This window comes from Chelonia mydas, chromosome 8 (genome assembly GCF_015237465.2).
Source record: "Chelonia mydas isolate rCheMyd1 chromosome 8, rCheMyd1.pri.v2, whole genome shotgun sequence".
Lineage (NCBI taxonomy): Eukaryota > Metazoa > Chordata > Testudines > Cheloniidae > Chelonia > Chelonia mydas.
The window spans coordinates 32,661,066-32,899,397 of NC_057854.1; the positions used below are offsets into that span (position 1 = coordinate 32,661,066).

General features: G+C 44.9%; 2 long non-coding RNA genes across 7 annotated transcripts; both read right to left on the bottom strand.

Annotated features, from left to right (window-relative positions):
- Positions 1 to 46,421: 46,421 nt before the first annotated feature.
- Positions 46,422 to 47,637, bottom strand: LOC122461536. The gene is made up of 3 exons (XR_006283483.1): positions 47,475 to 47,637; positions 47,120 to 47,185; positions 46,422 to 46,581 (listed from the first exon to the last, which is right to left on the bottom strand). It is a non-coding gene; the product is annotated as an uncharacterized LOC122461536 (long non-coding RNA).
- Positions 47,638 to 104,934: 57,297 nt separating this feature from the next.
- LOC122461488 lies at positions 104,935 to 231,997 on the bottom strand. 6 transcript variants are annotated; one of them, XR_006283418.1, is made up of 6 exons: positions 231,689 to 231,997; positions 159,983 to 160,084; positions 132,892 to 132,978; positions 126,766 to 126,852; positions 116,538 to 116,625; positions 104,935 to 106,599 (listed from the first exon to the last, which is right to left on the bottom strand). It is a non-coding gene; the product is annotated as an uncharacterized LOC122461488 (long non-coding RNA). The 6 variants fall into 6 exon arrangements; XR_006283415.1 differs by lacking the exon at positions 126,766 to 126,852; XR_006283417.1 differs by lacking the exons at positions 126,766 to 126,852; positions 231,689 to 231,997 and adding an exon at positions 231,286 to 231,610.
- Positions 231,998 to 238,332: the final 6,335 nt, after the last annotated feature.

A 238,332-nucleotide genomic window follows, 5' to 3' on the forward strand; every position in this document is an offset into this window, starting at 1 on the left:
GATAAGTTTATGGAGGAGACGGTATGATGGGATAACATGATTTTGGTAATTAATTGATCTTTAAATATTCATGGTAAATAGGCCTAATGGCCTGTGATGGGATGTTAGATGGGATGAGATCTGAGTTACCCAGGAAAGAATTTTCTGTAGTATCTGGCTGGCGAATCTTGCCCATATGCTCAGGGTTTAGCTGATCGCCATATTTGGGGTTGGGAAGGAATTTTCTTCCAGGGCAGATTGGAAGAGGTCCTAGAGGTTTTTCGCTTTCCTCTGTAACATGGGGCACGGGTCACTTGCTGGAGGATTCTCTGCTCCTTGAAGTCTTTAAACCATGATTTGAGGACTTCAATAGCTCAGACATAGGTGAGGTTTTTCGCAGGAGTGGGTGGGTGAGATTATCATAATGATCATATGATGACTAGATGATCATAATGGTCCCTTCCTGACCTTAGTATCTATGAATCTATGGGTAATGCTTGGTCCACAGAGTGTTCATGAACAGTTCATTGGGAGTTCTCAAGCTCTGAAATGTGAACAAAATGTGTGTGTGTTCGTTTTGATTGGCTATCTAGGACATATGCTATTGCTTCTGGAACCTGATGGGAGGAGCGTAGCTCCTAAAATCAAGTTTCTGGTGCTACTACTAAAATGTGCAAGTCCAGAATTTTTTTCCAGTGAATATTCTCTAGTATCCCTTTAAAATGTGTTGTTCGCAAGAACATTCCTGATGGGAAACTAGCACGTCAGCGTATTTGCAAAACATGAACATAATAGGGGTGAAAATCCACAGAAATTGAATTCACATAAATGGCTCTGAGACACAGGTGCCTGTACCTGAGAATATATTACAGGTTTAAAGACTTGATTTTCTTTTAATGCATTCTGAATGTGACCTTTACAGCTACATTGCAAATCTAACTTGATGAGTTTGGCATGCAAAACATGGTTCAGAGTGAGGGCATCTTAGAGGCAATGTGAGTCTATAGTCATGCTTCTTTCATCACTAGACCTAAGCAAATAACAGATTGATTTTTGTGTGTGTGTGGATTTTTCTGTTTGGTTACTGAAGCAAAACAGTTAGATTCAAACTGAAACGGAGATTAAAAAAAAATTCTACTGAAAGTAAAAAAGAAAAATTCTTTCAAATTGCAATGTTTTGACGTTACCAACGTTTTTTCAGCCAAAACTATTCAGCGCGTTGACCTGAATTCAGAAATAGCTTCAGTACCTCCCAAAAATGCATTTTCCATGAATTTACTATTCATTGAAAAATGTTTTTCCAGCTCTGTTCATCACTCTAATATGGACTAGATTATGGCAGTGCCTAGAGACCCAAATATGCTCCAAGTGTCCCCAATAGGAGATGTGGGGGAAAATACCTTAACAAGTTCTGAAAGAAAGCTGAACAAATTGATGAATGTGACTGTATGGCAGGGGACAAGGCTTAACAGCCCTGAGGTTTATTACTGGTTTATGACTGATGTTCCTAAAGCTCATGTTTCAGGGTTTCAGCTGGCCACTGGCAGGGGTCAGGAAGGGATTCCCCACCCTTCCTCCCCCCATATTTTTTTGTTGTTGTTTTTTTAATCTCTCTCCTCTGAATGGATGCCCATGGTTAGAGGTGGGTCATTGGACAGGGAGGGCCAGGACTCAGATGGCACCAAGCAACCTCTCTCTCTCTGGTGCTTAGCTGACTGATCCTTACTCACAGGCTCAGGGTCTAATTTATCACCATATGTGGGGTTGGGAAGGACTTTCCCCCCAGATCAGATTGGCAGTGATCTTTGGAGTTGTTTGCCTTCCTCTGCAGCATGTGGGTGTGGGTCACTTGCCAGGATTATCATCACCCTGCCATTGTAGGGACCTTGAGCGAGCACTGGTGCACCTCATTCCCTCCTATTCTCTGCATAGTCTTGTCACTTTGGGGTCTCATTTCGGTTGTTGGGTTTAGTGTGCAGGTGCTGGGCGGTGTTGATGGTCTGTAATATACCATCTAAACGCTCTTGTGTGCCCTTCAGGCCTTAAACTACATAACACACAGGGAGAAAAGAGTCCCTACACTCAAAAGCATCAGATTACACAAGAGGGACAAAGGGGGAAACTGGGCACGGAGCAGTGACATGATTTCCACGGGAGACTTGGGAAAGGCTAGGAACTGAACCACTTCCTATTCTGAGTACCAGTCCAGTACTTGAACTACTACACCTTGCTTTCTTTCTAATTGCTTTTCAATGAACCACACATATAAGTGTTTCATTGAATAACACTAAATGGTTTTATAGGGATGTCTTTAGAAAAGGCCATCCCTATTAGGAAACCCCCATAGGAGACTGTATCATCCTCCAAATGTACAGAGTATAATTCTGCTCCATTCTCCTTAGGAGAGCCATCTCTGTCAATCATTTTTGTCCCTCCCTTGAGTGGCTTATTCTGGCAGATTGCACTCTGGTTGTTTGTTTGGGGGGGCTTTTTAATAAAAAAAAAAAAAGTGTCCTCCACTCCTCTCTCCCTCACACACCCTCCCCCCATGCCCATGGGTCAGGCCATACATCCAGACCAGCATAGTTCCACTGCTCAGAACAATGGAACAGGCTGCAGACAGTCTGTAGCGTGCCCCCTGGCCCAGGGGCTCCATTTGTAGTAGCATGGAGGGGGCGGTGCAGGAATGTGGAAAGTGGATCAGTGGCTGCTTGGAATGAACATCCAAACTCTTCCTGGGGAGGAAAAGCAGTAGTGGTATTGCAGGGCCTGGGGCTGGAGTTCCATTCTGCTCCCTAGTCCCTATAGTCATAAAAAGATCAGGCAGAAAAGGTTGCCCTAGGCTTATTTACCAGAATGTGGATTCTCCTGGTTCTGTCTGGTGGCTTTCAGAACTGAGGGGCCACATTCTACCACCCTTACTCCCATGAAGGTGTAATACCATACTCCTTCCATAGCCCCCTTCATTTCAAAGGGCCACTTGAGAAGTAAGGTAGTACTCCACGTGAGTAATAGTGGCAGAATCTGGCCCTATGTATGCAGTGTCCTGGGATCACAGTATTTATGCCATGGCATCAGGAAAGATACAGGGCCCAGAGAGATATTGTATCAAGGTATGAAACACATAGGGATTGGTTCTCATATATTGTATTACCAACCTCAAGGGTTCAAAAACATATCAGGCCCCCCGGAATCACAAGACTGGCTTAAAAATCACAATGTTTTCTATATGTATTTTGGGGGAGGGGGATTATTTGCCCTCTGGAATGCTGAGCCTTCAGGGTGCAGACAGTTCATGTTTTCAAACTTCTCTGAAATCATAATGACTAGAAACTTAATTAAAAAAATAATAAAAGCTGAGATTTTTCAACATAGTCACAGGATTCCAGGAGATAGGCATGTAAGGAGAACACAAAGAAGCAAGAGACTTGCTATCGCTCACAATTTTATGACAGCACTGCTATTTACACCACTCAGGTAGCATAAAGGGGTTTTAAAGTATCAGCTTTGTGCAATTACTTTTAAGGCTCCTTCATACTTCCAGCTAAGCGTAAAGGAGCCTTAGAATAAATGAAAATCAGGCCTATTCTATCCACAGTGGTTAATTTGGACAACTGGAGGGAATTCAGAGGGTCTAGAGGGACTGACTTAAAAGAAAAGCTTAAGACAACTAAGTAGCTCGGCGAAAACAATGACTAAGTGGTTGATTCTCACAGTCTGCAATGGGTTTGACTGTGTAATCATCAAGGAGGGAGGTGGAATTGTTCAGAATTGTTCAAGGGGTTACAACTAAGTAGCAGTTACTAGACTAAACTCAGTCTGAATTTCCTAGCCACGAGGTCTGCTAAACTATGATATCGTTTTCCCAAAGGCAAAGGTGGTCGAAGCATCATGGCTTGAGTCATTTAAAACTAGACAGGACAGAGCATAGTGTAGGGAACATCCTGGCAGAGGCTGATGAACCAAAAGCCCTAAGGAGTCTTTTCCTTTTTTTGAACAGGGCTTGATGTATCTGATACCAATGCAAATGGGTGTTTGATTTATTTCCTGTTAGTTCAGTGGATGCTCTTATTACAAAAAGAGCACTCTTCAGTAATAGCCAATAGAATGTATTAACACTACAGTGAACTGTACTATTTCAGACAATTACCATGGGGGCCTTGAGGCAAACAAAGATTGGGGCCTCATTGTGCAAGATAGGCAACATACAAGCACAGTGAAACACAGTTCCCTGACCCAAAGAGTTTAGAGTCTAAATAGACACAACAGACTAAGGAGGAGATCAGAGAGGTGAAGTGACGTGTCTAAGGATCACATACTAAGTACTTGGGTCTTTGTCCAATATTATATGGTGTGTGCGCAAACATGAAGAGCAAAACAATCTAAAACAGTGTCCCCAAACATTTGATGGTCGCAGGGGGGAGGCACGGACAGGGATAAGGGGCTGAGCCTGGGACCACAGCTGGGGGTGGGGGTGGGGCTAGGAGCAGGTAGTCAGGAATGAATCCACGGTCAAAGGGCAAGACTGGGGGTGGAATCGGAGCTGCAGCTGGGCTGCGGTGGGGGTCAGCAGCCAGCCCCTGACTGGATGTGGAGCCAGGGCTGTGGCTGGAGACAGGGACAGGAGCAGGTTTGAGGCTGGAACAGAGCTGGGGCTGGGCCAGGTTTACACCTTACACACCATTAGGCACTGCATCTTCAGTGCCCCACCTACAGCTGACCTTTGTGTTTCCATAAAAATTAAACTTTTAACCCACTTTTAACTTTTAGATGCCCCTAGAATGCCAGCACCCCTAGGCACATGCCTACTGTGTATAATTGGAAATCCAGCCCTGCTGTGCCCCCCACCCCAAACATTCCTCCGTGCCCCACTAGGGGGCACGCTCCTCAGTTTGGGGACCTCTGATCTAAGAGGATGTATTTCAGAGGGAAGACGACAGCAACAGGACCAAGTCTAATTTCCATGAGCATAGTGGATTTAGCTCTGTAGAAGTCTGCAGGAACTGGGGGAACTAAAATATCTGCTCTGTGTACACTGGCACAGGTCTCCGAAATTTAAAGTTGCAGTACACAGAAGACACGTACCCACCTCTTTCTTCTTTCATAAGAAGTCTCTTCAAGATGTTCTCTCTCCAGCTGTGGAATTTTGATTTGGGCTTCAGCTCCAACAAGTGGCCTTTCTCAATGGCTTTCCAAGACACATGCTCTTTCTTACACATGCACATATGTGTGCAAGTGTAACCTAACCCACAGGTGAGCATGTGTTTAAGTGCCCCAGAGCTAGGAGTACAGCCCCAGCTAGAGCATCTTAGCTTTTTTAGCTCAAGCTGTAGCATCTCATGCGTTTAGCTATGGAGGTCTCTTGGTCAGTCTCTGGGATATTGGCCAAGATGGAGGTTGCCACACGAGTTTTGCATAGCAGACTGTACTGACATTCTTGCATGTGTACCCATACCTGCCACATAAGTGCCAGCAGCATCCAGCAAATGGTATCAGCGTGTTTCTACCTGCAGATCAGCCTTTGATCCCATTTGCATAGATAATAGGTTAGTTTGGCCAAGATTATTTGCCCAACTGCTTTTCAATATTCAATCCTGAATATCTTGCTGGATTTTTATAAAGTTGAGGAAGACAGAGTTTGAGACAGGTACTGGGCAGAATTCTGGACACTTAGATTCCAAAGCCAGAAGGGACCACTGTGATCATCTAGTCAGCTCTCCTGTATAACACAGGCCATAGCATCCCCAAAATAATATCCGAGAGCATCCATTTTAGAAAAAACATCCAATCTTGATTTAAATTATTAGTGATGGAGAATCCACCACAAGCCTTGGTAAACTGTTCCAGTAGGTAATTACCCTCCTGGTTAAAAAATTACACCTTATTCCCAGTATGATGGACAAATTCTGTCACAAAAAGGCAAAATGAAAGACATTATAAGCAGGCCAAAAACTCCAGAGCAAGTGTCTAATCCAAATCTCGCTGCCATGTAGATATTCCCTGTGTCACTTAACAAATGAGCTGCATAATGCTATGAAAGCACTTGTTCCAATATTAACCATCCTGTCAAAACCCATAAGAAGTAAATAAGTACCAGAAGCATTATCCCATTTTTACAGACAGGGAAACTAAGACGTGTCTTCATCTGCTAAACAAAATGGAACTACACCAGAGATAAATTCAGCCCAGAGTGATATATGTGACTTGCCTAAATCAGTGCCAGAGCCAGTGGAAGAATTTAGGAGTTCAGTCCTGATTCTCAATCCAGTTGACCGTACTAACTTCTCAACTTGTGGGAGGAGTATCCTATGTTGCAAGTACTTAGAAAATGCTTTTGACATTTATTTCCTCTGAATCATCAGATATTTGACACTCCATGACCAGAAACTAAATTTGGGGGACCAGTGCTCTCATATACTACGGCAAATCCTAGGCAGTAGCCCTATTTAAATCTCTTTCCTTGTAGCATACATGTTCCTTTCAGCTGATGTGGCTTTTCCTTCTTAGTCTTTTCACCAAGCCATGGCAATTACTTCCAGGAGGATCACATTCTGAAGCACACTCTCTCCATAATGTTATAAGTAGCTACAAAAGAAGGCAGCAGTACTAAAAACGCTTCATAATTAATCGTCCGGTAAAGTGACACTCAGAGGCCATTAACCAGCTCAATCCCACACCTAGAAAGTTAACGTAACCAGCCTTGACAGCTGTATTCCACGTCTGATGATGCCCTTATTACAGATGCTGAATATTCAACCACTTTTTCCTGGCAATAAAACCTTGACACAAGCTCAGGAAATCTACTGTACTTGTGAGAAAAGTGAGGTAAGAGTATGTTTCCATTTACTCTCAGAAAGAAAACAAAAACAAATGACCTGCTACTGAATGTCCTTTTTATTCAGAAAAATAAATCAGCAGCAGTCATCCTAATTTATGTTTCGCTAACTTTTCCTTGAGATTATTTAGAAGAAAAAATGGCTGTCTCCTGGGTTAGGTGAGAGAACATGTAGGTTTTTTTGTCCTGGCTGTTCTCATTACAGGCCATAAAGTTCTGCTTCTTGCTGAGCTTCAGTTACTGGAAGCCCAGCCAGATTGCAGTGAAATGTCATAAATTTAATTAGAAAAGAATAGAGCACAATATTAATGGCAAAAGTCAAGGCAAAGAAAAGGGGATAATAAGCCAAATTCACCCCCAGTGTTAAGTCCAGCTAAATCAGTGCAGATGACTTTGCCTCAGTACAAAGAAGAGGAAACAGAAAGGACAGTTGGAGAATAATGGGGAGGTGCAAAAGTATGGTGCTGCGAGACCTGCTCTTGCTACAAGTAAGAATGCTTTGTGATTATGTTACAGGAACATAATTGCTACTTGGTATGGGATGAAACAAAGTAGTTGTACTTACATGCCTGTGCTTAATTTGTGTTTTAGATGATTTACCTTCTAAAAAAATCAGGCATGTCTCCCCAACGAGAAAGGGCATCGTGCACCCCCAGGTTAAGAATCACTATAGCTGATGGCAAAACATATACCGCGGATGCCTGTGTAATGTGTAACCTGTACGCATAGGGTCAGAATTAGGGGGGAAATGTGCCTCACTGGTGCCTCACAATAGTGAGACCATAATTAAGGTTTTATTGGAGTTCTCTCTTTTACAGGGTTTGTTCCTCAGTGTTTCACCTTCTTTCTGAGACCTTTTTGTAAACATCCCCTGGGGAATTTGAACCAAAATTTCAGCCACTAAATTAATGTGCGTGTAGGATGGTTTCTTACGTTGTTAGATTTTTAAGAAATGTGGGGAAACTTGAGCACTGGAAAAAAGCACCTGATTTCCCCCCCCCCTCCACTGTGCACATTTGTGACTCCCTGAGCAGTAACATTGTGACAACAGAGATAATCAGTTATTCATCTCTCACTCTCTCCAGTTCATTTGCATACTTGGGGACAGTAGACAATGGCTGCCTTTGATCACTTATTTCCCCCAGACTACCATAGTATTATCCCAAAGAGGGGTCCTAAGAGGAACTGTAAGTAAAGGAGAGTGGGTCTGAATAAGCTACTGGTACTCCTTTGGGTTTGTATTGTGGTATGTTACATATACACATTCTCTCAAAGTGCAAAGCACCACAAAGTCACATCACAGTGAACAGCAAACACAAGACCGGACTCATTGGCCAGCAATTTCCCCCCACGTTTTGCAGTCTTCACACAACCTGAAGAAGCCACCATACCGCTTTCCATGCAGTCGGACACATTGTCAAACCACACTCACTGTGGGCATCCCTAGCCCCAACAACTGGTACCAGTTCAACTGGTAAATTAACCATGTAAGTTACACCATTTCTTTTCAAAGGATAATTGTTATTTTCACATAGTCCTTTGTAAGGAAAGTAAGATACACACATCCAGCTCCTTTTCATGTATATTATTGTTTCTTACAAGTGGGAGGTCTCACTGTCTCAATATTTGCTTTTTTTTTTTTTAAAGGGAGAGGGCATTATAGCTTTGTGTCCTTACTCAGTTTTCTGTCAAACATCATTTTTAAAAAATGTTTAGAAGTTAAACTAAAGTCACAGTAAAAAAAAAGAAAAAGAAAAAGAAAAAGAAAGACTCGCAAGGCCAGCCCAGTAACCCGTTACTCCTGAAGGCAACAAGAGCATGTAAGGAAAGAATGCCCTTCATGGAGTGTGAATACATCTAGGGTTGGACCATAGAGAGACACACACTCAAAAAAACTTCCCCCCAAATTGACAGTGCCAGTCTGGGTATAAGGGAAGAGACCACAAGGATTTCTAGATTCTGGTGCAGCCAGACAGTAGTTCAAGCCTCCCTCGCTGGGAAAGACAGTGCCCCAAGAGAGACAGACTATCTGCATACAGTGCCTGTATCCTGATGTAAAAGCCTACCTCAGCTAGCGGCTACCACTGATTCTGGGAGAGCACACTGAAATGTGGGCTTAGCAGGACTCAGGGAACTAAAAGTTATGTGGGAAAGGATCTTGAGAGCACCCCAACCTAGGCTAGAGTTGGAGAAGGAGGAGATAGTCACCCTGGCCTTAGGGCCTTAGTACAAACAAGAAAAACTTTGTTAAGGAACAAAAAGTGCACCCCACATTAAGCCATGCCTACGAGCAATTGGCCTCTGTAAATGAAGCGATGGAACCTCAGCAGCTAGAGCAATACTTCCATTTTGTGCTCAAGAAGGAACACCTATGCCTTGTTGAGTAAGACTAAATCTGGGCAGACAAGGACACAACTACTAGTATCATGCAAATACTGCCAACCAGTGATGCAGCTTGGGCATGACATCCCTTGCACCAGCCATTTGGGGTGGGAGAAGATGTTATCTTGAATACTGTCCTGCTTCTATTGGCCTAGGGTCCACCAGGAAGTAAGGGAATGTTGCTCCTTCTGTCCAGAATGCCAACTGTCCACTGCCAAGAGAGTCTCAAAGGCTCCCTTAATTCCTTTGCTGCTGATCAGGACACCCTTTGAAAGAATAGGGATGGACATGGTTAGGCCCCTGGAGAAGAGTGCCTCCAGATACCAGCACATATTGGTAGTTGCTGACTACACCACCTTCTGTCTGGCGACTGTTCCCCTTTGCATGACAAAGGTGACTGTTATTGCACCAGAACTTATGAAACTTTTTTCACATATAGGATTCCCTGATCTTTGTGACATATTAACTGACCAAGGCATCAACTTCACCTTGCAGGTGATACAAGTGTTGCACTCCCTTCTGAGGATTAAATCCTCGAGAAAACTTCCTCAGACAGATGGTCTCATAGAGAGATTCAACAAAACCCTGAAAGAAATGCTGAAGTGCTTTATCAGATGTGACCCAAGCACTGGGAGCCACTGCTTTCACCACTCTTATTCGCCATAAGGGAGGGCCTGCAAGCCTCTATGGGATTCTCCACCTTTGGACTATTGTATGGCCATCAGCCTCAGGGGATCTTAGATTTGCCACATGAAGGCTGGGAGGAACAGGATGAAGTACTGCCAATTTAACCCAGTATGTTATCCATCTAAGGAAGCACCTTCAAAAGCTGGGTATTTTTGTGAGAGAAAAATCTGGAGGAGACACAAGACAAAGCTAGAACTGAGGGGCATGCCTGTGTACTTTCCAGCTGGGAGACAGTCTTATTATTGTTACCATTGGCCAAATCTAAATGAATCGCCTGCTGGCAGGGTCTTTTTGAGGTAACTAGGCAAGTAGGACCAGTAGATTATGAAATATGGTTACCAGGCTGAAGAAGAGAGACCAGAATCTACCATGTGAATCTTTTTAAGCCCTGGAAAAAAAAGGAAGCTTTGCTGATAACTACCTTCCCCACAAGATCCAACTTAGGACCTCAAGTTCATGTGAGCCAGGGGCTGATACCTGTGACACTAGTTGTGGGACTCTCTTGGACAGACAGCACAATTCTCCTGAGTGAGAGCTTTGTTCGTGTGTTCTCAAACACCTGGAAAAACTCACTTAGTACACCACCGCCTGGAAATGACATCTGGACAAAAAGTTAGGGAGAACCCCCAAGCTCTACCATGGAAAATGTGGGACATGGTCTGGGAAGAAGTAGGGATGATATTAAGAATGGGGGTCACTGAAGAGTCCAAGAGTGAATGGAGGAGCCTCATTGTTCCCAAGCCTGATGGTTTGATTTGGTTTTGCATCAATTTCCATAAAGTTAATGCTATTTCAAAATTCAGTGCTTATCTGATGCTGCAGGTAAATGAGCTGCTGGAGCAGCTGGGACCCTTGAGATCCTTTGTAAGACCAATGGTACCAAGTGAATATTGGTAAATCCCTTTATCCTCCTCCTTGGGGTTGAACAGGCAGTCTTCTCTCCCATTTCGGCACTTTCATTTCAGAAACATGCCATTCGGACTGCATGGGGCTATGGCAACCTTTCAACATATCATGAATAAAGTTCAGATCCCCCACTGCCAATATGCTTCTGCCTACCTGGATGAGATCATCTATAGTCCCATGTAGGAGGGTCACCTACAGCATATGAGTGCTTCATTAGTATCATTCCAAGAAGCTGGTCTCACAGCTAACCCAGCTAATTGTAAGTTAGCGACCACGAAGGTGACCTACCTAGAGTATCATGTAGGAAGTGGACTCTTGAAGCCAGGAATTGACAAAGTTCAGGCTTTAACATGCCCACTCCCCCAGACAAAAAAAAGGCAAATGAGACACTTCCTGGGCCTAGATGAATATTATTGGAGATTTATCCCTAACTTTGCTTCGATTGCAGCTTCCCAGTGGACCTTATGTAAAGGCAGTAACCCAAAGAAGATCCAAAGGTATAAAAACCTCAGAAGTTGCTTTTAACACCTTGAAGACATGCCTTTGTCAAGCATCAGTTCTTTTTAATCCTGGCTTTTCCACAAGAGCTTATATTACATATGAATACCTCAGATGTTGGACCTGGTGCCCTGCTTCCATGGGACTTTGCAGGTGATGAGCACCCAATTCTGTATTCAAGTAGAGAATTGTTTGCCAGGGAAAGAGCTTACACCATTACTGAGGAAAAAGCATTGGCAATTAAGCAGGCCATAGACTCTCAGGTACTATCTGCTAGGCAACCCCTTTCACTAATCATGGATCACACACCCTTACACTGGTTGAATACCATGAAAGACGTGAACCCCTGGATAAAGCGGTGACATCTGGCACTCCAGCCAGATAGGTTCAGAGTACATCATCATGCAGGGAAAGATCATGCCAATGCTGATTTGTTTTCAAGGGAAGTTGGAGCTGTGGATGCTCAGAACCAGAAGCCCCTTACCATTTTGAGGGCTGGGGTATGTGATGGGGCATGCCCCCATCCCAATCAGGAGAAGGGTAATGAGCTCCTCTGGACTCAATCCCAGCCAAATAGACACACCTGCAGAGCCTGCTCCAGCTGGAGGAAGCAAGCTTAACAAGGAGAGCAAGTCACAAGCAGCAGCAGCAACCAGGAGGAAAACTGCTGACTCTTGTTACAGAATAGCAGAGGGAGACAGCTAATAAGCCTCCATTCCCCACAGACTTACCAAAACCCAAGACACCTTTGAAAGGGGGGAGTGCTCTGAAGCTGCCTGGGCATGGTCCCTCACCTCGACCAAGAAAGGCGCTGCCTATCACAAAGTGGCAAGTACTTCTATTGCTGCGAGTTCAGGGCTGCACACTTGCTGTGATTGTATCCAAGCTCGAGCGTAGGAGATCAGGAGTTAAGATTTTTAGGATAGTTGTTCTAATCTGCACCTGATCCCTACACCTTTATGGTAGGGGTTATCTTGGGAGCAGAAGCAGCCTGATTGCTATATGAAGAGGACACAGGGCCATTGCTATTGTCAGCCTATCTGCAGTTGCTGAATAGTCCACATTTAGCTCTGAACCCACAAATCATTCGCAGAGTTGTGAGTGCGCCATCTTTTAGTGAGGTAGTCAGGGAAATTGTTTGGGAGACCCCCTATTCCCTGAATTGTGTCCTCAAGCCATGGGGTAAGAATTTGGGGATTTTATTTCTTACTGTCTATTAAACCTGTGGAGGGACTTACTATCTTATCTGATGTGAGCATCTTTTGGGCTGTACTTAACCAAGTTGGCCAATTTGCTTATTACTGCTACAGAAGATATCCTTTTCACAGGTCATCAAGGGCCCCCAGAGCGTATGCATACCACCATGACACTAAAATTTTATTCCTGCTATATCAACTCACATGACTAGGACTTTTGGAGAAGTTCATTGGTGGTATCAATATGGGGAAGACGTAGATATCCTGAAAGCACTGGTCTACTCTGTTATGTAATAGTGATATCCTGTTTAATACAATTACTCTGTTGAATATATTGTGTGTTTGCTTTCTTCCTCGGGAGTCTCCAACTCTCTGGCAAGTAACTCAGGGTTGCCTATGGTTAGAATTTCCCTTCCAAGATGCCCTGGTGATCTTTCCAGGAAAGAGCAAGGGGAAGCACCACCAAGTGAATACATCTGGGAAGAGAATAAAGGAAGTTACACCCTGCTTTGTTGGAAGCCCAATGAACCCAGGCCTATCCATCCACTCCCACAAGGAGACTGGTGTTAAAAGAAGGTAACAGCGGACCAGGGTGCTACATTAGAGTGACTGGCTAACAGAAGAGCTGGTTGAAAATTTGATAAAAACTTTGACAGAAAAGGGCATTTTTGATCAAAAGATTTCAGTTTTCATTGAACGTTTTCATTTCTTAACCCAAAGTTTCTCATTTATTGGAACAACTCTGGTTTTGGTTTTTGACAGCCATGGAAAATTATTGTTTTCTGCTGATTTTTTTCCACTGAGACAAAAAAAATTCATTTCCTGGCCAGCTCTAGTTAACAGCGATAAACAGAGGCCCACTGATGGGAAGCACACAGTGGGGAGGTGGTTATCACTAGCAATTTGAATATTGATGAAGGACTTTGATTTGCCTATCAGGGGCAGTTAAAAGTTTTTTTTTAAGTCTGGGGGGAGAAGTACCCTCATACATTGTAGGCTAGGTCTACAGAGCAGCTGGGAGGGAGCTTCCCTGTGTAGCTAGACAGATACATGCTCACTCTGCTCGAGCATGCACGCTAAAGATGCTAGTGTGGCTGCAGCAGCATGGGTAGCTCCCTGTTCTTCCAAGCCTGCCCGACACGCTGGGTAGACACGTGGGTGGCTTGCTGAAGCTGCCGCCAGTGCCACTGCAGGCATGCTGCTATTTTTAATGCACTAGCTCAAGCAGAGCTAGCATGTATCTGTCTAGCCACATAGGGAAGCATATGCCCAGCCACTGGGTAGGCCCACCTTCAGCCTCCTTCCTGCAGAATGCTACTAGCACCTCCTACTCTTCAAGAAAGACCCTGCTAGAGACTGCCACAGCAGCTTTTTTCCCCTTAGGTTGCAGTGTTGGGCCTCAGATATTAGAGAGACAAGGTGGGTGAGGTAATATCTTTTATTGGACCAACTTCTATCTGTTCTGTTTTACAGGCTCCACTGCAGATTGGATATTGCAATATATTTGCTCTTCTGCTATTATACCTCAGCACATGCATATTGGGCCTGATCTAAAGCACACGGTAGCCTATGGAAAAACTCCCATAAGCTGTGGATCATGCCTCTGTTAAATGCAGTCAGCAAGGACAATTATGCATGGCTTAACTTTGTGTTAGCTAAAACTATCCAGTCATAGCCTGAATCATTCCCGTGAAAATCAGTGGGAGCCAGAAGTCTCACATGGGTAGACAACAGCTAGGTCCTTATAATGGATTAGGAATCATTAATTTGGGGTGTCTGAGAGATTGGGAACCCAACCTGAGATACCCCATTGACTCCAGTTGGAATTGTGAGTGATCAACTTCATTGAAAAATCAAGCTTCCAAAAACAGAGACACCCAAAGCTGTAAGTTTTTGCTGGCCAAGGACTTTTTTTTTTATTTTTTAAATGAACTGTATGTCTAGTTCTTACCCCAATGACGCCCCGATCTCCAGCTGGGGCTTACAGACTACTGTCATTTTATGCAACTCAATGAAAAATTATTCAGCACTTTTGGAAACATGAGCCATAATCTTTTTGGTAAAGCACTGTTGCAAGCTGTAGTATATAATGTTACAGAACTCTGTGCCATTTCTCTCCAAATCCATTCTGGCTTGCTCTGAGTCAGCATGACATGGTGCAATACTTGACTCATGCACTTAGATATGACTCATAATATATAGCCAACCACATTAGAAGTACCCTTCCTCCTGGACGTCAGCTGGCCACCTGCCCCATATCGCCTCTATTGGCTTCTTCCAAAGGAAGTCATGGGGGGGGAGGAACGGGAAGGCTGACTTCATTTGTTTTCATACATAAGAATGCAGGGTGTTGGGAAGTGGAAGTTTAGAAATGTTTTGAGCGTTAATGTGTCCATAGCAGTGATGTAGAATGTGTGATGCGGGCCCTTGATTATACATTCAGTGCTCTTTGTGATCTTAAAGAATTTACCTATTCTTTCCCTACTTCCTCTGGCTTTAGCATATTTTTTTAAAAAGTGAAATGCAAAGGAAAACCCCCAGCCCTAACCTTTAAAATGAGCTCTCAGCAGCATTCCAACACCGCAACTATGAGGATGTTGCATTTCCGTTTTTAAGAGGTAGATTTGAAAAACAGAAAATATATTAAATGTAAAACACAACCTGCTCTGAAAATCCATCCTATAAATTATGGACCTGGGCAAAGCAGATATTTTTCTATGGGAATTAGGCACACAGTCTGTAGGCTGAACTATGTGTAAGAAAAAAACCCTAAGTTGGTCTAAGAAAGGATTTCTTTCCATGGATCAGGGAAGATAAGCTTAAGATGCAAGTGAAAGGCCAGCATCAATGAAAACAGTCTAAGCCCTGAGTTAAGATAAAGGTGAGCGAAGTTTGAACTCAGTGAGGATATGATGGAATTTCCATTTTTCTATGCACCCTGCTACCCCCTCCTGCCAAGGGCAGGCCTAATTCTTCTCTCACTTACTTCATATTTACATTAGTGTAAATCCACTGATGCTAATATAGTTACATCAGGAGACTGGAATCAGGCCTGAGGAATTTATCCCAAGCTCAGATACTTGATCTCCCTTAAAGCCCTTGGGTGTCTAGAGCTGGTATTTCCAAACGCCTATTAAATCTCAGTGGTATTTGGGTACCTATCTCCCAGAAGCAACTCTGAAAATCCTAGCCTAGAAGAGCAAATTGTTTGTCTTTGGAATGTACCATATCACATGGCATTAAATGACAGGTGTTAAATTCCAAGAGGAAGCTGCTCTTTGGTCCCTCTACTAGAATTTTACCCCAGTTCCTTTGAAATTATGGAGCTATCTGCATTGTTCAACAATGACTAAAACAACACAGGACTGAAGAAGAGACAGATAGGAAACACCTGTGCCAGCAATGCCTCTCTGTCATGTACATCGGCCAACCTGGACAGTCTCTACGTAAAAGAATGAATGGACACAAATCAGACGTCAAGAATTATAACATTCAAAAACTAGTCAGAGAACACTTCAATCTCTTCGGTCACTCGATTACAGACCTAAAAGTGGCAATTCTTCAACAACAAAAAACTTCAAAATCAGACTCCAATGAGAGACTGCTGAATTGGAATTAATTTGCAAACTGGATACAATTAACTTCAGCTTGAATAAAGACTAGGGAGTGGATGGGTCATTACACAAAGTAAAACTATTTTTCCATGTTTATCTCTCCCCCTCCCCCCCCCCCCCCCAGCTGTTCCTCAGATGTTCTTGTCAACTGCTGGAAATGGCCCACCTTGATTATCACTACAAAAGGTTTCCCGCCTCCGCCCCTCCCCACACTCTCCTGCTGGTAACAGCTCACCTTACCTGATCACTCTTGTTAAAGTGTGTATGGTAACACCCATTGTTTCATGTTCTCTGTGTATATAAATCTCCCCACTGTATTTTCCACTGAATGCATCCGATGAAGTGAGCTGTAGCTCATGAAAGCTTATGATCAAATAAATGTGTTAGTCTCTATGGTGCCACAAGTACTCCTTTTCTTTTTACAGATAGGAAAGTAACTGCAGCCTGACATTAGGTGAGAGGAAAACAAACCTGTTACAAATACCAAAGACAGGAATCAAATAGCATGATCCCATTCCACCTACATATGCATAAGCCAAACAACATTGTAGCCAAAGACAGTTCATGGCACTCCTGTTAACAGTGCACTCTTCTTAACATCACCAAGGACTTGATTCTCTTATTTACACTGGAGAGAGTCAGGAGTTCCTCCTAAGTCACTGGTGCAAGAAAATAATTCAGTCATGTCCCTTCACAAGCCACACAAGCCACTTTATTACAAACGCATTTGAGATGTTCACTTCTGGCTTAGTGCCATAAACCTCCATTACAGCAGGTTTTTCATGCAGATAGTCACTGCTTTGGATGCCTCAAATTAAATCTTTCATAGAGGTAAACAAATTCTTACTTAGGCTTCAAAAATAAAATGAAATTGAACAAACAAAAAGTCTCAACACTTTGAAACTTTCAATGCTTGCCACCATTTAACTGACATCCTTATAATGCTGTCACATTAAGATTGCTTTTGGGAGAGAACAGAACATTTGTAGATATTTCCAAAGGAACAGACACCTAGGAGGCTACTTTCCACTTCCTTTCAATGAGACTTAAGCTCCAAAATACCTCAATCACTTTTCAAAAGTGGACTTAGGAGCTTTTGAAAATGTTATTCCAAGTCACTGATACTTAGCACATACATTGTTCTTTTCACCCATAGATTTCCAAGCATTTGGCAAAGATAGCTGGGCGTTGTGGTCTTTATTTAGCAGGTGGAGAAACTGAGGCACAGAGCAGTTAAAGTCCTAACTTTTAAAATTAGATGCCTGAAGTTAGGCCTCTAAACCAGGGGTGGGCAAACTATGGCCCACAGGCCACATCCGGCCCTTCAGGGCTTTAGATCCGGCCCCTGGGATTGCCACCACTGCGGGCTCCACGCCGCTCTGGGAAGGGGCCATATCACATCCCTGCAGCCCCTGGGGGTGGGGGGGCAGAGAGCTCCACATGCTGCTCTTGAATGTGAGTACCTCCCCCAAAGCTCCCATTGGCCAGGAACGGGGTACCGCAGCCAATGGGAGCTTTGGGGGAGGTACCCACAGGTGAGGGAAACACGCGGAGCCCTCTGCACCCCCCACCCCCAGGGGCCGCAGGGATGTGGTGCTAGCCACTTCCCAGAATGGCATGGCACAGCGTGGTGCAGGGCTGGGGCTGGGGCAGGCAGGGAGCCTGCCCTGGCCCCGGTGCGTGCCGCTGCCACGCCGGAGCCACTCTAGGTAAGTGGTGCCAGGCCGGAGCCCAAACCCCTCCTGCACCCCACCTCCCTGCCCTGAGTCCCCTGCTGCACCCTGCACCCCTCCTGCACCCTAACCCCCTGACCTGAGCCCCCTCATACACCCTGCATCCCTCCTCTGCCCCCAACCCCTTTCCCTGAGCCCCTTCCTGCACACCGCACCCCCTCCCACACTCTACCCCTGCACCCCAACCCCCTGCCCTGGCCCTGCAAGCAATTTCCCCACCCAGATGTGGCCCTCAGGCCAAAAAGTTTGCCCACCCCTGCTCTAAACCCATATTCAGGTACTTGAATAAGAAAACCAATTTTCAGACAGGCTGTCAAGGTTCCTTCCCAGCTCTGAACTCAAGGGTACAGATGTGGAGACCTGCATGAAAGACCCCCTAAGCTTATTCTTACCAGCTTAGGTTAAAACTTCCCCAAGGTACAAACTTTTACCTTTTGTCCTTGAACCTTTATGCTGCCACCACCAAAGTGTCTAACAAAAATAACAGGGGAAGTGCCCACTTGGAAACATCTCCCCACAAAAAATATCCCCCCAAGCCCTACACCCCCTTTCCTGGGAAAGGCTTGATAAAAATCCTCACCAATTTGCATAGGTGAACACAGACCCAAACCCTTGGATCTTAAGAACAACGAAAAGCAATCAGGTTCTTAAAAGAAGAATTTTAATTAAAGAAAAAGTAAAAGAAAATTCTCTGTAAAATCAGGATGGTAAATACCTTACAGGGTAATCAGATTCAAAACATAGAGAATCCCTCTAGGCAAAACCTTAAGTTACAAAAAGACACAAAAACAGGAATATACATTCCATTCAGCACAGCTTATTTCATCAGCCATTTAAACAAAATCTAACAGAATCTAACGCATATCTAACTAGATTGCTTACTAACTCTTTACAGGAGTTCTGACCTGCATTTCTGCTCTGATCCCGGCAAAAGCATCACACACACAGAGAGGACCCTTTGTTCCCCACAACCAGCTTTGAAAGTATCTTGTCTCCTGATTGGTTATTTTGGTCAGGTGCCAGCGAGGTTATCTTAGCTTCTTAACCCTTTACAGGCAAAAGGGTTTTTCCTCTGGCCAGGAGGGATTTAAAGGTGTTTACCCTTCCCTTTATATTTATGACACAGGCTGTGGCCATTGATTTAACTGAGAGCTGTGGGTGCACAGCACCTCTGAGTTTATTGATTTAGGTTACCTGAGATTGAAAGCTTTACCTTATTTAACTAACCTCACATAAAGAACAGGAGTCCTTGTGGCACCTTAGAGACTAACACATTTATTTGAGCATAAGCTTCTCCATCGGATGCATAGAAAGGAACATATAGTAAGAAGATATATATATACATGCATACAGAGAACATGAAAAGCTGGAGTAACAGGCTAATTCCTTAAGATGAGCTATTATCAGCAGGAGAAGAAAACTTTTGTAGTGATAATCAAGATGGCCCATTTAGACAGTTGACAAGAAGGTGTGAGGATACTTATATCTATTTCCCGTGTTAAGTATCCTCACACCTTCTTGTCAACTGTCTAAATGGGCCATCTTTATGCTTAAATAAATTTGTTAGTCTCTAAGGCGGTGGTCTCCAAAGTGGGGTGCGTGCACTCCAAGAGGTGCACAAGACCATCCCTGGGGGTGCACGGCAGGAGGAGCGCCGCTGAAGGAGTGCCGCCAGCACAGCGGCAGCCATGCTCCTGGACCTTGGATTCTTCGGCGGCATGCCGGCGGCAGCTCAGCTCTCCCTGCTCCGTCTTCGGCGGCACGCCGGCGGTAGCTCGGCTCTCCCCGCTCCGTCTCCTGCGGCACGCCGGCGGCAGCTCGGCTCTTCCCGCTCCGTCTCCTGCGGCACGCCGGCGGCAGCTCGGCTCTCCCCGCTCCGTCTCCTGCGGCACGCCGGCGGCAGCTCGGCTCTTCCCGCTCCGTCTTTGGCGGCACGCCGGCGCCAGCTCGGCTCTCCCTGCTCCGTCTTTGGCGGCACGCCGGCGCCAGCTCGGCTCTCCCTGCTCCGTCTCCTGCAGCACGCCGGCAGTAGCTCGGCTCTCCCTGCTCCGTCTCCTGCAGCACGCCGGCAGTAGCTCGGCTCTCCCCATTCCGTCTTTGGCGGCACGCCGGCGCCAGCTCGGTTCTCCCCGCTCCGTCTCCTGCAGCACGCCGGCAGCAGCTCTTTTTTTTTTTTTTGCTTCCTTAAAGCTGGCCCTGGGGGTGCGCGATCCAAAAAGTTTGGAGACCACTGCGCTAAAGTGCCACAACTATTGCTGTTCTTTTTGCTGATACAGACTAACACAGCTACCACTCTATAACCTCACATAATAACTCACTGGTGAGTCAGGAGCAGAATCCAGGTCTTGTGGTTACCTGCACAGCACTTTCTCTGCTGCCTCCCTTTTGCTGTGGGATGGGGGGCTATGGTAGGTCTCTGGTCCTCAGTGGGTCTCTCGTTCAAATCCAGCCCAGACTGACAGTTAAGTAACCAATGAGAGAGCACGAAAAGTCTTTTCAATCCAGTTCCTTTGATGAGTGGCTGTCCACATCACAACTAGAATCCATGTTGTCACTGTCAGCAGAGAGACCAAAGGCTGAACAGTCCCGAGAGACTCAACTACCCTCTCACCTCCTGAGACAGGGCCTCCAGAACAGGGTTGAGGGCAGGCACAGCCAGGTAGGAAGCTGTGCAGCAAAGCTTACATTGCCCCTCTTCTGGTTCCTCCAAAACCTGCTCCTTAAGTTTTGGCGGTGCTTCTCTCTGTATCTCTGTATTATTGCCCCCCCCCCACCTGAGGGCCTCACCACTTCCAGACCTCATTATCCTGCTCCTGCCACTGGCCAAGCTGGTTGTGCGTAAGCCCATGAGGAAAGCTCTGTCTCAGGGAGGCTCTGTGATTGTAGTACCATTTTCCTCACTCATCCGAGAAGAGTTCCATTGGCCTGCATCCACTGCTTTCCAGGACCTCTTCTTAGAGTGGTGGGTGCAGTGAGGGCTCTCTGCTCAGCACCCCCCCACCGGTATGCTTGCATCATACCTGTGACCACACTCCCATCTGTGCACTTGTTGATTTGTCCGACAAACTCAGTTGGCCTCAGTTCTTTTCGGCACCTTCCCTTCTTTTCTACTGTCATTTCAGGGGTGGGGGGGTCCTTCTCTCTGCCTCAAATAGGCCAGTGCCATTCACCAGCCTGAAATTCACTCCAGAAGGTGGCTTTTAAAAGCAAAAAAGAAAGACTGCCTAATATCTACTCAGGTTCTTATCCTCACCCCCATTCCATATTAAATCCACTAAATAAATGGGTAGTATCATCCATAGCAACGCTGTCTTTGCTTTCCAGAACAGCTACTTCACAACTCTGGTTCCCGCTGGGGGTTTTATTACTGTGTTAGCATGCTCTAGCTCTGCAGTATTAGGCCACAAGCAGGGGCGGCAGGTTTGTATAATTTTTGGTGGTGCCCAGAACGGGTCCAAGTCCTCCCCCCCACACACACACCTGCCTTGTAAGCCAATTTAAAAAATAAATAAATAATAATAATAATGTAAAAATTTGAGATTCTGGGGTGGGGCTGGGGATGAGGGGTTTGGGCAGAGGGTTGGGGTGTGGGGGTGAGGACTGCAGGGGAGGCTGGGGATGAGGGGTTCACAGTGCAGGAGGGGGCTCAGGGCTGGGGCAGAGGGTATGGGGAGGCAGGGGGGTGAGTGCTCTGGCTGGGGGTGCGGGTTCTCGGTTGGGGTGGGGCCAGGGATGAGAAGTTTGGGGTGCAGGCAGGCTGCCTGCGGCTGGGGCCAGAGTGGAGGACTCTTCCCAGCCCTCCCCCTGCCAGCAGCAGTGAGCTCCGGGGTGGGCCCCCCTGTCCCGTCCCCATCGCCCCCCCACCCCACCCCGAAGCACACTGACCTCACACCACTGTCACTGTACATGCTCCTAGGGCCCCTCTCAGGTCCAGGAAGCCCCCTCGCCTCCCCTGTGGTGGGTGCAGGGAGGCTGCCATCATGTATGTGCTTCCTCCCCTGCTGCTGCCTCTCATTGTAGCCTCACTGGGGGTGGGGGCATGGGGTGGGGGCGTGGAGCAGGAGCGGTGACTGCGGGCAAGGGGGCCCCCTCTGCTGGTGGAGAGTCCCAGAGGAAAAGGGAAAAAAGTTTGTCTGTCCGAGGCAGGAGGGCAGGTCAGGTCAGCCTAGGTCAGTCTGCCCTGGCACTAATTGTTGGGGGGGTGCTAGGACCCTGGTGGGAGCTGGCAGAGCTGAGTGCAGCATGGAGCTGCAGGGGCAGCTGTCCAGGGCACAGGCAGGGACACTCAGGGGAGGCGCGCGGGGGTGGCAGGCGGGGCTTTGGGAGAGACCCCACCTGGAACATTAGTGGAGCCAGGCCCCCATCCTCTGAATATTGTTGGAGCATGAGCACCACGGGCCCATATAACTCGCCGCCCCTGGCCACAAGTTAAAGGAAAGCGGTCTGCAGCCAGTTTCTAATCCTGTACTCGGTTTGGTACAAACCAATACAGGAAGAGATGCTACTGTAATCTCTGAATTCATCTCTGCCTTCCCATCTGTAATTTCTACATTACACCGCAACTAAATACAGCTGCCATTATGCCTCTTGCTCTTTCCAAAGGAACCTTACAGCAGCAAGAAATAATTTGCTCTTGTAGAGCAGCTACCCTCCTAGTATTTAAAAATGCTTTTTGGACATTTATGAATTAAGTCTCACAAACACACTGTTCAAGTCAGTAAATATTACAGTTGACTAAAAGCTGTAATTTTCATCCAGCAGGAAATACTGCTATTTTGACATTTGTTTTCTTCTTGAACCAGGATGAAAAGTCAAAATATTTTAACTGCGTGGAACAAAAGTTTCCGGAAGAATTTTGACTTGGAAGTGTCAAAATGTTTCATTTCAACATTTGTGATTGAAACAAAATGTTTCAATATTCCCAAACCAAAACATGTAATTTCCACTTGTTGGCCCAAACCAAAACATTTCCTCTTGAATTTCCCAGTGGAAAAGTACACCCCTAAAAAAAAATAATAAAAAAAAATCTTTGCCAGAGCTAAAATTCAGTTTCCACAAAGAAACATTTTCCCATCAGAAAATGGAGTTCTCAAAAGTTTTGGACCAACCCCAGTAGATATTACCCCTATTTTAAAGATGGGAGAAGTGAAGCACAGGTTGACTTACCAAGGTCCCACAAAAAGGCAGTGACACAGCCAAGAACCCAGAGTTCTTGACTTCCAACCCCCTGCTCTCACCAACAGAATGCATTTATCAGTCTGGGCTGCCTTAATGCAAACATTGGACATAACCACTAATTTTAAGAGAGTCTGCCAGAGCTACCGCTACCTCAGAGGGGTATTGAGAAACTACATTAATTAAATGTTTGTAAAACTCCTTGAACTTAGATGGAAGATACCGAGCAGCATTTATTGTATCAATAAAACAAGCTAAAATGACTATCACTATATACAAAGATATTTTAGCTGCTTAGGGAAAACTTTGTTTCAGAATCTGGTCAAAGACAGCTTAGGCACTTGGTGCCTGATTGCCCTTTCATGAATGTTCTCAATGGAGTCATGCGGGCATAAAACTGGAGTAAAGCAGCAGAAAAGGAGGCCCTTTGAGTCACATTCTGTGTCAATCACACTCTTGGAATCTCAATATCTTAACTGGGGCTGCAGGTGGGTAACAAATTCTGGAATTTGGCCTATTTTAATTGTAAATGCATATTTTTAAAATAGTGCATCTGGATTTTAAGTTCCCTTCCAAATGTTGTGTGTGATTTGTTCTTGCCAGAGAAGCACACCTGGGAGTAAGAAGGGGGGTTAGATAAGTGCCTTTCCATATGGCAAACTGACCAGTGTTTCATTCTGCATTGCTTAATTTTTAAAATAAATCCTGTATCATTAAGATACCAGGTTCATATTTTATAGGGCAACTGTGCTTCACCTATTAGAAAGAAGGATTTGTTGTTGGTGCTGCTATTGTTGATCCAGTTAGCAAATCTGAAGTGGTACTCCTGGGCATTACATCATCATTTAAATTCTTCCTCCTTACATTCCAGCAGATATAATTTAGTCCTCTTCATAGGGTAGACACTAGATGGCTTAATAGCAAAAAAGCCAACATAAATTATTAGTCACAGACACTGCACTAAGTCTAGCAATAAAAAGCATCATTTTAAGTGACTTTTAGATACTGGGGCTTTTTAAGTAAAGATATTGTCAGTACAAAATGATAAAAGGGAAACCAAGTACTATCCCCTTGAGAGACTGAGGGCTTGTCCACATACTGCTTTAGCCTGCACCAGAGGACATTTTATTCCAGACTAACATGTCGTGCACCAACTGGCCTGTGTGGGCCCTGCTGACGCACACGGAAAGTTCCCTAGTGTGTATTAGCATAGTACTGTGTGAAATAGAACTACACAGCTGTTTTCAGTTGCACCCTCAGTGCACGACATGCTAGTATGGGCTAACATTTACACCATCTGGTGAGGACTGAAGCATCTTGTAGACTAAAGCCTAAAGAGTGCAGTATGTGTTTTAGCATCTCCTCCATGACATGTGGGACCACATGCATAGAAACCCGTGCTCCACTCACTACTCTGCGTCCCCATCAAGTACAGTGTTCAGTGCAAGATCTAGGTTTTCACCTTCTACATTTTTCATGGTCTGGGCCCAGAACATCTGTGAGACCATCTCACTTTGCAAAATCTTGCCACTATCATCACCATCCACTACTCTGGCACAATGCAATTGCCTGCCACAAGGGAAAAACTTGTCTGCATAGGGAGCCAGAGCTCTCTCAGGGTCCAGTCGAAGAATGGAGAACTCCTTCCCTCATCACTTTGTTTCAAGTTCAGAGTGCACTCTTTGACCCTTCCTTCAATAATATTACTATTACAGTGGCATACAGCAGCCCCAACCAAGCTCCAGATCTTATTGGGCTAGGCATTGTCCAGACATATGATAACGGACGCTCCCCGCCCAGACGATCTCACAATCTAAACAGATGACATAGGGCAGGAGAAAGGAGGCATTACTCCCATTTTACAGAAGGGGATCTGAGGCACAAGAAGATTAAGTGACCTACCCACATGGGCCTGGGGACTAAACTCAGTCTCGTCATACGCCATTGTCTTAACCACCAGGCCTTCCTTCCTTTCTGTGGAAGAAAGCACATAGCACATGATAACCTAGGAAAAATAACCCATGCTCAGGTCCTCCAAGCAAGAAGAATGGAGAAGACACCATATATGACCAATTGCAATCACATTGCTTCATGCCTCTGCAAGGAGCTCAGATACCATGCCCATCACCATGGTATCCTACCCTGATGAGAACAGAACAGCAGATTATCAGATGTTTAGAGATGCAGTACGTAGAAAACAAGATTATGCAATTTTCATAGCTACACAGCTAGCTACATTTATTTCCCTAGTTCTCACTGGGGACTTCTTGGGTCAAGTTTCAGCCTGTTCAACACATACAGCCATTCTGAGTTCTGCAGAGCTGCATGAATGCACATAAGCAGATTTGCACTGAGGGTTCTATAACACTCCTGATCTCTGTGAACCAGATCCTCAGCTAGTGTAGAAGTCAGCTGAGCTACACTGATCAATAGAACTATGCCAGATCACATTCATTGAGGATCCAGGTCCATTTGTAGAACACAAACTGATGACAGAGAACAGACAATGCACTGGATATTTGCATTGCAGGTATTAGGAGGCCGTTTTGCCTTCACACTGTGTTTAGAAAAGAAGAGTTAGCCACTGGATCAATAGCGATCCTCCCTGGGAAAGAATGCTGTCTTGTCACATGCATTTTAGACCCAATCCCAGAAGGCCCTGATCACCTTCAATTCTCACACGAACTTCAATGGTTGTTGAGAGTGTTTGTATCATGATGGTATTCAGTAGCTTCCAGAATTGATCCGATCACTTGTCAGGCTTAGGTGCCACCTCCCACCCCCCACCCCATACTATTGTTAATCTAACTGACTGTAAAGAATGGGATGCAGCTCTTGTTTAAATTCATTTTAATTGCAAAATGCTGGGCTCCCCTCAAAGGAGATTTTTGGCAGTGGGGCAGGGAGGGATGTGGAGGCAAGACTGGTGGGTCCAGTCTTGGTGGGTGCAGGCTGGGATCAGAGATTCTTACAACCCCGGGGCTGCCGTAGTTTGAGACAGCAGTTCAGGTGGTGCTTTGCTGTATGGGAAAGCCATGCCATGTGGAACACCCCTGACTTAAGCCAATACTCTCCAACTTTGAGTTGAGGGGAGGGCCTGACCATGGAAGGAGAGCAATTGCTTAGGAAAAAAGCAAGTGGCTATAACTAGGAGTAAATGGAGGAAATTTAGCAATGGAAAAAGTAGGCAGATTATCTGGAAAATATTCCTCATGGTGAGATCTATTAGCACTGGAACAGGCTCCCCAGAGCAGTGAAGGATAGAATATATCATAAAAATGGCCATACTGGGTTAGACTAATGGTCCATCTAGCCCAGAATCCTGTCTTTCGACAGTGGCCAATGCCAGGTGTTTCAGAGGGAATGAACAGAACAAGTAATCATCAAATGATCCATCCCGTCTCCCATTTCCAGCATCTGGCAAACAGAGGCTAGGGACACCATCCCTGCCCATCCTGGCTTATAGCCATTGATGGACCTATCCTCCATGAACTTATCGAGCTCTTTTTTTAACCCTGTTATAGTTTTGGCCTTCACAACATCCTCTGGCAAGGAGTTCCACAGGTTGACTGTATGTTGTGTGAAGAAATACTTCCTTTTGTTTTAAACCTGCTGCCTATTAATTTCATTTGGTGACCTCTAGTTCTTGTGTCCTGAGTCATTTTAAACTGGACAGGGCCACGCCCCAGAGAAATCACTGCAGGGAACAATCCTGCAATGGCAGAGGAATGAACTAGATGATATACTAGGCATTTTCCATCGCTACTTGCGTTAAGTGACTGGAATCCCCTGCCCCATGGCATTTTTCTAACATACCAAACACAGAAGACTTGCTCCATTAAGGAAGATTGTTTAAAAGAAACACAGATTATAAAGGAAAAGATTCAACCTTTAAAGTTCCAGCCCTCATTAGGGGTGGCACAGAAGCCACCCCACCCTGGGAGGACGGCCAGGTCCCCAGATGGTATAAATCAGAGCAGCTACAATGAGTCCGTGGAGGACCTGCTCCTGAGTGTTAATCTGAGGGGAAAATAGCTGTGTATGGCCAGGAACTTACTCAGGCAAGGGCCTGTTACGAAAGAAACCCTCATTTAGTCACAGATGCCACGTGCAATGGAAAACATAGGCCACAGAAATAAAACTATGGTATGTCAAAGGGTGATGCTGGGAGCTACCTTCAGAAACAGACAACTGAGAAACATGACCAGCCTCAAACTCCAGCTGCAGCCTAAGGACAGGTGGATACAACGTACGTTTCCTACATAAAAGCAGTCCCAGGTGAGTAAGAGGTCACTATGACCCAACTTAAAAAAAGCAGTGCCTTATTCTTGGATCAAAAAAAAAATCTGCCTTACTACTTTACTCTATCCCATTAATTTTATTGCAGCTGAAAGTCCCAACTATTTTAAGGAAAGGGGATTTCCACACAGTCCCAATACCAGACACAGGAGTGTTCAGAAGGAACTAAGGAAACAAATGCTATTAAGTGGTTATAGCAACAATAGGTACATGTGTTTGAACCATGCATGTTAAAAATAAATTTTTTTAAAGGACAGGAAAAATCCCTGCCCCAGGAAATGCCACATTGGATCAGGCCAGTGGTCCATATTATTACAGTAGCATTTGTAGTACGGTAGCACCATCAGGCCTCAGCTGAGGTTGCTGGACAGGCACACAGTGAGAGTGTCTTTCCAGAAAAGCTCCAAATCCAAACAGACCAGACAAAGCGGGGGCAGGGGGAATCAGACACATAGCACCTCAGTGCCCACTAGGCCATGCTAACTCCTAGGCCCATGCCTTGTCTTCTACATAGACCAATATCCTGTCCCTGACACAGGCCAATACTAGTTTCCTCAGAGGATGGTCCAATGATCTCTGCAGTAGATAGTTATGGGAAAACGTGTACTTCTGAGTGCAACCCTGACATACTCCTTTGAAATCTACTTTGCATTTGATCCTGCACAGTGCAGGTGTGGAGGTGTGTGTGCATAAAGAAAAAAACCAAACAGAATGAGCAAACGTGGAGAGGAGAGAATCTGATCCTGCAATAATGAGAGTGCTGCTATATGGCCACCATGTTACTCCTGCCTAGCAGGAGAAGTGATTTAATAGGTTACCAAAGGGCTAGTGACAATTTTCATTTATTGAAAACAGTTTTGATAAATCATTTGTCATTTATTTTAAAAAAGTTTATAGTAAACAATTCATAAAACCTTTTGATAATGTCTTCAACAATTTCTTATAACAATTTTTTTTTGGGGGGAAGCACACTTTTCTGTGAGAAACAGAAACATTGGAAAACAACTTGTAAAAAAATAATTGCCCTTTTTCCCTCCAGAAATAAATGTTTGCTAGAAATACTGTTAGGAGAGTTTCTACAGCTCTGCATTAGAACCAAAAAATCGTTCTATTGTATTTTGTACTTTTTATACAGCAAAAATTATAAAAAGCCATTTGGACACAGCTAGGTCCCAAATAACGGTGTTTACTGAATATACACAAACAGGCAAGTCCTGGTTATATACCTGCTGCTTTTCTGGAAGCTTTTACAACATAGAACACAGTGAGTACCCCTAGAAGGCTCATGCACCATTTAAAAGGTGCATTCCTTATTCCTATAATCTGCAATGTCCATCATACGTAATGGGGAAAGAGACTGAATCAAATGGGGACAGACAATTTTGAATGACAGCACCCAAAAGCCTCTTGCTCTCCTTTTCAGCTTCTAACTTTGTAGACGTGATAGGGGTACACCTTTGGGGGCACGGTCTAATAGCTACATGGTGAGACTTGTCTTCAGTGACCAAACCAGGAACCAGCAAAACACAGCTGCTTAAAAAAAAAAAAAAAGCAGAATAGCACCCAGGACATTTTATCTGGGGATATGCATTTGTGGAAGGTGTCCTGTTCAGGGCTCACTGCAGATGGAAATTGATTTACTGCATGAAAACAATGTAGAAGGACTGCAGCATGCCATTAGTTCACTGCTCCAAGGACACACTAGAGCAACATAGTGTGTCTTTGACGTGTGTCAGGGAGATTAGTAGAGTCAGTGAATTTTAATTCCTGGCATATGCCCTAGTAAGATTCATTTACTAGCTTGCAGGGCCTGATCCTGGCTCCTACAACACACTGCTTGTGGAGGACACCCCTCCCTCACCAAGCGGGAAGTCAGCCTCCTCCAAAGCAGCATCTCTTACTCAGGACCACAGAAGATGTTGTATGAGTCCAGGGATCAGAGGGTGTCGAGGGGGCTAGGACATATGGGTAGGCAGAGGGGGAGAAAGACAATGTATCATTCCCACCACTGGCTCTATGGAATTTACCGGCCCCAGGAAATAGCCGCAGGCCCCTCTGGGTTTTTCCCATAAGGCGGAGCCAAGATCAATTATCAATGGGCTTGCACTACCAGGGAATGTGGAGATGGGGGTTGGAGACAACCCCACCCCAGAGGAATGAGACCCCCATGCAGATGCCTCTGACTATCCCATTGTTTTGTCCCAATCGGATGCAGTGGCTAAAAACATTAATGTCATGGTGGGGAGTATTAGCAGAAGTGTCGTATGTAAAACATAGGAGGGGATTGTCTTGCTCTACTCAGCACTGGCGAGGCCTCAGCTGGAGTATTGTGTCCAGTTCTGGGTGCCACACTTTAGGAGAACTGTGGACAAGTTTCAGAGTCTCCAGAGGAGAGCAATAAAAATGAAAAAAAGGTTTAGAAAACCTGACCTATGTGGAAAGGTTAGAAACGGGCATGTTTAGCCTTCAGAAAAGGACACTTGAGGGGCAGGGGAACCTGATAACAGTCGTTAGATATGTGAAGGGCTGTAATAAAGAAGGATGGTGGTTAGTTCGTCTCCTTGTCCACCGAAGGCACAACAAGAACTAATGTGCTTAATCTGCAGCAAGGGAGTTGCAGATTAGGTATTAGGGAAAAAACCTATCAGGATAATTAAGTGCTGGAACAGGCTGCCCATTCTTGGAGGTTTTTAACATCAGGTTGAACAAACCTGTCAGGGCTGGTCTAGGTTTACTTGGTCCCACCTCAGCGCAGGGGGCTGGACTTGATGGCATCCTGAGGTCCGTTCTAGCCCGCCGTTTCTATGATTCTATCTTCAGCTTGGCCAGATTTACCACTTTTTTTTTTTTTTGCATCACTGCTGTCGCTCTGCCATCAACACTGCTACACAGCAAGAGTCCCCGTGCACTGTACAGTCATGCTCTAGCACAGACACCTGAACTCTCACCAAAATGGATCCTGCTCCCATTGAGCACAATGAGAGTTTAACTGGTTAAGCTGTGTGCCTCAGTTTCCCCACCTGGGATAACATTATCTGCTTCCAGCAGTCCTTTGAGATCTGATAAAAAAAGCACAATATAAGAATGAGGTATTATTATTACTACTTTAGTGGGAGCAGAATAGGCCTCAAATGGTCTTGATGGCACTGCAGTAACATACCTACAGCACCCAGAAGCAACCTGTTTTACTTCCCTCCTGATGCAGACATTCCTTATCACAAGTGCATTGGTCATTTTGCTGAAGTCCAGGGAGGCACGTAATGCCAATGCTGCAGTGGAGAGACTTCCTCCTGGAGAGAAATCTCTGGGTAGTGTGTCGCAGAATGCCCCTCTGAAACCATAACAGCATGACATCTGTGCCCTAGACCAGAAAGACTGTCACAGGATAACACTGATTAAAGCTAGGATCTGACTTCTCAGCCATTATGCAGACAAATCAGTGGGAACTTTTGCATGTCAGCAAGGACTGCAAGGGTCTACCCAAGCAAAAACAAAGTGAAATTTTCTGCCTCAGGCAATCCTAATGCAAGAATCACTGGATGAAATCCTATGGCCTGCGTTATGCAGGAAGTCAGACTGGATGATCATAGTCTCTGCAGCCTCAAAATGTCTGAATCAATGATAATAGCAGGAGAAATGTCACATTGCCTGAGCAGACCCCAGGATAATAGTTAACAGAAGTGACAGAAAAGCTGTGCCACTAACAAAGGGAAAAAAGTTTCTCCAGAGTGAGATTCATTAGACTGTGGAATATTCTCCCCAAGGAACGTGACAGGAGCTCCATAACTTGGATCATGTTAAAGCAAGAATGAACAATACAAGACAGACTATAAATTTAAGGAACAGCCCGACACTGGCAAGGGGCTGGCTTACATGACCTATTTTCTATTGTTTGTTTCTGAGTTTTCACCATTTACACCAAAGAAGAACCTAGCTGTGTGTCAAAGAAAACAAGAATCCAAAGAGTTTGTCGTTAAAAAAGCTTTCATCTTTGCCTCCTAGCTGAAGGGGCAGACTGATGCTCAGCACAGTTCCCTAGCAGGATCATTTCTCATTACTGTAAGAGCTTTGGAAACTAGCATCGGGCCCGACAAATATTTGTGTTTCTCAGATTTGTGCTGCAGTCTTTGTATCTGAAGATTACCACTGCACACTCCAAAACCGGACAGCTGGAATTAACAAAGGGCCAGATGCCGATACCCTTACTAATGTAAAGCAGGAACTTACTCCTTACCTGAAATCACGGGGAGTAAGGCACTACTGAATGAGAGTATAAGGATTTGTCTACCAGCTGGGTCAGCAGACTTGAGCTCACCGAGCTCAGGCACTAAAAATTGCCGCACGGATGTTCAGGGTTGGGCTAGAGCTGGAGCTGTGGGACCCTGCAAGGGCGATCCCTCGATTCGAGGATGATCTCTATCACAGATTTACTTGGGGGTCCTGAGATGACTCAGGAGTCCGATCCTGGAATCACAGATCTGCCCGTAGTAGGTACAGACATTTCCTGGCGGGTCAGCTGCCAGCTGGGACAAAATTCTTTCTTTTTTCTTCCTTCCCTCTCGTTCCATAGTGGAGGCAGCCCAAACCTCGATACAGCAACTTTTAGCCCAGCAGCTTGAGTCCAAGGCACCTGATCTGGGCCAGCCATTGGGGTGTTCTGAGGCTTTTATTCCCATCTAGATATAACTTTTGGGTCTAGAATCTGGCCCAGATTGATCTGAAATAGAAAATACAACTTGCCCTTTGTACACCATCTGCCCAGCTTTATGCACTACCCCCCTTCCCTAATCCCCTTCAACTTTTTATATGTACTAAATACAAAAATAAATCACAAAATGATTCCTCCTTTGCACTACGACTTTCCAAGCTCCCACACCATAGACCCAATTGACTGCTACAATGTGAACCTTACCCAGTGACCGGCAGGGAGCCTGTGAAATTAGAAGGGCTTCCATGCTGTTTTACAGGGGGAGAAGAACTATATTTCATTGTGGCGCAGAATAATTTTAAAAAAGGGATAAAGTCAGACACACTCTCAGCCAAAGGGCAGGCTGCACACAGCTAATGCAAGCGACTGAAATATCCAGACATATTGCATTGTAGAAATGAGGAAGTTAAAAATTCAAAGTGGTTCTGAGCTAGAAGTTGCAGTTGCGACAGCACCTCTCCTTGGGCACTTTTACCTTTTAGAGAAAATCAACAGCCTCCATCCAAAGACCACTGACTTCAAAGGGCTTTGGAGTATGCCCTAAGTAATTGACCCAAGGTCACAGAGAAAGGTGGCAGTTCATCCAGGTGCCAACACCGTAAACATACAATCATCCTTCTCCTGTTTAACACATTTCCAGTAATAGCATGGGATGCCATGAGTGAAATCCTGGTTCTACTGAATTTATAGGTGGTTTGCCATTTACTTCAGTAAAGCCAGGATTTCACTGCAGGGTCTGGGACTGTTCCATTTCAATTAATTGGCTTTCATCACCTCGTGACTGAACACCATGCAGGGCTAGGATCAGACAGAGAACCGAGGGGCGTTAGGAATATAAAGCCATGATTCCCCCCACACCACCACCTGCCCTCTACCCTCTGTAAAGTGTGTGAGGAGCTGGTGAGAGGGTGCTACCAAACACTGTTGGCCCCTTACTAAAACTCGGGGGGGTGTGGTTGGTTGGTTGGCTAGTTCCCAGTACCAAAAGAAAGGGGAAGGTTCGCTGGGAAATCAGGACCCCAACACCATCATGTTCACAAGAACAGCCAAGCCTGTCTTGACCCATTGTCCCTCCTACAAGCTGCCCTGGATGTCACATGACCAATCAGCTATCTACCCAGCCTGCCAATTGACACTGCAAGGAGATTTCATAGCACTGCAGTCATAGAAAGAACACACGAAGAGGTATTTCAGCTCTTTCCCCAACTTTTGTTACACTGACAGATATAGGTAATATTAAATATTAACATGCAGAATAATATGTGAGATGGTTATATAGCAGGACCCTAAATTATTAAATGGGATCTTTCATAAGAACATGAGAATGGCTAAACAGGATGAGGCCAATGGTCCATCTAGCCTAGTATCCTGTATTCCAACAGTGGCCAATGCCAGATGCTTCAAAGGGAATGAACAGAACAGGGCAATTGAGTGATCCATCCCCTGTCATCCAGTGCCAGCAGTCAGAGGCTTACTGGCATCCAGTGCATGGGGTTGCATCTTTGACCATCCTGACATTCTATAGCTTGGGGGAGCATGCTGTAACCCCCATATTCCGCATTTTCATATACTCATGATCTTACATATGAAGCATGCCTTGTAAGGTAGCAGGGGAAAGGTTATGACCTGCTGAAAGTCATTTCTCTATCCATATATGTGTATCATTCATGCATATGAAGTTATGAGAATTGTGTAGTATGGTTGTCACTAAAATATGCTGTAAGTTGGGGGAATCAGCCAGATTTTAGCTTCCCAGAGGCAACAGCAAGGAAAGTAACCAGCACCCGGGCGGGGTGGCAAACAACCCATCAACAGCCATTGTCCAGCAAGGGCGCTACAATGCAATGACGCACCTGCATGAGGCCACACCAGGGGAATTGCTCAGACTTGCTTAGAGAGATTCAGTAATGCTCACCTGACTCTGAGGGGGGAGGGGAGGTGCAAAACCAAGAGAGAAGAAAGGACATGATGAGAGGGAGAGACATTTGCCATGCTCTCTCTCTCTTCCACCTACACCTACAGACACTATCAAGAGACTGAAGTGCTGATCAAAGGGAAGAGCCTGGCTGAAGAGCAACCAGCCAGCCTGCGGTGAGAAGCATGTCAGTTTGTAAGGGCATTGAAAGTGTTAAGATCAGCTTAGAATGCTTTTTGCTTGTATTTCATTTGACCAAATCTGACTTGGTATGTTTTCACTTATAATCACTTAAAATCTGTCTTTATAGTTAATAAATCTGTTTGTTTATTCTATCTGAAGCAATGTGTTTGGTTTGAAGTGTGTCAGAGGCTCCCCTTGGGAGAACAAGCCTGGTACATATCAATTTCTTTGTTAAATTGAAGTACGCATATAAGCTTGATGCATCCAGTGCGCATAACTGGACACTGCAAGACAAAGGTTCCTAGGGCTGTGTCTGGGACCAGAGATATTGGTTAGTGTCAATCGCTTGCAAGTAGCTAGGAGCAGCTTACATGCCAGAGGCCGTGTATGAACGGCCCAGGAGTGGGGGTTCTCACAGCAGAGCAGGGTAAGGCTGACTCCCAGAGTCAAGGATTGGAGTGGCCTAGCAGATGACCGGTCCCCTCACCGGAGGGGAACATCACAACCATCTTGACTAATCATTATTTATGTACCTATCCTCCATGAAGTTATCCAGGCTCAGGTGTGGGAATCTTCCTCACAGTCTTTGCAGTGAAGGCCTGTGCAAATAATTCGTTTAGCTTCTCCCCAGTGGCCTTGTTTTCCTTGAGTGCACCTTTAGCACCTCAGTCATGCAGTGGCCCCACTCATCATTTGGCAGGCTTCCTACTTCTGATGTAATGACATTCTGTTTCTGTTAGTTTGTGTGTCTTTTGCTGGTTGCTCTTCAAATTCTTTTTTGGCCTGTCTAATTATACTTTTACATTTGTCTTGCCAAAGTTTATGCTCCTTTTATTTTTCTCAGAAGCGCAGGGAAGGCGGTTGGGGTGCAGGAGAGGTGCAAGGTGGAGGCAGGGGGCTTAGGGCAGGGAGTTGGGTTGCAGGGTGCAGGAGGGGTGTGGGATGTAGCAGGGGGCTCAGGGCAGGGAGTTGGGGTGCAGGAGAGGTGCGGCAGGGAAAACAGAGGAGGTAACTTGACTCAGCTTGCAGGCAGGACCAGGAATAGAACTGAGATCTCCTGGGTGTGATTCTACCAGCCACTTTGACTCAGCTACAACATTAAGGAGCCATAAGTAAGAAAAGCTTCAGTTGGGAAACAAAATAGATACACATGCACTTCATTGCTGAGTGGGCTTACCTTTGCCCAGTACAAAAACCTCCCTTTTAGACGTACCCCTATGTCAAACAATTCTGGGAAACAACTGTCAATGTTGAAGCCCAAGTGATAACAAATGGACATCTATGTTAATCTGATCATGAGATAAGGGCAGTTCTGACTTCCTTAAATGCTGCCAATACAGGCCATTGAAGGATTTATAAAATGCAGTGGGGGAACCAGTCTAGGCCAGGGCTTTTATTGAGAGTGTTTTCTTAATAATGACAGAGGTCTTGAAAAATGAATTTTCATTTGTGCTCATTTTACAGAGACCTGAGGCAGAGAGATTTCTTTGGACTGAAAACCATCTCAAACCTCATTGATGTAGTTCTGACCACCTTCTGTTTCCACTCTAAATCACTCTTAAAGATGTCACTGAATGGTTGATTGATATCTGGTTTGGAAGGAGGAGGGGAACAACTAACCTTTTTCACACGAGCTGTAATAAAATAAAATATGGTGTTTTAGTTGTGTCTGACCATTTCCCAGATCCTTTTATGCCAGGTGGTAGTGTTAGGAAAGGCTTTCTGTTCACACTTTGTGTTTTTACTAATCAGGATCTGGCTTCTATCAATAGAGACTATGCATTCGGAGTACGGCATTGGCTGCAGCTAAACCTCAGGGCCAGATCCTCAGCTGATGTAAATGGGTACAGCTCCAAATAAGTCTACAGAGCCACACCGATTTATAGCCGCTTAGCATCTGCCAAACAAAGTATTGTGTGCTACTGTTTCTTGCATTCCTTGTCATTAATTTTCAGTAGGAGTGGGGTGCTACTTCTTTAACGCATTGCCCATCAGATTTGGTGTTGTGCTCCTGCGTGCCCAATATTCCACAGGAAGACAAAACCAAACCTGCATCTAGCCAAATACAGAATGCTGATCACAGGGATACAATTCCTTCCTGTCCCAGGAACAAACTTCTATTTGTCTAGGAACTTATGTGACGTCAGTTCAAACTAAAATAATCTGAGGGCCAGTCCTGTGCCTTAACCATAGGACCCCCCTTGTTTCCTTCTCCTTTGAAGTACGCAAATGGATTATCCTTCCCTTCATTTCCCTTACATAATTACAATTATTATTGACATGCAAACTCTTGGGGGAGGCAGTAAGTCAAGGGAGAACTATCACTGGGCCAAGTTATTTGGTCTCACGATTTGCTCTATTTTTACCCAGATTTCTCATAGCTGTGTTTAGTTATTTTCACCCTCTGTCCCAAACTGAGCAGCGGTAATTTGTTGCAGCTTTTGTTATTTCTAAATGGCTATTTGCATGTTTTGTTCCTTATTATAGTTTCTGACTCATACATCAGTCTAGTCACTTCTAATCATTTCTACACGAAACATTCAACCACTTAAAAAGAAAAGGAAAAACAAAAAACAAAGTTTGGACACGTCAGTCATTGGTGGATTGGGACACAAACCGCCTTTGCCGACTATCAGAAATATTTGGACAAGGTGCAGTTTGCTAGATAGAAGTGCTTTTTTGATGCCTCTTGGACTTTTGATGAACATGAGCAACTGGCACTTTAGTACATATGAATTTCCTTCCTCACCACTGGAATATTGGTTACCAAGATGGAAACTACGTCCTGGAAAGAGATTCCAGGAAGGTCTTTAGGATTGTACATCAGATGTGTTAACATTGCTTCAACTCAGAGAAGTATGTGCTAACATAATCCACTTCACCCGTATCTCCTTCCCCCTACAATGACATGTGCTGTGACACAGCCCATTTCTGTTTAATGGGAAGAAACACAAGCATTACAGTGGATAATCAAACAAATGTGGACTCTTCAAGTCTTGGATGAGATTTCACTGTTAGCTAATATCATAAAACATGGGAAGAATGTGCCTTAATTAAACCCTTCTCCAGCAACGGTTGACTAGGTTTGGAACAAGCTACAGGAACTACGCTGAAATCATAGTCGCCAACATAGAGACTGGGACTGAAAGATTTCCACCATACAGGGTATTGGAGTGAGGCCTAGGCTAAGATGCTATTCAAGTTCACCAAGGGCGTTTACTGAGGGGATGCTGCATCCATCACTTTCATACAGATCTAGACAATGACGACAACATTCTCCTAGGTTTACACTAGCGCAGCACATTGGAGACTATTGTAAACTCATTGAGGAGGAGAATTTACCCCTGAATAGCTAGCACCACATGCATATTGTAAGGGGACTGTTGGCCCCTTACTAAAACTCGGGGGTGGAGCGGGGGTTGGTTGGCTAGTTCCCAGTACCAAAAGAAAGGGGAAGGTTTGCTGGGAAATCAGGACCCTGACAGTGCTCAGGAGCAATGGGGAGAAGACAATGTTCCAGGTCAGCCCGATTGACAGGGTGGGCAGGCTAATGAGGGAGTCAGGATGCCAGAGGGATCCCGTCCTCAGTGTGAGCTGGAATTGCCTGGAATGGAGTGGGGATGAGCTAAGGAGCAAGCAGGGGCCCGAGCTGAGCTCAGGAGCAGGGCCACGCTGGCCAGAGAACGAGAGAAGCAGCCCAGAGAGCTGCACTGGAGGCAGAGCAGCATCAGTGCTGAAGCAGAGTGGAGCTGGAGCAGCCCGGAGTCAGGTGCAGTGAGCAGCTGGGGAGAGCGAAAGGGGACCCTGGGCAGGAGGCTCAGCACAGGGAGACACCCCCAGCCAAGAGGCCTAGCAGTCCAGACTTGATGGGGATCATAACCCCGACAGGGGAGGGGGGCTGACGCTGGGAAGAAGAGCCCTGCCACCTAGAGCCTGAAGGCGTGAGGCCTCCGCCAGAGCAAGTGTCCGACCCACAGCATCCCTGCAGCACAGCCAAGGCCTGAGAAGGAGGCCTGGGACATGTGAGCAGCAGACTGAACTGCCCTGACATTCCAGAGACGCTGGTTGTGATGTCCCCGTGCCACAGAGTGGGGCGATGTGTTTTCCTTTAACCTTTCCCATTTTTTAAAAATTGGTTGCCGTTTAATAAATTGTATTTGCTTGAACTGTATGTAATGGTCAGTGGGTCAGGGAAGCATTCAGTGCAGAGAGAGCACCCTGGAGTGGGGACACCCTATCCCCTGTCTTAGGTGACCACAAGAAGATTGGGGGTTGAGCCCCCCAGGAATCCTGGGCCCAGCCTTGTTGGGGTTACAAGGACTCTGCCATACAGGAGAGTGGAAGGGGAGCCCTCGAGGTCAGGCAGGCCTCTGGGTAAAGGAAGTGGGAGTGAGGACTCCGATCCTTTCGCTAGCCTATTTCACCGGGGTAGCATACAAGCCAGAAAAGTTCTCCACAATAGTGGGAACATTTCCCAGCTTACATAAATTGGCATCATGAACAGGATCCTATCCACAGGGTCCACCCCACTGGTTTACTAATAGAGTTCCGGTTGCACTGTCCAAGCCTGGTTGAGAGCCCTAAAATGCCTGGAATTGAAGTACTATGGGCCCAGTTTGCTCAACTTCAGGGCAGACTATCAGACCAAGCTGAGGCATTACAACAAACTAGAACTGAACAGAGAGAAGCCTTATCACTGGCTAAGGCAGTAATAGACCAACAGGCAGCAGAAGATAAGAAACCCCCTACTATTTATGTCCCATGGGAGAAGAAGGCCAGAGTTCAGTGGCTTCCCGAGTAGACCAGGAGACATTACAGTAGAGGAGTAGATCAGGTCTGTGAAGGCAGCTCTGCGTGTGCTAAGAGTAACTGAAGAAGATCGTGTGGACTCCATAGAGGAACACCTCGAGGGCCAGGCCAAGGCCACAGTAAAGTTCATGGCACTGGCAGATAAGAAAGATCTGGAAAAGGTGTTGGAAGAAGTGTATGGCGACAAGGTAACTATTGGAACCCGACTAAAGGAGTTCTTTGAGAGAAAGCAAGAGCCCGGTGAAACTGTCCTGGCATATGCGTATGACCTCTAGGAAAGAATGAGTGAAATGGAGCAGCTAGACCCTCGACAAGTTCCAGACCCAGATATGGTTCTGAAAGAGCAGTAGGTGCTGGAGCTCCAAGATGACCCCCTGCGCCCTGAAATGAAAAGGAGGTTTAAGGAAGTTCCATGAACTCATGCAGGCTGCCATTATATGGTCAGAAGAAGAGGAAGTTCCTGTGGAGGAGACGGCCAAGCCTAACCCCTGTGCACAAAGTGGGGGCCTAGTGAATGCAACTGCTGGGGGAAAGACCCTGCCCCAACACAGTTAACATTAGAAAGTTTAAGTGAAGCTGTCCAAAAACTGGCAGTCCAACAGGAGAAGATGCTGAAAGGAGCAGATGCAAAAAGGAGAAGATGCAGAAAGTGATGATGGAGGTGATGAAAGAAAAAATCCCCATTAGCATGCCTAAGTATCCAAAGATCCTTGATGAACATTGCTGGGTACCAGGAAATACCAATGGATATCGAACTCTTGTAGAGCCTACATCTGGGGCAAGCCTACCTAATAGGCTCCAACCAGCCAATGTACTGACTAATGCCATCAAAGGAAGAGTATCAGTGAGTCTTCTAAACTCAAGTGCAAAGGCTGTGGAGTTGCATCCTCAAAACAGAACTGCAGAAGTGCACAGGCCTGGGATGGTGGTTCCTCAGGTGAAGGCAACATTTGAAGAGAACGGAAATGAGCTGCGGGTGGCAAGAAAGATTCGGTGGGAGACTGCCAGTTCCAGTTCCAGTGGCGCTCAAAGGGCTGATTCCTGCACAGGTGGCTAACTTAAGGGCATTGCCAGAGAAGCATCAAGAAATCTTTTCTAAGGATGAGGTGACCAGTTTCAATGACTGGGTCAAAAGTGTCAGACAGCCAGCGAAGTTGCTCTCAGTACAACTAAAGACACAGCCCAAAGTAGGAAAAGGACTTATGATCACAAGTCCAGTGGGGCTCTCATCAGACCTGGTAGTAGTATAAGGCGCCTACCATTAATCAAATGTAGGTCCCTCCCCCATACACCTCATGCCCCGCCCATCTGGCACCCTAAGACCTGCCCCTGGGGGTATTACTTTCAGGGTCAAGATGGATACATGACCGGAAGCAAAGGATGTCATGTCACCCCTCTAAGAACTCCTCTCACCATCATCTACCAATCAGGATGTGGTTCACCTTCCCCAAGACAGCCCCGAGAGGAGATATGACCAATCAGGGGGTGTTCCAGGGTGGGGTGATCCATCCAGAAGTGGGTCATGTCACCCCTCTAAGAACTCCTTCTACTGCCCTCTACCAATCAGGATGGGTTTTTCCCCTCTGTAGGACCTCCCCGAGAGCTGATTTGACCAATTGGGGGGAGTTCTGGGGCAGGGTGACCCACCCAGAAAAGGGTCATGTGGCCCCTCAAATTGCTCCCCCTACCACCCTCTACAAATCAGAGTGCAGCACTGCCCCTGGAAGTTACAGTGTCACGTGGAAGTGGCCATTTCATTCCAAGAACGTGCGTTTTAGAAATTGTGGAAACACTGAGAGGAAACATGGACTCCTTCACCATCCCCATGAGAACTTCAGACCTTGTTTTACCTCTGAGGGCCTTTGACCATCCATGGAGGAAGCGCTACATCAGCGACAGTTCTGATGAGGATAAGGGAGCGACCACGGGGAGCCCTTTGGCCCAGCTGTTGACAGATACACTGGAACCTGATCCTGAAACCCAAGCACTTGTGAGGCAGCCCGACAAGCGTGACGGCCTCTCGTCATCCACCCCTAAGGAGGAAGGCAACCATGGCTCATGGGAGCCACCGGCAGACAAGGTGAACAGAAAAGATGTTGCTCAGGTAAGTGAATGATTATTGGGGTGTAATGGGGTTAGGAACTGACCTGGGTTGAGTAAATCTAAAAACAAGCAGTGGGAGGGCTAATACTGTTTCTTTTCTGAAAATCTCTCAACAGCTCAGCGATGCCTTTCTAGAGGCCTTTGAGAACTTACACATCTGTAGCCCTGTGGGAGTAAATCTATCATGCATCAACTGTTTTTGCTCATGTCTGAGACACAGATCTCAAGGGGAAAATCCGGATAAGGACAAAATGGAAGAATGAACCAGCTCAGACTCCCTAATGATAGGGGTAATGGCGTCCATTTTCACAGGTGGCTGTAAAACAGTGTGTTAAACCAGGCGATTAATAAAACTTGTTTAAATTTGTCAGTATGAATGTGACCCCTCCATACTCGTGTTAGTAAAAGACGGTACAAGTAACAGTCCTGTCTATTCAGACAGCTCTGTTAGAAGACAGGTAACAGCTTGGCTTTCAGACCAGGATGCTTATGCTTTCCACAAACCATTTCAAATATGTTTTAAAAGAAACAAGACCATTGTTTCAGATGTGGATGCTCAATGGCAGGCAGATTTGGTGGATATGCACCAGTTCTCCAAACACAACAGCTGTTTTAAGTACATCTTAACAGTGATAGACATTCTATCCAAACATGCCTGGGCCTGAGACCTAAAAGACAAGATGGGTGGTGAGGTACCCAAGGTCTTTAAAGTTACTTTCAGCGAAGGTCATGTGCCTCAAAAATTACAAACCCATCAGGGGAAAGGATTTTTAAACGAACCTTTAAGCAGATTGTTAAAGCGGCATGGAGTTCACCATTTTGTTACTAATAACGAAGTCAAAGCAGGGGTTGTGGAGCAATTTAACAGAACTTTAAAAACTAGGATGTGGAAATATTTTACAGCCCCTAACACCTTTCGCTATCTCGACGTGTTACCTGACTTTATAAAAAGAGTTACAACCAGAGCTTTCACAGAACTATACATATCAGACCTACTAAGGTTAACCTTTCAAATTCTTTGAAGGTATGGAAAACTGTTTACAGAGACAGTTTTAAAATAAAACTGGTTGTTGCCCCTTTTAGAAAAGGCGACCACGTGAGACTATCTAAAACCAAAGGAGCTTTTGAAAAAGGTTATGAAGAAACGTTTACCAATGAGATATTCATAGTGGATGAAGCCTTAACCTGGGTCCAGAGAGCTGTATACTGATTAAAAGATTATGAAAGTGAGACAGGGTGGATTTTTTTACCCTGAAGAATTACAGAAAGTAAACCCCAAATGAGACAGGATTTACAGGATTGAAAAAGTTCTAGCCAAGAAAGGAAAAGGGAAAAAAAGGCAGCTACTGGTGAAATAGTTGGGGGTGGCCAGATAAGTTTAATAGCTGGGTGGAAGCTTCTCAATTCTGACATTTAGACGTGAACTAAAAGGATTCCTCCTGCAAAGAGAGAGGGATGAGCGACAGCAGGTTTTACATCACTTTACCCAGCAACGCCAGCTCAGGATTTTTTCCCCCAAAATGCCAGCTCAAACTTTATAATACGGCAAATTAAGCCCTTGGATCTCCCGGGTGCCTGGGAGGTGGGGTTAGAAATACAATACCCGCAGAGCTGGAACACTATCAATGAAGACACCCCTTTCGAAATCACCTTTGGAGATATGGTGTGGAGTTTCATCCTACAACGAGATTATTACTCGTCCATACCCGAATTACTGGATTATATGAATACCATGGCTCGTCACCCAGGACCTCCTGAGGTGGTCATGAACTATGACACTCTGGGTAGAAAAGTTAGACTTAAATCCACCGATTTTACTTATGTTTTCTACCAACGGGGAGCTAGCTAGCAAGCATTCTGGGTTTGGACCCCAAGTGCAGCGTCCACAAAATCCCCTTCTCAGCAGACATCACAGGGAGTTTCAACTCCTTGTATCTATACACGGATATTGTAGAACACCAGTTTGTGGGGGACTTTTCCGTTCCCCTGTTATACTGCGTCCCCATCTGAGGGAGGAACAATGAGTTGGTCACCATCACCTACAATAAACCTCATTACGTCCCTGTCAGTAAACACCACATCGACACCATCACCACTGAAATAAAGACAGATCAGAACAGACAAGTCTCATTTCGCTTTGGCAAGGTAATCGTCAAACTGCACCTGTGTTCCCTAAAAAATTACAGCAACTATTACAAAGCCCAGGCTGGATACGCCCTTCCTGGATATCATGGGGCCTCCATGATGTATGGGGCTCGCATGGGTGGAATATTCCATAGCCTCTTTTGAAAAGCCGTACTGCTTTTGAGGAGGGGGCTAGAGATTAAGCCCCACGTAAAAACCACTGCTCAAAACATAGCGAGACATATCATGTCTCTCACGCTGTTCTGGAGAAGGTGGGGAATCCAGCTGCACAGGAGGTATCGAGGCTGATGTACATTAAAAGGAGGAAGAGAAAGAGAAATGAGTCATACCCGTGATGCACGGGACCCCTGAAAACCTTTAAAAGAAGGGCTTTCACGCGCAGGGCCAGCCATAAGCAAAAGTCCAAGAGGAAGCGGGGGCAAAAAAAAAAAAAAAAAAAAAAAAAAAGATATTTTAATCAACGTGGCTTTTGTTCATTACGGGTCTGAAGAGTGCACCAAATCTGAGCTAGACTTGTTCCAAATAGCCCCTATTCAGACCAGCATCGAGAAAAGCATCTACATCGAGGTGCTGCCTCTATCGGCCGTTACAGAGGCTGCCCCCATTGACTTTTTTATAGCAGGGAATGGCACAGATTATATGGATTTAAACACGCTGCTGTGCCTTTGTTGCAAGACTGTAAAAGGAGATGGAACTGAACTCGCTGGGAACGCCAAGGTGGGTGCGGTGAATTATCCCGTGGCATCTATTTTCAGTCAGTTGGATATCGCGCTGGGCGACCGCCCGGTAAACCAAAGCAACAACTGTTACCCTTACAGAGCCTTTACAGAATCGGTGCTCAATTACAGTGAAGACACCCTCTCCACACAATTTTCCGCCAGCATGTTTTACAAATACGCTCCCAGACAATTCAAAGAAACAGCTGGGTGGCGGGAATCTAGGGTTTGTGAGGTGGGCAAAGCTGATGGCCCTGAGCAGGACAATAGAACTGGTGGGTCATCTACACAGTGACCTGTTTTTTCAAGAAAAATTTCTGTTGAATGGAGTAGATGTGAAAATTAAACTGACATGCAGCAAAGACTCCTTCTGTTTAATGGGCAGTGCAGGCAAAGGTTTTAAAGTGTGCATTGTATCAGCATCCCTTTTTGTGAAGAAAGTACGGGTGGCCCCGGGCATCTGTCTGGGGCATGTGGAGGCCCTGCTTACTGCTAACACTAAATATCCCGTGGACCATGTGGGAATGAAAATGTTTAGCATCCCTGTGGGCAGCAGAGTCAGTAACTAGAAGCTGTTCTTGGGATCTGTTTTTGGGACAGTTACCCAGAATGCTTGTCCTACGGTTTGTGAATAATGATGCCTTTAGCGGAAGTTACACTAAAAACCCCTTTCATTTTAAACATTAAGATATTAATTTTGTGGCCTTGTATGTGGATGGTGAATAGATACCAACCAAGCCCCTGCAAACAGACTGAGGCCGGACGCTGCATGAGAGAGTACATGAATCTGGAACCGACGGCTGGTAACACATGAAAGATCATTCTCTGCTAATCAACCGTGAGGCGTTTGCACAGGGTTACACCTTGTTTGCCTTTGACCTGTCTCCCGACCAGGAATGTGCCCATCACTGTTCCCTGATTAAAACCGGGAACTTGGGAGCAGAAATATGCTTTGGGAAGGCTTTGACAGTCACCATCAATATGATCTTGTATGGGGTTTTTGACAACGTCAGAGATAAATCAGAGAAATGTTCCATTTGACTGTATTTGAATATGAACACCGTGCAGCTCTCATGTGTCTTATCAGCAGACCCCTACACAAAAGGGAATTTCTTAGATGTGTTCCCTTGCGACTGGCTCCCTGGCAGGAAGCTGTCTCAGAGACCCCTAGGATTGGTTGTCAACACGCATCCACACAACCAACCGGGTGAACACTGGCTCGCCTTGTATCTGGCCAAGGGTAACTGCAGTTTTTTTACTCATACGGCATCCCCCGAACAGTCCTTGGTTTTTTATTCAAAACCCCAAAGCACATGCTCCAGGTTTGTGAATGTGTGTTTTCATTCACATTCACAACGGCTAAAGCGGATGCTCTGGGTTTGGGAAATGTGTATGTTTTCACTCAGTTTTCTCAGGGTTTGGTGTGGTGTTGACCTCTGAGGAACTGGAGTTGTGTTTGCAGAGATGTTTCTAACTAGAATCTTTTGTTTTGTCCTTGGGTTTGACGTATATGAGCTTTGGACTGCCCTGATGCTTCATCTGCATGGTGGTGGTGATCTCAGAGCAGATTTCTGGTTCTTTGGTGGTTCTGGTAAAAGTATCTCTGTAGCTCTGACTACAGCATTGTCAGAAGAGCTGCCTATGCCTGATTAAGAAAAACAGATGTTCCAATTTAGCATCAAATAAACATTTTACAAAACTTAACCATCTTTCTCACCCACTGTGACATTCTGTATCTTGGGGAGAACATCCTGCACCCCCATGTTCATCCTTATAATATGATTGTGTGGTATCCAATGCAAAGTTTGTCATGTTGAGTGTCTTCGGAAGGCTCATGATGCACTGAGAATTGTTATAGTAATGTTATAGGTTGTAATTTCATGTATATAGTTATAAGGCTGAAAATGTGTCCTCATGGCTTAAAACAAATCCAGGCAAAACTCTCCGGGAGCAGAGGGGCAGTTCACACCTCATCAGGTCATATATGGGACAAACCCAGCCCAGCCTCACAGGAGCAAAGGACACTGGCCTAGGCAGCAACAAAGGATCTGTTGGACTCTTGAGTGAGTCACCCCCCTTCCTTTGGCCAGTTTGGGACTATGATGAGGTAATGCTCACCTGACCCTGAAGGGGGGTGCAAAGCCAAGAGGGAAGAAAGAACATGATTAAAGGGAGACATTTGCCACTCTCTTCCTCTCTCCTCCATCTATAGACACCACCACCAAGCAACTGAAGCGGGCATATCTGGACACTGCAAGATGGAGGTTCCTAGGATTGTATCTAGGACCAGAGATATTGGCTGGTGTCATTTGGTTGCACAATCCAAGCGGCGGCTGGCCAAAAGTGCTCACTCACGTTGCTGGGAGCAGCTTACGTGCTAGAGGTTGTGCGTGAACAGCCCGGGAGTGGGGATTCTCACAGCAGAGCAGGGTATGGCTGGCTCCCCGAATCAAGGATTGGAGTGACCTAGCAGATCACCGGTCCAGGTAACACCAGGGGAACATCACACCCCCACCTATGTATTTGCTTAAAATACAAAACCTCATAAAATAATCAAACGAATAAGCAAAATATATTTACTGGGCTTCATCCATCCATCCGCCATTGGTACTGGTGAATTTTCCTTTTCAGCTGTCTTTTCTTTTTCTTTAGAGCTTGTTTACCCTCTGGTCTAAGGATCTCTCATATCTTGATCGTACTGTGGAGCAGACGACATTATTATTAAAAAACACATGAAACTGTCTTGTAAACTTAAAAAATAAAATAGTCATTAGAGTGTTTTTTCTATTTAAAAAGTCATAACTTTAAAACAAAATAATCCATTTCAGGCTGTACAACAAACACAGGTTTGGGTTTATTTCTACCACTAGTGTTTCTCTAAAACCTACACATTTTTAATACAAGCACGTTTCCACCATGCACCCAAAAACAAAGTGTGCAAAAAAAATTTTAAATCCTCCACCATAACTATGTGTTGCATAGGCCCCCTGAATCACCAACAATTTAAACACAAGCTAATTTTAATACAACCCATTTTAAAAACAGATCACATTTTGCAGAATAACCCCCCCCCATTAGTTTGAAACACACGAAACCAACAGTTTGCAAGCGTATACTTTTAAAAAACACCCATACCTATATCTTGCACAGATCCTTAACTCACAATTTAAACATTAAAACTAATTAAACATTTTGAAATATACACATGCTTCTAAAATCCAGTTGCAGAAAGTTACCTTCTACCACAAGGTACAGGGATGTTGGCAGATGGTTATTCTGTTTTCCCCCAGGTGTATTTGAGCCTTTGGGTTAAAGAACAAGCAGAATTTGTAGTTAGTATTATTCCCCCATTGCATCAAATCCCCATGCAATCTGTGTTATACCTGGGGTTTTTTAATTTAACAGTATTAAGCATAATTATAGTTAAAAATGGGGTTTTGCCTGGCCCTGGTGAAAAGCAGCTTGAAGTTGCTATTTCCATGCTAAGCAGATCACACTGCAATAAAGATAGGTACCATTATTTAGTAAGGACAGCATGGACAAAGAGTGACATTATATATATATATTCAGAGTTAAAAACAAGCAGCATACCTCATCTTGTAGTCCAGCAGTTATTCTGTTCAAGATAGTTTCTGTTGAAAGAGGACAGTCGCCAAAAAACTGAGGCTTTTATACCATCCTAACTCTTTGTTTCAGAGTCTGTAGTTAGCAGGTTGATTTGATCACTCACAACTCTTAATTAATAGATACTTAAGGAAATTAGGCACCCCTCCCCAAAGTTCCCTTTTGTGATCTGAGGGGTTGGGGGAATTAAGTTGTCTGCATAACTGGGCAGCTTTTTTTTTTTTTTTTTAGTTAAAATACATTTTTCTATTTCAATGAAAAAAACAGAGCACTTTAGGACCTTCTTACATTATTAAACAGTAAAACACCACACACAACAATCCTTAATGTTACTGATATCAATGAATGTCTTGTTTTGTTTTGAAACATGTTTCTTTCATGCGTAAAGTTTGGGGCTGTTTTGAAATCAAATGGATGTATCCCAACCATAGTAAACACCCTATGATTATTACCCATAGCTTTTAAATGTTTTTACAGCAAATGCTTGTTCTATAAAAGTATGGTGGAGGTTTGTGAACCTTTGAAACATTTCAGTTTTGGGTTAGACCCTTGTTTATTTTTGTAAATATATTATTTTAATGACTTTGAGTTGCTAGAAAGAGTGACTCATAGCGTTCAACCAACTCCTGAGGGTTTATTGAAACTGTCCAATAGAGTTCTACCAACTCCTGGGTTACACTTAAACTGTCCAATAGCATTCTCTAAACTCCTGGGGTTATATTTAAACTGTCCAATAGTGTCTATGAATTTCTGAGGTTTTATTTCATTTAATATTAATCAGAGTTCACCATCCCCACCCATGTCCCTTACTGCGGGTGTACACGCATCAAACTTAATTACTGATCATTAATATGTTTAACGCTGATGACAACAAGGGTGGGTAATCATATCTAGACCTACAGACTCAATAGAGTCACCCTTGCTATTCAGTGGGGGTGTGGTTAAACCATCAGCTCAACAGTGAGTCAGCTCTGTTGTATTCAAACACATTTCAAACTTCCCTGTTTTATATAGAAGCCTTTTTTTGTCTTTTATTTTAAACACATTTGTGGGGGGGGGAGGGTCCCCCACAAGATTCTACTACACACATTTCAGTTTTTTGCTGTAAATGGGTCTCTTTTACACAAAGACACAAGAGCTAGTTTCTCACAAACTATTTTTTTATTTAAAAGACATACAGCCCCTTGAAAACAAATCAAGATGCTCCATCAAAACTTTTTTCTTACTTAAGGGCCACATAGACCTTCTAACAGAAACACAGATAGTCACAAAACCCTTTTCAATAGATATTTTTATTTACAGCTAACAAGTTTTATATCACGTTTGTCACCTCACCATTCTCTAACTTAATCCTTTGAGATTTCTTACAAATAGTCTTTTTCTTAAGCAGGGCTCTGTAACTTTTTGTGCGGACCAGACCGTCAATATAATGCTGTAAGCAGGCATCTTGTGGTTTGGTCATTTTCTTTAAAACACTGTCAGGGTCTCAACCGAATTGCACAGCATTTACCAAGGTCACCCCTTGTGCTAAATTTTCTTGGGTTAGGCACAGACATTGCAAAGCACAACCTATGTCAATAACAGTGTTTAATAAGCTTTCTAAACACAGGTCAGCACACAGTCCAGGAGTTTGTAGCTTATATCCTCTGAAGTCCAGCTCACACAGTCATGGTGCCGTTGGGCTGGTGCATCTATGACACAGCCCTCACAATCTTCGAAAAGCTTTTCGCTAAGGCAGTGATTAAGAACACCATAAACAGCAACATGTACAATAGACCGCATGACTTTTTTACGCTCACGACATGGCACTGGCTCAGTTAGTTCCATGCCCAGCCTCCTCCTAAAATCCATATAGCTGTCATTCTTGGCATCCTCGTCAACGATTTGTACTGGCGTTGAGCAAAAACAAGATGGGCCTGGTTTGTCTTTGTTGTCTGATGCAACGCTGTCCAGGGCCTCCAGGACCTCTAGAAAGTCATCGTTGAGCTGTAGATAAATTTTCAGAAAAGAAACAACCGTAAGCCCTTACTGCTTGTTTTTAGATGTATGCAACCCCAGGTTGGTTCCTAACCCCATTACACCCCACACTCGACTGTCACTTCTTAATCATTCATTTACCTGGGCAACTTTTTTTCCATTCACCTTGTCCACCGGTGACTTCCACAAGCCATGGTCACCTTCCTCCTCTAGGGGGGTGGAAGACGAGAGGCCATCATGCTTGGCTGTCTTCCTCATGAGAGGTTGGGTTTTGGGGTCGGGTTGTGGCGTATCCATCTACAGCTAGGCCAAAGGGTTCCCCTTGGCGGCTCCCTCCTCCTCCTCAGAACTGTCACTGATGTAGCACTTTCTCTGCGGGCAGTCAAAGGCCCTCAGAGCTAAAACAAAGTCCGAAGTTCTCACGGGGATGGTGAAGGAGTCCATGTTTCCTCTCATCTTTTCCACGATTTTTAAAACACACATTCTTGGAATGAAATGGCCTCTTCCATGCGGCGCTGGAACTTCTGTGGGTGGTGCTGCACTCTGATTGGTAGAGGGCAGTAGGGGGAGCTCTTAGAGGAGTCACACGACCCTGTTCTGGGTGGGTCACCCCACCTGGGAACTCCCCTCGATTGGTTAAATCTGCTCTCGGGGACGTCCTCTACAGCTGAAACCCACCCTGATTGGTAGAGGGTGGTGGGAGGAGTTCTTAGAGGTGTTACATTACACTCTTTGCTTCCGGGGATGTGTCTGTCTTGACCTTGGAAGTAATACCCCCAGGGGGCAGGTCTTATGTTTGATTGATGGTAGGCCCCTTCTACCACTCCTGATGACTGTATACCAGTTCGTAACCAAAGACGCCATAGACATAATAAAATACAGGACAAATGGAAGTAAAATCCCCACACTGTGGTCATCCACAACAATCCTGAAGTGTCAGTTTACACTATCCACCCTGAACTAGGAGGTCCTGAGAGCGTTGTAAAGAGGGACCAACTAAAACATTGGACTTTTAGTCTGACCAGGGCTCAGAGGAGACATAGAGCAGTATGTCCGGAGGAGACTGAAACCAATGGGGCAAACTCAAACCCTGATGAAAATGGCCAGATCCCTCAAATTAACCTGGTGTTACCTGGGGACAGGAGAATAGAAAATATGGGTAATGAACCATCAGTCTTAAGAAGGTCCCAGAGAACTACTAAGGTTGTACTGCCTGTTAAACTTAGAGATGATTATGTTATTGGTAGAGTTTTAATGAATATTATCATGTAAAGTATGAAGAAGTAGACATAGAATGTTACATATGTTAAATGTTCTTTTGTTAATTGTTAATGGTTTTTTTTAATATAACCTGATGTTGGTATATGTTGCTAATATGGACCCGGAGGTACTGGTGTAAATATTGTGGCAGTGGCAGAATTTTAGCAAGGTGGAATGTAAGGGGACTGTTGGCCCCTTACTAAAACTCAGTGGGGTTTTTGGTTGGCTAGCTCCCAGTACCAAAAGAAAAGGGGAAGGGTCGATGGGAAATCAGGACCCTGCGACTGACAGTTCCCAGGAGCAACGGGGAGAGGCCAATGCTCCAGGTCAGTCTGATTGACAGGGCAGGCAGGCTAATGGAGTCAGGAGGCCATAGGGGTCCCTCCTGTCCTCCATGTGAGCTGGAATTGCCTGGAACTGGGTGGGGCCGAGCTAAGGAGAGAGCAGGGGCCCCAGATGAGCTCGGGAGCAGGGCCACGCTGGCCAGAGGGGCCAGAGAAGCAGCCCAGGGAGCTGTGCTGGAAGCAGAGCAGCATCAGTGCTGAGGCAGAATGGAGCTGGAGCTGGGGCTGGGGCTGGGGCTGGGGCTTGAACAGTCTGGAGCTGGGTGAAGTGAGCAGCTGGGTAGATGGAGCTGGATGCAGTGAGCAGCTGGGCAGTGAACCCAGCACAGGGAGACACCCCCAGCCAAGAGGCCTTGCAGGCCAGACTTGGAGGGGGATCATAACCCTGACAGGGGCGGGGGGGAAGATGCTGGGAAGAAGGGCCCTGCCACCTAGAGCCTGAAGGTGTGTGGCCACCACCAGAGCAAGTGTCTGACCCGCAGCATCCCTGCAGCACAGCCAGGACCTGAGAAGGAGGCCTGGGACATGTGAGGAGCAGATTGAACTTCCTTTACATTCCAGAGACGCTGTTTGTGATGTTTTCCTGCCACAGAGCAGGCTGATGTGTTTTCCTGTAACCTTTCCCATTTTTAAAAATTGATTGCTGTTTAATAAAGTGTATTTGCTTGAACTATACGCAGTGATCAGTGGATATGGGAAACGTCCAGTGTGGAGAGAGCACCCCGGAGTGGGGACACCCTATCCCCTGTTCTAAGTGACCATAACAAGGTTGGGGGTCGAGCCCCCCAGGAATCCTGGAGCCAGCGTTGTTGGGGTTACAAGGACTCTGACACACAGGAGAGTGGAAGGAGAGTCCTTAAGGTCAGGCAGGCCTCTGGGTAAAGGGAGTGGGAGCGAGGATTCAGATCCTTTCTCTAGCCCATTTCACCGTGGTAATTCGTAAGGCAGAAAAGTTTCCCACAATAGCAGGACCATTCCCCCACTTGCAGTATCATCCTGTCTCCAACCCCAGCCACAGACTCAGCTGGTACATTGTGATACGGCATAACAGAATTGCTTCCATGCTGCCTTCTTCACCTCCACAATTTAAGTTTTCATTAAAGAAAGAGATGTGATCTGTAGCTGTTATGCTTGCTGAGATGGCCTCAAAAACCATTAAGTCAGAGTAGCTGGTGCACTGATGTCTGTCTGCAGTTTCAGATTCTGAAACAGTACCCCTGAAATGTGAACTGCCCCATTCATCTTAGTGAGGTGCTAACTCAGATGGCCCCTTTTAACAAGATGGACAGTTACAGTACTAATGATTTCACTGCTCAAAGCATGAAGCAAAGGAGAGGGAAGATTATATTATGAAGATCTGTGCAATCTACTGCCAGCAACATCAACAGCTCATTTTGGCACCTTGAGTGAGTAGGCTTCGGCCAGTACCACCACATATGGCCACCCGACCACTAAGGAGCTTAGAGCCCAGAGGTGGCATCTGAGGCCCCCCCGAAGGGGAGCCAAGCCCAAGAAACACAGTCAGCACACAACCCTCAGCAAGGGGAAGCCAAGCAGAGCCCAGTGGTGTCTCTGGCTCCCAGAGAAGGTGAGCAAGGAGATAGATATTTTGAACCTCTGCACAATCTACCGTGAGCGAAATCATGTGGGAGCACCTTGTTTTTGGGAAGAGCTTAGGTGAGAACATTTTCCCCTCCAATCTGACCCCTGTCCCAACACAGGTCTCCCTTTCTCACATCCTCTGTAAGCTCTTCTCACACAGTTCCATTCACTGGTACCTCTTGCTGGGCTGGCCTTGCATCTCACATCCCAGTTGCAGAGCCCGGGAAGCATCTGCAGGACTTGGATACCAGGAATTTCTCCGTGTCTGGTGTGCAATCCTCACTGAGCACAGGATGCAGTTTAGATTCGCAATCTTGGACTGTATGATGGTGGGGTTATAAGTGATGCTGCTGCCATTCTATCGGATGTCAATCTACAAAGCTCTTCTCTTTCAGCTAAGATTGCTCTCTTAACAAGCCCTACAGACCAGGACGGGGTAAATCAGCCCACTAACTGATGGTTATATCAGCAAAAGCCCTAGTGCAGATGCAGTTCTAGGAGCAAAAAAACCTCAGTAATTTTACCAGTATAGCTTATTTCATTTGGGGAACTGGTATAAGCTATATTGGCAAGATATCACTTTTGCCACTACAAATTGCATCTCCATTAGGAGGGTTGTCAGTATTATGCTGGCAAACCTTCGCCAGTGTAGATAAGCAGTGCCGACACTAGGCATAAGCATGCTAAGCAATTGCTTAGGGCTAAGCAACACAAGGGAGCCCCCTACTCACTTATTTTCATAAGAAAATTCCTGTTTTAGTATTGTATATGAAGGGGGACAAAAATATTCCTGGTAAGGGCCCCCAATGGGCTAGCACTGCCACTATAGACAGGGCATCTCTGAAGGACACTGCAGCATGAGTCAAATGTGCATACGTTTTAGGCTCTTCTTTTGAAAAATCTTAGCCTAACTCTAGGCACCCAAAAATATATATTAAGCAGCTAAGGGGAGATTTTCAGAAGGGCCTCAGGCACATAGAAGCACAGCTTCCATTGAAGGTCAGTGGGGCTTGTCCTCCTAAATTCCTTGGCTTGTGAAAAGCTCACCTGTGTAACTTTGATCTGATTTCCAAGAGTACTGAGCACTTACAGAATTTAGGAGCCTGATTTTAAACACCCACTTTTGAAAGTCTTAGCCTCCTTGAAAAGTAGAATTATATGTTCTGGGGCAATGTGACAAATGTACGACATTCATTAGAAAACAGAGAGAAGTGTGGTTTAGCAGAGCACAGACTTAAGAATCCAGAGTCCTGAATTCTAATCTCTGCTCTGTCATGAACTTGCTGTGACCTTGAGCAAGTGACCTGAACTTTCCTTGCCTCAATTTATCCCTAAGTTAGATGGTTATAATGGTACTTCCCTCACAGAAATCTTGTGATGCTTAAAGTGCCTTGGAGATCCTCAGATGGAATGTGCTATAAAAGTGCAAAGGGCAATGATTCTTAGTGTTATACTGCGGCCTCCAGAATCAGTAACATACAGTCACTTAAAGTCCAATCATTGCAGTGCAAACTGGTCACTCATAGTCCTCAACTATAGAATGCGGAGCTATCACATGGAGGATTAAGGTGAACATAAAAACAGCCAAAAATGATTACTCTCAAATGTCCATATATAAAAGAAGAAAACAAATACAATCTCCCCTCCCCTTCTTCTCCTGTCTAGAATGAGCAGGAACACCACAGAGGAAGTCCTGAGAAAACAAATTCTTTGCAAACGTCATTCATCCCACCACACCCCGTGCAAAATTGCAGGCCCATCAACAAACAGCATGTCAAACACTGGCTATTGAAATAACTTTCCAGCTATCCAGTGAAGCAAGACAAGTAAAAGAGAAACAAATAATAAAAAGTTGCTCTGGTGACCAAGCCCCAGAATAGCATCAATTTGCTTTCAAAATATGAATCCAATTTGCAAAAGCAAGTGTCAATGCTGTTGTCAAAAGACATAATTCTGAAAGCTGTTAGTATAGTGAAGAATGACTCAAGAACTTGACAAAGAAGAATATAGTGTGTATTGGCAACATTCCTCATTACATATTTCAAAGGAAAAATTGAAACCACATTTCTGAAGGGCAGACTTTGATTACTAGAAGGGCATTGCTATAAACAATGTGCTGCAGATTCTTTTGCAGCTCCTTGTTTTCCTTAGAGTCTGCCTTTCCATGCAAGCCATTGAATGCCCCGTTATGTATCCCAGCTAAGAGACAGCTGCCATCTGCACAGGTCTGTGGGAGACCATACCAGTGCCATGAAGAGGTTCAAGAGGATAATAAAATGCAGCAGGTGCAACCACACGAGAACGAAATAAAGCAAAATTATCTCCTTATGGGAGCAATAGAAATGATTGAGAGCACGGATTCTGTGATCTGCAGAAACTGGGGGAACACTTGAGTCAAATAAATGCACAGAGTGGAAAAACCCTGGCCCAACAAATATATCTGTGTTGTGTGCCCATGTGTATTTTATGGCCTCAGTTGAAGTCTACCTTGGCTAGACTTTGAGAAGGAAGATAAGGAGACAAACCCTACACATTAAAAAAAGGGCAGGTGTATAGGCATGGATGCAACTAATGGAGGGGGATGCCAAAGACAGTCCTCCCCTGGGGCGCCATTTAGTTTAGGTTCGACCCTGGGTGCAATGGTCCCCAGACTAAATTAGATTGTCCTAGAAGGCTACCTAAAGTATGGCAACCTGTCCCCAGCTGCCTATGGGCAACTGTGCCACCTGGATTCCCCACCCCCTCCCATCCCTTGCCATGGCATGCTTCTTATGCAGGGGCTTCAAAACTGTGTAAATTACCTCTGGGACAGCCTGCAGAAGTGAGAATTCTCCTCTGGCTTGATCTGGAGCACAAACGACTCTCTTATGCTGCAGCAGCAGCTTAATAGGATTGTAGAGGAGGGGAAAATCCTTCCCACAATATATAGATATGGACTCCAACCAAAGGTCCAAACTGTGAGGGTGTTTAAAGTAAAGGTCTGAATTTTTCATGTTACCCCTCTTCTTACCCTGGTCTGACCCAACACACCCTAAAACACAGATCCCCATTATGCAGCTCGAGCCCCTTTCTAACAAAATGGTGTGATTCTTCCGCTCTACTGGTGTATTTTTTCACCATTCATTGAGCCATACTGTGCCATCCGTGTTGAATTGCAGTGTAGAAATCTGCTAGAACAACCAGATTAATAGTCTGGACTGGTCTTTATGTTCAGCTAGAACTTTGCCAAACTTTCAGAAAATCCAGAACTCAGCAAGTCTGGGGTCTCGCGACCAACCTACAACTATGGCACGGTTCCTTGAGTTTCATTAGTGCCAGCACACTTTTAAAGTGATCCTGGGCTAGTGTATTGTTTCAGACGGATGCCAGGAGAAAGTGGAGTCACAGCTCAGTTCTTCTTTGTTTCTGGGTTTATGTGAACCTAAAACCCAAAGCTAAAACTCGAGGGCTCTGATTCCTTTCTCCACTTACCCTGATGGAAATGGGGAGCAGCGCCACTGAAGACCACGGAGTGGCACTTGTGAAACCAGCCAATGGAGAGTCAGGCCTCAGGAGTGAGCAAGCCACATTTGGAGAGAGAAAGTTGAGTCCTGTTAAGAAAATTGCTGGGTTCTGCACAGCTTTGCTTTCTCTCAGCCCCATACCGTGCAGCAGGTGGTACGGTCGCTAACAGAGAACCGCCCACTGCTCAGTGCAGAGAATGCAGAGTGCCTCCCGCACCTCGGACTATTAGGTTACATGCCTAAAAGTATGTGTTTCAAATTCCTCTGGCCTCCCAAATCCTTTTCTCACATCCCTTCTGAGACTCTGGTTTTGTTGAGTTGTAATCAATTTGGAGAGAGAATGTCAGAAATGCTGGGGGATGGAGGGGGAGGAGGGGTGGTTCCCCTGCTAATAATTACTGGATTTAGTTACCTACCAGCAGCAATTCAAGGGATCAGTGAGTAAAATACACCCTGGCATCTCTCCAGCACTGAAGTATTATTTCATACTCTAGTAACTGTACATAAACTAATTAGATATCCAAGTAGGCTGGGATTATTTTTTCTATAATTTAATGCCCTGACAGTTGTCACAGGACATAAGTTTGCTTCAGTTTACTTCATTCTGTGTTCCTTCAACAGTAGACGCAGCTCTTCTGCTGCTGACACTGTCAGCTCAGCATAAATCAGGTGTCTTGATAAGTTAAGCTTTCTACACAGGTTTTGATTGTTTGCAGCTCAGCTAGGCTTCAGCCTCCACACAGCATAAATCAGGAAGTGGAGGGAGGGTTTCACTTGTATGTGAACTTAACTACCTTATATTCTCTTTCTGGACAAGTTTTTTAAAGGGGTGTAAAAAAGACCCCAGGTAGGGTTTGTTTAGTTGGGCTGGTGGAAAGTGGTCTGCCAAAAATGTTTTCCCCCTCTCCCCACACACACTTGATAAATAGTTACTTTTATAAAAAAAACGAGTTTGTCAAAAATTTTAAGATTCTAAAACCAAACCCTCCCTCCCCAACCCCCCTCAAAAAACCAGCCCACGCTGACAAGTTTTAAGCCAAAAAATTTTCGTTTGGGAGGGTTTCAGGTTTTTGGTCAAAAAACCTAAACATGTTCAGAAATTTTTTTTTAAGACTGTGAAAGTATTTTTGTTTTCACCTACACTTTCCAAAGCAAAAGAAATCATTTCATAACAAGGTCGAGAGTGGAGATTGATTTGGTCCACTAGTCAAATATCAGAGGAATGAGACTGTGATGTTATCTAATTAAAATAGGTAGACCGTGTAGATCATTGTTGCTACCACTGTTATATAATTTTAATAAAACTTGTACGAAGTATGTCATGTAAGGCATCTATGAAGCAGTTATGATTTGCTGAATATGATTATCCTACTGGTATGCATGTATCATTTTTGTATCTGAAGTTATGAATATTAACTATGTAGCTGTATTTCAAATGTTTGCTCCTGTGGTAACACCAACAAGGTATTCAGCCAGCACATTGTGAAGGAAATATTCAAGTTGAATGGCCCATCAAAGAACACAACTCACAATGAACCATGGAAGATGCCTATCTACACTTAATGGACTTTCCTGTGAATATGCTAACTAGAGTAGGGGTAATGGCCTCTGCTATGACTAAGCAAATCAGGCATGGACATGTGACTTGCCTCATGTGACGCCAAACTCCATCTTGTTACTTGTATTTTTCCACAAATGGGACTGAGGGCTTTGTTTCAAACAATGCATTTCCCTCTACATGGCAGAAGCTATAAAAGGTCCAGGAAACACCTCCATTTTGCCTCTTTCCTGCTCAAACCTCTGGACTATGAACTTATTCTACTGGGACCATTCTAACCAAGGGACTGTGGACATTCCAATGATTTGGAAGCAACCAGAGACTTAAGAAGCCCAGCCATTTATTTCATCACTGCTACAAGTCTGATCCACGAACCTTGCAATTGTATGTATTTGATTCCTTTAACCAATTTTAACTCTCACCTTTATTTCTGTTTATAAATAAACCTTTAGATATTAGGTACTAAAGGATTGGTACAGTGTGATTATTGGGCGGGTCCTTTGGGATCAAAAGAACCTTTTGATTAAATTGGTTTTAAATAACCAGTCATCATTAAGTCTTGTGGTTTTGGGGGTGATACAAGGACTGGAATACCTAAGGAGGCTGCTTTTCTGACTTCTTGTTAGCCATGGTGGTGTAACAGAAGTTTACTTTTGTTGCTGGTCTGGTATATCTTATGGGAGAATAACCACCAGTTTTGGGGTGTGTCTTCCCTATTTCTCAGCAGTTTGTCCTGAATTTGGTATTTAGTTGTGACCCACCAAGGCACAATGACAGAGATGTACTCAGAAAGAGGAATATCTATTAATAAACGAGAAAAGGAATGGAATTCATGAAGGCTCAGAAATAGCTTTTAAAGGTCCTTCTTCAACTAGAAAAAAGAACTGAGAAAAATGTTTGCAAGTACCAAGCAGGACAGAACTCTGATCTGGATGGCTACCATAATAAATAGTATGAATAATTAGGAGGGAAGACCCAATAAAATATAATAAAGAAATACTTGACAAATATGAACATGTACAGATCAGCTTCTGCAGATAAGAGGAAAGCTTATGCTCAAATAAATCTGTTAGTCTTTAAGGTGCCGCCGGACTCCTTGTTGTTTTTGTGGATACAGACTAACACGGCTACCCCCTGATACTTGCAGATAAGAGACTTTCTATGGTATGAAGGGAATTAGCTATTGAACTCATTGAACTGTTGACAATTATTTTTGAAAACTCAGGGACAGTGTTGGGTAATCTAAGCACCTTTATTCATCATGAGGCTACATCTACACTACAAGCCCGGGGTGCAAATCCCCTGCTTGAGTACACACACTTGCACTAGCTCACATCAAGCTAGCACGCATCTAAATAGCAGCATAGCCACAGCAGAGGCATGGCTTAGCCGTTCAATATACAAACTCACCTGAAACGGGTGCGTACGTACTCAGCACTGCTCACCCATGACACTACCCAGGCTTTCATGACTACACTGCTATTTATACTTGCACTAGCTTGATGAGAGCTAGTGTGAGCATGTGCACATGAGCGGGGGGAGGGGAGGGATTAAAAACCACACCTTAGCTTATTGTGCAGATGTAGCCTGAATAGTCTTGACTTTGTGAGTAGATCCATTGGGCTGGATTGTATCCTTGCCTTAGTCAGCCACAGAAATAAGAGGGAGTAATCTTCCTCCTTTTCTCTTTGCTAGGTCTTCCCAGATCTTGGATTCAGGTCTAGCGTGGAGTACAGCACATGCTCTACAGATCAGTGGGTCTCAACCTGCGGCCCAATCAGAACAGTGACATCCTCAGGGCCATACAGATATATTGGATGCAGCCCACATAACACATTGGCCCACAATGGTAAATACCCAGGGAGAAGTGAGCTGTACCATTTCAAGGGTGCTATTAACTCACTTCCCTGTCACCAACCTCACCCCACTCCCACCCCCAATCGTTATCACCCTAGAGCAGAAGAGAAGCAGAGGAAGCATTGTGCCTCAGAGGGGTGTCTCAGGTACATGCTGCCTAGAGCTTCCACTCACTAGGAATTGTCCTCAAAGCCACAGCCTGGCCCGCTGAGTTTAGGGAAAGGGTTTGTGAAGTAAGGTACTAGCCAAGGCTGGTCAGAGTATCAGAATTTGGCTCAAATGACAGATGGCTAGATGGACTACTGGTCTGATCCACTATAGCAAATCCCACATTCCTGTATTGGCAAAGCTACCAGTCTGACCGTGATAAACATTTTGCTAGATGAACTATATCAAGACAAGATGAACTATATCAAGACAAATTATAATGAGAATTGTTTCAAACATGCAGACTCTCTGGGACTGAAGATTCAAATCCAAGTAAGATCAGCTTCACCCTACAGAGAAGATATGCTGAGTTCCATGCATTCACTCTACAATTGGCAGGTCCTTTGTATGAGAGCCTAAAAACTAAAGTCGTCCTGTCTGCTTTCTATGGACACTAAGGATCTCCGGGCACTATTGGAAAAATGGAGGTTTACCCCAGCGTCCTGGGGCAAAACTGACCTTCCTTTTTGTGCACTGGTTGAGGCCATACCCCAGATATAGCTGCATTTCAATGATGTTGTAAGTTCATGGTTTGGGTAAAGATTTGGGATTCTTTGCAATAAAATCCACTATATATAAAATATTTTTTTCCAGTTGCCATGTACATCATTTCACTTTGTGTAGTTTGAGGAGAAGAAGGGATTTGGGGAACGTTAATAAACTAAATTCCCTCTCAAAAATGTCTAATTACTTTTCCTCCCCCATACACCTTGTTTGTTCTTTCCCAACATAAATTGAATTTCAGCTGACTTATTGATAAATGGAAGTGATGATAGCTATTTTGCACCACCCCAAGGCTGATTGTGGACCCATGCCAACTACAAGTCTAATAGTCCCAGCAGATAAGATTGTCTGATCTGGTGAGGTGCGTCATAGTTCACGTTTTGTTGTGTGGATGTTCTATACCATTATCTAACTGCATTAAGGAATCTCTTTACCAGGTCATGAACTAGAATATGCCAGTGTCTCACACAGTTCTGATGTATAACTATTGTCTCACCCATGCTACAAAGAGAAAACTATGTTTAAAAAAAATTATGCTGGGCAACTGCAGACTGCACTACCAGACAGAGCCCAGGGACTGGATGGGTTAAAGAGATATGGGTATGGACAAATCCCTTCCAAAGAAAAACCATTTGCTTGTACAGGAATCCTTTGTTCTAGTCCATTGGGGGAACTTATTTTCAACCTTGAAAGAGGCACTTGATTAACCTCTCACCAGTAGATAAGATGCCTCAATGTCTTTCAAAACAAGTCAGGGAGAGCAAGCCTTGGTAGAAAATGCACTCATCATTACAGGTTTTTATTTTTCCTCTACAACATTCTCCTTTTGACAATTCCCTCTGACTTTTCTTAGCACTGATGGAAAGTGGCAACTTATAAAAATGAGGTTTACAGCTTGCCAGATTGTTGCTGTAAGTAGAACAGATGGCCAATTCATCTCCATTGAACTTGGTACTTCTAACAAGAGAAACTGTGTGTTTTGCTCTCTGATTTTTCCCCCAGGTATCCTAGCAGGTGACTGGAAAGTACGATGACAGGAATGACTTGACTTGAGCTTCCAGGGGCCCAGAATTGTGGGGTTGCCATTGTTTTGCCCAATGACCTGTTTCTTAGCAGCACTCTGGTTTGGTTTCTTGAGACCCCAAAAACAATAGCAAACCCAAACAATACGCAAAAGCCAGTGGCCAGGTGCACTATCCCAGTGTGACCCAGGGACCCCTTTGGTGCCAACTGAAAGAGGGTACAAAGGGTGCCTAGGGTTTTACAGAATCCTGTAAGTCAGATATAAGCATAATAGTTCACCAAATGGTGGCATGTGAGGGCTCTACCTAGAGCCAGTGGCCCACTGCTCATCATTATCATTGCAAAAAAAAATGTATGTACAGGTAATATTCAAGGAGTTCTGTGCCTATACCGAAAGACTTGCTCTTAAGGTCTTGGCGTTAAGGCAGGTCACCAGGAGGTGACATCCCACCTGCCTACAAGGAACATCTCCAAGATAACTGACATTTGTCTCCTGTCTGGCCATATGTGTACTGTGTGCCTTATGTTGTGTGCCTATTTGCATTCTGAGCTGGGTGTGAAGTGAGACATCGTAAAATCTACAAGAGAGGAAATCTACAGAAAGAAACAGACAGCAGCATGGGGGATAGGGGTCCCATTTAGGAATAAAGACAAGAGACTGGGGTCTGGTATATCTTGCACTGCAAACAGACACAATCTTCCACTTAGGAGGCAAATCTAATAGCGTGCATCTCTCATGAAAGAAGGGGCACAGCCAGTCTGGCTGTAAAGCTCTGCAAGTATTTGGAGTGAGCATTATTCTGCAAGCCATGAGTATATCTTAATACGTCTAGGCTTTCGAACATGCATTACGATTTCATTTTAGATGTAATCTTTTATTTCCAATACGTTACTTGCTACTACTTGAATCTCTCCGCCGTGTCAAATAAACTTATACTTGATTTCACTATAAACAAATCGAAGTGCTGCGTGCAGCAGAGCGGTGATCTGAGGAGTTGGGCTGTACTGCTTCTTTGGAAGTAGCAGATTTGTGAATCCTATCAGTGTGCAGTGGACTAAGGGTTTGATGCTCTAGGGAGATGCTCGAGCAGCTCGGGGGTTGGAGTGTGCTTAGAGCAGGGCTTGAGGCTAGAGGGAAGTACTTGTGCTGCCCATGGAGTTAGGAAGCTGATCCCTGGCAGGTACAGGCAGGACTTCCTCACCCTAAGGGCAGGTGGTAGTGAGATGCCTCACAAGGGGGTACCCTCGGGAGACATCACACCCATCATTTACAGGTGACCCATTTTTCATATTCAAATACATCTAATCATACCTAAAAGTATTCTTTTAATTCCTCTTCTTGTGTTCATGTTGAGTGTAATACACTCTGGTGGAATAAAATGCAGGCAGAATAGAATCCAAGACGAGAATGAGAGGATCCAGGTACGTATGGACACCCACAAAGGATCTCAAATTCAGTACAACTCCTGGGTCTACTTCTGCACTGCTAATTTGAGCTCATGGAGGCAGAGTGAGTGGACTGCTCCTTATCTACTGAAAATCATAGCAAACATCCTTCCAGCAAGAATGGCTTTATTTTAGATTGCGGTCTTAGAAAGAAAAACAAAATAAAAGTAAAGGAAAGACACATGCATATGTCAAAGAGACTGCACTGAAATGAACACAAAATGGCTGATGTATCTGGCTGAAGCTTCCTCTGCCCTCGACCCTATTAACAGTGGCTGCCATATACTACATTGCTGTACTGGATTGTGATGCAGTATGTACCAAATAGATCATTCAGCCCAGAGATACCGATCACCCACAACTCCCATTACAGTGACTGGGCCAACATGGGTACAACACAACTCCATACATTGTATTTTCTTACAGTTACTTTATGATGGTTATAATGTCAATATAACAACTTTAACTGTGTACAAAGAAAGAAGAGACTATGCAGTATTGTTATATGCGACAAAATTCTCACTGGCCCAAATTTGGGCCACTGAGTGCTAGAGTTATGAATGGACTGGGTACACAACCTTGAGCAAGCCCAATCACCTGTCCATGCCTCTCTTTCTTTCCCCTACCATCTCTACCTGGCTACCTAGAAAAACAGCATGGTCCAGTAGATAAGGCATGGATCAGGAACTCGGGAAACCAGGGGTCTTTCCCTGGCTTGACCACTAATATGCTATGTGGGTTTAGCCAAGTCACTTCACCTTTCCCCATTCCGGTTTTCCCTCCCTACCTTTACCTATGTAGATTTTGAGCTCTTCAGGGTGGTGCCCTTCTCCTACAGCATGTATGTCCAATTCTTAGTACAATGGGACTGCAAGCTTTGTTGGAGGTACTGTGCAATAGCAAGTAATAATAATGGAAAGAAAGTTCTGAGAAAAAAAATCTCAATGAGATGATGTAATCAGTAGATCAGGTATGGCACTGTGCATCTTATTATGAATATGTTTCAAAAGCAAAACAGCATGAGATGTTTATTCAATGAAAATATACTGAATGCACTGATTATAAAATAAAGATATGATTTTTATTATCTGCATTGGTTTACCAAAAGGCTTGCTTGGAACTCTTACTTTATTAAAATTAAAATAGAAAAAACACTATGAAATATTCATAATATAAATAATCAAATATCGATGTTTAGAAAGTATTCCCAAAAGTACAGAATCTCAAATATTGGCCTAGTACCCCAGGTCACACAGTCCGGTCTATTGGATTGTTCACAGAGCACTTGCTGAGAGCGGTGACTGGTCACGTGGTGCTGACACCTTGTTTAATTAAGTTTAGCAGTAGTAAGACAGCTAACAATACATTAAGGCTGGAGTTTTCAAAGAGGCCTAAGGGAGGTAGGCACCCAGCCTCATGGACATTCAGAAATGGGCACCAAAGATACAGATACTCAAAGATATTGTGGCACCTAACACCCATTGAAGTCAATGGGAGTTAGGCACCAAAGTATCTGCGGAGCTAGGCCAGAACTCCCTTAGACGCCTCCCAGAACCCCTCAAAATTAGGGCTGTCTATTAATCACAGTTAACTCACCCGATTAACAAAAAAATTAATTGTGATTAAAAAAATAATCGTCATTAATTGCACTGTTAAACAATAGAATGACAATTGAAATTTATTAAATATTTTTGGATGTTTTTCTACATTTTCAAATGTATTGATTTCTATTACAACACTGAATACAAAGCATACAGTGCTGACTTTATATTTTTATTACAAATATTTGAACTGTAAAAGTGATTAAAAATAGTATTTTTCAATTCATCTCATTCAAGTACTGAAGTGCAATCTCTTTATTGTGAAAGTGTAACTTACAAATGTAGATTTTTTTCTTGTTACATAACTGCACTCAAAAACAAAACAGTTTAAAACTTTAGAGCCTACAAGTCCACTCAGTCCTACTTCTTGTTCAGCCAATCGCTAAGACAAACAAGTTTGTTTACATTTATGGGAGATAATGCTGCCTGCTTCTTATTTATGTCATCTGAAAGTGAAAACAGATGTTCATATGGCACTTTTGTAGCCGGCGTTGCAAGGTATTTATGTGCCAGATATGCTAAACATTCGTATGCCCCTTCATGCTTCGGCCACCATTCCAGAGAACATGCGTCCATGGTGATGATGCTCTTTAAAAAAATAATGTGTTAATTAAATTTGTGAATGAACTCCTTTGGGGAGAATTGTATGTCTCCTGCTCTGTTTTACCCACATTCTGCATATAGTGTATGTTATAGCACTCTTGAATGATGACCCAGCACATGTTCATTTTAAGAACACTTTCACAGCAGATTTGACAAAACGCAAAGAAGATACCAATGTGAGATTTCTAAAGATAGCTACACCACTCAACCCAAGGTTTAAGAATCTTAAGTGACATCCAAAATCTGAGAGGGATGTGGTATGGAAATCTTAAAAGAGCAACACTCAGGGCTTGTTGACACTACAAAATTAAGTCAACTTTATTTAATTCGACCTTGAGCCCCTGAATTAATAGAGTCAATTGTGCGTGGCCACACCATACGGATTATCTCAATGGAGTGCATCCTCACTAACAGCTTCTGCATCGATGCACAAAGCAGTGCATTGTGGGTAGCTATCCCAAAGTGCAACTTGCTGCAGTGTGTTTTGGGAAGTTTGCAATGCCTCATGGGAGCAAAACATTGTTACAGGGGAGAATGGGAACACTGGGTCGGCATCCCATGATGCACTGTGCTCCCTCCCTCATATCAGGGGCAAACAATCCAGTGGTTTTCATGCCTTAAAAACCGCCACATGTACACCCTAACCCCAGAAGCATGGAGCCTGCTCAGTTGTGCACTCTTGCTGTGAGCATCTTAAACACCTCACACCTTCCTCTGTAGTATTTCCAGAGCTGAAGAAGGGTCCGCCGCGCAAAACACAGCAATGTCCTGCAGGCAGCCCTGCTGCAAGCCATTGAAAAAAACAATTCACAGTTGCTGGGGCTGGCAGTCACAGAGCAGCAGCATTCTGTTCAGTGCCTTTTCTGGTTCCGTTAAACAAGCACTGACTGGTGGAACCGCATCGTTTTGCAGGTATGGGATGATGAGCAGTGGCTACAGAACTATCGAATGCGGAAGGCCACCTTCCAGGAACTTTGTGCAGAGCTTTCCCCTGCCCTGCAATTCAGCAACACAAAAATGAGAGCTGCTCTGACAGTGGAGAAGCGAGCGGCGATTGCTACTTCGAAGCTTGCAACACCAGACAGTTACCAGTCAGTGGGGAATCAATTTGGAGTAGGTAAATCAACCGTGGAAGCTGCTGTGCTCCAAGTGTGCAGGAGCATTAATCAACTTCTGCTACAAAAGGCAGTGAGTCTGGGAAATGTGCAGGACATAGTGGATGGTTTTACCATGATGGGGGTTCCCTAATTGCAGTGGGGTGATAGATGGCACTCATATCCTCATCTTGGCACCAGACCACCTGGCCAAAGACTACATAAACTGAAAGGGGTCCTTTTCAATGGTGTTGCAAGCGCTGGTGGATCACAGGGGGCATTTCATTGACATCAACATAGGATGGTTGGGAAAGGTTCATGATGTAAGCATCTTTAAGAACTCCGGTCTGTTCAAAAAGCTGCAGTCCGGGACTTTCTTTCCAGACCACAAAATTAACATGGATGACATTGAGGTGCCTATAGTTATCCTGGGGGACCCAGCCTACCAATTGCTCCCATGGCTCATGAAGCCATACACTGGCCGTCTGGACAGCAGTAAGGGACAGTTCAGCTATAGGCTCAGCATGTGCAGAATGGTGGTTCAATGTGCCTTTGGTAGTTTGAAAGGGCGCTGGAGAAGCCTAATAACAAGGCTGGACCTTAGTGAAGAGACCATCCCCATGGTTATAGCTGCCTGCTGTTTGCTCCATAAAATCTGTGGAAAAAAAGGCAGAAAATTTTCCACAGGGGTGGGCTTTTGAGACACATCACATGGCAGCCATTTTTTAAGCAGCCAGACACCAGGGCAATAAGAAGAGCACAGCAAGGGGTGCTGCATATCCACGAGGCTTTGAAAAGCCATCTCAGTAATGAGTCACAGTAATGTGAGCTGCTTGTCTGCACTGTGCTTTCCCAAACCTTCGCCTGGCTTGTATCACTGTCCCTGTAAAGCTAACTGCTTCTACTCAATAAAGAACATTTATTTCTTGAATCCATTTACTTTATTTAACAAACATAAGTAAAGAGGGAGAACAGAAAAAAAGGTAACCTTGGGGAAAAGGGGTTGTAAAGTTGTAATGGAAGAAACATTTTCAGCTGTGTAACATAACACCACATTCCAGACCATCAAAGGTCTGTGAATGGGCACCTTCTTTTCTTTGTACCCCCCCCCCCACACCCCTTGAGTTAAGTGAAAGTGATAATGGACTTTTTGCCCATGCCTCATGGAACGCTTGGGAGAGGGTGATTCTGCACAAGGCAATGCTGGCTGGCTGTCCACCAGGGTCAGAAGAGGGACTCTACCCTTCTGCTTCTGTTTCTGCAGTTCAACCAGATGCCTCAACATGTCTGCTTGGTCCCTCATAATCTGAAGCATCTCATCCTGTACCACATGCTCTCGCTCATTTGAAGTTTTCCTGCTCTCCATGTCCATGTTTAACTTCTTGGACAGTGAAATCCTCCACACTCTCAGCTCTGTGTCAGCTGTCCCAGAGGCATTCATTATCTCGGTGAACATGTCCTCCCACGTCCTCTTTCTCCTCCTTCTAATCACCGAAAATCTACTTTCAGGTGTTGCTGACACGCCGACGGACACATTTCCAGCTGTCAGTCAGGGGAAAAAATAAAGGAGCTATTGTACATAAATAAAATGTTTCCATAGCAAGGCTGTTTTCATAAAAAAAAAAAAAAAGCAACGCTTAGTACACTGGGTGCAAGCCATAACGTAATCAGAATCCATAACCGTTCCCTGTGCCGTTTTGCTGTGCCAGCCATGGTAAGTATGCCCCCCGGGGCCTTGGGTGACTGCATTTTTAATGAAGTTTAGGGCAGGCTCATGTCAGGAGCACAGGTAGCTAGTCAAACGATGGCCCTTCCCCATAGCACCACAGGAAGCTGTTTACGAATGGCGCAGGGGTGGGAAACATTTTCACTCCCAAATTGCGGAATCTCTTTCAGCCACTTTAAACTACTTGCCAACCCATGCCGAGCATAGTAAAGGCACATTAGCAGCCACGTGGTTTGGCAATCCGGAATATGGGGGGGGCGGGGTGGATCTACATGCCCTTTTTTTGTCTAAGAGCACTTTTAATGAGAACTTCCCTGTTTCCTCTAGGTGATCCTATGTGATATCAATCTCCTGAGGGTAACAGAGGCGGAAAGGAAGGAGATGCTGTAAGCATCTGGGTATAGACCCAGTCCTTATGCTGCAATGATGCCAGCAGAATTAATTCAGAAGTTGCGTGAGAAAATGTCCTACCATGGTGAAAGAAATAAGACTGCCCTGCCCAGAAACCTTCTGCAAAGGACTGCAGTGTGCATCCATGAAAGTTTCCTAGAGATATCCATAGAGGATTCCCAGGCTATCCCAGTCCACATAAATAGTCTTTTCCGGGGGCCACCCTCTCCATAGCTGGAGCAGCCTCTTGTAAGCAGAGAACCACAGCACCTTGCTTCTTCTTCACAGTGAACATGCAATACCACTGAATGTGCGTGCCTGCTAAAGTTTAACTGGACTTTGATTGTAACTGTATACTCACCAGAGGTGCCTTCCCCAGCGTAACGGTCAGCCACCGTGATGTCCTGCAACCCACAGGGCTCCGGGGTTAAAAATATTTGAGGAGAATGGATCCACTGCTCACCTGTCTCCCATTCTCCTCCTCCTCCTCATCCACCATATCATCCTCCTTGTTGTCCCTAGACTCACACACCTGTAAGGTGTCCATGTTGCTTGTGGGGGTGCTGGTAGGGTCACCCCCAAGAATCATATGCAGCTTGTTGTAGAACCAACATGTGTGGGGTTCAGCACCAGAAAGATTATTCGCCTCCCTTGCCTTCTGGTACGCTTGGCGAAATTCTTTTATTTTCACATAGCACTGCTGTGTCCCCCTCGTGTAGCCCTTCTCCCCCATTCCACTGGCGATCTTTGCATAGATGTCAGCGTTTCTTCTGTTGGATCAGAACTCTGCCTGCACACACTCCTCTCCCCAAACAGTGATGAGATCCACCAGCTCCTGTGCAGACCAGGCTGGAGCACATTTGGGGCATGTAGTCTCCATGATCAGCTGTGCTCAAACTGGCACGATCCCAATGCTGATCAAACAGGAAATCAAAAGTTCCTGGGGCTTTAGCAGGGGAAGGGCTGTTTTCCATGTGCCTGCTGCAGTGCAGCAGAGTTGAGAATGATCTCCTGAGCAGTCACAGATGAGCATTGTGGGACACCACCCAGAAGCAAATTAAGTCAAATTGCACAATGCTGCGTCTGCACTACCTCCCAGTCAGCCCATGAAAATCGAATTAAGCACGACGCTTCTCACAGAGGTGGATTACAGAAGTGGACATCAGAGGTGACTTAGGCCGACATAAAGGACCTGGTAGTGTAGACGCATACATTAAAAGGTTGACTTAAGGGGGCTTCCTTCGACCTAACTCTGTAGTGTAGACCAGGCCTCAGATGCGGAAACTACAGACCCCATACCACCATAAAAGAAAATCAATCTTCTGCTGGTGGCATCTGACTCAGATGATGAAAATGAACATGTGTTGGTCTGCTCTGCTTTGGATTGTTATCGAGCAGAACCCATCATCAGCATGAACGCCTGTCCTCTGGAATCGTGGTTGAAGCATGAAGGGACATATGAATCTTTAGCGCATCTGGCACGTAAACATCTTGTGATGCCGGTAGAGTGACCAGACAGCAAATGTGAAAAATCGAGACAGGGGGTGGCGGGTAATAGGAGCCTATATAAGAAAAAGACCCAAAAATAGGGACTGTTCTCACTTTCAGGTGACATTGTAAAGAAGCAGGAGGCAGCATTATCTCCTGCAAATTGTAACCAAACTTGTTTGTCTGAGCAATTGGCTGAAGTAGGACTGAGTGGACTTATAGGCTCTAAAGTTTTGCATAGTTTTATTTTTGAATGTAGTTATTTTTGTCCATAATTCTAAATTTTAAGTTCAAATTTCATGATAAAGAGATTGCACTACTGTATTTTATTAGGTGAATTGAAAAATACTACTTCTTTTCTTTTTTACAGTGCAAATATTTGTAATAAAAATAACTATAAAGTGAGCACTGTACATTTTGTATTCTGTGTTTTAATTGAAACCAGTATATTTGAAAATGTAGAAAACACCCAAAAATGTTTAAATAAATGATGTTCTATTATTGTTTAATCATGCAATGAATTGCAATTATTTTTTTTAATCGCTTGACAGCCCTATTCAAAATATTCCCCAAATACCATTTTTCCATGTAAATTGCTACAGGGCTCTTATGTGATCATGCAAGGGAGGGGAGGTGGTCTGCACAATTGTGAGTGGAAGGAGGGTTATCCATGAGACAAGACCTCCAAAACTGTATGTCTTTCTAAAAATATATGCATTGGTTACAAAAGCAGTTCTAATCGCAAACTGCTGGGCTAGGTGCAAGAATGATGGGGTGACATTCTGTGGCCTGTCTCACAGAGGAAGCCAGGACAGATGATCACAATATGTATGAGACCTACATGGTCTACAATGAAAAGGCTGGCGAACCCTGGGCCTTATAGTGCTGCTGAAATTCCTTTGGTAAAAGATCAGTGGTGGAATCTCAAACTTTTTGCATCTCCCATCAATAGTTATCCTAGCCAAGAACAACAAATGTTAACCACCATCTCCCCCCACCCCTTCCAATACTAGAGTGGTTTTTGAGTTCAAGTATAACATTATGCAGTACGCTCATATTCTAGCACAGGACAATGCACTGAGCTGTCAGTAATCAGCTAGCACTGGGAGCTTTAGTTACTGATTTTTTATGTTCCTCAGACATGTAAGGAATCAAGTAGTTCCTTTAAACACATGAGTATGGTAGTAACATTATTTGTATGTCTGTGGCTGCAGAACCAATCACCTAGTGTTAAATTTCCAAGCATCTAATTAATTTCAGTGTCAAGTCTTTTGGGCGCCCAAGTGGAGCTGAAGATGTGCAGCCAGTCTGCAAATCTAGCCTGGTTTTCCCCACAATATCTTCCATACCAGACTCCCTTTTCCATACTGGGCAAACCATTCATCTAACCAGGTTAATAACTCTTGGCTTAGATCTTATGCATCTGATGTTGGGCTCCCAAAAATTAAGGCATCCAAAAGGAGTGCTCAGATTCTGTGCAATCGTCGGCAAGTAATTTAGGGACAGATTTTCAACAGAGATCAGCTCCTATTGGTCCTGATACTAAAGTAGGAAGTCCATGGGGTTAGTCACATGTGTAGAGACTTATTCTGGATTTACAGTTGGATCTTGTGTTACCCTAGTCACATGCTTCAAATTATACATGTTTGAATACTTTGCTGAATTAAGGCTGCTGAGTTCTGAAAATTTGGCCCTCTCTACAGGGCTAATGTTATAGGGCACCTTCACCTTGTAGGTGCCCCCGCATACCTAGAGGCAACGTTGCGGGGGGTCCTCATCTCTGGCCACCAGGGGATGCCATTTTCTTGGCCCCACGATAAATGTATGTCTGGGTCTTCTGTGACCTGACTCTCCAGTCAGGTCACTTAAAAGTTCAATCTCCTTCTAGGGTAACACAAGATCCAACTGTAAGTCCAAAATAAGTCTCTACACTAATAGCTTCTGCTGCCTCTCTTGGACCACTCTAAAGTCTTCTGCTTAGGGTGACCACCAGCCCTTATTTGAATGGACTGTCCCTTATTTAATTGATTTGTCCCTCAGGGTGACCACCCATCTCTTATTTTAAGATATATCGAAATGTATTAAACTGATACTAAGTACCATTTTTAACAGTAAATTAATGCCTATAATGATTGCATTATATACTTGAGGGCAGTAGAAATGCACACTTGAGAGAAAAATACTTGATATGCTAAGGAAAATGGTGTTTCCCTAAAATGTCCCTTAGAATAAAGCATTGTCCTTTATAGTTTCATGTGGTTTTCCCTTATTCCTATCCAGCAACGGTGGTCAACCTACTGCTGCTTTGTCTCTACTCCTGGGTCCTGCAGAATGTGGGTCTGGAATTTTCTTGGGTTTTAGCTTCTGCCTGTAAGTTTCTGGTTGTCAGACGTGAGGTCTGGAGGGTTAGACTTATTACCTACAAAAAGGTTTGTTGCTGCTGCTAAAAGTGAACGTGAACATTTGCAGATTTTTCCCCCACAGGAAAAAAAGGAAGCCATTTTCCAAACAGCTCTAATTAACAGCAACGCTTTTAAAGTACCTGGGTATTGCTTTGAGGTCTCTCATCCAAGTACTCTCCTGGCCCTAGCTTTTGAAGTCTGATAGTCCCCCAAACTGAGGTGGTATATGGTAAACACCTGTGATCAAGAATTTGTGTATTATCTAAAATAGAGGCATGTGATTATGGGCCAGCTTTGCAGCCTCATCATCCAGCATGAAAATGAGAGCTATTGAATGAAGTGCAACGTGCTGATCCTGGAAGGATATGTATTGCAAGGCTCTTAACCCCCCGCTTTTCCTTGTGCCAGACAATTTTGTCAGCATGGTATCATGTGATTAAGAACAGCTGCATGGATATTGCAAACTTAGCTCACTGACCTTGTACATAATTACAGGACCACTGGAAACATGGAGAAAGTTGCATGTACAATCCTTCATAAAGTGCGTCCCAGCTGGAACGTGACATCACAGCCATAGATCAACTTGTGGCCTATTTGGAGTTTTCATCTACAGCCTCACTAGGATTGATTAGTGAAAGGAAACAAGCTCTGCATTGAACTGACATGGAGAAACTACTTGCCAAAATATTTCTTCCTGATGTGCATTAGGAGGCTATCAAATCTCCCTAGAACTTTTATTTAAAAAGTGATATAGCAACTTCCATCCAAAGGTCCTATACTGCTTTACAAAAAGTTTATTAAGCCTCACAGCACATTTGAAGTGTGTAATTGCTATTATATCCATGTTACATGTAGGTAAACTGAGGCACAGAGATTAAAGTGTGGCTATTAGATCTGTGTGAACAGAATTTTTCATTTGCTGGCCATCCAAATGGGAGATGGGGGGGTGGGAATCAATTCATTTTTGATCAACCCAAAAACAAGATTTAAGAAGTTTTGGCAAATCAAAAAGTCAAAAATTATTTTGGGTCAAGTGAAGTGTTTCTTTCAACCCCAAACCAAAACCAGTTCTTAATTTTTAATAAATAAAATTGAAGGTAGCTTCAAAAGAAAAGTTGTTTTGACCAAAGATAAAAAGTTTCATTTCCATATATTCAAATTGAAATAATTTATTTTTGGATGAGCATTGGGTGAAACTGACTTATTTTCAACATGTTTTGCTGTTGTCTAGTCTGCATTGTTTGCTGAAAAAAGTTTCAGATGAAATATGGTGTCTATACTCAGAAAAGGCATCATCTTACCCAAGAAATTTGCTACATGTGTTTATATTCCAAGTCATATAAGCTGACTTGCTGGGTGAGTTTTTGCAACATATATGCACTCATGTTTAACTAAAGCAAATACTCATGGAAAGTCAATTTTAAGCTCATATGCTCAAATACATGTAGAAAGCAAATTTTAAGTTTGCTTTTTGCACACATTCACACCAGAAACCTGATTATAAGAGTTACACATCCAGACAGAGAACAGAAACACCACTGTTTGTTATATGATCAATCATAACTAAACTACACAGCTTGAATGTGGGATTTTGAATTTCAGACAGCAAACCATACAGTTAGTGAAATTCACCAAAAAAAGTTGTCAAGTGTTTGACTAATGACTACATTTGAGAAAATTGGGATCTGTTCATGGCAGAACTGTAGTTACACATTTAAGCTACTGTAATTTGTTTAGAAGCAATAAAAAAATCCCAAAGCTGGGCATTTTCTTTTTTTAAAAAAAGAAATCAGATTTTCCCTTGAGAAATAAGGATATTAAAATGGTGGCTCTAGAATTACAGATTTTTTTTTGCGCACTTCAAAATTGGTTACATATGGGCCTCATTTTCAAAAGCAGCCTCTGCAGTGTTCCTGCAGTTCTCTTCCCTCAAGATTTTGCACATGTAATTGTTCATGTTTCATTTTCTTCCATGTATACAAATTTGGAAGTATACATGCATATGGCATTTGCACCTGCATACTTGATTTATGCATTTGTTTACGTGCACAAATCCAAGTTTCTGTGATACTTCATTCTTTCATTACACCCATGCTAGAGTTCCATTTCTGGGTGCAATTGAAAGATACTGGTTTTGATCTATAAAGCCTTTTCTGGTTAGAGACAGTCCACATCTCCCATGTTTTAACCCAGCAGCTGAGATCATCTGGGACGAGCTCCAATCCCTAGATGTTTGCAGGTGGTAACTGTAGGCAAAACTGATGGGCCCTCAGCTCTGGGACCTTATTTACGCAGCATCCATCCCTCTATCAAAGACTGACTGGTGACTGGGATGAGAATGGTAAAGCCCAGTGGTCAGTGCAGGCATCGGGAACCAAGGACTAGGTTGAGAGCAGGCATCAGTAACTGGAGCCAAGGGTCAAATGGGAGGGCAGAAAACGGATACCAGGGTGAAGGATCAAGTTGCAATCAGTAGACAGAAGCCAGGGCCACAGATCAAGATGGAGGTCAGGAATTGAAGCAAGCAGAGCGGTAGGCAAGGAGTGGTTCAATGCTGGGGCAGGACAGAGGCAAGGCTGGGTGAAAGAAAGGAGCAGCAGGAACAAGGTAACACAGGAGCAGTCACAGTGATGGGTGTGACAGGTTCCCCACCGCAGGGTGCCACTTGGAACTGAGGTACCACTGAGCCCACCTGACCCACCAGCATGGGCTCCCTTTCACACTATGATGCTATGATAAACTGCCAAGCTCTCCAAGCTGACTCATTCACTAGCATATACACAGATAGGGACACACCCAGCTCCACCTTCACACAGATGCTGAGATCAGCTCTGCATGGGAAGGCTCAGTTAAGGCTCCTCTCAGTTGCTAAGGCATGCACCCACCTCTGGAGTGTAAATCCAAAATTATACCATCTTGCACTGCGCAGGGAACTGAACAGCATAAGCACATAAAATCCCCCCTCCCCCCCCCCATGAGGAGAGAGATATGCAACAGCTTTCTGCCCCCATTTATAATTTCCACACACACTGGTTTTAGACAAAACAAAACAAGTTTATTAACAACAAAAGATAGAATTTAAGTGATTAGACGTGATAGCAAACAGATCAAAGCAGCTCAGTAAATAAACAAAACTGCACACTAAATAGGTGGGATATGAATTAGCAAATTCTCACCGAGTGATAAATAGGCTGGCAGATTAAGGCACACGTTGACTTGGCTTTCCTAGGTTTTCATACACAGACTAAAAATCCCTCTACCTGGGACCATCACTTCCCACAGTTCAGTCCTTGCCCCCCAGGTGTTTCCAGGTGTATTGTTGTAGGGAGAGCGAGGTCCCACCTTGATGTCATTGTCCCCCTTTTATATCTTCTTCCCACTTGCTGGAAAACTCTTTTGCTGTGACCTGGGTCAAACTGTTCCTATTGTGTAGTGCTATCTCTGAGAGCTTTCTATTGTACACAGTTCCTGGGGTAATCCTTGTGCTTCTGTGCATTTCCTCAATAAGCCATTAACATTGTTTGACCTTTTTACTGTTGTACCTGAAAGGCTGCTTGTGGGTGTTTTCAACCTCACAACATGTTTCAGTAACACATACACAGCCAAATTTCATAACTTCACATGTGACGGTAGCACACACAATCCAACAAGATATTAATGTCTAGCAGATCAAGACTTTTAGAATGATACCTCACAAGGCATACTTTGTACAAAACATATCCTAATTACGTGACAGTGATGAATATTGGGGTGCCAGGGTGTCATAGTGGGCATGAACACTGAGCTGCCACTGAGCTGCTGCTGGTTTAAGGTGGCCAGCTGGCCCCTCCAGCCAGTCAGGTATCCTGCTGCAGGCCAGCTGTACTGACAAGGCTGCCTGGAGACTAGTTCTGCTGAAGGCCCCAATTCCTGATAGACTGACTCTGTTGTCCTTCAAGTAACACTGAAAGGCAAGGTTCAGCTGTTTCCCCAGGCTTTTCTCGAAAGGGAAGATGGGTTACTTGAGAGAGACTGGTGGGGAAGTTATGCTGATGTCATTGCTTACGGTGGTTTGTTGTATGTAGAAAAATAGAATAAACCCAAAATGTTGTATGTGCAAATAGACATGAAAGTTTGCACATGCAAAAACCGAGTTGAGAAATTGTCAACACAATTCATAGGCCAGGTTAAGATCTGTTTACAAGTTTGCCCTCATACTTCAGAGTCTGTGCCCTCAGCTTACACAGTTTAGGCTCAAGTCTTCCCCTACTTGACATTGTCTTTATGTTGCATTAGTAATGAATTCAGTGTACGATACCGGTTACTATCAGACAGCAGTAGACAATGTAGAAAGATAATCATATTAGGATAGGGAAAGCACAATTCTGTAAAGCATGAACATAAGAACAGCCATACTGGGTCAGACCAAAGGTCCATCTAGCCTAGTATCCTGTTTTCCAACAGTGGGAATGCCAGATACTTCAGAGGGAATGAACAGAACAGATAATCATCAAGTGATCCATCCCTTGTTGCCCATTCCCAGCTTCTGGCAAACAAAGTCTTATAGAGCAAATATCATAACATGGAAACCTTTCCAAGCTAGGTACAGAGTGAGAAAACATTGAGCATTCATCATATCATTAAAAGAATCAGACCTCCATTGTTTAAATGGCATGAGTCCACCATAGTCTCATAACGGAATGGGATTTCTACTGCCCCAGACTAGTTACAGATGTCTAAACATATTGTAGTACTAGTAGCTAATGTTTTGTACTTGGAAATTGACCTACATTATGAGAACAAAATTCACATTGTTCTATACATTAGATAGAAAATCACATACTTCCATAATGCCAGGAAACCTTACAATGAAACATAATTTGGGGTAGTGGGGGAGAACCTTATAGAATGAGTTATAGAAACTCTTATTCACAAGAGGTAGATAATATATGCTGACATAGTACTATCCCTCCTAAGCTGCACTGGGTATAAGCTTACATCATACAGGCCTTGTTATGTAGTCATGTCATTATGCCTTAGTGGCCATACACACACATTTTCCCATAATGCACAGAGTATACTTTTGCAGGGCTGTAGGGAATGACTCACATATTTGCATGCTGTCTATGGACTAGATTATAAAATATTGGCTGTAGACACATCATACCACACAAGGGGTTGGTTTCATATCAGCACACAGAGGCTATAGAATTACATCACTCTATTCCAACTCTAGACATACACCAGAGATTCCACTGGTATCACACTTTGCTGGAACAGGCTTCCAATATATGTTCATAAGGAGATTGGCTTGTCACATATCCCACTTACGTTTCACTGTAACTATGCCATACTTTCCATAATTTGAAAGCAAGAGGTCGTGAACTGAAGTTGAGGCAGAAGCCAGCATATAATAATTAGTTTCCTATCCTACAGGCATGTTGGGATAAGGAGCAAACTGTGAATACATTCAACAATGGGAGAGGCAGTGGTAATGAAAGTGCTGTGCAGCCATCAGGAGATAACTCAGTAGCATTAAGTCAACTGCTTCCACATCATGTCATTGTAAGCACCGGGCTTGTGGTCTGGAAGCTGGAGCCCTTTATCTCATAAGGGTGTACAGTCAATGTAGACAAATCATTATTATATAGATTGCAGGAATGTAACCACTAGTGAGCGTGTGTTATGGGTCCCCACGGTGCTCCATCTGCAGAGAATATGAGATGTGTAGAAGACTGGACTCACTGCTGGCATGTCGCCTCGTGGCTGGGTGTGGTGTAGCAGGGTCTCTTCATCTGGCGCCCCCTGCCAACAGCTGCTCTGGGCCTGTCATGGTCTGCTTCTTCTTATGACTCAGCCCTCCAACCAGGTCATATCTAGCCTCATCCGTTTGGGAGTAAGAGAGTCCCACAGCCTCATACCAAGTCTTTGATCCAAGTCCAGACTCACTAATTCTTCACTCCAGGGTGGAAGCCAGGCCCTCCCCCTTCTCTGGGTTCCATCCCAGGGGCCCAGTAGTGAGCAGGCAAGGTCTGTCTATTCTGACCCCACCCTTGCTCCCTCCTTGAGCTATTCCCTACCTCAGCCTGGCCACAGGCCTTTCCCATTGCCCCTTCAGAGGCCCACTGCCTACCTGCATTCTTCCCCAGCCCCACCATCTCACAAGATTCATGCTTCTTTCCACGAAGGGGCTCACAGCGCTCCCCCTGGAATCTCCCAAATAATCCCAAATGAAAATACAAACAAACCACTTCAGCTCTCCTCAGGCTCATGCTCTCATCCCTCTTAAACTTTCCCTGTGCTCCAGTCTCCAGCTGAATACCAGATCTCAGGGCTGCCTCCCCTGGAGTCTTGCCCTTATTTCAAGGCCCACCACTAGAGCTAACTCCCACCCTGTGGTTTGCCCCAGCTCTGCTTCCACCCATCTCCTATCAGCCCTTTGCTGAGAGAGGGAACTCCCAAAGTCCTCTCTCCTGAGTCACCTCTTTGACCAGCCAGGTCCCACTACTGCTAGGAGAAGAAATACAGCAGGCTTTCCCCCTCTTTATAGTCACCAGCCAGCTGTAGCTCATCTTCAGCTAGGCTGGTCCAACCTCCAGGTGTAACAAGATGCATTAATTATTCTCTATCTCCAGTGTACTCTTTCATGGATGATGTGGGGCATGCACCCCTTTACAATCTGTTACAGACTCAGCCTGAGAGTCTTGGCTTTTTAGCTCAAACAGTAACAGCTCATATTTTTAGCTCTGGAGGTCTTCTCCCAATTCCTCAGGTCAGCCAAGATGTCAGCAGTCACAGTGGCACAAAAGGGACTCATTTTGCTAGACACTGTACAGAATAAGAGACAGCCCCTGCCCAGAAAAAGGTTCCTGTCCAAAGAAACAACAGCCAAACAATGGGAGGGGAGATGCTTAGAACTGGGCAAAATTTTTCATCCAAAACTTTCCTTTTTGTTGATAAAAGGCAGCTTCAGCAACACTGGGACTTTTGCGAATGTTTGTTGGTTTCCCCAAATTGCCTGAATTTTTGTCTGACTTTTCAATTTGCTGGAAATTTGGGAAAATTTCACGTTTCGTTCAATACCCAACAATTTCTTTCCTGATTTTTCAGAATTGCCAGTGAACAACAATATTCTCTAGCAATATAGTAAAGTGACTCACGCCAAATCATACAGCAGAGTGTGACAGGGTCGGGCCAGATGGCTATAGGAGAGTAATTTTTTCTTCTTTTTTTTTTACAGCAACAGCTGGGGCTGGGGTCCCTACCTCCCCACTTCTGGGGAGCAGGCCAGCTATAGGAGAGTAATTTTTTTTTTGAAGCAAAAGGTGTTTTTTTTATTTGCATAACACACTTACAAAGTAAAAACAGCAGCATATGCAATGTGTAACACAGCAACCAATCACAATTGTTTTCTCATTAGCTTCAGGGGAGGGAAGTGTTCAAGCTTGCCTGGGCCCAGAGCGGGTGGCTTCCTCGACTCTCGTGATCTTCCACCCTTCTGAGTTACCTGGTGGCCCAGAGCAAGGGGGCTTCATCGACTCTCGTGGTCTTCCACCCCTTCAAGTTACCTGGCGCCACGCCCAAGTGTCACCAACAATTCCCTCCTCTGAAAGCACCCAACAAGAGGGGCAGGCTGTGGGGTGGACAATCCGGGGGGGGGGCACGTGCACCCACGTGTGAAAGGACCCCTCTAAGGTGATGGTGTCTGCAGCAGCAATGGCTGGGGCTGGGGTCCCTTACTCTCTCCCCCAATCAAAGGGTCAGACAAAGGGACCCGGATGGGGACACCGAGCAGAGAACCTCGGACAGCGCCCACCGCTCCTCAAAAGCATCAAGGGAGTCGGTGGATGCTGCCCAGAGGAACTCCGCCCGGAGACGTGAATGGACAGAGGATCGGAAAATGGCCCCACAGTCACAGGAAACTCCATCGGCCAACCTCCTCTCTCTGGTTTTATAGATGGCCGTTTTAGACAGGGCCAGGAGGAGGTTAACTAGGAGATCCTGCAACTTTGTGAGGCCACAGATGGGGAGTGCATAAATAAAAAGGTGAGGGGAAAAATGCAACCAAAAATGTAATAGGAGATTTGTGAGGAGCTGGAACAGGGGCTGCAGCCTGGCGCACTCCAAAATATGTGTGCCAGGGTTTCCCTCACACCACAAAAGGGACAAGTATCTGGGACGGGGGTGAACCGTGCCAAGTACGTGCCCGTGCTCACAGCTCCATGAAGGAGCCGCCAACTGATGTCCCCGACGGGCCTCGGAACCAAGGTGGAATATAGGCTGGCCCACCGGGGCTGCTTACCCTCCAAAGGTGGCAGAAGGTCTCGCCACTTTGTGTCGGGGCGGGACACTAGGGTGAGGGCCTGAAGGGTGTGGAGCACGAACGTGTATAGATGTTTCCTTGGCGCAGTTTGGAAGTGTACCGGCTGCAGTTCATGCAGCCAGCTCGCAGTGAAGGGGTGAGGGGGTCGATTGGGTCTGCGGGGCAGGGGTCCAATTAAAAGGTCCGGCGGGCCTGGGGTAGAGGGTGGGCGGGGCGTGCCCTCGAGCAGGACCCGGTCGAGGTAAGCTCAAGCAGCGGGCAGCAAAGCGGCCTTTGCCTCCTGAAGTACGCACCGGGGGGTGTGAGGTCTGGAGAGCCCCATGCGCTGGGTGAGCATCAGGGGATCCACCCAGTCTCCCTAGTCGTAGTCCAGGAGGTCTCCGACTCTCGTGACTTCTGCCAGGATCAAGCTCTGGTGCACCGAGCGGGACTCCGCCATCTGCACACGGAGCTGAGGGTTGTGTAGCAGGGGCTCCACGAGGAGATCTACGCCCTCGGTGGCCGCCACGGACCTGGTCATTAAAAACAGTTTCCAAGTCCGGAGGAGGTCCTGGTAGAAGACCGGCAGCCCCGAGAGGTCTCGCGGAAGACCTCCCGGATGGAGATAAAAGACCTGCTGGTCATATCGGAGCCCTCGGATGAGGTGCAGACTGGCATGTATCAGCGTGCTCCATGCTGAACTGCCTGCACCATAGAGAAGCCTCTGTAGGGCCTGGAGGCGGAAGACGCGACCTGAGTGTGCAGACACTTCAGGCCCTGTCCTCCTTCCTTCAGGGGTAGATGAAGAACCCCTACAGGGGCCCAGTGCATTCCTGACCAAAAGAACCCCAGAATAGATGTCCGGAGGTTGGTCGGGAAACCCGGGGCCGGGACCAGAGTGTTGAGCCGGTACCAGAGCATGGACAGGACTAGTTGATTAAGCACCAGCGCTCTCCCTCGGAGGGAGAGACATCGGAGTAGTCCCTTCCATTTCCGGAGCCGCTCTATCACCCCGCCCTCTAAATTTTCCCAGTTTTCCACTGGAGAGGGATGCGTGGCAGAAAGGTAAACGCCGAGGTAGAGCAGCGGACCCGCGCTCCACCGGATGGTCTGAAGCGCGGGTGGGAGGGAGCTCGCCTGCCGCCAGTCTCCTACCGCCAAGCCAGAGCTCTTGACCCAGTTGACCCAGGCGGAGGAGGCTGCCGAATAAATGGCCTGGCAAGCCTGCACCCGCGCCAAGTCGGCCGGGTCCTGGATCACGAGGAGCACGTCATCAGCGTACGCTGACAGGACCAGCTGCAGCTCCGGCTCCCGCAGCACCAACCCTGTCAACCTCCTGTGGAGGAGACAGAGGAAGGGTTCGATCACCAGAGCATACAGTTGGCCCGAGAGGGGGCACCCCTGCCGTACTCCTCGCCCGAAGCTGACCGGTTCGGTCAGGGTCCAGTTGAGCTTAACCAGACACTCTGCGGAAGTGTACAGCACCCGGAGAAAACCCACAAACTGGGGTCCGAAGCCAAACGCCTGCAGAGTGCTCAGGAGGTACCCGTGGTCCACCCTATCGAACGCCTTCTCCTGAGCTAGGGACAGGAGGGCGACTGACAGAAAGTCTCTACGCCTGAGTTCCAAAAGGTCCCGAACCATAAATAGGTTATCAAAGATACTGCGGTCCGGGTCGGTGTAGGTCTGGTCTGGGTGGATCACATCCGCCAGCACAGACCCTAGCCACAGCGAGATTGCTTTCGCTATGATTTTGTAGTCCGTGCTGAGGAGCGAGACGGGATGCCAATTTCGTAAATCGCGGAGGTCCCCCTTCTTCAGCAATAAGGCGAGCATAGCTCGCCTGCATGAAAGAGGGAGGACCCCGCTCTGCAAAGACTCGGCCCAGACGGTGACTAGGTCTGGGCCGAGGACATCCCAAAACACGCGGTAGAACTCCACGGTCAGCTCGTCCATGCCTGGAGACTTATTAGTGGGCATACGACGGAGGGCTTCCGAGAACTCGGCCAGAGTGAGAGGCAATTCTAGCTGGTCTCGGTCGCTCGCGCTGACCGTAGGAAGCTCCTCCCAAAGCACTCTGCAAGCGCTAGGGTCGGTTGGATCCGGGGAGAAAAGACTTGCGTAGAAGGCTCGGGCCCTCCCGCATATCTCCGCCGGTTCCGTGAGGGGGGGTGCCATCTTCTGCCAGGAGGCAGGTGACGTGTTTCTTAGTCCCCCTCGTTTTCTCCAGGGCATAGAAGAAGCGGGAGCCGCGATCCATCTCCCGAAGGAGGCAGATGCGGGATCGAACAAAGGCGCCCCGGGCCCGATGGTCCTCGAGGGCCTGAAGTTCCTCCCACTTCTCCCGGCACACTCCGCAGAGGAGCGGGTCTTCGGGGCTGGCGGCCAAATGCCTCTCTAGCTCTAAGACCTCCCGTTCCAACTGCTCTATCACTGCATTTCTCCGTTAGCTGGTGCCCCGAATGTAGATGCGGCAGAAAAGCCGGACGCGCACCTTCCCCAGGTCCCACCATCGCTGCGCCGAGGGAAAGGCATGCTGCTGCCCTCGCCAGGCCAGCCAGAATTCCCGGAAGGACGTCACGAAGCCTTCATCCTCCAACAGGCTGTTGTTAAAATGCCAATAGGCCGGCCCCGGCCTCTCCGCACAGAGGGAGGCTGTCACAGTGGCTAAGTGATGGTCAGAAAATGGGGCCAGCCAAATGCTGGAGGAGTGTGCTCGTGAGAGATGGAAGCATGATAAATAAATGCGGTCCAACCAGGAGTGGCTCGACCGATAGGTTTCCACCCGGACAAAGGTGAACGTGGAAGTGTCATCCGGGTGGTGGTCATGCCAGATGTCCACTAGGGAGTGATGTTCAACTATCTCCCGGAGGGTGTCTGCGGCGGCCGGGCACTGCTCGGTCCCCGAGCGGTCTCGCTCCTCGAGGGTGGTATTAAAATCCCCTCCCAAGACCAGGCACTCGTGAGAATCTAAGGTGCCGAGGAAGGCGGAGGCCTGCTGATAAAATTGCAGCCACTCCAGGCCCTATGTCGGGGCATAGACGTTAACAAGTTTAACCACGAGCCCCTCTATATGGGCCCGGAGATGCAGCAGGCGACCCGGCATGGCCTCGGCGACCCCTAGCACCTCGGGCCGTAGGTCAAGGGAGAACAGGGTCGCAACTCCAGCCTGCCGAATAGTGGAATGGCTAAAGTAGACCCTGTCCCCCCACTCCAGCCGCCAACTGTCTTCGGCAGTCGGATCCGTATGGGTCTCCTGCAGGAAAATCACAGAGTACCCTCCCTCCCAAAGATAGGGGAGCACCTGGGACCTGTGGAGAGCCATCCTACAACCCCAGGTGTTCAACGTTGCGATGGTGAGAGGTGTCATGGGGGGGGCCGGAGGGGATCCTCACTGGCAGGGACGCTCGCATCCCCCAGCGGGCCGCGCAACAGTCCTTGACCCATCCGATAGGTGAGTAATTGGTCATGGAAGACACGGACCCGCCAGTAGGCCGCGGCATCCTGCTTCCCCATCCCTTTACCTTCCCCCATGAGAGCCCTTGTGGCCTGGAGGATTTGAAAAAAATCCCCCCATCACTGGAGAGCAAGCTGTACCTTGTTGTGGGAGCCACAGACATCCTCTAAAAACTTCCGCAGCTCTCCTCGCAGCTCATGGAGGTGTGGGGTTATGGTTTCCCGGTTGTTCCCCAGTGGGGTCCTTGGTACAGCCCCGTGGTCCACTAAAACGGACAAGCAAGGTTTGGACCCCCAACGGGGTGCCTGATGGGCTGGAGCTTCTAGGCCCGCCTCAAGCTCTGGGGCGATAGGGGGCGGTGGAGGGAAGATAGCAGCTCCTAATGGGTCGGGGCAGGGGAACACAAAGGCCGCTCCCTGGGGGTCATCAGTTGGGAAAGGGAAGGAGACAGCCCTGGTGGCGGCAATAACATTGCAGGAGGTAAATTGGATAGGGGTAGGGGCAGGGGCAGAGGCAAGTTTCTGGGTTTCGGGAGGCAAGCAGCTGGATGGTGGCGCCTCCCGATCAGACTCGAGGGTTAAGGGGGTGGGGAGGGAGCTCTCAGTGATACCGGGCGCAGGCTCTATGGTGGATTTAGCGGCCACAGCATCAGGAGGTGGATTATCTTCTGTTGGGCCCCCGCCCGGGAAGGAAATCGATTGCTCCACACCAACGGGGGGTGCCCCTGGCGACTCGTGTCCCGGCCGCGTGGCGCTGGCTGTCACCTGAGCAGGCTCGGTGGTTGTCAGCGGAGTGCCATCAGCGGCCGGGTCGATGGAGGAGTCCAGGGGCTCCTCAGAGGTGGGAGCAGAAGCAGCAGTTAGGGGGAGGGAGCATGGGGAAAAGAGGGGTGTCACCCAAATCGAGGTTTGCTGACAAAAGGTCGTCCTCCCCCTGGGCGACGGGTCAGATCTAGGGCCTCGATCTCCTCGAACATGGAGGAGAGGACACTTTCCATCGCCCCGGGGTTCTCCCCGCTGGCACCTGCCACAACGGCTGCCTAGGTGTTCATGGGGGCCTAAGGTAGTGTCAGGACAGAAGGGGCTTCCTCGAGGGTCTCGGAGGGGAGGGTCTCCCGTGGAGGGGAGACACTACCTTCCAGTGCTACCACGTCTTTCCCTGCTGACACCGGTGGATGGGACGCACTCGTGGGCAAACCGGAAGGTTCGGCATGGGTGCCCCCCTTCCTGGTCTTCCGGGGGGCCTCCGCCTCGGGTAGATGAGGCAGAGCTCGAGCCTTCCGCTTGCCTCACTTCCCCTGGACTAGGGCCCAGCCCTCCATGGCATCATCTGGGGGCTGATTAGCAGGAGTTGTGTCAGGGGGTAAAGGTGATGGCTCAGGGACTTGGCAGGGGGACAGTGGGGCAGCATAAGGGAGGAAGGATTCTCCCTGGGGCAGGCTCTCTCCCATGCCTGGTGGTATCTCTGCCACACCCTCCTGCATAGGCCCCGCCAGATCTCCCGCTCGTCTGGGCATTGTAGGGGAGGTGCCCCTTGGGCCTGAGAGGGAGAAGTGGTGGTCCGAAGAGGGGGGGGCGGGTTCGGGTATTGGGCAGCCAGGGGCGTCGGCAATGACGGGGCCGATATCCTGCCAGGTCTCGGGGATCCCAGATGCCCCTCCTTGCCGGGCTAAGGGACAGTCCCTCCGGACATGCCCTGAGGCCCGGCAGAGGTAGCACCGGGCTTCCCCCATGGAGAAATACACCTGGTACTGGGCCCCCTGGTGGGGGACTAGGAAGGACCCCTCGAGCGCCTCTCCATCACGCACCGCCGACGGCAGTAGAAGCTGCACTTGCCAGCGGAAGGAAAAGATGTGATGGAGGGTGGGGTCCTTGCAGCCCAACGGGAGAGGGCTGATGACAGAAACAGGTTTCCCCAGGGTGGAAAGGGCGGGTAACAGGGCAGCATTGGGGAGAAGAGGAGGGACAGAGGTCAGGACCAGATGGACGCCCAGGTCCTCTAGCGGCTCTAGGGGGACAAACCCCCCCCCACCGCTAGGCCCCTCTCCAGCGCCTCATGGGCGGCAGCCTCCGATGCTAAGAAGAAGACGACCTTCGCATACTTTTTGGAGGCTGCCACAATGGCCGAGGGCCCCACCACCCTCGCCAACGCCCGCACGTACGTCTCTACGTGGGGCGAGGCGGGCACCAGGAGGCATCGGACACCGTGCTTCCTTGTCATGGTGGGGAAGGGGCCCCGGCCGCTGTTGATGGTGGCGGAGGTGGTGGGCGGGAGAGATGACGAGGCGGCAGGCGGGGGGGCTGCCGCTGCCCGGGCATACGTCCATGGGGGGGAGGGAGGGACACCCGCAGAACTGGTGAAGGGGGCAGCGGGGAGGGATGCCGTGGTTGGTGGCGGGGCCGCAGCAGTGGGGGTGGCCCCTGCCACGGAGGGCCTGGTGGTTTTAGCGGGGCCCTTCCCCTTCTTCTTGCCCTGGCCTTTCCCACCAGCTGGGGGGGCTCCCCTAGAGTCTGGGGAGGCGGTGGTGCCCTCCATTGCCGATGACCCAGCGGGGGCAGTGGCAGGTGGTTAACAGGAGTTGGGGTCAGGTAAAAAGGGACAGGCTGTGGGACAGGCAGTTCAGGGGAGGGGGCACATGAACCACCGTACGCTTGTCCAGAGAGTCCTGTTTTGTTGGCTGGTGCTTCTGGCCCACACGGTGGAATCAGGGTGAGCAGCTAAGTCCAGAGGCAGATGTTAAACAGCCAGCAATGACGGTGGAGGAGGCAGTTGTGAAGATGGTAGTGTGGGGGTTGGGAGGATACAGATGGATCGGGGGGCAGCTCCTTGCCACACCCCCTGTGTCCCTACAAACACAGTCACGACACAGTCAAAGCCTCCCCCCACACGAGAGCACAGTTCGAAAGTTACTCAGTCTTGGGCCCCCTCCACGGCGATTTGTAAGTTCCCCAGGCAGTGTTCCTCTGGTAGACAGCTGTTTCTCTGTCTGTTCCGGGTTTTCTTTTTTGCATTCCAGAAACGCCGGAGCAAGTGATAAGATTCCTCTCAACTGGAGATGGGTCAGCAGACAAACAGCAAGTGGCTGGGTCTGGGAGCTGGGTCCTTCCACTCCCCCCTCCAGGGAGCAGGTCAGCATGCCCCCCCTCTCTCGGGGGGGGTTTCAGCTGGAGCAGCAACAGCGTGCGAGGGTGGGCGGGGAGGGGGGGGCTAACAGCTGGCCAGCAGCCGGCCAGCACTCTAGCAACAGCGGAGAAAGAAAAAAAAAACAACAAAAGAAAAGAAAGGGGGGAGAGTTTCTGGCCCAGTCACGGGGGGGGAGCCAAAAGCAGGGGCAAAAAGCAAGAAAAGCCCAGGCCAGAGGGTAGCAGTAGGAGAGCAGGCTAAGTAGGTCCCTTTTCCCTGGGTAAGGTAACAGGGAAGGTTTTTTTTTTTTTTGAACCAGAAAAGAATTTTATTGTGTAACACTTGCAAGAAGTTACCAAAGAAACCAAACAAACTTTGCAACAAAACAACGCAAACAGAAGGTATAACACAGCAGCTTTCAGGAGGGAGAAGTGTTCAGGCTAGCCTGGGCCCAGAGTGGGGGGGCTTCCTCTACACTCGTGGTCTTCCACCCTCCTGAGTTACCTGGTGGCCTAGAGCGGGGGGGCTTCCTTGACACTCGTGGTCTTCCACCCCCTCGAGTTACCTAGTGCCGTGCCCAGTGTCACCGATTATCCCTCTCCTGAGAGTGCCCGGCAAGATGGGCACGGCTGCGGGGTGGGCGGTTTGGGGGTGGGGGGGATAGACACCCATGTATTATAGGACCCCTCCTAGATGACAGTAATGATGGCATCCACAGCGGCAACGGCTGGGGCTGGCGTCTCTCGCTCTTCCCCTCAATCAAAGGGTCAGACGGAGGGAACCGGATGGGGTCACCGAGCAGAGAACCCTGGACAGTGCCCATCGCTCCTCGAAGGCGTCAAGAGAGTCGGTGGACGCCGCCCAGAGGAACTCCGCCCGGATACGTGAATGTACTGAGGATCGGAAAAAGGCCCTACAATCACAGGACGTTTCATGGGCCAACCTCCTCTCTCTGGTTTTATAAATGGCTGTTTTAGCTAAGGCTAGGAGGAGGTTAACCAGGAGATCCCGCGATTTTGTGGGGCCACGGATGTGGAGTGTATAGATAAAGAGGTGAGGGGAGAAATGAAGCCAGAAGCGCAATAGAATATTTGTGAGGAGCCGGAAAAGGGGCTGCAATCTGGCACACTCTAAATATACGTGCACCAGGGTTTCCCTCACATTACAAAAAGGGCAAGTATCCAGGATCGGAGTAAACCATGTCAAAAACACGCCCGTGCTCACAGCTCCATGAAGGAGCCGCCAACTGATGTCCCCGACGGGCCTCGGGACCAAGGTGGAGTACAGGCTGGCCCACCGAGGTTGCTCACCCTCCAAAGGTGGCAGGAGGTCCCGGCACTTTGTGTCAGGGCGGGACACCAGGGTGTGGGCGTGAAGGGTGTGAAGCGTGAGTGTATACAAATATTTCCGTGGTGCCAGTTGAAAACTGACCGGCTGCAGTTCATGCAGCCGGCTCGCAGTGAAAGGGTGAGGGGTTTGTCGGGATCGGCAGGGTAGGGGCCCAATGGAAAGGTCCGGCGGGCCTGGGGTAGAGAATGGGCAGGGTGCGCCCTCGCGCAAGGCTTGGTTGACATAAGCCCGAGCAGCCGGGGTCAAGGCGGCCTTCACCTCCTGAAGTACGCGCCGGGAAGTACGAGGGATGGAGAGCCCCATGCGCCAAGCGAGCGTCAGGGGATCCAGCCAGTCTCTCCGGTCATAGTCCAGGAGGTCTCCGACCCTCGTGACTTCCGCCAGGACCAACCTCTGGCGCACCGAGCGGGACTCCGCCACCTGCACACGGAGTTGGGGGTTGTGTAGCAGGGGCTCCGTGAGGAGATCTGCTCCCACGGTGGCCGCCAGGGACCTGGTCGTTAGAAACAGTTTCCAGGTCCAGAGGAGGTCCTGGTAGAAGACCGGCAGCCCGGAGAGGTCTGGCGGAAAACCTCTTGGACAAAGATAAAAGAGCTGCCAGTCGTATCGGAGCCCTTGGAAGCGGCGCAGGAAGGCGTGCGCCAATATGCTCCACGTCGACCTACCTGCACTGTAAAGGAGCCTCTGCAGGGCCTGGAGGCAGAAAACGTGGACCTGAGTGTACAGACACTTCAGGCCCTGCCCTCCTTCCTTCAGGGGTAAATGAAGAACTCCGACAGGGGCCCAGTGCATTCCTGACCGAAAGAACTCTAGAATCAATCTCCGGAGGTGGGTCAGGAAACCCGGGGCCGGGGCCAGGGTGTTGAGCCGGTACCAGAGCGTGGACAGGACTAGTTGGTTAAGCACCAGTGCTCTCCCTCGGAGGGAGAGACATCGGAGTAGCCTCGTCCATTTCCGGATCCGCTCTATCACCCCACCCTCTAAATTTTGCCAGTTCTCCGGCGGGGAAGGGTGCGTGGCGGAAAGGTAAACGCCGAGATAGAGCAGAGGATCCGCGCTCCCCCGGATGGTCTGAAGCGCGGGTGGGAGGGAGCTTACCTGCCGCCAGTCCCCCACCGCCAAGCCAGAGCTCTTGACCCAGTTGACTCGGGCGGAGGAGGCTGCCGAATAGATGGCCTGGTATGCCTCCACTCGCGCCAGGTCGCCCGGGTCCTGGACCACGAGAAGTACGTCATCGGCGTACGCCGACAGGACCAGCCGCAGCTCCGGCTCCCGCAGCACCAACCCCGTCAACCTCCTGCGGAGGAGACAGAGGAAAGGCTCGATCGCAAGAGCATACAGCTGGCCCGAGAGGGGGCACCCCTCTCGCACTCCTCGCCCGAAGCTGACCGGTTCGGTCAGGGTCCAGTTGAGTCTAACCAAACACTCCGCGGAGGCATACAGCAGCCGGAGAAAACTCACAAACTGAGGTCCGAATCCATACGCCTGTAGAGTGCTCAGGAGGTACCCATGGTCTACTCTATCGAACGCCTTCTCCTGATCAAGAGACAGGAGGGCGAACGACAGACCATCTCTCCGCCCGAGTTCCAAAAGGTCTCGGACTAGAAATAGGTTGTCAAAAATGCTGCGACCCGGGACAGTATAGGTCTGGTCTGGGTGGATCACGTCTGCCATCACGGACCCTAGCCGCAGCGAAATTGCTTTCGCTACGATTTTGTAATCCGTGCTAAGGAGTGAGACGGGACGCCAGTTTCGTAAATCGCGGAGGTCCCCCTTCTTCGGCAGCAAGGCGAGCACCGCTCGCCTGCACGACAGAGGGAGGACCCCGCCCTGCAAGGACTCAGCCCAGAAAGTGACTAGGTCCGGGCCAAGGATGTCCCAGAACGCACGGTAAAACTCCACGGTCAGCCCGTCCATGCCCGGAGATTTATTGGTGGGCATGCGACGGAGGGCTTCCGAGAACTCGGCCAGGGTGAGAGGCAGCTCTAGCCGGTCTCGGTCGCCCACGCTGACCATGGGGAGTTCCTCCCAGAGCACCCCGCAAGCACCAGGATCGGTCGGATCTGGGGAGAAAAGGCTTGTGTAGAAGTCGCGGGCCCTCCCACACATCTCCTCCGGATCCGTGAGGGGGGTGCCGTCTTCCGCTTGAAGGCAGGTGACGTGTTTCTTGGCCGCCCTCGTTTTCTCCAGGGCATAGAAGAAGCGGGAGCCGTGGTCCATCTCCCAAAGGAGGTGGATGCGGGACCGGACGAAGGCACCTCGGGCCCGGTGGTCCTCGAGGGCCCGAAGCTCCTCCCGCTTCTCCCGGCACACTCCGCAGAGGGATGGGTCCTCGGGGTTGGCGGCCAGGCGCCTCTCCATCTCTAAGACCTCCCGTTCCAACTGCTCTATTGCCGCATTTCTCTGTCGGCTGGTGCCCCGAGTGTAGTCACGGCAGGAGAGCTTGGCGCGTACCTTGCCTAGATCCCACCATCGCCGCACCGAGGGAAAGGCACGCCACTGCTCTCGCCAGGCCAGCCAAAACTCCCGGAAGGACGTCACAAAGCTCTTGCCTCCAACAGGCTATTGTTAAAGTGCCAATAGGCCGGCCCTGGTCTCTCTGCAAGGAGGGAGACCATTATAGTAACTAAATGATGGTCGGAAAAAGGGGCCGGCCGAATGGTGGAGGAGTGAGCCTGTGAAAGATGGAAACGGGATAAGTAAATACGGTCCAACCGAGAGTGGTGTGACCGATGGGCCTCCACCCAGACAAAAGTGAACGTGGAGGTGTCATCTGGGTGATGGTCACGCCAGACGTCCACTAGGGAGTGATATTCAACTATTCCTCGGAGGATGTTCGCGGCGGCTGGGCTCGGCTCGGCCCCTGAGCGGTCCTGTTCCTCGAGGGTGGTGTTAAAGTCCCCTCCCAGGACCAGGCACTCGTGCGAATCTAGGGTGCCGAGAAAGTTGGACACCCGCTGATAGAATTGTGGCCGCTTTGGGCTCATTTGCGGGGCATAGATATTAACAAGGTTGACCACGAGCCCCTCCATACGGACTCGAAGGTGCAGCAGGTGGCCCGGCACGACCTCAGTGACCCCTAGCACCTCGGGTCGTAGGGTGGGGGAGAACAGGGTCGCCACTCCAGCTTGCCAAGTCGTGAAGTGGCTAAAGTAGACCCCGTCCCCCCACTCCAGCCGCCACCTGTCCTCGACGGTCGGGTCCGTATGGGTCTCCTGCAGGAAAACTACAGAGTACCCCCCTTCCCGAAGGTAAGAGAGCACCTGGGACCTGCGGAGAGCCATCCTACAGCCCCTGGTATTCAAGGTTGCAATAATAAAAGGCATCATGCGGAGGGCTGGGGGGGTGGGGGTTTCTTATTGGCGGGGGTGTTCGTGGCCCCCGGCGGGTTGCGCAGCAGCCCGTGACCCATCCCGTAGACGAGTAGATCGTTTCGGAAGCCGTGGGCCCGCTCGTAGGCTGCAGCACCGCACCTTCCTTGCCCTCTTCCCTCCTTTATAAGGGCCCTTGTGGCCTGAAAAATTTGATCAAAGTCCCCCCATAGCTGAAGAGCTAGCTGTACCCTATTGCACACACCACGGGTGTGTTCTAAGAACTTCCGTAGTGCATGCCGCAGCTCATGGGGGGGTGGGGTTACGATTTCCGGGGTATTCCCTGGTGGGGCTCTTAATACAGCCTCGTGGTCCGCTAAGGCGGGTAGGCAGGGTGCGGACCACTGACGGGGCGTCTGACAGGCTGGGGTTATTAAATCCATTTCGTGCCTTGGGGTGGAAGGGGATGGCGGGGGGAAGATTGCAACCCCTAATGGGTCGCAACTGGAAAGTGCAAAGACTGCTCCCTGGGGGGAATCTGCAAAAGGCGGGAAAAAAACGACCCCAGGGGCGGCAATAGCATTGCAGGAGGGGGTAAACTGGGTGGGGGCAGGGGCAGTGGTAAGGCTCTGGGATTCAGGAGGCAAGCAGCTAAAGGAAGGTGCCTCCTGAGCAGAGTCGAGAGTTAAGGGGTAAGGGAGGGGGCTCCCAGTAATGCTAGGCGCTGGCTCCGTGGTGGTCTTGGCGGCCATGGCATCAGGTGGTGGACCACCTTCTGCAGGGTGCTCGCCCGGGAAGGCAATTAGGGGGAGGGAGCATGGGGAAAGGGGGGCTGGGGTGAGGTTGCCCAGCTCGAGGCCAGCCGGGAGTAGATCATCCTCTCCCTGGGTGACCGGGGTCAAATCCAGGGCCTCAATCTCCGCATACATGGAGGAGAGGCCAACGCCTGCCACCCCGGGGGCCTCTCCTCTAGGGCCTGCCTCAGCGGTCGCCTCGGGGTTCGCGGGGGGTTCGGATGGTATCCAGGCAGAAGGGGCTTCCTCAGGGGTCTCGGAGGGGAGGGTTTCCCGTGGAGGGGGGCTTCTGCCCTCCAAAGCCAGTCTGTCTTCCCCTCCCGACATCAGCGGATGGATCTCACTCGTGGTCGTAGCGGAGGGCTCGATATCAGTGCCTCCCTTCCTGGTCTTCCAGGGGGGTTCCGCGTCGGATGGATGCAGCGGAGCTCGAGCCTTCCGCTTGCCCCGCTTCCCCTGGACTAGGGTCCAACCCTCCATAGCGTCATCTGGGGGTTGGTTAGCAGGGGTCGTGTCGGGGGGCGGAGGCGATGGTTCAAGGGTCTGGGGGGGTAGCGGTGAGGCAGCATGAGGGGCGGGGGGTTCTCCTTGGGGCGGGCCCTCTCCTATACCCGGTAATATCTTTGCCGCACCCTCCTCCATAGGCTCTGCCGAAGTGGTAATAGCAAGGGTGGGACTCCCTTGCTCGCCCGGGCATTGTAGGGAAGGAGTCTCCTGGGCCCGGACGGGAGCAGCGATGGATTGAGTAGGAGGGGGGTTGGTTTCAGGTGTCGGGCAGCCAGGGGCGTCGGCATCGACGGGGCCGATGTCCTGCCGGGTCTCAGGGGTCTCGGGTGCCCCTCCCCCCTGGGCCAAAGGGCAGTCTCTGCGGACATGCGCCGCTGAGCGGCAGAGGTAGCACCGGGCCTCTCCGGTGGAGTAGAAGACCCGATAGCAGGCCCCCTGGTAGGGGACTAGGAAGGACCCCTCGAGCGCCTCTCCGTCACGCACCCCCGCCGGCGGTAGAAGCTGCACTTGCCGGTGGAAAAAAAGGACGTGACGGAGGGTGGGGTCCTTGCAGCCCAACGGGAGAGGGCTGATGACAGAGGTAAGTTTCCCCAGGGCGGAGAGAGGGGGTAACAGGGCAGCATTGGGTAAAAAGGGAGGAACGGAGGTGAGGACGAGGCTAACGCCCAGGTCTTCTAGCGGCTCCAGGGGGACGAACACCCCCCCCACCGCCAGGCCCCTCTCTACCGCCTCTGGGCGGCAGCCTCCGTAGCTAAGAAAAAAACGACCTTCACATACATCTTGGAGGCCACCACAATAGCCGTGGGTCCTACCACCTTCGCCAACACCTGCACGTATGTCTCCACGTGGGGCGAGGTGGGCACCAGGAGGCAACGGACACCGTGCTTCCTGGTCAAGGTGGGGAAAGGGCCCCGGCTGCTGGTGATGGTAGCGGAGGCAGTGGGTGGGCGAGATGACGAGGTGGCAGGCAAGGGGGAACCTGCCACCGCCCGGGCATACGTCCTGGGGCCCGGGGGAGGGGCATTCGCAGAGCTGGTGGAGGGAACTGCGGGGAGGGGCGCCGCGGTCGATGACGAGGCCGCGGCTGTGGGGGCAGCCCCTGCCATGGAGGGCCCAGATGTTTTAGCGGGGCCCTTTCCTTTCTTCCCGCCCTGGCCTTTGCGGCCAGCTGGCGGGGGGTTCCTAGAACCTGGGGGGGCGGTGGGCGCAGCAGCGGCAGTAATCACTCCGGTGCCTCCTGCTGCCGGTGCCCCAGCGGGGGCGTTGGCAAGTATTTTGACAATCGTGGGGGGGGGGCGAGGTTGGGGGTTGGGCAGGGGGGGTGGGGGAGGAACAGCTAATATTGTTAAAGGGGCCTCGCCCCTCTCATTCCCCGCCATCGTGAGCAGGGAGAGACGGGGAGACACCGGAAGGAGGAGGGGGGAGGGGGAAGCAAATCAACCGCTCCTCCCTGCTAAACTGCAGGCGGGGGGGGGAGGAATGCCAAATGGGTTGGACAGGGAGGGGGAAAAAAAAAAGGAATCCAATAATAGGGGCAGGCTGTGGAATAAGCAGTCCAGGGGGGGGGGGGAGGGTGTGTAGACCCACACACGTTTGTCCAAAGAGTCTCATTTGGTCGGCTGTTATGTCCGGTCCGAAAGGCAAAGTTCAAAGCAAACAGCTGGATCTGAAGGCAGATGGCAGGTTGCCAGCAGGGACGAATGGCGGGGGGCCGTGACAGTTGTAGTAATGGTGAGGGGGGTGGGGGGGCACCGATGGATCGGGAGGCGGCTCTGTGCCACACTCCCTGTGCCACCACAAACGCAATTAAAACACAGTCAAACTCCCCCCCACGAGAGTAGAATTCGAAAAATTAGTCAATCGTACGGCCCCCTTCACGGTGATTTATAGCTTCGTAAATTATTTCTCCTGTCTTCTGAAATCCTTCTTCTCCGGCCATGTTGGCTGTGTTCCAAGGCTTCCGGCATGCGAAGAATGTTGTAGAGATAGTCCGAGCTGCCAGCAAAGCGGCTGGGTCTGGGGGCTTCCACTCTCCCCTCCGGATAACAAAATCAGCAATCTTCCCCCCCTCCTCCGGGGGTCTCAGCTAAAACAAATAGCTGCGCCCGAAAGCAGGCGAGGGGGGGGGAGTGGTGCCGGCTGCAAGATGGCAGCCTGTCAGCACTCAAACAAAAGCAAGAAGCGGCAAAAATCAAACCAAAACAAAAAAAAACCACAAAAAGCATCCGGTCCGTTCGGGGGGAACTATGCAAGGTCCAAAAGTAAGAAAAATCCAGGCCAGGGGGCTTTAGGAAAGAATAGAAAGCAGATAGCTAAGGAGCAAGCTAGGGACGGTCCGTCCTCCAACAGGGAAGGTTCCAGAACAATCAGGAACCTTCTGGAGACAATTAAGACAGGCTGATTAGAACACCTGCAGCCAATCAAGAAGCTGCTAGAATCAATTAAGGCACACTAATCAGGGCACCTGGGTTTTAAAAAGGAGCTCACTTCAGTTTGTGGTGTGCGTGTGAGTAGCTGGGAGCAAGAGGCACTAGGAGCTGAGAGTGAGAACGCGGACTGTTGGAGGACTGAGGTGTACAAGCATTATCAGACACCAGGAGGAAGGTCCTATGGTGAGGATAAAGAAGGTGTTGGGAGGAGGCCATGGGGAAGTAGCCCAGGGAGTTGTAGCTGTCGCACAGCTGTTCCAGGAGGCACTCTAGACAGCTGCATTCCACAGGACCCTGGGCTGGAACCCGGAGTAGAGGGCGGGCCTAGGTTCCCCCCAAATCCTTCCAACTCCTGGTCAGACACAAGAGGAGTCGACCTGGACTGTGGGTTCAGAAAAACGGCCAAGCTGAGGGCTGCCGTGAAGCTCCAAGGCGAGCAAATCCGCCAATAAGCACAAGACCCACCAAGGTAGAGCAGGAACTTTGTCACAAGAGCTAGAAACAGAAACCCTGGTCTGCTGACTCTAAGTAAAGTGCTGGATAGAATAAGCCACGCTGACTCAGCTACAACTGGAATAAGCTTGGAGCACTCTGATCTGCATAATTACAAACGCTCTATTGTAGTACACTGATGCATAAGGACAGAACATCTGCCTTTGTATCAGTCCCACATACGGCCATTTTAAACAGTTTTCAAGTTACTAAGCAAACTCACCATTAATTCTCCAGTGGGCTTTGGATTCCTATCCTGGTGCCCGGAGGCTCATACTGTGCAGTGTGGATAGGGAACTTATATGGAGAGCACAGGTTGCTATATATGAAGTGGTGAGTCTGCAAGTGGCAGTCTTCTCCCTGAGTCAGTGTTGAACCAGTGACCCAGCAAGAGACTATTGGGCATTATTTTGCTTGTGTAACTGTGCCTCAGTGGGTCACAACTGAGGATGCCAAATTCAGGACAAACTGCTGAAAAATAGGGCAGATATACCCCCAGACTGGTGGCTAATCCCCCATAGGATATACCAAACCAACAACGAAAGTAAACTTCTGTTTCACCACACTGGTTAACAAAAAGTCATAAAAACAGTTTCCTTAGGCATTCCAGTCCTTGTATTACCACCGAAAACACTAGACTTAGAGATGAGTGGTTCTTTAAAACCAGTATCTTCAAATAAAAGGTTCTTCTGATCCCAAAGGACCAGCCACACATCCAGATCAATATATAACTCAGATCTTACCCAAAGATCACGCTGATGCCAATCCTTTAGTATCTAAAATCTAAAGGTTTATTTGTAAAAAGAAAGAAAAAACTGTGAGAGTTAAAATTAGTTACAGGAATCAAATACATACAATAATGGCAAAGTTCTTGGTTCAGGCTCGCAGCAGTGATGGAAGAAACTGCTGGCTTAAGTCAAGTCTCTGGCTGCTTCCAACTCATTGGAAGGTCCTCAATTCCTTGGTTAGACTGCCTCCATTAATATAAGTTCATAGTCCAGAGGCTGCAGCAGAAAAGAGGCTGGAGCAGAATAGTGGCAACATGGAGGGGTTTCCAGGGCCTTTTATATCTTCTGCCATGTGGAGGGAAGCCCATTGTTTCAAACAAAGCCCTCAGCACAGCTCATGGAAAATTACAGGTGATAAGATAGTGTTTGGGGTCACATGGGCAAGTCACATGTCCATGCATGGAGGTTTGGGCACAGTAGAAGCCATTACCTATACCTCAAACAGCACATTTGCAGGACAGTCCATTCCGTGTAGATGGGCATCTCCCATGGTACATTGTCAGTTAAGTGTTTCTTGATGAGCCACTTAATTTGACTAGTCCCTCCAAGATGTGCTCGCTTGTACTACTTTGTGGGCGTTACCCCAGAAGCAAACATTTGAAATCCAGGTATAGAGCCAATATTCATAACTTCAAATACAAAAATGATACATGCATACAGATAGCATAATCATAACCAGCAAATCATAACCTTTCCATAGACATCTTATATGACATTTTTACAAGATTTGTTGCAAATATATAACAGTGGTTGTAACAATGATCTCTGTGGTCATATTGTAATCAAATAATGTCACAGATTGATGTACCAATTCTCCAATGAGAGGTGAAATAGCTCCGAGCCATCAGTGGCCTTTGAAGATTGTGCGGAACTTTTTGCAAAGAACAGGGAGGCCTCCCCAGGAAGGAAAAATGGTCTGTTGGTTGGGGCAGTCACCTAGGACATGGGCGAGCTAAACTGACATCCCTGCTCTATCTCAGACTTCCTGGGTGACCTTGGGCAAGTCATTTAGCCTCTCCGTGCCTCAGTTCCCCCTCAGTACAATAGGCCTAGACTTGAGGTGGCTCGCAATCTAAATCCAAAAGCCTCACGCCAAAGAGTTGTGGTAAAATGCTTCGTGAATGTTAGACCACAGACACTGGAAGAGACTTCATTTGGCCTCTTGGTTGCTGTTGAGTCGGCAGATGGGAATTAAAGAGGGGTGCGGGTGTTGGCCCAGGAAGCTGGGGCTAGTTCTTAGTTTGGATGATTATGATATTTTGTCTTCCCTAAAATTCCTACCCCACGCCACATCATATTCTGCCTCCTTAATCTTCCTCCTATCAGCTGGATATTGTGTTCTTCCTTTTCTGTCCTGGGCTAGTGTGTAGCATTGCTGCATGCTGTTCAGCAGCTGTGGGGCTGCCTGCATTATAGTGGTTTGTGAAGTGGGTCCTGCATGCTGTGTTGTGCATAGTTTTTAAATCAGTGGGTAAAGTGCTTTGGGATTGTTGGATAAAAGCACTCTATTGCTATCCATCATTTAGAGCTTTGCAACCTGGCCCAAACCTGAGGGGACCTGACTACAAGTGTCATGAGTGGGGCGGGTCACTAAACAAGCTGACCCTCTTGAGGTCAGGGTGGGTCTGATCGCCTCCTCCTGCCTGTTAGATCCGCACAGCAGCTGCTGCCTGCCCTACTACTGCTGGCCACCTCCACCTCCCTACGCTGCGTGCGTGCTAGGCAGTGAGGATGCCAAAGCCTCTCACTCCGCAGCGCCCAGAACGCAGCAAGGTGACGGCAGCTGGCAGGGGCCACCACTGCGCTGACCCCATGGACAGAAGGTGACTGGAGATGGGCTGTGGACATGAGGCCTGGGGAGCAGGAAGCCCCCGCCAGGCCGAGCCCCAGGGATGAGGCAGCAGCACCACTGAAACAGGTTTCCAGGAATGAGTTGGGTTCTGGTCACGTCAGGTCTGGGTCAGCTTGTGCTCAGGTCAGGCTTTAAAATTAGGCCCAACCAGACCTCTACAGTCATTACTATTGGGGGCTGGGGAGGGGAATAATTATTCAGCAAGGCAGTGCATGAATTATTATTATTCACTTTGTAGAAATGTGAGAGTTGCCCATAGCAGTGTTGATCAATGGCACATCTAGTAGAGTGCTGGTATCTGTCCGTGACCAGTAGCAGATGCAAATGAGTATAACACCTCCATTCAGCAATCAATTTTGTAATGTTATGCCATAGGGAGAAATTTATTCCTGACCCCAGTATGTGATCAGCTTGTGCTCTGAAGCAAGAGGCTGGATAACGCTTTGTTGTCTTGTCTTGGCTACATCTCTACTGTTTCCATCCTGAGTGGGATTAAAACTGTGTGTTCTACACCTCGTTCTTTCACTGTGGCCTTGGGCATGTTACTTAACCTTCAGCTCGCCGATGTGTAAAACTGAGTAATAGTATTTACCTAGCTCACAGGAGTGTTGTGAAACTTACTTCATAGTGTTTGTACAGGGCTTTAAGGGCTTTAGATGGAAAGTTCTATAGACTGGCAAATTATTATTGTTATTATTCAGTAGTGGTATTATGACTGTTATATAGGAGATATACAGCTGGCTAATACAACGTAGACTTACTCTAACCTCCATTGGATATAGAGCAGGCAGGGCGTGAGCCTGGTTTAGTGGTATAATGGCTATTGGAAAGCTGGGGGTTTTTTAATGTCCATGGGCAGAATGAGTAATTTTGATGTCATTTTCAGAAGGCTCTATGAGGGAGAACTTGTGCAGCTGACATCAGTGCAAAAGCCACAGCTGATAGACAGCACCGTGCCAAGTTTCGTAGCTCTGGGCACACTTTTATAGCTGAGTAATAACGACAAGCAGGTGCACAGGGTAATACAGTTCCGTGTGGATGTAGAATGGCAGTACAACAAGCACCAATGAGCGGCTACACCAGCCACTGTCTAGACTATCCCTCCTGAAGGGGCCCTAAGACAGCTGGTAGAAAGGTTTCTGACTGTTGTTTCCAGAATCCAGTCCTGGGTGAAGGCGATTTCTAATTAATTTGAAGGGGAAAAAGCAGAAACTTTTCAAAAATATAGCAGATCTATAGATTTCTATTACAAAAGGGGAAGAAATGACCACTTCTCTTGATAACGATACCAAGCACGTGTCTCTTATTTGTTTCAGAGTAGCAGCCGTGTTAGTCTGTATTCACAAAAAGAAATGGAGTACTTGTGGCACCTTAGAGACTAACCAATTTATTTGAGCATAAGCTTTCGTGAGCTACAGGGGAGTAGCCTTTTGAAGTGATAAACACCCATTTTTTCATGGTCTGTATGTATAAAAATATCCTCACTGCATTTTCCACTTTTATGCATCCGATGAAATGAGCTGTAGCTCACGAAAGCTTATGCTCAAATAAATTGGTTAGTCTCTAAGGTGCCACAAGTACTCCATTTCTCTTATTTGTTATATTTCTAGCTCTCATTTACTCTCCATCTTGTTAGTATTCTCCATATTTGCCTGTTTCTATTCTTACTGGTACCTATCTTCACATTCCTCATGTGGGCCTCCCAGCAAAACTTTTTCTTTCTTTGTTTCTTTTTAGCTTCTGTCTTTCTGCCTTCTCTTTTCTCTCTTCCCCTTCTTTCTATTCATCTCCTCCCTCCCGAGTCTCCTATTCCCTATTCTCCTGTGTTCCAAGAATTAGATATATCAATTTATTGCCCCAATATTTTGTTGACAATGTTTAAATTCACTAAAATCCACCATTCTTTCAGAAGTTTCCCTGCTGGACAAACCTGGCCCATGCTAGAGTGGTATTCACACACTAAAAACAATAATGCTTTTACCCACCATTAATAACTGGAAGGATGTCTCTCATGAATATTCTGTGGTGCCTTTCTCCCCAAAGCACTTTACACACTTAGACCTAAATACCTTTGAGGATCAGAGCCTAAGTGCTTGATTCAGCAAGTCCTCTCTGTGTGCACAATGCCCATTGACTTATCTGGTCCTAGGTATAGTCGTAGATACATAGGTCATAAGGGCAGAAGGGACCATTATGATCATCTAGTCTGTCCTCCTGCATAACACAAGCCATGGAACTTCACAAAGTAATTTCTGCATCAAGCCCATCACTGCTCTGTGAGCTATAGCACATCTTTTAGAAAGATATCCCATCTTGATTTAAAGACTTCATTGGATGGATAATCCACCACATCCCTCGGTCAGTTGCTTCAATGGTTAATCAGCCTCGTTGTTAAAAATCTGCACCTTATTTCCAGTTTGAATCTGTCTAGCTTCAGCTTCCAACCACTGGATTGTGTTATGCCTTTTTTCTGATAGGTCAAAGAGCCATCCACTGTCAGACATCTCTTCCCCGTCTAGATACTTGTAGACCAAGATCAAGTCTCTTCTTACCCTTCCCTTGGATAAACTACATAGACTATGTGTATTAATATACAAGAATAACTTCATCTACCACTGAAATGCAGTCACCTTAGGAGAGAATGCAGTAGCCAGACAGATAACTCTGGCCAAGGTCCCTAGGGCATACCCTGTGCAGACGCTCTTAAACCTGTAGTAAAAGAACAGGTGCAATATATGAATTATTTCATGGTGGTTTTAGTAAATGAGGATAATTTCTAGTAATAAGATATAAATTTGTTCCTTTGGGGTCTGATCCAAAGCACACTGAAGTAAATTAATTATTATTATAATTAGTATTACAATAGCACTTAGAGGCCTCAATCAAATCAGAACTCTGAATATACACACAGCAAAAGACAGTATCTGTGCTGAAGCACTTACAATCTAAATACACAGGCCAGCCAAAGGGAGAGAGGGGTTTAAAACGAAGATGGACGGTGATTTGTCTAAGGTCACAGAGCAGGCACAGCATCCAGATTTCCTGACTCCTATCTATTTGACCACGCTGCTATCTTCAAAGAATGTTGGATCAGCAATGTAGTCACTTGCCAGAACGTGTGGGTATTCTATTTACTTATAAATGCCCTTAGTTCTTTTTTAAATATTCATTAATTTTTCATAATTTTTAGCAAACACAAAGAAAGGGCCAAGTTCTGTTTTCTGCCACACTGAGTATATCCAGGGTTACTCCACTAATGTTGACAGAGATACTCTGGAGTTGCAGTGGTGAAGGGAACCCGTACTAGGCACAAAATGAGTAATTGCTCTGCTTTGTATCAGTAATTAAAAATGACTGAGAGTCACAGTCTGCTCTCACTTACTCCTATGCAAGCTCCTGGAAGACCACTGGGTAACAGGCAGATCCAACTCTTCAATGACTTCATTGGGTCAGGCCCTTAAGGAATATGGCTCAAAGTTATTTTTAATTTAGGTGTGGAATTCACCCATGTGCAGAGGAAGGGGGTTACAGTAAGCAGTGACAAGAGGGGAAACTCCCTCTCCTCAGCCTGGCTTTCATAACCATCTCTCCCCCTACTCTCTTGGCTGGTGCAGTGAGAGCACCTCCTGCTGTTTCAGTCTAGATTACCCACCCGCGGGGAGCTAACATAACGATCATTTTCTAGCCGCATGTAGGCCCTCAAGACAGGCTGTAAGTGTTGTCTAGCCTTTGTGTTGGTCTTCTGGACAGAGTTGAATTTCATCTTATGTGCTGCTGTTGCTCCATTTCTTGGGGGGTGGGGTGGGGGGGGGCATGTGGAATGTGAGATGGAGATTATTTTAAAAAAGCCCTTTGCTCTCCCCCTTAATCAGCTCTCCAGTTTCCTCCAGAGCTGAGGAACACAAAATGGCTGGAAGTTCGACAGCTTCATTAGTGTCCTTCTCAGGCAATCCGTTCTCTGGTACGTTGCACAAGTGTAACTGAGGATACGAACTGCGTCAAAGGAGTCAGTTACGGCGTGGGGTTTATGTGGAAATTTTTGTTACTGACATTGCTATTAGACCATATGAATGCAATTATAATATTCCAATAGAAACTGCTTGAGCGTGTGGTAAACCAGAGGAACATATAAGGGGATATGTGTAAGATAATCTCTGCGTTGTACGGAGGGAGACTGGGATGCTTTCCAGAGTCAGAACGTTCCCTGCACCTCCCTCATGCGCTGGTGGAAGGACAGTTGAAGGCTTGTTGAAGACTCACTAAGGGGATGCTGCATGACCAGACTGCCCCAGGACTGGAAAGGCAGCTGGCTACACTGGTGCTCACCAAGAAGAGCAGTGGTGGGGAGGGACTGCGGAGCTGGAAAAGGCAAGTCAACATGTAAATCCTAGTTAAATGTCTTATTAGCAGCATTTTAATCACTTATGAAAACTGGAACAGGATCAGACAAAACAGAAGGCAGCAGCTGCTGTAAACAGCCGTTGTTGAAATGGAAAAATGATTTGAGCTGAGGGAAGGACGTCAGACATAATGAATCTGATTTTCAGGCTGTTGAAGTTGTACACCAGGGGCTATGGGGCAGTCTAGACCCCCACTGTGGGCCCTGTGCACCATGTACCGCCCCGTTAAATGTGAAATTCACCCTTGTGCAGAGGCTGTATGTACCATATAAGTCCCACCTATGTCCTGGAGTAACGGGGCCTTGTACAAGACCACTGTGCTGGGGTGAATTTCTCCCTCTGTGCTCATGCTCATGAAGGGTGAACTACTGTGCCTGATATACGACCCTGCTCCTGCTTTTAGATTTAAGATTTGACTCTGGATATCACCTGCTTTTGAGTCCTTTATACCTTTTGGAGGGATTCTCCATTGGCAGAGTTCTTTTCAAAGCTATGCAGGCTGATTGGGTAGCTCAGTAGGGACTGAAAGACAATTTAAGCACATTTTTAGACAATATTCTCTAATCACAGACTCATTGGATTTGAAGCATCCTAAAAAATGAAGGTGCGAGCCTTTTGCGTTCCTCCACTCCATAGCACATATTCCCTACTGCTGTCTGGGAGGCTCTATAGCCATGTAATAACTGACTGCTCAAAGGCAAAGTGTGGAAAAGAGAATTAGAGTAAATCAGTGTGTAATTAGGGATGGGTGAACCAGTTTGGATAAAACAAGAAAGCCCCCCCAGCAGCTGCCATCCACCACACCCTCACCTCCAAACAGTCACCCCAGACTAGAACTGAATCCCAACCAAAAACTTTTTCAGCTTTAAAAGAAAGTTGGCATCTAGCTAGGTGTTATTGTCTTCCATTCCTCCTCATGGCCCTGAACTTCCAGGGGCTGGCTGGGATTGGATGCAGAAGTACTGAAGGACAGCAAGAAAGACTATACCCAGAGCTGCCCCTTGGGTTCATGGTCCCCATGCAAAGTCTATATCCTGCCTAGCTCTCTCCCCATCTTTAACTAGTCCTATGACAGTGTAATTGGTGGCTCAGTTGTACTCTTAGTGGGCCTTTGAATAAGCAGGTATCAAGCAGTTATACAAGAAGCATAGATCTAAGACGGGGTGGCCAACCTGTGGCTCCAGAACCACATGCGGCTCTTCAGAAGTTAATATGCGGCTTCTTGTATAGGCACCGACTCTGGGGCTGGAGCTACAGGTGCCAACTTTCCAGTGTGCCGGGGGGTGCTCACTGCTCAACCCCTGGCTCTGCCACAGGCCCTGCCCCCACTCCACCCCTTCCTGCCCCTTCCCATGAGCCTATGTGCCCTCGCTCCTTCCCCTCACTCCCCCAGAGCCTCCTGCACACCACAAAACAGCTGATCGGGAGGTGCGGGGAGGGAGGGTGAGGCGCTGATCGGGGGGGGCTGCTGGTGGGTGGGAGGCATTGTGAGCGGGGGCAGGGGGGAGCTGCTGAGGGGGCTGCTGACGTATTACTGTGGCTCTTTGGCAATGTAAATTGGTAAATTCTGGCTCCTTCTCAGGCTCAGATTGGCCACCCCGCTCTAAGATCACTGCTGGCTGTGCGCTTGGTATTTCTGGTAGGGCCGGAAGCAGACTGTAAAGAAAAATCCTAGGAGGAAGCACATTTTCAAGCCCAATATTGCAGACCAAAAAGGTTCAAGTAGTTTTGACCAGGTCAGCCCAGTGCTGGGTTTTTATCGGAATCCAGCCTCTGCACTTTTTAACTTTCAACAATTACAACAAATTGTAAGACTGATGGAATCCCACCATAGCTTAGTCCGTTTCATTCACAATCATGATGGTGCTTCGTGGCAGGAGTTTATCTGGAAGTGCGAAGCACTTACTTCACAAAAGAGCATTTTCCGTAGTTTATAGAGATTGATTTCTTAAACATCTGAAGGGACGTGAGTTTAGGATGTTCTGCTGTGTTCCCATAAGGGCAATCCTGTATGCTCAGCCCAGCCATATGTCTTGGAAGACAGCAATGGAACCGCACCAGAGCGGAGAGCTAAAGTCGACAAAGGAAGGCAGCGTGGGGCGAATATATTTTGGTAGTTATCTTTTACATACAGTATCAATATCTCTTTTGATGCCTGTCAAGACAGACAAAGAACCTCAGATAATTACCAGTGGTGGAAAACCTATGGTGTAATGCTCACAGAGAGTGTGCTCAGTAGCAATCTGGCGCTGATCACAAAAATAAGACAGCCTAGAATTCCACGTGTGCGTTCTTTCTTGTTACAATACAAGCCAATGGCTCTGTCTGTTTTCATTACACTTGCAACTGGATCTATGTGAAATGAGTTTCAGCCGAGTTTTCAGGTTGTAAACTTTTGTGCAGCTGTCCTGTATATCCAGGTCCCCCTGACAATCAGACTATATCAGCTGTTCTTTTACATCAGAGACGCTACACTTTTCTTTTGCATATAACCAGTGCACACTTCACTTTACTTTTCTTGATCTTTAATCATATCAGGATGCACTATATTTATATCTCATATACACAGTGGGTCAAATTCTCAGCTGGCTTACCCCAACTATAGCGAATACACCTCTTGGACAAAATACACGTTGTAGTTAATGAGTTATGCCAGCAGAGGGCTCCACCCAACTTTCCTTGTTTTCCTAGTAAGAGGTGGCCAACAAAAATTAGATTTTTTTAAATATATATAATTATTATTATTATGGGGTTTTTATTTAACTATTCCAAACAAAGTTATGGGGTCAAATCTGAAGAGATGCTGAGCACCTGCAACTACCCAATGAAGTAATTGGGCCAAATGCAGAGATTCTTATTCAATTCTCATTCAAGCAAACATCTCATTGAGGTTAATAGGAAGTCCATTTAACCCAAGTGAGGAGTATTCTGTTCTGTTCAGGTTCTTGTACTGGACCCATCACCAGAGTATCTGACTGAAGTGCTTAACTTCAGTCGAGCTATGGATTTACACGAGCAGAAGAAATAGTTCCATATCTTCAGGGCTGCCTCAGAAATCAGACTCATGTAGGTTTCTTTGACAGGTCCGACAAGCACTTTTCCACGCTGATATGGATGAGAGGGAATATCAGATTATCAATCAGATCTGTCTAAGGGCTGAGCCCTTAGACGGCATCTCTTATCCAAGGATCTCACAACTTCCTACAATAATAAGTTAAGGGCCAAGGCCCAGATCCTCAAAACTTTTTCAGCTCCTAACTTCCACTGACTTCAAAGAAAGTTAGGAGCTACCCTCCCTCACTCCTCAAGCAGGCCTTCCGAAATCAAAGGGGCTCCTCCTGGAATAAAATGCTATTCAACATGAGCAAGGGCATCAGCATCTAGCCCTAATTAATTAGGGATGCTTCCCCTCGGAAGGTTGTATTACAATTACTATCAATTCATTAGACAGGGTTCCACACAACAGTCTCTTCTGGATCTCACAGCTGGAGGCAAGATGCTTCTGTCTGTGCTGATTTGAGACAAAACGTTGCTCTCCTGTCAACTATTCAGAAAGGAAATGGAGGTGAGATACAGTGACCAGTGAGAGTTGGCTTGGGTAGGGGTTTTAACATTTAGTCTTCTCCCTGAACTCCAAGTTCCCTTTCTCCTGCAGCCAGTTGGTGTGGGGAGGAGGGGACATAGTGGGTCAGGACAGCTGGAGAATGTTGTCCATGGTGAAACCTGCAGAGAGAGAGAGAAACAGAGAGTGTATGGGGGTGGGGAGGGTGCAGCAGGAATGGTGGAAGAGTCAGGTGGTCAGCCACTGGGGAAGCAGCATCTCCTTCAACCTGTGCCGAGCATGGGCTGGGGAGAACAAGGAGTTTCAGACTAGGTAAAGCATCCTACTCACCCTCCGAAATAAAGGGCATTCCAGTTTTGGGGGGCCAGAGGGGTGAGATGCAGCATTTGTAGGCATCCCATACAAAATGGTGGCGAGCCAATGAATCTGAAAGTGACTCTCACCAATGAAAAGCCTGCCTAGGCCACCCCCTTTCATCATTCAGATCTGAGTAATATCGACAAGGGCTGTGTTGAATACATGAAGGGTTTCTTTTGTTGCTATTGTTACAGTTGGATTTGAATCTGTGGGATACTGAGCACTTTCATGGGGTCAATGGTACGGTGCTCAGCATTATGCAGGATTGGGCCCTTACAATGCAAGCTGTAAGGCGTATGTTATGTTATGTTGAGCCAACTCCTTGTGAAACCAATGGGAGTCTTTCCATTGATTTCCGTGAGCGCTGGATCAGGCTCTAAGTGAAAATAAATCCAGTTGGCAATTTAAGCCTCTGTCTTTTTGTCCTAGAATTCCCCTGCCTCCCCTCAAAAATGTTTGCAGTTATTAGAAAGGCACAAACAACTTTCATCTGTAGATTGACAAGATAGTGTGCTAAGATATGTATTTGAACGATGTTTGTTCACATATATAAATATGCATATATGCCAATTAGTGATGTCGTAGACAAGTTAAATTAAGCAGACATATGTACTACAGTATGGATGAGAAGCGTCCTGATGCCAATACTCTTCTGTGATTTATCTTGAGCAAAATGTATTGTTTAATATTTTTCATTTCCATAAGGGGGAGCTTGTGCATAGAGGATTACTGGTTGGGTGACTCTCCAACCCCTCTGAATTTACACATTTTTAGTGAATGCAGACCATTTTCTGTGTAAATCCTATGGATTGTGAGTTTAAGAGGTAGCACAAATATTTAGTGACTCAAGCTTCTACAAGCTGTTCTTTCACACAAGACGGATATTGACAGACTCAGTAACCAGATCGAGTAAGAGTCAGAAAGGGAAACATTTTTGCATAACCAAAAATATGTGACTCATGATCAAGTCTAACCTTTGCTTATATAATTATATGAGCAGAAGGTTAATATTTTTATTCAGCTAGTATGGAATTTTCACAAGCCGATGGTGAAAATTAGTGTGTGATATGTAGACCGGATGTGTGCAGTAAACAATAAAACATGTGGAATGAAAAATAAAGTATAAGGGTCCATGTATCGAGATCTGTGAAAAAGATACAAGGTATTAGGCCTTAAGTCACTCAAAGTTAGGGTTGTGCTCAAGTGACTTGTGAGTCTGGCCCTTAGAAAGCACCCCCACATTATAAGGAAACAAACATCTCTATGCATTGTAGGGTGGGGGTGTCTCAGTCCAGGGATTTGAATTATAATTTCTGGTTTAAAAAAGGTTTTTTACACAATCGTGGCAAGAAAAATTTTGAAAGGCAGGCTATGAAACACAAGCTGTAATTTTGTACATGCAAATCAGGTAATCTGAGTTTTTGTTGTGCAATATCTTGGGAGAGAAAATGTGAATGCCCAAAAGGTAAATGGGTGATTGCAGGTGTCATTTTAGAGGCTAACTTGGGGTCTCTTTGAAAATGGTGGTCTTGATCCTTAAACTCATACAAAGATAATTTTAAGGAATCATGGCCCTGATTCAACAAAGCACTTGGGCATAAGCTGAAAACCTATTAATGCCATGATTCCATAAATCTTCCATGATTCCTGGGGCAAAATCAAGAGCCAATAGTACATGGCATAAGTTCTCAAAAACTGTAACAATCTGGGCCAAATTTATGAAATGGCCATAACTGAAGAGTCCATTTAAAATTTCACTGCAATCTTTCTTCCAAAAGGCTTTATGTGCATTTTCTATCGGTACACCTAAATTCAAGTTTGCATTCATAAATGTAATTTGTGTGACCAAACAAGGTCATTAAAACATACCTACCCAGCTCATACATGCATATGGAAATCTGAGTGTTTGCATAGAGAAGACTTTGAATGTGGGTTGAGGAGGCTTTTTAGGCTGCTTTTGAAAATGTTTCTTTTCATCGTAACTGTTTTTAAAACTAATGTATTGAAATGGATAGCACTGACAGCATAACAGACGCGTTATTTACAGGGTAGATTATAATGATTCCTCGGAGACATTGTATGTCGTGTGTGAGTAGCCCTTGATATGGATTTCAAAGGAGGAATTAGTTATTGGATACAGCGTGTTTAAAAACAATACTTGGCTTTGTCCTAGCTCTGTAATGAAAGCTCTCATCAGCCCTGTGATATAAGCATTATTGCAATATACCCATTGCACAGATGGGTACAGTGAGGCACAAAAAAGGTAAGGACTCCGAACAAAGTTGAGTGTGCACAGCTTTTTTGCGGGAGATGTTGAGCTCTTTGCGGCATTGACTCCACTGGGAATCAAGGTAAGAGCACATAACAGAAAACATGAGATTCCTGACCTTTCTCCCATGTTCCGACTCAGTTTCCTCCTCTTTTAAGATCCATACTTTTGAAGGGTGCATGTTATTCCACTGAAGGAATATGTCTGTATAGCTTGCACTATGTTGTCAATGGGCTACTAGATCTTAACTTTTTTACTCCTTTTGACAGCGCATGCTACTCACCAATGGATGGCACCACCTCCTGGCAATTCTGGGGATTAGCTCTGCCAGGCCAATGCCCGTTCCAGTGGTCGCATTCAGTCACTCTGTCTCTTTCTCTCTCTGCAGCCCCTCTCTCATTCCAGGAACCGCAGCCTCCTCTTCGTGACTTGTCCCTCCATCGTGGTCACCACATGGTTTCCCCTTCCCGGGGTATATCTAAGGCCCTTCTCACGAGCAATCTCAGGCAGTCTTCCCTTTCACTGACACTCCCTCAGTGGCTGGCAGGAGAACCCAGAGCCACCCTATACTCTGGGTTCCAGCTCAGGAACTCTCTAATCAGCAGCCCAGGTCTGTTCCCTCCTGAACCCTGCTGCCTTTCCCTGAGTTCTCCTACCTTCTTCAGGGTCTGCCAGCCCAAACTCCCTCCACCTAGGGAGTGACTGTAGGCTACCTTGGCTCTGCAGCCCCCAAATCCACCTCCCTTCTCCCAGGGAGTGACTGCAGACTATTTCCCTGCAGCCCCCTCTGTTACCAGCCTCCCGGCTTTGTAGAAGCCCTGCCTGTTCCTCACAGGTGAGCTTCCCTCTAATTAGCTGCCTCCAGCCTAAATCTCCCTCATTTGCAGCCTAACTGACGTAATTCCACTCTTGGGGGGCCAATTGGGGGAGTACATCCCATGACACCATTATCTGGGCAGGTTCGGTACCTTGTATGCCCAGCGTACTTTAAGTCACCCAGGCATTACATACTGAAGTATTCTATTTTTCTATTACTATACATGGCATTAATTGTGTTGCCTATTTCCAGTAGAGTCATAAACATTTAACATTATGTGAGACATTATGAAATACAGAACTATGACGTATGCACAAAGGAGCCAAGTTGTGGTTTCTGTGGCAACCATAACTTTGAATATGCTGATTATAATAATATCAGCTCTCTATTATACTGATGCTGCACTGTAATGAATCAATAGATACGACTGTTATATAAATAGCACCCCAGGGGACACAAGGCTAGATCTCTAGCCCTTCAGCTTCAAAACCATTGGTCTTTTCCACTTGAGTTAGAGGGTGACTCCCTCTCTTGGCCAGCCACTAGAGGACAACATTGCCTGCTCAGGCACACAAAGCCACTACCGTATACATGTATTGTGTTAACTAGCTTTTAGATTCAAAATGTAAAATGTTTCCGTACAGATTCAGCAGCATTGTGCAATGGTTCCCAGCTTCGACATAGCCTGGTGTGTGCAGTCTGGGAGGCAAGGGCACTGGGGAGTAGGCAGAAGGAGTACAGGAAGAGGAGAGCGCAGGGGAGTTCTTGTCCGGTTGCGGGTTAGGCTGTTCTGGGGTAGGACACAAGGGGTCCCCTGAGCTGCTGAGGTTCAGAGACTGTGAAAGGGGGCAGGAAAGCAGAGCCTAACCCCTGTCCCACCCCACCCCACTGCGACAGGAGACGGAAAGCCCAGCGAGCTACACTGGCAGTGCTGGGGAGAGCAGGGGGCTAAGGATGGTGGGTGTCTGGGGGAGGCAGGGTGTGCTGAGTGCCTTCAGCAGGCAGTGGGGGGCTTGTGTGGGAGGCAGGGGGTGTTTGGGGTTGGGGGAGGCAAAGGCACCCCCGGTTAACTGTCCTCACACACACCTGTCAGGAGCGGGTACCAGGTGCCCAGCCAACTTCACCTCTTACCTGCCAAGCCCAGCAAGATGGGAGACTCCTGCTGCTTCCTGCCATCAAATCTGGCACCCTCCTGCAGTGCACAGGTTCAGGGACTGCTCCAAGCAAGGCTGCCCTGTGGCCTGCCTGATTCACAGAGACTACATCACCGAGTGCATGCCAGCAGGGTCTACATGGGGTGGTCAGAGTGCCACCCATTAAAGCACTCTGACAATCACACCCCTGTGGGCTAGTCTGGGGCACTGTGTAAAATTGTTTCTCCTGCAAATCTGTCATGCGAGGCAGCTGCCTTCCTGGTTAACCTATAGCTACAGCAGCCTCTGCAGTATCCTTCATTCAACCAATGAAATAGTTGCATACAAATTAGCTGCATAGAAAGGGTGGTGATTGGTTGAGTTACCTCTGAGATCACAATGGTCTAGGACTCTTTGCAAGGTTTTTCTTTAGATACATGCTTTACCGTAGCCATACTCTACCCGGGTGCAATTTGTATGTCAAAATGGCTGAGAATGTAAGAATTGGATGGTAACAGACCATGAAACCCAGTGAGGATTCCACTGGTGATATTCTGAACAAAAAAAGCTATCACCCATGCTTCACATTGACTCAACAGTCAGTCTAAACTTCAGTGACAAGACTGGAATCTCATTAATTAGATGATATGTTGGAACGTTGTGGCTTCTTTTGTCTCTTGAAGCCTTTAATTCAAGACAGGATGCCTTTGTAAAAGAGATATTTTAGCTCGAGATAGGAATCAACTGGTGAAAGTCTATGGACTGTATTATGCAGGAGGTCAGACTAACTGAGCATAATAGTCCCTCCTTGCTTTAAAAATCCGTGAATCTCTGGTGACTTATTTGATTAAATTAGCCCCTGTGAAATAAAGTCCTCTTTTTAGTTATGAAATAATATAGACCTACGTCTAAAAGTGGAGCAGACAGATAATGAAGAGATGCAGTATCAAATCACTGTAATGTTTTTCTCTGAAGACTAGAGGAGCAGTCGGTCCAAAGAAAACTACTTAGTAGCTTCAAGCAGTTGGAAAAAAAAGTACATTTACTTGTTAATGTCTAATAGTCTCAGATGTCTACAGTACAAAGGAAAGTATTTGACCAGCTTAAAAATTTTATGGTTAAAATAACATTCAATAAAAAAATGCATTTTTGCAAGACTGGTTAAGAAACCACATAGTTAAAGGCGGGAATTCCGGGAAAACCCCTAGGGTAGCCACGTTTCTCTGAGGGAGGAGCAAGACGGGGACAAGAGGGGTCCTTTTCCTGCTGAAGCAATTGGCTGCCACACAGGTTCACAAGAGAGGGGAGGGCAGGGGGGTGGTTTCTTCCCTGAAATATTGCAGCTCTTTCACTCGAACAGCGAGAAATCTTTACAATGGAGCCACTTTCTGCCCCTGGTAGGAACGGAATGAAAACACTTTGGCCAAGGCATCTCAAAGTTACTAGTGATTTGGGATGCCTCAATTTTAGGGGACCCAACTTGAAACACATGAAAGGGGCCAGATATTCAGACATTGCTGAGCGCCCACCCTTTGTCAATCAGACCCCTTTAAGGTAAGTCACACTGGGCACGCACAAATGGACGCACACAATGTCACAAAGGACTTATGCTCTTAACTCCCTTAGGAACATACAAATAGCTCCTTTTAATACTGTGGTATTACCTCCCAATGGCTCCGATCAAGTTTGGAGCCCCATTGTGCTAGGAACTGTACAAACACAGATAAGACAGGTCCAGAGACACACAAAGAGTGAGGGATGGGGATAGAACATACAAGCTAATGAGTGTGGTAATGAAATGTCAGTTTCCTTAGAGCAATGATCAGCCTTTTCCCAACTTAGTGAATAAGAATAAACCAGATATCTCCTGCATTGCATTAGTTGAACTTTTGATATAAAGAAGAATTTGGCTCTTTAGGCCTGATTTATCATAGGCATAAGCAAGAGCAACTCCTTTGGCTTGAATGAAACTCAGGGATCGGTTTTGGGACCAATCTTATTTAATCATTTTATTACTGACCTCGGTACAAAAAGTGGGAGTGTGATAATAAAGTTTGCGGATGATACAAAGCTGGGAGGTATTGCCAATTTAGAGAAGGACAGGGATATCATACAGGAGGATCTGGATGACCCTGTAAACTGGAGTAATAGTAATAGGATGAAATTTAATAGTGAGACGTGTAAGGTCATGCATTTAGGGATTAATAACAAGAATTTTAGTTATAAGCTGGGGACGCATCAATTAGAAGTAACGGAGGAGGAGAAGGACCTTGGAATATTGGTTGACCACAGGATGACTATGAGTCGCCAATGTGATATGGCCGTGAAAAAAGCTTATGCGGTCTTGGGATGCATCAGGAGAGGTATTTCCAGTAGAGATAAGGAGGTGTTAGTACCGTTATACAAGGCACTGGTGAGACCCCATCTGGAATACTGTGTGCAGTTCTGGTCTTCCATGTTTAAGAAGGATGAATTCAAACTGAGAAAGGTACAGAGAAGGGCTACTAGGATGGTCTGAGGAATGGAAAACCTGTCTTATGAAAGGAGACTCAAGGAGCTTGGCTTGTTTAGCCTGGCCAAAAGAAGGCTGAGAGGAGATAGGATTGCTCTCTATAAATATATCGGAGGGATAAATACCAGGGAGGGAGAGGAATTATTTAAGCTCAGTACCAATGTGGACACAAGAACAAATGGATATAAACTGGCCATCAGGAAGTTTAGACTTGAAATTAGACAAAGGTTTCTAACCATCAGAGGGGTGAAGTTTTGGAACAGCCTTCCAAGGGAAGCAGTGGGGGCAAAAGACCTATCTGGCTTCAAGATTAAACTTGATAAGTTTATGGAGGAGATGGTATGATGGGATAACATGATTTTGGCAATTAATTGATCTTTAAATATTCATGGTAAATAGGCCCAATGACCTGTGATGGGATGGGATCTGAGTTACTACAGAGAATTCTTTCTTGGGTATCTGGCTGGTGACTCTTGCCCACATGCTCAGGGTTCAGCTGATCACCATATTTGGGGTCGGGAAGGAATTTTCCTCCAGGGCAGATTGGAAGAGGCCCTGAGAGTTTTTCATCTTCCTCTGTATCATGGGGCACGGGTCACTTGCTGGAGGATTCTCTGCACCTTGAAGTCTTTAAACCATGATTTGAGGACTTCAATAGCTCAGACATAGGTGAGAGGTTTATTGCAGGAATGGGTGGGTGAGATTCTGTGGCCTGCATTGTGCAGGAGGTCAGACTAGATGATCATAATGGTCCCTTCTGACCTTAACATCTATGAGTCTATGAAACTGAGTCCACTTGTGCTAGGGCTGGATTTTGTCTGGTAAAATCATGGTGCAGCCCAAAATTCTTGCACAATCACTGCCAAGTGGGTGTGATTTCAAGGACAGCAGGTGGCAGTGGAGAGATTTGGGACTCTGTATTTCACTGAGTCCTTCACTCCTGTTTCCACAGAGGTTCAGTGGGAGACGGTGCACGCAAAAGATGAGGAAACATGACAGTGTAGTGGGAGCAAATAAGAGTGACGCCACCACTTCCCTGGGAAGGGAAAGATCCGCAGTTTGGGCCAGCCATCGCACCCCTGAACTATATGAGGTCAGGAGGACAGAAGATCCTGATTCACGATGACCACTTCTCCCCTAGGCTCTATGGCTTGGACAGAGCTCTCCAGTTCAGGCCAGCTACTCCTATTCTGGCCTCCAGGAGTAGGATGAAGAAGTTCCCCGGCACCTGGACAGTGCAAGAAGACATGATCTCTGCTGCTATCAGATCCCTGACTCTTGGATGGGCTGAGGAGAGAAGATCATGGACAGTGGCATAGCAAACAGTGGGTTGGGCCAGGGAGGGGGAGAGGAAGGGAAGGCTCTGGTGGATGAACTTTCCCTTAGATTTGGGTGTGTCTGATCTGGAGTTTTGGTACAGGCCCATCTCCACCAACTATTTAACATGTTTTAAATACAACATAGGTTTATATACATATATGCACAAAGACTCTCCAATGGCTAGAATAACTCTGAGGATATTTTATCTACTTGGTATAAAAGTCTTCTCCTTTCCTGGTATGTGCCATGTGTTTTGGTCATTGCAATCATGCCGCAATGCTGTATTGTCGACTTTCAAAAGAAAAACTCATGAATAAAATACTGAAGCAATAACCATCAAGGGAAAGAGAAACAAAGAAAAACTTCACTTGGCTTGGCCAAAAGGCTGTTCAGCAGGTGGCGGGGACATGATGTTTGAGTCCTGGACAATCTGAATGATCGCTCAAGTTGAGTCAGCTTTGGATGGATGAAGTCCCCAATCTTAGGTCACATCTACATTGCATACCTGTTGTGGCAGCATGTAGGGTAGCTACGTGCTGCAGTGAACAGCAGGCTGTATCCACACTGCAGGGTGAAGCTACATGTGTCAGTAAAAAGCGAGGGCAATGGGGAGTTGTCGGTGTCTTCTTGCCACTGGGAAATGCTCCAGCAGCGGGAAACCACACTGCTAAAAATATCAGTGGACATAGAGGAAGCACTGCTTGGGCAAATAGAGAGCCCTGTCGGGTACATACAGGGCAGGTCTACACTTAAAACACTGCGATGGCGCAGCTGGACTGCTGTAGCACTTAAGCGAAGATGCTCTTGTGCCAACAGGAGAGTTTCTCCCATTGGCGTAGTTAATCCACCTCCCTGAGAGGTGGTAGCTACGTCAATGGGAGAAGCTCTCCCACCGTCATGGCGTTATCTACATGGGGGAGATTAGGTCAATATAACTACGTCACTCAGGGTGTGAATTTTTCACACCCCTGAGCAACATAGTTGTACTGATATAGGTCTGTAGCGTAGACCTGGCCACCCACAGAGATCAGGACTGTCTTTATTCTACTCACCTATGCAGTGCCTCACCATCTACAGTGCTATTTATACCTATGCTAGGGTGGCTTGGAGTAATATGTACCCTACACACCACCAAAAGGAGCATGCTGTGCAGACATACCCATAGAGCTGTGTGACGTGTTTGCAATCTAACCAGAAACCCGACAGCTTATAGGCTTCATTACAAACTCAAAATGCAGAACAAGTTTGCTTTAAAAAAAAAAATTATGAACTTTCTGAGCAAAGCTGGGCCCAATTTTGAGTGGTTTTGGGCCTAGTTTCAAATGACCCAGGGCTGTGATTTATAGTTTCACATCAAAACCACAGGAAATTTATGGTTTCTCCTGGGTTAGAGGTGAAACCAGGTGAGACGCAGTGGTTTTGACTGAGTTTCACTTGGCGTTTTAGGCTTTGTTTGAATCTGAAGCACAAAGTGAAAGTCAGAGACGTGAACCCATATGAACCAAACCCAACAATCAGCAGCACAAAGTACAGTGGAATGGAAAGACTGCTTTGCACACAGCTCTTGTGGATATATTCCTTACAGCAGCCTTGTAAGATGGTCATTAAAATGTACCAGCTCAGACACAAAATCCCTTCACCCACCCTTTCTCATGGTGACTGGTTAACGAAAAAACTAGGGATGTGTTTACCTGTGCGTCAAATAAAATGTATTCACACACGGGAAGTAGAACTTCACAGGGCTGCCTTAGAGTCATGCTGGGTCTTCCATCTTGGTTGCTATCAATGAGAGCATAAATTATGACTGTTATTGTGGAGAGGGGAAAAGAGCAAAAGAACAAATATAGCCTTGTAATCTCTGATGGGGGTGAGAAATGGGCAATTCCCCACCCTCTGAGCATGTGTAAAATTAAAGCTATAAAATGCAGACACACTGTATGCAATGGTTTGCCTGAGCGGGCAAGGTGATCACTATGAAAATATCAGCATACTGATATGTGAATGACATGGCAACAAGTTGCTTTGGATCCCAGTAGATGGTTCTTTTAACTCCATGGCTTGCACCAGTCTGCACCCCTGTGTTCCTTCTTGATCCTTTCATCCTTCTAAAGGTACAATATAGAATGCTACAAAGACTATGGTGTGTGTATGAGAGAGAGACCTCCTTAAAGAATGGAAGTTATGCTCTCATCTCTGTTAATCTGAATCAGCTGTTTATTGTGTGTCCATCATGGCAACCAGAGTAATTTGTTACCCTAACAGCCCCAGTATGCCCTGGTCCCAACCAGACAGATCACAGCTCATATCTTCTTTCTGCAGTGGGTGCGAGTCTAGTTGAATGGTGGGAAAGATACTGCTTTGCAACCAAGTGACTAATGTCAGCATCTGTGTCCCTGCATTACTGTGATGCAAGCTGGAAGTGAAACAAACACTCTCCTCTACCAAAAAGAAAAGGAGTACTTGTGGCACCTTAGAGACTAACAAATTTATTTGAGCATAAGCTTTCGTGAGCTACAGCTCACTTCATCGGATGCATTCAGTGGAAAATACAGTGGAGAGATTTATATACATAGAGAACATGAAACAATGGGTGTTACCATACACACTGTAACGAGAGTGATCACTTAAGGTGAGCTATTACCAGCGGGCGGGGGGGGGAACCTTTTGTAGTGATAATCAAGGTGGGTCATTTCCAGCAGCTGACAAGAACTTCTGAGGAACAGTGGAGGAGTGGAGGGGGGCGAGGGAATAAACATGGGGAAATAGTTTTACTTTGTGTAATGACCCATCCACTCCCAGTCTCTATTCAAGCCTAAGTTAACAGTATCCAGTTTGCAAATTAATTCCAATTCAGCAGTCTCTCATCGGAGTCTGTTTTTGAAGTTTTTTTGTTGAAGAATTGCAACTTTTAGGTCTGTAATCAAGTGACGAAAGAGATTGAAGTGTTCTCCAACTGGTTTTTGAATGTTCTAATTCTTGACGTCTGATTTGTGTCCATTTATTCTTTTACGTAGAGACTGTCCAGTTTGACCAATGTACAAGGCAGAGGGTCATTGCTGGCACATGATGGCATATATCACACTGGTAGATGTGCAGGTGAACGAGCCTCTGATAGTGTGGGTCCAGATGATGAAGATGTCATCAGTGTAGCACAAGTAGAGTAGGGGCATTAGGGGGACGAGAGCTGAGGAAGTGTTGTTCTAAGTCAGCCATAAAAATGTTGGCATACTGTGGGGCCATGCGGGTACCCATAGCAGTGGTTCCTTCCCCACTCTGAACTCTAGGGTACAGATGTGGGGACCTGCATGAAAACCCCCTAAGCTTATTTTTACCAGCTTAGGTTAAAACTTCCCCAAGGTACAAACTATTTTACCTTTTGCCCTTGGACTTTATTGCTGCCACCACCAAGCATCTAACAAATATATAACAGGGAAAGAGCCCGCTTGGAAACGTCTTTCCCCCCAAAATCCTCCCAAACCCTAGACCCCCTTTCCTGGGGAAGGCTTGATAAAAATCCTCACCAATTTGCTACACTGATGACATCTTCATCATCTGGACCCATGGAAAAGAAGCCCTTGAGGAATACTACCAGGATTTCAACAATTTCCATCCCACCATCAACCTCAGCCTGGACCAGTCCACACAAGAGATCCACTTCATGGACACTATGGTGCTAATAAGCGATGATCACATAAACATCACCCTATACCGGAAACCTGCTGACCACTATTCCTACCTACATGCCTCCAGCTTTCATCCAGACCACACCACACGATCCATTGTCTACAGCCAAGCTCTACGATACAACCGCATTTGCTCCAACACCTCAGACAGAGACAAACACCTACAAGATCTCTATCAAGCATTCTTACAACTACAATACCCACCTGCTGAAGTGAAGAAACAGATTGACAGAGCCAGAAGAGCACCCAGAAGTCAACTACTACAGGACCGGCCCAATAAAGAAAATAAGAGAACATCACTAGCCATCACCTTCAGCCCCCAATTAAAACCTCTCCAACGCATCATCAAGGATCTACAACCTATCCTGAAGGACGACCTATCACTCTCACAGATCTTGGGAGACAGGCCAGTCCTTGCTTACAGACAGCCCCCCAACCTGAAGCAAATACTCACACACCACACAACAGAACCACTAACCCAGGAACCTATCCTTGCAACAAAGCCCATTGCCAACTGTGTCCACATATCTATTCAGGGGACACCATCATAGGGCCTAATCACATCAGCCACATTATCAGAGGCTCGTTCACCTGCACATCTACCAATGTGATATATGCCATCATGTGCCAGCAATGCCCCTCTGCCATGTACATTAGTCAAACTGGACAGTCTCTACATAAAAGAATAAATGGACACAAATCAGACATCAAGAATTAGAACATTCAAAAACCAGTTGGAGAACACTTCAATCTCTTTCGTCACTTGATTACAGACCTAAAAGTTGCAATTCTTCACAAAAAAACTTCAAAAACAGACTCCAACGAGAGACTGCTGAATTGGAATTAATTTGTAAACTGGATACTGTTAACTTAGGCTTGAATAAAGACAGGGAGTGAATGGGTCATTACAGAAAGTAAAACTATTTCCCCATGTTTATTCCCCCCCCCCCACCCCCCACTGTTCCTCAGACGTTCTTGTCAACTGCTGGAAATGACCCACCTTGATTATCACTACAAAAGGTTTCCCCTCCCCTGCCCCCCGCTCTCCTGCTGGTAATAGCTCACCTTAAGTGATCACTCTCGTTACAGTGTGTATGGTAACACCCATTGTTTCATGTTCTCTATGTATATAAATCTCCCCACTGTATTTTCCACTGAATGCATCCGATGAAGTGAACTGTAGCTCACGAAAGCTTATGCTCAAATAAATTTGTTAGTCTCTAAGGTGCCACAAGTACTCCTTTTCTTTTTGCGAATACAGACTAACACGGCTGCTACTCTGAAACCTCTCCTCTACCAGGATATCAGTCTGGTTGCATGCTAGAGCCCTGTGGATCACTCAGCCAGGTTGTCAGTGCGGCCACATGCTAGAGACCCCCATAGACTGCTCAGGCAGGCTGTCAGTACGGCTGCATGCTACAGAGGCCTATAGATCACTCATTGTGTGCTACAGAGCCCTAGAGAAAAGCAAACAATTTGTTACTGATGTAACTGGAGCAAATTTTGGACCAATCAGAGTTGCATTCACATAGGTGAGGGCAGATTTTGGTCCTACAACTCCTATGCCAAGCTCTTCATGAATGGGTATCTAAAGCTAAGCTGCTATATACACAGTTAGGTGCCCAAATAGCTACAATTTCAGAAGTGCTGAGCACCCAGCAGATACCATTGCACTCAGGTCCGTAAATCAGGCCACTTATTTAGGTGCCTAAATAGAGATTTACACATTTAGGCTCCCACTTTTGAGAATCTCAGTCCGAGTATATACACTTCCCGATTGTATCTCATTGTTTTGACATAAAGAGCTTCCACTAACTGGGGATGCAACAATCATGACAGTAGGAAGACTTTTTTTAGGCCCTTCCAAATGAAATCTCCCAACCAGCTCCTTCTTATTTAAATTTCACACATGAAGTACATAGAACTACAAAAACTAATTTTCAGATTATTGACCTGCAGTAAAGTTCATAGCATTTCTGCAGTGTCAAAGAATCAATACTTCATCTTCAAAACAGATCCCAGCAGAGAAATTCTCTTTAGTATGTCAACAGATATAACATCTCTTTGCAGTGTAACTGCAGTTATGTACCACTTCCCACACATGGGATATTTTGCTGCCTAGATATAACATTATTGTGATCTTTAACCTTGCGTACTGCACATAAAACTGGTGAAACCTAACTGGGGAATCAGACAAACACACATGGAAAGATCATTTGTTCCTCTGAACCACTGCGGGAGCACTGTCTGGTTTAGCATGCACAACATTTAGCCTGTTTTAATATTTGTATCAGTCTCATTTTCCTTTCTCTTTAATTCAGTTTTCCCTCTTGTATCCCTCATATCCTCTCCTTTTGTAGTTTAGAAACTCAGCAGAGACCAAAACTATTAGAGCAGGAAAAATGGCTCTGGTTTCATTGGGTAGGAATAAGTGACCCAGTCTGGATAAAAGAAACCAGCCTGAACTAAACCCTAATCTTTTCCGAGATTCAATAAATGTGGTTAAACTTTGTTACTGCTTCTTAATATCCATGTTCACTTACTTCTGTGCTACCCGGAAGCAGAGAAAGAAGAGCAGATATTTCACCACTAGCTCATCAGGTCTAGTCCACTCTGTCTGGAGATGATGGAATGCTGTTACCAGATAAGGGTCAGTCTACACTTAAAAGTTAACATAGTTACTTTAGTCAGAAGTTTGAAACAACCACACCCCTAAATGGTGTTGCTACGCCAATGCCCAGCGTAGACGCAGCTATGTCAATGGAACATTGTCATTCGGGGAGGTGGTACTCCTACACAGATGGAAAAACCCCTTCTGTCAGTGTAGGATGCATCTGCATAGTTATGTTGGTATAGCCTCCATTGTGTTGACACAGACTGAAGTCTACTCAGTAACATGTATAAATAAATTGGGGGCCTCATTTAGTTCTCGGTGGTTAGCTATCCATGTCACAAATTGGGTCCCTTGTTGGAGGTGATGGAATGCTGTTATCATCTGAAGGTTATTTCAAGTAATGGGCATAAATAAGTCAGTGGTGTCAGTGGTTCATTCTCCACAACATAAAACAACCTCTACAGTGGACACTCACTGGTATCTTTGTTGACAACTAAAGCAGATACTGAACTACCCTCACACCAGGGCTGAAGCACTTTGTGAAACTGTTTAATACGTGTTTTGAGCCATTTGTTAGTTGATTAACCAAGAGTTAATTATCTCAGTGTATGTACGTGGTCTGATCTGCGGCCCATGCAAGTTACTAGTTTGCTCCTGCTATGTAACTGCTGTCTTGCATGTTGGCTAACATTTTTACCTGCTTGCAGTCAGACTCCATTGCTGCCACTAATGTTCATAAATCCAAGTGATTTGTCCTCAGTCCCGAACCAAGGAACACTGGGGGGAATTTACAAAGTTTCTGTCTGTCTTATGCAGTGGAAGAGGACATGGTGTGAGCCTCCCACAGTGTCATGCTGATTTCTTTGGGGAATTAAAAAGAAAAAAGGAGAGCTCAGATACTGTGACAAATACCTGCTCTCAAACAGTTCAGGCTGCTCAGAAACAGGATTTCTCAAAAACAGGACGTTCCAGAGAAAGCCGGTGTAAGGGACTTGGGCATAGGCAGTCCTGCCTAGCAGTCACATCTGGACTGGCACCACAGGTCAAGTCCAGCCACAAGGCAGCAGTCAGCAAACAGGGTGTGGAGTATTCGCTAGATCCTGAGTCAATTGGCAAGTGTCAGGGTGACAGTCAGGCTGGTCTCAGAGACTGGAGACCAGAGGTAGTTAGTAGGCTGGAATCAGGAGGCCAAGTCGTGGTCAGAGTCAAGCCAGGGTCAGAGATCAGAAAACAAGGTGAGGTCTGGAGTTAGAGCACAATAGAAGTCTGTATAGTTGCCAAGACAACCTGCTGGGGTACTCTCCAGGGTTAAATAGTGAGCATGGGCTAATCAGAGGGTGCTGTCATTCTAGACACTTTCGGCAGTACTTCCTATGGTGCCTGATCTCCTCAGTGCTTCCTGCAGGTGGCTTTGCATTGTGTCCTGGTGGTGATGTGGCAACATCAGCTGTCCCAGGTGCTGCAGACCTGGGTTCTAGGGTCCCCAGGATCCTTACAGCCACTGATGAGATTTCTAACCCAGTTTTGCACACCAAGGCACTTCAGAGAAGCATTTGAATTTGGGGGTGGATAAAACATGTTTTCCCTGTTGTATCTTTGCAACTCTGGTGACTGAACTGTTTGAGAGGAATTCAGCAAAATGCCCGTTGTTCTGTTACAACTTATTGAGCCTGAGTTGTTATAAGAGGTTCTGAAACATGGATGGTTTATTTTAATGGTACTTGGTGGCATTGGTCCACGTTCCAGTCAGGTATTTCATGGTTAAAAAGAAATACCTGGATGTGAAAAACAGCTCTGCATTCCTAAATCTTAGAGTTAGAGTCATGTTAGAAAATATCCATGAAATAGGGTTGCCACCTGTCCAGGTTTTCTCCAGATTGTTCCTTTTTTGTGGTAGCTGGCAAATCTGTCAGGACGCTCAGTGCACACTGCCCCTGTCCAGTTTCATGGGCTCAGGATCAGCCTGGATGTCCCAGTTTTTTGTACCTCACAGGTAGCAACCCTAACACAGTACAAAGTAGAAAAGACCTTACAGCAGGATACCAGAGAGTCCTGGGCAGGGGAAAGTCTGGAGTGATGAGATTCCTCACAGCCCTAAACCAATCCATTGGCCTGCTCCTCATTGGGTCTTCCTGGCCTCCAGGGTAGCATTCTATAAGCCTGTACAAATTCTCTATATAATACCAAGTGTATTTGAGAAAATGCAATCTCTGTATTCTCTTCAAGTTCCAGCCCAACATTTTCAATTCCCCTACCTTCAGACTCAGATTTCACTAACACCACAACTACTATTCAACTTTAACTCTACCCCCCCTCCCCGCCCAGTAAGAGGTGGAGAGGCCTGGAGAAGAGGATGCTGGAAGTTTGGCAACCCCATGGGTGTAGATTTAAGACTGCAATCTGTGGTCTGGGGCAGTCGTGCATCTCTAGGTGGAGGAGGAGAAGCTATGAATTGTTAGGTGGCTGAAATTTTCATTTGCTGTGGTTTGGCATATACTGTATATAATTATTCATATTATAGTAATACCTACAGGCCCAAACCAAGATCAGCGCTCTGTTGCGCTAAGCACTATATAAGTATGTAGTGCGATACATTTCCTATTCCAAAGACCTTACAGTCTGAATAGACAAGACAGACAAAGGATAGGAGGAGAAACAAAGGCACAAAGAGGTGAAGTAACTTACTTAAGGTCATACATCAGACCAGTGGTACAGTCAGAAATTGAACTCTACTGCTCTGACATTCAGACCAATGCCCTGTCCGCTACCCTGCACTGCTGCTCTTAAGATGTTATTTGCAATTAGAGCTGATTGGTAATTTTCCAACAAAACATTTTTCATCAGAAAATGCCAATTCATTGAAGCTGAAACCCCCAACCCTCATAATCTGTGGACAAGAAGTTGAATTCATCAACTCATTTGAGTATCTTGGCTCCTTTGTCACCAAGAAGGGAGGTTGCCTTGCTGACATGAAACACTGAATCAGCAAGGGGTTATATACACTCTTTGGGGACCCGTGGCATCAACTTGACCTAAGACACACATCTATCAAAGCAGCAGTGACTTCTGTCCTCTTGTATGGCTGTGAAACCTGGGCCAGCACAGCAATGCAAATGTGCCAGCTGCACTGTTTAGACATGCAACAGCAATAACGTATTGAAGGCATATAGTGGTTTCGTCATGTTAATAATGAGCAGGTTAGGCATCGGACCAACCAGCCTCCACTGTCTTCCCAAGTGACTCAATGCCAGCTAAGGTGGCTTGGCCATCTGCTCCTTATGCCAGAGTCCGTACCAGCCCACCAGATTTATGCATTAAGTCCAACAAAAGCTGGATGGAGAAGACTTTCTGGATAGCCCTACACATGCTGGAGAGATATCATAGCTTCTGACCTCACCCATCTCAGCCTTAATATAGAGCAGGCCGCAACATTGACAGGAAACCGGGTTCTCTGGAAACGGATGATCTAAAGTGTGCACTCTATGCTCCACGAGCAGGAGAATGAACTAATGAATTGAAACCGTTGGTGGCAATGGGTCAGTTTCAACTAATCTCCTGGTTCAAAATATTTTTGAAGAAAAAAAAAAAACAGTTTCAAAATTGGGGAAACTTCCCATTTTGACATTTTCAAGATTTCCTGGTTCAAAATGACTTTTCATTTCAAAATTCTCATTAATTTATACTTTAAAAAGGGTCAAAAGATAAAAAGGTCACAATCAAAATGAAACATTTCAAAATTATTAAAATTAAATGTTTTGATTGACCGGCTGTAGGGGGTTGTTGTTTTTTTCAGATCATCAATTTGTGAAAATTTTCAAAATTTTGAAATTGTCCCTATTCGGGACAGAAAAAAGTTTTGAAATCACAAAATCTCTCTCAGGACAGGATAACAATTTCCCTCCCAGCTTTACTTGCAATGCCATTCAGCAAGGTGGGGCAGCTATGGGGCCTAACCCTCCTGTAACTAGCACCAGCTTTGCACAGGTATAATTCCATTCATACAATTAATCTTCACCTCATTTCCACCAGTTTAAGTGACAAGAACATCAGGCCCATAGAGTGTGCATCAGGAACACTTCAGGCCAAATTCTTTACTGGTGTTAATGGACGTAGCCCATCTGACTTCAATGAAGTTATTTATACGAATAGAGAATTGGGCCTTTTGAAAACAAGTCATCAACGTGTGCTCCAGATTGAACAAAAGTGACAGGGAGACAACGTGAAAATTGCCTCTACTCATGCTCCCAAGGCATCCATCCCAAAATGAAGGCTGGAGGTGTTGACGAGCTTCAGCAATATGCAGATGAAAACAAGATAGGAAAAGCAATTGAGGGAGAAAAGTAAATAAACAAAGGAGTATTTTAGTTATCTTGGAGATGAAAGGTTCTTTTAAACTGGCTTTATTAGCTTTCGAACACAAGGCTTCAACTTTGCTTGGAAGAACACTGGATTCTCCATGGGATGCCAAATCATGAATCTGTCTGAAAAATCTCTTTTTGAAATCTCTCTCTGACACTACTAAAAGAAAAAGCTGTGTTGACAAAAGTGCCCATTGTGCCTGACATATTCTGGCCTACTTCGTTGTTTTAAGAGATATGAAGGAGGTTGGGAGTAACAGATTTATAAACACTAAGCAAACCTTGTCCCTTTAATCTGAAATCTGTCTTGGTTTGCCCTCAGGTTGACATTTATTGTTTTAAAACCTTGAGAAAATGAAGTGAGGAATTGCCCATTCCCATCAGTTTCAGTCTGAAATGTTTAAAGTGCACATATTTCATCTAGTGCCAGGTCCAGGATCACAGCCAGGTCTTGTTTGACAACCAGATGACTTACACAAAGGGGTTCCCCTTATGAAAACATTTAGATATGTGAATTGGCACACATGAGCACATCACAACATACCCTCTTGGAAGCCAGATCGCAGTCATATGCAGGGCATATGGGCTGCCACATTAAAAGTGCATTGCCACACAGAGCTGAGAAAGATTGGATTGAATAATCAAGCAGGCCAACTTTGGGGTCATTTTATATTTCGCTGTAACTCATATCTGCTTAAGGGCATTAAATGGAAACAATTTGAACAGAGAAAATGAAAATTGACCACACATTGCTGGGAGGTAAGTAATGCTGATCTACAAGTTTGCCATTATTTAATACATATAGAGTCTGTGTTTCCAGTTCAGGAATAAATCTTTCCCATAAATCTGCAGAATAGAAAGAGGATGTTAAGCGTAGAGCAGAGGAGTGGTATTTTTTTTAAGTTCCTCTGTTTTCTGATAATTCTTTTTATTCACTAGTTTGATCTACATCTTCCGTTAAATCATTTGTTCCAATTCACTTTAAACAAAACTAATGTTTTCAGACCTGCCATTGCTTTTGCCTCCCACTGATTTAAAACTGTTCGAGTAAAAGAAAGCTTAGAAAACATCCAGAGTATGTCTACACAGCAATTAGACACCCACGGCTGACCCATGACAGCTGACTTGGGCTCAGGCTGCAGGGCATTGCAGTGTAGCCATTCGGGCTTGGGCTGCAGGCCAAGCTCTGGGACCCTCCCACCTCACAAGCTCCTACAACCTGGCACAGGCCAGCCACGGGTTTTTTATTGGAGTGTGGACATACCCTCAGTGGCTTCCCAGATCATAGCCAGGTTGCCAGCCCCACGCATTCACCAGTCATGAGTTAGCACTCCAACAATCATGAAATTGCCTTAAAAAAAAAGAAAGAAATTTTGACCGTTACAAATTTGGGTTCTTTTTATTTGCCTTCAGTTTTGAGCCTTTAGGGTTTCACATTTTCAAATTCTTCTGCACAACTTATTTTTATATATGAAATCTGAGATTCCCATGTAATCCCCTGACTTCTAGAGGTGGGTATTTATGTAAAACACCTGATATCATGAGATTTAACACTGGGCGGAGGATGATGCCCACAATACACTGAGCCAAACCAACTATGCAAAGACACTATGCTCCTCCTTGATGAACTACTGTGAAAAGAGAAGTCTCCCCTACTCAGAAGTTACAACTCTCATTCCACTGAGCATGTAAATGCCTGCTATCTCTCTCCAAAATCCCAGAATATATGAGATTTTCTTGGGTTGGAAACTAGATATCATTTAATTCCAACTGTACCAGATTTAACTGGGAGCATCTTAAAATAAGTGCCGACAATATACACGTAGGACTATACACAATCCATTTTATGGAGGATTTGAATGATTTATCATCGATCATTGTTGACCGATGGGTTCGAACCATATGGCCAGTCTGTCATTCTTATATTATATCTTAAAGTTTGGTCCCTCTCTTAAAAGTGACTTCATAAAATTGGCACCTCCTGTTCAGCAGGTCTGTGTTCAGAGTCAAATATTTTGTGACTATAATAAGTTATCACTGCATTTTACTCCTACTAGCTCTTCTGAGCCAACACAGTGAAGGGTATAGATTCATATATTCTAAGACCAGAAGGGACCATTGTGATCATCTAGCCTGACCTCCTTATAACACAGGCCAGAGAACTGCCCCAAAATAATGCCTAGAGCAGAGCTGTTAGAAAAGCATCTAATCCTGATTTAAAAGTTGTCAGTGGTGGAGAGTCCACCACACCCCTGTTCCAATGGTTAATTACTCTCAGAGTTAAAATTCCCTGCTTGGGTAAACACATCCACACTAGCTCCAATCCAGCTAGCATACTAAAAATAGCAATGTAGCTGAAGCTGCATGGCAGCAGAGTAAAGGCTATCCACCCTGAGTACAATCCCAGCTGAAACGCTCAGTACGTACTCAGCTACATGGCCATTTTTAGTGTGGTAGCTCAAACAGAGCTAGCATGGGTATGCCTGCCCCAGCTGAAAATTACACCTCCAGCGCCAGTATAGACATACCCTTGGACTACATGAGCTGGATCCTATTCCTTATTGTGCATCAGCCCCAGGACTGCTTAATAAGTTCCAGTCAGTTACACTTGTGCAAAGCCTCAAATACGATGGTGCTGTGGGGTTTCAGAGAGGTCACTCAAGAAGTGATCTGAAGAGAGTGGGGCTGCACAGGTGTAATTTAGGGCTGTTCTGCAGAAGCTTTCATCACTGCTGATGATGCATGAGAAGGAAAGGCGCAAGATTGATTTTTGGAGCCCTGGATGAGTTTGCAGGGCTAGCCACAGAGCTGGGAGGAAAGTGGTTTTCCTGTCCAAGGAAAAATGTTGAGAAATCAGATATTTTTCCCCAACACAAACTGGAACCAAAAAGTATTCACACACCAAAGATCTGGAAAAAAATTTGGTTCAGGTCAATTGAAATGTTTCATATGGATCATTTCAAAACATTTTGATTTTGACTTTTTTTATTTTCGTATAATTGTATTATAATTAGCTTAAATTTCAAAACAAAAAGTCACTTCAAACCAGAAAACTGAAAAATTTTCATGCAGAAAAATGTTGAAATGGGAAGTTTCAACAATTTCAAAAGACCCTTTCCTGTAAAAAGTTTCAGTTTCAATTAACCTGAATTTTTCATTAAAAAAAAAAAAAAGTGTGATTGGAAAATTACGGACCAGCTCTGTCTGGCATTTAGGGAAAAAAACCCTCACATTTTACTTTTTAAACTGAACTTGCTGAACACAGAAATCACCAATAAACAAAGAGCACAGAACCTGCCATAGCTGTTTTTACAAGGCTACTTTTCAGAGGAGAGCTGCAGTTTTACCCCACCCCCACTTTGCCAGACATACCAGCCTTCTTTACTCATTAGTCAAATTTTCCTATAGACAACTTTCTGCTTTCTCCTATGGCATCCCTTCTGCTAGGGAGGGGCTCCAAGCAAATTCCTGCAAAGCCTCTACACTATTTTAACTCAAATCTCTCCAAAAAACTCATGCCTCTGATTCCTATAAACCACTCAGCAATGGCCAAGCAACTGATGAGTTGTGACCGTTGTTTCTTATACTTACAATTGTCTTGTCCTGGACCTGTCTTCTCCTGTTGTCTCCATTTTTATATGAAGACTATAAGGTCTCTGAGGCTAGGACTGTCTTTTTTGTAATATGCATATATCGTACCTGTCATAATGGGGCCCCAACTCCTGTTTAGAACTTCCAGGTACTACCATAATACAAATAATTCTGCTTAAAAATGATTTGTATCTTAATTAATTACCATGAATAGTAATTGTGATGAAAGCGCTATGAGGTGGGTTGGGTGCCCTGCTTCACTATTGTTACTAATTATTATTTGTATTATGGTAGCACATCCAGGCCACAGACCCATTGTGTGTTAGACACACTGTCCAAATATGTCGCTGCCCCAGCGCTAGCCTAGCTTGGTTTCACATGCCCACACCCCAAACAACACTTTTTACAATTTATTTCAAACAAATGCATAGGATTGTACCTTCAAAACATGTACCCAGGCAGACACAGGAAGTTCTATTTGTAGAACCTTTGTGCTTTCTTTGCATCACAGGGAGTTGCTTTCATTTGTTGCAACTTGTCTTATATTTGGATTGTAAGCTCTTTGGAAAAGAGGAGTTGGTACTTTGTTTGTGAAGTATCTGGCACACTTTGGGGTATACAACTAATACCAACACCAGCACGGTGTCTAGAACTGGTGCAAACTGAAAGCAACATAATAATGAAATAAATGATACTGCTAGCAATCCTAGCACAGGGCCCTGGCAATGGAAACTTAGCTAGAGATCCAGGTTGCAGTGCCAGAAATCAGCTTCAAACTCACTCCTAAGTGGCCAGCAAAGCGGGCAGTGCCACCAGAAAGTAGGTGGTGGGGAAGTGGCCAGTAAATTAATTGGCTCCCCCTGGAGGTTTCTGTTGGAAGAGCGTGGGTGGAGCTGGGAGGGAATTAAATCTTTCCCTCATCTCCTTCAGATCACTGCCAGCCCTCAGAAGGGGAGAGTCTCCCTTGGGTTTGGTAAGCGTAGCTGTCTCGGGAAGCTGCACATCCGCACTTGATGGGCCAGGGTGGCTGAATTTAGCCCCTGATTTGGAAGTGATTTTACATTGAATATATACCAACTGAGCATTCAAACCTGTCTATTTAGGGTTGCAATTCTACAGCACACATCCAAGTAGCCAACTGACAGTTAATGAAGAAGCAACAATTCTCTCTGGACAGTTCATAACTGGGGCAAAATATACACCAAGGGATTATTGAAAATGTGTTTCTTGAGCTATGGAAGAGAAACAGAGATTTTATTTAGCTATTAAACATCCAAATGTACAGTATGTTTTTACTAATCAATTGTATTCCATTAATATGATGTGGTTCTCACTGAATTAAATGCATATTTAAAGAATTTTGCTAAAAGTCTTTTCACTTTTAGTTCTTTATAAAGAACCTTCGCTTACATTTTAGGGAAAGAAATCTCCTTAATTTTGTTTTTTGTTAATTATTATTTTTAGCACAATAGTGCAGAGAAACTTCAGTTGATGTCAGGGCCCCATTGTGCTAGGTGTGGTACAGATATCAGATTCCTATCCCAAAGAGGATCCTGATCATACAAAAGTGCTATCCCCATTTTATAGATGAAGAACTGAGACAAAGTGACACAGTGAGTGCCCTTAGGTCCAACAGGAACTCTGTGGGATGGCCAGGAATTGAACTCAGAACTTCTGAGCCCCTGTCCAAGGCCTTAACCACAAGATCCTCCTTCCTCTATTCTTTAAAATGCCATTTTACAGTAACAGAAAGTAGCCAAGATCCTGGATTATGTCTCAGCTGTATTTGTGCAGCTCAGGGAAGGCAGTAGGGGTGGAATGTTTATATTTATCCTCCCTTCCCTGCCTCCAGCATAGATGCAGATTGGCAGGAGCATTTTGGGAAGTTTGCACTGCTGTCCCATATGCGGTACCTGCCCTGTGGAGACTTCACTAGGATTGTGCAACTGGCACTAAATTCCTAAGGACTAAATTCATTCTAATAAAAAAAATTATCTTTATATTCAAGCCACCATTTTGGTAGCATTAAACAACTGCTGGGCTGAGCATTTGATTATATAATGAAATCAACCCACCTGATTGGGCAGAGAAGGTCAAGTGCTGAGTAATTAAAATACATAGAATCAAAGACTTAGGAAGCATTTATAAGAAAATACCTATGATTACGACAGACACAAACAGTGGTCCATGGAGCTTGAGTTTCAGCTTTGTCTTCCCTTGTTTACCAGGGAACATATCTTGTCTGGAACTCTATGTTGCACACAGACATCTACTCGTTGAATAATGTACTGCAAGTAAACATGTCATTACACTGTGCATCCACACGTCTGACACATTTTCCATTTGCAGGTTTCTCACACACAGTGCCCTGTTCCCACCATCCTTAAACTAGTTTCTCCATCCAAGGTGAAAAGTCACCACCTAATTACCCATGTGAAAAGCACTTGAGGCAGAGTGGCTTTGTTAAGGTGAGGATAGGGGAGAGTTTCTTGAGTAGTAGCTAATCTATATCACCTGGTAAGGTTGCAGGTATAGTATAGAAACACAGAAGATGGAAGAACTTGGTTCTTTCTAATACCATGTGTGATTAATTTGAACAAGAGTATTGTCAAGCTAGTATTGTACAAGGGCTTTAGCAATGTTAGGCCTCAAACTTCCAGATGCTTCAAGAAAACAAGCTTTGTAGAATTAAACTGAAACTTGTGGTCAGGATGCTCTGCAACCAGATAACACTTTGTGTTGACTCCTATGTACTTATCAAACCCACATTAACCACATTTAAGACCCAATTGGCTACAGGAGATAAATAAGTCTAATTTATACGATTAACTGACAATTGGCTACAAGGAGATAAGTATGCATCAATTATAAAATTGGGCAATCACACTAACCACATTAACAATGTGGTCCACCCTGATTTGTTGGTCTGTTTTAAAACACGGCCAACAGATCAGATAAAAAATACGAAGGCACAGAATTAGTGTGTGTGAGTTGGTATCGGAAAAACCTGACCCACACCCCCTGAACTGAAGGGACGTGCACTTCTCGACTCTCTGTACCTGGCCAGTGCAGAAAAACGACCGACTGAAGGGTAACGTATTTTCAGACAAATGCAGGGTAACATTATGTAGTAAAGAAGTCTGGTTGCTCGAGATGATCTGATCTTAGTTGTATCGACACTGTAGTGTAAAACCAGTGATAAGTGACTGGTGTATGATAGCTTTACATGTACTTGTGCTTATCTTAATTTGCCAGTGTGAGTGCATATGAGGTTGTCGTTCATTAGCTCCTTGATGAATAGTAGCTTTACATGTACTTGTGTTTGTCTTCAGTATAACTTGCCATTTATATTAATCCTCATTCAGTGCTGGTCTTTAATCTTTCTTTTCTGATTTTGTCTGTATTGCCTTTATAGCTGAAAATCAATAAAACTCTTTTTTTTTTTTTTAGGAACAATTAGTAGTTTTAATTTATCTTGTACGGGCACCACTCAACCTCATTACATCTGTGTTGGGTGGTGGAAAGTAGTGATCACCCAGGGCTTAATTAGGGTCCTTATGCGTCTCTCCTTCTTCCTTCATCTCTGCACCATGCAGCTGTAGAAAAGAGATCATATATGAGTCACCTGCCTGATCCTAATGATACTGTTTAGTCATTAGCTCAGAGGAAGGCAAATAAAATCCAAACCCAAGGTCACTGCCAAAAAGTCCAAGGTGAATATTTCCTCCCAGCAGTGGAGTCTCCATCAGAGTTAGCTGCGTGGGGATCATCCTTAAAATGAGACACTCTGTGATCTTACTTGCTGCTACAACTTGGCTCACAGTGCGCGTCTGTTTCACCTGCTTGCTTTCATATGTCTGTCACCAGCTTCCACCATTTCTTGGACCTGAAACAATTTCCACACATATTTATTTGAATTGTGTTTGCCCCCCATTGTGTATTCTCTTTCCACAAATATTCTAGCAAATGAGTTTTACTAATGTGAATACCTGTCAAAAGCAAACTAAAAGTTGGGATACTCAAGTAGTCACAAATTGCATAACTCATTTATAATGGAAAAAACCTGCAGTTTGAAGGTATTACACTTTGCACATGCAATTCAAAATAGGCCCCGGAGTTGGCTAGTTAAGCAAATAATCCAATCAGAGTCCAAAAACAATGTCATGTGATTTGAGTTGCCGGCCAGCACTGCTTGAATTGCTGTTTGCAAATGCTCTGCAGATCGAGAATAATTCATAAAGAATTTCCTGCCTCATGTTTAATAATGGACATATCTGAGAAAGTCTTAATTTGTTCATGGAAACAGGGAGCAACATTCAAACAAGTTAGTTACTGTAAATTGTCTGCCCTGATCTGATGTTGATTCTTCATTGTTCCAGGCCAGCCACCAAACAAATGCAGCACCATATATTCAGTGACAATAAATTTGTCAAACTTTAATTTCAAAAACCACTGAAATTTATGGCAGACAAAGAGAGAGAGGCCTGATCTACATTTGGCTGTTTTACATCCAGTATGCTTTTACCAAAATAATTGTACCAGTAAAAGCCCTAACATGAAGTCAGTTACAGTGGTATAAAAGAGGTTTCAGAGCAGCAGTGTTCGTCTGTATCTGCAAAAAGAAAAGGAGTACTTGTGGCACCTTAGAGACTAACAAATTTATTTGAGCATAAGTTTTCATGAGCTACGGCTCACTTCATGAGATGCATGCAGTGGAAAATACAGTGGGGAGATTTTATATACACAAAGAACATGAAACAATGGGTGTTACCATACACACTGTAACATGAGAGATCAGGTAAGATGAGCTATTACGAGCAGGAGAGTGGGGGGTGGGGGGAATACCTTTTGTAGTGATAATCAAGGTGGGCCATTTCCAGCAGCTGACAGGAAAATGTGAGGAACAGTGGGGGGGAGGGGAGGGAAATAAACATGGGGAAATAGTTTTACTTTGTGTAATGACCCATTCACTCCCTGTCTTTATTCAAGCTTAAGTTAATTGTATCCAGTTTACAAATTAATTCCAATTCAGCAGTGTCTCGTTGGAGTCTGTTTTTGAAGTTTTTTTGTTGAAGAATTGCCACTTTTAGGTCTGTAATTGAGTGACCAAAGAGATTGAAGTGTTCTCAAATCAGCGGTACTGCTATGGGTACCCACATGGCCCCATAGTATGCCAACATTTTTATGGCTGACTTAGAACAACGCTTCCTCAGCTCTCTTCCCCTAATGCCCCTACTCTACTTGCGCTACATTGATGACATCTTCATCATCTGGACCCATGGAAAAGAAGCCCTTGAGGAATTCCACCAGGATTTCAACAATTTCCATCTCACCATCAACCTCAGCCTGGACCTGTCCACACAAGAGATCCACTTCCTGGACACTACGGTGCTAATAAGCGATGGTCACATAAACACCACCCTATACCAGAAACCTACTGACCACTATGCTTACCTACATGTCTCCAGCTTTCGTCCAGACCACACCACATGATCCATTGTCTACAGCCAAGCTCTATGATACAAACGCATTTGCTCCAACCCCTCAGACAGAGACATACACCAAGGTCTCTATCAAGCATTCTTACAACTACAATACCCACCTGCTGAAGTGAAGAAACAGATTGACAGAGCCAGAAGAGTACCCAGAAGTTACCTACTACAGGACAGGCCCAATAAAGAAAATAACAGAACTCCACTAGCCATCACCTTCAGCCCACAACTAAAACCTCTCCAATGCATCATCAAGGATCTACAACCTATCCTGAAGGACGACCCATCACTCTCACAGATCTTGGGAGACGGGCTAGTTCTTGCTTACAGACAGCCCCCCAACCTGAAGCAAATACTCACCAGCAACCACACACCAAAACCACGAACCTATCCTTGCAACAAAGCCCATTGCCAACTGTGTCCACATATCTATTCAGGGAACACCATCATAGGGCCTAATCACATCAGCCACATTATCAGAGGCTCATTCACCTGCACATCTACCAATGTGATATATGCCATCATGTGCCAGCAATGCCCCTCTGCCATGTACATTGGCCAAACTGGACAGTCTCTATGTAAAAGAATAAATGGACACAAATCAGACGTCAAGAATTAGAACATTCAAAAACCAGCTGGAGAACACTTCAGTATCTTTGGTCACTCTATTACAGACCTAAAAGTGGCAATTCTTCAACAAAAAAACTTCAAAAACAGACTGCAAAGAGACACTGCTGAATTGGAATTAATTTGCAAACTGGATACAATTAATTTAGGCTTGAATAAAGACAGGGAGTGAATGGGTCATTACACAAAGTAAAACTATTTCCCCATGTTTATTCCCCCCCCTCCCCCGCCCCCGCCACGGTTCCTCACATTTTCTTGTCAACTGCTGGAAATGGCCCACCTTGATTATCACTACAAAAGGTATTCCCCCCACCCCCCCACTCTCCTGCTCGTAATAGCTCATCTTACCTGATCACTCTTGTTACAGTGTGTATGGTAACACCCATTGTTTCATGTTCTTTGTGTATATAAAATCTCCCCACTGTATTTTCTACTGCATGCATCCCATGAAGTGAGCTGTAGCTCACGAAAGCTGATGCTCAAATAAATTTGTTAGTCTCTAAGGTGCCACAAGTACTCCTTTTCTTCTTTCAGTGGTATAAAAGTGCTTTATGCTGGTATAGCTTATTTCCCTTCCCATACGGGAATAGCTATACCAGACTACAGCATCTCTCTACTGATATAACTGCATCCACACTGTGGGGAGGAGGGAATTTGTACAGCTTTAACTATATTAATTAGTATAGACAAGGTCAGAGAGATAGTGGGTGGGAAATGGGGCACTGGAAGAAAGAGGGACATATTTCTTGACTTTATGATATTGCTAAAATCCTATTTCCAAATAAATAATATTCTTATGTCAGACTGCTGAGTCCAAATCTCTATGTTGAGACCTGTGCACAGCCCTGCTTGAGAATATAACCATAAAAATGTCTTACATTTATATAACATCTTTCATCCCAAAGGATCCCAAAGGGCTTTTCAGATTGTCTATATTGAAATGCAGCCACCTTTGGGCGGAATGGGCAGCTATTTAACAGCAGACACCGACACTCCACAGTGTGTTAGGACAGGAAATGGATAAGCTTTGTTTAAAGGGCAATTACCTTTTTATTAATCTTTTATAGCTGCCTTTGCATCTCAGCAGTTTTTAGTACTGATAATGAAAGCAAAGAGAATCATTTTGCTCAAATATTGCCAATGGTTATTTCCCATTCTCCATGGAACCCTAATTTTATCAATCAATTTGGAGGCCAGAGGGGTCCATAGAGGGAGTATAACCTCATTTTTCTATACTTAATCTTAAACTTCAAGAATAGTCTCACTATTTTTGTGCATGATCTTATTGTTAAGAGCAATTAAAGAATAAAAACCTACATATGTGCCTGTAGGAAAATTAGCATTAAGAGGTTAAGTGTCTGTACAACGCTGCAGAATGCAGTTCATATTCGCAGGAGGATTCCGCTAAATTGTTTAGACAAACTGAGTAAATGTCAGTGGGAATTCTGACACTGTGCATTACATTAATCTTCATAACTACTAATCCAGATGTATACATATGTTTCTGGGATGCAGATTTTTTTTAAGTTAACCTTTACAACCCAATGTTTTTTTGTTTTTGTTTTTTTTTTTTAAAGAGCGAGAGGCTTCTGGTAGCCATAATTACTCCTGGTTATTTACTCTGCTTAGGGTAGAGGTATATCATCGAGAAAAACTGCACTCTTCTTCTTACACTGGACAGGCCCATTTCTCTGGTCAGTGGGTGAATGTAGGCATCAGCACAGTGAAAGTAACAAGATTCTGGCCAGTTTCTATGCTGCCTACTAGGCTACTGAACAGCTACAGAAGTATAGACTTAATGCCCCTTTGCTGTCATGAGATGCTCCCTTTGTGGGAGGGACTGGGAAGAGACAGGAGATGAGACTCCTGCTGTAACTCTCCACTCTTCTGTCCCCCAACCCACCTACCCAAAAGAACTCTGAGGCAAAACCAGCAAGATGCTGATCAGTTTCATGGGTGCTCTTCAGAAAGCCACAGGGCAGCAAGAGATCGGAGTACAACCTGATTTCACTGTGGGATACCTGCCTGGAAGGTTTCCCATTCCTGAAAGTGGCTTGAGGATGGAATGTAATTGACTAGATGCTTGTCAATTTCACACTGTTTCTTCCCTGATAAACTAGGAGCAGCACCAGAAGGATCCAGACCAGAGGATGGCCCAACCCTACTCCAGAGGGATGGGAGGGAGAGAGGGAGGGAGGGAGAGAGAATAATTTCCCAGGAGGGGTGTGGGTGGACAGAAGAATGTTCAGCTTCTCCCTAATAGTGGCAATGGACTGGGGGGAAGGAAGAGAGATTTCCACCTCTCATCCTTACAGCAGCCTGCAGGTCTGGATGCTTCCACACAACAACCGGAGGCAGCTAGGATTAGTTTCAGTATTATTTAAAATGACACTTTCTATACAGCCCAGGATCAATGGCAGCTTTAAGGCCAGGAAGAAGCCAGGATTGGATCTTGGGTGTATCAGCCCTCCCACTCCCCGACTATTTCTTTTTCGCTTGGCAAAAAAAGGAACATAACTTAACTGGGCAATTCAAAGTGTACCCAGCTCCTTATTTTGCCTAATAAAGTCAGTTGATGCTCCCATCTAAGTAACTAGTAGTTACTCTTCTGAGGATATAGGGAGAACAAGCGAAAGTTTCCCAGTGACAGGAGTGGGAAATATGATCAGGCATGGTAGAGTTAGTAGCAGGAGGTAGTCAGGGAAGTTTAGGAGACAGAGAACAGGAGCACTCTCCTATAAAGGCAAGTGATCCTTGTTCCTATACAGCCAATCCATTACAGACTGATGTCAGCAGGAGTCTTTTAGACTAATGGCAGATGGATTGGGCCCATGCATAAGAAATATTCCTGTGAGTAATAGTTTGTATTGGGCCCCCAGGGTTTAAAAGTTCTTGTATATTGACTCTGTGTGTGAATGCACGTGCATGAAAGGGAGAAAAAGAGGGAGGGGGTGGATGGTTTGTAACTTCCATATGGGGAATATATTTCACCTTTCTTTGCACTACAGTTATATTTAAACACATCCAACAAGCCAGAAAAAGAAAAGAAAAAAAGAGACAGTTCATGACATTTAAACTATGTAATTCAATGTACCATACATCTAATGAAAATGGGTCTATTTAATAGTATTTCAGTAGGGTTTCATCTTGAATGCTGTTCTAAAGATACATATAGTATATTTTATGAAATGTGTGAAATCTGTTTTTGTTTATGAATCAGCCACGTCTGGATATATGTATGGTGCTTTCCTCTTAGGAATTGTGTACGTGATATCTTGAACTGAAATAACTTTATCTGTTATACTTCACACCTTTGGTTATTTCAATGTATGTCTCTGTGCAGGCACTTATTTTGGTATGAGAGTGCCTTTACATTGATTTAGTTAAGCAGGTAAGGAACTAACTTAAGTTATGCTGAAATGGGGCACTCTCATACTGAACTAAAACTGTCTATGTACATACAAACCAAAATAATTAAGGGTGTGCACTACAACCAATATAGTTATTTCAATTCCATTTACTGTGTAGACAAGCCCTTAGATCAAGTGATGTATGAATTCAGCTGACTTAAGAGTGAGCCACACCCACACTTACACAGTGTGCATAGAGGGCAATGAACAGGAGGCATTCCATAAATTACCTTTTCTCCAATTAAGGTCATATTAATTATTGTTCGCTAGCACCTATAAGAACATAACATAAGAATGGCCATACTGGGTCAGACCAATGATCTATGTAGACCAGCATCTGGTCTTCCAACAGTGGTCAGTGCCAGATGCTTCAGAAAGGATGAACAGAACATCCCTTGTCACCCAGCTTCTGGCAGTTAGAGGCTTAGGGATACTCAGAGCACTTTTATACATAGCACTTTTCACCCATATATCTGAAGGCACTTAAGTATCACTATCCCCATTTGACAGATGGGTAAACAGAGGCACAGGGAAATTAACTGATTTGCCTTAAGTCACATAGCAGAGCTGGGAACAGACCCCCAGTTGTCTGAATTCCAGTCAAGTGCCCCATCCCAGCTCAGCTGTAACCAAAACTCTCTCATGCCTGAAAAGAATGCCATGAAAATATTGACAGACTTCATGCAAAATATTCACAACAAAATCTGAAAACCACTCAGTGGTGTCACATTTGTAAAAATTCTGATTTCTTGGAAGACCTGTACATTTTTGCTATTTTTTTTTTTAAATGACAACTAGGACCTTTCTCTGAGTGAATTTGAATTCACCACATTCAAAAAAAAGTGTTCGTTTTCAAATGAAAATTTCATGAAAAATGAAGTTTCTGAAACAAAGAAATTGCTGAGAACAAAACTGTGAAATTCTGTAGCAAAATTCTAAACCAAACTCCTTGTCGTTTTCCAACACTACGGATCACACTGTAAATAAGAAGGCTCTGTCCTCAATATATGCAAGGAGGTTGATTACTTCAGTAGGTATAAATGTTTAGTGTTCAGGAAGAGTTCCATATCAGCAGCCTGTATTACACTGTAACATATATCTACTGAGCATCTGTGTCATACAACATAGGTCAATACCAGGAAGCCAGCCTCAAGCTTTCAATCTGAGGGCTTGATTCTGCAAAGATTTGTGAATGTGCTTAAGTCCATGCACTGAGCATAATTCCACTGATTTCAATTAATCTGCTCACTATGGAAAGCAAGGCAGGTGTGCAAGTCTTTGCAGGATGGGGGCCTAAATAGGGTAGACAATAGCACAGACACCCACCCCACCAGGGGCCAGATTCCCAGCTGGTGTAAGTTAGAATAGCGCCATTGGTGTCAAGTCTCACCAGCAGAGAATCTGGTCACAGAGGAGCAGGGTGTGGAGGGATCAGTCTCAAATGGTGCAGAGGTTTTTTTTAGACAAGATTCATGTAGATGGTGACATCCAGGCTCGTATAAACACACACGTATGTACAGACAATTAAATAGAGAGTGAAGACCTCTGTTTATCCATGAAATACATACAACTGCCCTGACTACATGCCTCATCCATGCCCTGGAAGAACCACAAAACCCATCATATTAACTGATGTCTCTGTTGGCCATCACAGCACAATGGACAGAGACTGGATGGGCAGAGACTTTGCCCCTAGGAGAGCTCATACACTGTGGCCAATTCAGTCTCTGTCCATTCTACTAGTGGCCAGCAAGGAGAACAATTACTAAGCTCCCTGTGACTTAGATTTAGACACTGAACTCCAATTCCTATAAACCACTGAACAACTGTCAGTCGCTGTCAGCACAGGTTGGATTTGAACTGAGCACCTAGTCATCCAGTTTCCCTGAAAGCTTTTATTTTGTCCAAACCCTCTTGCCCATCCCTAACCATAACCTAAGACAGTTTCTTGTGACAAGACAATATAATGGCTTCCAGCCTCTAATTTGTTTTTTGTGATCACTCTTATTGCCCAGGAAGACATTTAGAAGAGGAATCCGCATCAGATTCCAGAGACACCACTGATTCCCACCACACCAAAGTTCATCTATTCCCATATGACTCTCTTTTTGGATTAGAAGGGAATCCTTTTGTATTGTTTTCACAGTCATATCCTTCTAATTGATGTGAAAGACTGTGGATTCTGAAATATATTGTACTTCATGTCATAAGTCAATGTGTCAAGGAACGTTTGAAGTCAGAAGTACTGTGATTTGTTTTAAATAACTATTGATTAATGTTCCAGGGTTGTTGTTTTTTTTGGTGGTGGTGTTTTAAACACCAGAAACACTCATGTTATGTAGGAGCACATATAAACAAACTCATAAGACTCTGGAAAAGCAACATAATGCAAACCACAGTTCTTTTGAATTTGCATAGTCTCTGATTCAAATGATTCATTAAACATTATGGTCTTGATGCAGAAATTGATGGCTGAGGTTCTGTAGCCGTTGTTATACAGGGGGCCAGACTTGATGATCATAATGGTCCCATCTGACCTTAAAACTTATTTAAATATTTCTTAAGTAATTTTAGTGCATTTAATTCTTTGTGGCAGTATTTGGAGCAGTGGCTGGGGAGTCAAGACTTCTCGGTTCTGTTCCCATATCTTCCACTTGCTCATTATGAGACAATAAGCAAGTCGCTTTCCCTCTCTTTGCTTCAGTATGAAAAATGAACCACTTCCTGCAGCTCCCATTGGCTAGGAACAGTGAACCGCGGCCACTGGGAGCTGCAGGCAGCTGTGCAAATGTAAACAAATGGTCTGGCAGCCGGCCACCAGATTACCCTGATGGGCCGCATGTGGCCCGTGGGCTGCAGGTTACCAACCACTGACTTAGGCACACAAAGTGTGGGATATTTCTCCTCATCTTCTCCAGCAGATGAACACTTAAAATAAATGCTTTCTGGACAGACTCAATACAACTTTGCATTTGCAGTTGTTCTGAGCCACACTTTCAGCATATGAGCCCTTGTAGAGGCTACATGACACTTCCCAGTCATGTAGCCTCTACAGCTCAGTCTGCGTCAATCATGCCTGTCAGCCACTCAGCACTTATCAGGAGATCTTAGGCCATTTTTACCTCTACCATAAATGTATCTTCTCCTCTACTTATGAGTTATAGGACCACCCACTTGCCTGGTATGTATTAGTATTTCACTGACTGATACTATCTTTCACAGAAAGAGATGAGTCAGAGGGAGGAATAAAACTTACTAGATCATCCAGTCCATGGTTCTAACATTGCAGGATTGTTTCTTTACCGTACGTTTTCCAGAGCCAGAGCTTCAGCTGTTTTAAATTGGTGTGGTGTCATTGACTTCAATTGAGCTGCATTAATTTGCACAGCTGTGAATCTGACCCTTAATGTTTTTCATTCCCATTTTAAAGGTTCCAACTAATGGAGCTTCCATCATTTTCTAATTCACCTCTGTAATAGGGTGGCAGGTTGCAAAGAGATGCAGAGCTATTCTGCTGATTTACCCTGGTAACCAGATCGAGTGGTTCTCATTAGCATCAGTCAAGAACAAAGAATTGGAGCAAGAGAGCTAGAGGGAGAAGAAGGTCCTTCAGGAAGAAGGCCTAATCAGGCTGCTCATGGAAGATCTTGGGGCCAAAGTGTTAGGGGTCCATGATGCAGTGCCAAAGGTCCTGCTGATACAATGTTAGAGACAAGACAGGGATGCCACTTGTTTGCAATCCCATTGTTAAGTTGGGAAGCAAAGCAGGTGGGATATTTACCACTATGCTAACAAGGAGTTGCACTCAAAATGACCCACCTTGATTATCATGCGCATTATAAAGAGGGGTTTCAAAGGGGGATGGGCTGTTGCCAGCAGGAGAGTGAATTTGTATGTGTGTGGGGGGGGGGGGAAAGGGTGAGAAAACCTGGATTTGTGCTGGAAATGGCTCTACTTGAGGATCACTTTAGATAAGCTGTTGCCAGCGGGGGAGTGAGGTGGGAGGAAGTTTTGTTTCATGGTCTCTGTGTGTATATAATGTCTTCTGCAGTTTCCACGATATGCTATGCATCCAATGAAGTGAGCTGTAGCTCACGAAAGCTCATGCTCAAATAAACTGGTTAGTCTCTAAGGTGCCACAAGTACTCCTTTTCTTTTTACGAATACAGACTAACACGGCTGTTACTCTGAAACCTGTCAAAATGATCCAGCATCCAATTACAAATGGTTCAAAATGGTGAGAGGCACACCTTGTTCCCAGCAGTTGGGCTTGGATAAGAACTTCAAAATGTCAGCTGTTCCTCTGTGCCTGCAAAATGGGTCCAAATAGGCTCTCTCCCAAGGTTTCCAGTGAGAAATCTTGGGGGGTGAGGGCGCATTACCCAGATTTGATCAAAATTCCTTGAACTGTCCCATTCAGTCTGATTCAAATTGGGGGTGTATCTGAGGTTGGTTCTCATTTTCAATGAGCCTGTTCCCAGTTTCCTAACTGCTTCTATCCAGTAATGCTGGTGAAGTGGCCAGAGGATGTAAGAGAAGCATGGAGCTGCTACACCTCCCATGTCCCACTGACAGTGAATCTGGCCCTGCTAGAAGGAGAGAAGCTCAGTCACCCTGAGATAATTGGAAAAAATGCAGATGAGTATGTATCTAACATGCCTTCAAAGAAAGAAATGGAAATTACCTTACATGGCAGAATCAATAAAGACTCATTACCTGCACTGAAGATTAATTGTCTATAAAGGGACTTGGATATATACAGCCATTAATCTCTTTCAGGATCTTGCATAAGCAGAGATCTTTGTAAATTTTTCTCATTAGCAAATCTACGCTGTGCAAACTAGTTTAAGATGCACAGATAGGCTCAGCCATGGAAAATGTAATATTTCAGGGTCCTCTTTTTGTTTTGCAGCAGGACAATATTACTGGCTCTCCCAAAGGAATACTGATGCCTAGACTTTCCCCAGACACTTATCTGCAAGAGACGTTTCATCTTTAAGCCCTCCTCCAATGACCAACAGGGAACAAACCCTGCACACCACAGTTCGCACAGCTCATTGTTCTAGTGCTGTTACACACCATATTTGCTGCTCCAGTTCACAGCAACTGCAAGAATTCAGGGACAGCATTTCCACTTCTCCATTTTGTAAAACATCACTGGCCTGATTCTCAGTTGTCTTGCACCTTACCTCATCATCTCCATCTCTGCAAAGCAGATGGAAAATGCTACTATAGGTGTAAGTCAGTAGAGAATGCTGATTGGTTTGTGTCTTACACAGGTGAGAAAAATCAGGTCCTACAAAATAACAATGCCTTGGGCCCAAATCCTCAAAGGGATTTAGGCAACTAACGCCCATTGGAATCAATGGGAGTTAGGCACCTTGATATCTTTGAGGCTCCTGGGCCTTTGGGTTCCTGCTGCACTGGACTGAAACTTAATGATTCTCTTTTCCCCTCCTGCTAACATCACTGGAAGCTGAGCCCCCTTGTGAGAGGGAGGATAGACCACTTGGGCCCCATTCATGCTATAAGCTTTGCACTGCTGGACCCCTCTGCTCACCTGGAGCCTCACTTAAACCTGTGGGACCCTGGGATCTCCCTGTGAGGAGCAGGAGCTTAGTGTCTAACTCTTCTGTTTCGGTGACGCTCCTCCAGCAGATAGGTTCAAGCAGAGTAGTGGAAGTCCAGATCCTGGGCTTGGTTTCCAGCCCTGCCCCTGCCTGCCTGCCTCAGAGGAGTTTGTGTAAATGGCCTTCGAGATCCTCAGACCATTGTACTGCTCCCGATTGTCATAGTCAACCTGACATCACCGGCTCCATTCTTTACCAGCTCACCAGTCTGACCCCCACCTCCCAGCACACACAAACAGCAAGAAGGAATGGCAAGTGCTTGCTGTCCATGCTCCAAGATGCTCAGTGGGCCCATGAAATGCACCCTGGTTGAACAGATGCCTGACTTGGCATCAGGACAGCAGACAGGAACAAGCCATTAGGTCCACTACAACTGTATTCAAATGCCTTGTTCTTGCTTTCCCTCTACAGACCAGATTCAACTGTCAGTTCCATTATGTAGCTGAAATCAGACTCTAAACTACGATACTTCCAGGGAGCCCACCACCATAGCATTTAGGAATTGCATAGAAATATTCCATAATGCACTCTGCACAGTAATATTGAAACTGTTTTTTAAAAGGGGGCAATAGGAAGCTTTTTTGGGGTGGGAGGTTGGTTCAGGAGTCATGAGAGGCTCTTATTTTACAGAAATTAGTTCACCTATGCCTTATTACTTTCACATATGCTTTCCCCGCTTTCCTCCTTCTTACCTTTAAGAATAGTAAAACATTAAACAAGAACAAAATAACCCCACTGACAGTAGGTGATCTGGGGGTTAGTGACAGGAGACCTTCACTCTTGCATCCTGAGGTCTCAAAACAGAGGGGAAAACATGGCTGGTCTCATCCAACTCCCTTCTGAAAAGCTTTGTAGGGTGGTGGTGTTTAATGGCAAATGGATTGCACTGGAGCTCTGCATCAGACTAAGTCAACTGACTAATTAAGAGACTTACCCTCGGGGACAAAAATCAAGCTGCAAACAATTTATTATTTAAGAACAAATAACCCCCTGATGATATCAAAACATGATATCAAAACATCACCTGCAGGAAAATACTTTGCATCACAACAGAAGGTTCAAACTCCCAGTGAAGAGCATTTGAAAGGCTCTGGAGGTGTGCCTACACAGCAATCAGAGGTCTGATTGCAGCACATGGAGACATACCCGAGCTAGCTTTGCTCTAGCTAGATCAAACAACAACATCAGTGAAGCCACAGCAGCCAGCAATGGAGAGAAAGTAGCCTGGCACCCACCAGGAAGTTAACTACCCAAGTACAAACCTGCCCAGGATCCTAGGTATGTATTTGAGCAGTTAGTCCATGTTGCTGTGGCTTCACTGCTATTTTTAGCTCAGATAGGTCCACTCGTGCTGCAATCACGCCACCCAGCTGCAGAGTAGACAGATCCTCTGAGAAAGCTATCACATCACACCTTTGGCCTCCATCCTTGCAATGGATTTCCCATGAGCAAACCCTTCAAATTGCACACAGTACTATCAGTTCATGTCTTCCCAGTTATTCCTGCAGCACTGGGGGCTTGGTTTTCCAGTCTGTTGGAAAGAAGAGGATTGTGGATGGTGTTCCCAGATACCAGGCTGATTTTGATTCTAGTGACATTTGCGTAAATCCAAAGTACAACCACTGGTTTCAGCACAGTTACTCTGGGATTAGACAGGTGTAGCTGAGATCAGAATCATGCGCACCCACTAGGAAGTTATTTTCCCTCCACTGCCTCCTCAGACCCAAAGACTGATGATTGGTCTGACTCTCCTCAGGTCAATGGGACCCCAGTTTCAAACTGTTGACTTCAGTGGAGTCATTCTTGACTTCTATTGGTGTAAAGGAGAAAAGGACCAGGCCCTGTGGAGCATAACAACAATGGTTATAATCCCCTGCTTTCTCATTAGCCGACAACTTTCCAAAACGGTAGCATTTGGGGCTGCAACATTCTGTGTGTGATCTTTGCCCAACATACGGGCACAGGAACTACCTTAATAGGACAGATCAGGTTAGAGGTCTATCGAGTATCTGGCAGTGGTTATTGCCAGATACTTCAGATGAAGGTGTTAAGAACCCCTCTAGTGATCAAGTACAGAATATCTAGCCCTTATGGGACATTTCGTTATAATCCTCATCCATGAGTGCCTAGCTGGAACACACAGGCAGGCATTGTGGGGCATCATTCTCTACTGGACACAGAACACTTCAGTCTTTAGAGATCTCAAACTTTCACCAGCACTACATTCACTTGAAAATTAAAATAAAATAAAAGGATTCAGATTCAAGTGTAACCCTGCTTCGACAAACTTCTGCTCTCAGGTCCACATAATGGCTCTCCACTTTCATGCATTGCTATTCATTATTATTAATAAAGACGCAGTGCAGGCTAGATTGTGACTTGAGACACAACCCAGAGCAATGGATGCTGGGTAAGCTGCACCACTTTGAGAGTAGATCTAGGAAGCAAATGTCTCCAAGACACCCCCCACGACACAATGTCACCCTGGAAAAAGGGTAGAGGACTCACTAGCCAGCACAGCCCTTGTGGCTATGTATGGCACAGCAGGGTCTCCTCATCTGGCACCCCCTGCTGACAGTCACTACACCATTCAGCCCCTTCTCATGAACCCTCTAGCCAGGTAACTTGTAGTCCCACCCCTTCCAGTGTAACACAGTCTAACAAATAAAAATTCAACATCCTCACATCAAGTCTTTGGCCCCAGCTCCAGGGTCCTTGCCCCCTCTCATTTCAGGGCTTTCAAAGGGTCTATCTCCTTATAGCAGGAGGGCTTCATGCCACCTTCTTTCATGGCTGGTAGGAGAACCCAGGCCCTCTGGCCAGCAAGTGGCGGGGGGGGCGGGAGGGTATAACCAAGGATCACCCCATACCCCACCCACCTGTTCCAGAGAGGTCTGGACTGCACAGATAGGGCCATAAGGGAGGTTCTTGTTCCCCTGCCTGGGTGTATAGTCCAAATCACCATCTGGAACTCACAGAGCACTTGCCAGGGTGGGCAACTCATTATAAAGCATAAAGCAGGCCAAGTCTCCTGACATGGAGATGTAATACAAGGAAATGGGGGGCACAAGGCACAATTTACTTATAGCCTCAAACTCTCTTGAAAACGATTTAAACGCCCACCATAATATAAGAGACGTGGATCCAAGGAGTCCTTCCCCTCCCACACACTGAAGAGCTACTTTCGCTGTGGCACAGTCTGTACGGTGTATCACTGCATCCATTTCAAGGCTGCAGAGCACCTTGGAAGTGCAGAGTGGGGGAGCAATATCTCTAGCACTCATAAGAAGCTTTAGAAGCAGATTCATTTGGAAAATAATAAATGGTTGGCTAAAATGGCCAGCGGCCAACGAGACATTACCATCCGTGTCACAGCTAGCACAGCCGAACTGGTCATTCCCCAGAGGCACGTGTGGTTCTTTGGAAGAGATACTGCTGCAGAAACACTGAAATCAGGCTTGGCTCCAAATCCAGCCCTACGCACTCAGCCTGTGTATCTAGACTGGTCATGGGGGAGATCAGCCCCGTCAAGGGAGTAGAATTGGATGCAGGAGTTTCACCAGGAGGTTCTGTGTGGGATGGGGTGAATAGCGCTGAATCCAGGAGGAGTGGCAGAGACTGGGGTGGCCTGGGGTGGGGACAGGAGGCTGAAGCTTATTATAGCTTTATTAGATTGTTACCTCTTTACTGTCCCTAATTGTTGCTCCCACGTTATCTATTTCCTCATCAGGCGGCCAGCAGTATAGATCAGCTCGTATATTTGTGTTTTTATGACCTAGGATTTGTATCCATAGAGACTATGTTATATAGTCCTCTCCACTCAGAAATGTCAACTCATTAGATTCTATAGGATCTTTTGGGGATTTTGTCACTCCCTCTTTCTCTAACCTGTCCTCCCTCTTTAATCATAAACTTCCACTAAAAGTTCTTGTTATCTGCAGAGCCCTGTGTTTTTCACAGATTTCACAGGGCTTTGGTTATAAGGTCAGATGTGTTCCCCAAGGCTTGACTTCACATAAGTCAGGTTTCAGTACACAGAGATTTACGCACATGCGTCTGTAGGCTTTAAGTCAGCCCTCAGTGCAAAAAGCTTATGTGTTGAAGTCTTGCTGATTTGGATGGCCCTACGAAAGTTGACACTCTGAATATTATGATGGGAATCAGTCAGCTGGCTTTGAAGTCTGCATAGAGGGTCAAAAGACTCAGAACGCAGACTTCGGAGTAGACCTGGTCAAAAAATGTCCATCTAAATATTTAATTTCAAGGGACAACTGGGGAAAAATCTGTTTTCACTGAACTTTTTTTTGGGGGGAGGGGTGTCATTGAAAAACCAAGAACCCCAAAACCAAACATTTTTCAGTATTCAGCAACTGAAACATTTTGAGTTTCGTTACTAAAACTTGCATTGGGGACTTTTTTGACAAAAAAAATGAAATAAATCAAAGAAAACTTTTAACAAAGACATATTTTTTTTCTTCTTTTTGTCTAAATGTATCATGGGGAATAACAATTCCTGACCAGAGTCTGCTGAGTTAGGTCCCCTCGTTAGCCCAACCCATGAGATGCAAACTGTCTTGGGGAGTACCTGAAACCGTTGGTCATTGGGGCCCTAGTTTGGTTCAGATTGTCACAAAGTGGGTCCGTTTTCAAAAGGGCTGAAGCCCAGCTACTCTTCTGCAGTTTTTGCAAAAAATGTATCCCATATTTCACTTTACAGGTGGAAAAAATGTGTGCAAAAATCTGAATGCTTGTGTTGCTTACAACCTGCTCTGTGCTTTCTACAGTGGCACAAGTACTCAGATTTGTACCTACACTTCCATTGCAGGCACACAACTGAGGGAACAAATTACATGAGTCCAAATTGCATCTGCAAAAGGAATACTGTCCTTTTGGAAATATAGTCTGCATTCTACTCAGGTTATTACATTAAGAAGAAGCATGGACCTGAAATTCCTGCATACTCACATCCAAATCAGTGAAATCAACAGCAAAGATTTTTACAAATGGGATCCTAAGTAGGGCTGCTCACAAATTTTCCGTTAAACCTTTCGTTTTCCCTAAGTTGACAACTGAGTTTTCAATTAAATGAAAATCTTCATGGAAAGTGTTGGCTTTCCTCAGAAATGTTTTAATTTTTTGCTGGAAAACCAAAAACCTAAAAACTTTTTTTTTGGCTTTTGGGAGTTTGGGGCTGAATTTTTTTGATTTTCAGATGAAAAGCTTCAGGCTTCGGGTTTTGACAAAAAGTCAACATTTTTGGTTGAAAACTTGACAAAAAGTTTTGGGGTTTTTTTGGTCTTAAATTTCTACAGGGAGGGAAGGAGGGGGGAATACATTTTCTGACCAGTACTAAGTCCTAAAGTTCAGCTCCTTAGCTTAGTTTATGCATCTAAATAATTATCCTTGATTTTCAAAAGTGCTGAGCTCCCACTGACTGTGTGACCTTGGAGATTTTCAAAGCCATCACAATGGAAGTTGTGTGGCTAAATCACCTAGTCAGCTTTGAAAATCTCAGCCTGAAACTCTCTGTGCCTCAGTTTTCCATCTATAAATTACTATAATAATCCCTCCTTTCTCTCATCCTTTGTCTGTCTTGTCTATTTAGATTGTAAGATGTTCAAGGCAGGGACTTGTCCAATCTCAGTTGGGGCCTCTAGGCCCTACAGTAATATAAATAAAAAACATTAGAGAGGAAGCTGTGAAAGGGGCATTTTCAGCAAGGTTAATAAGCATTGACCCACAATGCTGTACCTGATAGTACTAATAAAAGCAATGTCATTTGTATAGCAATACACAGAAAGCTGTACTGAAAACACAACTGGGAAAATCAAGTGCAGCAAAGCTATGGTATATCTATAGATGTTAGAGAGCTTATTCCTTCACCCTCTCACTTCCCTGTCCTTCTCACATGAACAGAGAGCAACAATACCCGAAATCCAAAAGTGCAAACAATTCTATGTTTATTAGGGTGAACTTCCAGCAAGCTTAAATACAAGTTCCTTTTTCCTTATTTTTGAATCCCAACTTACTTCCTGTTTGCCCCTAATTTATGTAGTAATATTCTCAGCTATACCTTAACCAATCATTTTACTGAAATCTATCTAACCAATCCTAACATATTGTAACATAATTCTCTAACCAATTATATCCCACTACCCTAATTAATTTACACCTAGCAAAATTCATTATACAGCAGACAGAAATAATTAGTTTCAGAGTAACAGCCGTGTTAGTCTGTATTCGCAAAAAGAAAAGGAGTACTTGTGGCACCTTAGAGACTAACCAATTTATTTGAGCATGAGCTTTCGTGAGCTACAGCTCACTTCATCGGATGCATACTGTGGAAACTGCAGAAGACATTATATACACAGAGACCATGAAACAATACCTCCTCCCATCCCACTCTCCTGCTGGTAATAGCTTATCTAAAGTGATCATCAAGTTGGGCCATTTCCAGCACAAATCCAGGTTCTCTCACCCTCCGCCCCCCCCCCCCCCCCACACACACACACACAAACTCACTCTCCTGCTGGTAATAGCCCATCCAAAGTGACCACTCTCTTCACAATGTATATGATAATCAAGGTGGGCCATTTCCAGCACAAATCCAGGTTCTCTCACCCCCTCACCCCCCTCCAAAAACCACACACACAAACTCATTCTCCTGCTGGTAATAGCCTATCCAAAGTGACCACTCTCCTTACAATATGCATGAAAATCAAGGTGGGCCATTTCCAGCACAAATCCAGGTTTTCTCACCCCCCCACCCCCATACACACACAAACTCACTCTCCTGCTGGTAATAGCTCATCCAAAGTGACCACTCTCCCTACAATGTGCATGATAATTGAGGTGGGCCATTTCCAGCACAAATCCAGGTTTTCTCACCTCCCCCCCCCCCACACACACACACAAACTCACTCTCCTGCTGGCAATAGCTCATCCAAACTGACCACTCTCTCCACAATGTGCATGACAATCAATGTGGGCCATTTCCAGCATAAATCCAAGTTTAACCAGAACGTCTGGGGGGGAGGGGGGGGGTAGGAAAAAACAAGGGGAAATAGGCTACCTTGCATAATGACTTAGACACTCCCAGTCTCTATTTAAGCCTAAATTAATAGTATCCAATTTGCAAATGAATTCCAATTCAGCAGTTTCTCCCTGGAGTCTGGATTTGAAGTTTTTTTGTTGTAAGATAGCGACCTTCATGTCTGTGATTGCGTGACCAGAGAGATTGAAGTGTTCTCCAACTGGTTTATGAATGTTATAATTCTTGACATCTGATTTGTGTCCATTTATTCTTTTACGTAGAGACTGTCCAGTTTGACCAATGTACATGGCAGAGGGGCATTGCTGGCACATGATGGCATATATCACATTGGTGGATGTGCAGGTGAACGAGCCTCTGATAGTGTGGCTGATGTTATTAGGCCCTGTGATGGTGTCCCCTGCATAGATATGTGGGCACAGTTGGCAACGGGCTTTGTTGCAAGGATAGGTTCCTGGGTTAGTGGTTCTGTTGTGTGGTATGTGGTTGTTGGTGAGTATTTGCTTCAGGTTGGGGGGCTGTCTGTAGGCAAGGACTGGCCTGTCTCCCAAGATTTGTGAGAGTGTTGGGTCATCCTTCAGGATAGGTTGTAGATCCTTAATAATGCGTTGGAGGGATTTTAGTTGGGGGCTGAAGGTGACGGCTAGTGGCGTTCTGTTATTTTCTTTGTTAGGCCTGTCCTGTAGTAGGTGACTTCTGGGAAACAATTAGAAACTATTAGAGAACCAGACAGATTAACAATAGAAAAGTGGGGGCCATAAAGATAAAACATACAGAAATGAGGGTTTCACAACCACGACTATTGAGAAGTGATTTCTTGCCAGACAGGATGCTATCAAACTAAGTTGTCTTTAACCATCTTTATCTGCTGGTAATAGGCATTATCAGGACAGGATTGTATTCCTAACAGCCCAACAGCACCTTATTTCAATGTGACTAGTTTGGAACGTGAGGATGTGACCATTCGCTTCCCAGCTTATGGCTGCCTCTGCTGCTTAGCCAAAGGCCTTAGCTTAAGAACAGGGCCTCAGACTGTCACAGTGAGAGAAGGCCCTTACACAGATTCTTTCTTTTATACCTCTATAACTAGATAAATGATAAACATTTCGCTAAATTCTTAAGGTATAGGCCTTTACAGACAGGCCTGAATATCTATGTCCTAACAATAGCACTCAAATTAACGTCTATATTCTGTTTCTTTGCTGACAGTTGTGGGCAATGCACAACAGGTATGGGTCATGCAATAACTTCTTGTTGCATTGGTCTTTGGAAAGGATACACAGGTGCTCTAGGGGATACACAGGCACTCTAGGGGCTTTCAGAAAGAAAATGAGCTTCCACAGCAAATACTGCATGGATTTTGATGGTTCTCCATCTGTTTAGGGGGCTCTGGCGTACATGTATGTGGCTGCTTGTGCACCACCTCCTAATGGCTACTTTCTGGAATCACAAGTCACTCCCTGCTCTGCCCGTGGTACTTTACAGAATCACTGACAGATTTGCCAAGTTCACAGGATCATGTCGTCATTCATTCAGACTAAGATCACAGGAATGACCCATTCTCAGGCAAGGCGAGTGCAGGGAGGGTGGCTGCTAGGCAAGTATATATTCCTTTTATGATAATCTTCAAAAGGCAGAATTACTGTGTGGGTCTGCTCAGGGAAGGAGAGATACCTACTACGAAGGGTGCGTATAAAGAGGAGCTTTTGGTAAAGGGTGCGTATAAAGAGGAGCTAAAACATACTGGAACAGATTGTGCCTGGCTCTGCACAAGTGAGTAAGGTGGGGAAAGGATACAAGAAACCTTCCCCACCAGCCACGGCCAGCCTCAGATGGGCTGCTGGTGCTGTTATCCCCAAAAGGGAACATTGAAGGGAAGGGTCACGGGCTCACACTCTCCTCCACAATAGCTGTTTGATGTGCAGAAATGCTGAGCATCCACATATCCCAGTGAAGTCAATGGGAGCTGCAGATGCTCAGCTAGGGTGATCATATAGTAAGTGTGAAAAATCGGGATGGAGTGAAGGGGGGGAATAGGCACTTCTATGAGACCAAGCCCCAAATATCAGGACTGTCCCTATAAAATCGGGGCATCTGGTCACCCTATCCTCAGCACCTTTGAAAATCCGGCCCTAGGAATCTGAGCCAAAGACCATAGGTGCTGGAACTAGGGGTGCTGAGGATGCTGCCGCACCCCTGGCTTGAAGTGATTTCCCTTACACACAAGGTTTACAGTTCAGTTCAATGGTTCTCAGCACTCCCACTATACAAATTGTTCCAGCACCCCTGCATTAGAGTTAAAGGGACTCTTCCCATTGACTTTGGCTCAGCCCCTACACCGTAGCTGAGCTGATGCAGGAAGAGCATATGCTGTACCCACAAGCGCCGGCTTCCTCTAGGCCCTGGGCATGCTCAACCCCCACTCCGTTCCAGGCCTGTACTGCTTCCCACAGCTCCCATTGGCTACTGGGAGCTGCAGGTGGCTGTGCAAATGTAAACAAATGGTCTGGTGGTCCTCCAGCGGATTACCCTGATGGGCCGCATGGGGCCCATGGGCCACAAGTTGCCCACCACTGATCTAGTCTGACCGCCTGCACAATGCGGGCCACAGAACCTCACCCATCCACTCCTGTGATAGACCCATAACCTCTGGCTGAGTTACTGAAGTCCTCACATCATGATTTAAAGAATTCAAGTTACAGAGAATCCACCATTTACACTAGTTTAAAGCTGCAAGTGACCTAGCCCCATGCTACAGAAGAAGGTGAGCCTCCCCTCCCCCAGGGTCCATCGAAGGCCCATAACTCTGGAGCTCTTCCTCTCAGTCCCTTCCAGCATTCATCCGTAGCCTCCTTCAGGCTCGAGGACCAAAACTTTTGGTTCCCTTTTTTAGTAAGTTGCTTTGTCGTTTTGTGTGGTTCATTTTGAATGAAAGTAGCCCCTTCTGCCTATGACATGAGCAGATTTCACCCACAGTTGTCTGGCTGTCAGGATCTATTCTCTTTCTTGATCATCCCTTTGATATGTATAGTTCAAAAACCTATAGGCCACAGACACCTAAAGGCATTACATTATTAATATCATCATCAAAAATACTAATCCCCATGTACTTACACATCACTTTGCTTCCTCGTAGCCTTGTCTCTCAGGGTTTCTCCTTGAAAATGGCACCTGTTATTGAAACACTTCCTGCCTGTCTACAGAACAATGAAAGAAGAAGTAGAAAGCGTTCCCTTCCGCTGATTTCCAGGGGAGCCCACCTCTGCCCTCACCTGTGTGTCTTGGCCTTTTGCAAAAGGATGGGGAAAAATGCACACATCAAGAAAAAAAAAACCTGTTGCCAAATAGGTGTTTTTCCTTTGTGCTGCTGCCTGGATTTCTGTCTCTCCACACTTCTGTCACATACAAGGGCCTGCCAGTTTCATTTCTTGTCTCATTTCACAGTAAGATTTCTGACTAGCTGTTCTATCTACCTTTTCCCAGGTGTTACACACAATTGTATCTCTCTCTTCCTAAAAGTATCACCCACTCAACACTAGAGGGCACCACTGACCACCTATGCTCCTGCAGCAAGGCTAAGTGGTGGGCAGGTGCATTGGGCCGGTTTGTGTTTATTTTTAAGCTGCCTCAATCCACTAACCTTACAGCTGATTTTGAATTTCCTCTCCCCTGAAAAGGTGCCTCTCCCCCACCTGTTCCCTCATTCCATCTCAGGGCTGTGGACACACTTTGCATTCTCAGGAGCTTCCCACCCAACAAAGCATTTGGCAAAATCAAAGAAGCTTTCCAGCATCCCTATGAGGTACACATCTTTGCCCATTCTTACAGAGCAGTAAATTGTGCACAGAGAGGTTAAGTGACTTGCCAAAGGCCACATAACATGTCTGTGGCAGAGCCAGGAAGAGAATCCTGATTTTCTAGCATCCACCTCCCTATTTAGGCCATGCTTAGCCACATGCAGTACACCTAGGGCCATAGCATCCTCATGGAGATCTACATTAAGGAGCATGTGTAACTCACTGGTGAGCGTGTGTTACAAGTCCCCCTCTTTGAGGATCTGCAGAGGATAGGAATTGTTACAGTGCTGCACCATAGCAGCTTTTAGCTCTGGCTTTTTAGCTCTGAACAGTGGTGGATTTACCATGAAACAAATCGTGCGGTGGCATGGGGCCCACAATTATGAGGGACCCCAAAATGCAGAACAAATCTGACAAATGACTGAATTTAATAAGCGTTGCAAATCGCGAAGCGGTCCAGGCTTTCTGCAGTCTGTGAATTTATTCTGCGAACTGTGCTCTAAATGTGGGTTTTTTAAGTAGTGTAGCAATGAATTTTGTTTTGCCATTTTTTTTTTTTTGCTGTCTCAGCAATAGCATAACAGCAACTAAGGGAAATCGTCATTTGCCAATCAAAGTCTGTCTGCCTGACCAATTATCCAACTGAACAAAAGCACCCCCACACACACACTTTGCAACAATGCCCATGATTTGTTACTAGTATGTAATAGTTCAAAATCCCGTTTTTACAGAGCCTGATAAAAATGCGGGATTAACTGTGTTAAACCTAATTGGGTGGTCCACGGCCCATCCAGGCCCACCCGTGGCTACACACCTGCTCTTTCAGACATTTTTAATCTGTCTAAATTCAAGATCAGTTTTTTAGCAATAATGAAGCAACATTATGAGTCTGGCAATCAAAAACACAAAAAAATGAAGGCAAGGCAAGAAGATGAAGCTAAGCAAAAATACAGTTTGTCATCTTATTTTAAAAAGCTTGAAGTATTGAATAGTGGACATTCATCAAAAAGTATGGGCTAGGAAACATCTGAATTATCTGATCACTTGCCGAGTTGTGGGGATACCACAATGACTGCAAAAGTTGAACAAGCGGACTCTGAAGTGACAATGGAACGACAAAATATTGGTAATTTTGTCGAAGCAAGGGAAGAAACCTACCCTGAAGACATTGCATTATGGCCAAAATCTGTTTATCGGATATGATAGAACATTTCTTAGTAAATAAACTGAAAAACGTAGGTAATATGGAAAAATTGAGAAAAGAGTATGAGGTTGCAGGACGAAAGCAATTTAGAGGTCTTCACGAGTCCCATTTTCTGAGGATGAAGAAAAATGGGACAACAGAAATGAGAATCTGGTTGATTTTTTTGGAAACCACTAAGGCAGTCTACTGTTATGTTTGCAAATTATTCCCTGACCATAGTAAAGGAAAACAAATATTCGTCGACGGGCACTCTTATTGCAGAGATGTTGTAAGACATATTGCTGATCATGAAACTTCCAAAGCTCATATTAATACTATGTGTAAGTTCGCTCAAAGGTGTAAATTATCTGGAAGAATTGATTCTGTGTTATCCACTCAGTTTGAAAAGGAGTGCGTTCTTATTGGAGGAAAGTGCTGAGACATATTGTTGCCACGGTCAAACTGCTGTCTTCTTTGGGACTACCTCTAAGAGGACATGATGAGTCATCATTGTCAAATCAAAAAGGTAATTTTTTAACCTGTCTTGAATATCTTAATGAATTTGATGATTTTCTCAAAGAACAGTTGAAAAATTATCAGTATTGTGGCTCAGGGAAGACCAACTTTTTAATGCACCAAACCTATGATGAATTCATCACTGTAATGGCAGAGCGGCTCAGAAACCAATTCACTGATGAAGTAAAGGATGCCAAGTACTATTCCATAATAGTCGATTCAACACCAGATGTGAGTCATGTAAACCAATTAACATTAATTTTAAGATATGCGACCTACAATGGTGAAGTTGTAGAGCGATTTCTTTGTTTTGTCCCGCTAAACTCCCACACTTCTGAATGTCTAGAGACAACTGTTTTGGAAATCATTGCAAATTTAGGTTTGGACATCAAACATTGTTGTGGGCAGAGCTTTGATAATGCTGCAAATATGGCAGGAAAATATTCAGGTCTACAGGCAAGACTGAACAATGCAAGCCCCTCTGTTTTATTCATACCAGGTTCCAGCCATTCCTTAAATTTAATCTGCAATGCTGCCGCCGAATCTTGTGAGGGAGCTACACATTTTTTTGACTTCGTTCATAATATGTATGCCTTTTTTTTTGGTTTCCACGCATCGGTGGAGTATGCTACAATCTCGCTTGCAGCAGCCAAATAAAAAACATTTGACAGCTAAAAGAATTTGTGACACCAGATGGTCTGCTCATGCAGATGCTGTTTTGGCTTTAAAAATTAACTATGGTGATATCAAGAAAACCTTATTCGACATCGCCACATCAAATTCTGAAAAGCCGCGTGTGAAAACCGAAGCAAAATCCTTAGCAGAAAAGTTTGAAAAGTATGATATTGCTGGTTTTACTCTTTTGTGGTACCATTTACTTCAAAGAATTAATGCCATCAGCAAATCGCTGCAAAAGGTTCATACAAATTTATTGAATGCTGCACAACTGTTAGCCTCAATTAAAAGTTTTGTCATGGAAGTTCAAAATGACTATAGCTCAGTGGACGCAGAAGCACGAACAGTAACAGAAAATATAGGTTCCTCTGATATATCTGATATATAGCAGGAAGTTATTTTTCAATGAAACTAGAGACAATGAATCAATTTAAAAGGGAAAGAGAAGATCATCGTTGAGACCGACAGTATTATTTGTGACACAGTAACAGTGCAATTACAGAATAGAGGTAAATCTCTAAAGAAAACTGTTGATTTATTTTGCTTTTTTTTTTTGACAGAAGTATGGACCAAAATGCAAAAGCCACTACAGTAAGAAATTGAGTGATTTCTACCGAGAAGACACAGACATAAATCTTTTTGAAGATGAAGTGAAACATTTCATTCATTTTATCGAAAATGATGAGGTCTGTGCTTCAAAATTATCAGTTAATTTGTATAGACTTGGACATGATGGTTTGCAAGCAACCTTTCCAAATGTAGAAACCATTCTGAAAATATTTTTAACAATACCTGTCACAAATGCTTCTGATGAATGTTCTTTTTCTGTATTGAAATGAGTTAAAAATTATTTGTGAAATACGATGAGTCAGGAACATTTGACAAGTTCGGCACTATTGACAATTGAAAGTACCTCTTTACAAAAATATTACTTATGATAACTGAATTGACTATTTTGTAAAGAAAAAGTGTAGAAAAAAGCTATCTGAATAATTTTTTTTTCAAATTGAATAAGTTTCTTCAGAGGAAGTTAACTTTTATTTTTCCATTCATGCGTAATCGATCCTTTTTATTTTTACACATTTTTCATGCTACGGAATGCAAATACAAGCTTTCAACTAGACCAGAAGTTCTCAGACTGTGGTCCAAGAACTCCATTCAGATGGACCGAGGAAAGGTTATTAAGTTGTTTTTTTTTTTAATAAAGTACTCTTAGCCAAAGCACTTTACAATAGTTAGCTAACAGTACAAACAACATTTGGAAAGATCATTAAGTGGTCTGCCAAGACCCTCAGCAACATTCAAGTGGTCTGTGAAAAAAAAGTTAGACTACAAAAACAATCAAGGTACCTCACTTTATTTCATTTACGTCCTATTACTTATAATACAGGAGGAGAATGAAGAAAAAAGAATGAAAAATGGAAGGGGGAGATAAGAGAGAATGTTCTTTTTCTTGGCTGGGTCCCGGGCAGGGGGGAGGTGAAAATGAAGCTCTAAATCTGCCACTGGCTCTGGAGGTCCCCGATTCAATTCCCAATGTGTTAGCCAAGAGGATGGCCATCACACATGCACCTAAGATGTGCACCCAAACTGCATGATGCATAGACGCAACTCAGTGTTGTCCATGCAGAAAGGTATGAGCATAAGTACAATCTTCAGGAAATATGCATGCATCAGATGTTCTGCTGGTGCAAAAGTAAACGTGCACCTTGGCTTATGCACATTTAGGATTTTAGCCTGTGTGTCAATCTGTGTCTTTCCTAATAGTAATACCTAGCTGTTAGGTAGTGCTGGAATATAACAAAATGAGAAGAAAACTGTTCTTTCCATTATAGAGGAGGGATGCAGTGTGGCCTAGTGGCCAGCCGGCTGGGATTTAGGAGTCCTGGGTTCCAGGTGATTTGGATGATTTTAAGCTAATCACTTGCCCTATCTGTAGAATACGGACAATGACACAGACCTCCTGTCTAAAGCACTTTGAGACCTGTGTATGTAAAACACTCCATAACAGCTAGGTATTACTTTTAGGAAAGTCTTATGTAATTTAATTGAATATTATATATTTTCTGTAGAAATTTTAAAACCATTCTGTAGAATTTTATAGAAAATAATGTTCCTGCTACCAAATTCTACAAGATCGCCTAAATATTCTCTGTTACTGGTATATTATATATGTTTTAGAGTCAGCCCACATTACATTTCTATAGAATTCCAGCTATAGAGACCTCTATAGAGACCTCATCCATATTAAATTCTATAGGACTTTTCCCTTAAGAGACTTTAATAGAGTATCAAAATTATTGTTATGCCATCAGATTTATGGCATTTCGTAAACATGATGTATTACGTAAATAGAGCCAAATAGAGCCAAATTTTTGGTTTGTACTCAAGCAAAAACTCCCATTCTTTTCCCATCGCTTGAGTAAGGGTGGCAAAGTTTGGCCCATACTTCATTTGCATGGGTCTTTCGTTCTGTATTTAAACTGGCATTTTTGTTCAACACTCTTACCTTAATACTTCCAAAGTCATCTTCCATACTTGCAAATCACTAAGGGTCCCTTCAATTCCATTTAAACATCCCATTGACTTCAAACAGGAGTCACACTGGGCCCTAAAACCAATATAAATCCAGGGTAAATCCATTGACTTCTGTGGAATTCATCCAGGTATGAGCTAAGTCTTGGAAATTTCTCAGCACCCTCAGCTGCTTCTGGTCAGAAGGTGTCAGTACCATTCAAGATGGGGTCCTATCACTATTGTAACTACCGGCAGAATCTGGCTCTGTATCTGAAGGCTCTTGCTTCTTCTTCCGCCTTTGTGCTTTGGTCTCTTAATAAAGAGGCTCAAGTGATCCATTATTTATTTAGGTGGGTATGGTCTATTGTGTGTATTAGAGCAGGCAGCCAGGTACATTCATGTATTGCCAGCCAGGAGCAGAAAACCAGCGTCCCACTGAGTTGACATCTCAAGTCAGCTTGTAGGGCTTGTCTACACTACCGCACGGGGTCAATCTAAGATACGCAACTTCTGATACGTGAATAGCGAAGCTGAAGTCGACGTACTTAGATCTACTTACCTACATACAAGATCTGCGTACAAGATCTACTTGTCTTCACTGTGGTAAACTGACAGCTGATGCTCTCCCATCTATTACGCTTGTGCTCCTTGTTCTGGTGGAGTACCGGAGTTGACGGGAGAGCACTCAGTGGTCGATTTATCACGTTTATATTATACTATCATGTCTATACCAATCCGGCGGTAGTGTAGACAAGCCCATAGTGACAGTTCTTATAATAGCTCAGAACCTGTCAGGGCTCGTATAAACGGGCATAACATTTGAGACAAGTGATCCATCTAGTCCAGCATCTTATCTCCCACAGTACCAGTGCCACCTGCTTCATAGGAAGGTGCACGAAACCTTGTATTGACAATTACATAATCTTCAGTGTGCAGCCACACACAGGGGATGGAGGGCAGAGGGAATTTTCTTGCCCTCTGCTCCTGGGAAGCCATGCGGTAGCCTCTCATAGTCTGGGTCCAAAGGGGTAAATCATAGCCCCATTGATGTCAGTGGCAAAATGATCATGGATTTCCATATGACAAAGACTTGAGACTAGGAGAAAGTCATTGGATGTAGCTTTTGCAGTAACAAGGCCCTTTTACAGCTACAGCCAGCCCTGCTTAGCTCTCGCCAGCTCTCTGTTTCAAACTGTCTGCCATCTCAAGGAACAGTGGCTCATAGAATTCATCGCTGCTGGTCTAAGTAGATGCTGCATACAACATGCTCACTTGGAAAGAAGGGTTCCTTGGTGCATAATTAGCCCGTTACAAGTCTCTCCCCACACACACATCATGGCTGCTCCACAGAGGATTGCCATCTGCTACCGTTTTCTGATTTCAAAGGGAGTTAGACACCTAAATAGCTTTGAGGATCTGGGCCTCAGTGCTTTAGCTCTAGTGGTAGAAGTTGGTCATGGGGGCACGTGGAAACCAAAGTAAAAAGTCTCTCTTGTCTTGTCCTTCCTCCTTTTCCCCCATCCGAGATTGGATGCTGTGGCTGACTGGCAATGTTACAGCCAGCCATTCTGCCACCATAAAAACACAGAAACCATTGGGGGTCTGATTAGAACCTACTAAAAACCACATTAGTGAATATAAAACATTAGCCTGCATGCTTGGTTTCTCTGTGTGCTCTTTGTTCCCTTAAGAGAAATAACCTTCCCCTTATGTAAACATTCTCCTCATTTTCTCCAACAAAATTCCCTCACTGGATATTTTTGCAATTACTTGTAGCCCTTCTTATACCTCCAACTTTCCTATGTATAAATCCTTTTCTTTACTGCCTCTCTTATATTTCTCTTGTTAAGTTTTACATCTTTACTAGCTGAGGCACTGTCTGTTTTACTAGCTAATATATCCCCCTTTTCAACACTTGTTCTGCTTTTCAATGTATTTACATACTATGTGCCGCTGACTTTTCGTGCAATGTGACCCCTGGCTGATATAAGCCTACATATTTGGATTCAGGCTGAAGAAAGCCTTTCTTTTGTGTTAGGACTCAAACCATGTTTCTTGGTGCAAACGAGCTGCCACTGGGGTCAATCCATCACAAAGTGAAGGAAAAATACCTTGCAATTTTTTCATGGAGCAGCATAAGAAAGTCCATAGAACTGTAAACAGGGAAAAATCTGGTCTTTTATACCACAAAACTTAAGCATTTTTTAAATTGGTTGCAAAAATATTCCTACTCTATGTAACCAAGTGTTTTGGTAGGCGCTAGTTCCAGCCGAGACAACTGCAGTGCAAATGTCTAATGTCGTTCATTAAGGCCATATCTACACTACAAAATTAAGTTGACTTAACTTACATCACCATACAGTCACCACTGTAATTACATCACTTATGCATTTCCACGCTTTGCTCTTTATGTCGGCAGCGCACATCCTCACCAGGAGCACTTGCACTGATTGAACTGACAGGGTGGGGCATTCTGAGACAGCTTCTGAAAGCCAGCAACAGTTGATGTAAGCAACACCGTGCCTACGCTGACACTGCCTCTACCTAACTACATCGACATGGACTCTACGCCTCTCGTGGATTTATTAAGTCAGGATAGTGAGTGCAAAATTTTAGTGTAGTCACTTACATAGCTAGGTCATCATAAGTTACCTTGCGTCAACCAGGGCTTAAAGACTACAACTTGGTACAAAAGATGAGACATTTCAATGCATCCTCCTGGACCTGAGAAATGGTGTATTATGTTATTGGATCAAATTCTCCGTTGGTATAACTCGACTGAAGTCAGTAGATTCACACCAGCAGAGAATGTGGCCCATGGCTTATAAATACATGTGAGTACACTGGAAATAAAGCACACATTTTTAACAGTGGATTGATTAACCATTGAAACAACTTGCCCAGGGATGTGGTGGAATCCCTACCACCTGAAGTCTTTAAATCAAGATGGGATAGCTTTCTAAAAGAGAGTCTGTAGGTGAAACAGAAATTATAGGCTTGATGCTGAATTTACTGGGGAGGTTCTCTGGTCCGTGCAATGCAGGAAGTCACACTAGATGATCAATAATGATCCCTTCTCACCTTAAAAATCTACAAAATCTTCACCCAAGCCTCAAACTAAATATTTTATCTGTAATTTTGTCCTAGCTGGTTTCATGCCAAATGTACACGTACATGCAGAGTGAAATTCACCTCTATGCAGAGGGCCTGTGCAAAGCCTATGCACCACTTAAGCCCTCAAAATAGGTCTTAATGGAGCATGTGTCTTGTGCGGGCCTCTTACAGGGTGAATTTCATCCAAAACGCACAGTACAAACAATAATTCAACTCAGCATTTATAACTCTTTTCATGTGCAAAGTGCTTAACAAACAAGAGTACAAATAACTGTGCAAAATAACAGTCAGCAGAAATTATACAGCATTTACAAGAAGAAACTATTTCAATTATTCAGAATAAATGATCCAAACCTTTTTTTGGAAGTTAAAGTTGAGCTTTTCTTGATTATTTTTCATTTTTGCAGTCTCTGCATGTCTGGGCTTCCTCTGGGACTGGAAGCAGGGAAATGCCATGAGACAAGCCGGCTGCTCAGTATTTCTGGCCATATTGGGACCAGGCAGCACCATAAATCTCAGAAGAAAGCCTGATTGCAGAAGATTTTCAGCCTAAATTTGCATCCAAAAAAGGACTTCAGATAGGTTGGATGTCTGAACTTTTGGGTCTTCACCCCGGTGGAACCCCCTGAATCCTTTTCACAAGAGCTGGTTGAATATTGCAAATACAGTATGTGTCAATATTTGTTTGAATTATGCAGGACTGTTTAGTTTGCCCACATTCACGCCCTTGGTTCACGACCCTTGAACATTCACACAAATGGGATTTTGTTCACATGACTGTTTGGGGAAGGGATACCTGACTGAAAGGCATCTTGCCCTGTTCATATTCATTCAGAATGCTGTTGCAAACTTTCCTAGCCAGTCACTTTGACCACGTCCCCCCATTTTTGCATCCCTCCATTGGCTCCCCATTCTCCATCACGCCAAACATAAGTTACTTGTCTTCACTTTCAGTGCCCTTCTTGACCTACCCTCACCCTACCTGTCATTTCTCTGATTGGCTCATGATGTCAGCCTCCACCACCCACTTGTCCAATTTTCAAACAATGACCTTCCCTGCTGCTGTCATGCTTGGGAGGTGCTCCCTGTAAACATCAACAAAGCCACTTCACTGTTCTCTTTCAAATCCCTGCTTAAAATTCTCCTTTGCTGGCATGCCAACAGAAAATGTTACATTGGTTGGGCTGGTGTGCTGAGACCACTGGCTCTCTTACTGACCAATACTGTCTTGTTGTTTCCTTCTGCTCCCTTGCTTGGCTGTAGCCATCTGTTGTCTCTTGTTTTATATTTAGATTGGAAACTCTTTGGGGCAGGAAGTGTCTTTTGTTCTCTCTTTGTACAGCACCTAGCACAGGGAGGGTCTGGTCCACAACTTGTGCTTTTAGAAGCGATGATACAACAAAAATTAATAATGAAGTATTGGAGTGCAAACAAGAGTATTTGCTATTTGTTATTCTCCTGTTTTAAAAGTTTCAGTCTTCCAATCAGGAAGCAGAAAAAAGATTACACTAAATGAGATATGAATAGAAGACCCTATCCAGATGAAGCTGCAGGAAGAGTGTCATGGAGCAGAATGTAATTTAAAATACCCGACTTGGAATTTGACCATAATGAGGGGCACCAACTGAAACACCAACACCATTTCCTGTAACATCTAGATGTTCCTTGTAGGTCTCCAGTCCAAAAGGAGATAACTCCTCTTGGGGCAAACTAATATTCACGCTTGGTAATGCTTCTCCCTTGACTGTGAGGAATTTACAGTCTGAACAAACATTTTGATAATTACAGAGCAAGCGTTTAAACATTACCCTTATAACATGGGAAGCAGATATTATAAGTACGGTAGAACCTCAGAGTTACAAACACCAGAGTTACAAACTGACCAGTCAACCATACACCTCTTTTGGAACTGGAAGTACGCAATCAGGCAACAGCAGAGACCAAAAAAATAAAAAAGCAAATACAGTACAGTACTGTATTAAATGTAAATTACTAAAAAAATAAAAGAAAAGGAGTACTTTTGGCACCTTAGAGACTAACCAATTTATTTGAGCATAAGCGTTCGTGAGCTACAGCTCACTTCATCGGATGCATACTGTGGAAACTGCAGAAGACATTATATACACAGAGACCATGAAACAATACCTCCTCCCACCCCACTCTCCTGCTGGTAATAGCTTATCTAAAGTGATCACTCTCCTTACAATGTGTATGATAATCAAGGTGGGCCATTATGCTGGAAATGGCCCACCTTGATTATCATACACATTGTAAGGAGAGTGGCCAGTTTGGATGAGCTATTACCAGCAGGAGAGTGAGTTTGTGGGGGGGGGGGGGGGGTGAGAAAACCTGGATTTGTGCTGGAAATGGCCCACCTTGATTATCATACACATTGTAAGGAGAGTGGTCAGTTTGGATGAGCTATTACCAGCAGGAGAGTGAGTTTGTGGGGGGGGTGGGGGGGGTGAGAAAACCTGGATTTGTGCTGGAAATGGCCCACCTTGATTATCATACACATTGTAAAGAGAGTGGTCACTTTGGATGGGCTATTACCAGCAGGAGAGTGAGTTTGTATGGGGGGGGGGGGGGGGGGGGGGGGGAGGGGGCGGAGGGTGAGAAAACCTGGATTTGTGCTGGAAATGGCCCAACTTGATTATCATACACATTGTAAGGAGAGTGATCACTTTAGATAAGCTATTACCAGCAGGAGAGTGGGATGGGAGGAGGTATTGTTTCATGGTCTCTGTGTATATAATGTCTTCTGCAGTTTCCACAGTATGCATCCGATGAAGTGAGCTGTAGCTCACGAAAGCTTATGCTCAAATAAATTGGTTAGTCTCTAAGGTGTCACAAGTACTCCTTTTCTTTTTGCGAATACAGACTAACACGGCTGTTACTCTGAAACCTAAAAAAATAAAGGGAAAGGAGCCTTTTTCTTCTGCATAGTAAAGTTTCAAAGCTGTATTAAGGTGGTTCCCCCTGCCTGGCTTTCAGCAGCAGTGATATGCAGGCTGTTTTATACTTCGTTGTGTCTGGATCTTCTGCCATACAAGATCTCACTCTGGCACAGGGTCATTTAACAAACTCCAGTGTTATTGGGTCTGCTTACAATATGCTTCTTCACTCTCATGGCTTCTCAGACAGTTCCCCGGGAGGTGTCGCTCCCAAGGAAAACAATGTGCTGCCTGAAAGGGTCTGCTAGCTCTTTCATATTGTTACTCTCCTTCTCTTTTAACAGAAAACTGTCAATCACCCCAGCAATAACTCATAAAATAATCTAATGTTTTCCTTTCAGATGCTGACCATTCTTGCAGTTACTGCAGTCACATCTTATTGGTTTGTCTAGCTATATACCTGTACAAGGTGCTAGTCCATCACACAAAATCCCTCAGATGAGCAGGTCTTTTAACAATTCGCCCTCCTCTAGTACAGTATGGTTCACTGGTGCCACCCTGGCGCTATCTTCCTCCAGTCTGGTCAACCACAGTCTTGGTATTGCTGGGGTCTCTGCCGAAACACCCTCTTCCTCCTGTCTTTCCTCTGGCGTACCCTTGATATTGTCCACTTCTAACAAATCTGGATTGGGATTCTCCTGCTGTAGAACCCTAAAACATATGTTGTCTGTACTATGCTTAGAGGTTTCTTTTATTTTCCTGAAGTGCCTACAGTTTCACTTCACTGTCTGTCCATTGTCCATTTGCCATTGATATGATCTTTGGTTTTCTGCTTCCACAACTGCAGTTTTGTGGCAGAACTTATCCTGTTTTGTTAATGGTTGTATATGCACTTTGTTACTCAACTCCAGATCTGGCAGATCTCTCGCAGACTTGCTGTAGTAAAGCACTTGTCTGTTTTGTTGGTTTTTCCCTAGTTCCCCACTGAAGCACTGAGTACTCACGCTCTAACAACCTTCCACTTTTCAGAGTGTCTTTGTTCTCCAGCTCATCAATCTTTGGGCCAGACTAGAATTTAGGCCTTGCAAGGGAGTATTCCTGTGATCTAGTAGTGCTAAGTATGGGACAGCCTCTGCAATTTCTGCTTTTTTCAATAGTTTCTTAGCAGTTTTTACTGCTGATTCTGCTTTGGCACTGCTTTGAGGATACCCCAGTGAAGATGTTAAGTGATCAAACTCCCAAGTCTTTACTGAACTTCCAGAATGCTTTTGAAAGAAACTGGGGTCCATTATTGGAACACATGATATCCAGTATCCAATACCATGCAAAGTGTGCTTTTATCTTCCATATGACTGTTCTGGATCCTGTGTATGTCTATAGTCTATCTCCCAGAAATTGTAAAAATAGTCTACGATGATCATGTAACTTTCTTCTCCAGAGATAAACAAATCAATTTCCAGCTTTGCCCGTGGTCTTTCTGGAACTTTGTATTGCAACAGGGTCTCTTGCAGTTGACGGTCTTCCCAGGATCTGCATATTTTTTGTGAAAATCCATAATTTCTCATTCATTCCTGGCCAGTATAAAGTCTCCCTGGCTCACCCTAGGCAACCTTCAATTCCCAGACCTGATTAATGAACTTTGTACATAATCTCATCCTAAAAGCTGCTGGAATAACTCCTCTTTCTCCCCAAAATATACCATTCAGGACACACAACTTGTCTCTTATCTGAAGGAATGGTGTTCTCTCTTTAGGTACTTGATCTTTCATTGCTGGCCATCCTTATAGGATCGTGAGTTTCAATATCTGCAGCATTCTGTCTTGTTCTGTATCTGTCTTAACCTCTCTTCCAAGATAGGCAAGTACTGTATCATATTTATTGTCTTCACCTTGGCCTCTGTGGATCTCTCCTTGCTGGATTCTAGCAGGTATGCACAGCTCTAGGTGTCCACCAACACCAGTCTCTGCCTGGGGATCTGTACATTGTATCTCTGCTGTCACATCATCATCCACTGTAATCACTTTGGTGCACTGTGTTATGGCTTTCTCCAAATGTTTTCAAGAGGTATGAGGTAAGATTGTATGTCCATAGTGCTAATAAGTGTACTAGTGAATTTTTTCCATCCCAGAAAAGAGTATTGCTAACAACTCTTTTTCAATCTGAACATGCTCCTTCTCTGTTATGGACAAAACTCTCCTAGCGAATGCAACTGGTTGTTCCCATTCCAGCATGGTAGACCCTAGACGCAACTCAGATGCATCACATTGCAGCATCAGGTGTTCCTTTGCATCGGGAGCCTTCCTAAGCATTTCTTGTACTTTCCAGAACGCTTGCTTGTATTGATCTGTCCACTCCCATAATGTGTCTCAATGTGTCAGCTGTCTCAGGATCTTACAACTCTCAGACAGATGGTTGAAAAACTTTCCTAAATAACTGACCGTTCCCAAGAATCTCAGGACTCCTTTAACAAAGCTGGGTCTTGGCATTTCTCTAATTTTTCTCACTTTATCTAGGTATACGTTCAGCCCTTTGGAGGTAAACAAATGTCCAATGTATGGCATTTGGTTACTCTCCACCTGAGCTTATCTAGGTTCAATTTAATATTTTTATCTGCATTGCTGTAAAAATTGCAGTAATTTGTAGTTGTGACATGGTTGTGTTTGTTCTGGATTATAACCCTCTCCCAGTATCAGCACATTCTCTGGATTCCCATCAGGCCCTCCAATGCTTAGGTCAATCTGCTCTGGAAGACTTCTGGTGCCGGACTGATTCCCACTGGCATCGGTTTCTCCCAAATGGAGTTGCAAAAGTTGTCAAGTAACTGGATTCTTCATCCAATTCAACATGCCAGAATCAATTTTACATACTGTAGGCAGATCTGGTAATATGTCCTCAATTGTACGCAGAAGGAAATGGTTCCATTTCAAAGGTTTGTTTAAAGGCTTTGGGTCTGTGCATATTCTGTTTTCTGGATGGCTTTCTCAGTATAACAAGACTATTTATCCAGTCTGTGCTCTTCTCTACAGGATATATAAATCCACAATTCTGTAGTCTTTGCAATTCATCTTTCAGTGGCAGTAGTAATGCAGTGGATACGTTTCTTTTTGGCAATTTAACTGGCTTCACACTAGTATCAATCTCTATTTTATAAACACCATCTAGTCATCTGTCTCCCGGAAACACATCTCTATATTCCCTCTGTATCATCTCCTAATCCCAGGTAATACCATCCAAGGAGTTTTCATCACCCCACTATCCACTTGCATTATGATATGGAGTTGTACTTTTATCAGGTTCATGGCTTGGGCAGACTTGCTGCCCAGAAGCGATACTGCTGTCATCATCTATAACCACAAAGTCCAGTCTGTATTTCTTTTTGTTCTTTGATTTCTTAATTTAAGAAAGAATTTAAGACTTTAAAGTGCTATGGTTGTACATTGTTAACAGCTGGTTGTTCTCTTCCAACCGTATATCCATGTTCAACAGTCTGATTGGGATTATGTTACAATTTGCACCACAATCTAATTGAAAGGTATCACTTTCTTCCCAAGTAACATGGCTGTATACATCTCTTTCTGGTGCTTACTAGGGTCTTCTTGCAGTATGTTTATCATCTGCTTGGTCACCCACATAATGTTTTCATAGTTGAGGTTGCTCTCTTCAGTTAGTGTGTACACTTTGGATTTCTTTTTCTTTTTCTGGATTTGTTGGGACAAACACTTGGCTGCAAAATGGTTAAATTTGTCACAGATATGGCATTGTTTACAATATGCTGGACACTCCTCTTCCTTTCTTACATGTTTTCTCCCATCGTATTTGCACAGGTCTTTACTGTTGTCATCTACTGATGTTGTATCTGGTTTTGCTTTCTCTTTCTTATGTATTGCATGGACAGTTTCTGCTGACTGTCCTTCTAATCCTCTTTTGGGAAGCTGTGCAGCCCTGCATATCTCCAAGCTTTTCCCCAAAGTTAAGCCAGCTTCCCTCAGCAACTGCTATTGTACTTGTATGTCTCGTATCCCACACAGTATCCAGTCTTTTATAAACGAATCTTTAATATTTCCAACATTGCAACTGGTGGGTAGCACTTTTATATCAGTGCTGTACTCACCTATACCCTCCCCAGCTGCTTGATCCCAAGTAAAGAAATCACATGTTTCCACTGTGTCATCCTTCCTGGGGTTACAACGGGTAACCAAACAGCCTGTTATTGCTTCTAAGGTGCATTGAGCTTGGGGAATTTCCATGCACACCATCTCACTTCTCTCTCTCTCTCCCTTTCTTCAATCAGGTAACAAAACTTTTTTTTTTCCACAGCATACTCTTTATCTGACACAGCAATAGCTACACAGAGGTTAAATTCCTCTTTCCAGCTCTTCCATGCTGGAGCTAAATTCTTAGCTTGCAGGTTTAACGTCCTTGGAGGCATCCTCCCCTCCGTTTTCTGTTTATCAGCTTTGTTTTGTAAAACAAACTGTGTACTGACAGAGGTATTTTGCACTCTGCACTGCACCTCTGAATGGTCTCTCCTGCTGTCTAGGACTCGATTACTACAGTCACCATGTTCTATTCTTCATTGTGTCTGGATCTTCTGGCATATAAGATCTCATGCTAACACAGGGTTAATTAGCAAACTCCAGATTTATTGTGGCTTCTCCAGCATCATGGCTTTTCAGACAGTTCCCCAGGACATGTCGCTTCTAAACAGTTTCCCCCAGGAAACAGTATGCTGCCTGAAAGTGTCTGCTAGCACTTCTGTATTGTTGCATAGGCTGCAGTCCCAGCAAGTCAAGAGCTGGGCCTGAGTGGAAGCTATATCAGCATGCCTGTCTGGCTGGGGGGGGCCCACAGGTGCAGGAAGAGGAAGAGCTAGTAGTGGTGTAGATAACACAGCATTTTCCTCCCATTGCAAGTTCTTCCTTGTAGATTACCTGCAGGATAAGGAAAGGGAAAACAAAACACAATACACAACCCTGCCTTCCTCTGCTGACAAACTCAAACTCCCTTCATCTCGTCAGCCACATGTCTTGGGTTTATTATAACCTTAGCTAATTGTTTAAGTAGTGCATTTGCCTGCAAATGCAGACCTGATCATTTTAATAATTAGTACGTTCCCAGAGTTTCTGGCTGGACATTGTATTACCAGCAAACCAAAGCTTTTCCCTATGAAATGTTTCAGGTGTATCCAAAAACTGGAAGTATATCAAGAACTCAATCTCTAAAGTTCCATTTGGTTCAAGTTTTCTACATGCAGCAATAATTCTTCAGTTCATGGACTACAGTATGTATGACCTATTCTTTGGCAGAATAAGCTGTTATGTTTCCATCACAATATATAAGCTTGGTTTCATGAGTGTGAGCAGGCAATGGGCCAAGAGTAGAATACCTCTCCTTTGCAGTCAGTTCTGAGCCAAGATATTATTTTTACTTTTCAAAAGCATGAGTGGTCAAAAAACACTGCTTGGAAATTGAAACCATCCTCCATGCACCTCTGCTTCTCTCATACTGAGCTTGAAAAGCATTGTAGATTGAATGAGTCATACAGTATGGGGTTTGCAATTTCCCAATCAATAATGGTCTCAGTTTATATTTCTCAGCTGCTCTGCAAAGTTTTTTTCTGTCTATAGCTGAACTGGAGAGATAAGCCCGTGGATCATTCTGCAGAGCCAGCGGCTGTGTCAGAAAGAAGCCTTCAGAACAGTGCATCTTCATCACTCTCCTACATCTGGTCCTTATGTATCTTCCCTCCTGAAGGGTCCTTTGCAACGAAGCTGGAAACTTCGATGCAGTGTTTGGAATTTGTTAAACAGCTACACTATATCTCCCCTTACAACACACTGTGCCACACTACGATTCACCTGGCAGTTATACAGCTATCTAGGGCTTGCTTTAATCTCAGTAGCAGAATAAAACATTTTTCAAGCTGTTTAGCATTTTTGTTTTATGATTGTCCAAATGCTGTGACACTCTGCTGGTATTATTGTAAAAATCCAGAGAATGAACCTCAATTCAAGTCAATTTCTGGCAGATGGCTATTCTCCATGAGCCAGATTCATTCCTAGGGTAACTCTATCTTTGTGTCTGCACTGATGGGATTGATACTGCACGTCAGACATTATGGAGCGACCTCTAGAAAGGTAATGAGTGGGGAGATGTCTTGTCATACATGTGGGTGACATCACATTTAGCCCACTCACCAATTTCAAAGCCTATTATGGACAGAACACGTACAGGAGAGAGACTGCTGGCAGTATTTGCTCCACTGAATCAGAACTGGGCAGCGATATAAAATGGAAACCTTGTGTAAAACCTATACCACTGTTAAGCCTGTCCCATAAACAGTACTTGATTCCTTGACTTTGGCAACACCCCTATACCTCCTCATGCCAAAGGTGTAATTGAAATTGCATTCTGATGAGGGCTACGTGGGTGGTGAGCTGAGATTGCTGCTTCCAATTGGTTAAAAATTGAACGCATCCTATTGTTTCTGAACGCATCCTATTGTTTCATACCTCTTCTCCCCGTTGCTTGTTACATTTACTTGCTTGTCTCTTAGTCCTTGTCTACACTACCGGGGTAAGATGACATAAGTTATGCAACTCCAGCTACATGAATAACATAGTTGGAATAGACGTAGCTTAGGTCGACTTACTGTGGTGTCTACACCATGCTGGGTCGACGGGAGACACTCTCCTGTCGACTTACCTTACACTTCTCATTCCAGTGGAGTACCGGAGTCAACAGGAGAGTGATCTGAGGTCGATTTAGCGGGTCTTCACTAGACCCACTAAATCGACCCTTGGTGCATCGATTGCCGCAGTATCACTCCCCAGTAAGTGTAGGCATGCCCTTAGATGGTAAGCCCTTTGAAAGAAGGGCTGTCATTTTCTGTATAGGTTTGTGTAGCACCTAGCACAATGGGGCTCTGAACTGTATGTGCTACTGCAACATAAATGTTTCATAATAAATAAAAATGCTTACTTTTGTTTATTCATTGCTTACGCAAACATTTTCTACTAATGAATATATAGAGAGAGAGAAAGAGAGAGTCAAGCAAGTGAGACTATAATTCTATGGGGATAGCTGGGACAGCAGCTGGGAGGTATAATTTGCAGCTCAGGTAAACCTACACGTGCTAGCTCTATTCAAGCTAGTGCCCAAAAATAACAGCATGAGCCCAGGCAGTAGCTCAGACTAACCACCCAAGTACAATCCTATTTGACTCCCTGCGTACATACTTGTGGCGTGGGCAGTGGCTTGAGCTCATCACCCGCTGCTATTTTTGGAGAACTAGCTTGAGCAGAGCTAGGGTGTGTACATCTACCTGTGTTGGGAATGCTACCTCCCCACTGCAGTGTAAACGTACCCTAAGAAAACAACAGTCTAGGATGACTTATTATTTGTATAGCTCCAGCAGTACATTAGGCATGAAAAAGTTGTCTACTCTTGATGCAAAACCCACAAGCCTTCATAAAATGTTCCCCATTGCACCATTTATAACTTTTCAGCAATATTCACAAAGATTTACCCTTCTAAGCATGGAGAAGCACTCAAATGGAGCTGCACACAGCACGTCAGCTTAGAAAACCAGATCACGGTGCAATTTAATGAATGTAAATCAACTAGCCTGGTAAGAAGGCTCAGTGTGGGTAACGCCGACGGAACCCAGTCGTCGGCGGACAGGATCGAACCTGGGGCCTCTGGAGCATAGTGCATGAGCCTCTACTGCATGAGCTAAAAGCCAGATGGCTGTAGAGCAGATTCATTAATCTCTTTCTCTAAGTGGTCTCAGTGCCACTAGATGGGACAGAACACTACACCCAGCAGGTGTGTGGATTACATACTTCCCAAAAGTGAGTCCTGAGCTTCAGAGACTTCCCACTTGAAATCCAGACAAGCCCCCACTTGTAACACCAACAGACCCTGGTCGTCAGTGTGTGGGATCGACCCTGGAACCTTTGGAGCTATATGCATGAGCCTCTACTGCATGAACTAAAAGCCATAGCTCTGAAGAGCAGACTCATTAATCTCTTTCTCTAAGTGGTCGCCAGACAGGACAGAACACCACAACCAGCTGGTGTGTGGATTACACGTGCGCAATACACACTTGAAAGATATTGGAGTTTTGGACTTCAGACCATTCTTACAGCTGTGTTTTTCCCCTATGAAACCCTATTTTTAAAAAGTGCATGCTGAAGATAATAAAGAGTTCGGTTTCATTCTAGTTTTTTTACTATATGCAGACATCTTCCTTTTTCTGGGAAGATCTCCTCAGCAGGTGAGACATTGGATGAAGAGTCTCCAGGCAATGCAGTAATACCCCACATGTCAGTGACCAGGATGTGGTCAGTTGTGCCTAGTGGTCGGAGTAGGACTCCGTAGCTGGAAATTGCAGCCCAGGCTCAGAGCCGGATTCCGAGGCCAGCCACCAGAGATAAAGGTCACAACTGTGTTAACCTGGAGTGAGGCAAGGCCCAGGCAAGAGCAAGACTGAGAACAAGGCAGGAACTGTGTCTGTTGCTGCTGCTGGCTTTAGAGCCCATCTGCCAACTCTGCAAACCAATCAGGCAATGTAGCCAATTAGACAGCCTACTACAAGCCAGCTGCTCTCATTAGGGCGCTTGGAGACTGGCTCATATTCGTGGCATGGAGTTCCTGAGCATGGCTTAGCTGATAGTGTGATTGAAGATAAATTTCAAACATGCTTCTTTGTTGTACTGCATCGCCTGGGTATGTCCACACAGCATTTTGGAGTGAGGGGAGCGAGCTTCCCACCGTGGTTGGGCAGATCTGAGCTAGCAGAGCTGTGCAGACAGAGCTTTGGAGTTGCAGCTGAGGCTGGAGCTTGGGCTTCAAAGCCCACCCGCTCCCTAGGCTTCAGAGCCTGAGCTCCATCTTGAGCCACAGCTTCAAAGCACTGTCTGCACACTTGTTTTTAGATCACTGGCACAAGCCCCACGGACCCAAGTCTGTCGACCACAAAGCTCTGTTGACATAGTCCTAGAGGCCCCAGCTGACATGAGGACCCCCATTACGCTACACACTGTACAAACACCTAGTCGGAAATAGTTGCTGTGTTGATGAGTTTACAGTCTAAACAGAAAAGCAATCAAAAGCATGTGAGAAGGAGACAGATGCGAGTGACAACAGATGTATGGCAAAGCCAAGAATTGAACGCATTTTTGCAGACCAATGCCTTAAGCACAAAGACATCTTTCTACAGCACAGATGTAGACAAGCATGTCTTATTTAACCGAGTGTTAAAGAGCTCTTCCCATGTGTCAGGGTGCCGTAAGTGGGACCATCAAACAAGACTGGAGAAAAAAAAAAAAACACAAAAATTTTTTAAAAGTATTCTCTTTGGCCTGACAATAACAAAGACCCTGCACCTGGAAAATGTGCAGGCCACAGATAATATAAAGGTAAAAGAGTCAGCATGCCAGGCATAGTCTGGCATAGAAGAAAAAAAATCAAGTTACACAGATAGATGGGAACCAAAGAGGAATATGAGGGAACAGCTAAAGACCGAGAAGTCTTCTCTCCTGCATGTGCATCATTCCCTTTAACATTAATGGAAGAAATACATAGACATCAAGAGGAGAAAAGACATCATAACCACATAGAAACAACCTCCATCAGTGCATAAAGAGCACAAACCACTTGAAATAATGAAAATAACCAGCAGACACCTTTGTAACTCATCCATCCATTCCTCTTCTGATAGAATGGAACCTGCTGTTGGTCCTAAACAAACATAGTAGTTGGGTGAGCTTCCTACCTCCAACAGGAAAAGTGAAACAGAGTGACACAGCTGGGCATTCTTGTGTCTAATACAAGAGGTGAGCATCATTCTTCTGACCAGAACAGAAGGTGGAGGTGCATTTGCAAGCCTATTACAGAAGGTAACAGGACACAAACCCACATACTCTTCTTTTTAGATATCTTGACATTTCTGTTATTCTGTCTTCCCATGACACAGAGTATGAAATGCAATTTAAAAAACTTTGAATTTCAATGTTGTTAAGCAGTGTCTTAAAGGCCTCCATACCCCATTACCAATCCTGAGCCATCTAGCCCCACAACTATTAAATATTAATATATGTAGTCCTGTACTGGGTGACTGGTTTGAACATTGTCCTTTTGATTAAACTTTCTTTTACACTTATGTGGAACTGAAAGTTATGGCTTATGTGATACAGATGGAGATAATGTAGCATATCAGTGCTCTGGAGGGGTGAGTGGATGGCTCTGCATGAGAGGACTTCTCATGTTCCAGAGACGTGTATGTTGTTGTTAGCATAGTTGTTCATCTGGAGCTCAACAGAGCTCCTTGTTATGTTCAGTACTGAATGTGAGCACTTCATTTTGCAGACCAACATCACAGAGTATCTGGCTGATGGTTGCTCAGATGTTGTAATTAATGTAAAAGGGTAAATGCAAGTGACCATGAATGTAGATAATATCTTTCTTGTTCGCCACTATCTGAACTAACAAGGGTGGTCTTCATGGAGAGTAAGACTGAAAATCAACGGTCTTCTGAAGAATGCTTTCCAAGACTCCAGTCTACTGTTTTTATGTTCTGCATTAAGCACAGGCTAGAGTTTATAATGCATAGTCATTTTCAGATCTTGCATGCTGCTTGGGTTAAATAGGCCAGACTATCTGCTGTGCTAGCCAGTTATGACACCCTGGTTCTCCGCTCCAGGCTCCAGCACAAGTTACAGCAGCATAGTTATCCTCGCAAAGTCGGCTGGTGCATCCCTCCTGGGTATTGTTCTCTGGTAGGGGAGCAGAGCTGGGGGGTATCCCCTGTGCACCACAGGAGTGATGCAAGTGCTTTCATATATCTTACGTAATCAGGCCCTTTCAAGTGAACAAAAGAGTCCTTGCACCTGTGCCAGGGCCACATAGAATCATGATCCTTACAATCCCTGAATGCAGGGGAGCCAGGGAAGTGTCCTAGCAACCCCACCAAAGGGGTTAGAGCAGAGCCATGGATCTTCCCCGCTCCTTCCACACTAGCTGGTAGTGGCCTGGCAATGGTGAACATACACTGCATCACTTTATAGCATGAAGCAGCCATGATTGGTGTGTCACACTATCCCATCACCTCCGAGGTGATTCCACACCCTTTTGAGCTCCACAGATGGGGCTGGAGAAGCACCCCTCTATACCCCTTCACTGATAGGTACACCCAGTAAAGCCAAAGTCTGGGCTTATATAAACAATGTACCTGAAAAGGGGAATCAAATAAATGGCAGAATATAAAATGTCCATCTTTCATCAAATCCTCTTCAAGCCGGCTGAGGGGATAGAATGTGCAAAGTACTCCACTTAGGAAGGAACAGTCAGTGGCAAACATACAAAATGGGAAATGACTGCCCAGGAAGGAGTACTGCAGAAAGGGATCTGGGTGTCATAGTGGATCACAAGCTAAATATGAGTCAATAGTGTAACACTATTGCAAAAAAAGTGAATATTATTCTGGAATGTATTAGCAGGAGTGTTGTAAGCAAGACATGAAAAATAATTATTCTGCTCTATTCCATGCTAATTAGGCCTCAACTGAAGTATTGTGTCCAGTTCTAGGTGCACCATTTCAGGAAAGATGTGGACAAATTGGAGAAAGTCCAGAGAAGAGCAACAAAAATGAAATGACTAAATGTCTAGAAAACATGACCTATGAGGGAAGATTGAAAAATTTGGGATTGTTTAGTCTGGAGAAGAGAAGACAGAGAGGACATGATAACAGTTTTCAAGTACATAAAAGGTTGTTAGAAGGAGGAGGGAGGAAAATTGTTCTCCTTAACCTCTAAGGACAGGACAAGAAGCAATGGTCTGAAATTGCACCAAGAGCATTTTAGGTTGGACATCAGGAAAAACTTGCTAGCTGTCAGGGTGGTTAAGCACTGGAATAAATTGCCCACAGAAGTTGTGGAATCTCCATCACTGGAGATTTTTAAGAGCAGGTTAGACAAACACCTGTCAGGGATGGGCTAGATAATAGTCCTGCCATGAGTGCAGGGGACTGGATTGGATAACCTCTCAAAGTCCCCTCCAGTCCTACGATTCTATGACTCTAAATAACACACTTGACACTATCATTTCAATTTCAGCATTCACCAGCAGGGAGCGCAACTGGGAACAGGTGAACCTGGTTGTCATAAATCTCTGCATGGGCCAGTTTAGGCAAATACCAGAAACACTAACATACAGCAAGAAAGGCTGTTCTGACATTATTCCCAGCCACGTCAGAATCCAGACATACCAGAAAATTACACAAGAAGTTCTGATCATTTAAGAACAAGGAGTACTTGTGGCACCTTAGAGACTAACAAATTTATTTGAGCATAAGCTTTCGTGGGCTAAAACCCACTTCATTGAATGCATGCAGTGGAAAATAAAGTAGGAAGATATATATACACATAGAGAACATGAAAAAATGGGTGTTGCCATACACAGTATAACGAGAGTGATCAATTACTGTGAGCTATTATCAGCAGGAGAAAAAAGCCTTTTGTTGTGATAATCAGGATGGCCCATTTCCAACAGTTGACAAGAAGGTGTGAGTAACAGTAGGGAGGGAAATAAGCCTGGGGAAATAGTTTTACTTTGTGTAATGACCCATCCACTCCCAGTCTTTATTCAAGCCTAATTTAATGGTGTCCAGTTTGCAAATTAATTCCAATTCAGCAGTCTCTCATTGGAGTCTGTTTCTGAAGTAAGTTTGTTGTAATATTGCGACTTTTAGGTCTGTAATCGAGTGACCAGGGAGACTGAAGTTTTCTCCGGTTTTTGAATGTTATAATTCTTGCATTGCTCAAATAAATTTGTTAGTCTCTAAGGTGCCACAAGGACTCCTCGTTCTTTTTCCTGATACAGACTAACACGCCTACTACTCTGAAACCTGATCATTTAACATGACAAGCCCCATCTGTGGGCCAAAAAGATTGGCACAGACATCCACAGATGTGGAGGAGTCTCAGATCATGGCTCTGTACACCACACTAGCCCTGAGAGAGGGATGCAGCTGACCCTGGGGCTGCAGAAATTCATATTAGCTTCACAAGTCATCTAAGCTCTACAGTCCCAGCAGCAGAGGTCCCAAGATTGCCCACCACACACCTCCAGCACTCTTCCTATGGGTGCAACCACAACGCCATTTTGCGAGCATAAAGGTCACAAGATAAACAAACAATAAATCAGTTTAGAATTTGACTTTCTTCTGAGGATCTGCCTGGAAGTTGAAGCTAGATAAATTCAGACTGGAAACAAGGCATACATTTTCAACATTGAGTGCAATTAAGCTTTGGAACAATCTACCAAGGAGTCACAGTGGATTGTCCATCACTGACCATTTTAAAATCAAGATTGGATGTTTTTCTAAGAGATCTGATCTAGGAATTCTCTCAGGGAAGTTCTGTGGCCTGTGTTACACAGGAGGTCAGACTAGATGATCACAGTGGTCCCTTCTGGCCTTGGAAGCTATGAATCTCAAAGCATTTTCCAAAAGTGAGTAGCTGATTATTGCAGCAATTTTGCAGATATGGAAAATGCAGCTCAGACAGATTGTGATATGCCCAAAAACACCCAAGAAGTCAGTGGCAGAGTCAGGGCTAGAACCCCCTTATTCTAACATCTAGCCCCTTTCTATAACCATTAGACAACACTTCTGCTGGGAGAGGCTGAAAAAACAGAAAACATGTTTCTTTCCAGCAGTGCCATCTTTACAAAAATATAGCAAACTAAATTACCTCCAGCTCAAGTCCTCTTCTGGGAGCTGTATCCTCTTCACTACTACATTTTCGGAACTGGTTTCAGAGTGGTAGCTGTGTTAGTCTGTATCAGCAAAAACAACAAGGAGTCCTTGTGGCACCTTAGACACTAACAAATTTATTTGGGCATAAGCTTTCTTGGGCTAAAACCCACTTCATCAGATGCTGAGATCATCAGAACTGTGAGATCCCAAAGACCTGCTTAGTATCTGTAAGGTTGGACTTCAAACCAGAACCTGCTATTGAGATTAGAGAGGAGCTCGAAGCACGATCCTGGATGGAACACACAAACTTTGGGAAAGCTTGGATCTAGAGGCAAAGTCCCCGGCCAGTAGGCCCTAACTCTATAACAGTCTGAACCAAACCCCTAGATCTGATTCCCCACTAAACTCATGTGCGATATGAATCTGATCACTAGCCCTTAAATCCACCCCTGAATAGCACAATGCCTCTAAATCAAGCCATAAATAGGATTCAAGTGGTGCATAGGTCTTGTGCAGGCCCTCTGCATTTGGCCCTGGGGTGGGTTGTTCACCCCATACAAGCCATGAGCAAGTTAATGTGGGGCAGAAGGGGCCGGTTAGCCTATGCTGCACCTGGAAAGGAGCCAGGAATTGGTAAGACCTAATGGCAGATGAAGCCCAGCTGCGGGAGAAGCTGGGGTAGGATGATAAACCCAAAGAGGGTCATCAGGAAGAGGCTGCAAAGGAAGGGGGCCTGCAGTCATGCTCTAGAGGGAAAAGGAGTTAATCAGGGACAAGGAGGAAGCCCGGAAGACAGTAAGCCCTGGGGTCCTGCCCTGGACTGGGCAGTCTGGCAAGAGGGGTGAAGTAGCCACAGGGAGCAGAGGGTGGTAAACCCAGGGATAGACCAGGAGATAGAGAGGTGGGGTAGAAAGGAACCCAGGAAACAGCAATAGGGACTGAGACTGAGCAAGACCTGCTTGCTAGTCATAGGGTCCCTGGATTGGAACCCGAAGTTGTGAGTGGGCCTGGGTTCCCCTACCAGCCATGGGGAAGTGGCACAGGACTGAGAGATGGAACGGAAGAACCTCTGAGGTGGCATCCAGACAGTTTGTCCAGTGGGACTTTGATACCCTGGAAGGGAAAACTGGACAGTGACCTGGGCTGAGTCAGAAAGAAGGAGCCCTTCGAGTCACGAAAGAGAGAGAGACCAAACAGCAAGCAACTGATCACAGGGGAACCCTACTAGGTGAAAGCTAGTTCCCAGACCTAGCCACAAGGAGGTATACCTGTGGTGAGTGGAGCTCTTTCAGGGCCTACGCCATAACAGCCAGATCTGGAAATAAATCCAGATTGAATTTGTGGTCTGAGCCCATAGCATGGAGACACACCTACTTCAGAAAATATAGTATTATCTTTTACCTTTAGATCCCCTGGACAAAGCTAAATGCCAGTTATGTTATGGGTTGAGAGCAGAGAAATGCAGGGGCAGGGACCTATCATCCCTGCTAAGGATTTGGGGCTTACTGCACATTTGTTTCTACTGTAAACTGTAGGAGGCACAAAGTTTTGCACTTTAGCTTTCCCTTCCCTACCCTGCCCTAAATTCATATGAAAGCAAATACCTCCAGGAGAGAAATATCAGATTTGAGAATATTCATTTTTGTTTTGAATAAAATTTCGTCTTTTGTTTGTTTTATGAAATAATCCAGCAAAACCAGTCCCACTGCCACTCCATGCCACTGATGGCAAAACAAGCCATATCCTTTTACATTTTAACTACTTGTCATGTGTATCCTTTCAGCTTAGTCACCAGTGTTTACTTGGAGAGTTTCTACCTACTACATATTTAATTCCCCTGAAGAGAACAGCAGAAGGGTTTATAAAAATAAATAAATAAAAATGCACCAATAAAAATATACAGTTGCACCATTGTTTCAAAATAGGCCCCTTTAATGTCTACGCTACATTGTTAAACAATTTTTTTCCATTGCATAAAAGTCTCTCATTAGCAAGAAATGATCTACTTTGAAGGGTCACAAGACCACAACAGAAGACACCACTTCCTCAGGAACACGTTCAGTTCCACATGCTGTACTCAAGCTCTCCCCATATAAAACAGGCAAATGTTCTGTTCTGAGAACAAGATATAAGCCTGGACAAAACCAGGCCATTTCTGATACTGAAGACTATCATCCCCACCCTAATGAGGCCCTCTGTAATTATAAGGATACTCTGCTTGGTAGGCTACCCGTTCAGACCAAAAACTGTGAAGTGCTGGGAGCCTTCTGCAAGGTGCTGAGCATCCTCAATTCCCATCAAAGTCAATGGAAATTGAGGGTCCCCATCAGCTCCAGTCAGCAGGCTTGACAGACTAGCGAGCTAGTTTTTAAGGTCATCACATGATACAGTTTGCAGTGTGGCACCCCATTTGTAACCCCATGAGGTGTGGGGTGTGGTATGATCACATTCATTCTTATCGATAGGGCCCGATTCTCTGCTTGCTCACTGCAAAGTGAATTTATCGCACATCCAAATGTGTGCTGCACAGGGAGAATCTCCAACAGCTTAATGCTGGCTGGGGGAGGGTAGCCACCTCCTGCACCATCTCTGCCATGCAACTCCACTGCCTCCTTCTGGGGAACCTCCTTTCCTGATATAGGGCTTGTTGGCAGTGGGGAGCAGGTGTGTCCAGGGATGGGAGGAGTCAGAGCAGTGCAGGCTCCACCTCATTCTCAGACCTTCTACCATCTGTGTAAATTGAAGAGGCTCTCCAGCAGCTGTGATGGGCACCTTATCAGCCTGCCCTTCTCCATTGTGCCCATATCCAAATCCTGTATAAGGTATTTTCTATATTTATGATTCACTAAAGAGAAACTGAAATACACAATCTACAACAGGAAAGAGGTCCGACTCTGTGAAGGAAGCTATACTGTTATATAGTAAATGCTATGGGCCTGATCCACCTTTTAGTTATGCTGGTGTAAATCAGCAGTAACTTCACTGAAATCAGTGGTAGAAAACCAATGAGGAAGGAGAATCAGGCAGTTAGCATTTTGTCCCCACCTGGTCGGCTTCCCAGGGCTTTGCAAACAGAATTGCCAGCCTAGATAGCAGCAGCGAAGTACCCTTCTCCTATCAGCTCAGCTCCTCCAGCTTTTACAATCACTGTAACAGCTTAGCCTTCTAAAGCATGGCTCTTCACCAGGACTGTGTTTCTCTTTTATTTTCTTTCTAATGCTTACAGAACTGCCTAGTGCAACAAACTAGGGCTGCATTCACTACACACCATGGTCACCAGCCAAACCCCACATGTGCATCATAAGAAATTAAAGTCAGGAACCTCCATTCCACCAAGAGCACAGGACCCTAACACTGGAGCCAGAGGAATCTATTAGTTGCTGCTATTGTTAAGGATTCTATTTATTTTGATGGGGAATTGAACCAGGAACCTCCAAAGCTAAAAGTATGAACCACTATAGCTTGAGCACATAGTCTAAACTCTCAGGGTAGAAGCAGCATATCCTCTGTATGTTATGAAATCACTCTATATCTATCTGTAAATAATTAATAGACACAGTGCCAGTAGATGGCGCTCAAGAATAGTAACTTAGTTCAAGGGGTTTGTACAACCAATAAAATCGTTTTGCACTACAAATGGCTTCCTCTTCGCAGCACTTTACATCAGCTCTTCACACTGTGGATTGAGCACAAAAGGGGGTATGAAAGATATACTGACTGACCAGTGGCTTGCGTTAACATTCGCAACACTGCAGTTTGTCACTCTCCATCCACTAGAGAGCAGAGGTTGGACATTAGTGCAATGTAGTTTACTCTATATTAATCTAATTCCAGACTCACTGAAGTTAATGGCAAAACTCCCATTTGCTTCATCTGGAGAAAGATCAACCTTTTTTAAATAAAAATAAATTAGGAAACAGAAATTTAGAAGACATCGAAAAGAGACCAAAATGCACGTTGGATAGGTGTTGTAAAGAGTAGCAGCTCCTTGAGCACATGAGGCCTATTGTAACAAGGTAAATAACTCATAGTAACAATTATCATTAGCTTTCTTAATTAGCACAGATTGCCTGTTGTGCGGGGACTTTTCATGAGACAATAATTGCTTAGAAATAATCTTTGAGCAGCAATGTGACCCACATTTTTGTGTCAGTGTTCATGTTATTCAGTAGCATTGCTATCTCCAGGCTTATGGAAGTAACTGATCAAAGAGATAAAATAATTTTTTTTTTATTAAAAATGGAATCCTGAGAAGTAATCTGATTATTTTCCAGGCATTAAAAGCCTGATTCAAGGCCCACTTAAGTCAATGGAAAGACTCCTAAAATTACTGTAGATTCAGGCCATAAATTACTACGGATTTGTTTCTGGTCCCTTTCTTGGCAGTCCTGCCATTTCTGCCCCAAGCATGATCAGCGTTTGAGGAGAAGCTGCCCTGACACTTGGTATGATCTCACTGTCTCACCATGCCACTCACATGCACAATGCAAAGGCAATTGAAAATCAATTGCTACATCAAGTACCAGGAGAGAGGTCTAGGATGGGAGCATGTAGCTAAGTGCCCCATTAGCATGTGGGTTGCATTGAACTGCATCAGTTCAGAGACGTCCAGTCTGTCCATGCCCTGCCTCTTTTCTAACAGTGCCTATTGAGAGTAGGGGAGCGAGCACACGAGGGAGCTGAGTTACAATTGCTCTGTGCAAACTACTGCACCTAGTATACTTGTGCCCACGAAGGTCTTTCACATGCATTTGCTCTAAAGCACAACAACCTTGCACGTGCTGCTGTGCATCATGCCAGGACTTGGAGGATCAAGGCCTGATTGTTCTAACTGATCAACAATTTAGACCTAGTCAGTGTCACTAAGCAGGCAGGGCAGTGAACTTGAGGTCAAAGGAGCTGGGTTTTATTTCGGTCTCTGCTGTATGTCTTTAGGCAAGTCTCAGTGCCTCTGCTTCCCCATTCTTTGTCTTTCCTTGTCCATTTAGATTGTAAACCATCTGGGACAGGTAGGATCTCTTAGCATGCCTGTGTACCATGCCTAGCACAATAGGGCATTGATCTTGCTCTGGGTCCACAGTAGTACAAATATTAAATAATAATGATTGCAACTGATTCAGTTTTCAGAGTTCAGAGTGGCAGCCGTGTTAGTCTATATTCGCAAAAAGAAAAGGAGTACTTGTGGCACCTTCGAGACTAACAAATTTATTTGAGCATAAGCTTTCGTGAGCTACATGCATCCGATGAAGTGAGCTGTAGCTCACGAAAACTTATGCTCAAATAAATTTGTTAGTCTCTAAGGTGCCACAAGTACTCCTTTCGTTTTCAGAGTGATGCTGTTCTCTGTGGCTCTATTAAGTTGTAAGAAGGTTTTCTCTAGGGCAGACAGGTTTATTTTCTGTACAGAAAGCCATCCATGAAGAGAGGCAGCAAGCTCTTGTCAGTGGTCAGATGGAATACATTTGAACTCACACCTCCACAACTCAAAGGCAAGGGTGTACCACCTAGAGCAGCCTCAGTGGGTCAGACTTTGATGTTGAGAAGCACTTGGCAGCTGCTTGCAAAAGCACGTAATCAGCCTTTCAGTGAAATAATTTGAGTTTGCGGCAGTATCTGTATAAACCATTGCTGTTTTCCCCCAAACCTGTCGATATTTCACATAAGTATTTATCTTCCTTGAAATGTTCTAAGTAGAGAACTCCAACCACTCGGAGTTTTGCCGAAACATTAAACAGTTGCTTCCCCAAGTATCCTATGACTTTGAATACAATTTGCCTCTATTTAGAATTGAATAAATCATTAGCGCATACCCCAATCTCCACCACAGAAGCACAATGCCTTTTCCAGTTTGCTTCAAGGCCAGCTTTCAGCACATATTGTATTGTTATTACCGAACGTGCCAAGCCCACAGACCTGCTTTGAATTTAGGTTTCTCCACTGCAGCATTACAAAGGTTTTTGTTGGAATGTCGCTCAGATTTCCAGACTTTGATGATGTTTCAATAATACAATAAAAGACAGGTCCTCGCCACAACAAAGGACAAAATATCATGTTTGAATAAACAGAATTCTTTGGCCCTATAGAACATGTGTCATCGTGTAGGGATTTTTTTCTCCCCACAGACTCAGACCTCTTCTGGAGTAGATTATCGTTGCTGATCAGTACAGTATTTAATCTCATGTATAAGGTCATTACATGATCTGACCTCAAGACTGCAGCCTCACTTGCAGAACAGATGCACAGACTTAGTAAATGGAGAAGCAGGAAACTCAGAAGATAACCTTTAATAGTGTTTGCCACATTTACCCATATAGAAAAAAAAAGTTCTATCACCCTCAATGTGCACAAATACATCATACATTTGCCTTTAAATATTGCATATTTATTCAAATGTATGTGACGTACAGAGTCTCTTGCTGGTATGAAATTAAATATATTATAAATATACATGGAGAAATAAGTGAAATCAGATTCAAGTATGTTTCAAATTGTTAAACAAGTTCTTGTTTCAGTTCATGTGTATTTGTTGTATGAACCTGGGCCAATATTTTATAGGCTATGTAACATTGTGTGCATGTGTGTTTATATCATACATACACATGCATTTATTTGATGACAAATGTATAGTATAGGAAATTGTTTTCTCCATAAGTAATGATAATCGTGTACATTGTGGTATATTGAATAGTCAAGGCTCCATATACAACATTATAGAGCCACACAAATAATAGCCTCATGATTCTTTCCCTTCATACATTTTAAAGTTGCCACATAAATCCATACAGAGACCACAACAATGTTGTGTTGATGCTCTACCTCTTCTAGGAGCCTCTTCTCTTCTCTCTAATCCCCCGACCATCCAGTCTCTCCTCCTGCTCATCTCCTAAAATCTGAATGTAATGAGCCCTGCTCCTGTGCAGCTCATGCATCTCTCCTAGCATCTGACTTCCTAAGGGTATAAATCCTGTCCCAACTTCCATGGCTGTAGTAGCTTCCCTTACTCAAGAGTTGGGGGGCAGGACCTCAGGGTGCACTTCTCCTATATGGCATGGCTGTCAGCTCCATGGAGGCCACATAGATATAGGGCATTGCTAGTAGCAGGGCCAAAACAGGCCACACAGAGTGGTGGGAATGGAGGATCCACCACTACCTCGATGTTCCAGTCCTCTGTCTGCACAGAAGAGACATATCGTTACCAGAGAACCTGCAGCTTGGGCAAAGGATTATTATCCTCACAAAGCAGAGCAATGCACAGCCTGGTACTTGGGCTACGTCACGTTGCATGGGATTTGGGCTAAAGTCTGGAAGAGCAGGGTTCCACATCAAGCATCCAGGAAGGGAGATCATGGCCAACTAAGGGATCTGGAAGCAGCCCATGGGGCCAGACACACTGGGTATGTCTACACTGCAGTTGGGAGGTGTCAGTGCAGCACACAAACTTTAACAGCCTGCGAACCCCTTTCACTAAATTGTGAAATCTTGTGAACCCCCTCCTAAAAATGAATATTTCCAGGGATTTAAGTTTAAATTTCCTCTGCACTCCATGGGGCTCCTGCTGCTGGCCCCAGTCAACTGAGCTCCACTGAGTTCTGGCTGCAGGTCCCGCTGACCACCGGGGCTCGGGGTGCCAGCCCCATGCGGAGATCTCGGGTTCAGGCGGCCGGTTCCCCCGCTGATGGGGGCAGGGCTCAGGCGGCCAGCCCCAACTACCCAGCCCCACTCTCCCCGGGGCTCAGGCTGCCAGCCCCAACTACCCAGCCCCACTCTCCCCGGGGCTCAGGCTGCCAGCCCCAACTACCCAGCCCCACTCTCCCCGGGGCTCAGGCTGCCAGCCCTGCAACTGGGTCCCACCTGCTGCCTCCAATGCCTGGGGTCCTCTGGCCGCCATGAGTGACATTTTTCTGGCAAACCCCCTGTAATGTTTTGCGAACCCCCACGGGTTCGCAAACCCCAGTTTGGGAACCACGGCACTAGATCAAAGAAAGCTCGGCTAGGTCTGCATTGTTGTATGGCCCCCGGTATTTTAATCCTAGTTTTTTTTTCCTCCCATGGGAAGAGTCCATAAAAATAAAAAATAAATAAAATGTAACCTGTGAAGTGTATCTGGGATTGAAGAACCCCCAGGACCTGGGCTGGGACAAGTAGGGGCCTTAGATAAAATGTGTATACTAACTACTGTGATGAATCTGCTAACCAGGAAATTACAATTCCCATCTACCTCTTCCCCAGGAATAGATGCCCCCTGAGCTGGACATGTGGGTACATGCCCTTCACCTGGCCAATAGAGGGAATGGGCAGAAACTCTATCGAACAATCCTGAGCCAGGAAGTGACTTGGCACTTGGGGAAGTGGTGGCAGCATGGCAAGCCACAAGCAGCAGGGAACTGGTGAGCAGAGCAGGCTGCAGCAGGAGCCAGAGAACTGGGTGTGACTGTCAGACATTGCAGCTGAGTTCAGGTCAGTGCAGAATTTGTAGGAAAGCAGCAGAGAGCGAGCATGCAGCCAGCACAGAGGCCACAACAAGACACCACTAACTGATCCCACCTGGAAACCTGGAAAGTCTTATCTGTGTCTAGCACAGACTGGACTGGAGAGGTCACCCCAGGCTCTAGGCTTGCAGGTCCTCAACTATCTAGTTGCTATCAAAGGCCCAAACAGAAACCGCTATTGTTTTATCTTAAAATTGCAACTATTTAAGCCACTGCACCTAAGGTATTTTCCACTTTCCCTTTTCTGCCAGCCCTAGGAAAATACCCCTTCATTTAGACACATCTGAAGTTGCTTGGACCTGCAAGAGCTAGGGCCTGTAAGGCCTAGCAGCAGCGTTTGCTTCCAAGCCATGGTATCTGGTGTGCTACTAGGATCTTAGAAATTTGCTGTACCGCAGCACTGAGCAGCTATAACAATTAAACTATTCTGTTTATTTCCCCATGAGAATTTATTTTCCACTCTCTCTGCTCCTTTTTTCATAATCTTTCTTTAAATTCCTAGGCTGGAAAGTTAAGAGCGACTGTCACTGAGCTCAGTGGGGGTTTGGATCAGGCCCATAGACAGACTCCAGTACTAAGTGAGAATGACATCCAATAGAGTTACCATGAAAAACGCAGGCCTCTAACGCTTGACAGAAGAACTCCTCTGGAGGGGAAATCAGTTTCAGGCGTCGACATCTTACTTGCACCAGCAGTTAGAGTAAGTCAGGGTTGAATTCTCCCCTGTGCCAGGGGCCTGAGCAACACTTAACTCCAATTTAAGGCCTATTTCGAAGGCTTAGGTGGGATGCAAGGGGTGCCTAGGCCATATGTGGGGCCCGCAGCACAGCCTGTTTTACCAGTAGGGACCAGCTGATCAATGGAAGACATTTTTCTCACCAATACGTGAACTCAGAGAAGAGAGCTCACGGAGATAGCTAATGTACTCTGTGTCAGCCAGCCAAGCTTTGGGCTTCAATGGCCCAATGTTCCAGGGAATTTTTTTTGTAAATTACCCAAATCTGATGGCTTTACTCATCAGGCTGATCAAAGGCAATGTGTCGTCAGTTTAGCTCCCTGTTAATCAAAAGCCATTTGAAAAGCCACTGTGATATTCTTATTACTCTTATTGCTATTGATAGAATGCTGTGAGCGTGGGTAATGCAGGGCTTTACAACACATGTAATAGATGAGGTCCTTGCTACAGAGACCCTGTAATCTAATGCAGATTTCATGATTATCCCAGAGCCGCTTTACTGCCAGTCACCCATAGCAGGCTTCCCTCTGTAAAGCCATGTCAGGAGCCTCCTTAATCAAGCTCAGCAGAGTCTCTGGTCATCAGCCTTAACTGCCATATGCCATAAATGGCTAGGCTGTATTGTTCTAGGATCCAAAGGACTCAGGAAGGAAGGAAGCAGGGCAGAGCCGAAGACCTCTGCATTCCACAGCAGAGATCCCTGGGGATTTACTGCACCTGAAAGCTGAGCAAGCTCAATAAGTTCCAAGCCCTCAGTCCACATGGGGCTCCCCAGGTGACCAGCCCATTATGTGGCTGGATCAGACCCAAGACGTCTTGTTAAACCCAAGAGTGGTTCAGTACGGAGACATAATTGGGATAGGACATAAAACCGTAAAGACTAAAAACAAATGAAGGACTTGGGCGAGAATGGACAGTAGCTCCAAGGAAGCCAGTGAGTCTGAACGTGTATCAGCATCAGAGAGAATCAATATCTGTGTGGTTTTGATTACTCAACCTGCTGTGAAGTGCTAGCTTATTAAGCACTGGCTTGCACATTCCACCTAGCTTTTTTCTTTCTCTCTTTCTTTCCAAGCTGTCAGAAAGGATTTGGATGAGGTCAGTCTTTGAACACAGGCAGTTGAGTCTCAACCCCAGAGAAGCCATGAAGGGTTGAGTCCTCTAGCATGTGGCACATTGGCATAATGTGTGTCTCGGGCTGATTTGTTTTACTACTAACAGTTACCAGTGACAGCCGGTGCGACCTGTTGAACTAGTTTTTGGAGGTAGTCATTAGTCACAGTTCACTAGACGTTACGATATTCTCAGGGTCTCATAAAATAGTGCACCGTTATCAACAGTTGAAAAACCAGAGACTAAGTGGAAGGAGCACTGTGGTTGCCAAAGGTGGGGGGGAAAGCCCCATGAAATCTGGAATGTGTTTCTACTTACTGTCCATCCTAGTAAAATAAAATGATCTCTCGTTTGAGCATATGGTTCTGCTTAGACTAGAAATTGTATATATTGGTCTAAATCCAGAATAGCCTTTCTGACATATTACTCAGTATTAGAAAATCACTACAACCTGCAATTCCTAATGCTAAGTGCAACAAATCTACTATGATCCTCCTCCCCCAGCACCCTGGTTGTCGCCTTCTCCCACTCTCAGCTTTATGCCTTCTTCCTCCCCCTGCCCCCAGTTTGTTCTCCAGGTTAGTTCCCCCTCTGTATGCAGATCTCTCCTTAAAAGCCACTAAGGCCAAGTGCTAAGTATATATTACAATCCACTGACTGCATGGAGGCTGGACATGGATGCTTTGTAGGTGTGGGTTTAGCACATATAGACCTATAATACTATAGGGTAGATTCTGTCTGGCTCTTATGTGGGTTCTCAGAGGAAGAGAGGAACCTCCCCTCAGTCCTTGCACAACTCACATAAAGGTGTGGATGAAGTCCTTGTGCTCTGTAGGGAGTAGGGACAGCTCCCTCCCTACTCCCCCAGAGGGTGCATAGCACCCAAGGGAAGTGGTGATGGTTGGAGAGTAGGCAGAGAGTCAGCAGAACCATGGCTTTACCTCGCTTTCAGGGTGGTCAGTGCAGGGTGGACCGGCTACCAGAATGTGAGTATGCCACACGGTACAACAGTCTGCACGTTCCCCCTACTCTCCAGGCAGTGCCAGGGGCAGGGATAGACGTAAGATGGAGGCAGAATGTCTGAGGTTTGGAGAGGACAGCTTCATCCCCTGGAGCTGAAAGAGTGGAGTAGAGCTCTGCAAAGCTGGGGCTGAGGGATGAATCTCCCATGAAGTAGGGCTGGTCAAAAATTTTCCTATGGAATATTTTGCCATTAGTAATGGCAGTTTCGGCAAAATTGAAACTGTCCACAGGAATGTGTCTATTTTGACAATATTTTGTTTTGGGGAAGGAAAATAATCAAATCAAAGCATTTCACTGTGGTTGAAATATTCCATTTTGACCTTATCCAAAGGCAATATTTCAGCTTTTCCTTTTGAAACAACTTTTAATTTTAAAATTCATTTTATACTATAGACTATAGCACAATCAAAATTGGAGTGGAACATTTCTGATTCATTGAAACAGAATGTTTAGATTCCCACGAACTGAAATTTTCAAAAAGAATTTTGGTTGGGGTCTCACGTCAGTTTTTTGCTTTGTTTTCTTTTGTTTTCAGTTTGGAAAGAAAACAAATTTAGAAATCATGGCATTTCCCATGAAATGGAAATTATTGTACTTGCAAAGCTGTACTCAGAAGCAGATTCCTTCGTACAGTGCGTTGATGGTAAAAGCCACTGGAAGCAGTGGGGATAGCCCCATCACAGTAAGGCTAAGGTAAGTGTTGGGGAGGGAGATGGTATGCAGCTAAGTATATAGAATTGCACAGAGGGAATTCAACTCAGTCATATCAGGCTGACAGTCTGATAGCTTTATCACTCCTGGGATAAATGAAGCTTCTTTTGGAGGAAATGGTTTACTTAACCACAGTCAAACTGAGGAGAGTACCTTTATCAGAATAGAAAGAGACTGTCTCAGAAAGCAGACCGCTCAGTCAACCGGAGTGCAGCTGACCCAGGTTACATCAGAGATAGCTTCCTTGCTTCTGCTCTTCTTAAGGAAGTGTACAGTGTTTAATCACAGCAATAATGCGGTAAGAGTTCCACACGTCATCCCTGAGTCTGGGATGAAGCTTTCTCACAAAGAGGTCTCTCTGTGGAAGCTGAGAGTTTCCCTCAGCGAGGGCTTTGGGATAATGGAGAACTTTACCCTCATGGGCCTGGTGTGAGGGTCTGACTGAGAGCTACGATGGGCAGCCCTTACTCATGTTGGAGGGCACTTTACTGACATGAGCAGTCCTGTAGAATTCAGTAAGATTATGCATGCATTCACCAGAGAGAGTAGAGGTTGTACACTGTAGCCCAGAGGAAGACTGTCACACAGGAGCTAGGAGAAGAGTCTCTGAGAAAGTAGAGGGCTGCAGCCCTGTGCTGCTGAAGTTAGAGACTGAGAGATAAACATCTCCCTTCACCACGCTGGTACTAGGAAAGGGTCTCTTTTAGGGTGCCAGCAACTTAACCAAAATAGGGCTGAGGAAGGCAGATGCTTTGTTGGAACAGATAGCCTCATCAGCCAGGGCCAAGGAGAGGCTTTAAGTGGGGGACCAGACAGCTTCATCTGATGGAGGCTGATGAGTTTCTCCTGGATCACTCCAAGGGACAGGTTCATCTGACTCAAGCTTGTGATTAATCACTAGGGGGCACCAGATGGCTCATTACACAGGGGCTCATGACTCAGTTTTGTTTTGTTTTGCTCTTTTAGGACCAAACAGCTTCATGACACTTGTAATGTCATGGATACGATACAGCTACAGCTAAAGATACAGCTACAACAACCCAGGGCTCAAGAAAAGCCAAGATAGCTTGTTTCACCATGATGCTGCTGAGGTTAAAGACTGTCAGGCCATTGCTGAAGTAAAAGTAAAAGTTTCCTTCTGGGTGAAGAGGCCTTCATCATGCTAGCTCTGAGGAAAGCTTCTTCCATAGATTAGAGAGATTCTCACAACAAATTTTTGGTGGCCTCAGAGTGTGGCCACCAATTCTTGCTGGTGGCTGCTCTGACAAACCTCTCTCTCTGTCCCTGCCTCCCGCAGCCCTTCAGCGAGAGCCCTCGCTGGGGAAGGTGGGTTGGGAACTCACCAGCCGCCTGCAGAGTCCCTGGCTCCCTGTGCCCTGGCTGGGTGGGAGCCGGGGGAACTGCCCAGAGAAGTGCCCAGTGACTGAACACTGCAGCCACCTCCACTGACAAGAGCTGCCTCTGGCGCCATGCACACCAGCCCCACATGTCTCCAGAGGTGCTGCCCAGAGTCCCCAAGGTGGCTGCGCAGTGCAGAACGCCAATCCCTGCTGGCAGCGCCTACACAAACACCAAACATCTCACTGCCTTTGGTAACAGCTATTCAGGAGCAACAGCTGAGTGCTTCAGGGAGGGGCCGCTGTTTTGCCTGCCAAAATCTCCACCCCTGCTTTGGAGGCTGTCGTGGCTGCAAAAAATCCACTGGTAGCCATGTGCGGCCAGGGTAGCTGCACATTTGAGAAATGCTGGATGAGATAGTTACATGAATCCTGGGTTGAGAAAAGATCTTTCTGACAAACCCGACATCAGTCACATCTCTCAGATGTGACAGTCTCTTGGAGGAAGCTGCTGACCTCATCGTTCAAGAGCTGACAGAACAATGCCTTCCAGGAAGCGGAAAGAGCAGTCACAGGTGGTGCTTTTTTTTTGAACAAGCAAGTTGTTGTAGCAAAATGCTGGTGAGGCTGAAGTCTCCTTGCGGGAGTAGAGAGCTTCCTTCCTCTCGCAGCTGCTGAGGGAGGGATCTCTTTCAAGCAGTGTTCAACTTCATCATAGTGGGGAGAAGCAGTGAGCTTCTAAGAGTACTTTTTGGGCAGCTATTCCACAAAGCAGATAAAGCCATTACATTCTGATTAAGGCAAGAGGAATGGACCACCTCATCATCAATCTGAGGATGAAGTGAGGAGCCTGTCAAGGAGGCGATAGCTTTATTATTCTGGGTCTGCTGAATGGCAAAATCCCAAATGTGAGGCAGCTATATCACTCCTTAGACTGAAGTAAAAGTGTCTCTGAGCAAAGCAGAGATTTATTATACCTGGGCTTAAGGAGAGTCCAATCAGAAGATCTTAGCTGGGGTCCACTTTGAGGGATTGTTTAACTACAGGGGAGGTAACTTTGCACACCAGGAATGAGATATAGAGCTATTTCAGAGCCAGGATTCAGAGCTTATAGTCTCTTTCCAGAAAGAATTTTCTCCCCTTCATTTGCCCATTATATACTGGGGGATGTCAGGGTCTGTTTCATGGAGCAGCTGTGTCTTCACATATTGGCAATCATGAGTGTCATCAAGTAAGGTAAGAGATTCTTTCAGTACAACCCCTCTGAGATGAGATCATCTTCCAGGCACCAGATAGCCTGACCACAGCTATGGCTAATATACACATACAATTGTTTTTATGAATCAGAGAGATCTCTCACTCCAGGGCAGAAGTAACCTTCTCCATGTGAAGCGAACAACATGTCAACAGTAGGGCTGATGGAGGAGGACCACTGAGGGAAACAGGAAGTGCAGAGGAAAGAAGCAATTTTAAGGAAGTGGATAGCTGTAACACCTCTGAGAAGAGGGGAGAATCTCTTTCAAGGAGCAGACAAAGCACCTTCATGAAATCTGGTGAGCATCTTTTCCACACATCAGAGAGAATTATCAGCAGGTTCCAAGAGGACAATCTCTGTCAAGCTGCAAATGACTCCACCATACCTAGACCAAGGTAAGCCTTTATGTCAGGGGGCAGGTAACTTCAGCACACTAGTCCTGTCTTTCAGGAAGTCACTAGCCCAGCAATGATGGACTAATGTATTCATTCCATTCAGGACGTAGATGCAGGGACCTAGTAGATAACTTCATAACCACTCCAGCTATGAGGAAAAAATCTCTTTCAGGGAACAAATACCTTCATCTAACTAGGGCTAAAATAAGAACTTCTTACAGGAAGCATTATCTATCAGACTAAGGAGAGAGTCCATTTGACAGCTTCATCATCCCACTACATAGGGAAGAATTGTTTTCTTGGATCCGATACATTCATCCCTCAGGGGCTGAGATAAGTATCTCATACAGGAACTGGACAGGTAAGAACTTCTCTGAGGAAGTAAACAGTCTCTTGACAATAAGGCTGAGGAAAGAGGAGCACTGAAGGAGTCAAGATGAGGAGATAAGAAAGCTGTTCATGGAGCAGAGAATATTATCACACCTGGAGGGATGTGAGATTCCCTTTACAGGAACAGACAATTATTTCAGATGGGAAGGGATAAGAGTTTCTTTAAAGGAAACTACATCACACTAGTCTTGAAGTTAGAATTCCTTTCACGTATTAGCTTTTTAGCTCCCGAGCTTGAGTTGACGGTCTCTTTGAGGAAGTGAAGTGCTCCCTCATACAAAGGGGAGGTAAGAATCTCTTAAGTATTTATTATTTTATTTAGCTGTTTAAAGCAATAATATATTGTCAGTCCTGTGCTCTAGACTTCTTTGCTTTCTATTAAAATACATTTTTATAATATGTACATAAACAGCTCTCACCCATAAAGCTAAAGACAAAAATACTCCAACTGTTAAAGTTAGCTGCTGTCTAAAGCAGACTCTTCTATCAGCCGTGACTGATGAGGTTATCTTGCTTCATGACACAGACCCCCACTTCAGCCTTCTTACTCCAAAGGAATCTCACCTACGACTGGGTTGATGAAGTCATCTATTTTCTTGAAAGAGAGACTCTTGCCTCAGCAACTTTGTGATGAAATTATATACCGTCATCTCAATAACAGCAGGATGAAGGGAGATCTCCATCCCTAGACCGAGACTCTCACCATAGCAACAACATTGTGTTGCAACAACCTGATTTCTCAATGAGACATTTATCTCAGCCAGTTGCAATTGCACCATCTGCCTTGTCAGGAAGCCAGTTAACTCAGATTTGCTGTGAGGAGGCTAGCAGATAAGAGGAAGCTCCCTGTTCCTGAAAAATAATCCAATGACTCTCCCAAATTATCTGTTCCATGTCAGATACTCTAATCTCAGGCCAGGCATAATTTTGGAACTAAGGGAACCTTCTAACGATAAGGAGGCTACATAGATTCTCTGGACTGAGGAGAAGATCTTGCATAGAAAATCATAGAATCATAGAATATCAGGGTTGGAAGGGACCTCAGGAGGTCATCTAGTCCAACCCCCTGCTCAAAGCAGGACTGATCCCCAATTAAATCATCCCAGCCAGGGCTTTGTCAAGCCTGACCTTAAAAACTTCTAAGGAAGGAGATTCCACCAGCTCCCTAGGTAACGCATTCCAGTGTTTACCACCCTCCTAGTGAAAAAGTTTTTCCTAGTATCCAACCTAAATCTCCCCCACTGCAACTTGAGACCATTACTCCTTGTCCTGTCATCTGCTGCCGCTGAGAACAGTCTAGATCCATCCTCTTTGGAACCCCCTTTCAGGTAGTTGAAAGCAGCTATCAAATCCCCCCTCATTCTTCTCTTCTGTAGACTAAACATCCCCAGTTCCCTCAGCCTCTCCTCATAACTCATGTGTTCCAGTCCCCTAATCATTTTTGTTGCCCTCCGCTGGACTCTTTCCAATTTTTCCACATCCTTCTTGTAGTGTGGGGCCCAAAACTGGACACAGTACTCCAGATGAGGCCTCACCAGTGTCGAATAGAGGGGAACAATCACGTCCCTCGATCTGCTGGCAATGCCCCTACTTATACATCCCAAAATGCCATTGGCCTTCTTGGCAACAAGGGCACACTGTTGACTCATATCCAGCTTCTCGTCCACTATAACCCCTAGGTCCTTTTCTGCAGAACTGCTGCCGAGCCATTCGGTCCCTAGTCTGTAGCGGTGCATTGGATTCTTCCGTCCTAAGTGCAGGACTCTGCACTTGTCCTTGTTGAACCTCATCAGATTTCTTTTGGCCCAATCCTCCGATTTGTCTAGGTCCCTCTGTATCTTATCCCTACCCTCCAGCGTATTTACCTCTCCTCCCAGTTTACTTACTGGGAGCAAACTTACTGAGGGTGCAATCCACACCATCCTCCAGATCATTTATGAAGATATTGAACAAAACCGGCCCCAGGACTGACCCTTGGGGCACTCCACTTGATACCGGCTGCCAACTAGACATGGAGCCACTGATCACTACCCATTGAGCCCGACAATCTAGCCAGCTTTCTATCCACCTTATAGTCCATTCATCCAGCCCATACTTCTTTAACTTGCTGGCAAGAATACTGTGGGAGACTGTGTCAAAAGCTTTGCTAAAGTCAAGGAACAACACGTCCACCGCTTTCCCCTCATCCACAGAGCCAGTTATCTCATCATAGAAGGCAATTAGATTAGTCAGGCATGACTTGCCCTTGGTGAACCATGCTGACTGTTCCTGATCACTTTCCTCTCCTCTAAGTGCTTCAGAATTGATTCCTTGAGAACCTGCTCCATGATTTTTCCAGGGACTGAGGTGAGGCTGACTGGCCTGTAGATCCCAGGATCCTCCTCCTTCCCTTTTTTAAAGATGGGCACTACATTAGCCTTTTTCCAGTCGTCCGGGACCTCCCCCGATCGCCATGAGTTTTCAAAGATAATGGCCAATGGCTCTGCAATCACATCCGCCAACTCCTTTAGCACTCTCGGATGCAACGCATCCGGCCCCATGGACTTGTGCACGTCCAGCTTTTCTATATAGTTCCGAACCACTTCTTTCTCCACAGAGGGCTGGTCACCTCCTCCCCATGCTGTGCTGCCCAGTGCAGTAGTCTGGGAGCTGACCTTGTTCGTGAAGACAGAGGCAAAAAAAGCATTGAGTACATTAGCTTTTTCCACATCCTCTGTCACTAGGTTGCCTCCCTCATTCAGTAAGAGGCCCACACTTTCCTTGACTTTCTTCTTGTTGCTAACATAACTGAAGAAACCTTCTTGTTACTCTTAACATCTCTTGCTAGCTGCAACTCCAGGTGTGATTTGGCCTTCCTGATTTCACTCCTGCATGCCCGAGCAATATTTTTATACTCATCGCTGGTCATTTGTCCAATCTTCCACTTCTTGTAAGCTTCTTTTTTGTATTTAAGATCAGCAAGGATTTCACTGTTAAGCCAAGCCGGTCGCCTGCCATATTTACTATTCTTTCTACACATTGGGATGCTTTGTCCCTGTAACCTCAATAAGGATTCTTTAAAATACAGCCAGCCTCCTGGACTCCTTTCCCCCTCATTTATTGTCCCAGGGGATCTTGCCCATCAGCTCCCTGAGGGAGTCAGAGTCTGCTTTTCTGAAGTCCAGGGTCCGTATTCTGCTGCTTTCCTTTCTTCCTTGGTCAAGTTCAGGATCCTGACACATCTCATGGTCACTGCCTCCCAGGTTCCCATCCACTTTTGCTTCCCCTACTAATGAATAGCTTCACCATAACTGGGGCTTGAGGAGAGCCTCATTCAGGCTGTGTACAGCTTAATGACAGAGTCTGAGGTAAGTGTTAGGATATAGATATTCAGGTCTGTCTGTAAAGGCCTATACTCTGAGAATTTAGGTGTATTCTTATCACTTGGCTAGTTATAGAGGTATAAAAGAAAGAATCAAAATCACTGTCTGCCGGTGTAAGGGCCTTTTCTTACTGTGACAGTCTGAGGCCCTGTTCTTAGGCTAAAGCCTTTGGTTAAGCAACTGAGGCAGCCATAAGTTGGGAAGTGAACAGTCACATCCTCACATTCCAAACTAGTCACATTGAAATAAGGTGCTATTGGGCTGTTAGGAATACAATCCTGTCCTGATAGTGCCTATCACCTCCAGAGAAAGGGAAGTGCCTAGAAAATGTAAAAGGAAACTTAGTTTGATAGCATCCTGTCTGGCAAGAACTCACTTATCAATAGCTGGGATGTGAAATCCTCACTTCTGTATTGTCTTGTCATTATAGTTCCCACTTTGCTATTGTTTGTCTGTAAAATCTCTGTCTGGTTCTGTGATTGTTTCTGTCGGCTTATAATTAATTTTGCTGGGTGTAAACTAATTAAGGTGGTGGGATATAATTGGTTACATAATCATGTTACAATATGTTAGGATTGGTTAGTTAAATTTCAGGAAAATGATTGGTTAAGGTATAGCTAAGCAGAACTCAAGTTTTACTGTATAGTCTGCAGTCAATCAGCAAGTGAGTGGGTGGGAATGGGGGTAAGGAAATGGGAATCATGTTTTGCTAAAGGGGGAAATGGGAACAGGGAATGGGGGTAAGGAAATTGGAATCATGTTTGGCTAAGGGCAGGAATGGGAACAACGACATAGGTGTAAGGCTCTGTGGTGTCAGAGCTGGGAAGGAGGACACTAAGGAAGGAAACTGGAATCATGCTTGCTGGAAGTTCACCCCAATAAACATCGAATTGTTTGCACCTTTGGACTTCGGGTATTGTTGCTCTCTGTTCATGAGAGAAGGACCAGGGAAGTAAGTGGGTGAAGGAATAAGCCCCCTAACAGTAAGTGTCTCCTTCAGGAAGTGAATAACTTAATGACACCAGGAATGACGTAAGGGTGCCTCTTAGGGGTCAAATCCTTAGGACTCGTGTGTTGAAGCTAAGAGATTTTTTCAAAGGGTAAATTCCTGTATCAACCCAGAAGAGAGGTAAGAATTTGTCTGAGGAAACTTGAGCTGAAGTTATAGTCTCACTGAAGGATCAGGAAGTTTTGTCATACTGGTTTTGAGGTAAATGTCTTGCTGTGCAGCAGATAGTTTCATTACACTGAGCTGAGGTGAGACTCTCCAAGGGAGCAGACAGCTACATAACACCTTGGCTATGTTGCAAGGATCTTACAAGGAAAAAATAGCTTCGTTGCATCCTGCTGAGGTAAGGTTTTCTCTCAGGGTGAAGATTGCAATATTACTAACAGGCTTAGTTTGTAAACACTTAGGGTGCATCTCCACTACAGCTGGGAATGTGCTTCCAGCTCAGCTAGACAGACAAGTGCTAGTCCTGCTAGAGCTAGCAATATAAAATTAGTAAAAATATCACTTTAGCTGGGGATAGCATGGGCAGCAGCCTGGGCTACCCACTTGAGTACATACCAAGAGGGTCCAGGTGGGTTTGTACTCAGGCAGCTAGCCTGAGCTGCATCCCGTTCTACCCTTGCCTACATTATTTTTAGCGTACTAGCTCTAGCAGAGCTAGCGTGCATCTGTCTACCTGAGCTGGGAAGAACTCTCCCAGCTGCATTATAGGTGTACCCTGAGGGGAAGACACTGTTTTTTTGTTCTGTGTTGGTACAGCACCTACCACAGTGGGGTCCCAGGCCATGACTGGGGCTCCGAAGCACTACTACGCCACAAATAAATAATAAAAATACCAATGACTGTTGCGAGGTTACATTCATAAGTGCTTCTGAGGCCCTCAGCTATTACACTGAAGGGCCATAAAAGTATCCAGACAGATGGATAGACTACACAATACTTTGCACGAATATACAGTAGCCCCATCAGACCTGGTGAGGAGAGAGTGCTTCTTTTATGAAAAAAAAGCCACTGTCCTAATCCATCCAGGTTGATATAATGTTTCAACATGGTTCACTCACAGCTTTCAGGTTAGGCAAGGATCGCTTTCAGAAAACAGATACTTTCACCTCACTTGGGCGGAGGTAACAACCTCTTTCAAGCTAAAAGTAGTGCTGGGCTGATGTGAAACTCGTTCATAGGTCACAGAGCTAGCCTGCTTGCAGGCCTGTGGTATGATTTTATGAGGGTATGAACAGAGTCATGACAACAAGACTACAGGATAATTGAGGGAATAAACTCCTCAGAAGCAGACATCTTGGCATACCGGGGTGGAGCAGGGAGACAGCCTCTCTTCCCACTCTCCAGAAGACTGGTTCTGTATCACTGAATTCAAGGAGAGTTTTGCCATCGACTTCTATGGGAGCAGGCCACAGCTGTATTGTGGGGGAGAGTGGGTTGGCTGGGACTCCTCCTCCTACCCAGAGTACATCTGTGACTCAAACATAATTTGGCCCTCGAGATGGACCTGAATTGCATGGTTCAGATCAGAATCTAGTCTTTCCCAAAATTCAGGGAGTTCAGATTCAGGGTTTTGGTTCAGACCCTTCTGTAGCAAACACAAACACCCGAGTACCATTGTGCAGACTCCGTCACTATTACACAATCCACATGGCACAGAATTTGGACACAGTACCCCAAAATATTCCTAGACATGCGGGACCTCAATGCACAAATGCAATATGCTTTCCAAGCCCGTGGCATGTGAAAACTTCCCCTGACACCTGCTCTAGTTGATTATGTTTGCATCTTGGCAGTCAGCCAGGTATGAGCTAACTCTCTCCAGCTGGACCCCTATACTGCACGTAATGCATTTTGACCACACTGTAGCTAGGGATCTCAGACAGTCAGCAGACCAGAGACTAATGATGTTCTAGTTCAAGCTCTAGTAAACAGGGCAGCTGCAGGTTAGACTCAAGCATACCCAGAACCCCAGCAGAGCCACTCATTTGAGACCCCCCTGCTCTTTTGTAATCATGAGTGATCCCCATTGACTGTATATTGGGAGTGCAGGGCCAGGCTGAAAGGAATGGACTGGAGGCAAGGACGGGCTGGGATGGGGAGGAGAGAGAACAATAGGGAGGGTGGCAAGAATGGGGAAAGCAGGATTAAGAATGGGGTAGGGACAGGTTGCAGGAGAGTACAGGGCACTGTGCTGCCCAGGGATGACAGAAAGCCACCAAAGGAAGGCAGCAGGTGCTGCCTGGAGAGAAGGGAGCCCCAAGTACCCAAGGCTGGGGCAGGAGGGAGCTGTGAGGGCAGGGGACAGTGGAGGCAGGCTCAGAGAGGAAAGGAGCAGTGCTGCTGGAGGAGTGGAAAACTGCTGGGAAGAGTAGGAATGGAGTGGGCAGAGGTGTCACACCTTTGGAGAGCCCTGGTCAAGAGCAGGAGCGGCCCATCCACTCACACAGCCATTCCGCCAGCATTCACACAGTCTGGTGATCTTGTTACTATTTTCTCCACGGCCATGGGAGAGGATTCAGGAGATGACAACAGCAGAGGTCACCTCCCCTGCTACACTCCAGCCCAGGAGCTTCAGCCCAGGCGTTCTTCTCCTTGGCAGCTGAGCCCCACCTAGCATCATCCCTGGATGGAGAGTGATTAGACAGGAAGTTCTCCTCTGTCTCCCTAAACCACTAGGGCTTTGTGTGGTCAGAATACTGCTCTCCAGGATCTAGTCACAAGTAACCAGATTTCCAAAAAAACCTCAGCTAGGAGCAACCATTCAGAAAACTGAGAAACGGACCCTAAATAAATAAGTGAGAGCTTCCCAAGCTCATGTAATATGCTTTTGCGAACAAACCCTATATGAGAACTCTCTTTTCTTCTCTTTCAGTTCTTATACCACACATATCCTCATGCTTTCTGAGTGTCTGGAGGTGGGGTAAAGGCATGGCATTCTCTGTGGAGACTCTTCAACTCTGGAGTCCAAGATTATTTCCTATCAGGGGACAGTCTAATCCTATTACTTAGCCTTTTGCATGGAAGGGCAACAATGTACTGCATCAGTCAAGGTACTGTTGGAGTTCAGTGCAGCCAATATTGTTTAATACATTTTGTCCTAGCTGTATGTGAGACTAGAGATCTGGTGAGTGGCACATTTTATATACTGGAGTTAGATAAACAACCCCCCCTCCCCCATTATCGTATAGCTGTTTGCTTTACCAGTAACACAAGATTTTACTGCTGTCTTCATTGCAGAGCTAATGTAGCTATGAGAAAGCATGTTGGATTCTATTCTGCCTAGTGCATTGATGCCGTCAGCTGAATTCTGAGCATAAATGATTAATGATGGCGATATACACCGTGAAAACAATACAGTTTGATTCTTAGATCCCAAGTGGTGTCTGCAGAGCTGCAGTTGGACATACCGTTTAAGTTGAAAACTGAGCTCATTTGATCTGGGAGTGCCTGAAAGAACAAACATGGAACCCAACCAATACCCTCTCTACACGATCTCCTTTCTGATCATAAGCACACTTGCTCTGTTGCTGCCTGGATAATTCCCTTTTGGTAACAACAGTTCCATGGTCTACTGCAGAAACATCTTCATTAATTTCACAGCTAATACAGGTTTCTCTTTTCAGCTTGTTTTCCCCCTGGCTAATTCGAAAGGCTGCTTTCTCCTCATTATATAACTTCTTGGATGGTTATGAAAAGCAGGGATGACTCATCTCTTCCATGATTCAGAGAAAATTATTTTCATATGTTATCAGATCCCCTAAAAGGTTTGTGCAGAAGGGGGGGGGGGAGCTACACACACAAAATACAAAGATCAACATACCCCCCTGAAATGGGCTCTTCTCTTTGTAAGTAGCACTTGATGCATGAAGCAGAGGACCTTCAAGTGATGACCACAGAGGTACATGATGGAAAGAATCAGTCAAGAAGGCCTGATATTGCCTAAGACAATGAAGCTGATTACAAATGCTTTCCCTGCAGGTGGATATGATACAAGGGAAAGAGGGGATAGGGCATTGCTATTAAGGAATTACAAAAAAAAAAATAAGACCACATCCAACCTAAAACTCCAGTTAAACTTCAACTAAAGCAAGGTTCTGAAATGTTTTAGATACATTATAGATGCAGGAGTAGTGAGTTCAGAGTTAGGGCTGCTCTGTGATTTTATATAGAAAATGTAACTCCAGTATTTATAAGATAGACTCCTTGTTGACCTCTGTATTTGCACAGCACCTAGCACAATGGAGACCTAACCTGCTCAGGACTTTCTGGGTGATATTATGATATTGTTGCCCCTTCTCCTCACATCACCATTACCCCTCTGCCAAGTGGTAGCAGACGTCCAAGGCCTTGCGGGTCAGCTTCTCAGTGGAGGAGAAATCAGTAACATGGAATCTAGGTATATTCCGAGTGTAACTTGTTTTATTTACACCGAGACACCCGTTCTGGAACAGGATAGTCAAGCAGTATGCAGGGCAATTGCTTCTTCCAGGAATGCCAGCCTTGCACCAATGCCCGGTTTCCAGGGAACAACTCTATCTTAAAACTTTACTCTAATCAGAAGCTAAGGCAGAGAGCAAACTCTCCTGCTGCCTATACAACTCCCTCTCTCCTGAAAATTCACATAACCCAAAAGCCAACAACAGCCCAGCATGTCTTCCCAAAAGTCAAAACTTACTCGTACACATAGGGCTTGTCTACACAAACATTTAGTTCATGACAAGCTGGGGTATGAATACACCCCATGAGGCTGCGGCAGACTAACTGTCCATGTGGACCCTGCTGACACGCATTAATAGTTCGTTAATGCACTTTGATCTAGTCCTGTTTCAAAGAGGACTAGATCAAAGCACATTGACATGCATTAATAAATTTTGATCTACTCCTCTTTGAAACGGGACTAGCTCAAGTGCATTCATGAACTATTAGTGTGTAAAAGTAGGGTCCACATAGCTCATGCGGATAGATTCACACCCCAGCTTGCTGCTAACTAGCTATTTGTGTAGACTTGCCCTAAGAAAAAGAACTTGGAAGATTATGTGTAACACCTCCTGGTGACCCCTGCAATGCCAATATAAATAACAACAATTTCTTCATACTTAATGCAAGGAATATCCACAAAACTGGAAATACTGAAGGAAAGTTGTTATTATCATGACTAGCTTTGGTGGATTTACACCAGTATAAATGAGATCAAAATGACTGGCCCAGCATGATTTAAGAGGTTGTTTTTTCCACGCGTCTTTCTCAATTACTAAGAATAGCACTCTTTTATATAGCAAAGAGTCTCGCAATGCATTCGCTTCTTTCTTTTTTCCACCAGCTTAGCTCTGTCCAAAATTAGAACCAAAACAAAAGAATTAGAAAAGAATTCCTGCAGATTGGCAAAAGATTTAGTTCATGTGGCAACACTCAGAGCTTTAATGGGGACAATTAAAGGTCACAGTCAGATGTTCAAAGATTCCTCAGAGAGACTCAGCCCAGAGCCAGAACGTGTATTTCTCAGTGGAAACTACTGTAACTTTACATTCCATAGCAAAGACAAGGTATGATCCCATACGCACTGTAAAGTATTGTTGTTTCATATGATCTATCAAGACTACCTGTGTGATTGCCCTCGGCCTAATCAGTGAAGTAAACTCTTGGCATCATGTACAGTAGGTTTGTATTTGATTTACAGGAAAGGGAATAACATTACACAAATATAAAATACAGCAATATCAAGCTTAGTCAACAACTGCTGGTGCAATGGGTGACAAACACAAACAAATTCTCAGCATTGCTGTACTGAAGATATTGCATCCCAGTGAAATAATAGCAGAGGAAGATACAAGATAAGATGGATGACACTTCAGCTACAATCAAAACTGATCCCTATATCAGTAACAACTAGAGGCCCAAGCAAGACGTGGGCCCTATTGTGCCAGGCACTGCACAGATGTATAATAAAAGACAGCAGCCCTGGAGATTTTATAATCCAGATAAACACAGGATGGGAGGAGAAACAGAGGCACAGAATGGGGAAGTAATGACATTACACAGCCAGTGAACAGCAGAGCCTGGAATAGACCCCTTATCTAACTTCTCCATTGATTACCCTCGCCACTGGAGCGCACTGAACCCAAGATGAACTTCTACTGGATCTTTTAGATGTGTTTGTTTCACATCTGTATATTTTCTTAACTTCTTTGTTTTGTTTTTCCACTGTTTCTTAACAAATATGACATTTAAAAACAAGGAACTTTAAGGAGCTGTTTTATTTCTGCAGCTACACACAAAGAGAAAATTAATGTGTGCATTATGGGCGGAGAGTGTATGTAGCTAAATTAGCACAAATTCTTTTGGTGTGAGACAAAAAACATATGTGAGGACATATTGCCTGAATTGGAAACATGTTGGAAAGGACAGGATTTTCATTTATAAGCCAAAATATTAGAAACTGAATTTTTACCATATTTCAGAATTTTCTAGTTACATAACAAGAAACTTAAACTGTGTGGGAAAAGTTGGGATGTCATGCAAACTAGAAGTCATCTGGGCCTTTATCCCTTTGCTTGATTAAAAGGAAAGGAAAAAATACCACAGAGTAGTGGGTTATTCCTGGTGATTTGACTTATTGAAAGCAAAAAGGTTCTGAGTTGTTTAAATTCATTGGGCCTGATCCTATAAATCGGAGAAGCTCTAGGATCTGATCCTCTAGCTATCTTCACTGTCAAGCAAGAAGAATAAATAGCAGGCAGGGGTACTGAGTGGCTCAGAGTGCTAGTAATGAAATCCAGATCTCCTAGATCACCAGTACAAATCCAGCCCAGGTCAGAAGTGTCTGAAAGCCATTGTCAGCCAAAGGCTGTTCAGTCACCTCAATGAGAAATGCATTGGTGGGCCTCAGGTCAGTTCCTAGTGGACAGTTGTCCATGCCACAACATCACACCTGGAACCACTAAGGGCAATCTCCACAGAGAATTCCAGCTCAGGCACTGGAGAGCTACGTCAGAATCCCATCCTGCAAGGCACAGAGCACCTCCTGCGAGACAACGAATACTCGATTCCTTGTGCACCAAGCGACCATCCTTTTTTCATTCAAACACACCTCTTCCACCTAGCCTGGGCAATACCAATCACCCATCAATGCCAGGACCACTCAAAGAATGTTCCTTCTCCCTGTTTATTCTAATACCCTCCTTTGGATATGACTATCTCCACTGAAGACAATGGAACTACTTCAGTTTACACCAGCTGACCCTTACTTTCTGAATTTGTTTTGCCTGTGCTCATGTGGACAGCAAGCCCTTTGGGGCAGAGACCCTACCTTCCTAGATGTTTGCACAGCTCCAAGCATTCAGTAATTATGTTTATCCCATGCTATTGGGCATCTGCATGATTGGGAATCTAGGTTTCATTATTTTGCTTTTTAATGTAATCAGTGAAGTTTTGCTGGCCAATAAGTAACTTAGCAGTAATATTCCACATGCAGCAACAGAGATAATCATTGTCATTACAGCTGGAGAAATACATCATAAAATACTCAGAAAGAAATTCAGATAAGGAAGTGAATTTGCTGCCCTTGTGTTCATACCTCTTTGGTATCTGCTTTCCACAAATATTTTGAGTTTTCCTGCCTGTAGGTTAATCGTAACAGAAAAAATTTAGTTAATATTCTCGGAATTGAGTTTTGAACTCATGCACCAGAAATCTCATTCAAAGAGTTACGCTCATTCAATCAGGGAAAAGAAACAACAGCTATCTGCTCCGTCAAAGCTAACGCTAATGACATCCCTGGATGGGCTGCCTATGGGAATTCAACATGGGGCTTCTGGAGCAAAAAGCACAAATCACTACAGTTTGAGTTAAAGGGCCAGGTCTGTTAAGTCACAGGCAGTAGCAGACTCTTAGCCCTCTTACATGGTTAAGCCACTAGAGAAGGACAAAAAGCCACGCTGTGTGTCTGATGGAGTTAAAATGATCAAATATGCATAACAGGTTGTTCACCAACAAGCTGAAGAGCAAAAATAATTCATAGAAATTAACAGGCCAGTAATTCTGAATAGCTTCTCCAAACCTTCCACAAATACAAGATGAGGCAAAATGCGCCAGCTGAATTACTCGCAATACTCATGTAATACTATAACACCTTTCTAATTTAGCTTTGAATGAAGCTACACAAGCAAGGTAAATAGGCTCTAAAGAGGTGATTGTGGTCATTTTCTGCATGTTGATTTTGTAACGTTACCTTTTCCAAGCTGGAAGGCCCTGGGCTGGACAGAAGAGTCTTCATGGCCTCATACAAGTTAGTGGAGGGCAAACCTTTAAAGATCAGGAGGTTTGGTTTGGATCAATCACCTAAAATGTAGGATACTAACCTGAATCTTTTCTGAACTAGGAAGAGCTAGGAAATCTGGTATTAGAGCCAGCAAGAAAACACCCACTCAAGCCACAGCCAGGATCAGACAAAGGAAGAAAAAAAAATCCACACCAGAGGCTTTCTGTAAACAATTTCCTAGGCAACCGTTTCCCAAGCAGATAGAGCAATATGACTGTAGTGGAAGGATATGGGAATACAACTTGTATCTGCCGATGCATGAATCCTGATCCTGCCAACCTGAACATTCAAACTGATTCCCTTAAAGATCCATGTTCCTCCTCTCCTGGGCTAGAGCTCAGCTGCACACTGGGAGGAGTACATGGAGAACACAGTAGGGCAATGGAAAAAATTCAATTTCTGTAGTTCACAAACCCAGAGGCACCAAACTGCAGAACTGGAGCACCATTAGCCCGAAAGTCTAGTGTGAATACACAGAACATGCATGTTTCAGGGAGTGGTGTTTACATAGTGAGAGATCTAATTCCATGAAGACACTAAGGTCCAGATACTCACCGTTATTTTAGCTCCTAACTCTCTCTGAGTTCAATGAGTTAGGTGCCTAAATATCTTTTCTTAGCAAATAGGGCCCAGATCCTCTCTGTTTCGAGCACATTACTCAATTCCACCTCCTCTCCCTGTCAATCTGATCCCTGTGAACCCTTCCTACTCTTGGCCTCTGTCCCTGACCCATTTTTAACCCATGAGGTTAGCATAGTATTGTATGACTTGGATCTTGATCATCTGAGCAGGAAAGGAATAGAAGGTGAAGGGTGAAGATACTTCATAAATATATTTAAACAACAATTATCCTTCATATTATTTTTCATTTTGTTATTAATTATTATTATTATAAATATCAGTTCCTTTTCAGCTATCCAGTCATTTTGGTTTTTCAATCAAGGACACAGAGGTCAAGGTCAGGGGCCACTTATTCATTCGACTGATGTGATGAAATGTACTCATATTTCTGCCCAGTCTTCCTTGGTATATTCATCAGGCTGATGTTTAGCCACAGTGTCTCTTCTTTAGAATTCTTTAGAATGGGGATTTCTTTGCTTTCAAATCTATTCTGCATGTTTTTCCCCAGGCTGTGCTTATATTTGATGAGTGGCAACTTCTGGCTTAAAGTTACATCATTAAACACAGAGGGGACAGTTTCTCCGCTGGTGTAGAGCTGCGTGGCTAAACTGATTTACACCAGCTAGGGATCTGGCCCTGCTTTTCTAAGTGCACATCTCAAGCAGCTGGAAAAGGTTGATCGTATTAGCTTTAAGATGCCAGCACTTCAGGGCATGGCTCTATGAATGTTATGTCTTGTCTGTTTCACGCTGGCAGCTACTCTGATTCCAAGGTTTCTGCTGGCTCGGAAGCTTTCCAGCCATGCATTCGCTGGGGTAGTAATAACAAGATGGGACCTAGGGAGAGGGCCTGCTCTCACTGCAGGCTACGAATAACACCCCTTGAAGCCAGCGGCACAGATCCTTCTGGGGGAGACTGGAGGGAATGATAAACAATCCACTACAGCTAAATGCTATTATTTTATATCACTTGAGATATAAAATAATATTTAACCCTTTATAAACTACACACTATGTAGCACAATCACCCTCCCACCCTACCTCCAATTCACTCACTGGCTCCTGACCTGCTAGGAGATAAATCTGTGCTCCACTGAGAGGCTGAGCAAATGGCTTTTATCATCTCCCTACAGTTCATTCAAGGGTATGTGCCAGAGAAGGAGACTCACTGAATCACAGAAACGTGATCACAGAAACCTCGAGAAGTCATCAAGTCCAGCTCCCTGCGCCGAGGCAGGACCAAGTAAACCTAGACCAGCCCTGACAGGTGTTTGTCCAATTTGTTTTTAAAAGCTTCCAATGATGGGGACTCCATGACCTCCCTTGGAAGCCTGTTCCAGCACTTAACTATGAGAATGAGACTTTTTTTATTTTTCCTGGCTACACCACTATTCTTGGCATAAATCACTTTCTGGCTGATCGCTGACCATCTGGTACCCCTAAGGGGATTCTCACATGGCCTCACAACAATGGTGGGACCCTCCTCTCCAAGGATCTGAGTCTGTGAGGTGCTGAGCCTTCTCACCTCCCAGCAAAGTGGGCGAGACCTGATGGTGCTCAGCACCTTGAAGGAGACAGGCTTCTAACTGAGGTCACACTGCTGAAGACCAAGATTTTCCAAAGCATTCAGCATGGCAACAATCCAGCCCTTATTTTATGTATCTACCTTTTATTTTGGGAGGTAGCTTGAATTATGAGTAAGTGATGCATTGACTACAAAAACCACTGGCTGATCAGAGCTCTTCATTAAAGGTAGCAAGAAATCCAGACAGCACTGTGTAACTGAGCCAAACCGGTTGGCTAAGTAGAAATGAAATACAGCTCAAAACTGGACGTGCTTTTGGACTTAGCATTGTATCACACATTTATCATAAGAATGCTGTCTGGACACCCACATGGAGAGAGCGCTACCGGGCTATGTGGGTTCTAATCACTCAGCACGCTGGAAGCATTTGAGGTTGGTTTATACGAAATTGCCTTGTGTCACACATCTGTGAATGTCTATTTTTCATCATCTGTGTGATTCACTTCTCTAAGGCTACGCTCCATTGTACCTTTTCATTTAAATATCTCTTTAATTACTCCCTCAAACAGGAATGGCTTGATTCTGTGCACTGATACTCTGACTTTTATCCAAAGATCTCCAAGAGCTTTAAGGGGGAAAATTGCCTGAGTAAAGACTTACAAATTCTCATTGAAGCTCACTGGGGTCTGCTTGAGTGCTGACTAAGGACTTCAGGAGTGGGTGTGATATGCATCTGGTGCAATACCATCTTACAAGAGGGGCAACTGTGATCTGTGGTGTACCAAACTGAGAGTGGGGAGGAATCAAGAATTCTTTTTTTGTGTGAACATAAGTAGCTCACTGAGGCCACTAATAGTAATTCTGGATACTTGAATTTTGAAGTGATCAGCTAAAAACACCTAGAACCTGATTTTTGGAGGTCCTGAGCAAGCACAGTTGGTGTTGACTTGAATTAGATTGACAGCTGCTCAGCACTTCTGAAAGTCAGGCCCAAAGTATCTGAATTTGAGCATCTAATGTTCAAAACACTCAAAATTAAAAGGTACATGTAAATTTGAGTTATTCAGTTATTCTCATCTGGTATAAACTAGGCGGTAGCTCCATTGACTTCTGTGATCTGGCCCCCAGCTCTAAAATGGGGATATTCATTCTTACTTACCTTTGAGATATACAAACTGGTGTAAATCAGGAGTGACTCGAGTGAGTATAAACCTGGTGTCACTGACATTAGAATCAGGGCCAAAGAGCACTCTCTATTATGGGGTGGGCAAACTTTTTGGCCCGAGGGCCATATCTGGGTATGGAAATTGTATGGTGGGCCATGAATGCTCACAAAATTGGGGGTTGGGGTGCAGGAGGAGGCTCCAGGCTGGGACCGAGGCGTTCAGAGGGCAGAACGGGGATCAGGGCTGGGGCAGGGGGCCGGGAAGGGGTCAGAGGTGCAGGCTCCAGGCAGCGCTTACCTCAAGCAGCTCCCAGAAGCAGCAGCAGCATGTTCCCCCTCCAGCTCCTACGCGGAGGCACAGCCAGGCAACACTGTGCGCTGCCCCATCTGCAGGCACCGCCCCTGCAGCTCCCATTGGCCGTGGTTGCTGGCCAGTGGGAGCTGCAGAAGTCACGCAGAGCCATGGCATGCGCAGAACAGGGCAAGCCTCTGACCCCGCTCCTTGGCTGGAGCACCAGAGCAGGGCAAACCCCGGACCCTGCTCCCTGGCAGGAGCTCAAGGGCCTGATTAAAACATATGAAGGGCCAGATGCAGCCCCCAGGCCATAGTTTGCCAACTCCTGCTCTATAATTTAGAGTGGCAGTCTGAAAAGATCCTTCAGTATGTACAACTGAGAATAGCATAACCTGCTTTGTCTGTTTATTGCAATAGCATCACATTGTTTACTATTTAATACCATCCCCCTCCCTGTTTCATTCTATATCAGGGCTGTTTATTTGCTCTCCAGGTTGCTTCCCTTTGGATTTAGTGTGGTCATCAGCAAATTTATCACTGTTGATATTATGCATGTCTGTAGATCAGTGGTTAACAATTTGTTCCATACCGAAACACCTTTTTCCATGCCAGGAACCCCACAGCAGCCCTCCAATTGGGATCCCCTTCACAGTTAACAATATGGGAAGGAGCCACTGAGACCCATTTATGACTCCCAGGATATGAACCCCTGCTCTAGATCACTAAAGAGATGCTGTCAGGTTAAACGACATTTCCTTATGTTTCCTATCTACAAGCCTGAGATTATTGAAAGTGAACTATCAAAAAAACTAATTTGTTTATTTTGCCATTTATTCTGTATGCTCTTTTATAACATTTCTCTAAGCTTGTCAATTTCACTATTGTGTCTAGTCAATATCACTTTTATGATCTCCTGCACAAGCACAGTACTGCAGAGTTTGGGTTACAAATACCATAGGAGATGTTTGGTTGGTTGTTTTCTACTGGAGTGGAACAAATGGCAACATTTCTATCAGATATTCTGCTAGCTTATTTTTACAAAACCCAAACTTGGGGCCAAAAAACTGAACTGAGAGTGTCCCATTAATTAAAAGATGCAGGAGGATAGACCCCAATGTTCATGCCTGTAATAAACTGCTTTGTAGCATTTCACTTGGAGGTTTCCGTTTTAATGATTACTCTGTGTTGCCTGTGTGTCAGCCAATTTTTAATCCATGCTATGGTACTTTTATCTGCTTGGTATGTATCCAGATTTTTAAATACAGTTTCACATGGCATGATATCAAATGGCTTGCTAAGATCCAAGAATACAGTGTCTATTGAATTCTTTATCTGCACTAAATGAGTAATTAATTATATTAAAGAAGACTATTAGATGTTTATGGCACAATCATTTTAATGAACTGTTTGTTGCTTGCCATTGGCTTCTCTCCCAAGTGCATATATTGACTCCATGATGCACTTGACTGTTTTGTCGGGAATACACATCAGATGACTGGGCTCTTATTGCAGGGATGTGTATGCAGCAGTTGCTGTACCCATAGACTTTAAAGTCAGAAGGGACCATCGTGATCAATTAGTCTGACCTTCTGTGCATTGCAGGCCACAGAACCTTATCCACCCACCCCTGTAATAGACCCCTAACCTCTGCTTGAGTTACTGAAGTCCTCAAATCATAATTTAAAGACTCCCAGTTACAGCGAATTCATCATTTACACTGGTTTAAACCTGCAAGCGACCCGGGCCCCATGCTGCAGAGGAAGGTGAAAACCCCCAGGGTCTCTGCCAATTTGACATGGCGGAAAATTCTTTCACGACCCCAAATGTGGTGATCAGTGAGACCCTGAGCATGTGAGCAAGGCATTTCCCACCAGGCAAACAGCTAGAAAATTCTCTGTAGTAACTCAGAGCCCTCCCCATCTAGTGTCCCATCTCCGGCCATTGGGGATTTTTGCTGCTAGCAGTTGCCAATGGGCCACATGCCATTGTAGGCAATCCCATTATGCCATCCCTTCCATCAAGTTATCAAGCCCAGTCTTGAAGCTAGTTAGGTTTTTTGCTCCCAGTGCTCCCCTTGAAAGGCTATTCCAGAACTTCACTCCTCTGATGGTTAGAAACCTTCACCTGATTTCAAGTCTAAACTTGTTGATGGCCAGTTTATATCCATTTGTTCTTGTGTCCACATTGTCACCTCACTTAAATAACTCCTCTCCCTCCCTGGTATTTATCCCTTTAATGTATTTATCGAGAGCAATCATGTCTCCCCTCAGCCTTCTTTTGATTAGGCTAAACAAGCCAAGCTCTTTGAGTCTCCTCTCATAAGGTAGGTTTTCCATTCCTTGGATCATCCTAGTAGCCATGTCATTTCTTACTGCTAGGTAGTTGGAAAAAGGGGACTGACTGCATACTTTTTGGGAGAGACACACCACTTTTTTGGGGTGCGGAAATAATATCATTCCCCCTCACCCACATTTAAAGCTCTGTTTCTCTCTTCCTACTGTTCTAAAAGGCAACAGGCAATATATTTTCCTTTTCCCAGTCATCCAGTTCCATACCATGCTCCTGTGGTTTAAGAAAAGTACTTCCTGAGGTTCTGAGCGGTCCCTTAGGCCCTGATTCAGGAAAGCAACCCTACCCAGTACAAGACTTAAGCATATGCATGAAATTAAGCACGTGCTTAAGCGTTATCCTGAATGGCCTTAAAACTCTCAGGTGCTTCTTGTGCAGCCCTGCTGATTTCTGCGGGCCAAATCCTAAAATCCTTGTTCACTGCCTTATGAAGAACTCTTCAGGACAGTGCAAAGCATACCACCCCAGCAGCAGCAACAGCACCTACTCCTCCACCACCGCCCCATCCAGGCACCAGGTATCTATGGGGTACAGATGTATCACCTCCTGGAGACAGTGTAAAAAGTGAGTGCGGCTTCTGGGGTCCTTTGGAGATGCTAAAGTGGCTTGCTAGGAATGCTAAAGTGGTACCTTGACTTCAACTAAAGTAAATATTGAGTCTGGTCTTCAAGATTTGGCCCCATCTATTTAGTTTTATCTGATACTTAATCATTTTCTTCTTCACTTTCCTCTTTAGGTAGCTGGCCAGCTATTTCCTACAGTTTCTACTCTTTCTGGATGTATTTGTAGAACATTTTCTTAGTCTTCTTTCATTTCCTTCACTCAGCATTATTTCCTGTGTTTTCAGCCCTTCTCTGTCAGCATACTAGAGCTGAAGATCTCAAAGACTTCACAAACATTAACTGATGGAGCCTAACATGGCTCCTCTATTTGACACATGGGCACAGACGGGCAGCTTAGGATACCCTTACTCTGTTAACAGAGCCATATGCCATGAATAGTCCCACTGAAATCAATATGATCACATATGGAATAAAGTGGTATGCAGAAAAAGAGTATCACAGTCTGTCTTAGAGAGGTAAAAAGACTTGTCCAAGATCACACATGAAGCCAGAGGCACAGTGGCTGACACAAGCCAGGAATCCTAACTCCAAGTCTCTAACCACTAGACCACACTCCGTTCCAGAGTACATTTATTCCTCGCAATCTCCCTGCTTTTTCACTTCTTACACAGGTTTTGAAGTGGGTTGTATTAGAAGTCTTTCACAGCCACATGGTTTCTTCATCATCAGCTCCAAAAAATAAAACATCTAGTGCAACAAAAGTGCACCCAACTTAAAACACACTGATGTCCCCCGCCCTCCCCCTCCCCCAGGCCATTCGGTGGCTCAGCCTTAAGGGGACATTTGAGTTCCCTCTCTTATCCCAGTCAAATTCCTGAAATACCTTTTGGAGAAAGGTTCACTCGTTCCAGGCAGCAATAGCTGGTGTAAAGCCCATGTCATAAAATATAGTAGGTGTCCCCAAGGAGAGAAGTGAATGTTTTATGCATTCCACAATGTTCAATAGCCTGGTCGGCCACAAAGAATGAGTGGGCAGAAAACCTTGAGTTCAGTGGAGAAGAATGTGTTTCTTAGCCACAAGAAGCATAGCCAGAACACATCAGCGCTTATTTAACTCACCTCGTTCTAAAGTATTCTATAAACCAATACAGAAAAAGTTTGATCTGGCCAAAACCTCAGCCTAATGACTGAACTAAACTTCCCTGATGGTTCACAATGGTCTGGGTGAGTCATCCCGTGTCCTCGCCCTTCCCCGATCAACAAGGTCCTCTCCCCCACCTCCTTCACTAACAACAATTTTGTGCAATCCAGAATTGGTAGTTTCAATAGGAGGGGATGGATAGCTCAGTGGTTTGAGCATTGGCCTGCTAAACCCAGGGTTGTGAGTTCAATCCTTGAGGGGGCCATTTAGGGATCTGGGGCAAAAATTGGGGATTGGTCCTGCTTCAAGCAGGGGGTTGGACTAGATGACCTCCTGAGGTCCGTTCCAACCCTAACCTTCTATGATTCTAATAGGCCGGAGAGTCCTGTGCTAGAAGCTGCTTTCAAATCCCATGTGCTCCAGAGCTGCTCCATGGGCACACAATGCATTTGGGGAGGGGCCTATGACACAAGGGAACCTGTGGAGATAGATTGTGCATGTCACTGTAGGAGTCTCTATTGCTACCAAATGACTGGAGGATAGCTAATGTGATGCCAATTTTTAAAAAGGGCCCCAGAGGTGATCCTGGCAATTACAGGCCCATGAGCCTGACTTCAGTCCTGGGCAAACTGGTTGAAACTATAGTAAAGAACAGAATTGTCAGGCACATAGATGAGCATGTAAAGGGAAACCATGCCTCACCAATCTACTAGAATTCTTTGAGAGGGTCAACAAGCATGTGGACAAGGAGGATCCAATGGATATAGTGTACTTAGATTTTCAGAAAGCCTTTAACAAGGTCCCTCACCAAAGGCTCTTAAGCAAGGTAATCTGTCATGGGATAAAAGGGAATGTCCTCTCATGGATTGGTAACTGGTTAAAAGACAGGAAACAAAGGGTAGGAATAAATGGTCAGTTTTCAGAATGGAGAGAGGTAAATAGCGGTGTGCCCCAGGGGTCTGTAGTGGGACCAGTACTATTCAATATATACATAAATGATCTGGAAAAAGGGGGAAACAGTGAGGTGGCAAAATTTGCAGGTGATACAAAACTACTCAAAGCAGACTGCGAAGAGCTACAAAGGGATCTCACAAAACTGGGTAACTGGGCAACAAAATGGCAGATAAAAATCAGTGTTGATAAGTGCAAAGTAATGCATATTGGATAACAAAGTCCCAACTATACATATAAAATGATAGGCTCTAAATTAGCTGTTACCACTCAAGAGATAGATATTGGAGTCGTCGTGGATAGTTCTCTGAAAACATCCACTCAATGTGCAGCGGCAGTCAAAAAAGCTAACAGAATATTGGGAATCATTAAGAAAGGGATAGATAAGACAGAAAATATCATATTGCCTTTATAAAAATCCATGGTACACCCACATCTTGAATACTGCATGTAGATGTGGTTGTCCCAGCTCAAAAAAAAGATATATTGGAATTGGAAAAGGTTCAGAAAAGGGCAACAAAAAATGATTAGGGTATGGAACAGCCTCCATATGAGGAGAGATTAATAATATTGGGACTTTTCAGCTTGGAAAAGAGACTAAGGGGAGATATGATAGAGAACTGGTGTGGAGACAATAAGGAAGCATTATTTACTCCTTCTCATAACACAAGAATAGGAGGTCACAAAATGAAATTAATAGGCAGCAGGTTTAAAACAAAACAAAAGGAAGTATTTCTTCACACAGCGTACAGTCAACCTGTGAAACTCTTTGTCAGAGGATGTTGTGAAGGCCAAGACTATAAGAAGGTTCAAAAAAGAACTAGATAAATTCATGGAGAAGCTGGAAATGGGTGACAGGGGATGAATCACTTGATGATTTCCTGTTCTGTTCATTCTCTCTGGGGCACCTGGCATTAGCCACTGTCAGAAGACAGGATACTGGTCAAGATGGACCTTTGGTCTGACCCAGTATGGCTGTTCTTATGTTCTTATTGTGTGTTAATGCCTGAAATTTCATGGCCTGAGTTATGTCAGAGGTCAGACTAGCTGTTCAGCATAGTTTATTCTGGCCTTAATATCTACGAATTTTTGAAACTGAAATAAATGTCATTAGGTCCAATTCACCTCTCGGTTACTTTGGTGTAAATGTAAAATAACTCTGTTGACTTCAAGGGTTTAATCCAGATTAACAGCATAATAGATGACAGCAGGGTCTGTTCTCATTGTCATTTATCCAACAGACATGAAAGGATACCCATATGGGCTATTCTTTCTATGGTTTAAATCAGTTTTGACTCACTAGGAGCAAAACTCCAATTTCAGTTTAGAGGAAAGCCAACAAGAGAACATTTTTAAAGAAACGGGGAGCTCAATAGTGAGGACAAAGCAGGTGACTCCTGGTAGACTGATGGTCAGCTCTTGCTATGGTTATCAATGCAGGCAGCCATCCGCAGCCTGTATACTGCAACCCACAAGAGCTTTCACCAGCAATTGAGTGACTGAGTCAGGGAATGGAGGTCACCATTTCCTATCTCTGATCTTCCATTTAAGCAGGTTTTCTCTGTCTCTTGTGAATGGCCGTCCCCACATGCCAGGGCAACATTCTAGATGCATGCACGGATACCATAGGCTTTCCTGTGAAGCAGAGCAGGACCTAGCCTCTCCTGTGGGCACTCTGCAAACTTCTGCAAAGGTTTGGAGGGCCAATGAGGAAGAGTACAGTTGTGTATAGGGGCACTGTACAGAGACAGAGGGTAGCTCCTGCTATAAGGGAGGAGATGGGCAAAGACTGGCCTCTTTATTTACTTCTAGAAGCTTCATGGCCTGGCTGGACATTTACCTTTTGCACCCGTCTAAAGAGAGGTGGGTGTTAGAATCTTCACTGCCCTCCATCTTGGCTCTTCTTGAAGAGCTTCTCTGTATTTTTGGAAGATGGTGATATGATCAGGACAAACCTGAAAGCATTCCAGGGTTTTACCCATTCCCGCCTTTAGACTGTACACTCTTAGAAGTAAGGATACCATACACTGTTTGGCAAACTCCACGTTCCTTAAAGCAAATGTACATGATGCTGCTGCTCAGTAATAATCATTAATAGTTATAATGGCTACGCATAGAATTTACTTAGACTTTCCCACTGTTGGGTTTTATATTTTCTGATTTTTCATTGATACCTTTTTAGGAAAATTATGGCTCAGATATTAAGAGTAAAAATTGGTTTAGACTGAGCTGAAAGTCACCCCAGAGTTTCAAAGGACTCTGTCAAGGTTCTGTACACACTTAATCCTTAACATGGGGCTTTAAATGGAGCGGGGCCTGCCATAGCCCTTCTGAAATGCGGAGAACTTAACCCTTGCACACCTGCAGATGAGCCAGTGCTTGGATCCATGTTAAAACTATGCCCAAATTTGATCAAGTTTTGACAAGAAGCTCTCTAAATTTCCAACTATATGAAAAATGGATATTTTCAGACTCACATGGCGGTAGCAGGAAATTGACGTGATTTATCATTCCTGCAGTATGACAGGTTGCCCTAGATAAGTATCACGGGCAACAGTGAATTTCTCTCCCCGCCCCCCCTTTTTTTAAACTCACTTAGCACAAAGCGTAGTGTGTAATAAATATACCAATCATCAAACTCTCTGAAACATGTCAGAGCTTCACCTAGCTATGCAATAATGCGTACAATAACCATTACTTAGTTTTGTGTCTCACTGATTATAACAAAATTGATACATTTATTCTTATCGTGTCTGTTTCTTTATACAGGACAGAAAAGTAAACACACACATACACAAAGTAATAAAAGAGATCAGTATATTTGGATGAGACACACAAGTAACCATGGTGTTTACAATTTTAACTACTGCCATTATGATGTTGACTAGAAAGCTTTAACAGATGGTGAGAATGTTAAAGTTGCCTCAAAAACAGTAGTCATTTCTCCAGATTTTAGAATAGGATTAGTCCCCTCTGATGAGTGTAACACAAATATTTTGGCCACTTTCATTATACATGGAATTTCTTTTCTTCCTTTGCTTAAATTTTAACTCTAAAACTGATAAAGTTTTTTAACAAGATACTCTGATGTTGTGCTCCAAAAGGACAATTTATATATAAAGTAATTTCATCCTATGTTCTTGAACAATTTAGGCCTTAATACAGCAAAACATTTAAAGCATGTGCAAAGCCCCATCTCTATTCAGCAAAGCACTAAGGTACATGCTTCACTTTAAGGCCCTGATTTCAATGCTAATACTTAATCTTAAAGGCTGCTTGACATCTTTTGATTCTTGTACAGAGTCTTGGATGTAGCTAGATAAAATTGGGCCTTGCTCATGTAACTTTCTCGTTGTGAATTTACCTCAACAAACTTATGCAGCCCTCAGATAAATCTCATCTTAACCCTGTTTTGCAAACTTGCTGTTCTTGTAATTCAATGGAAAGGGCAATGGGAAATGATTTCTCTGAGTTGTTAAAAGAAAGGACTGGCTGTCCAAATTCATGGGGTTTATCTCTAGCTCTGCCACTTCAGTTCTCTGTGTCCTTAGGCAAGTCACACAACCTTTACGTGCTTTACTTTTCCCCTGTAAAATAGGAATACTTCATATATTGTTGGTTTTCCAATGGGAGATCCAACAATATGACCACTTGGTGTCCATTGGTAAATTGCAGGTAGTAAAGAATTGAAATTGTTTGCATGGTGGTTTCCAAATTATTTCCATTTATGGAATAACTACAAAACAAGTACAAGGAGAATTTCATAAGGATGACATATAGAGGTGATGGAGTAGCTCAAGTGATGGATAATGGTGATCTCAATTTGGATCACCAATTTGAATACAGCCCATGTTAATAGCATCTGAAAGTGGTGTTGGCATAGGAGTCATTTATTGACTTCAGTAGACTGTGGAGCTAATTCATGAGCCTAAAGAACTTTGACCCCTCAAAGGAAAGGTTTGAGGTATCATTATTATTTTGCTATGTTGGCTTTTTGTGTAATATAAAATCAATTAAAATTTTTCTGTGGAAATGTATATAAAGACTCATTCAAAATATAGGGCAAGATCATCAAAAAGAGAAGGCTCAATTTTCAGCCCCAGTTCTGTTTCAAGATCTTTTTTTAAAAAATGAATGCAAATCAAAATGGGTTTTTTTGGTAGTTTAGTTTGCAGAAAGACTCAAATAATTTTGGTTGGGTAATTTTGTTGTAGCTACAGTATATTTCACCTCTCACCCACAGAGTCTGGACAGATGCCTAGATGTATCAAGGCATAAGGTACCCTACAAGATTTTAGCCTGTGCTAAGGCCTGCAGCATACTTTAGCCTTTTTACACATTATTCTTTGCTTGCTGTTGCATATGCCTCAAAAACCGTGCAGCTGATTTGCATGGTGCTTCAATACCATGGCAATATGCGACAATATAAAACCTAAGATAGTTTCAATGCAAAACCAAGTAAAACTCAGTAGTTTGAGCCCAGTTTTACATTCAGATTTTCAGTGTGTTTTAATTGCAAATCATAGTGAAACCAAATTCATGACACCCACTGAAACCAAAAAACCATAAAAGGAACCATGGAAAGATTCACACAGAGTTCCAATCAACTCTCATTAGTACTGCATGAGTAAATTAGTCATGTTCACACACACACACACAACAGCATGAGTAATTCTCAGGAACCATCTTCAAACTCATATTTCTACATAAGAAACTTTGTTGTGAAGCAGCTAAGGCTGCCACACACAACACACCTGCCACAAAACCACACAAGCCAGGAAGTGATAAGTTCAGCCACCCAAATACCAACTGCACCTCTATTCCCCCTCTGTGATCCACCAATAGCACCTGTTGACAACAGGGGGCGCTACTACCCCTGGAATGAATCTTTACTGGCTCCCAGTGGAGCAAATTACTGTCATACTAGTGAAAAAGGTCCACAGTAATTATCTTCAATGCACAGCAGTTACTGAGAAGGAATTACACAAGCAGTAAAGGGTTATATTAAGCACATAACTCCTATGTTAGACATTCAGAGCTATACATTTTCCTTAACGAGTCTCTCTTTCACAAACATACACAAACAGGCCCAGCACTACCCTCACGTAGTTCCTGCTTGGCAAACAGAGAAGGTAGTTACCAATTTTATAGACGGCTTCTTGCCTCCAGGTCTGTTCTTCCCAGCCCTCTGGTCTGTCTCGGATTCCCTTGAGGTAAGGCCTTGGCTGCCTTGAGACCCCTCTGGCTCACAATCCTACTTGAGCCCAGCGAGCAGAGTTTTGGCTACTCTGTCTAGCAGCATTGCTTCTTCAAGTGTCAATTAAGGAATCCCAACAATAATTTAATTTGCTTCATTCTTATACTCTTTTTCCTCAAAGGAGTCACATGTCTTAAAAGGATGCCCAGGGAGCGTGTGGTTACTAATTTTTATCTAATTAGTATTTTTAGGAGGAGACTGCAGAGTGGTGCCAACCGAAAATTACCCCACATTCACTCCCTTATCAATCATTCACTTCAGCCCCCTGCATGATGTCCTTCAACAGGGTCAAGATGCCCCAGTCAGTCCATGTTCTACTCAGGATGCTCTAGTAGTAGTGTTCTCTTTCAAGTGGACATATGCGCTGACTCAAAGATCAGTATTGATCAAACACGCAGCATGGAGCCAGTCAGTTTCACTTCTGGCATTTGCCTGATGCTAAGAGAAGGATTCTGCTCCCAGAATCTTCTTTGGCAGTTATGTCAAGCCATGTTCTCCCACCATTCATTCAGTATGGCCACACCAAACTGGCACCATTCCAACAGTCCCCCATTTGATATTCAATCATCAAATATAATTGTAATATCACATCAATCATACCCATAATTTGTACGCTATTAGATCATGTGTCTCCTTTTCTGGTTTTTATAAAACTTAAAGCATTATTTTACGATTTTTAGTAGCATAATCCATCAACTCAATTTTAGTTTTTTTTTTTAATATTACTTACACATCTGATATCCACAACGGACGCGTATAAGGAGTAACACTGCAGTTTTACAAATTCAAAACAACATTACCCATTCAACTTTATTTCATGCTGTTACTTGACATACAACATCATACCAAGCACACATTTGAGATCTTATTTTTTCCTACAGCTTTTTCAAAAACTTTATACATTTGAGCAAGCATACCTTTTACAAATACCAGTCTAGCTGACTGTTCTATTTGGTCAGTTTGTATTTTCATATCCCAGTCTGTATAATTCCACTTTATTTTCCTCAAATTTGGTGATGTTAATCTGGGGTAAGTCAAAGGTTTTACTTATCTGAGGGTGCCATTGATATTGTTCATACTGGAAATGAGTTACATCTTCACAAGTACACCACATCCCTTGGTTTATAGGCCAGCTTATTTATTACTACTTTACCCTTTTCCACTTGATACCAACATATGTCTTGGTTTATTTTATATTATTCCCACCAATCCTTTTTTCTAATTGTAAAGTCATGGTGAAGTTATCCCCTTTTTAATCCAAATTTCAATTTCCTTCTGTGATTAAGGTGCCCTGTTTTTACTGGGCTCCTATTATTTGTTTCCATTTCACTTTGGGTATTTACCATAATCCATTTCCTTCTGGTACTATTTTATAGTACCCTGTTTTATGTTCCAGGTGCTGCCATATATTACCTGGTAAACTTTTGGGGTTTTTTTTGTGTGGGTCTATGTGAGTTTTGACTGTTTTGCATAAATACCATGTGGTGCCTTAGTTTTCCTGCATGTTGCACCAATGCTTAGGTGGTAGTTACAAGGCATGTGACTTGCTAGCACCCTTGTGGGCAGGTCAGGCTACTCCAGTTGCCTGCACATAAGCTATAGTTGGTGCTCTTTGTAACCTAAAACCTAGGAGGGGGGACACAACCAGGTGACACTTTGCCCGGGAAGTGAGCCAAAGACCAGGAGGAGGGACAATGGGCATGTTGCAGGTTGGGTTGCTAGAAGCTGGGCAGTCTGTGGTTGGGAGAGAGGCGGGGAGTCCAAGATGGACTTGGCTAAAAGTTACCGATTCCCATGCCAACAAGTCCATTCCACATTGTGTATGTGTTCATTAATAAACCCTCTGTTTTACAATGTTGGCTGAGAGTTACAGCTCACTACGGATGCTAAATGCCCTGAGGTCAGACACAGGCTTTTTTGCCCTGGCAAAAGTGTGAGGGGAGGCATGCCTCTGTTTGCTTGATCATTGCCTGTTTGGTTTATTTTCGCTGAAATACCTGGCATTGGTCATTGTTAAAAGACAGGACGCTGGGCTAGATGGACCTTTAGTTTGACCTAGCATGTTTTTATGCTTGTGCCCCTAAGAAATTGTATTGAAATTTGAGTAACTTAACAATCTTCTTGTTTATTCTTCAGATGGAATCCTGTGGCACAGACAGGTCTAGTAATCACATCACCAACAAACCATAGCAAATTTCACAGCATACTGCTTGCTTCCATAAATTTATAGATTAACCCGCAAAAACATAGCAAACAAAACTCACAAGGCCTCGGACTGGGCCTTATAGGTTAGTATGGGGTTCTCAAACTGGGAGTCGGGATCCCTCAGGGGGTCACAAGGTTATTACATGGAGGGTAGCAAGCTGTCAGCCTCCACCCCAAACCCTGCTTTGCCTCCAGCATTTATAATCGTGTTAAATATATAAAAATGTGTTTTTAATTTATAAGGAGCGGTCAAACCCAGAGGTTTGCTATGGGAAAGGGGTCAACAGTACAAAAGTTTGAGAACCACTGAGTTGGTACATACTGTGCATTCATTTCTGAAAATTGTTATATTTAGTCCCTTGGCAAGTATAATTGGATTTGATCAGAATGTTTTTACACATCTCCATCCGGAGCGGTTACTAAAACTGCCAAGGGACTGGCCATATACTTAACTGTTAACAGGAAAGGGTTTTCTTTATATAGGGTTTATTTTACCTTTGTTTACTAATTTGAAGCATCACTGTGTTTTCTCTTTTTCATCAATATTTTAATTATTCCTTTGGCTCTTCCTTTCATTTGTGTTGATTTCTCTGTCCAAATGTTTTCCAATGTTTGCATCAAATTTGCTACCCAGATCATCTTCTGTACCTGCTGAGGCATTTGTTTATTTGGTGTTAACAGGAACTCAGGAGTTCTTATAATTTAGCCTGTTATTAATTCAAAGAGGTTAATAACATAACAAAGAAAAACAAATACATTCAGAAAAGAGAACCATTTAGCCCTGACTACTGCTCTGGCCATTATAGGTGGAAGGTTGTCTACAATGGGGTAGATTTACAATTATATTTTTAGAATATAATCATGGGATGTCATCTGCCATCAGGTTTCTGTACAAGCCAGACTGGGGAGTAGCAGGGTCTTTGACAGTTTACTACTACCCCTTGTGTTCTTAGATCCTGCAACATATTTTTTTTATGTAGGGAACAGCTTCTGTTGGATAGGAATACTGAGGAGCTGGCTTTACACATTTCCCCCTCTCCCCCCACTATCTTTACCACTGCCTTTTCTTTCTAGCCCAAACCATGAGAAATTCCCTTATCCACTTATTCTTTGGCAGCTGTGGCACTGCCAGACCTTTACAGGCTCACTTTCTTAATCCACTGTAAATAACCTGGTTATTTACAGTCTCTCTTCACAACCAGACTTTCTGCCAAATTAATCATTCATTTTCCTGTTGTACCATATCTACTTTTAACATAGCTTTTTCAGTTATGTGGTTACAAACCACTGTATTTATTTAAAATTTAGTTTGATCAACTACCCACAGCAGGTGTTTTAATACTTAAAGTTACCTTTGCTCCTGTATTAATTAATGCCAGCCACCATTATATATTTCCTTCTGTCCCCTCTTCCATGTAAGATTGACCATTTATGTAGGGCTGTAATTTGGCTACTAATATTTACCTTTAGGGACAGGGGTTCCTAAGGTCGAGGCATTTTTACTGAAACGTAGAGCCACCCTGACAGAGAGCTGCCAATTTCATCTGAGCCAATTCTGGGGATGAAGTGAGCTGTAGCTCACGAAAGCTTATGCTCAAATAAATTGGTTAGTCTCTAAGGTGCCACAAGTACTCCTTTTCTTTTTGCGAATACAGACTAACACGGCTGTTACCTGTGCTCACAGTGATCCCCCACTAAACACTCCACATCTCCTACCACACCGTCCTCGGCCTTGTCCTATTTCATTGCAACTACCACGTCCCATATCAGTGTGGTTGGAGCCATTATAGCCTGCTTGACTGCTGTAGGGAGCCTCACTAATCACTTTCCGAGAAGAACTACCTGCTCCACTTACTACCTTTTCTGCCTCCCGAGCTGCTTTAATCAATTCAACCTGATCTAAATCCATGCAGGAGCCTACAAACACCTTAATAGGTTTCCTTAGACCATCATAGATCAAATCTGTTAGCTGTTTCTCCTCTATTTCAGCCAGAGAGCATACCAACCACCACCTAATACAATAAGCCATAACAGATTCTCCTTCCTTCTGATGTATCAGCAAAGTGGTCCTCAATTCAGAGGAGGTCAGAAAGTATCAATCTACCCTCTGGATAACACCGTCTCTGTCACCTTTAACTCTGCCTCAATTTCTGCCAACAAAGCCGTTCCTTCCATAGGGCCAGCACAAGTTCTCTTTAATCTTGAAGATTAAATGTTTTCTAACCATGTATTCCAACAGCCAAAACAAACACGCTCTCTTAGTCAACGTGTTTAGCCAGTGCCTGTTTTTTAGTTTCAGTCAGAGGATGATTGACTTCCTCTTGTATTTGCCGTGAAGGCTGAAGCATTTTTGTTATCACTACTGGCTGGGCAGCCAGAGGCCCTGGACAGGGCTCCTCTTCCTCCTATGGGTTCCTCCATATGGGTTAAAGCTGTTACCTGATGAGCTTTGGTTACATTTTGTGCTACAACAGTTTGGAAGTCATGTTTCAGGCTTTCATTCCACAATTTCAGTTTTTTCAATTCCTGTTCCAAACTTTCTTGCACAATATCTCGCTGACATTCGAGAACATCTTGCTTCTTTACCAGATTATCTACAGCACAATACATAGCACAGATGACATGTGTGGCTGTTTGGGCTTTCTCAGGAGTGTAACCCTTTTGATACCCCAACAGCAAGTTGTCCAAAACTTTCCCATGCAGTGTGGGTACTGCAGCAGCCAGACATAGATCAGACCCCAAGTTTTTAAACACCTGTCTTAAACACTCATCAATCACACACACGGAGGCTTCGGGACATCCTCCTCGTCCTCCGGTTCAATGACCCTTCCCTGTCTGCGTTTGTGAAACATCATCGACTCCAGGAACGGCCAATACAATCCTGCTCACCGGTATACTTCCCTCTCTTCGTACTGTAATGAAATCTGGCCCCCGAGCTAGAAAAAATATAAGTCAGAACTGATTCCGAACAATATTTAAATTAGTCTGTTAACACCAATGATTCAGGATACCAAGCTCTTAACAGGCAACCAGTTCAGAAACAGTTTGATTCAGTTTAAAGACCTATTCACTTAGGCACGACAGCAAACCATCCTCTGCTACCAAATGTTGACAACAGTGGGCACTACTACCCCTGGAATGGATCTTTATGGGCTCCCGGTGAGCAGATTACTGTCATAGCAGTGAAAAAGGTCCACGGTAATTATCTTCAATGCACAGCAGTTTACTGAGAAGGAATTACACAAGCAGTAAAGGGTTATATTAAGCACATAACTCCTATGTTAGACATTCAGAGCTATACATTTTCCTTAACGAGTCTCTCTTTCACAAACATACACAAACAAGCCCAGCGCTACCCTCATGTAGTTCCTGCTTGGCAAACAGAGAAGGTAGTTACCAATTTTATAGACGGCTTCTTGCCTCCAGGTCTGTTCTTCCCAGCCCTCTGGTCTGTCTCGGATTCCCTTGAGGTAAGGCCTTGGCTGCCTTGAGACCCCTCTGGCTCACAGTCCTACTTGAGCCCAGGGAGCAGAGTTTTGGCTACTCTGTCTAGCAGCATTGCTTCTTCAAGTGTCAATTAAAGAATCCCAACAATAATTTAATTTGCTTCATTCTTATACTCTTTTTCCTCAAAGGAGTCACATGTCTTAAAAGGATGCCCAGGGAGCATGTGGTTACTAATTTTTATCTAATTAGTATTTTTAGGAGGAGACTGCAGAGTGGTGCCAACTGAAAATTACCCCACATTCACTCCCTTATCAATCATTCACTTCAGCCCCGTGCATGATGTCCTTCAACAGGGTCAAGATGCCCCAGTCAGCCCTTGTTCTACTCAGGATGTTCTAGTCGTGTTGTTCACTTTCAAGTGAACAAATCTGCTGATTCAAAGATCAGTATTGATCAAACATGCAGCATGGAGCCAGTCAGTTTCACCACTGGCATCTGCCTGATGCTAAGAGAAGAATTCTGCTCCCAGAATTCTCTTTGGCAGTTCAGTCATGTCAAGCCATGTTCTTAACACTATTCATTCAGTATGGCCACACAAGCACCCACTTTAGGCTTCTAGCCATCACCTCTCTTGAGCAGAGATCCATGTCTCACCCCTCCTGACTGGTGCTTTTCCTGGCTGCACAGTTCCCTGCCTACACTGTGGTATCCCCTTTTCACTATGAAAAGGTGAGTCTCTGCGTTTTGCTTTCTCTTCAGAGGCTATGACCAGTGTATTGCCTTCAGTTATAAGTCATCACACAGCTCTTTCTAAGCAAGCACATTTATTCTTAAGGTGAAAGCATAACAGAGAAAACATATTAAAAATAAAGGAACCTACACGCATGCTAACAAGTTTACCCGAAGTCACACACACACACCCAACTCCAGAAAGTGATATGGTCGGTCCTTCAGACCCCACACACTGAGTTTTCCCCATGGTAACAAGATCAGAACTGAGCAGTTCAGCTGTTTCTTTATACAGCATGGGCCTTTAATCTCCAGTCTCAGGAACAGGTAATCAAGAGACAATCACTCTCTCCTCAGGGTATATCTGGGGTTTTGCATAATTGGAGGTGGGGAATTTGCATTAAACTTCACCCTAGCTATTCCCCAGGAAATCCATTTCACACATATTGTCCCAGAAGTCCACTCTTGTCCAGTGCATTTTTGATACAGTTCTTTGAACTCCCAGGCCTCAGAACAATGGGTTCCAGGCAATCCCTGCCCACAATAATACATAAACTAAGAATTTAATACAGTGAATCCCAAAGACATTTAAATTTAATTCAGTCAAATCTGCCAAGGATATCCTTCCATTTCTATCACATTTATAAAGCGCTTATCCCCAAGGTATAATTTCCACAACAACTTGGCTTCCTCACTTTGACCCATGGCAGTGACCTGCCTTCTCTTTCAGTTTCATACACAAGCAAGGTTTAATCCCCAGAAGAAAAGATCTGGTGGTGTGGTATTTTGAATATGCACTGGAGACACAGTACAATGGGAAAAGATTGGCTATTGTTGTACTGAGAACACCCCTGGTACCAGGTTTACATGCTGTGCACCTCCTGGGAGCTGAACGGATTGAAAGTAATCCCTGCTAGGAAGAAGCAAGTAGGCTGATAGGAGCAAAGGACCTCTCAAACCTCAAGTTATAGCACAAGAACACAGATAGATATGGAACATATCTGCTGCATTGTTAAACAGCCAAACATAAGACGCTCCAAAACAACCAAATGCTTACATAGGATTATGTTGCACAGGGGGCTTAATTCTACTGTCCCTTTCATTCAGAAAACTTCACTGAAGTGATTTTCTTCAATACAGTTGCACAAAAATAATTGAGAAGAAATTGGTCCGCTAACTTTATTGGGAATCACATGGCTTAATTCCCATTGAGGTTTCAAATAAAAGAAGAACAAAAAAAAAATCTGTTACCTTATGTAATGGTTATTCACAAATACTCTTGAATAGTACCTTACACCACAAGTAATTCCATTAATTTCAATGGGGCTAAGGGAAGCAACATGGTCTAGTAGATAAAACAATGGACTAAGGATACAGAGACCCGAGTTCTAGTCCTGTCTCTATCAGTGACCTGGGGTAAATCACTCAATGCTTTGGTCCCCATCCCAATCTCTCTCTAGTCTATTTAGGGAGGGATTTTCAAAAAATACTTAAGTGATTCAGGAACACAAGTCCCATTAAAATTATTTAGGTGCTCTTGAAACTCTTACCCTAAAGCTCTTCATAGTGGGGACCATATCTCACTGCATGTGTGTGCAGCGTCTAATACAATGGGGTCTGTTGGTGTTATCAGAATTAATAATTGCAGACAAAAGTAAAATGGTAGACGTGGCAAAACCTAACCTAAAATGTCATTTAATAGAAAAATGTTGCAAAATAATAGAAACCTATTCTATCCAGTTTCAATCAGTAATAGATTTATAAAACATGTTGTACTATTACAGAAACATACTTCGTTGACTGTCATTTTAACATCTTGTTTTGATTCTGGAACTTCACTTTAAACATCTGTTTAATTTTTTAAAAATATTTGCAAAGCTTGCTAAATATAACCACCTGCAGAAATTTAGCCAAAGCACATTTTCATCTCAGCCAGCTGATCTGTATATTTTGAGCAGATACACTACCGATGGGTGGTATCCCCTGGCAACAGCTTCAGAAATTAAGTGCAATGCAAAAGTTATTCATTCCATATTATAATCATTCTAAGAAAAAAAGTTGCGAGGTTAGATATGAAGATGGCTCATTTTCATGGCCACAACTTTCTGTATTTCACACAGTTAGTCTTCAGCTGGGGGATTTCATAAAGCTGTTTCTCTTTAACATTCCTCCACCAGTGCTTGAATTAAGGCAGCGTTGTACGTTGCTATGCTTCATATTCAGGTTCAAATAAATTACGCCACCTTTTCTTTCAGCTCCCCGAACCAGACATTTTGTTCTCCAAAATTCCAACTAAATGTTTCAATTTTTTAAAATGAATTCACTTACACTGAAGTCACCTTCCTTTTGTGCTTGGTTTCCATAATTATAACAACAAATAAGTTCAGCCATGTGAACAAATTTTAAGTGAATACTGGAAAATATTCACCAAATGTGCAAATTTAAATTCCTAATGGAAGATATCTGTACTGGAAGGCCTGATTCTAAAATTTGCATCTATCCATTGAGAAATATGCCATGTGATCTGTGTAACCAATCAAAGGTAATCAACACAGCTCAGATTTCAAACACCAGGTACTTGTAGAGAATGAAAGATTTATCTGCAGAAACTATGCAGCAAATTATTTTGAATAATGCCTACATTAGAGTAAACTGTGATCTGTACTTGGACTAGTTGCAAAGAGATTTTTACATTAGCTTGCAGTACTGTCCGAAGTGTGCTAGATACTTTCTGGGAAAACGTGTTCCCTAACTCAAAGAACTTACAGTCTAATGAATTCATTTATTGTGCACCAGCTCTAGAAATAAATAGTAGGCCCAATGCAGATTTAGAACTGTGAATGAATCTGTAACCCTTCGGCCAGGTGTTGTCAACAGCAAAAAGAGCCAGGCTCAGTTTGGGGGGGAGGTGGCGGGCAGAGAGGCTTCTGCAAACTTTAACAGTCTCTCAAGCCCCCACCCAGAAACCTGGGAAATCAGATATACCACCCTTGCGTGTGGGGAAGTATTGCTCATCAAGCACTGAGTCCAGGGATTTAAAACAAAGAACTTTTTAAGAGTAGTAAATGGGGGGACAACAGAATGAACTTGGGAAAGCCAGCAATTAAGAAGTTAATATATATTAGATAAGACTCCTACCTGTCCAGGATGTCTTAACACTGGCCCCATCCTCACTCCTTCCCTTGCAGCTGTGACTGGCTAATACATTCTAGTCACTTCCCTGTTCTCCAGTTACCATTTGGTGGAGTCCACAAATTCTAGTAGATCCATCTCCAGCCCCTAAGGGAAGTGCAGCTTGGGCTGCTCAAGGATTGTACCAGCTAACCCATCTGAAGTGATTTCAGCTTTAATTGGAGAGGAGAGGGGTTGCTAATCTGTGCAGCTTCAGCCCAAACTACTTCTGTACTATCTTCTGTCTTAGCACTACTCCATCTGCTACCTGAGCTCAACTCTCTACACCACCTTAAAATTGCCTTTATAGTGACTTTTCAGAGGGAAACCAGGGGCCTATAGCATACAGAAGCCTTAAAATAGTCCTTACCTGAGAAGTACTCCCAGCAAACAGTGTAAATGCTTTTCTTTATTCACTCACTTGCTAGCTCTGACTGGGCTCCCTTACCCCACTGTGCCTGACTGCATATGTGGTCAGGGTGACCCCTGACCCCAGGCACATTTGGTGCAGGTCTCTTGTCCTTTCACTTCCAAACAGGGACAATAGCATATTATTGCCCCCAAACTCAAATGTTGTTTGTATGTTAACAAAAAACATTCCAAACTGTCACACAGCTGAAATGCAAATAAGGCCTGACCTAGTCAGTCATTTCCCCTTGCTCGCCCACAGATGCTGGAAATGAGCTCCATTCCCCTTGGAGCCTTGTCCAGCTGGAGTGCTCAGTTCAAGTAGCACCAGGCCCCTCTTCTCCATATTCACCAACAGGTATCAATAGTGAGCTCCCTACTCTCCAGTGTTTTAGGCCAGAGGGCTTACAAATCAGCTTCAAATACACAGTCAGTGAAAGACTTACATCAGAGCTGAATTGGCCTACAGAAGAAGTCATACGGCCTGATTTAAAGACGTGACAATTAGGCCAGAGAAATTAGAATGAATCTATGGCCCAATGGTTAGGGTGCACAGCTGTGCTGTAGGAAACCCATGGTCAAGTCCGTGTTCTAATAACTATTTAATTACTTATACAGAGTGGTAGAATTTCAACAGGAATGACTGGCTATCACCACCCAACCATCAGAGAACTCCCCTGAGGGGTGGGAGACTATTATTCGGATATTACTTCATATCAGGCAGTGGAGCATTTGACTGAGGGCTTGTCTGTGATGCAGCTGAGCTGCTATAGCACTTCAATGAAGACACCACCTACACCAACAGGTAGCTACTCCACCTCCCCAAGAGGTAGTAGCTAGGTTGACAGGAGAATTCTCCCATTGACCTAGTGCTGTCTTACACCAGGGGTTAGATCAGTTTAATTGCATCACTCAGCGGTGTGGATTTTTCAACCTCTCAGCAACGTAGTTATGATGACCTAATTTCCTCATGTAGATTAGGCCTAAGTCTGATATAGCCTAGGTGAGTGATCTAATCACTGTACTAAAGGGGACACCTCCCTCTCCAGCTGTACTTTGTATCAGGCCTGATCTAGTTGGTATACTCTGAGCATGCCTACTGGATCAGGCCCTGCAGATGAGATACCTACTTTGAGGATCCTGCTGGGGTTTAGGCATGAGCTAAGTGCCAAGCATGAGGATTTAGGTGACTTTGTGCATGCCCATCAGCAGAAACTTAGACTCCTAGGGGACTTTACCAGCAGAACTTTAAGCACCTACAGAGCTAGATGGCAGCTGAGTTGGAATTTTGAGGATCTAAGTTTTGGATGTAAGTGCCTAAAGAGATAGCTAGGAACCTAAATCCCTTTGTGGACAACATGAGAACATAAGAATGGACGTACTGGGTCAGACCAATGGACTGTCTAGTCCATTATCCTGTCTTCTGACAGTGGCCAGTGCCAGAAGCTTCAGAGGGAATTTTTAGAATTATCAAGTGATCCATACCTGGTAGCTCAGACCCAGCAGGGCTGGCCTTAGGGAAAATGGCACCCTGGGCGAACTTGCATTTTGGTGCCCCTGGCCCCCAAGGGCATAGTGCCCCCCTTTTTCCCCTGGTCCCCCATGGGCTCCCAAGGCTCCCCACCCTCCCTTTCCTCCTAACCCCTGCACTGTGCCACCTTCACCCTAATCCCTGCACCTCCCTCCTGTGCCCCAACCCCTGCACTGTGCCCCCTTCACCCCAACCCCTGCACTCCCCTCATCCCTGCATCCCCTTCACTCTTACCCCCTGTACCTCCCTCCTGAGCCCCCAACCCCTGCACTCCCTTCCTGTGCCCCAATCCCTGCACCCCCTTCACTCCTACCCCTGCACCTCCATCATGCGCCCCTAACCTCTCGACTGTGTCCCCTTCATCCCGACCCCTGCCACTTCCTGTGCCCCTAACCCCTGCACTGTGCCCCCTTCACTCCTACTGCCTGCACCTCCCTCCTGAGCCCCTAACCCCTGCATCTTCTTCCTGCACCCACATGGGGAAACTGACCCACCTTGCTGCACAAAGCAGAAGCATTGCTGCTTGCTCCCCCACTGGACTGCTGCTCCTCCTCTGTCCTGTGCACCCCTGGGCTGCGTAAGGAGAGGGCAGGAGAGCAGCAGCTACTGATGCCTCAACACAGCCCAGGTGGGGAATTGACCTGAATACAGGGAGCCTTGGTGTTGTGTGTGTTGAGGGGCGTGTGTGTGTGCATGAGTGTACGAGTGCGCTGTCTCTTTAAGAAAGCACTCAGGGTCAGGAGCCCAAAGGTTTGTGTTCAGACACAAGCAGCCACCAGCAGCTCTGGACCCAGAGAGAACATAAGAACGGCCGTACTGGGTCAGACCAAAGGTCCATCAAGCCCAGTATCCTGTCCTCTGACAGTGGCCAATGGCAGGTGCCCCAAAGGGAATGAACAGACAGGTTATCATCAGGTGATCGGTGCCCTGTCACCCAATCCCAGCTTCTGGCAAACAGAGGCTAGGGACACCATTCCTGCCCATCCTGGCTAATAGCCATTGATGGACCTGTAGTGGTCCTAGTGGCAGCAGAAAACACAGATTCCCCCTGACCCATCACCCCAGCTGGGTGGAAATTGGGTGCACAGGTGGGGGGGAGGGGGACAACCCAACATCAGCCCTCTGCCCCCCAGCAGACAGGAGAAGGCTCCCAGTGACAGTCTGGAGTGGCCAGGGGGGTTCCGGGGAGGAAAGGGGGTGGAGACAGGAACAGCAGCGGCTGCACACATGGAGCAGGGTGGAGGAGGGGCACCCCTGCTCCAGAGGAGTCACCTGGTCCAGATGGCTGGTCGTCCAACTGCCCTCTGCAGCTCTGGTCTCTCCCCCACATTCCCTCTTCAGCGCTGCTGCTCGTCTGCCTGCCTGCCACCTCCGTCAGCCCAGGTGGCTCTCGGCAGGTCAGGTGGGAATCCAAACCCTGTGCACTGCACCCTCTTTGGCAAGCCACCCTGGGTGGGGGCCCGGACGGCCCATCCCGAAGGCCGGCCCTGAGACCGAGCTTCTGGCAGTCAGAGGTTTAGGGACACCTCAGTATGGGGTTACTTCCTTGATCATCTTGGCTAATCACCACTGGTAGATCTATCCTCCATGATCTTATCTAATTCTGTTTTGAACTCAGTTACACTTTTGGCCTTCACAACATCTCCTGACAAGAAGTTCCATAGGTTGACTGTGTATTGTGTACTTCCTTTTTTGTTTGTTTTAAACCTGCTGCCTACTAGTTTCATTGGGTGACACCTGGTTCTTGTAGTATGTGAAGGATAACTAACACTTCCTTATTCACTTTCTCCCCACCTTTCATGATTTTATAGACCTCTATCTTACCCTGTTTAGTCATGTCTTTTCCAAGATGAACAGTCCTGGCCTTTTTAATCTTTCCCCATATGGAAGCTGTTCCATACTCCTAATTATTTTTGTTGCCCTACTCTGAAGCTTTTCCAGTTCTAATATATCTTGTTTGAAATGGGGCAACCAGAACTGCACACAGTATTCAAGGTGAGGGCATACAATGGATTTATACAGTGGCATTATAATTTTTTCTGTCTTTTTATCTAACCCTTTCCTAATGGCTCCTAACATTGTTAGCTTTTTTGACTGCCGCTGCACACTGAACAGATGTTTTCAGAGAATCATTCACAAGACTCCAAGATCTCTTTCTTGAGTGGTTACAGCTAAATTAGACCCTATCATTTTGTCGGTAGAGTTGGGATTATGTTTTCCAATGTGCATGACTTTGCATTTATCAACATTGAATTTCATGTGCCATTTTCTTGCCCAGTCACCCAGTTTTTGAGATCCCTTTGTAACTCTTTACAGTCTGCTTTGGATTTAACTATCCTGAGCAATTTTCTATTGTCTGGAATTTTTTCCACCTCACTGTGCACCCCCCTTTCCAGATCATTTATGAATACGTAGAACAGCACACATCCCAGTACAGATCCTTGGGGAACTGTGCTATTTATCCCTCTCTGGTAATAAAAACTGACAGTTTATTCCTACCCTTTGTTTCCAGTCTTTTAACCAATTATCAATCCATTAAAGGACCTTCCCTCTTATCCCATGACTGCTTACTTTGCTTAAGAGCTTTTGGTGAGGGACCTGTGAAAGGCTTTCTGAAAGCCCAAGTACACTATATCCACTGGAGCACCCTTATACACATGCTTGTTGACCCCCTCAAAAAATTCAAATGCATTGGTGTGGCACAATTTCCTTTGACTAAAGCAGTATTGACTCTTCACCAAAAAATCTGTCCATTTATGTCTAATAATTCTATTCTTTACTATTGTTTCAACCAATTTGCCTGATACTAAAGTTAAGCTTACTGGCTTGTAATTCCCAGGATCCTTGGAGCCTTCTTAAAAAATTGGTGTTACATTATCTATCTGCCAGTCATCTGGTACAGCGGCTGATTTAAGCTGATTTAAGCAATAGGCTTCTCACCTTTTGGGTGATACCAACTGGTTCTGGTGACATATCACTGTTTAATTTATCAATTTTTTTTCCAAAACCTTCTCTATTGACACCTCAATCTGGGATAGTTCCTCATATTTATCACCTAAAAAGAATGGCTGAGGTGTGGGAATCTCCCTCACATCCTCTACAGTGAAGACCTATGCAAAGAATTCATTTAGCTTCTCTGCAAAGTCCTTGTCTTCCTTGAGTGCTCCTTTAGCACCTTAATCTCCCAGTGGCCCCATTGACCGGGGCAGGCTTCCTGCTTCTGATGTAGTTAAAAAATAAATCCTGTTAGTTTTTCTGTCTTTTTCTAGTTACTCTTCAGATTCTTTTTGGCCTGCCTCATTATACTTCTACACTTGACTTGCAAGAATTTATGCTCTTTTCTATTTTCCTCAGTAGGATTTTACTTCCATTTTTTAAAGGATGCCTTTTTGCCTGTAACCGCCTCTTTTACTGTGTTGTTTACCCATGGCGCCATTTTTTTAGTCCTCTTAGTGTTTTGTTTTGTTTTTTATTTGGGGTATACATATAGTTTGAGCCTCTATTATGGTATTTTAAAATAGTTTCCATGGAGATTGCAGCCACTTCACTCTTATGACTATGCCTTTCATTTTTCATTTAGCTAACTTCCTCATTTTTATGTAGTTCCCCTTTTTGAAGTTAAATGCTACTGTGGTGGGTTTCTTTGGTAGTTTCCCGCCTACAAGGATGTTAAATTTGTCTATCTGAACCAAATGCTCCTCCACGCATGTCAGCTTTCCCCCAGTCCTTAGTTACAAACTCCTCTATGATCTTTTTAATTTTACATGCCAACAATCTGGTTCCATTTTGGTTTGGGTGGATCCCATCCTTCCTGTATAGGCTCCTTTCCCAAAAGGTTCCCCAGTTCCTAATAAATCTAAATCCCTCCTCCCAACACCATTAGCTCATCCATGCATTGAGCCCTGCAGTTCTGTCTATCTGTCTGGCCCTAAGCATGGAACTGGAAGCATTTCAGAGAATGCTACCATGGAGGTCCTGGCCTTTAATCTCTTACCCAGCAACCTTTATTTGGCCTCCAGGATCTCTCTCCTACCTTCCCTGTCACTGGTACCAACATGTACCACAGCCACCGGTTCCTCCCAGCCCTGCACATAAGTCTATCCAGACGTCTTGAGAGATCCACAACCTTTGAACCCAGCAGGCAATTCATCAGGTGGTTCTCCAGTCGCCACAAACACAACTATCCATATTTCTAATAAATGAACCCCCACTGCTATTACCTGTCTCTTCTGTGAGAGTTGGGTGCCTAATTCCCTCATGCTCCTTTCAAACTCATGGTTTGGGGGATGGAGAAGAGGTCCATGTGACTTGATATACATTCTGATCACCAGCTCCCTCATGTCATTTATGATCAAATGCCCCACATTGCTGTGTTCTTATCTATAGGTCTCATCTATATGTACAGCATAGGAGGAGTATAGGTAAAGCAAGACTTATTGTAGCCAAGGCCTGGCCTGACATGAGTAATTAACACATGGAGGGATGCCTCACATTTTGGAAGATAGAATTAGGAACATAAATGAATCATCAGGTTGTTTGTGCTAAATATGATAAGTAAATAGGTCAGTAGGCTAAGAAGACAGAATGTCTGAGACAACTAAGATAAGAGGGAGAACACCCAGGGAACTATTTTCTATGAACTAGGTAACAAGGGACAAAATAAGTTAGGAATGTAGAGATGAGGTAAAGAGGAATTTGAACCATGGTCAGTGTGTGGACAGCACATGCTGCACAGGGATTGGTTCCTGCAAAGCAACCATGCCAATCCAAGAATGTGTGATGCAATGTATAGTAAATGCAATGAGATGTGTAATGTATTGTGACAAAGTTCCTCCTCTACCTTGGTGGGTCTTGCACTTATTGGCAGATTTGCTCACCTCGGAGCTTCACGGCAGCCCTCAGTTTGGCTGTTTTCGTGAACCCACAGTCCAGGTCAACTCCTCCTGTATCTGACCAGGAGTTGGGAAGTTTGGGGGGAACCCGGGCCTGCCCTCTACTCCGGGTTCCAGCCCAGGGCCCTGTGGAATGCAGCTGTCTAGAGTGCCTCCTGGAATAGCTGTGCGACAGCTACAATT